The following is a 260,826-nucleotide window of genomic DNA, read 5'->3' as shown; positions in this document are numbered from 1 at the left end:
TTCTTTCTTTTGATTTCAGAGAGAAGAACATTATGGGACTCCAATAGAAGAAGTAGCTTAAAGAGTGTTTTTCCTCCCTCTACCCCCTACCAGGTGTGCGTGGGAGATGATGTCATCTATAACCTTCATTTGCTCCTTTGCTAGCCTTAATGTAAGCATCTTTAACTCTGAAGTGTTCTGTCCCGGGGCTGAATGCTTACTCATTCTGCAGAGGATGCAGAAAGGTCACCACGCTTACAGCTAAGCCACTGGAAGCAAATCTGGTGACCCTCCCAAGAGAAAGCCCCTGCTCTGCCCTCATGTTAATTTCTTCTGGGCAGAAATTATGACTCACAGAGGTATCTAGTCACAACTTTCTCACTTCACTGGTACAGAGAAGCATGATTTCTATACAAAGGGGCTGTAAGCAGGGGTCCTGCAGAGGACACAGTCTCCTCCCTTTTTGTAGTTATGCTTCCCATCTCTGAGAAGGCAGCCACAAACCCAGGTGGGTCTTGCTCGAGAACCAAAACGCAGTGGCCACACTCAAGTAATGCCATCAAATCAAGTTTACATTCACAGCCCCCAAAAGTTACCTGGATTGAAAAGTCCCGTGATGAGCTCTCAATCCTTGTGCTGCCTTAACCTATGAGTTTGACGTGGTTGATCATTTCCTTCTCTCTGATACACTTTCTTCACTTGTCTTACACCAGGGCACAACTCTCCCATGGTTTTCCTGTTTGTTTGATAAACAGATGTTGACCATGCCTTGTGAAGACAATGAGAGATGGAGAGGACTTGGTTAAATGGCCTTTGCTAGGTTCCTCCCTGTCTTTCACACCTAGTTTATATTATACTATAGTTATCTTCTACTATAGATTTAGTATAGCTCCTTCCTGGGACAAGCCTTCTATCTTAAATTATTTTAAGCAGTTATGGGGAAAGTCAAAGTTTCTTCCTGAGACTTTCATTCTTAAAAAGTAATCAAGCCAAAGAGACACGTTTTGGGGTAGCAAATTCTGATCCCCCACACTGGTTCCTCCTCTTGTCTCCTCTTAATGTTGGAGTGCCCTAAGGACCTGTCCTTGGTTATCTTCTCTATCTACACATATGTTAATGATCCCATCCAGTCCCATGGCTTTACACACCATCTATATGTAGGCAACTCCCAAATTTACATCTCTAGGTGGTCATCTCTTCCAAACGTCACACTCCTCTATCCTACTTGAGATTTCCACTTAAATGGCTAATAGGCAAATAAATTAACAAGTCTCAAATTTGTCTTTTAATTCCAACATCTCCCACCCCAAATCTGCTCCTCCCACAGAATCTCAATAAAGGAGAATTTCATCTTTCCATTTGCTCAAACTAAAACCCTTGGAGTCATCCTTGACTTCTCTTTCTCCAATATTAACACCTAATCTCTTAGGAAATCCTGTTGGCTCTACTTTTAAAATATTCTTATGGATTTGCCAGAAACCAATCTCCACCATCACCACTGTGGGCCAAGCGCCACCATCTGCCTTGTGGATTATTGCAGAGCCTCCTAACTGGTCTCCCTTCTTCTGTCCTTGACCTCCTACAGATTGTTCTCAGGGTTATAGTCAAAGTGATGCTTTCTTTAAATGTGACAGATTGTACCTCATCTATTTTCAAAAGCCTGTAGAGGCTCTCAGTTTACTTCAGGGTAGAAGCCAAGGTCCTTACAGTGGCCTGAAAGGCCCTGTGTTGTCTGTTCTCACCCCTGCCTTTGCACCCCTCTGATCTCCTTTCCTGCACTCTCCCCCAGGCTCATCCCATCTGCTCTGGCCACACTAACCTCCTGGCTTATCTTACATCTGCCAGGGACTCTCCCACCTCCGAGTCTCTACCTGGAACACTTTCTCTAAATGGTACTTGGCTAACACCTTCAGTTTCTTCAAGTCTTTGCTCAAGTCTCACTTTCTTAATGAAGCCTACACGTACCATGCTATTGAAGGGGAGCAAAATAGGCCATCCCAAAATATGCCTTTTTGGCATATTGATTTTTTTGAGCTGGTTATTTTAAAGAAACAGCAGACACAGGTGAATCTCTGAAAGCTAAGTAGAAGTTACCCTTCCGTGGGAGACATTTACGTTTATAAGGGAAATCTCCATTTGTAAGGGTGTTCTCCATTCTGTACCAGGAAGAGGATGATTCTAAATCTCAAGAAACTGTTATCAACAGAGAAAGCAAAGATTTAAATTTACATAACAACCTTACCCTTGTTTACTGTGCTTTTCCTAGCCACCTCCCATAAACTGGCCTATCTCTCACCCCTAACATCTTTTGTCTTTAGCTGGGGATGTTATTTAAGGTGGTGGCCCAGGCTGTTTCAGGGAGTTACTCAGTTTTCCTGGGTCTCTCCCGTGTATACAGGAGGTATACATGTTATTAGACTTGTTTGTTTTTCTCCTGTTAACCTGTTTTTTCTGACAGGGGGTCTCAGCTGTCGACACAATCCATGACCAACCTATAAATCAAAATTGGGGTGAGTTTGTTATGAACCAAAGTGAGGATTATAACCCAGGAAGGCCTTAGAAGGTGTTCCAGAGAAGCCCGAGTTTTGGTACAGTCTTATATCTTTTTAGAACAAAGAAGATACATTAAACACACCCAGGATACATTTTCAGGGAGGTATTCAGTTGCAGGTTAGCAGGTGAATGTGACCATGATGCCAGGAAAGGGACTAATCCGGGCCTTACCAATAGGACGTTACCAATAGGGTGTTACCAATAGGGCGTAAGAGGGGAAGGAAGCATTCTTTATCTCGAGAGAGATTCCTTACTTTACTGGATAAGCAGATGTACAATGTATGTTTGATGGGCCGTAAGTCAGGCTTTCTAGTTCAAGCCTAATCAGTTTTGAACTCGAATGTTACTCCATATACCTCAATATGTGACAATCTCTTGTCACAGCCAAGAAACTTAGAAGGGTAGCAGGAAATTATTTTCCTTCCCCGACACTATTTAACACTGCAGTCTGCCCCTCTCAGCAATCTCAAACCCCTTGTCTTGCTCTGCTTTTTGTTTTATTCCATAGCTCTTACAAAAGTCTAACCTTATTATTGTTTGTTCATATAATATGCTTATTATATTGCCCATCTCCCACACTAGAATGGCAGGGATCTCCATCTGGTCTCTGATGTTTTCTGAGCACCTAGAACAATGTCTGACACACGGTTGTAATCAATACATGCTTTCGACCCCTTTCTTCTAATTCTGATAATACTCATTACTAATTCTTGAAGTATAAAAGAAAAGGAAAACCAGCAAGTCTCCAAGGAGGTGAGAAGGTTATCTCCTAGGGTGATGGCACCTTGACAAAACCCGCCACCCAAGCCTGCGCTCCATCTCTGCAGGTTAGACGTGGAGTTTGCAGGCATCACTAACGATCCTCACACAACAAAGCCAACACGACTACTGATAGAACAAGAATGCCAATTTGTAAATCTTAAATATAAAATAGAGCTACCAAGAGGACCAGATGTCCACAGCCCTAACTGAGCATTCACCTGTGCGAGCTACATGGAGACACAGGTTATAATCAGAAGGCTGGAGTCAGAGCAAGGAGAAGTATTTAGATGATTTTGGAATCAGACAACCTCAGACTCTAATTCTAATTAAGTTTTGTCTCCACAATAAATCCATATACACCACAGACTGGTTGAGATCATGGACAGGGCACTCTCTCTCAGATTCATTCATTCAACACATTTCTTGAGTGCTTTATCATGGGTCACGCAGTGTGGGAAGCAAGCACTGAAGATACAGGATGTAACTCTGCTCCCAATCCCAATGAGTGGGGGTCCCCCCGCCCCCACCAACAAGCAATTCTCTGACACTAGCTGGGTGTCCTATGTAGGGGAGGAAGATGATTACTCTACCCTCCAGGTGTTTCTGGCTGGTCTGGGAATTAAATTGACATGAAACAGAGTAACAGGAGAAAAATCAAAGTTTAATAACATGTATACATGGGAGAAACCCAGGAAAGCTGAGTAACTCACCAGAATGGCCAAAGCCGCCACCTTAAATACCATTTTCAGCTAAAGGACAAAGGAGGATGTTGAGAGTAGTGGTTTGAGACTTCAAGGGGGAGGAAGGCAATTTACATGGAGATGGAAATGCAAATGGACCAACTGTAGACAATGTGACCTGAGAGACTCATTTGACCCTACATTACAGTTACCTTATGGCATTAGCTCCTTCCTGGAACAGGCCCTTCTATTTTAAATTCTTTCAGGCAGTTGAGGGGGAGGTCAGAGTTTCTTTCAGAGTCTTTTGTTCTTAAAAGTAATCAAGCCAAAGAGACACATTTTGGAGTGGCCAATTCTGATCCCGCACACCTATAATTCAACTCAATTCTGACACTATCTGCTTAGAAATAGGGTCGGATCCCACAGGTTAAGGACTCAGTCTTACAAGACCGCCCTCCACTTCAGACACCAATCAAAAGTCCGGTTGTCACCTGTGCTTCTGACTGGCTGGCTATAGATCAGAGGTTCCCACAACCCGCTCCTTGGGTTCAGTTAACATGCTACAGCGGCACATGGAACTCAGGTGAACATTTTACTTACTAGATTACCAGTTTATTATAAAAGCATATAACTCAGGAGCCAGATGGAAGAGATGCATAGGGCAGGGTATGGAGAAAGGGCGCAGAGCTTCACGCCCTCTCCAACACTGCACTCCCCCCAAATCTCCAGAAGTTCACCCACCCAGACGCTCTCTGAACCCCACCCTTTTGGGTTTTCAAGGAGGCCTCATTGCATAGAAATGACGGATTAAATCACTGACCACTGGTGATTGATTCAACCTCCAGCCCCTCACCCCTCCCTGGAGGTCGGAGACTCCAGCTCTCTAATCACAGGGTTGGTTCCCCTGGCAACCAGCTCCCATCCTTCAAGTGCTTCCGAAAGTCACCTCATTAACACCACAAAAGACACTTCATCACTTAGGAAATTTCCAGAGTTTTAAGAGCTTTGTGCCTGAAGGGGGACAAAGGCCAAATATATACTTATTATAATCACAATATGGCACAGGGACAAGAGGAAAGAGCTGAGGGGAGCAGAACACCCACCCCAGAACATAGCACTTTGGCACGTGGATCATTTAGAGCTGAAGATAATCGGGGTCTGGCAGACTCAAGAAGAGCTTTCTGCCTTCTCCTTAACTGCCTAAAAGAATTTAGATGATAGGGCATTTGAACCAGGAAGACAGCTATTACCAAAAACAACTGATATCTTGAAATCCGAAAGACTCATCTGCTGGAGTCTGCCGGCGGGGCAAACGTCGGTTCACCAAACGGGTGCTCCTCTCGTTTTCCTGCGAACTATCTTCCTCCCCTTTGAGACCCAAGACCCCACTCGTTTGTCCTCAGTTCAGATGACATCTCAGCCTCAATTGCCTGACTGCCGGAGAGTTTCATGTCTTCTGGGGTTCTCCTATGTACGAAATTTGCTTTTCTCCTGTTAATCTGTTTTATGTCAATTTAGTTATTAGGCCAGCCCGAGAATCTAGGCAGGAAGAAGGGAAAAGTTTTCCGCCACACGGAGCTCTTGTTCCTGCCTTTGAGGAGCTTGCATCCTAGGAGAGAAGACAAATAATAAACCAGTAAACATAGAAAGAGCCCAGATGACCACAGGCTGTGCTGATAGTGATGAATAAGATGGAGGGGTGTGCTGAAGCTCCTTCAGAGAGGGTCGTCATGGAAGACTTCGGTGAAGCCTGAAGGAGGCGTTTGTGTCCTTTGGTCAATATCTCCCCTTTTCCTCCACCCCAGCCTCTGGTAAACCCTGGCTACGCTCTGTTACTTTGAAGTCAACTTTTTTTTCTTTTTCCTTTGATATAATTCCACATGTAAGTGAGATGATGTGATATTTGTCTTTCTGTGTCTGGCTTCTTCTGTCACCGACTAACTGCCTTGAGTAACTCAAAGGAGATTTCAAAAGCACTTAACTGTTTCTCAAAGTTATGTTAAGAGATGCAATCACTGAGCCCCAGATCCAGCCCAAACCCCACCGCAAGAGCAACACCTGTGCAGACGGGCTGAGATTTGTCCAAAAGTTACCTTTGCTTCATGTTAATGCTGAGATCTCTGCCCTAGGAGGACCTTAGACCTTATTATGGTAACATGCAATGTATGTGAGAGCATGTTTTCAAACTGCACCTGCACAAGCGAAGACCCACCTCTCCATGTGATGACAAAACTTCCCTTTTGAATATTCATTCCCTATCCGAAATAAAGGCACCTGTTTCCCTTGCTCGGGGAGCCTCAGCTTTGGAAGTGACTCCCTGTGGTCTCCTTTATTTGCTGCAAATAAATTTTACTTTGTGTGACAACTACTTCTGGTGAAGGCTTTGATTTCAACTCACCAAGAAGAAAACCCACTTTGGTTCAGTAACAATTTCAATTAGCATAATATCCTCCAGATTCATCCACATTGTAGCATATGAGATGATTTCCTTCTTTTTCAAGGCTGAATGATATTTCCTTGTCTGTATATACCACATTTTCTTTATCCATCCCTCCACTGATGAACACTTAGGTTGTTTCCATATCTTGGCTACAGTGAATAATGCTGCAATGAACATAGGATCGCAGATATCTCTCAGAGATACTTATTTTATTTCCTTTGGATTCAAAAGTGGCTTCCCTGGATCACATGGTAGCGGTATTTTTAATCTTTTGAGGAATCTCCATATTGTTTTCCATAATGGCAGTACATATTTACATTCCCACCAGCAGAGTACAAAGGTTCCCTTTTCTTGAATCAATTTTTGTAACTTAATTTTCCCTGAAATTGTTTATCAGGTATGTAAACATGTATATAAAATTATCCTGTGATTTATATGAAAGACTATCTACACATTTTAGAGTGTGATGTGTTAAGGCTCTTCTTTCTCTCTTGGGAGTTAAGAGTTTTCACACGTATGTGTACATAGCTATCAGATAGAGAGTTAACAGAACACTGGCTGCCTCAAAAAGCAGTGCCCAAGCATAAGAAGGCACAGTCACTCAGCTCCTGGTTGGTGTGGGGCCTGTATGTCCAAACCAGGGCAAGTCATCATTGTGTAGGAAGATGTAACCCTCTTCCCACCTGCTTCCTCAAGGTGGGCTGCTCTGTTTCAGAAGGTAAAGACACTGTCAACTGTAAGTCATGATTTACAGAAACTACTACCATACTAGCAAAAAATGCCCTCCTCTCAGTTGTCAATGATGCTGTAAAATTGCAATAACTGGTTTTGATTTATAACCCAAAGCATTCCATGAAAAAAAGAAAAGAAAAAGTGTTGACATAACCAAGTTTATCTGAGCTTGAACCAGGAGTTGCAATGGTAACTAAAAACTTCCAGTCAACAGAAGTAGGCAAAACCAGAACAGTCCTGGGATCTTTTATCTCAGCCCACCCAAAACCAACCAGGCTGAGAGCTCAGGGCTATCAATTGCCCATTTGCTTAAAGTACCTTCCAGCTTACCCTAATTCATCCTCATGTACTTGAACATTTGTCAATTCAATTACATCATTTTGACTGGAACGTCAGGCAACTTCTTATTTTTTTGCTACCAAAATTCTTGATCCACATGGTTAATCAACGCCGGAGATCTACTGTAGTCTCCACCTGGCAGCCCTCAGGGGGACATTCCACCCTCCCTCTGTTGCCAGGACCTCAGATACTATGATATGTTTTGATGCAGATATAATGGAATAGAAAACTTCTAAATATGCTTTCAACTTTGTCTACAGCACTCAAACCGATATAGATTTCATGTGAGACAGACTTCTCTCTTCCTACAGTTTTATCTGTTCCTGAAAACTCAGCATCATTTCAAGGAGAAAAGCAAGTAACAGTTGTTTCCCGTCCACTTGATCCAATTCTTGCCCCATGGCTCATCAGTTTCCTTTTTTTTTTCTTTTCTTTCTCCCCCAGTAAATAGTTATATGTTCTAGTTGTGGGTCCCTGTAGTTGTGGCATGTGGGACGCCGCCTCAGCATGGCCTGACGAGCGGTGCCATGTCCACACCCAGGATCCGAACCAGCAAAACCCTGGACCACAGAAGCAGAGCGTGTGAACCCAACCACTCTGCCACAGGGCCAGCCCCTCAATTTCCATTTTTTTTAAATGTCCCAAGTTTTTCTTTTTAAGAAACCAGCAGTGAGATACTAATACTTTTCAAAAAGAAAGGCTATCCTTGGATATACTTTTCAAAGCTGATCTTTATTATAGGACATTCTGGAGTGAATTAGTAATCACTTAGCACAGTAACTGTTTTAAGAGTGTTGATTGGGACCATGGGCTCCCAGACGTGCTGTCTCTCCAGGCACTGCTCGTGGGGTAACATGCCTGAGCTTTGACTTCTAACCCTATCGAAAGACACATGAAAACCGGCTCCCTACCTCCTTAGCAGCCTGAAGACATTAGCGGTAAAGTTCTAATATATTTGATTCATGTGACATCGTTTATTTATAAAACTCTGTTAGGATTACAACAGGTTTATTTTTAACCCAAACTTCTTAAAAGATAAAGACACTTTCAGATCACACTTAAAACTGAAGAGGAAGTATGCATGTGTAATAAATTATTATTATCCTTTTGAAGACTTGACTTGTATTTGGTGTCTTTTAAAAATGTGTAGCTGTAGCTCTGTATTTGTAAAAGAATTAATGAAATGAATTAGATTCCATTCCTAGGTCGCTGCCATCTGGGATGGTTAGTAAGGTGGTGGTCACCTGGCTTGTGGATCTCTTCTTACTGCTTCCTCGTTTCTGTAGTAACCCCCGCTCTCCACAGCACCCAGAAGATGTTTTACGTGCCTCTCCTACACACGAAATTAATACGGAAATAGCTCCTTGAAACAGAGACGTAAGAGTGGCCCTAAATTATTCAAGATCTTTATTACTAATGAATGCATTGCTGTGAGCCCTTAAAAACCGTGCAATCTCAACATCTCTGTTTTGCACGCAATTGCTCGGCAGTCTGAACAAGACCTCAGCTCTCCATAGGAATCCACATCTGGAAATCTGTTATTACTCAGCTTTTCCCTCTTCCAAAGCTGCTGAGTAATTTATACAGAATCTTTAACTAAAATGCTTCTCCAAGGAAACTAAGACAGGTAAGGACCTGCTTGGAGGCAGAGAGAGCACATCTCCAGCTGTACTGTTGACGGGACCCGGGCTGGAACCTTCCGCTCCTAGGTGGGGACTTCAGGAAGAGCTCAGGGAGTTGCCACACTGAGAAGGACTCTAACCTCATTTCCTTGCTACGACTTTTCAAAACAAGTCTTACCCGAACATATTTGGAGCCTTCCTAGTTTTGGCAAATCCGGGATTATCACCACTGATATCATATTTTTAAAGAACTTTTAAGTTTTGCTTTAGTTTCTCTCTTTGTAAAATATCTGCCCAAATAATTTGTGCCTTAATTAATTCATTTATTAGAAGGGGAAAAGTACTATTTACATTTAATTATCATGTAACTTTTTAAAACAGTTTTCAACAGTTCATGTTAAGAAATATCTTTTTCTTAGAATTCTATATGATTTTCTTATAGTATAACCCATTCTTTTCGTTGACAATGAATAGAGAGAGAGAGTTTGAACAATAGTTGCAACATGAAACAACAGGTAGTTAATTGACAACTCTCTTAAAATAAAATATTAACTGAATTCTATGTTTACACACATATGTATACATATTTATGATATATACATGTATACATATGTGTGATAGGTACATACATATTTATGTGATAGGTGTTTAAATGGATAGCATTTGTCAGAAATTTAATATGTAGAATTATTTGGCATAATGATATTACAAATTTAAGCATTGAGAGTTTCAAATTTTGTCCTTCAACATTCAAGTAAATTGACATTTTCTTGAAGGAGAATCCAGTCCATTCTTAAAATTATAATTCCTCAAAAGTTCTGGGCGTCTGCACTGTCAGTTTCAGGTGCTGGGGTCAGTTTCTGGGACAGAGTTCTAAGTCCCCAGAAACTCTGCTCCCACGTTCCTCATTTCTGTTCTCCCAAGAGATTTCAGTCTCTGCGATCACCTGGGACTCATTGAGCCACAGGTGAAATGGCTGTTTAGGGCCCGTTTGCGCCCCACCCCGCTCATCCACCACAGAACCTTCTGCTTAAGGGATTGGTTCATTTCCAGCGACGAGGACCCTCTTGCTATCTGCCATTCCAAGAAATTCCTGAAATGGACCCAGATAAACAAGGTGAGTAATATTGTCAAGGTTCTGAGCACAGTTTGTAAACAAAAAATTAGGCACAGATGTTGCATTTTCAGACTTCTGAGTTGCAGACGAGCAGACAGTTGGCAAATTTCTAGCGGAAGAAGAAACTATTGAATGATTAAAAAGACTCTCTCTCTTCTAAACAGAAATTCATAATGTACTGAAGAGTGTGTGGTCTGTTGTCTTCAAAGCACCAAAAATAAGATAACAAAATACTTGGTCTCAATGTAATTACATTTTAAATTGCTATTCAAACACAAAAACTGGCTATCTTATTTTCATATATCTTCATCCTTTACTATTAAAATGACATCACAGTAGATATTTTAATGTCAGGAGTGAGTTCGCAGGACTCTGTGGGCCCAAAGTTGGGAGAAAGCTCTCACAACTGTCACTGTATGAATATTTGATGAATGCGTGTGGAAACCGAACCCCCTTTCTTCCAGCGCCTCTGAGTGCCGTGGGGGCCAGACTGGCTTGTGACACTTACTGCTGGGTCCATTGCAGCCTTACTCCCCTCGTTAAAATCTACATTAACTTTACTTGTTTTGTATAAAATTCTGTAATATCTCAAGTTATTTACCTAAACAACATTACTAATGATTCAAATTATCTTTGGGTCTCCCAAATTTGGGCCCTTATATTAATAAGCTTAACACAAAGCAGTAGATAATCCACTCAAAGCCCAATTTTCTCTCCCTAAAAGAATGTTTCTCAAATTCAGTGTGCCTCAGAATCACCTGCAGGGTTTGTTGAACTGCTGGGCTCCGGCTCCAGAGTGTGTGACTCAGAGGGTCTGGGCTGGGGTCTGGGCTGGGGTCTATGATGCGTTTATAGCAAGTTCCCAGGTGAAGCTGATGCTGCCCACCCAGGACCACCCTTTGAGGACCACTGACCTAAAATACCTAGTTCTGGATTATCAAACTAGATGATGGGCAGTTGAAAGAGATTATTACATTCATCTCAGTTCTTATAGAACGTTGATTTGGCTAAGCAAAAATAAGAATCATTTAAAGCAAAACATGTTTCCCGGTCAAATTGCTGCCACGAACGAGATCACATGTAGCTTGTAGTATTATTTCTTTAAGCATCTGAAACTACTTCGTTCATAGCTTCGGGCCAGATACATCCAGCAATTTCTTCCTTTCTTGAATATTCCCCTGCCAGCAAAAAAAAAAAAAAAAAAAATGAAGCCTGGAGGAAGCAGGGCTGGTGGTGAATCACCTGGGATCCCGTTCACTTTCCGCGTGGCACTAGCACAGCCTGCCATGTTGCGCTGCACAGCTTCATCAGTTGACGCTGCAAAACACAACTTGACAGCAGTGTGGTGGGCCAGATGGCCAAGCAGCTACGGAGGCACTCTCCCACCCCGAGCAGCATCTGGGAGCCACAGACTCCAGGGTTTGCCGATGCTCTCCGCTCATCTGGTGCATCTGAGAGGAAGCAGGGCACAAGACCTGGCCAGTTTCCAGGAGGAAAAAAATGTTGGGCACTACATTTTCATGAATTATTTCCACATTATTATGGCCACTTTGTTTCCTCCTCCAGACTTAGGCAGAGGTGTGACTACTACCATACGCTAACATTGGACTCATCTGAAAACTAAGCATGTTTAAAACCTAAGAAGATATTCAATAACAAAAGATTTAGAGCAAATTATAGGTTCTTTGATATGGTTGCACCTGTTCAAAAAAGAGAAAAAAGGATGTGGAGAGTGCTTAAACAAGATCGCTTGTTTTGATTACATTTTTAGGCACAGCCCAAGCTCACCTGAGGTAAGTGTCTTTGACTCAGGACCCTATCTTGACCACTGAACCACCAGATGCTCAGGGAGAGGCCTGTGGTGTGCTCCAACTCCTCCAAGATGCGTCCAACCTGGTTCAGCACCATCATCCCCCTGGTGGTTTAGCACGGTGCCTGGCACTCGATGTCCACATGCGTAGCAGCTAGGACTTTACCCCACACAACACTCGAGGGCAACAAACATCATCTTCCAAACCAAAATCAAGCCATTGTAGCTTGGCTGGTAATGTAGACTGAGTTAAGTTTGGGAAGGAGCCATCCCTCAGAGGCAGACAGAAGCCTCTGAGGTCTTTATCCTGAATATCTGACCTGAAGAACCCCTGTGGCCACAACTTGCTGTGCTCTTTGCCTTTGCCTTTGGGATTCCCTTGAAGACATGGGACTCCATGTCAAGACTGGACACAGATATCCTTGCCAGATCTTGGGTTTGGTATCCCTGGCTGACACATGTAGCCATTCCCTCCACTAGGGAACTGCTAGTAAAGACAGTTACTGGAAACAGCCCCAGACAGGCCCCTCCCCTCTTCCTATCGAGACATCAGCCTCTCCCCTCATCCAGGAAAAAGAGGGAGCCATAGCCAGAACATTGATGTCAAGATTGATTCCAAAGGTAAGGGGGATTCCAGCATGTATGTAGGGGTCAGGGAGGAGGAGCCAGTGGAGAAGAAGAGGTTGGGGGTGATCCAGGTAGATCTGACGTAACAAGTACCCTTCAGAGAGAAACCGTCCCTCGGGACACCAGCATCCATTCGCCTTGCCTCTGGGGGACCAGTGCACCTGTTCTGCTTTGGAAGAACACCTTCTCCTTTAGTCCAGGAAATGCCAGTAGTGCTGATTCCCAGTCTTCCATTTCGAAGGGTGGCGTTAGTTCTCTGACGGTCCTTCCACACCAAGGCCTGTGGGGCATTGACTTCAGGGTGGCCCCTTAAACACGAAGAAGTGTTAAATCTCCCGAAGGAGTAAAAAGAGCTTACACCTGGGGACGCACACAGGCATGGACGTGGAAACACTGCCTTTTCCTTCTTTAAATTCCCCCACTGCTGCAAGAACAAGAAAGAAATTACTACCACGATAATTATCCTGCCACATATGAGTGAATCAGAAAGATCCACAGAACGGTCCCCAGTCTGGTTTGCTTAGGGCCTGCCTGGGGAAGGCTGCAGGGCTGGCTGTGTTTCTGGTCACAAACGCTCTTGAGCACAAACCGCTTACTCCCAATTGCCTGAGTTTTATGGTAATCGGCTGACATTAAATATGAAAATAGTTATATTTCTCTCAAGGCTTCTTCCCTTCAGCATGAGAAATACAAGTCAGTGCTGGGCTCGAAGCTTGCTCGCATGTGGAACTTTGCCTTCAAGTGAGTGTGATGGGTGTAAATGCTATGCGATTGAAATTGGTTATCACAGGATATAGTGGAGTTGCACAGTTGCTTGGCAGGTCCTTCCAAAGTTGTGTCTGGTTTCCTCTTTCACTCCCTGCTGTAACTAGTCCAAATCTTCACCACTCCCCAAGTTTCCTACCCCACCACCTCCTCCGGACTCTAAGGGGGTGAAATTGTCCCCAACGTTATAAGGAAAACAGAAGCCTGCAGACGCGCACTCTTCCCACTGTCACGTTCTTTAATTCTTCCTCTCAGGGAACAAGGGACGGGCTGCTGCCAAAGCTGGTCCTCTCACCCGTGACCCTTCCCCATCCACTGTCTACCTCAGCTCAAAGAGGCTTTATTACCTCATATAATTAGTTACCCAAGGGAGGACTAGCTAGCCCTGGCCCAACAATGTCACTAGGATGTGGTTTCTCTCCCCTCAGCATTCTCTAAACCTGAGCTGTCCATTTGGCAGCTCTTGAAATACAGTTAGTCCAAATTGAGTTGTGCTAAGAAGACATGGAGTTTCGAAGACTTAATAAGAATAGAAAAGATCTCATTAATAATTTTTATATTGGTTTCATGTTAAACAACAATAGTTTCATATATTGGATTAAATAAAATACATTCTAAAAATTAATTTCATCAGCTTCTTACTTTTCAAAAGGTAGCTGCTAGAAACCTAAGAAGACATGTTTTCTTCACATCACAGTTCTTCTTTGGACAGTGATACCCTAAAAAGCCCCGCGGCTACTCCCCCTCAGCTGGGGAGCCTCTTTAAGCTTCTCCTTTTCTTCTCCATGGGCAACCCTCTAGCTCGAGTCCAGCACTCCCATGTCTGACCTGATGCCTTTCGCCTGGATTGTGCTTGGTCATCCAGGTGTCAGAAGGACCCCTTGACCAATACGTCTGCCTAGACTCTCAGGTCACCTCAGCTCCAGCATCTGCGCCCCAAGGACCCTTCTCTCCAGCTCTGTCTCTTCCAAGCGCAGGCGTCTGAGGCCAAATCCGGGAGCCAGACTCCTGGCTGCCCAAGGGTCTGAGAGGAAGTTCCAGCTGCCTGCTTGACACCTCCACCCAGAAGTCTTACAGGAACCGCAGGCTCGCTGTGTTAAAAACCAGCTCCTATTCCAGCTTCATGCCCAACTTCTTCTTCCCATTGTTTTCACCACCTTGGTCTCCCTCCCACATTCAGCCAGCCACCAATTCCTGCCAATTTTGCCCAGCAAGTTATGTCGTATATCTGTCCCCATTGCCATTCTTATCTTTCTCACATTATAGGAGGTGAACTCTGAAATCCCTCCCATAGTGTGCCCCTGCCCCCAGAAAAGCACCGTTAGGAGTTTGATATATAACCTTCCTCACTGTGTGTATTGTGTTATTTTTTGCTATTGTTTTTCATTATTACTGTTATTTACAAAAATAGGATCATACTAAATGGTAGACATATTGCCATGGTTTTGTAATCATGCTTTAAAATGCGTTTCGACCTCAAGATTGCCAAAAATTTTTCCATATTTTCTCAGTATTCTTGTCTTAATAATTAATAATTCATGTTAAACTCCAGTACATCTGATGTCATTTTTGTATATGATATGGACTAGAGTACCTATGTTACATTTTCCAAATGGTTCTTCATTCAGTGGCCATGACACTATTTTATTTAACAATCTGTAATTTCCTCATTTAGTTAAAATGTCATCTTTGTCATGCACTAAAATTCTGTATATACATACATCAGTGTCTGACTTTGTTCTGTTCCACTCTCTATTTATTCCTGAAATAAGCCCCCATTGCATTTATTTTCACAGATTACTTTTATTATCAGTTTGTCAGGTTTAAGAAAAGCAGTTGGAATTTTGATTAGAATTGCTTTAAACGTAGACTCCTTTGCAGTAGAATTCACATCTTTACAATATTGAACATTCCTATCCAGGAATATCCAGGAATGGAGGAAATAGATTTCTCCATTTATTCACATTATCTTTAATGTCTGTCAGTAAAGTTTTATAAGGTCTTGTGCATTGATTGTTTCATTTACTTTAGGCACTTTATAGATGTTTAAAAATTACCCATTCTAACTGATTATTGTTGGTATGAAGCAGTAGAGTTCCTGGACCAAAAGCACCAGCCCGACCTGGGGTTAGAGGTCCCGAGGACCCTCCAGACTATGGGGCGAGGCCCAGCTATCTGTGTTTTAATGGCCCCTGAGGGAAATCAGCTGCAAGCTAGAGTGTGAAAACCCCTGGCATGAGGGAAGTTATTGATTCTCAAACAGTTATCCTAACCCCAGCCAACCTGCAGATTATCCTGAATTATCCAGCTGGATAGGCACCCAGATCATCTGTAAATCTCTTCCTTTCTAATACGTCCTCATATTTTTATTTATTTTTGTAGATTAGAATTCCAAAATAGGAACAGCAATTTCAATTCCATTAGTGTGTGCCAGCTCCAATGGACTGACACTGACTTCCTAGGAAGCTGTCTTGACAAGGGCTGTCAAGAAGACCCTGCCTTGTCTGCCACAACGCAGGGGACAGTTGTGGCCTCTATGCCTTGTGCTTTATTTCTCTGCTTCAGGCTGGTGTTGGATCACAGTGGACAATGGGGGGGCTCTTGATTTTTTTCCTGACTTTAACAAGGATGTCTTTTTTAATATATCAATTAACTGTTGAGCAATTTTTAAATTCCTGAAATAAATCTTCCTATATCATGAAATATTACTCTTTAATATATTCTTGAAAATGTTTGCTAATATTTTATGTAGTATCTTTGCTTTAATCCTGAAAGAGATCGTCTTTTAAAAATGTATACCTGACTTAGATGGTATTTAGATGAGACTTCAGACTTTTGAGTTGATGCTGGAACAGGCCCGTGTTCAAGGATGTTCCTTAGCCGATTATACCAGCCTCTTCCGAGTCTCAACTCAGGATTTTCTGTTTCCCTCCCCGAAGCCCCAGTGCATGGTTGTATGTCCTTGTTGTGAGTCCTTCTAGTTCTTCTATGTGAGCTGCCGACACGGTATGGCTACTGACAGACGGGCAGTGTGGTTCTGCAACCAGGAAACGAACCCGGGCCGCTCAGGTGTGAGAGCGCCACTTTAACCACTAGGCCACCAGGGCTGGCTCTCCACTCAGAACTTACCTGCTTTTTCTCAGTAACAATAATACTTTCAATAAAACACTATCAGGTTTTAGTATTGCACTTCTACTTGCCTCCTAAAATGAATTTGGAACTTCTCTGAGTTTGTCCAGTTTTCAGAAGAGTTGAGTGACAGGGATTCCCCTGATCCTTGAAAATGTAAAGGAATTCACCTGCAAAACTCTCTCTCCCTATGGCTGTTTATCTTTGATGACTGTTTTTCCTTTTTAAAAAATATGTAGTGATTAGTCTTTCATACTTGTTTAGTATATTTTCATCATTTCTATTTTCTGTTTCGTTTCCAAATCTGTTGGCACGAAATTGTACATAGCTTTTTTTCTATTTTAAAATTAATTCTATATCTATAAATATAAATCCTTTCTCATTTCTAATGTTTCATATTTTGTGTTTTTCTTCTTCCCTTAAGCTTGCCAGATGTTTATTTCATTTGCTTTTCTTTCCAAAAAGTCAGTTCTTATTTCCATTTTCCAGTTCACTGCTATTCTCATTTTACAGCCTAATTAATTAAGTTTGGCATTGATGTTCAATAATTCTTCCCTCATTTTTTAGCCCCTAAATAGTGTTTAATTTCTATTTTGATTTCTCCCTTGACCACATGCCATTGAGAAGAAATTTAAAACATTTTTCACAATGGTAAATATCTTTTATCTTTTTATTCATTATTTCTAGTTTTATTGCATTATGGGTCAGAGAACACAGCCTGTAATTTTCCTACTTTTTTTGAAATTCATTAAATTTTCCTTGAGGATGAATCATGATCAATCTTATCTTCTGGACCTGAATCATTGAAATAAGTTCTTGCTTTGGTCTTGCCCATAATCCATTCTTTACAACCACTGGGGTGAGTTCCGTAAAGTGTCTGCAGTCCCTGAGGCCAGTGAGAGGACACAGGCTCCTTAGTGAACTCACACCCACCTCGCCTACCCTCTGTGCCCGACTCTCTCACACGTTCCAGCCACATGGAGCTCCTCCATCCTCATACCCTGGTGCCTCGGCACATGCAGAAGTCTCCCCTAGACTTGTCATGTCATTCCCCCAAACCCTTCATCCCACTGAATCCCCTGCAAGCTCCGTAATTCTCCCTCAGGAGACAGCTCTCACTGCCCCTCCCCTGAGAAGTCTGCCTGCTTTCCTCCGTCTGCAGCCCTATTCAGAACATGGGTCTCGTCCCCTCCTTGACATTGAGAACTCCTGATTCACTGCAATGTCTTCAGTCCCCAGCACAGTTCCTGCGATCTACTGGGCACTCCAGTCGTGGGCGTGTGTTTGTGTGTGTGGCAAATTAATGAGTAAATTAATAAATAGGAATAGCTATTTTATGATAACTTCTCTAGAAGCAAGGCCTGGCACATAGTAGAAACCCAAGAGATATTTCCTAAATTTGTAATTTTGAGAATTTTAAGTCTCGATAAGATAAAGCTTATAAGCTTAGTGGTCAAAGGCGTTCTTTCAGGTTTTACTTTTTCTGGACATGAGGACTGACCATTTCAGTCAGGCAACAAAAAGCTCTGCTGTGAGATTGCTACACGTCTTTTAAACTAGATGAAAATCAAATTTGGAGGATCGATAGAACAAGTTTAAATTGTAGATCTTCGGTGGAAGTAAGAGAGATAACTGCCTGTATTTTCTTATTTAAATCATGCAAATACCTTACAAGGAATGTGTTATAGTCCCTATTTATCTGATCAATAAACTGAAGATCAAAAAGGAAACTAATTTCTCCAAAGGAGGAAGGGCGGAACAGAACGAGGCGTGACTCCAGATCACAGGTGCTTGGAAACGCCGGCCGCTGCTGCAGGGACGCTGGTGGCGGCCGTCAGAAGAAGGTGTCTTAATCGTTCTTTTCTGATTATAAAAACAACACGTGCTTTTTATTGAAAATTTAGGTAATATCAACAGGTAGAAAAAAAATAACTATAAACACTAAGAATTCAAGCGCTCAGAGACACCCACTGTTAACAATTGGGTGAATGCCGCCAGAAATTAAGCTGCACAGGTGGGGACTTTTGTGTTTTGTTAACTGCTACATTTCAAGGGTCTGGCAACGTGCCAGGGCCATCTAGTAAGAGCTCAATAAATATTTGCTAAACAGATGAATGGATAGATAGCTTTTGAGTCGTTTCATATACACACAAATGCATATGTGCACATGTGCCTAGAATGTATTAACAAAATGGAGTTTACATTCCACATGTAGTTTTCTATTCTGTTTCATAAGGCCGTTTCCTTCTTATATAAAACGTGGACAGATTCGTGAAGGACTACTCCTTAGTTTGGTGGCCTCAGAGGGTGCTCTCCAGGGTCACCTGCAGCCCAGGAGGCTGTGGCCCATGATCGTTTGTTCCCAGGTAGGAGAGAGAGCTCTACCCCTTGATTTCCTCACCCGCAAAATAAGGTGGGGGTGCACTGCCTCTAGGATTCCCTTCCAGGGTGTGGGCTGTATCCAAGGAGATGGCCCTGTATCCACGATATCCCATGTTTTCTTTCCAGATGCTCTTCAGAGGACTGAGAATTCCATTTATAGAACAGCCTTCAAACTGCGATCGGTGCAAACTCTCTGCCAGTGTAAGTACAGCTTCCTGAAACACTTGAAATAATCTGATCCTGATGTGTGATGTAAAATTCACAAAGCAAGCAGGAACTCCCCATGGGAGTGACAGCGGACTCCACAAGGCTGGATCTGGGCATTTACTCCAATTTCAACAGAGAGCATGGGGTGGGAGGGTCACCATGTGTGTTCAACTCCCATGTAGCTTCTCCAACTGACAAGAGAAAATGACTTGTGGATGAGGATTTTGATTTTTTAAAAGTTTTTCTTACTTGGTTTCTGGAAATTTTTTTTGGTTTCCTTTTCAGGATACCAATATTGACACAAAATAAAATTACAAAATAAGTTAGTATAGAATCTGTGCTTGTAGACTCAAGTATGAAATTTAAAATTCCTTCTACTACATAAGATTTGCATTTTGAAGTTGTACCGCTTATCTCTTTTTGAACATGCAAAAATAGGTTCAGATGAATAAACCTTGAGCCATAAATTTTAAAACTATCTCAAGAATTCCCTGATATCTGCTCTTTTGCATTGTTTATATCTGATTGACTGCTACAGTTTTCTTTTCCTATGTAGGCAAAATAAGGTAAAATATAGCAAAAATGTTTATCCTGTAAAAATTCTCCAAAATGAAATATCTTGGATCCTAGCTGTGAAAAACAACAGGCCTTCAGCATATCTAAAGTTATTGATGTCTAACTTCCATACTGCATTAAAAAAAATCACTTCTTGTGAAATGATTTATGACATTTATCGTACCAGACCTAAAAGAAGCTGTTATAGATGACATTTCTCCTGAAGATTGACTTTTTTAATATTTTTGCCTTCTGCCTAATAAGTTATATAGACCACTAACTTTCTTTTTTTAAATTATTTTATTTTTTTAATTTAATTTAATTTTTTGAGGAAGATTAGCCCTGAGCTAACATCTGCTGCCAATCCCCCTCTTTTTGCTGAGGAAGACTGGCCCTGAGCTAACATCTGTGCCCATCTTCCTCTACTTTATATGTGGGATGCCTATCACAGCATGGCTTGCCAAGTGGTGCCATGTCCAAACCGGGGGTCCAAACCGGCGAACCGGGGCCGCTGAAGCAGAACGTGCGCACTTAACCGCTGCGCCACTGGGCTGGCCCCTAGACTAGTATCTTTCAAACTGTGCTTCACAAAGTGTGCACGGTATGAAGTGGGGCAGGAAAGGGATCAAAAGCTGGGAAGAAGAGGTACAAGCAAGCCAGAAAACCCCAAAGACGGTCCCCTCAACCAGGACAACTCTGCCTCCCTGTTTCCCACTCTGCATTTTTGCATAAGGGTCCTTTGAAGAAGGGATTCTTGGCTTTAAAAAAAGAGTTTTTAAAAAAATCACTGATGTAGACGAATAAACTCACTTTTAGCCCATTTATTATTCCAGAGATCAACCAAAGGCAGAATATGCTCACTAAAAGTTTTCCCGCACTGATGCCATCTTTCTGGAGAACGTCTCCCTGAGAGGAGGCTGGCAGGCGCTGTCGGTGGCGCCTTCCATCACTAGCGCCTGGGTGCGTTCAAACAGTGTAATTTGAGGATGCACGTTTTCAAACTTCTTCTTATCCCTGGCATCAGAAACAGTGCATGTAAATAACACTCGTGGGAAATATTAAGAATACACAAAATCAGTAGTTGAAAAGTTCTACCTAGCAAAGATAGCCAAACAAGAATTTGAAAGCAAAAACTCCAGACGCTGAGATAAAGCTCCAGGCGCAGGGTCTGGAGAGCGTCGCCGCACAAACGCCGCGGTGAGATTAACGGACACCACCGTTATCTGTTTTGCTGCAACACGGAGCTCTCGGCGGAAGACAGGAACGTCCACGCACAGCACGCCAGGCCGAGGGATGCGTTTGCGATCGAGTGACGATAAACGTTTGCCCCCTCCGCCACCTGCAGCCAGGTTTTTATTAAAGTCACATCCTGAAAACCTTAGACTCTCCCCTTAAAAGCAGTACCGGAGAACAAATAAAAATTTTTATTATACTTGCTAGATTTCTTATCTGTGAGGTTGATTTAGGAAGTAGAGAGAAGCCAGGGTTTTATCATTTCACGGACTGAAGCATTTTAAACGCCAGCAGCTCTTGGTGCCGCTGACATCCTCCTCTCTCGGATGGTGCAAGTGGTGTTTATTAATTTTGCCTGTCATCCTCTGTCTGCAAGAAACCATAGGGTTAGTTCTAGTTCATTCTTCTTCTGTTCATTGCCTTGTAAAATTTTTAGGAGAAGGTGATAAAAAATACATAAGAAATTAACCATTATTTTTTGTAAGCAACTTTGGTTTTATTAGGTGCCTTGCCTAGACAACAATACTGATGGAACCAAGATGAAAATTAAATATTACCGAGGCAAGGGTGGGACGTAACGGGTCTGCTGATTCAGCAGCTCTCTTATAAAGATCACTGGGTTTTTAGGTCAGGCAACTGCATTTTAACCCACAATATTCCTTCTGAAGCTCAGCTGCTGACAAAAAAGATGGTGTTTGAATATGAAAGGAAAGTTTGCTCAATCCGCTTAATAACGAGCACACAAATGCTTTTCCCGACCCCTCACCACAGTGTCCTAACTTTCTTGGAAGCTATTTTTCAAGTTTCTCACTTCCTTCCCTTTCAACTTCATTCTGTAGAGCCACATCCTCAAGGTTATGCTGGGAATAATGTAATAACCACACTTTACTAACAGATGTACTTTTCCAAAATCAAATAGACTGTCACAAGAGTAACGCCTGAACCGTGCACAAGAGATGTGTATCCAAGTTGTGGCCATCTCTAATGCCCTTTAGAGAAAATAGCTGCCATAACAAAACAGTCTTCATTAAACCCTAGGTGACATGAGCTTTGTTCGAAGCCTTTTGTTCCCATCAGAAAATAAGACTCAGTTCTGCGTTTGCTTCCTGCAGTGGACTTGGTTCACAGTTCTCTGATTCGGCATGTCCTACTACGGCAATGCTTCTGGGAAGCAAGAGAGAGCCCCTTCTCTGTGCAGCAGCTTCTTCAGACCCTCCAGGAGCTGTTTCGGAGAGTCAGTGTGGAAAACCCAGGCCAGGTGCATCCCAGAGCTTCGGAGCTCACCCTGAGCCTTCTCACAGCCCTGTACGACAGGTGAGCGTGTGGTGGTCACGCTGTGACCTCAAGGCCGGTGTTGAGTCACCTCTGGTCCCTGACCATGTGTATTGTCTAATAGTGGCTTAAGGTTTGATACGTAAGAAGGCTTGTTTTCCACAAATGTATTACTCATTCGGGAGGGGAATGGAGAAGTACATGTTTATGAGCTTCATTAATATAAATGACCCGTGGATAGCAAAAAGGGGGAAAAAATCCACATTACTTATCTCTCACAGAAACTGCCTTCCACTCTAGAGCAGCGTGCTCATCTTTCGCTGGGGCGATTGTAGATCTGTCCATAAGAAAAATGACACTTTTCTCCGGAGGCCCTGGAAACTTCCTTCTTTGCTCATTTCTGTGTAACCAATTATCAGTCTTTGTTTTGTTTCTCAGGTGGAGTAAGGGTGAATAACCTGTGCATGGTTGGCTAACCTGTTGTCTTAGTCTGTTTGGGCTGCTGCAACACAAACACCATGGACTGGGGCATTAAACAACGCACATTTATTTCTCACAGTTCTGGAGGCTGGAAGTCTAAGGTCAAGGCGCTGGCAGATTTGGTGTCTGGTGGGGACAAGCTTCCTGGTTCACAGAGGAGCCTCTTCTCCCTGTGTCCTCACATGGCAGGAGGGTTGAGGGAGCTCTCCAGGGTCTCTTTTGTGAGAGCGCTAATCCCATTCATGACGCTCCATCCTTAGGACCTAATCACCTCCCAAAGGCCCCACCTCCAAATCCCGTCAGATTGGGGGTTAGGTTTCAACATATGACTTTCCAGGGGGACACACACATTTAGTCCATTGCAGCTGCAAGCCAGTTTAAACCCTGTCAAAGGCTTGGTTATGCATGCCCAGGAATCAGTGGTGTGAGTGAGTGTGTGTGTCTGTGTGTGTGTTTCTCTGGCTCTGGGGTTTACCGTTCTTCCGTCCCACTTCATTGTGTTTCCTTTATGTGGTCTTGACCCAGTAGGCCTCATCCTTTAGAATGGACTTTTTAAAGGTCATAGTAAACATAAAACATTTAGAAAGCACAGAAAAAGAGTAAAGAAGAAGAAACATCACCCAAAAATCTGCCTTCCAGAGGCAAGCACAGTTTAACTGTCTGGCAAATTCCTTACAGGATTTACTTTTCTAGTTTATTATTATTTTTTTATTGAACAAAAAATATATAAACATGTTCTCAAGTTGTTTTTTCATAATTCCAGCCTCCTTCAGCATAAAGCTTTTGAGAGTCGTTTCTAACATCAGTGCCCGCCGCTAGCAATCCTCCTGCCCTTGATATGCTGCTCTGTAGGTTTGGGAACGCACAGCCAGTGGTTGAAGGATGATTAGGCCCCAGTGAGGGCCCGTGAACTGGCGGATTTTTTCACATAAATGTGTGCTCCTTTTGTCTGCCTTCTAGTCCTCGTCTCTGTTGTTTGGTCTCAGACACGTGAGTCCTGAGGGAGTGAGGCTCCTCCTCCTTGAAGACAGGGTATGCCTCTGTGTCCCCGGTGCCTGGTTCAGTGCTCAGCACACAGGAGGCACCCAGTAAATATTTGCTGAACACATGAATGAATGAATGATGAAATATTTTAATCCAATTCTTAGCCCTGGTAAATTCCAGATAGAGGAAAACAGACCGTGAAAAGCTTGAACTTGTAGCCCCATGTCAGAAACGCCATAAATAGTTTCGGTTTTTAGAAAGCTCTTCACCAAGAGCTTTCCCCGTTCTTGTCTCTGTTGTTGCCACGCAGCACCAGAACCAGCTTTGTCAAGCTCACCCCTGCAGCCGCGGCCCTGATCGCCCTCTCCGGGGACAGCCCACTTACAAAATACAGAGGTAACAGACGTGGGGGTGGGAGTGTCTGCAGCGCTGTGGGCAGGTCTCTGACGCATCCTCTTCACTCCTCCCACATGCCGCCACGCAGCTCTTGTCCGGCATGTACTCCGCACGACTTGGCATTTTTCAAGATGTCGTCTATGCTTTCAGTTATTCGTAATTTGGTTATCCCTGATATTTACTTGTGGAGGGGTTATTCAGACACAAGCAGGTATTATTCCCTTAAAGATGGGGACTCTCCTCAAATTGCCGTTTACCACCGTCATGGTCTTCATCATCAACGTGCTATCAAGGGGTTGAAATGTGCATGGGTTTTTATTAGTTATCAAACTATCTGGTGTGGGAAGCCTTCAAAATAGCAAGCGAATAATCAAGAAATACAACTTTCCCTTCCATACTCGCAAATGAACTGTTTAGAATTCAAAGCGTGGACTCTTTGAAGCTATATTGCAAGTATTCATTTTAAAGATTTCTTTCCCCCTTGTGTGTCCAGCTCTTTTTCAGCTCTATGCAGGAAGCTACAGGGGAGCTAATGATTCTGGGGCACGCATGACTCGAAGGGTTCTGAGAAACCTACTGGTAGACCTACAGCAGGTAAATCTCTAATACTTAAGAATTCTAAATTTGTCCCAGTTTTATTAGCCACGTTGTTATTAAAGAATCTGATTTTTACGGTGTCAATTCTACCTCAACACAGCTCTCTATGCAGCTCCCCCCCTTGCAGCTGCTGCTGTCATCGGAGGATAGGCTGATCCGGGCGATCACTGCCTAACCAGGTTCCCCAACCCAAGCTTCTCCTCTCTCCACCTCCACACGGAAGCCAGCGACTTTTCCAAAATGCAAATGCCACCCTCACACCTAAAATTCTTCATTGGACATTCATGTCTACAGAATAAAGCTTAAACTCAGCATCATAAGAAAAGCTTTCATGATTTGACCCAATCTTTCTATTTTCAAAAAGAGATAAAATGATGATTGTCCCACAAATATAACATGAACGTGTGTCCAAAAATTTATTTAACTTATTAATTAAAAGAGGGCTCCAATAAGATGTTAACATTAGTTGAAAGAAATATCCAAAGAACAGACAAACGGATAGATTAGGCATAATAAAATGAATTTGCAGGTGAAGGCAAGGCTGGCTTTTGGGGGAAGGGGAGGGTTGTTCCTCAACTAGGACAGAATTTATTTGTTTGTCTATAGATAAGGATTATTTGCATTTCGATCAGTTACTCACAACTTAACTTTAATTTCTACAGAGTTGTGAAAGAGCCTAGTCAAAGACAACGATGACATCTCTATAGGTTCAGATAATCCCCACTGAAAAGCTATCCAGTGGTTTCTTTTGCTTATTCCATCATGTTCAATCTTTCCTTTCACTCCTCATCCTTTTCATTCTTCATATCAAAATCCTTGCTGTACCCGGCACGCACCAAGCTCTCCATGTCTGACTCACACAGCTCCATCTACTGCAACACCCCTGCTATCCTTTCACTTGACAAATGCTGTTCATCTGTCAAGATGATTCAAATATTAGCCACCTCCTCACTAAAAGTTCTTATTCCCTGTGCATAACTTTCTTATAGCACTTGTCAAATTTTGTTGCAATTATTACCTATATATATGCTTTCCCCTGCCAGCCCTGGTGGTCTAGTGGGTAAGATTCAGCGCTCTCACCCCCATGGCCCGGGTTTGTGTCCCAGTCAGGGAACCACACCACCATCTGTCGGCTGTCATACTGTGATGGCTGCATGTTGCTGTGATGCTGAAAGCTCTGCAACTGGTATGTCAGAAAGCAGCAGGGTCACCCATGGTGGACAGGTTTCAGCAGAACTTCCAGACTCAGATAGACTATGGAGAAGGGCCGGGCCACTGATTTTCAAAAAAATTGGTCATGAAATTTACTTATGACCAATAAGGTTATTAACGTGTGCCTGGTGTGTACACATGGGAGCACACAGTGATGAGTAACTCAAAGGGGTGGTTAGGACTCAGGCTTACATACCATCTGAGGCTGAACAAAGGAAAGGGGACCTGGGCCTCTGGGTGGGGGAGGCAAGTAATAAGAAGGTGACCAGGAAAAGTATGGTAAACAGGGTTGTTTAGTAAGGTTTGTTACACAGATTTAAGTTGATGCCTTCTCCATTTGATAAAAATTGTTGAGAGTCCTCCTCTTCCTGGTAAGGAGAGGGAGACGTCTTCAGCAAATGGAAATTTTCTTTATAAATGTACATGTCTTTTGCAAAAGGAAAATTTGTGCCCTATTTTTAGAACTTTTCCTGCATCTGCAGGTTCTCAATGGCTTTTAGCTCAAAATAATCTATGTCAAAAAGGCATATTTTGGGGTGGCATATTCTGGCACCGTTCAGGACCAAAGATCCCCAACTGGGGATAGTCATGATGGGGCAAGGGGTGAGTAAAGAGGAAGATCATCAAAACTCTAGGACAGGGAACATGGTTTGGAAAACCTCATCCAAAATTACCTTCGCTTTGACTTGGTCTTCATATTAATACTTTATGTTCTTATTGATCATAATAGTTATCTAATTTATTCTGGAAATTCCAAACAATATTTAAGATGTTCATATTTCTTAAATAGAATGATTTTCTTTTTTTACAATGTTTAAGGTTAAAACATCTGGGGTAGTTGTTTCAGAGCTGTGCTGGTGGTGGCGGCGACCAGGGACCCCATTGCCATTTTTCTGCTGACTCTCAGGCGTGTCTCAAGGAGCCACCGTAGCAGAGGCACTAGCCCAGCAATTCCAGCATCCCAGGACTCAAGCTGGTGGGGAGCCAGGAGAGTGGGAAACTCTCTCCACCCGTTTATGCACTCAGAGTTGTAAGACTGGAGGGTTTAGGAGGATGTGAGGGAAGAACTCGTATTGGGGGCGTTCTCCTTCTATGGGAGTCCTTGTGCTCGCTTCCTGACCACCACAGCTGACCCCAGGCCGGCAGCCATGAACAGGCCTTAAAAATCTGCCCCCGTTCCAGGCACAGCTGAGGTCGGTGAGCTGCTGAAGTGGCAGCTCCCCACACCGTCTCCTGCCTGCATTAGTCTGCTCCTGAAAAAGCCGTCAGGAAGGTACAGATTTGCATAGCAAATTACCATCCCATTGACTTTTATAAGAACTCAGAGATGGAGTCCCACAGAAAATTCCAGGCCCCAGGTGTGATTCACACCCCCCCCACTCAAGAATCCTAATTATCATTTCAAGTGGCGTTCTGCTCCTGCCAGCATGCTGTCTAGCCACAGTTAATTCTTCCGTGGAACACCTGAAAGAAATTAGTTAAATGGGCGATTAATCCACAAAATCGTTGTGCACACACTTAAAGCCAAAAATGTGGGTTAAAACCCACTACAAGTGAATTTTCTTTTGACTGGTGTCAAAATCACAGAGCTGGCCAGTCAATCTCCTCTGACCTACTCCCTTATTTTACAAAAGAGGTTAAACTCCTTCCCCAGAGCTCAAGGACCCCGCCCAGGTAAGTGGGCCAGCTGGTCCATCGGCAGTCACAGGCCAGAGTGCGGGGAAGGAGTTATTTTTTCAGACAAAAGCCAAATAATGGAACGAGTTGTTACTTATGTTCAGCTGGTGACGGGGTTATTATCAATTTAAAGCACAAGCCATCTTGTCGCTATTACACAAATGTTTGTTGACTTCTGCCTGGCTAATTGTCGGCAAAGTGGTTCTAAGTGCCACTTTCCTGATTAGAAGAATGTTTATTCGAGTTGATGGACTCAGCAGGGGGCGTCTTTGAAATTACTTCTGAGCTTGCAGGCAATGCCGGCTGACAGCCTGTGCTGTGAAGACATCAGACGTGAAATTAGGACCCGCAAGCAAATGGGCGTAAATGGAGGTGACAGGTACACGTATCTGTGCATATGGATAATCAGAGCCAAGTCCCTGGCCCTCTTGGCACAGTCACAAGGGGTTCTTAGTCCTTATGGTGAAAAATGGAAACCATTGATGGAGGTAGTGTAGATGGAGCCATTGGGACACACATGAGGTTGGGTGTGGCAAAGCCTTGTGAGAACCCCCCAACAGAGTCAGGAGTCCTGGAGAGAGATCTCAATGCTGCAGCTAATTCGCTTTTTTTTTCACCTTGAGCAAAATATCAAATTTCACCACCACTTGCTTTAAACAAGAATAATGATTACTGCCCTAGCTCAGAAATTGACGTTTGTTAAAATGAGATGATGTGAAAGTGTTTGAAAAGATTTTCCTTAAAACTACTCCGACCTTGAATACAGTATCGTCGTCACATGTGATCCAGAGGTCACCTTGGAAAGGAAAGGTTAAAACAATTTGCCTGGGGTCGTGAGAAGAGAAACAATGGAAGCACCCCTGTACCACCCTGTTCCCAGACTTCCCTCTCCCGCCCCTCTTCTCCCCACTTGTGTGTTCATTGTCTCTGTTCATGCATCGCACAAAACCCACAGATATCTTGTCAGCTTGGATTGAGACAGTTCACCTAGCCTCAGACACCAAATACTGGTGACTCCGTGCTGTAGGCACCGCCACTCGGGCGTGCTGATTCCCATGGCCATGTATTTCTGCATTTTCTAACAGCTGACCTGGGGTTTCTTGCCTCCTGCAGATCCCAACTGTAGTGGGGGAGAGTCGTGTCCCGTCCTCTGTGGAAAGCGCTGTACGCAGCTGTTTCCAAGGGGTGAGTGTCATGGGGATGTCCCTGGAGTTGGTGGCAGACACGTTTGCTGACTGATTTAAGTTGCAGACCCCTTACTCCACACAGCATCCCAGACAACCTGATTTAGGAGGGGGATTGGCCTCTGGCTTTTCATGTGATAAACTTCTTTGGTAGAGCTGATGCAAACAGAGCCGGAAAGGAAGATGAAAGTACATTGTCATCTACACTAGAAACCAAGGTCGTGCTTAGAAACACATCTAAGGGTGCCACTGTTTCCCAGGTGTTGAGCCCAGCAATCAAAGAGGAGAAATTCCTGTCCTGGTTACAGGCTGAGCCTCCCATCCTCCAGTGGCTGCCGACCTGCCACCGACTGTCAGCCACTGAAACGGTCACTCGCCCTGCTCGGTGTGGGATCTGCAGGGACTTCCCGATCACCGGGCTGAGGTATGGTCTCTCTTCAGTATTACTCAGGCAGTCACGCTCCAAATGGGTCGAGCTGGAGCTGTGTCTCTCCAGATCTGGGATCCTTCTCACACATCCAGAGCTCAGTTGATATTTTTGGGTCAGTAATTTTCTGTATGAGGGATTCTGGTCGATACTAAATTATATTTTATCTTCTGTAATTAATGCAATATTAAATTCTTCCATTGACACAGTCTGACCAGCAGACATTTTTCATTCCTCTAAGAGGAAAAAAGCTTTTCTTTTGTTACAAAAATCCTTTTAAATATTTTGGAACCATTTATAAGAATTACAATAATAATAATAGCTTACATTTAGTAACTGTTAAACAAGTGTTAGGCTGAGTGGTTCAGACAGATCGTTTCATTTATGACTTGTTACAATCCTATATAAAAGATGGTATAAGTATCGCTAATTTGCAGAGAAGCTAAATAACTTGCTTAAATTCACACGGTCAGCAAGTGGCGGAGGCTGGGGTCTGAATTCAGCGTCCCTGCCTACGGCCATGATGCTCAGCTGCCTCCCTGTGCAGACGACTGAGAACCTTCCTTGGACCCAAAGGGAAGATCAGGTGTCACGGGAGCAGCTCACGCCCAGTCTGCTCTCCATGTGGAGGAAAGGGCAGATCTGAAAGCTGGGTTTGGAGGTGGGAGACTCAGATCTTTCCACTGCTTTGAGGATGACAGTCAAAAGCCATCTTAGGCAGGAATAGGGCAAAGGCTTGACCTTCTAGAGTAAGAAAAGGTACAAAGGCCACAGATTGTTCCGAAGCCCAGTGTCTGATTTTAGCAGGATGTGTCGCATTTATGCCCTGGAATAGCCATGTGAGGTTGAGATGAGGTTGGGGAAAACTTGGTTCTCTGTTGGTAAACGCATCAACAACAGACCGAGCTCATTACCCACCAACACCCTTTCTCATACCCCCGTGGGTGGTTTCAGCACGTGGAGGAGCTAAGGCAGGGTCAGGGTCTGCGTGTGGTCCTAGGGAGTCAGCGGCACCCGCACGGCAAGGCTGGACCAACCAGTCGGTAAGGGGTGCTCATCAAATAATCCTTGTAAAAATACTTTGTAAAAAGTGAACGTCTTCCCAATTATGCAGGCTGAATATTTTTCAAAGCTCTGTAAAAACAAGAAGGCGGGGCTTACCAGCCCCACTTTCCTCGTGAAGAAACCAAGTCATTATTTAATTTCATTCAACTAATGTTTATTGAAAACCGACCACGTACCAGGAATCCTCCAGGACAAGGAGCTTCCGTTTCCACCCCACGGTCACTACTAATGGTGGAGTGCGGATTGGGGCTCAAGCCTCCTGCCTGGGGGTCAATCGTAGTGGTTAAAACAGCCAGCTCTCCATTCATTCAGTGTCCCTGGGCTCAAAGCCGACTTCTACCACTTACTAAGTAGTCGTATAACTTTGTGCAAGTTGCTTAAACTGATTCAGTTTCTTGATTTGTACAATGAGGATAATAGAATACCTTCCCTTAAAGAACTTCCGTGAGGATTAACTGTGTCACAGGGGCACAATGCCCACTTCGCAGTAAGTGCTCAAAAACGCCAGCCGCTATTAGTCATTCAACAGCATTTATTCGTATCTGCCACGGGACTGGGTGTCGGGGGCAAAGCAAGGAACAAGGGCAGCCGGAGGCTGGTCTCACAGAGCCGATGTTCTGCTCTGGCTTCAGACAACTGCAGTAAGAAGACCTCTGCCATCTGGCTTCGGGGCCACGCCAAGCTCTCTTCCTCTGTTCTTTGGAGTGGCCAGCAGGTGTGGCACATTGCCACGCTCTGACCCTTCCTCACTCCAGCCTCCTCACCTTCTCCTCCTCTTTACCTGGATTGCCTGCACTTCCCCCTCCAGCCCAGCGTTCTAGGCTTAGCGTAAGTCTCTCTTCACCCCGAAACCTTTTCAGACCATGCCAGCCCACAGGGGTCTCCCTCCCTCTCTCCTAGGGCACTTATTTTCCATGCCTCTCATTTGGCACTTAATCACATCTTACCTAACTTTGCTGGTTAGCACTTCAAGCTTCCACATCATCTCTTTGTAGCAAGATAAGAAATTTGAAGAGCACAGAGATCTTGCCATATTTCCCTTTTTGTACCTTTTAAGAGGGAGGGTGAGAACTCAGATGGTCACAGGAGCAAGGCAAGCAGTGTAAACGAGGGAGGGGCCAGGGGGAACTGTGGCAAATGGGGGAGTGTATCTCCCATCCAGAAGGAGGAGCTGCCACTTTGCCCTCCAATTGCTCCCACTCATGAGGAAGACATAGTTTTGTGCTACCTACAGCGCAGTTGGAGAAGAGAATTAAAATATCAGAAAAAACGTATGGGTCCCTGATACTTTTCAGATGATATGATCCCACTCACCTTGAAAAGTTACTAATTCACGACTACGAGTTCTCACAGTGTTCTCCCTGAGTGTTACGAAACACCCCTCCTTACCAGAGGGTCCCGAGTCCCTGCTCTCCTCCAACCACAGGAGATTCCAGGTTGTTAGTCTGCAAGGGCGATGTATTAAGAAACTTGGTGTGGCTGTCACTCAGTTTTGGCTGGAGAGGAACTCCCCTCTTCCACTTTATTCGTTCCTACATACAGATTTCTGGAAAGTGACACAAGTTTATTTTAGATTCTCTGCCTATGGTTTTATTTTCCCCAACACCACAGAGGAATGCAGCTCCAATATTATCATATCTCACGAATTTTTAAGAGAAGCCAGAATTTAAACTTTATTGAAATCTTCCAGTTTTTTTTTAAGTTGAGAACTAAATTCAAAATATTTGATAGCATTGTGTGGCTACACAAGATGTGGCTTCAGACTGAAGGGTCCATCCTAAGGGTTGTAGGCCACGTTACCCTGCATATAGAAAGCATCTGGTATTTTGGGGGATGACTCAGACTTCTATACCATAGTTTATTGGTTTAAACTATATTAACATAATGCCGTATTATTAAAGATGCAATCAGAAGGCCTCTTTGATTAAATGAACACATCAGATTCATTTAATATCCCTGTAAAGTCTGGGAGAAACTTTATGCTCACTTGATACTGAGACATCTCCTGGATTTTGGGGACACTCGTTCACCACCTGAATGTTGTTCTTTGCTCGCCTACTGGTAGTGATGTAAGCTGTACCTCTGCTTCAATCGGCAGATACCACTGTCTGAAGTGTCTCAACTTCGACATCTGTCAGGTGTGTTTCTTATCTGGTCTTCACACAAAGGCCCACCCTGTGACGGAGCCCCGTGTCCAGGTAACATCTGAAGCGACGTGCCAGCTATTCATGAATCAGCATAAGATACTGCGGTCAAGCAACTTTCCCTCCAGTAAATCCACAGATTCTGCTCTTTTCACATGTTACGATATTTAAGACTAAGGAAGTGGCAAACTCAACCATAAGCATTTCTCAATATAAATATGCTTTTTTTTTACTTTATAGATTTTAATAAAAGCCTTTGAGGACAAGAAAAGGCCAAATGAGTCCAATCTGAAGCCATCAACCCCACACGGAGGGAGGCAAGAGGCATTGGAAATGGCTACAGATTAAAAAGAAAAGCCTCTGGTTTCATAAAAATGATGGAACAAGGTTTCTAGTTGCTGGTACATTTTTGGAGAAGTTTTTGGGTCTTTTTTTAACATGTCTTTTCCTGAGCCCTAAAAAGAAAGATCGCCATCTCAGCTTTTTTTTTTTCACTTCTTCTCCCCAAAGCCCCCCAGTACATAGTTGTATATTCTAGTTGCAGGTCCTTCTGGTTGTGGCATGTGGGACGCCAGCTCAGCATGGCCTGATGAGCGGTGCCATGTCTGCGCCCAGGATCCAAACCAGTGAAACCCTGGGCCACCCAAGTTGAGGGCGAGAACTTAACCACTCGGCCACGGGGCCGCCCCGTCCATCTCAGTTTTGACTGATAGAGAATAAAGCTAAGACTTCATAGTCGCCTTTGAAATGTTTTTTAAAGAAAATTATAAATAATTAGCAAGAGAATTCAGCTCTTTTTAAGAAGTATGAGAAACAGGATAGTAGGAAAATTTTAAGCAAAGAGCACTTAAATCTTCCCGGAAAGCACACTTTGTTGTCATGACTAAGTTCTTGTGGTCACTTTCTCCGTGATTCGCCCTCCAACACCATGATAGTGAGGGATGCTGACTAACGGCCTTCACAACGAGTTTTCCCTCATGAATGGCCCACAAAAGTCAAGTGCCTGGACCTTGCCAAATTATTTCCAGTGGGCGTTGCTGTACTAAACTTTGTTAGCCCAGACCCTCGGGTTCACTGCCTGGGATCTTCCTGTTTCTAAAACCCTGCGGAGAACCAGGGCTTATCGATGTTAGACTGACACCGTGTGGGCACTTGGCTATTACACTTTAGCTTTCAAGGGCTGAAAATGCTTTCATAAAACACCTCCTTCCTCTGTTTGCTTTCAGCAGAGGTTCTTAAGGTGGGGTGGCTGGCTGCACTTCAGGGGGTCTGTGAATCCACTGAAATTTCACACAGAAGTGAACGTAGGAGCATTGTCCTGGAGACAGATCTGCGAGTGAGCATCGATTCTCAGAGGCGTCCACAGCCCTGAATGTCAGCAGCCACAGACACAGTGCTCCTTCACAGCCCCTTCTAGCTGTTGGATTCCACGAGATTGGGTTGCTCCAAGGAGCAGGAGTTACTGTGGAAGTCGGGGGGCATTTAATTTGGAAACACGCTGTGTATGTGTATAGAGGGAGAATGTGAAGCAATTCAGGTAGTAAGGAGGGGAGATGATTTTTCTGAGGACATAAAAGTCAGCGAAATAATTCCAGAAACTTTCATGGTGGCGAGTCCGCCCAAGCAAGGAAAGAAGATTCTGTTTAGACTGACCTGTCACCCTTTAACGTTGGCCACTCCAGCAGGTGTCAGCAAAGGAGGGCACAAAACTGGTGCTCAAGCCCCTGAGACACAACCTGATCCCAGGGCGCTGGAGGAGGCCGTGGCTGCTGGACCGCGTGAACCCGAAGGACGTGGCTGAGCAGGCCCAGGCCAGGTGAGCGTCTGAGGGACCGTCCCGCAGAGGGGTGGCCGGGGCCTGGGCACTGGGCTCTGCGGCCCCCATAGGCATACGCAGCAGCGTCCATGGTGCTGATGCTCCGAAAGAAGGCAGGAGGCGAGGGTGTGGGGGATTAAGATGCTTTTCCCTCTAGAAACAACCTCAAATTTTAAGGTAGAATAAAAAGCAAAAATGCCCCATCCAGTCATTAAAACTATTCCAACTAAAGGCATCAGACAGACACAGAAGATTTTGAATATTAGACTATTTCAATAACTTTGTTCTGCATCTTTCATTTTTGTTGGTTTGCTTTTGAAAGCCTAATTCAGAAGTAATACTTTATTTTAAAAAAAGGAAAAGAAAGACACTCAGTGTCCCCTCACTCACAGATGAGTGTGCTCACGGTTTAGTATTCTCAAAACTGGAATTACAGTACGGACAAAATTGTTCCTTCTTCTTTTCATCTACATTAAATGGAGAGCATTTCCCAAGTCATTAGCTTCCAAAATATCATTTTTAATGGCCTCGTTCTCTTCTTTATAAGGAAGTGCCATAATTCACAGCAATCCCTTATTGTTGAACATTTTGGTTATTTTCAAATTTTGCCCCCGAAAATTCTGTTGTCAACATCTCTATACATGCATATTCCTATATTTTTAACATTTTATTAAGATAAGTTCACTTAAGTAAAGTCATTGGCTCAAAAGTTGTGAATTTTGTCAATCCTCACAATTCAGAATGCCCATTTGTGCTCCGGAGGCTTATCCCGAAACACAGCCCACTCCTGGCCCATGAGCTCACCCATCGCACCCTGACCACAGCCTAACGAGGACGTTACAAAGTCTTCATGACCTTAGCTTTTGAAGTAACCACTTCTCCACAATTTAAAATTGCAGAAGGTAAAGGAAAGAGATACTGTTTCCTTGGGCTTATGATCATCCAACCTTTAGGAGGAAAAAAACCAGAATTATTAGTTCACTCTCATTTTATCTACTGGGAGTATAAGAATAGACTGGTTTAAATTGGATTGGTATTCATTTATTAATTTCTTTTGTAGTTCTCTAATCTTTTCTTACATATCCGCCAGCATATTTCCATTTCCATGCCAGACCCTATTTCTGTGGTCATTTTGTCACTTTACAATTTGGTGTTTATGCATGGCTTGACTCCCCGCCTCCTAAAGACTCGCAAAAGGTCTTTGCTCAGATGTCAGCTCATCCCTGAGGCCTTTCCTGACCACCCACGGGACAGTCAGCCCCGTCCCCCACCCCACTCTCAATCCTCCTCCCTTGCTTTGTTTTCCTTCAAAGCTTTTCATCTGCTTCTGACATCCTATATATTTTGCTTTTATTTATTTATTTATTTTTGGCTAAAATGTAAGCCCCATGGGTGAAGGGACATTTTATTGTTTCCAGTTCTATTTCCAGAATCTATAACAAAGTCTGAATATGAGAAATGCTCAGTGAATGTTCACTGATTGACTGACTGAGTGACTAATAAGATGGGTGGGTGCATGATGGAGGGGTTGTTGGGTGGATAGACAAGGTGGATTGTGAGCTATTTTAGAATGGAGCAGGAAAGGGCACCACAGGGAGTCATGACCCAGTGTGGGAAGAAGGTAGTGAAGTTTGAGCCTGGGACAGAGAGAGATGGAAGCCTTGTCCTCAGCCAACTGTGTGTGTGGCTCTGGGGAAGTCACTTCATGTTTTTGTGACTCAGTTTCTTCACCTGATGACAGGGATAACCTGTGCTTCCTACTCCCAGAGTAGCGTCTGTGGAGATAAGATGAGGAAAGGCGATTGCACGAGCTACGCAAGGCTAAGCGTTCTTCAAACGTCAGTGTGTTATGGTCTGTCCACCTGAGTACAATAGAGTTGTTCCCAGAGTTACATAAAATTCTTATGTAATAACTTTCAGTTTAGCCTAGATATTGATGGGCTCAGAAGTTCTGACTAGTGGCTGGTCTAGGAGAAATCAATGTGGAATATTCCTATTTTACAATGTGGTAATAGGCAAAAACGCATCCTTGATATGTATTAAGTTGGCACATTAGTACTGACCATCTTCTAAGAGATCAATGGCTATTGCCAAGTAGAAATATGGAATTCATTCCTTGATGCAGCGAACATTCTGCCTGGTAATGAGCCTCCTCCCTTTTGAAGTGGAGTCACTTACTTTACATACGGTAGTTCACACTGAGGACATTTTCATTTACAAAAATGTAATTGAAAGCTAGGTGCCAAATGTCAACACTGTTATTACATATTTTGGGAAGTTCTTGCAAATATAATAAAAAAGAAAATTAAAACAGTAAAAAAGAATAGAATTACCTCCATTTGCTGCTAATATGATCACAAATCCCCAAGAAAGTTCAAATTACTCTATCAAAAACTGCTAGAATTAATAGGCTTCAAATGGTGGAAAATAAAATACATATGCACAAATTAATAGCTCTTTACTCTATAGCAAAAACCAGCTAGAAATTTTATAAAAATCTTGTTCACAATACCCATAAAAATTTTTTTTTAAAAAACTAGGAAAAATAGCTTAACCAAAAAGATACAAGACCCATATAAAAAAACGGTAATAGTTCACTGAGTACAGAAAATAAGACCTGAACAAAAGAGAAATATTGCCAAATTCCTGAAAGAGAAGACACTAGCGTAAGAATGTACATGCTCCAGAGATGAACACAGTTGATCCTCATTATTCACAGATTCCATAATTATGAACTCACCTACCCATGAAAACCTATTTGCAACCCCAAATCCCTACTTGCAGTGCTTTCTTGGTCATCTGCAGACGTGCACAGGGCAGCAAAAAGTTTGAGTTGCTTGATGCACAGCTGGGGTCGAACTGAGAGATGCTCTGCCTTCTTGTTTCAGCTCATTCTGTAAACACGTGTCCTTTTCACAGCCTGTTTTGTGCCGTGTTTTCCACATTTTTGTGCTTTTTGTTGATGATTTCACTATTGCAAACACAGTGCTGAAAAGCTGTCTGTGTTCTTCACTGCAAGAAGACTGTGATGGGCCTTAAAGAGAAAATCGATGTGTTGGGAAAGCTCCATTCAAGCATGAGTTACTGTGCTGTTGGCCATGAGTTCAAGGGGAATGAATCAACAATAGATATTAAATAAGATGTCTTTAAACAGAAACACACGTAAAACAAGGTTGTGTATTGATCAGTTGGCGAAAACGTGACCAGAGACTGCAGGAACCCACCTCTGTGTTTCCCTGGGAGCACTAGTTCAGGTTCACGAATTCAGTGTCCACGGTGACTGCATGGAGCAGAAGGACCACGAATAATGAGAATTGACTGTATTTAAATTCAATGCATTCCCAAAGAGAGTCGCAATGTTTTTTAAACAGGATAAAATAATTTTGAAGACACGTTGGAAGAATAAATGTACAAGAGTGTTTAAAGTTATGAAATTAAAGAAGAGTGAGAGGGGATGTTCCTCAACAGATATTCAAACTTACTGGAACTAAAAAAAAAAGACTTACTGGATAGCTGCTATGACTGAGTATAAAAAAGGAAGGGACATGTAGGTCTGGGGACGAGAATTCAAAATTTAGTTATTGATCCAAATATAAACAGGAACCTAACATAAGACAAAGGTGGCATCTCAGTTCAATGGAAAAGGATGCATAATTGGCTATCCATCTGAGAGAAAACAAAACTGGCCCTTATTTCACCCCATATACTATAATAAATTACAAATTGATTGAAATTTAAATGTTAAAAGAAATTAAAACAAAAATATTATAAAAATTTAGGACACCTGGGGTTTAAGGAGACCTTCCTAACAAGACAGAAAATCAGGAACCATGAAGCAACAGATGCATAGATGTTCGCTACAACGAGCAGGTTTAACGCCTTCCCATGGTCAATGACATCATCACCAAATGAAAAGATAAGCCTTAGACTTAGAAAAATATTTTCATAATAACACAAACTGTGCTGTACAAAGGACTCCTGCAAGTCGATAAGAAAAACTCAGAAGAAAGAGAAGAACAAGAACAAGGTGGAGGAGGAGGAGATGAGGAAGAGGAAAATGAGGAAGAGGAGGAGGAGAGGGTAAGGAGGAAAACATCCCAATATACAAACAGGCAGCCACAGGAGAGGAATTCCAGACAGCCGCTAAACACACAAAAATACGCTCCACCTCACTGGTGATTAGAAAAATGCAAATTTGGTGCCAGCACGGTGGCTGAGTGGCTAAGTTCATGTGCTCCGCTTCGTTGGCCCCCAGTTTCACTGGTCTGGATTCTGGACGCGGACATGGCACGGCTCATCAGTCCATGGTGAGGCGGTGTCCCACATGCCACAACTGGAATGACCCACAACTAAAATATACAAGTATGTACCGGGGGGAGTCGGGGAGAAAAAGGGGGAAAAAAAAAGATTGGCAACAGTTGTTAGCTCAAGTGCCAGTCTTTAAAAAAAAAAAACGAAAAATGCAAATTAAAGGAACATGAGCTATCACCCTTTTATTTATCAGAATGGCAAGGATTCAGTGAATAACAACACCCAGTGCTGGTGAATATGGAAGAAAACAGGAGCTCTCGAAACCTGGCAGAAGTGCAAAAAGCTACAGACTTTTCAGAAAATAACCAAAAAATATTTGTTCATTTATTTATTCAATAAACATTTAGTGAACACTGTTCTAGGCACTTGGGACATACCAGTGAACAAAAGAGACCAAGATCTCTGCCCTCACGGAGCTTTCATTCTAGGAGGGGGACCAAACTATGAGAAATAGGCATGCAAGTGAATTACATGGTATATTAGAAGTTGTAAGTTCTAGAGTAAAAGAAAAAAAGGAGAACAGAAAAAGACACCAAGACCTGGAGGGAGCGTTGGTAGCAAACTTAAATAGGGCTGTCATGGGGGTCTCAGTGAGAGGCAGTATTTGAACAAAACCTTGAAGGAGGTGAGGGTGTGAGTCACACGGGTGTGTGAGAAAAGCCGAAGGCAGGTTGAGGAGACAGCCCGCTCAAGCAGAGCGTGCCTGGCAGGTCCAGAGAAGAGCAAGGGGGCCAGAGTGGCTGAATGGAATGGAGGAGGAGATGCTGAGAATAGACTAAAGGGACAGGAGTAGAAACGAGGTTAAATATTTTTCTAAATTGTCTTCTAATGTTTCTATTTTGAATTTTTAATTTAAATTTTCAATCCATTTGGAATTTATTTTAGTGGGGGTCTAGGTTTGCCTTCTTTCAGATGGATAGTCAATTATGCATCTTTTTTCCACTTAATTAAAATATCAACTTTTCACATATTAGGTTTCCTTATATACTTGGATCAACTAACAGAATTGATGTTCTCATCCTCAGATCTAGGGGTTCTTGTGTCTATAGGAAATATACGGTCATGGTGGTGCAACAGTAAGTAGAAGGATGAAGTTGCTGTCATCTGAAACAGGGGGAGCTGTGGTGGAGCAGGGCTGTGGGGGAAGCTCAGCAGTTCGGTCCGGGTCACACTGAGATCGAGACATCTCTTAGACATCCACGTGGAGAGGTTGAGTAGTCAGTTGACTGTTCGAGCCTGGAATTTAGGAGAAAGTCTACTGGAGATACAAATTTGGGAATTGTTGACATATGTGGCTTTCAAAGCCTTGAGATGAGTGAGATCACCAAAGAGAGAGGGTAGACAGAGAAGAGTGAAGAACGGAGTCCTGCGTCCTGGGACACCCACTTTACAAAGTTGGGTAGAAGAAGAAAAACCAGAAAAGGAGACAGAAAGTAAGGAGTGAGGTGGGAGAAAAACCAAGAAAATGAGAACTCCTGGAAGACCGGTAGAGAAAGTGTTTCAAGGAGGAGGGCGTGGTCTGCTGCGTCAAATGCTGCTGCTGGGTCAAGTAAGAATTGACCTTAGGATTTAGCAATGAGGAAACCATTGATGCCCTCAAAAAGAGCATCGTAGGACTGCAGTAGTAGAAAAAATCAGACTGGAAGCAGTTTAGGAGAGAATGAGAGCTGAGGAACTGAAGATACCAAGCAAAAAAATTCTTTGTAGGATTTTTTACTGTAGAGGGAGCAAAGAGATAATGTAGGTGGTGGAGTGACTAAGTTAAGAGAATGTTTTGTTATGACAGCATGTTTGTGTTCTGAGGGGAATGAGCCTGTAGAGAGAAAACTTGATGATCTGGTGCAAGACGGAGAACGGATGCAGCAATGCGATTCAGCAGCCAGGAGGCGATGGGATCTAGTGCACGTGGGGGGATTGGCTGTAGAAGAGTGGAGTCTACTAAACATAAAAATATGCGGAAGATTTGGCCCTTCATCTATTTTTGGAACTCCGTCCTATAGCAACAAACGAGCCTCTACAGAGTCAGTGAGGACGCACAGCGAAGCCCTGGCTGGCGGGGCAGTGAACCAGAGGCAGGAAGGGCGCCCGGGTAGAAAAGGGTGGAGCACATGATACAGACAGAACAGAATGAGACCACCACAGAGCAAAGTTTAGCACCCAGCTATTACACTAGAGGGTGTTCATCATCATACATTAAGAGGAAAGGACAAGTGGCACAATAATATGTATGGGAGGATGCCATTTCTGCCTCAAAAACAGATTCAATATGTATTTGATGTTTTTCAATATTTCTATGAGTACAAAAAATGGTGTAAACAACCCAAGCCACTAAAATGACCTCAGATGGGGTAGGAATAGAGTTGTCACTCAGAAGATGTGTGACAAAGAAGTTATGGGTTACCCTGTTTTTCTACCACAGAATGCCCACCCTTAAACACAAAATTGAACACAAAAAATTGAAGTGTGTCACAGAATAATCATTTCTTTCCCTGTACTCTCCTTGCATTCTGCAGAAATAATCACATTATGTCAAAAGGGATTGTATATTTGTCTATTCATCAGATGGGAAGGCTCTGTGAGCAGGGAGTTCTCTGCTTTTTCTAAAAAAGAACCTTTTTATCTGCAATAACTCAATTTAGTAAGATGCTTTAAAATAGTTTTTGAATAAAAGAATGAAACTAAATGGATTTGTATAAAATGGAATATGCCTGACCTTAAACTGGTCTTCTCCATTCTATGTTCTTTCGGATATGACGTCATAAGCACACACCTGCGCTTAGAAAACCCCTGGTGTCTGACCTGGACGAGCTGACCCAGGGATTTTCTGCAGTCATCCTTGAATTTCTGTACGTTCTCATTTCTAGGTTGTCAAGATGGAGGGGAAGTGGAATTTTCATTCCTGTTATTGGCTATCAACTCCGTAGTGGGAAAAGATTACAGAGAAAAAAGTTGGGCTAGTTTATTGCTGTTTTTTTGGACATTAAATTTAACATCTAATTGAACATTTTCTAGAAAGACTTACCTCAGTGGCATACCTGGTAACTAAAAAGTCTACTTTATACCAGGCTCTCCATTCAGTACAAGAGCTCCAAAGTGCCAGTGTGTAGAAGTCCAGCAGAACCAGTGGGAACAGCGGCCACAGGGCCTCCAAACCAGTATCTCAAAGGGCAGCTGAGGCTCAGCAAATGGCGGACAGCATCTGGTGTGTTGGGAACAGAAGGGACCTGTGGATGAGACACGACTGACTCAGACTGCTCTGTCGTGGTGCAGGGAGATTCGAACCTTCCTTAGTTTGGGGAATATTTTCAAGGCGTTAATATGAAGAAGGAAAAATCTGGGAACATATCTTTTACAATAACTTGTTATCGTCAATCATAAAGTGCTACATATTTATTATAGAAAATTTGGAAAAGTCAGAAAGGAGCAAAGAACAAAATTAAAATGACAACCAATCCATGACATAACCATTGTTAATATTTTGGTGTACTTCCTTCTCTGCGAACATTTTTAATATAGTTTACATTATACCACAAAATTTATTGATTAAATTGCTCCATATCAATGTAAGTTATATTGTGAGCACCTTCCATTGCCATTAGTCTTCAAAATTATCTTAATGGTTATGCAATTTTTATTTAAATGAATGTAACATTTATTTAACCCCTCGTCTGTTGTTGGATGTTTGGGTTATTTCCAATTTTTGCTATAATTTAAAATTTTACTATTGAAATCCTTGTACATTATTCATTGTGCATGGTTCCCCAATTATTTCATTAGGATATATTTCTTAGACTGGAATCACTAGAATGAGAAGTGGAAACATTATTAAGATTCTGTACTTATTGCAAAATTGCTGTTTAGAAGGGATCTGCCAAATTACCCTCCCAGTGAACTCCAGAAGCTCTCTCACTTGATCCTTGCTAATGTTGACTATTACCATATTTTAAATCTCATTAATTTTGTGAGCAGAATATATTTATTTGCCTTAATTTTCATTTCCCTGATTGCATGAGATGAAACTTCTTTCCCACATAGTTTAGAAGGCAGTTGTATTTTCTCTCCTGTCAGCGCCCTTGGTCCATTTTTACTGACGCATCAGTTTGATTTGTTAACGTACTTGAACCTTTAAATGTTAACTACAGGAAACCTTTCTTCATAGTTATTTCCTTTTAGTCTTATTTATAGTATGACCTATAGTATAGACGTTTTCAATTCTTAAGAAAACACTATCAATCTTCTCCTTTCTGACTTCTTACACAGTTTTACACTTGGAAAATTTTCTCCATTAAGAAATCAAATGATTCTTGAGCTCTCTCTGTTTTAATGTGGTTTGATTGTTTTCGACATTTAACATTTAAATCTCCTGGCTTTTGTTTCAATGCACTTTAGAACGTGACAGTATTCCCCCTCTCCCACTTTTTACTTCAAATAAATCTTTTCCTTTCTTATTTCTGTGTAGTGTTTCCTTTAGTATATGCTATAATTTTCACCACTTTAGAGTGTTTTACTGCTATCTATTCAGGTCAATGGCTTTTTTACAAAATTCTAGTAATTAATTTATTATTTTTTATTAATTGCAATAACATTGGATTATAACATTATAGAGCTTTCAGATGTATATCGTAATACATTTTGAATTCTGTGTAGATTACATCATGTTCCCCACCCAAAAACTAATTATAGTCCATCACCTCACTTGTGAGCCTAATCACCCTTTTGCCCTCCCCCCCTTTCCCTTTGGTAACCACCAATCCAATCTCTGTTGCCTTATGTGTGTTTGTCGTTGTTTTTATCCTCTACTTATGAGTGAGATCATACAATATTTGACTTTCTCCCTCTGACTTATTTCACTCAGCATAGTACCCTCAAGGACAATCCATGTTGGCACAAATGGCCGGATTTCATCATTTCTTATGGCTGAGTAGTATTCCATTGTGTATATATACCACATCTTCTTTATCCGTTCGTCCCTTGATGGGCACCTACGTTGCTTCCAAGTCTTGGCTATTGTGTGTAATGCTGCAATGAACATAGGGGTGCAAGTATCTTTATGCCTTTGCATTTTCAAGTTCTTTGGATAAATACCCAGCAGTGGGATAGCTGGATCATATGGTAGATCTATTCTTAATTTTTTTGAGGAAACGCCATACTGCTTTCCATAGTGGCTGCACCAGTTTGCACTCCCACCAGCAGTGTACGAGGGTTCCCTTCTCTCTACACCCTCTCCAACATTTGTTGTTTCCTTTCTTGTTGATTATAGCCATTCTGACCAGAGTGAGGTGATACCTCATTGTAGTTTTGATTTGCTTTTCCATGATAGCTAATGATGTTGAGCATCTTTTCATGTGCCTGTTGGCCATCCGTATATCTTCTTTGGAGAAATCTCTGTTCAGATCTTTTGCCCGTTTTATAATTGGGTTGTTGGTTTTTTTGTTGAGATGTATGAGTTCTTTGTATATTTTGGATATTAACCCCTTATCTGATATATGGTTTGCAAATATCTCCTCCCAATTGTTAGGTTGTCTTTTTGTTTTGTTGATGGTTTCCTTTGCAGTGCAGAAGCTTTTTAGTTTGATGTAGTCCCATTTGTTCATTTTTTCTTTTGTTTCCCTTGCCCGGTCAGACATGGTACTTGAAAATATGCTGCTCAGACCAATGTCACAGAGCATACTGCCTATGTTTTCTTCCAGAAGTTTCATGGTGTCGGGTCTTAGCTCAATGGCTTTTAGTTTTGTTTTTACATGAGAATATTGTTTGAATTATTCTAGGTTTACGATACCCATTAACATATTATAGAACAAGTTTTCTCTTTGAACTTAATTTCTTTATGATCTTTCATACCATCAATTTAACTTATATGGGGTCATTCACAAAGTAACTCAAAGTGGATAGTTTTCTTTTTTGTTTGTTTTTTTCTATTGAGGTACAGTTGACGTATAACATTATATTAGTTTCAGGGGTAGGGTATAATGACTCGATGTTTGTATATATTGCCAAATGATCACATAGTAAGTCTATTTAACATCCATCACTGCCCATAGTTACAAATTTTTTTCTTGTGATGAAAACTTTGAAGATCTATTCTCTTAGCAACTTTCAAATACACAATACAGTATTACTAACTATAGTCACCATGCTACACATTACATCCCCAAGACTTATTTATTTTTTAACAGAAAGTTTGTACCTTTTGACCTCTTTCACTCATTTCCCCCACCCCCCACCCCCCACCTCTGGCAACCACTAACCTCTTCTCTGTATCTGTGAGCTCACTTTTTTGTTTTTTTAGATTCTACATACAAGTGAGATCATATTCTCTTTCTCCATCTGACTTATTTCACCTAGCATAATGCCCTCAAGTTTCACCCATGTTGTCTCAAATGGCAAGACTTCGTTCTTTTTTATGGCAGAACAATACTCCATCGTACATATTTGTACCACATCTTCTCTATCCACTAATCCATCGATGGATGCTGAGGTTGCTTCCATGTCTCAGCTACTGTAAATAATGCAGCTGTGAATGTGGGGGTGCACATGGCTAATCAAGTTAGTGTCTTCATTTCCTTCAGAAAAATACCCAGAGGTAGGATGGCTGGATCATATGGTAGTTCTATTTTTAGCTTTTTGAGGACTCTCCATACTCTTTTTCATAGCAGCTGCACCAATTTGCATCCCTACCAACAATGCACAAGTGTTCCCTTTTCTCCACATCCTCACCAACACTTGCTATCTCTTGTCTTTTAGATAATAGCCATTCTAACATGTGTGAGGTGATATCTCATTGTGGTTTTGACTCACATTTCCGTTATGATTAGCGATGTTGAGCATCTTTTCATGTAACTGTTGGCCATTTATATGTCTTCTGTGGAAAAATGTCTATTCAGATCTTCTGTTCATTTTGTGTGTGTGTGTGTGTGTGTGTGTGAGGAAGATTGGCCCTGAGCTAACATCTGTGCCAATCTTATTCTATTTTATGTGGTATGCTGCCACAGTGTGGCTTGACGATTGGTGCTAGGTCTGTGCCCGGGATCCGAACCTGGGAACCCCAGGCTGCCAAAGCAGAGCGTGCAACCTTAACCACTGAGCCACCAGGCCAGCTCCCTCTGCTCATTTTCTAATCAGGTTATTTGGGTTTTTTTGCCATTGGGCTGTAGGATTTTATATATAGATACATATATAGAGACACATACATATATATATATATATATATATATTTTTTTTTTCCCTCAATGACCTGTCAAACCTTTGTGCTAGCGCAAACTGCTGTCCTTCTTTGTTCTCAGTGGCACCCAGGCATCTAGAGTATGCTGGGTCCCATCTATGTTCCAAGACAAGTAAGACAGAAGCCAGTACCTCAGGCAGCCCCCAGAAAATTCAGAACACTGGACATATGGTCCAGACCTCTCCTTCCCTCTCAGGCAGAAGCTGAACTGCTCTTGAATTGCTGCTTCATCAATGTGTCTCAGGGCGGGAGAGGCCATAGCTTCCTCTTCCACTGTCTTGCTGACGTCACTCATTTTTATTTTTTTAAGTGTTAGTTATTATTAAATAGTTATTTTTCTAGAAGAACTTTAAAATCATTTGTAAGGCACCAAATTAAACCTATTAGCATTTTGGTTTGTTTTGCATTACACCTATATGGTGATGTGGGAATACCTGCTGTCTTTGTGATCTTTAGGACTCTACTTTTTTTGAGTCTTTTTCTCTCTCTCAGTAAAAGGTTGTATATAGCTTACTTCTTTTTTTTTTTTTTTTAAAGGTTAGCACCTGAGCTAACATCCATTGACAATCTTCTTTTTTTTCCTTTCTTCTCCCCATAGCCCCCCAGTACACAGTTGCATATTCTAGTTGTAGGTCCTTCTGGCTCTGCTATGTGGTCCACTGCCCAACGTGGCCTGACGAGCGGTGCTAGGTCCATGCCCAGGATCTGAACCGGCAAAACCCTGGGCCACCGAAGCAGAGCAGGCGAACTTACCCACTCGGCCACGGGGCTGGCACCTGTAACTTACTTCTTCTCATTCTGTATGTTTCTCACTGAGGGCACCCTGGGTATCCTATGTTAGTTGTTGCTATTATGAATAAAGGCCTTTCCCATTATATCTTTTTCTTAATTATTGATGATGGTATATGGGAAAGTTATGGATTTTTGAATAATCATCTTGTAAAGAGGAACCTTTCTTAACTCTCTTAATAATTTCAAATATTGGTTTAGTTTGAATCTCTTGCTCCTAGGTAGACAATCAAGCAGTCTGGGGGAAAAAAGGCATTCTGGTTTCTTTTCAATTTTTAAACCTCTTATTTCTGTTTCATGTCTTCATTCCTGAGAGAGTCCAGATCTTTCAGAACAATATTGAATAAGGCAAGAGAAATGGGGCATGTATTTTATCTTATTTATTTTGTAGATAAAATTTATTTTTATTTTATTTTAAATGGAATTAGATTTAATGGGGCATTTATCCAGTGTTTTTCCATTAAATATTATGGTGTTAGTTGTTGGTTTGAGATTCTTTTTAATGTGGAGAAAGTCATTTTCTTTTCTTATGTTTTAAAAGTTTTTTGAGATATGAAATCAGAAATGGTTTTGAATTTATTTATTTTAAATCCCTTTTCAGCATCAACTGAAATGATCAAGTCTTCCTAATTGGAAGAATCGCACTAATAGAGCCCCTGGTTCTATTGGAACTGCTGCTGGAACCAGAAGCTATACATCTTTGTAGTGGATTATTCTTTAAATCCACCTTAAATTTGATGTGGTCATCTTTGTATTTAGAATTTCAACATTTATGAGTCAGAATAGCCTCTCTCTCTTAACACTATCTTTGTCAGTTTTGAGCATTTGAGTTTTAATGGTTATATTAAGCAACTAGTCATTTTTCATCTTTTCTTGTATTTGAAACAATTCATCTAACATAATATATATTTCTTTTTTTAACAACTGCCATTGCAATTTAAGAATAAAACCCAGAGCCGGCCCCTTGGCCGAGTGGTTAAGTTCGAGTACTCCACTGTGGTGGCCCAGGGTTTCGCCGGTTCGGATCCTGGGCGCGGACATGGCACCCCTCATCAGGCCTCACTGAGGCAGCGTCCCACATAACACAACTAGAAGAACCCACAACTAAAAATATACAACTATGTACCGGGGGGATTTGGGGAGAAAAAGGAAAAATAAAATTTTAAAAAAAGATAATAAAACCCTAGGACACTGGAGCCTTTATAATATTTAGATAAATTTTTCTATCTCTTCAAGCTTAAAAGTCTATTCATGCTTTCTTCAGTTAACTTTGATCATTTAATTTTCTTTTTTTTTTTTAAAGATTGGCACGTGAGCTAACAACTGTTGCCAATCTTCTTTTTGTTTTTCTGCTTTATCTGCCCAAATTTCCCCTGTACATAGTTGTATATCTTAGCTGTGGGTCCTTCTAGTTGTGGCATGTGGGATGCCGCCTCAACGTGGCCTGACAGTCGGTGCCATGTCAGTGCCCAGGATCTGAACCCACGAAACCCTGGGCTGCCGCAGGGGAGCTCGAGAACTTAACCACTCGGCCACGGGGCCGGCCCCTGATCATTTAATTTTCTTGAGAAAATTATCTACTTCATCAAGATTTTCAAATTAGTTATGAAAAGTATTTTAAGCATATCATTATATTCATTTTTCAGATCTTAAAATTTCTACTTTAATTCAACTCAAATATGCTCCCAACTTTTACCCCAAAAGAATAAAATCAAATTTGTATCAGAAGGATCAAATCAATATCTGTTAGGAAAACCCATAATATCCTCAAAATACATAACAACTGGCCAGCCTTTGACCTATTTAATACCATCAATTGTATCATTCTTCCTGAAGAGCAGAGGGTGTCAGGTTAAAAAGATGTTCGCTAGCACACCATTCGTTGTAAGTTTTCTATCCAGCTAAGAACTATGAATTAACGGCCACAGTGGCACGTGGGAGTAATCATGGTGTCATTTGTATTGTTCTCTGTGGCGTGTTTTAGAGGACTGCATAGGGACATCCTTGACCAGACGCAGACCTATCCTCATTCCCAAGGTGCTGAGCAACTTGGATTTTCTCTGACCTGCCTCTCCACAGAGTGGGCCATTCTAAGCCACGTCACACAGCCCCTCTGCTGTGCGCCCAACGAACCGCGTCGTTCACTGCCTTTGTGGGCGGTTTAGCTTTGAGGGGCCTGTGCCTAAGTCTACATCCTAAAGGCAAGCTGCGTTCACCTTTGATATCTTTAAATCACTCCAGCGTCCCTAGATCTGAAGTCTCTGCCCCAAACTTCTGAATATAACTTACTTACAGACAAATCTTTCTTCTGCCCACAAGGCCTTAACCTGGCAACTCAGCATCATGAGAGCTGAAGTTATTAAAAAGTAGGGAAAATTAGTTCATATCTAAGGAAAATGTTCAGGCATTTTAGAAGGGAAGAGATGGGAGAGGGAGGTGAAAGAAAAATACGATGAGGGAGGAATCTTTAAAAAAACCTCAATAAAATTTTCTCATCGTAAGGATTAGGAATTTTTTTTTAAGTGCACATTCTGCAAATCTGTCGTCAGGTTTCCAATCAGTCGCTCAGTCGCCTCCCACGTGTGACTCCACTTGTAGGCTTCGCCTCAATCACTGCAATCAGGACAGTCTGATCCTAAGGAAGGTCTTCAAATAGGGTCATCCGTGCCGCTTTTCAGTCATCAGAGAGGAGTTATCGTCCCCACACAGCACAGCTCTAGGAAGCGTGAGCGGAGCGTGGGCCGTGGACCGCCCAGGCCGCCGTGCGCCTGCGCGCTGCCGGTGCCGGGTCCCTAAGATGAAAGATGCTGCAGATGAAAGAGGAAGAAAAGCCGTGGCCACGACGCAGGCCGTTTCCGCTTCCGCGTCTGTCTGTGCTGAGGTTTTCCTGCTTTGGTTTCCTCGCCTTTTCCTCCCTCTCACCTCGTTTTCGTTTTTAAAGTTGCTACAGCCTGTCTTATGTACGTAGTACGTTTCTTTCTTTGATTTTTTTTAGGAAAACGTTTTTAATTATGCAAATAAGACCTGAATCTCTTTGCCTTATATCAAAAATTAAACTATTACAGATGAAGGTAAAGTCTTTTTCACCATAATTCCCAGCCCAGGTCCAGTCCCTAGTTCCCTGGAGGTAAACTCTTTGGGGAATATCTTTACAGACCTTATTCTGTGCATTTTCAAGTATGTGTATGTGTGTGCACGTGTGTGCCCAAAGAGGGCAAACAGCTGGTGTCCGTTAAACTTAAATCCTGAGAACCTTGCACGTACGTGCACGAGGGCCCCGTACAACTTTGTCCGCTGCAGCCCTGCTGGTGATTCTGAACAACTGGAAATAGCGTAGCATCCTTCCGTTGGGAATGACTAGAGCATGGCGTCTGTTCTATGGATTTACCACGGTGGGTGCCTAGGTGCCAACGTGAAATGCTCCTCAACTGCAGAACAGTACGTACCACTTGATAACACCGATGTTAATACTGTAAAGTTCACTGATTGAAAGGCTGTGCTAGGCATGCGGAGGCTGTCTGAATATTTGCACAGGCACAGACAGGCCACTCAGGGGCTACAAAGAGGGCACACTAACTGGAGACTGTGGCCTCAAGTCTGTAGCCCAGTGTCTTCTCCTGCCCTTCCCCCTTCCTCTTTCAGGCCATTCCTGTGGAAGGAGGTGCCCAGCCCCTCCTCAGATCATTGGCAGGGAGGAGAGAAGGCCGCGGGCTATAGCGCAGCTGCTTGTAACCGCAGAGTAATGAAATCCAATCTCCCATGCAGATGTGTGGCAGCCGAGGGTTGGGACACGGCGCCCCAGGACCTGGGCCGGGCTGGGGCGGGTCAGTGCGACGTGAGAGACAAAGTTTGGTGGGAAAACCGTCAATGAGAACTGAACTGACCGTTATTAACTCAGAGAGACTTGGTGAATTCAAAGAGAAGTGATGACTCAGTACACGCCCAAGCAGGAAGCAGTGGGAAGGCAGGAGAGTTGAGCAGAAGGTGAAGGGTAGAAGCGAGGAGCGCCTGGGCCAAGAGAAAGGAGACATGACTGCTGTGTAGACGCCTCTGGGAAGCAGAAGCCTGGGCAGCAGCCTGACTCGGGCAAAAGACTATGTCACTTATTTTTAAGCCTAAAACTCTTTTTTATGTTTAAATCTCTTTCAAAAAAAGCTGTTGTGTGAAAATTAGATGATGCGACTGTACTTTCAGCATAAGCACATCTGCCTCACTGTATTTGGACATAAACCCGAACGCCGGACACTTTTTGAAATAAACTGTATTTAAAATATATATCATTGTCATGTTCTCATGATGAATTCTTAGGAATATGGGTTAAATTCAAACCAAAGACTTACTTTCTCTCTCTTGCTTCTCCAGACCGTGGTCAGCGTTAGGAACGAGCTCTGGAGGGCTCGCGGATCCCTGGCGGCTCTGCACAGGGAGAGGAGGTGGGGCGTGAGGGTCCGCGCATGCCCACAGCAGCCTGTCCTCCGGTGCTATGCGAAAGTCTGCAAAGAGCCTGCCACGCTCTTTTTTTTTTTTTTTTTTTAATTTGGAAGACATTCCTTAAACAGAGAAATCTATGCCCAGTAGTAGGGAAAATGGGATTTTGACTCTATTTGAGTAGTTAAGCACAGCAAAAATCATCTGGATAATTATATTACGTTTTGAGTTGTGATGGCATGATTTTGTTTCTCGAAAGCTGGCTAGGCATTTTCAGTGAAGTTTTGATTCTTGTGTGTGTTTTACTTACTTCTAAAGAAATCAGCACCCTTTCTCCGACAGCGTCTAACTTTCTGCCAGGCTGATTAGGTTGGTCGGAAACTGGTCACCATCTTCTTGTTTCTCAAGGGACTAATCGTTCCTTGAGTTCCTGTCTCCTGTTGTCGTTCTTTTATTATTTTATTTTATTATCAATTTTGTGTATATACATTAATTATGCATGAAATCGTTAATTTATTGAGCATCTACTAGATATATACCTCATATATGTGTATATGATGCGATGTGCTTCATAATATAAGTGTATGAAAGATGAGGGACATTTTTTAAGTTCTGTGATAACTCATGAAAAGGAGCCTAGTAACACTTTTCAAGTAGTTTAATAATTGAAATGTTAAAAGCAATTTTAATTCTTTCCATGGTATAAGAAAAAGAAATTGGAAGTGAAATTAAGAGATGTAGGGCAGAGCCAGCCCTGGGGGTCTAGTGGTTAGGATTTGGCGTTCTCACCACCATGGCCCGGGAACCCACAATACTCAGCTGTCAGTTGTCCCACTGTGGCGGCGGTGTCTCACATGAGAACTAAAACTAACAACTAGGGCACACAACCACGCACTGAAGCTTTAAAAGAACAAAAAGAAAGAAATGTAGTATGGCAATAAGAGGCAATTTCGAGATCTAGTTCTTTAAAGCATAATTCTTAAAATAATTATCTCAAACTGATTTTTTTTAAACCAAGCTATTCCCTTTTATATAATTCATACCCACTGCATACGTTGCTGGTCTCGTAGTAAGGCATTTATCAGCACAGCATGCACAAAAGGTGAGGCTGATCAATGCCAGAAATCCACGTGAAGGCTTTACCCTTGCTCTCGTCTGCACCACCATCTTCATCACGGATTTTGATAACATAGTAGAGGACGTGCTTGTCAGATGTGTGACGTGATGCCAGAGGCATAGGTGATGAGTGGAATGACAGCCTTGAGTCACTCAGGTGTGATAGTCTGGAACAATTAATAAAGGGGCAATGAATAAGGACCAAATTTTAAGGGATTAAATGCAAGTCCTACACTTATGGGCCCAGGTTCACAACAAATAGTGTGGAACAGACCTGGAAGATATAGTTAACTGTAAGTTCAGCAGCAGCCAGCGTTGTGTCACTGATTGTTTGAAAAGCAGCTCATTCGCAGACTACATTAAAAGAACGAGTATTGGAGGACGGCCTGGTGGCACAGCAGTTAAGTTCGCACGTTCCGCTTCTGTGGCCTGGGGCTCGCAGGTTCGGATCCTGGGCGCAGACCTATGCACCGCTTGTCAAGCCGTGCTGTGGCAGGCGTCCCACATATAGTAGAGGAAGATGGACACAAACATTAGCTCAGGGCCAATCTTCATCAGCAAAAAGAGGAGGATTTGCGGCAGATATTAGCTCAGAGCTAATCTTCCTCATAGAAAAAAAAAGAAAGAGTGTTGTTCAGTCGTTAGTTTTCTGTTTTTGCTCTATACTCTGCTAGGTGCTGACCCAGGAACGTGGTATTCACTGCTTTGTGCAGGATTGACTTGCCTTGGGAATATTTTCGCTCTAGTTTTGAAGGCCTTCTCCATGGGAGATTCAAGCTCCTTAACTCTAGAAATCAGAACTATGTATAAGGATGTACAAGTTTAGAAAGGCAGATTTCAGATCGTTTGAAAGGAGTAATTTCTCACATAATCTGAACGGTTTGTTAACTGTGGACCTTTGCCTGGAAAGTATTGGGCTCCCAGTTGCTAGAAATGTTGGCACTGGGTAAATTAGGTTCACCAGAAAGTCTCCATGAGAATTTCTTCTTGGGAAAAAAAAAACAGATAAGAACAGAACTGCACTATTTTAGGGCTTTGCCTACCTTCCCCTGGATTGTGGAAGGTGGGATATATGCCTTCTGCTGTCAGGTGAGGAGGATGGGCCAGAGAGGAGGAAGGGGTGGGCATGGTGGATGCATGGGAGAAAGAGAAACTGACAGCACTGTGGCCAGACTCCAAGGACAGAGAGCGCTGTCTGGAGAGGCCGTCTGAGAGGGTTTCTTTGTTGTCTGCTATCTAAAATCTCTGGGCCGACTCCTTCCTGAAAAACCTGTCATAAAGGTGTACTTGAAGCCCCAATTAGCATCAAGGCTTTTAGAGTCAGACTCCTGTTCTCCTGAGTGTGACTGTCCGGAAGCTTGCAGGCTCTCCTTTAGAGGCGCCCGCTTTGGAAGGCGGCCCAAACGAAACTCCAAGTCCTCGCCAAAATCTACAGCAATTAGGGATTTCGAAGGCTCCAGCCCTGAGAAATGTTGTTGCGTTTCCACCAGAGAGCCGATTTCTACAAACTCCACAAATGTGCCAACAGCACTGATTAAAGAATAAGATTCTACTTCAGTCCGCCAACTTTAATTGTATACATACCCTATAACAGGGACTATTTTAGGCCTGGGGATATGGCAACAAGCAAAATAGAAAAAAAAAAGTTGCCAGATTCAAGAGACAATAAGCAATGATTAAGTAATAGAGTAAGGACAATAATGAGACATGTAGTCTGTCATTGTGACGTGACTGCCCAGAGGTTTGAAGACTGGAGACTAAGTCAAAACCTGAGATCTCTTCAGGCTCTGCAGTAATTCCATGTGACAAAGCCGCAGTGACAAAGTCGGGGAGGAGACAGGAGGTGCTGGTGTTGAGGCTGGGGTTCTGGTTTGCGATTTTAAGTAGGGCAGATGAGGGAGCCGAGCGAGAGCCCGGGGAAGGAGGGTTCCAGGCAGAGGGACCAAAAGAGCAGACTTGGGGGAGAAGGCGCCTACTGTGTGCAGAGAGCCACCAGGACCTCTGTGTGGCCGGAGGGCAGGAGACAGCAGAGGGGAGGTAAAGAGGGAAAGGGGCCTTGGCCATCTTGTCAGGCCTCGTCCACCTCTGTAAGGACTTCGGCTTAATCCAAATAAGAGGGGAACCATGGAGGGTTTTGAGCAGAGGAGTGACAGCGTCTGCCCTGTGTTTTAAAAGAATTACCCTGACTACTGTGTTCATTCTTAAGCCAAAGAACAACTAGACTTAGGAAGAGAAGCTAAACAGGCCGCATCCATGAACTGCATCACTGGCCCTTCCTTGTGGTCTTGGGCAGCTGTTAGGTGTTTAGCGTGACTTGTATACCGTCCTTCTAAATAGAGTGTTTCTAGATAAAAGGATAATGAATAAAGTCAGTATTCAAATTTACATAGCTGGTAAAGTATGCTGTCAAAAGTAATCCACAACATACATGATGAGTTTTCTAAAACACCTCTAAAGCCAAGAAAATTCTTGGTGGAATGGTGTATAATAGACACAAAGGGCAGCTGGGCGTGGTGAGCAGTGGAACAGTTTGAAACAGGCTTGGTCAGTGTCAGGCTTCTCCAGCATCTCCCCCCACGGAGAGGACCTGAAGTGCCTCCCGCTGGGGTTCTAGCTGGTGTGCTGGCCTCTTGTCCTTTCCACCACTCAGACCTGTCCTCTTTCCAGGCTCCTTAACAAACGGTTGAACCGATGCAAAGACAAGTTGCAAGCCATCTGTGCCTCCCAGGAAGAAAAAGGTTGCAGATTTGAAACAAAGATTCGTGAGCTCACAACCATCCAGCATAGTCTCTGGGCCAAGCTACAGCAGATGGGACAGGATCTACAGGTATAAGAAGTGGCAGACGCTGGGCTCTGGACCACCTGGAAGTCTGCCTGGAATTCTCCAGTCGAGGGAGGGCTGCGGCTGGCAGCTTCGCACCTCACCTTGTTCAGCCTCTTCCCTTTCTCTTCTCTTCATGCCCTGACCATCTCCACCTTCATCCTCCAGACTATAGCTTCCCCCTTCGCGAAGGCAGTGCCCTGGGAGAGAACAGTGTGGGTACCATTCAGAAACAGCACGCCTGGCCAGAGTGGTTCTTTACAGCACTGATTCTTGAATCTTTTGGTCTGAGCATCCCTTTCTTAAAAATTTTTGCAGATTCCAAGGAGCTTTTGTGGGTTATATATATCTCTATTTACCATAGTCAAAATTAAAACTAAGAAGTAGTTTAAAAATAAGCTTAACTAATTTAAAAATGAAAATAATAAACACATTATATATGTAACGTCTTTAAACAGTAACTCCATCTTGTTTTTTTAAAATTAAGATTATAATAGTTAACAACCTTGTGAAATTACAGTTGTACATCATTATTAGTCATGTTGTAGGTACACCACTTCACCCCTAGTGCCCTCCCCCACCCCGCTTTCCCCTGGTAACCACCAATCAGTTCTCTTTGTCTATATGTTAACTGCCAGCTATGAGTAGAGTCATACAGAGTTCGTCTTTCTCTGTCTGGCTTATTTCACTCAACATAATACCCTCAAGGTCTATCCATGTTGTTGTGAATGGGACGACTTTGTCCTTTTTTATGGCTGAGTAGTATTCCATTGTATATATATACCATATCTTCTTTATCCAATCATCAGTTGCTGGGCACTTAGGTTGGTTCCATGACTTGGCTATTGTGAATAATGCTGCAATGAACATAGGGGTGCATGGGACTTTTGGAATTGCTGATTTCAGGTTCTTAGGATAGACACCCAGTAGTGGGATGGCTGGGTCATAAGGTATTTCTGTTTTTAACATTTTGAGGAATCTCCATGCTGTTTTCCATGGTGGCTGCACCAGTTTGCATTCCCATCAACAGTGTATGAGGGTTCCTTTTTGTGGTTGAGCTGTGTGAGTTCTTTATATATTATGGAGATTAACCCTTTGTTGGATATATAACTTGTAAATATTGTTTCCCAATTATTTGGCTGTTTTTTTGTTTCAATCCTGTTTTCCCTTTCCTTGAAGAAGCTCTTTAGTCTGATGAAGTCCCATTTGTTTATTCTTTCTATTGTTTCCCTCGTCTGAGGGGTTATGGTGTCCAAAAACATTCTTTTGAAGCTGATATCCAAGAGTGTACTGCCGATATCTCTTCTAGAAGACTTATTGTTTCAGGCCTAATCTTTAGGTCTTTGATCCATTTTGAGTTTATTTTAGTGAATGGTGAAAAAGAATGGTCAATTTTCATTCTTTCACATGTGGCTGTCCAGTTTTCCCAGCACCATTTGTTGAAGAGACTTTCTTTTCTCCATTATAGGCCCTCAGCTCATTTGTCGAAGATTAGCTGTCCATAGATGTGTGGTTTTATTTCTGGGCTTTCGATTCTGTTCCATTGATCTGTGCACCTGTTTTTATACCAGTACCATGCTGTTTTGATTACTGTAGCTTTGTAGTATGCTTTGAAGTCAGGGATTGTGATGCCTCCAGCTTTGTTCTTTTTTCTCAGGATTGCTTTAGCAATTTGCGGTCTTTTGTTGCCCCATATGAATTTTAGGATTCTTTGTTCAATTTCTGTAAAGAATGTCATTGGGATTCTGATTGGGATAGCGTTGAATCTGTAGATTGCTTTAGGTAGTATGGACATTTTAACTATGTTTATTCTTCCAATCCATGTGCATGGAATGTCTTTCCATCTCTTTATGTCGTCATCAATTTCTTTCAAGAAAGTCTTGTAGTTTTCGTTGTATAGATCTTTCACTTCCTTGGTTAAATTTATCCCAAGGTATTTTATTCTTTTTGTTGTGATTGTGAATGGGATTGAGTTCTTGAGATCTTTTTCTGTTAGTTCATTGTTAGTGTATAGAAATGCTACTGATTTATGTATGTTGATTTTATACCCTGCAACTTTGCTGTAGCTGTTGATTGTTTCTAATGGTTTTCCTATGGATTCTTTGGGGTTTTCTATATATAAGATCATGTCGTCTGCAAACAGCAAGAGTTTTACTTCTTCATTGCCTATTTGGATTCCTTTTATTTCTTTTTCCTGCCGAATTGCTCTGGCCAACACCTCCAGTACTATGCTGAATAAGAGTGGTGAAAGTGGTCACCCTTATCTTGTTCCTGTTCTGAGAGGGATGGGTTTCAGTTTTTGTCTGTTGAGTATGATGTTGGCTGTGTGTTTGTCATATATAGCCTTTGTTATGTTGAGGTACTTTCCTTCTATACCTATTTTATTGAGAGTTTTTATTATAAATGGATGTTGGATCTTGTCAAATGCTTTCTCTGCATCTATTGAGATGATCATGTGGTTTTTGTTCCTCATTTTGTTAATGTAGTGAATCACGTTGATTGACTTGCAGATGTTGAACCATCCCTGTGTCCCTGGTATAAATCCCACTTGATCATGGTGTATAATCTTTTTGATGTATTGCTGTAATCGGTTTGCCAAAATTTTGTTGAGGATTTTTGCATCTATGTTCATCAGTGATATCGGCGTGTAGTTCTCCTTCTTTGTGTTGTCCTTGTCAGGTTTGGGGATCAGGGTGATGTTGGCTTCATAGAATGTGTTAGGGAGTGCTCCATCTTCCTCAATTTTCTGGAATAGTTTGAGAAGGATAGGTATTAAATCTTCTTTGAATGTTTGGTAGAATTCTCCAGGGAAGCCATCTGGTCCTGGACTCTTATTTTTGGGGAGGTTTTTGATTACTGTTTCTATTTCTTTACTTGTGATTGGTCTATTCAGATTCTCTATTTCTTCCTGATTCAGTTTGGGGAGGTTGTATGAGTCTAGGAATTTATCCATTTCTTCTAGGTTGTTCAATTTGTTGGCACATAGTTTTTCATAGTATTTTCTTATGATCCTTTGTATTTCTTCGGTATCTGTTGTGATTTCTCCTCTCTCATTTCTAATTTTATTTATTTGAGACTTCTCTCTTTTTTTCTTAGTGAGTCTGGCTAAGGGTTTATTGATTTTGTTAATTTTTTCGAAGAATCATCTCTTCGTTTCATTGATCCTTTCTACTGTCTTTTTTGTTTCAATATCGTTTATTTCTTCTCTAATGTTTATTATTTCCCTCCTTCTACTCACTTTGGGCTTTATTTGTTCTTCTTTTTCTAACTCTATTAGGTGTCGTTTGACGTTGTTTATGTAAGATTTTTCTTGCTTGTTGAGGTGAGCCTGTATTGCAATGAATTTCCCTCTTAGGACTGCCTTTGCTGCGTCCCAAATGAGTTGGTATGGCATGTTTTCATTTTCATTTGTCTCCAGATAATATTTGATTCCTTCTTTAATTTCTTCAGTAATCCATTGTTTGTTCAGTAGCGTGTTGTTTAGTTTTCACATTTTTGCCCCTTTCCCAGCTTTATTCTTGTAGTTGATTTCTAGTTTCGTAGCATTATGATCCAAAGAGATGCTCAATATTATTTCAACCCTCTTGAATTTATTGATGCTTGCTTTGTTTCCCAAGATATGGTCTATCCTTGAGAATGTTCCATGTGAGCTTGAGAAGAATATGTAACCTGCTGTTTTTGGATGAGTGTTCTATATATATCTATTAAGTCCATCTGGTCTAATTTTTCATTTAATTCTATAATTTCCTTGTTGATTTTCTGTCTGGATGATCTATCCATTGGTGTTAATGGGGTGTTGAGGTCCCCTACTATTATTGTATTGTTGTTGATGTCTCCTTTTAGTTTTGTTAATAGTTTCTTTACAAATTTTGGTGCTCCTGTGTTGGGTGCGTATATATTTATAAGTGTTATGTCATCTTGGTTGAGTGTCCCTTTTATCATTATATACTGCCCCTCTTTGTCTTTCTTTATCTGTTTTGCTTTGAAGTTTACTTTGTCTGATATAAGTATGGCAACACCTGCTTTCTTTTGTTCATTATTAGCTTGGAGTATTGTCTTCCATCCCTTCACTCTGAGTCTGTGTTTGTCTTTGGGGCTGAGGTGTGTTCCTGGAGGCAGCATATTGTTGGATCTTGTTCTTTGAGCCATCCTGCCGCTCTGTGTCTTTTGATTGGAGAGTTCAATCCATTTACATTTAGAGTGATTATTGAAACGTGGGGGCCTACGGCTGCCATTTTATCACTTGTTTTCCGGTTCTTTTGCATTTCCTTTGTTTCTCGTCCCATGATTTTTGGATTCCTAATTCAAGTAGGTAAATTTCTGTATTGGCTTTCTTCTTATTTGCAATTTGTGTCTTTATTCTTGTTATTTGTTTAGTGGTTACCAGGTGGTTTGTATAACACATCTTGTAGATTAGATAGTCCTTTTTCTGATAGCCTCTTATTTCCTTAAATTAAAAAGTTCCATCCCTTTTCTCTTCCCTTTCTAGGTTCTTATTGTCAGATTTTTATTTCCTCTTCCTTTTCGTGTTGTGAGTTTGTGGTTAAAATGACTAGGTTATATTTATTTTCTCTTTGTCATTGATTTTTGCTAGCTTCACTACTATATGCCTTGGGGTTGGTCTTCTTACACTGATAAAGTTTGGAGATCTATTGGCTTCTGTCACATGAAGTTCCATCTCTCTCCCCAAGTTTGGAAAGTTCTCAGCCATTATTTGTTTGAACAGGTCTTCTGCCCCCTTCTCCTTCTCTTCTCCCTCTGATATACCTATAATCCTTATGTTGCATCTCCTAATTGATTCGGATAGTTCTCAGAGAGTTTCTTCATTTCTTTTTAGTCTTAGTTCTCTCTCCTCCTCTGTCTGCAGCATTTCTATATTCCTATCCTCCAAATTGCTAATTCTGTCCTCCATATTATCGACCCTACTGTTCAGAGAGTCCAGATTTTTCTTAATCTCCTCCATTGTGTTCTTCATCTCCAGTATTTCTGATTGGTTCTTCTTTATAGTATCAAGCTCTTTTGTGACATAGCTCCTGAACTCATTGAGTTGTCTATCTGAATTCTCTTTTAACTCGTTGAGTTTTTCAATAATGGCTGTTTTGAAATCATCGTCATTTAGGTTATAGATTTCATTGTCTTTGGGATTGTTTTCTGGGTACTTATCATTTTCCTTCTGTTCTGGAGATTTAATATTTTTTTCATACTGCTTGATGGTGTGGATTTGTTCCTCCTCATAGAGATAGAGTTTAGTTACTTCTTCTACTTGTTGCAACTGGTGTTGGGGGGGAGCAGCTGTTTAGACTGCACCGACTAGGAACCTGTCAGCTGTTACTGACTGGACCTGGGCCCCTCCTCATAGTCACAGTGGTCCTGTGGGGTCCCTTGTCAGTTGTGGGGGCAATCGCAAGGGGGCCTCAGGCTGCTGGTGCCGACTATTGCAGACCACCTAGATGCACTCCCTCCTTGGGGTCTGCAGCAGTGTTATGGGCTTTTACAGCAGCCAGGAGCAGGATCACCTATAATCACAGCCCTATCACTGTCAGAGCCCACAAGATCACACTTGTCCACTATAGGTCCCAGCAGAGCTATGGGTAGCTCTGTGGTTAGCTCACCTAGCTGTGCTACTTTTACCCCAGGGCTTTGCAGCCTTGTGATTGCTGGTTGGGACCTCTCCTCTAGTGCTGTGCAGAGGCTTTCGTTGAGGCTGCTGTGGGAACCTGAAGTTCCCCCCGGGCCACGTAGCCATTCCACTGGAGCTCCACCTAGCCCCAAAGTACTTCCATGGAATCTCTGGGAACCCCTTGCCCTGTCTGGGACATGGCCAGAGTCCGTGGGCCTGGTGGCGGCTGGCGGGCTGCTGCCTTGCAGGGAATTCTGCTCTTTGGGAGCTTCCTGGCATTCTGAATGCTGGGCGGGGCCTCTCTGATAATGGCGAGCAGAGGCTTTCCCTGCCCGTGGGTGCAGGACCCTGGAGTTTCCCCCTGGGCCGTGGAGCCGGGCTCTAGAGATCCACCCAGACCCCAAGCCCATCCACGGGAACTCTGGGTGCCTCTTGCACCATCCCGTGCACAGCTGGAGTCCATGAGCTGACGGGCTGCTGCCCTGCTGGGGATTCTGCTCTTTGGGAGCTTCCTGGTGTTCTGAATGCTGGGCAGGGCCTCCCTGCTAATGGTGACCAGAGGCTTTGCCTGCTGGCGGGTGCGGGACCCTGGAGTTTCCCCCTGGGCTTAGGTGTAATCGGGTGGGGGGCTTAGGTAGGGCTGTAGTCACCTGTTTCCACCGTCGCTCTGCTGGTGAGTGCACACTCCCGCCCTTGGTGCATGGCGATGCTATGGGGGGGTCTGCTGGAAGAGAGCCTCTTGCAGGTACTAGGCTGTCCAGGGGTCAGGGGTTGGAGAGTTTTCATCTATCTCCACCTCCTCCCAGGGGGAAGTCCGTCCACCTTCCGATGTATAGCAGCATGGGTCTCTCAGACATCCTGAGATGCTATATGGATATCCTTTGTTAACCAATGAATGCCCAATTAGTTGTAGATTCAAAGGGGGAGAGACAAAGAAGACTACTCACTCCGCCATCTTGGTCCTGCCTCCCTCCATCTTGTTTTTTAAACTTAGAAGGGTGGCATTGTTTTACATTTTTTACAAATCTCTTTAATGTCTGGCTTAATATAAGACAGCTGGGTTTTTGTAACTGCCTCAGCATTCAATCCGTTGCAAGATGTTTTGGTTGAAGTAGATGAAGAGATCTGGCCTCACACAGATTTGCAATTGAAAAAGAGGAATATTTTAATAGCCTTTTCAGATAATTGGAGATCTTTCTTTTGATACTACACCAAAACATGGTAAACAATAGTTTCTTAAAGGATGGCTGCGATATCAAATCTGAAACCTGGTGTGTCTCACCCTCTGTTGTGCTCTTTGTGTGGATTTTCTGCCCACGTGTGAGTTTCTAGCATCACGCGTTGGTCATTTGGAAGTTCATGAGCTATGCTGAACCTCCTGCTCACCCATTTCATTGTACGAGGTTAAAAAAGAAAACACATTCATTAATATCACTGCTAATCTCATGAGAAAAGTCTAAGAATTGGGAAGCTAGTGAGCTCATGGTGATGGATACAAGTTTTCCAAAATTTTGATTTTTGCTTAAATCTCAACTGTTAAAATTGGCAACATGCAGAGTTGTTTTCCTCACTGTGACAGTCTCACTTCATTCATTTTTGAGAAAATGTTTGCCAAATACCCGTCTGAATGACATGACATGTAAGTCATTCTTTAGCACAAAAGGCAACTTTTGTAGTTCAGTAAATGTCAGAAGTATTTCATGCATACTTTCCATTTCATCACATACAAATTTAAAAGGTGTGTTATTAAGAAAATTAAGAATTTTTGCTACACCATCAAGGATATTCTGAAGTTGATGTGGCTTTTTTTTTTTTAACTGCGAGTGCTGAAGAGCGCCGTGACTATCAGCGCTGACTGGCTGTGCTGCCTTGATTTGTGCTAAGGCACCGGCAGCTTTAGTTCACTTACTCTTGATTTTGCACCAACAGTGCAAATGTCAACACAATGAACAGGCAAAGAGCATCTATGTATCATCGTGAAAATACTTTTGACCTCATGGACCTCTAGAGAGGGTCTCAGGACTTCCAGGAGTCAGTGCTTGGTAGGGAGCACACCCCCTAGATTTTATGCCCATGGCTTATCATGAAACCCCTCTCGGCATGCCTGCCAAGAAAGATCATTACAAACCTATTTTATTGTAATTCTTTTTATCTATAAACTCAGTACGCTCATGTTTTCAGAAATTTCTTAGGATATTTTTAGAACTTGAGCGTTTAGAACCTAGAATTTCCCTGCAATCTTTATTTCCTATGATATTTTAGAATCTGAGCTGTTCCAACTTTTGTAGACAGTTTTCGATCGACATTGAATTAACAGCATGAAATAAAATTAATAGTATTGTATTTAGAGAGGAGAAAGAAAAATTTTGCGCTAAAATTTACTATGGAATATTGAAATTCAATGCATTTATGAAAAAGTTAAGATAAATGTTAATTTCTTCAAAAATAAACTTTTGTTTGCTCAGGCAGTGTTGCAGCCGCTACATCCTTCGCCATCTTCCAGTCAAAATATGGTTTCCAAGGGTGACCATGGAAACGGTGAAAGGTTTTGGAAGGAAGGAGATTCTTCCCAGATCAAGAATGCCGCTGAGGATGCTTCTGAACAGGAGCCTCTTCCCGCCCCCATCGTGACTGACAGAAGTCAAGCACACACACAGCGTGCTCTACCACACGCGGGATCACCAGAGGCCGTTTTGCAGCCCAGGTCAATGCGAAGCACCAGGGCACAAAGCCAAGCACAAAAGACCTCGAAGGGAATCTTCAGCTCCCTACCCGGTTCCCAGAAAGGACTTTTGTGGGATGCCCCCCAGATTGCTCCTACTGAAATGAACCGTCCTGCTCTGGCACCTGTGGAAAGAAAAGAGACAGCTAACACCCAGGAGGGAAAGGATGAGCTGGAGGAGGACAAACTGCAGGAATTGTTGTCAAAACTCACAGATGCCTTCACTCTAGACACGCCGTCGGGTAAGATTTTCACAATCAATGGAGATAGTGATGGCCAGGGATTCAGGCTGCCTTTGGAAGCACTTGATTTTATGACGTTGGCCCAACAGCTACAGTTCATTAGCGAGTAGCAGTCAGAGCTGTGAATCTTTTGGACATCAGTAGCATCGTTGAACTTGATTTCTCCTATTGCCTAATTCATAGGGTTATTATGAGTGTCAAAGGTGACAAACCATAGGTGATTGTAGTGTAGCACCTGGCACATACCAAGAATTCAATAAATGCTTATTATTTTCTTATTGAAATTGTTATTATCAATGGTACTAAAACATATATAACTGGGCAGCCTGATGCCACTGTTTAAAAATGGGAGTAGAATGATGCTGTCTTTCTAGAGGATAATTGATGAAGGCTTCTGTCTTTTAAAGAGTACCATCGTTATCATCTTCTTCTGCGTGAGGTATGACTCATGGCTAAATTCTCAATGCTCTTTTTTAAAAATCATTCTTTACTATAGTTATTTCTTCTGTTTTGGAGTGGCATCTTATTTATAGAGTGTTTTGTTATCTTAATATGTCTATATCTGTGTCCATTTCTTTTTTGAAAAACCTAAGACCTTTTATGTTGGAGTGGTCATCTGGAGACGTGAAGCAAAAGATAACATTCTCGTGTGTTTCTGCAGCAGAGGAGCCTTCTCCGAATATTTCTGAGTCAGTCTTAGTTCACTAGGGCTGCCATAACAAAGTATCACAGATGGAGTCGCTTAAACAATACAAATTTATTTTCTCACAGTCCTGGAGGCTAGAAGTCTGAGATCAAGGTGTCAGCAGCATGGTGTCTTCTGAGGCCTCTTTCCTTGGCTTGTAGACGGCTATCTTCTCCTTGTGTTTTCGCACCCTGTTGCCTCTGCGCATGTCCCTCCCCACATTTCCTCTTACGAAGTCCTGCTCAGATCAGATTAGGACACATCTGTCCATATAACTTCATTTTTATTTAATTAACTCTTTAAAGACTCTGTCCCCAAATATAGTCACAATCTGAAGTGCTGGGGCTTAGGATTTCAGTATATGAATTTGGGGAGAGAGACACAATTCAGTCCACAGTGGTTGGTGAGCGGATAAACGGGTGTGTAATGTCAGTTGTATATTGAACTTGGTAAAGCCAAGTCAGTGAAGTAGTTATTTGGTGATTCTAAAAGTCTGTACTGTGAAGGGAGTTGGAGTTACAATCCTTGTATCAGAGAAAACACAGTCGCAAAGATGCTGGCAGCACGCTCAGACTGCCTGAAACAAAGGCAGGATGGGGCTCCTTGTGCCTGATTCCCAGGCTCACACAAGACTCCACCCACTGTGTTTCCATTGAAACATCACTGGAGTCATGATGAGTATTCAAGGCAAAGTCAGTATCCACTTGACCTTTTTAGGAAAATTTCACATAAAAATTTGGCTTTTATTCTAGAAATTCTTTTGGTATTTGATGTCTTCATCTTGTTTTTATGTTTTGTTTTTGTTTCTCTAATTGAGTTTATGAAAGTTGCTGATTTCTAAAGTGTTGTGTTGGGTCAGCCCTCACAAGTGTAGCAGGCTATATTGCACTTCAGATTCTAATGGACTAGTGACCCCACACATATTTGGAAGACAATATACCAACACTGTGCAGTTTGGTACCTAAAGCTAAAAGACCCTTGCATGTTTTAAGTGACTTTATCAAGGTCTAAGTAAATATATGCCTATATCTATATATGCACACATCATTATATCATTAAAAGGAAAATCATGAAAAGGTAAAGTTTATTTCTAAATTCAGATGATGCAATAATGTATGAAGATGCAATTAGCATTATCCAATCTTGTAGAACATATAAAAAATATACGTCTCAAAAGATTTACCTCTGCTTCCATTTGCAATTTAAGTCGAACCATTCAGATGCTTCTGCAGGAAGTATTGCATTATTATGCGAAAGAGCTTATGATATTAGCGGGAGGGTGCACATTTTCCCTTTTTGTTATTATAGTATTGTATATTTTGTGATGATTCAGCAAATACTAATGATAAGATTTAGATTTATAGTCTTATCTGTTTTATATCAGTCTTATTTCTTTGAGACTTTTAAGCATAGGATCTATCTTAATCCTCAGGGCTATTGTTTGCATTTATTAAACACCATCACTCCTCATCCACATGTTCCTTATTGTTTCTATCCTTATTCAACCTGGCATTCAATATGATCCTGTTTGTAAAGTCTCCTTAGCCATTGGCAATATGGATTATAAGAATACACTCCATACCTTATGCACAATCTATGCATGCTTACCAAAATTACACCAAACTCCGTCAGTGACAAAGTGTGGTCACCACACTGATGTGGATGTGGAAAGGCAGACAAACAGGTACTGATTACCTTGTTTTATTTCTGTCTCTGTCATGGATGCATCAGATAACAGCAGGAAGTTTCTAATCAGTTTGATGTCCCAGTTGTTTTTTTTTAATTTGAGAATTGTTAGGAAAATTAGAAAGATCTACTGTTTGTAACGTGCTGAGATTTCCCAAGACAGAGTGTCAGCATGTTCACCCAGTGTTGCGAGTGTCCTAGTAGCTGATACCCTTTGGAATGCAGCTTTGCTAAGGAGTCAGCACATTTTGGAAATTAAGATGAACTTTATAGGACTTAAGGCTTAATAAGACTAAAACAGCCAGCCCGATGGTCAGCTCGGGGGCAGGTGTTGACATTACTGAATAGAGTAATTCAGTCTCAGGATCTAGGATAATAGGATTTCAAGAGGCTACAAGAGGTTATTGGAAAAGAGAAAGTATGTAGAAGGGGTTCCCCAAACCTCTTTAAATTCCAAATGTTGGGTTGAAAATCACTAGCAAACAATTTGTTCAAACTTGCAGTGAAGGAATTCGATTTGAAAGAGTGTCTAGCACTACTTGCTGCTGTGAGGTCAAAAAAAGGACATAATAGTCTAGTCCTCCTTTCTCATTGGATTATTTTCTTTCCATTTGTGAGTGGCTTTTCCTGTGTATCTCTCTGAAATTCTTTTCCCAGCTTCACTCATCCTCTTTGCCAGCTCTTTGCCCTGCAGGTTTCAGGGATGAGAAGGGAAGGCAGGGGGTGAAATGGTGGGGTTAGGAGGGCGTGGTTGGGGTGGGGATGTGGGACGATTGTTGCTGTTCCTTTATCCCCACCTGGAACCATCACCTAAACTGTTATTTTAAATAATCAGAAAATGAAGCTTGAATTTTACCAAATTGTAGGAAAATAAAGAGGAGTGCTTTAGCAACCTCAGGAAAGAGAAGTTCAATATTGTGTCTTTATCTCAATTGTTTAGATGGTCATCTTCTCAAATGTTGCCTGGGAATCCTAGGGTTCTGTACTGAAATCTTAACAAATCTCTCTTTGGCTCTTTCCCACATACAGGTAAAAGTAATTTTTCTTGGTGGGAAAAGATACACAGACTTTCAGCATTAAGGTCCATGAAGGTAGGAAAAAAGTCTAGTTGGTTCATCATTCATTCACTCACTCATTCATTCAACAAGCAGTCATCAAGCATTACTATGTGCCAAGCACGTGCTGGATGCTGGGCATTCATTTTGAAAGGGGTAGATTTACGTTGTGCGGAAAGTGGCTGGAGAAGGGCAAGGGGGTGAGCAGAGATGGGGTAATAGCCTGCCATAGTCTAGGCAAGAAGTGCTGGCGGCTTGTCCTGGTGGATGGTGACACACGTACTGCGATGAGGACAGCTGAGCCGGATGTCAGCAAATCAAGAGTTCTGTTTTGAACAATTTAAGTGTGTGTCACCTGAGAGATGTCGCAGTGGAGATACCAGAGTGTCAGTCACCATGGACAACCTGGAGCTTACAGGAGAGATCTTAGTACAGAGTCGATATTCAGTACATACTGGTTTGCTTCATTACTTATCATTGTAAGGAAGACGTGGGCTCAGTGTGTCAGTTGCCCAGAGGAGCAATCATAGATGAGATAACCTAATACTTTCAAACCACTGTGTCCGTCTTTCTGATGGGCTTCTCTCACATCCCTGGTTCATTCAGGGACCAGACAGATTTTTAATTACATTCAAGTGAATGTTTTCCCATTGTGATTTCCTCTGGACTGTTGACCGCACAGGTATTTCCAGTTAACGTCTCAGTGGGCCTCCACCGATGCACTATATTCATTCAGTCCCTGGATGTATTGAATTCCAGCTGTACGCCCAGCAGCATGCTAGGTGCTAGGGGCATATATTTGGCTGTTTTTACCATTTCAAGGGACTGGGGCTTAAAAAGAAACCATCCAAACAACAGGAAATCTCCCATGCATAAAATGTTTTGCTCCCCTAGATCTTTTTTGCGGTATTTTAAGTTTTTATCACTGTGGGCTGAGAAAAAGAATATACTAAAATAAGTTCGCCTCTGGACACAGCTTTTTATTCAGGGAGTAAAATGTTGCTTATTCAACATCCTTGTGGCTGTGGAGCTGTCTTAGAGGATGGGTGGAGTAAAGGGGCAGGAACCCTCTTGTATGCTCAACAGAAAACAGCACAGATGGAGCCACAATATAAAGCATGTAACTAACAAAATGAGCCCCTCCATGTTTCCATTTCCTGTGATCTTATTTTTATTCATTGCATAAAGAATGTTATACTACATGTTCAGTGTAAAATTAAAATTCTTGAGTGCACAGATTTTTTTCTAAATGCATTCCTCATCGAGTCCTCCACCGCTTGCCACCGTTTCTCAGGGGTGACCACTGTTAGCAGATTGGTGAATTTTCCTTCACACTTTCTGATACAGAGCAAGGGCTAGATCGGCTGGCCACAAGATATGAAGGCCAAGGAGGCCGTGGTAGAGAAGGAACTTTAATAAGCCATAAGCTAGCAGATCGGAAGATGGTGGACTTAGTCCTAAAAAAACCCATCTTAAAGGGAACTGGTTTGGAAATGACTTATATGAGGGAAACAGGGTTGGGGAGGGGCCTCAGGTGTCAGGTGATGGATGACCGCAGAACGTTGGGCCCTTCTCCATAGCGGATCTGCTGAAGGCAGTGTTCCTGAGGAATCTAAGAAAACCTCAGTTACCTCTTATCTGGAACAGACGGGACAGTTTGGGCAGAGGACATAAATTTTCTGCTATCAGGTTATTCTTTCTGCTGGTTACAGATCAGCTTGTCAACATGCAGTTCCAAGCGTTTTTCTAAAGCACATCGTGAGAATAAGATGGGGACGGGAGCTTGCGGCCTTGGGGCTGGAGTTCTAAGAATCTTCCTTGCAGGGCTGACTGTCTTTCCTATTTCTTATGACGTGTGAAGCTTATGTTGGGTCATTTTAGCTTCCAGATGCTCCTGCCTGAAGCTTGGTCCGGCGGAGGGCTGTCAGCAGGCCGCTCGCTGATCAGCAGATACTTTTGCTTCCTTCACTTAATGGATCTTAGACATTGAGCATGTCATTTCCTAAATGCTGCATAGTATCCCAGGATATAAATGTACCATAATTTATTTATTGGTGTAAAATCAAGTTACTTCCAACTTTTTATTCTCATAAAAATGCTTTATTGAGTATCCTTTTAACATATTTTTTTGTACTCATGTGAATGTTTGTAGGGTCAATTCCTAGAAATAGAACTCAGGTTAAAAACTGTGTGTATCAAACTTTTGTTTGCCAGCTGCCCAACCCTAGATCTTTCTACAGCACAAGCCCTGCTATGGCAGATCATAGTGGACTGCTCAAACCATCCATCAGCAGCTATCGAGCAGAACTTCTCAAAGCGTGGTTCCTACACAGCAGCATCATTATCAGCTGAGAACTTGTTAGAAATGCAGATTCTTGGGCCCCATCCCCAACAGACTATGTAGTCAGGGTTCTCCAGAGAAACCCTGCCAATAGGATGTATATAGAGATATAGAAAGAGATTTCTCATAAGGAATTGGCTCCCGTGATCTTGGAGGCTGACAGGTCCCAAGATGTGCAGTCAGCAAGCCACAGACCCAGGAGAGCTGATGTGTGGTTCCAGTGTGGAAAGCTGGCAGGCTCGAGACTGACGTTCCATTCTGAGTCCAAAGGCGGAAGCAAACTGATGTCCCAGCTGGAAGGCAGGCAGGCAGAAGGAATTCTCTTACTCAGCCTTTGTGTTCTGTTCAGGCCTTCGATCGATTGGATGAGGTCCGTCCATTTTAGGGAGGGCAGTCTGCTTTACTCTGTCTACTTATTCAAATATTAACCTCCCCTCCAGAAACATTCTCACAGACACACCCAGAGTAATGTTTATTGGTGTTTTTCAGAATAATATCTGGGCACTGTAGCCCAGTCAAGTCGGCACATAAAATTAACCATCATATATACTGAACCAGAACTCTGAGGGTGGGACCTAGCAATCTGTTTTAAAACTCTCCAAGTGATTCTGATATACACCAGAGCTTGAAGACCACTGCTCCCTGCCGCTTTCTGGCTATTCAGGTGTCATGGGAAGATGCCCTTTGAGACCCCACACCCTGGTTACATTAGTAACGCATCGTGGTTAATAATGGCCATCCCATTTGCTAGGCAGCTTAGAGAAAGGGCCTTGTCCTCAGGAACGGAGGAGTATGGGTTCGGTTTCTTCTCTGTGCCAGAGCTTTATCCAGCTCAGTTTGAGCGCCGTCAGCTGCCTTCTCTGAAGGACCCTCCTTCTGCTGATTTCAGAGCCGCAGTCTTCAGGACACACGGAGCTGTATCGCGGAGCTGAGCGAGTGCGAGGGGCCTTCTCTGCCCTTCTGGACCACGTCACCCTGCCCAACTTGAAGTGAAGAGGAGTCCAGGCTCAAAAGCCCCTTGGGAGAATGATGGAATGTACGTTCAAAATCTGTGTTAAAAGAATTAAGCCTTCTGCCTCTCTCTCGATAGTCCGGTGTGAAGCATGAAGAGAAGTTTTATTTTCTAATCTCCCTATTCACGTGTCTTGGTTCTTCAGAGTAAAGCCTCGAGAGTGAGGGGTGGTGGAGGGAAATGAAAAGAAGAGGCCAGTCAGATGGGATGTGCTGAGCTCCCAGCAGAAGGCCGTTCTTACTTCGAATACCTTGGTAGTAATGTTCAATTGTGAGATCTACATGAATTCATGCAACTGTTTTCTTCACTATCATTTAAAGTACTGAACCGATGACCTGATTTTCTATCTAGATGCTCCTCTTGGAGACTAAGCTTCGGCAAAGAACTAAATACATACATACATACATACACACACACACACACACACAAATTGAGTGCATGCACAGCTGAATCTGAATAAACTGGTTGCACCAGTGTCCATTTCCGGGCTGTGTTATTGTGCTCTACTTATGCAAGGTGTTACCATTAAGGGAAATTAGGTGAAGGATATACAGGATGTCTCTATATTATTTCTTACAACTGTATATGAATCAACAATTATCTCAAAATAAATTTATTAAATTTTAAAACATGAACGTTTCTCACTAAAACTCTGCATCCAATGAGTGTGGCCACAGTACCCATATGCCTCCTTTCTCCGTATGTATGATTAGGATATAGATGCTTAATTTAATAATGTCCACAGTGTGGCTAATACTTTTTGGCTGTTAGAGCACTTAGTTTCTAAGCACCTCTTATGTACTAATTCATTTAATCCTCCCAACAAACCCTTCCTGAGAAACTGAGACACAAAGAGGGTCAGGAACTTGTCCAAAGTCATGTGCTCAGTACCTGATGACGCTGAGATTTGAACCCAGCTCCTGAGCCTGTGCTCTAACCACTGCTCTCAGTAAATCTTGTTACGATTCCATTGTTTTACCTGTTAGCTTGAGGTGCAGTCCATGCTACACTTAGAGAGGCTGTGGAATTTTGTTTGTGTGATCTATAATTTCTGGTACTGTTTCCAGAGTGAAATGACGTCCAGTCTTGTATGATTAGGACTGGCTTATCCCTGTTCAGTCTCTCCCTGATATTTTTGAATTTGCTTTTCAGCCTATCACAAATTTTTGACTCTGGTTTTGTTGTTTGACATTTTCACTCTCCTCCTTACTTTATCCCAGCTTGTTCCTTACAAGTTTGACAAGCATGCCCTAGAGAAGCATGTCAGCCAGCAACAGCCCACGGCCAAGTCCTGCCCCCTGCCTCTCTTGTACGGGCTGTGGGCTAAGAGTGGTTATTACGTTTTGTTAAATAATTGAAAAGATCAAATGAAGAATAATATTTTTTGACACTTGAAAATGGTATAGATTCACATTTCAGCGTCCATAAACAAAGTTTTATTGGGACGAAGCCATGCTCATTTATTTACACATTGTCTGTGGCCGCTTTCATTCTACAAAGGCAGAATGGATCCGTGGCGACAGAGACCAGATGGCCCGTATCATATTTACTATCTGACCCTTTGCAGAAAAAATCGGCCACCCCTGCTGTGTAGCACCAAGGTGAGGACGGAGCAGGGGCGGACTGTTCTGTAAGCATTGAGAGAGTGGCATCTTTTCAACATTTTGTAAGAGGTAATGAGTTTATGTGGCGGTTTTTAAGAATATGGTGAAAGACATTAGAGAAAGTAGCATGAAAGCAAAACCATGAGCCTGTGTGGAATGGCAGTCAGCGGAAGCTTTCTTTTTTTCTCATTTCCTGTATGATTTTTTAAATTATTTTATTGAGGCCATAATACTTTATAACATTGTGAAATTTCAGATGTACATTATTATCTGTCAGTCACCATATATATGTACCCCTGTACCCCTTATGCCCACCCCCAGCCCCCTTCCCCTCTGGTAACCACTAATCTATTCTCTTTGTCCGTGGGTTAATTTATCTTCTGCATATGAGTGAAATCATCTGGTGTTTGTCCTTCTCTGTCGGGCTTACTTTACTTAACATCGTACCCTCCAGGTCCATCCATGTTGTTGCAAACAGGACGATTTTGTCTTTTTTTATGGCTGAGTAGTATTCCATTGTTATATATACCACATCTTCTTTTTCCATTCATCAGTGATGGGCACATGGCTTGCTTCCACGTCTTGGCTATTGTGAATAATGCTGCAGTGAGCATAGGGGTGCATGAGTCTCTTTGTATTGTTGATTTGAAGTTCTTTAGATAAATACCCAGTAGTGGGATAGCTGGATTGTATGGTATTTCTATTTTTAATTTTTTGAGAAATCTCCATATTGTTTTCCGTAGTGGCTGCACCAGTTTGCACTCCCACCAGCAGTGTGTGAGGGTTCCCTTTTCTCCACATCCTCTCCAACATTTGTTATTTTTTGTCTTGGTGATTATAGCCATTCTAACAGGTGTAAGGTGATACCTCATTTTGGTTTGGTTTGCATTTCCCTAATCATTAGTGATTTGAACATCTTTTCATGCACCTGTTGGAAAGAGTGGTCGCTTTTAATGTGCTCATTCTCCTAACCAAGCAAAAGCTGAGGCTGGACCCCTCCCCAGTTCCTTCCCAGACTTGCTTCTCCTATTGTCAGAACTTGGCTAATCCTCAGATGCAGCTGTGTCTTCTGAGAACCCTGTAGATAAGATTTCTAGCTGAAGGAGGACCCTAAACCTTCAGTGAAAGCATTTACTGAGGCTTCTTTTGGACCTGGGGAAAAATCAAGTCAATTGCTAACATATCTGAAATTCAAACTGGTTGTCAATTATCACTTATAGAATGATTGGAGAGATGAGAATAATTAGAGTTAAAAATAGCATTGTGTCTGGAACTCAAATAAATTTGCTAATCATTCAGGCCTGGTCCTTTTGAGGGAAAGAATGCTTTTGGGTTCTTTTCTTTTAATGGTGTTCATTTTATTTTTGGTTTGCTTTTCAATGCAAAGTGTAACCAATCATGGAATTTTAATATTTAGTCAAATAGAAAATATGCTAATTGGGAAATAATTTATACTTACTGCTATTTTATTAGAGTTTGGATTATTGTTAATGTTAACATTAAATATTGAAATAAAGAGACTCCAATAACATTCCTTGGGGTCCAGAGCTTTTATTAATTTGTTTCCATTAGAAGAATGCTTTATTTGCCAGTTTTTTGTTTTGTTTTGTTTTTTGCTTTATTCAGTTCAAAGTATTCAAAAATATTCTTTCAAACAAGATTCCAGTATCACAGACCATTAGTACTGGGTCATTAATAAATCTAGTGCCTTCTATGCCTGTGCATAAGCGATCCAGGGGTTAGTGTCTTGGAGGTCATGCAACACATTCATGTTAAATGTACGGCATTCTAGTTCATTAAAAATGTCAAGCATTCCAAAACAAATGATCAAAATGAGCAGCCCCACTCCCCTTCTCATCCTTGGAAGCCATTCTGACTCTTTCAGACAGTGGGATGGTCTGGCAGTAATGTCACCATTTGAAGGAACATGCTGGCAGCCTAAAAGAGTGAAAGCAAGAGCTCTGAGAGAATGTGGCTGAATATTTATCTCTGGACATTCCCACCATTTCAGGTAAACAAATGATCAATAGTCAAGAAAATATATATTTTTTTGAATTCCAATATATGAGTTAGCCCTGAGGTTAGATTTATTTTCTCTCTATTTCCAGGCCACTGGTCACTTTTCCAAGGAACTTGGACCCACTCCTGCGCACGTGCGTGTTTATCAACTCTTCAACCAGCTGTTTCTTCTTTAGGGCAGGGGCTCTTAGTTGCTGAGAATATGTCCCTGAAAGTAGAGAAAAGGAACAATCATTAGGCCACCAAATTAATTTCATGTTGATTAAATATTAATAAATTGATTTTCTAAAGTAAGTTTGCTGTTTTTGCTACTCTACTATCAAAAGTCTGTATAAATTTATTGCAGAGATATATATATAAATTTGTGTTTATGCAAAATTTTGTGTCCTATGCAGTTTAGTTATAAAAATTCAGTAAATTATAATAAATATATTTCCTTAATTGAGATGTATTAAGATATACTTTTATGATTAAAAAGTTAAAAATGGTCATTATATAATTTTTAATATAAAAGTATAAAGAAAAAACTTTAAGCCATGCATAATATAATCTTCCAGAGATAACCACAGCTTAACGCACACACAGTTCATGTCATCATTCAGTTTTCCATCATCCTATTAGGGGCACTAGATTTTTTCCGAATTTTCTGTTACTATAAACAATCTTGCATAAAGAGCCCCATGCTGCATCATTGGCTACATGTCTGACCCTCTGAATGTTTCCTTAGAATAGATTTCTAGATGGGTAATTTCCAAATATGTTGCTTAGGAAATTTCTTGGAGTGAGTAAAGCAGAAAATCAAGCATTTGTGAATCTAATTGTTTATATTTCTGAAGCATTGTTTTCTCTTCTGCTTAGTGTTTAAAAAAATAAGCTCTCTGAACATTTGCCAGCTAGTTAGACTCCGACAGCAAACATCATCAAATTATCAGTCTAAATTTTAATTTTCTTGTCATGGAGGAAAGCAAAGACTTACAATTTTTCTAGAACATATAAACTGCCAGGCTCAGGCAGGCAGGTTTTTCTGTTCCTCTCAGTGGCAGAGCAAGATTTGTTCAAGGAAGAGGCCATCAATTTTGACACAAACAATGATATACTTCAACATCCCTTCATTTGCATTTAAGCCTTTATGTTACCTGTGAGCTAACCTCAACTCTGTTATTTTCTATTTGGGGGTTTCCATCAGCCTACTCTTTTCCTAAATCAGTTACTCTCTCTCTCTCTCCCTTCACATAATCCATCATAATTAAGGAGTTAAGCCTGGGTACAGCGTTGTCACACCTCCCAGATATTTCAGCATTCGGCTATTAGCTCGTATCTTTCTAGACTAAATAACAATGATCTTTTGAGTCTCTTCTCAAATGATAATATCTCTAGTCCTCAGATTTTTTGGAATTCTCATTTCTGGACCTCCTCTGTTTCTGCTGATCGTTGTTATAAACAGCCAGTGCTCAGGGCATCGTCCGGCTCAGTAAGCCATCTCGGGATAAAGCTTTCCAGATCCTTTCCATGGTTAAATACATGCCTTTCATACATTTCTGTTTTATAGAATCACAGAACATTGGAGTGGAGAACCTGAAGAGACTTTATGGGTCATCTAATTCTTTCCATGCCCTTCTTTTTCTGGTAAAGTATCTGAGGGCTAAATAAATTAATTAACTTTCCCAAGGTTACACAGCTATTTGATATCTCTTGTTTTCATATTCGTTGACTCAATATTAACAAATATGACATATTAACATACAAAATTATATAGGAGTTTTATGTTATAACAAACCATGTTTCAAAGCAACATTTCTCAAGTGTATTTAAACTATTTAATTTGAGGACATCCAAATAACAAGAACCTTTTTGCATATTATGTAGACACTTATTTTAGCTCTTCCCTTTTGCTCTAATGATGTGATTTCCCTGAGAACTATAGAGACAGACACCTCTTCACCTCCACTCCCATCCCAGCCTTGTAGCATGTTAATCCCCGAGGGACAAAAGAAAAGATTAGTAGAGAATCCGTTCGGGTACATCTAGAGCCCAGTTGAGCCACTAGACATTTATTCGAGCCTCTTGAGATGAAATCTTGATGTTCCCGCAACTATCTAACTTTTAGACATAGTGTCTTCCTGACCCAGGACTTTCTCTGATTATGATTATGCAACCCACATGGAAAGTCTTGTCTCCTGATCTGCAAACAATTGTTTATGTCAAACATTAAAAAAACTTCAATGAAGTGAAATGTTGCCTCCTCCTACTTGCAGAGCCACAACAGCTAAAGTGCGCAGACCAGCTGGGTCAACAGCAACTCTACAGCAAGAGGAAGGAAGTCGCTTCCAAAGTTGAAGATAAATCTACTTCTTTTTTTTTAAGAAGATAAAAATGCCTTGTTGACGTAGATCAAAAAACTGCACATAGTCTCAGACTATTCTGATAGGCTTGTTGCAAGCAACTAATCCGAAAGCTGCTTTAGAGAAAGACTACTTAATTATTTTTATATTCAGTTCAAAACAAATATTATTATTTTCATTTATTCTGTAGATACTTGAGTAATTCAAAGTGAGTGAAAAATATAAAAAAACAGGAAATATTGGTAGTGATTTGAGGGTGGCAACTAAATATAATAAAAACGGAAGAAAAGGCCCTACAGTACAGATGAAGAAAATATACAGTCCTTACTGATGCTGATGTCTGGGCAGCCTCTGTTCAAAAGATTTTTAAAATATTGATAACCAACATTTAAGAGCATTCATTTTGTGTTTCTACTTTAGTAGCTAAGCTGCTGAAAGAATATTCCCTCTAAAAAAAGGAAATTGGTTTAAGTTACAATATTTGCCAAAATAATAAATTTATCTATAAATAATCACAGTGGATTATCTAGTTTTATGGATGAGCGAATCATGAGGATTTTTAGTTACTGAGGTTAAAACAAACTAGATATACGAACGCTTTACAATATCTTGGGAAAGGTTGATCTAGGGCTATTATTGTTAATAGCTATTTTAATAGAAAGATTACAGAAATATATAACAATACCCACAATAAAATGTAAAACTACAAAAATTAGTTATGCCTCAGTTTTCTCTGGAGCATAAATAATTCTAAGAGTCCCTACCACCCAAACAGCCCTTGCTGCAAGCCTTGGAAGGTCGTCGATTAAAACAACACCAAGAAAGGAGCAAAAACAGGAACAAAGCAAAGCTGCCTTTCAGCTCACTCACAGTAGCTCATTCGTCCTCATTCTAATTCTAGAAATGATATTTCTTCTCGTGCCCCCAGAGAAGGCTGTATTTGAATATAATACTTCCTTCATTGAAAATCTCTAAATCTGTAGGAAGTTCCAAATTACTAAAAATTAATTACTCAGCTTGCTGGAAGTTAATTACTTATTTGAGATTTGTTCAAAAGCAGCAAGGAGTGAATTTGCAAGCCAGCCGATTTTTCTACCCTTTGTTTCATCAGCTAAGTACATCTCCAGGAGTCCCTCCATTTACATGACAGCAATGGTTTTTTTCTTTCAATTTAAAAGGGTCAAGAGCTTGTGTGTTGTGAATGCTTATGTTAAAGTCTTCCCCATTCTGTAGCAAATAAACACAGGTTATGACTGCTAATGTTCAAGCTAATGGCAAAAAATTGTGTTAATTGGGGGGCATCACTTTATGCCTGTATGTTGTATTTTGAGAATCAAACTTTTCCTTACTTGTCTTTCTGACTCTTCCTTGCTGCTGTTCACATGAAGTGTGAGGATGAGGACAATATGCTGATATGAACAGCTACCGTGAAATGCAAAAGGAAGTGCTATCTATCTTTCTATCACTTGTGTGCTCCTGAGAGGAATATATGGGGCAATGGATTCCCCTAAAGCCATTCCCCTCTTCTTCAAAATTCAGCACATTCACACTTGATTGACCCTTTCAAAGACCTGGGACCTGGGTTTGACCACCTTGTTTTCTCCTTGTGTGCTGTGGGTGCGCTGCTGAGATCTTCTCTTCCTCTCCAGCCAGTTGCCTCCTTCCTAAGCCATGGTTCCTGGAGAGGACACAGTCCACATAGATGTCCAAGAAGAGTTGGGCCAGATCCCAGAACAGTGCCCCGTGCTTCAAGTTCTCAGATGACTTCAGGTAGATCATAAAATCCCAGAAACCTGAAACAGTGTTGGAAATTCGAGGCTTCTGCATTTCCAGGAGGTGCACTGAAGAAGATTCCCAGCACTGAGGATCAGCTTGGTTAAGAGCCAGCAGGTCTGTCTGGCTATGACAGAAGAAAGGAGACACACAGCATATTCCCACAATGAGCAGGGAGCAGGTGAGGCTCAAGGGTCGGTAGATCCCTCCTCTGTTCCCAGGGTTGGCCATGGCCCTGAAACTGCACAGGATGGAAAGATCTCATATGAGTCCCTGCTTGTGCTCCACTCAGTAAAGAAAGTACTTATGCCTTTAAGAACCTTGGTGCCAGCAAAGGAAATACACCATTGTCTCTAGGAAAAGTCTTATCCTGCTTCCCGTATCACAAGCCCCATTTTATCTAAAATGACTCATTGTCAAGACAGGTAGTGTAAAATCAAGATATTTAGATTAAGAAATATTTATTCCTAAGATATATCCCTTTGTAAGATGAGTAAGTGACTTGTTTTTCCCTTGTACAGAGAAATATAGTTTAAAGGAGTATTAAGTGAAACGTTAAAATCTTGCTGCCTGCCTTCAATTATTCTATAATATTATAATTTAGCCTAGCTCTCCTAATCCAAGACTCCCATGTAATTAAGAATTTGAATATGTTTTACCCTCGGATGCTTTTCTATTCAGGGTGACTTTTAATTTTAACAAAAGGCATAAGAATAGCAAAATGTTATAAATACAAATAAACACAAGATATCACGCTAAAAGTATGGGAACCAAGGGACATATATTCACCCCATTAAAGCAGAACTAAGAGACATTTTACAAACACCTAAAATGTTCTGCAATTCTGGTAGAACTTTCATAAAGATGATGTTTTCTCATTTCTCTCTTCTTGCTATAATTCTCAAGATTTTAATGAAAATTTTTTTCCTCATTCAACTTTTCTGGCCCTGGAAGCCTGTTGCAATAAATCAAGGCATCCATTTACCACTTTGAAGTTATTAGGTTACACTTCAGACAAGTGCAATGAGAAATAATGTCCTTAAATTAATAATAACCTATGTTCTCCTTTTTCCAAGAAGAAAACCTTATCTGACTGTTCAAAGACTATACGAAATGTATATAACACTTAAGCAACTCTAACATAAAGAAAATACATGGCAGTATATACACCTCACTTTCAGTCTTCTCTTAGATTTCCAAACCTCTTAGATGTTAGTATCATGAAGGCAGGCAAGGCACAGCTCATGGGCATATTCACTCTGTACTGAAACATCTCATGGTAACACTGTAAGATGTTGGTGTTATCTCATGATGGCACCATAAGATGGAATCTCTCTTCTGCACAGCAGCGGAAGGTACTGAGGCACCCTTAGATCGATATTTCAGAAACCGTCTTTGAACAAGGCACGTTCCTATCTTGAAGAGGCATACTGAGATTCAAGGTTATTCAAAAATGTTTTCTCTACAGTTCAGATCATTTGCACAGAATCTCTACCCGAACGAAATTATATTCAATACATCCTCTTCTGAACTAAAATATCCAAGTCGAGGGGCCCCCGAGGTTTTTTCCCTTGGGGGCCAAGTCCGGGCTGCCAGGGCTGAGCCTACAGAAGACAGAGGGCGGGCGCTGTCCAGGGTGCTGAAGCGGCGCCGTCGGGACTCCTCCGCTCGCCCCGCAGCGCCGGGAGCGGCCCCGGAGGCCCCCCGCTCGGAGGAGGGTCTTCCCCGCGCCGGCAGGTTCCTCCGCCCCGCGTGCGCCGGGAGCCCCGCCGGAGCCCCGCGCTGTGCCCGGCGCGCCCCGACCTGCACCTGGCTCGCGGCCTCGCCCCGCTCAGTCCTTTGCGCCCCGCCAGCCCCCTTCCCCGCGGCTGTCCTCCCCGGTCACGGAAGGCGCCCCTCGCTCTTACCCGCCAGCCTCTGGGCTCCCTCGAGCGCGCGGAGAAGCAATGCCCGGGCTGCTCCCCGAGCGGGCGACGGTCCCCAGCTTCAGCGTCCCGAGGGCTCCGTGCCTCTTCTTAAGCAGTGGGAGCGCTCGCGCCTCTTCACGTCTACGTCAATGAGCCGGGAAACTGCCGCCACCCCTCGCCCCCAAGCCCGTCTCTCGCACCCTCCTCCTCCCACGCTGCCCTGAAGATTTCCCTTCAGGAAACAAGCAGGCTTGGCCATCCGCACCCTCGTTGACCCTGACCCACGCCCACCCTCCACCCAGCGGAACTGTGCCCGGTGCGACTTGTCTCCCCGGTCCTAGCTCCGGAGGCGTGACGCTGCGGGCGCGCTCTGGAAAGTTGGGACCAGCCCCACGCCGGTCTAAGAGCGAGTGGGGCTCCCCAGATCCGCCCTCTCCAGCGCGCCTTGTTTGAGAATAAAGAGATGTGAGGGAAGACCCAAGACTCTTAGGGTCGGAGAAGGCACCTGGGTGTCCTCCCAGCGGTCAGTAAAGTCTCCAAGGAAGTGAGGCACCTCCCCGAGACATCCTGGGGGCATTTCTCCTGCCAGCCCGGGGTCCTGGGCCGGGAGGAGAAAACACCCCTGGGGCAAGGATGTGGCTAGGGACACGGCTCTGCTGGAAGCTCTCCTGGGGAAAGGAGACCTCTTATCTCCAGATTCTGTGACCTGTGTCACCTCGGGAGCCCTGGATGTTGCTGGCATCACTCGCGTCAGCCCATTGCTCGAGATTTCACAGCAGAGTCCCTGCTTTCCCAGAGGAAATGCCTGGGATTCCCTTTGATTCTCGACTCACAGCTAGTTAATATCCTTGTCAGAGCAGGAGCCTTGTCACCCTACGGGATTATGCTGACCATTAGCATCCACCCTACCTGAAAACACACCCAGCCCAGGGGCCTGAAGCAAAACACTTACCTTTGCAAGTGTTTGCAGGTTTTGCCCCTCGCCTCAAAACCCTCTAAGCATCCTGAAAACCATGCATAGTCTCCATTAACTGAAGGCTTTTGTGCCGGCTCAATAGTATCCACGGTTACCTTCCAGGGGGCACAGGGAGAAACCAGGCATAGAGCAAGGTTTACCCAAGACTTAAGAATGCACCCCCTACCCAAGTAATAGGAAGAAAGAGCTCTGGAGAGGACTCCTGAGGGGTTCTGGGCTCTCTCTCCTGCTCTGAAACTGGATGGAGTGAACTCGTTTCTCAATCTGTGAACTCAGCAAACTGATGCCTGCTTCTAATTACACCCTAAGAATGTGGGGAAAGATTGTAGGGGAGGTCTTGGACTTGCTTCTTGAACTTCAAGGAGCTCTGCCTCTTGGAGAAGGTCATCAAAGAAACACAGGGCTAGAGAGTGGCATGGGAGGACCCTAAGGAAGAGAAAGGGAATGGAGGGGGCAGAGATGGCCCCTTTGAGGAGGTTGTCTGGTGAACTTCTTGAAGAAGGAAGTTCCTGGGGCCCAAGGAGAGGAGATGGTCTCCTCCAGGCAGAGAAGTCGGCATGAGCAAAGGCATGGAGGGAGAACTCAAAGCAGTTCTGTGCTTCTGGGGAGCAAAGTCAAGGAAAGAAGTGAAGAGAGAGAAGGGAGAACAGAAGTAAGGACAAGAGATGTAATTCTGGCTGTGGCCGTGTTGAGAGTTACATTATGCTTGAAAACATCGCTACATCAACATGCAGTGCTTAATTTCTTTTCAAGTGCCATGTGTCAGGCACTGTTCCAGGTGCTGTGTAGACAGAAGGAGCAAAACAAAGTCCTTGCACTCGTGGAGTTCACATTGGGGGTGGAGGAAAAATGTACATTTTAATTGTAAAATGATATATGTGTATAATGATCTGTGTTTCTAGCTTCTGTGTTGAACGGTGAGTTTTCAGCTGTGTGTGGACAAACACATAAATAGTGAATCAAATAAACAGATAGTGCCATGCATGAGTCAATAATGAGAGTCTGTCTGTCATTCTGCAGCCTAAGAAGAAACATGTGTGTCAGGTGTGATAAGGAAAATCAAATGATCATGAAGAAGAAGTCAGGCAGGATTAGGAAAGGACGGTGAAGAGCTATTTCACAAGCGATACTGAGAATACCTTCCTGATGAACGAGATCTGAGTAAAGACCCTGAAAGGGAGAGAGGGAGTCCTGCATACATGTGTGAAAGGATGCTGGGGGTGAGGGGAGCATGGAACGAGTGTGTTGTGATTGTTTTCTGGGTATAGTGGTAGGAGGTGAGCTCAGAGAGGTGGTCATAACTCCATCCTGGCTGCTCAGTAGCCAACAGACTGGAGGGGGTGAGGGCAGAGGCAGAGAGTGCAGTGAGAGCTGCTGCAAGACCCACACAAGAGATGACGGTGGGTCAGATAAAGGTGGCAGGAGTGGAGTCGGTGAAAGGGAGAAGATTCTGAATACATTTTGATGGCAGAAAGGACAGGACTTGCTGATGGACTGGATGTGGGATGCAAGAAAAAGAGAGAAACTGAAGATGACTCCAAGTGTTGGGGGCTAAGCAAACGGAAGTTTGGAATTACCATCAGCTAAGAGGAAAAATGTTTTGAGGAATAGGTGTGGGGAAGGGAAATCAAGAATTTGGTTTTCAAGATGTTAAGTTGGAGATGACTGATAGCCAAATGGAGAAAATGAATCCCCAAGGAAGAGGTGGGTCTAAGATAAAAACTCAGACACAGTGCTCGGGAGAGAAGTCAAGAGTTGGGCTTTAGATTGACCTGTAAGCAACAGTTAAAACCCTCACAGGAAAGTATGCAGAGTGGGTACAATAGTAGCCTGAGGATAGAAACTGGGAAATGCCAACATTTAAGTGACTAAGAAACAGAGTTAAGAAGAACCAGAGAGTGTGGTGCTTTGGAAGCCAAAGAGACAGAGATTTTCACAAAGTGGGAAGAAATCAACCACATCACACAGATTCAGAAAAGGAGGTTGATAAAATGAAAACAAAGAGTTTTCCATTGGATCTTAAAAGTAGAAGGTCACCAAGTTGCTTATTAAAAGCAATATCAACTAGTGTTGGGAAGAAGTGGGCTGAGGCAGAAGTGGAAAGTGAGGAAATGCAGACAATCCCGGTGAAGCACTTCCTGTGAAGTTTAGAAAAGAAGATGAAGAAGAGTTGGAACAGGAGGTCAGGGGTTGGGTCTTTGTCATATTTAGAGGCTGAGGGAGAGGAACCAATAACGAGGGAGGAGTCGAAATTCAAGAAAAGAGGGTGACTAAAATCTCAGCAAACAAGAATCCACAGTGCTAAGAGAATGAGGAGGAGCCAACGTTCAATAGAAGGGAGTAGCTTGCTCTCTGAACAAGGAAGAAGGCAGGCCACTCTGGATGTGGGTATGTCCCAGGTAGTAGAGGGAGTGGTGGAGAGGAGTTGAGAGAGGTGGTGATCAATGGTTTCAATTTTCTTAATGAAGCAAGATGCACAGTCAACCACAAAGAGTGAATGAGGGTAGGTGCTAAGGAGGAAACTTAAGGAGAGTGAAAAGGCTTTGAAATAATCACTGAAGAGAAGAAGGGAAGAGAGGAGATAAGAGAGAGGAGAAAGAGACTAAGGAAAGTGCTAAAAGCCCAGGCAAAGTTTGAGACCATGAATTTGTAACAAACCATTTTGCATGCTTGTGTGGTTTTTATGAGGCAGAATAGCATAGTGATGACTATTATGCTTCCGGATCCAAACTGCCTGGGTTTGCACCATGTTTCCCTCACTTGTCATATTTCATTGATTCTTAGATGCAGTTTTTTCACATTTAACACCACTGAAATCAGGATGTATCTATCAACTGATGGCACCTTCCAATTAGAATTGCAGCATTTTCTTTTGCTTTTTTAGAATAATGGGGCATCTACAGTTGATGGTGTCTTTGATTTGATGTAATGCTTTGGGTAAGTTACTTAACCTCTGTGAAACAATTTTTCTTGCTTTTGAAGTGGGCAAAAATCTCCCTTATGGCTGGTGAGGATAAAATGAGATCATACATGGAAAACACTTAGCATGGTGCTGCTTGTAGCAAGTACTGGATAAATGCTAGTTATCCTTTTCCTCCCGCAGTGCACATCTGACTGAATGTCAGGGGAAAGAATGAACACTATTGCATTGATTCAGAGTTAGAGCTTTGTTGGGTAAATGCTGATGAAGGAAAAGGATGCAAAAGAATTAAAGCTATAAGCAAGTTAGAAAGAGAGAGGAGACTGGGAGTAGAGAGATGAAAGACTGGGAGGAAATAGAGGAAACTGGAGGTCTCACTGAAGGAAAACAAAAACAGGTGTAAGAGGAATAAAGAAAGAGGAGACTGAAAGGCAGAGGGGTTCCAGTCAGGGAGAGGGACATGTCAGTGTCAGATTTTGGACATGGAGCAGCTCTAGGTTCTGAGCACAACCACCGGGATGAGCAGCTGAAATGGAGTGAAGTCAAGGCCACCGTAGCTGAGCTCCACCTTTCCTGTGAGTGTGAAGATGATGCACTGAGAAGCTCACTCCTGCTTTCTGGAAGCCAAGGGTGTGACATTGCTATCCCAACCACATGGCCCAGAACAACTCTTGCCAATGAGAGTAAAGTCTTTAAAAATAATTTTTTAAAAAAGCCTAGCTAGGGTCTGTTCATATGCTTTTTTTCCTTTTCAATGTAATTACTTGGGACTGGACATTTTGATTTTCAGTAAAGCTTTTTGGTGCCTCCCTGGAAAATAATAGCCTGGTTAAACATTTCTTGTAAATACAATTTACCAACTTCCACTTGAAAATTAAGTAGTCATCTTATTGAATATTTTTATTTAGAAGAAGATCCCACATACTCTGTGGTAACATATATTTAGTATTCCTAGGTCATCAGGGCAGTTTGGAGCAATTCTTGGAAAGGAATATATATCTTTCATCTGAACCTTACCATCAGCTTAAAAACTGAAAGAGGAAAACGGCATACTAATTCTTGCATTTGGATAAAAAGAAATCCAGCACCAAATCATTTGAATGAAACATTTTATATTCTGTTGAACGTACACATTTGGTATTTTATCCTTGTGTTTTCGTTTCCACAGACTAGACTCTCTCTAATGACGATGATCATTTGGTCAGCACTTACATTGAACAAAACATCATTTTCATGTACATGGCCTCATGTGGTCCTAAGGAAAACACTTTATCCTCCTCTTTCCCCCATTTTGCTGTTAAGTTGAGAAGTTTTCCTAGGCTCACTTAGTTGGTGAGAGTTAGAACATGGTTCTGTTTCCTAAATTTGGCTTTATTCATTGTCATTTATCTGTCCTAACTAGTGTGCTTGCACAAACACATGCACTGACACCCTCTATTCTCTTCACTGTATAGTCTCTCGTTTCCTCTCTTCCTCCTCAGTACCAACTGGGAGGGAGCATATGGCAGGTGCAACTTACAGAGAGCATAATTTTAATGTTGCATCAGGAATCAGCCCATCCCATCATTCTGACTTCTTAGAAAATATTCAGGAAACGAATGGGTCATTTAAAATTACATTTTATGCTACATAATTGGTTTGACTGGCATTTGTCATCCAAAGAGTTGTTTCAGTTTTACAAGGTTGCAGCCTAGGGCGGAAGAATGACTAGTTGAGAAGTAAATCGCAATTAGCTGACTGTGCCCCATGGCTAGATTTTCTGATTTTTGCCACTTGAAGCAATTCTCAAAGACATTAAAAAGGATTTCCGATTAATTTTAATGAAATTCAAGAGCAGTTATATAGATAGTTTGCATCTTCAGCAGTGCACTAATTTGCAAATGATGGGGACAGCCTTCAAGAATAGGGTGCTTCTTTAACATTTAGGATCAGATAGTAAAAATAATGACTTTCTCCCATTCTTTTACGCTTTTCCATCGTTTGAAGATGGCAATAAACAAGGACAATTTCCGGAATGCCATTGGGGTGAGGGGATGAGTCATTCTTTAAGTGTCATCAGATTCATAAGGACAAGTTGCAAGGAAGGACTCAGATCACGCTGGATGTTGATTCTAAAATACGCAGAAAAAGAAAGTTACTCAGGGCACAGGAAGAGCTCCTTCCTGTTCTTCCTGAGGGTACAAGTGAAGACGCTGTAGTTGTGATAATAGGTGTAGTGGTGGTTTCCTTGTAGGGTGCTTCTCAAGATGCGTGCATCCTTCACCCATTCTTTCCAGTATGTTGCAAAGCCCATAGAGATTCTTGTGGCTTTGTCAAGAGTAGAGTTGAGCTCTTGCAATAACTCCAGCAGTTCAAGAGCAACCGTTATAGGTATTGCCTTTCAGAATTGTCCTGTCTTTTGAGTTCCTCATTTCTGAAGGAGACTACAATATGAGTGATTTGTTCTTAATTTGCTTTACATACCAAGGCAACAATGACAAAGTTCTAAGATTTTAGCAGTAGATTCTTTTTCTAAGACTTCAGTTACGATGGGACAGCAAAAAACAACGTAAAATCTCTATTTCAACACATATAAGAAGAGCAGAGGGAGTCACAGCTCAGAAAGCCAGGGGTCTAGTAACAATCATGGACTTTTGCCAAGAGGAAAACATTTGGGAAAGAACAATTAAGGACATAGACCTATATGTTGGAGGCATAAAACATCTTACAGTGTGAGCAGGGCTCCCGGAATGAGGAGCTTTTCCTTGACTCATGTGTGTCTAAGGGATTTAGCTCTGCTCTGCTCTAGATTCCTACACACTTTTGTTCATACTTTCACTATGTGCTTACCGTATTCTAATTGTTACACGTGCTTGTCTGTCTCTCCTCATCTTCCCACTCCCACCCTATTCAGGCCGCGAGCTCCTTCAGAGTGGGAATCCGTTCTGACTACTCTCAGCTTTACAGTCCAACACACATACAATAACTTCTTAATCAATGTTGGTCGAATTTATTCATGAGAATGGTCTCATTTTGAACATGAGACTGGAGTAGTAAGTGTCATTAATCAACTTGCATTGATAAAATTTCTTTCTCGTGTCTGGATAAAGAAATTAAAATGTCAGTCAGACAATTTAGTCTTTTTTCCTTTACCCAGTGCCTCCATTTTTTTTTTTATCATGCTTTTATTGAATGGAGATATTACTTTGATGTGATTATGGACATATCCTCTGAAATGGAGTTTTTGATTGAAAGACTGTAATCTAAAAATAGATGCTAAGTATGAAAGTATAAAATCATTTTTCCCCGAGGAAAAAAACATTTCCCATTCAATGACAAAATTTTAATTTTCAGTCATTGGGAAATGGGAAACATTCCAAATCTAGTCTGAGATCATTTTTGTAACAGGCTGTATTAGCTAGGAGTGCATTAATCTACAAGTGACAGAAAAACTAACTGCAGTAGCTTAAATCAAAAGAGGTTTATTTTTCTTACTTAATAAGAAGGCTGGAGACACATGGATGCTGATGTTAGTTCAGTGGCCCAAGGATAGCAGGCCCCACATTTCTGTGATCCCCTTGGCCTTCCCTTGGACTCACAAGTTAGCTGCCACAGCTCCAGACATCACATCGACATTCAAAGCAGGAAGTAGCTAGAAGGATTGTTCCAGCCCAGCCACATCTGTTACTTTTTAATCAAGAAAGTGAAAGCATTTCTATAACCCTCATCAGTGGACTTAGGCTGAAATTCATGAGCTACAATTAGGTCACATGGTCATTTATAGATGCAAGTAAGTATGGGAGAAAGAGCTCCAGTGGGAGGCAGCAAAGTGCGTTGTCCGGGGAGTTGGGAGTGGCTTTTGGGGAAGCCATCAGCAAAGTCAACCCCAAACGCAATGGGAGCTGATGGAAAACTATGCATTGAATAAATTCAACTTTAACTCTAAACGGGAATAACGCCTTTGCTGTTTTTTTTAATGTTTTTAAATTTCTTTAGGTCTTAATTTCTTTATTTAAAAATGGAATTTTTATGCTTATTCACCAAACATTGCATATTTGAGACATAGAAGATGCTGGTAAGAATGCAGTGCCAGTTTCATAAACTACTTGGGGACGTACCTGCAAGGCCGTTGTTTCTAGGACTTTGAACAAATCATTCATCTCTCCTATGCATCAACCTTGTCTGCAAATTAACTGGGTCCAATTAGATCATCTCAAAATTATTTCCTGCTTTACCAATTTATTATTCTATGATTTGTGGCAGTAATCCATTAATTAAATAAATGTCGAGAAATTCTGGAGTTTGGCAAAGTATTCAAAGTAATAATTAGAAGTGGTACAATCATTGTAGAAAGGAGTTAAACATTGGCATACTCCATGAGTAAGCAATTGCACTCCTCCTTATAAACACCAGAGAAATTCTTGCACTTGTACACTAAAAAAATATGTACAAGAATGCTCACGGAGACACTATTTATATAGTAAATATCCGGAAACAACTCAAATGCCCAAAGAGTAGGGAATAAATAAATAAATTGTAGTCTGTTCATAATAGACTATTTCATAGCAGTTGAAATGAATGAAGTGTGGCGAGCTGGAATACCATGAATGGTTCCATAAATATAATGCTGAGAAGGAGAGCATAAGTCCCAAAATTTTATATATGTCAATACCCTTTTTATAAAGTTAAAACAACTAAAACAAAACAACACATTTATTAATAATATGTAAAAGAATATATCTATCTGTGTTTTCAAATGGCAATGAAATGATTGTTATAAGAATCAAGGGAGTAATGGCATTAGGAGGGAGGCATCCAATGGACAAGGCAGAGTTTCACAAGGACATGTTAGTTACTGTCAATGTTCCAATTATCACACTGAGTTCTAGACTCACAGATATTTATTGTAGGATTTTAAATAAATAAGTCAGTAAGTAAATACATATATGCATACAGAAGGCCAACGGACTAATGACAGGGTATATCAAGAACCAAGGATTATGATTCATCCTACTTTTTTTACTAAATTTCAAGTAAAAAATAATTAAAAGTCCATATCATCTATGGAAAGTCTTTAAGATAAAGATCTTAAGCTAAAGTTCTTCATTCCTCATGTAAAAGAAATGATGCAAAAATTCATTCACCAAAAATAGTAGAATTTCTTGATTATTTAAGATGTCTCCTACTAGAGCACCTACTCTTTTAACTATTGCTAATAAAACAAGGAGGGAAACCAGTTATACATCACACGCTGCCCTGAGCTCCAGTCCCCTTGGGATGACAACAGTCCCTCTCTATTCTCTTTGACCACCAGCCTCATCCACATGCTCCTTCTCTGGAGCGAGGCCAGGACAGTGAGATGTGAGGGTCCATCCACAGCATCTTCCTGAGCAGAAGGGAGATTGTTGAGATGATTGATTACTTTCTATTTCAAAGCATGTCCTCTAAGTCTAAAGAGAAGTCATCAAGATATTTTTAAGCCACTGATGAATCGCCACGCTGATGGGGAACAAAGCAGATGAAGACAGTCAGAGAACAAGGCATTGAAATAGACTGACACTTATGTCCAAACCAAAGCAATTCATTTGTTCAATATTAGATACACACACACACACACAACACATACACTGTGCCACTCACTGTTATGGGCACGGGGAATACATATCAATGAACAAGATAAGCAAATTCTTTGTTCTTGTGGAACTTGCGTTCTACTGGAGAAGACTAACAATATTTAAGTAAACAAATGAATAAACAAGATAATTTAAGAGCAAAAGTGAAATGAAGGAAGTAAAACTATGTGTTATAATAGAGATTGAGAAGAAAAACATTGCTTTAAACCACAAATGACTTCAGTTCTCTAACTTTCTTAGATCTTCAATCCACGAAAGCTATGAGATTGCATGAATGCTCATTAGAACAAAATCGCAGCCCTTTATGCTTATAAAATTGCTTGTATCATCCACCTTCAAGTGTCATTGGGCGTACACATCTGAAACCACTGAAACCTACCAAGATAAGTGGGGAGCATGTGCCTTTTCACCAGTCAGCTGCTTACCATCGTCTCCTTTTTAGCCCTCCACTACCTCTGCCTTGAAAAACCTTTAGAAAGATGGGTGACCTCTTCTAACAACCAGCAGCTCCTGGAGAAGAGTAAATTTCTCTTAACAGGCTCCATGCTTCCGATGTATCTGAGGATTATATCCTAAGGAAATTTAAATTTATACATAATCTTTATAGGCACAGATTTGAGAGCATGTTACAAACTCAGATATATGTATATACATATATATATTTTTGTATGCATGTATGTGTATGTAGATCCACCCCATCTTGGGATCCCACATTCAGATGAAGTTTCATACCTAACACACATCTTGGGGCACCCATTCATACATGCCTTTGAATTAACAATCATGCTGAAAACTTCTAGACTCTAACAAAGGTGTTACATCAACCAAGGCATGGATTAAATCTTAGTGAGAAATTTACACATTCCTATATATAAGTTTGCGATTTTTTTCAGCTTATAAACCTGATCCAGAGTTGCTAACAGAAAATTGATCACTTCTCTCAAACATGACATCCGCATTTGATATCCAATATAGCCTGTCATCCCCAGCAGAAAAAGATATCTAATTTTGGAACAAATTTGAGTTTCCAGTTCAACACCTCTTCCTCACTAGCTGACAGACAGAGGGAGAGCACTGTGCAGACCTACCATACAACCGTAGCATTGATCCATCTCAAGACCAGAAAGACATCAGGCAACAACCCGCGCACCAAAAGCGTTTGTGTTAAACATTTCATCAAATGCCAGGCAGTTTTTGAAACACTCTGGTGAGCTGCTGGTTGTAAAGACTGTTGAACCTCTTCCTTACCTTCCCTAGTTCTAAATGTTTCAGACATAAAACCATAGACTAGAGGAGGAGATCAAAACAGCAAACAAAATTAAGTTAAAGCTGCGCTCTCCTGCTAAAGACCCTCTGAGCATTTTTGAAAAGTCCTATTTACAAGAGTGACCCCCCTCATTTCTAAATCACCATAGCTCAACCATGTCCAGGACCATGGTCCCAGTAACTGTCTGACCCCACACCTGTCCCTTTCTCTAAGATGGTTCCTGGAACGAGCGTTAGCGCCGTAACACACTCTGCAGAACAGCCTGACTCCGAATAGGGAGGTGGAGGCATTCTCAGGCCCGCACAAACCTACAGTCCAGGAGAAGAGTAGGACGAGGGGTTGGGATTATCCTGTTAGGGATGTTTCCAGGGTTTAATTTTTCCATAGTGGAGAAAAATCTCTTGTTTCAAAAGGAAGATGTCAACATTATTTTTTGCTGTCAATCACTTTTTGTGCGAGGAGTTTTATTTTAGATATTGATCAGTTTTCATGCAAGGAATTCAGAATTTGTCTTTGTCTTTCACTATAGTAAAAGCAAACATATACAAAGTTTTCTACCCAAATTAATTGCAAAGATGTTTAGCTAACTATCAAAATACTGCAGGAAAGTCAGCCAAACAGAGAGATGATCCATGTTATAAAATATTTGTAAGAGTCCACTAATATAAGTGATATTTGATTTGTGGACACTTGAACTGTTTGCCTTGCTGGGTAACTAACTGGAAACTAAACAAGCTTTGATAGTCAGAGGGCTTCTTCCAGGGACGTTCGTCTGTAATCCATCTGTAAAAAGCCAAAGGCTTTGTGTTTCATATGAACAGGTACCCACTCAGTATATGTCCTGAGGACAAAGCAAAAGGACTGAATTGACTACATTTTCTTCCTTTCATATGAGAGTTTAGTCTCACATAAATATTTGAGTATAAGGCTTTCTCATAGTTTTTTAACTTTAATAAAGAAAATTTATTTCTTCATTTCTGGTTGTAGCTAATGAAATGGGGCTCTAGGCAATGCATCACCCAGACAGCTGAGATGATATGGCTTTCTGAGAGCTCAGTGGAATACAGAGCCACTTTGACTACTTGGAACCAGGACTTTCTGCTGGGATGGGCTCCTTTTGTCTCTTACGTTCGACTCACGTTTCTCAAAGTACTAAAGGCCTGATAAAATGTCTTAAGCGTCTTACCTCTTCTTTGCGTGGCACTGAGAATGTAATTTTGAGACTCAAGAACAATGACCAACTTTCTTGTGTCCGCCTTATGCGGATCACCTGCACTTACATCATGGCGGCCCAGGAGTAGTATTTTCCTGTGGAGACCTACCGTGATGTTATCAGTCAACAACTACTCTGCTGATAAAGTGATATTTGGCTTCTTATAAGTATAGGGGTATCATTCTCATCTCTTGAAACGGAATGCCAAATGCTTATAATTTCAGTTTTGGACTAAAGAAAGTGTAATTATGGGTATAGGAATGGAAGTAATAGGGTTTTTAAAAAATATATTCTTTTGCTACACAGAGATAGTGTCAAAAGTTTCTTCAAGTGTGGACATCCCAGTTTCCCTCAAAGATTTTTCAGCTATCCTAGTGAAGTTCCCAAGGTTTATGGTAATCAAGTTGTACGCTGCCCTTCATGGAAAGCCGTTGTTGATTTCCTACCAGTTGGAACCGTGGCTACAGCAGGGAGATCAGATTCACCCTTTCTTGCTGAGTTTTGTTCTTGGGACGACAGGACTCAGTTCTGCTGTCAGTAATCTGTCAGCGCACAGCGCCGAGCTCCAGAGGTAACCTTCCTCGTCTGCTGCCTTTCTTCCCAACCTCTTCCCAATCTCTTCGGCCCTTTTTCTCCCACACTCCCTCCTTTCTCTTTCTGTGACACCTCCTTGAGAAACTGCCTCTAATTTGATGGCTTAAATTATCACATCTGTAGACGGTTCTCAAGGAAATATTTCCATCCTAACCCCTCTAAGGAGTCTTATATCCTCATTTCAAAAGCCTGCTGGACACCTTCACCCAGATTTCCTTCAAGCCCCTCAAGTCCAACAGATCCAAAAGGGGACACATCTTGGCCCCCTAACTCAGGATCTCTTTGAGACTGTCTCTGTCACCCTAGTCACTGGCCTTTCCCTTTGACCTTCCGAGCCCTTGCTTCCCACCACTGCTGCCCCTCTCTGTTGACTCCACCTGTGCCATCCAGTCCTTCCGCTCCTTTTCGTGTGGCTGAAGCCCTGGCTCAGTTGTTCATTATCCTCGATCTGTGCTATGGCCCTAGTGTCCAGCTGACTTGTGCACCTCCTGCTTCTCACCCGCAATCCGTCTATCTTCTGCTGCCAGACAGCTTCCATCACCCTGATCTCAGAAACTCGCTTCAACTGTCTGCAGAATCAAGTCCATGCCCGCCGGTTCAGGATCTCTACAGAATCTTCACCCAGGGCGCCAGGTCATGCCTCACTTCCCTCCTTTCCCCTTTCCACACTCTGGGCTCTGATAAACCAAGCTGCCTGGTGATTGTTCCAGACAGGCTTCCCTGGGAAGCAGACTCTGAGGCAGAGAGTGGGGGTAGGCTGTTTATTCGGGGCTACTTTTCTACAGCCGTGGAAGGTGGGGGACAGAAGTAGGATTGGGCAGAGGAAGAGGAGCTTCCAGGCAGCCCAAGAAAGGAGTTTTGGTCTTGCCCTGAGAGCTGTCCTGAGCCAGGTGAGAGGCCTGGACTGGGATAACCCCTCACTGGTCCATCATTGGATGCGGTCTTCTACGAGGAAGGCAGTTTTCTTCATTGGAGGCAATTCCCCAAAAGGCCAACAGCTGACGCCCATCTTCCGGCTGTTATCCCAGCAGATAGAAGGAGCCCTTTATAAGCCCTTTATTCCTCAGAGCAGATCTGAGCAGTACCTCACACACCCACCCAGGATCTCCATCCTCCCTAACAACTCCCCATGGGCACTTTCCTACAAGATGGTGGCAGGCTACTCGCTGTCTCTCAATGCCCTTTCTAAACTTTCGCTTTAGTGATAATATGCCCCCTCAACCGTTACATTTTCTAGTTTTCTTTGCAACTAAACGTGGCTGTGTGACTCGGTTCTGACCAATGCCTGGGATAAAAAGTGATATATGTAACAGCTGGACTGGTGTCCAGAGGAAGTGGCAAGCCCTCCACATCTCCTCCTTTCCTGCTGCTTCCTGGAAGGCACACAGGGTGGTGGGAGCCGGAGCAGAGAATCTGTTCCGTGAGACGGAAGCTGTGCGCTAAGGATTGCACAGCAAGATGGAAGGTGTGTGGAGCCCCCATACCAGGTCTGGACGGCTCCTGCAAGAGACAGCCGTCCGCCTCGTTCAAGACACTGGGATCTTGGTCTTCCTTACTTCAGCTGAACTTGTATGTCCTGCTTGGTTCAAGCAGCAGCACCGACCTCCCAGTTTCATGTCCATATCCACCAACGGTTCCAGCTCAAAGGCCACCTCTTCCAGAGAGTTCTGCTGATCTCCTCCCAACACCCCTAGAGCAGGGAGTCCTCCTCTGCTGATCTCCATGGTGGTTCATCTGTATTTCCCTTTCCCAGTGTGACACTTTCACCACAGTGGCCATTCTTTCCCTATTTCTCAGCTCTGCTGTGAGCTCATTTACCTCCTGAGGCTGGAAGCTATTTACAGCTCCCGGGAGTTCTGAAGAACTCTCCATGTACTCCTGATCATTCAGGAAGATTTTGTTTTGTTATGCTTTGTTTTGCCTTATTTTTGTAGGACCAAGTGATTGACTGGGCCAATTTGGCTTTCAATGATCATCACTGTCAGATAAATGTCCACACAAGGGTGGACGCTTGGGTCACAGGTGCACAAGTGTTCCCATAAGTGTGTGCGCACACGCAGTCAGCTGGCAAAGGCGCAGATCCCGGCAGGACAACTCTGCCGAGGTGATGAGGCGCCGCGGCATTTCCTTTCTCTCCAGACGTCACGTACATGACCAGTAACTTGTTCTAGTCAAGGAGCCAGACCTGCTGATAGGTTTCCGAAAAGATCGAGGGATGGCAACCCTCTCTGAGGCATAAAAGATAGATAAACGCCAACTTTAGTGGACCGGAAGCGCAACTGCACTTGGAAAACGATTCTGACCCCTCATTATTTGAAGGACTTACTAAATGATGCTTTAAAAGCATTTATAGTTCTTATCCACCCCCTCGCTCCAGACTGAGATTAGCCAGGGATTTTTATGCTAAGAAAATATTAGAGGTTTACAGCCAGGTCAAGAAGCTGTCTTTGTCATTACTGACAGCCCAAACATTTAAGACTGATCCATGATAAGCTATCAGAGGGTAAATATCTAAAAATAAAGGCTCTAACAGAGACCCTCATAATAATAATCTTCACACAGGCAAAAGAAATCCAGACGTCTGCAGCAGAACATTAGATCTGAACATTACAGGTTGTTCTGCTTCCAAGGGATTTGTGAACGGACTTCTGCCAACTAAAACGAGCCCGGGTTAAACCTAACAATAGGTGATCGTGGTAATAGGTCCAATTGCACAGTCTTGTGCTCAGATGCCACCTCCTCTGTGAAACCCTCCTTGACCTCAAGGGCAGAGAGAGTCTCCCTTCTTTCTCCTCCCACAGCACCTAATTACTTACGTCTATAGGGCACTTATCACATTGTATGTAAATGTTGCATCTTGCGGCTGGCCCCCTGGCCGAGTGGTTAAGTTCACCCGCTTTGCTTCAGCAGCCCAGGGTTTCGCCCATTCGGATCCTGGGCGCAGACATGGCACCTCTCCTCAGGCCACGTTGAGGTGGTGTCCCACAACTGAAAATATACAACTATGGACCGGGGGTGCTTTGGGGAGAAAAAGGAAAAATAAAATCTTAAAAAAAAAAATGTTGCATCTTGCTCAAAGATTGAGAGCTGAGAGTCATTGAGACCTTGAGACCCGGCACAGTACCGTAGGATTTTTATAGATCAAGTGTTTGTGAAAGGTACGAAGGAAAAAAAGAAAGAAGCGGGGGGGGGGGGGGGGAGGGCGAGGAAGTGGATGGAAGGAAACACAGGCCAGATGAGTCAGACACTTAGCACTACTTACCCCAGGGGTCTGAGCTCCTCTTCCTGGTCTTGGAACAGGTCGCCCCCTGTGCCCTGAGTGTGTTTCCCACTTTATCAGACTGGTGAGCCTATCTTTGCTGTCATCTTTCACGATAGCTCAAAACACCTCGTTTGGAATGTACAGCATGGGCAGTATAGTCAATAATGCTGCAGTAACTTGTTCTGGTGACTGATGGCAACTAGACTTATCGTGATGATCATCTCATAATGTATATAAATACTGAGTCACTATGATGTACACTTGAAACTAACAGCACATTGTATGTCAATTGTACTTCAATTAAAAGAAAGAACAACTTCTTTCGGGAAGACTTCCTGCATCCCTCTCCCGCCTGCCCCAAACCACTTCTCTTCGCGCTCCTAGCACATGGTTGACTCACCACCTTGGGCTCACAGGGCTTTGGTTTTGTTTTAAATGAGTGTCTCTCCCTGCCAGACTGTGAGCATTAGGCCAAGAATTGTCTTCTGTTCCTTCAATTGCCAGGAGTTGTTCCTAGCATAGAGGCTGAACAAATATTTGTTGAGTGAATAAACTAATGAGCAGAAGTCTCTAACCCTGGTACCTTAACCTCAAGGGTGCCTATCTTAAATGTCAGAGTCACCTAGGAATTCCACGTGAGCAGATAGATTATCTACAGGATGATTCACGTCCAATTCAACTGCAGGGCTGCAGCTCTGTTACCTAGGGAGTCTCTGGTTTCTGGGTCTCTGTTCTCAGTCAGCTACCAGGGGAGCAAGGAACTTACTTCAAGGTTAACCTCAAAAAGAGAATGGCTTAAAGGAAAACATATCAAAAAAATCAGATCATCCCTTTAGAGTCCAATATAAATGACACTTTAATATGCTTTCTTATTTAAAGCATCATATTCATGTTATTGTTTCTGTATTTCTTTTATTACACGAAATGACACGGAAACAAATGAATTATGGTGACCGGACATAAAATTTACATAAGATTCTTCAGACCTGGGAAGAAGAGGCTCTTTGAGGGGAACTTTCGCTCATGCTGTTAAGTTTGGACTTTATCCTACAGGAAAGGAGGGCCCTGCAAACTGCCACCCGAGGAATGACGTGTCAGACTGGCCTCTCTCTGTGTCGGTACCACAGATACAGTGAGACACACCCAGCTGCTGAGGCCAAACCAAGGCAAGGCTGTGGGCAAGGGGAGACACTGAGACACACTCCTGATGAGGAATATTAGTTGATGCCCAAGTCCACGTGAGGTGTGAGGAAATACTTCCCTTCGAATGTTTTGATAGCACGGTTTATATAACCAAATACTTCCATTTCCTTCATAGCCTGATTGTAAATTAGGTACCAGCTCAAAAGTGTGGATGTTACCACTAGTCATTTCCTCTTTAAACTCAGAAGAGACGCTAAAGAAAAAAAATTGACAGTGGTATGATCCTAAGGTGTTTTTTTCCCCTGATTTATAAAAAGCAAAGCATTTCCAATAAATCCCATGAAACTGAATCCTAATCAGGAGTATATTTATCATTCATCAGAGATTTTATTTTGCTCCATTGACATTAAATTTTGAGTGAGCCTTTGATCGAGAGACCGGTGCTAAAACTCTTGATGATATCAGATGCACGGCCACTTAACCAGACGGGAGGACACAGAAAGAGGGTTGAAGAAAAATGATCAAAGTATAAAGCTACAACATTCTACGTTAACAAAAGTTTTAATATACACTTGACTAAAAGATGCATACAATGACTACTGAACCTCCGCTCACAGGCAGCCAACAAGATATGGATGAATTTATTAACTTCAAACAAAACTTCAGGTTGTGCACTTAAACTACAAACCATTTAAAAATGAAAATTAACAATGGAAGCAACAATTACTATAAAATATGATGGGATGACCTTAAAGAAAAGATTCAAGTATTGTTTGTAAAATTCTTCAGACACTAGTCTTTGAAAAGTTTGTGCATTTCCCACCTTTGCATAGTAAAAAAGAAAAACAAAAACAAAAAACACACCTACCACTCAGTAAAACTCCACAGCTGTACGTGATCGTGTTTCATAACATGCACCTATGTGTACTGCTCGTTTATCTAGAAGGAGTAGCTCTCATCCAGTGGGCTCATGCAGGATCCCAGGTGAGCAATGAAGTGAGCGCAGGTCTCCTCGTCCAGGTGTCGCTGATTAATGCGCCAAAAGTACAGCAGGTGAAATGGGGGCTTGTGGTCACTTCACACCAACTCTCGTCGGGGGACATTAAACAGCGAGATGCTCGGCTTTGAGCTCAAATTAATAAAAGGGAGTATTCACAGCACAAAAATCAGCAAATGAATAGCACGTGCAAGAGAAAACACAGCAGTCTGAAAATAGCTGACCTCAAACCACCTCAAACCATCCTAAGCCATTGCTGACGGCTGTATGGTGGCAGCACCTTTCCTATTCGCGCACACAGCTTAAAGCTTGTGGTTTTTACAGATACACACAAATAATTTAACATTGGAGCACAGGTTTGGTTACCTATGAAACTGCCAGTGTGACAAAAAGTTACACTGGACGTTTGCCATATGTACATAGTATTGGGGACCACTGTGGTCGGATTTAAAACATAACATCGCACATTTACAATGTTGTTTGTGAAATGCTCGAAAGTCAACAATAGACATTTAACTTGTTTTGTAACCACCGTGGGTTTGTGTCTGTTCAGTTGCCGTGGTGCCTCTGGAACAGCAGTGGACATGTATGGCGTACTCAGCAGCGGCTGGGTATCCGCCGGCGAGGAGGACCCAGCCACAGACAGACACAGCCGATGCAGTGACAGGAAGATGCCGAGCCATCTGAGTCTCCTCCAGCTGGAAGAGCCACTGCCACAGGTAGAGGGATACACCTTGCCCCATGAAACCAAGAGCAAGGCTGATAAACCATGCAGACAGCCCTGTTACTACAGTCAACGCACACAGCCAGTTCCCGAGAATGCCTGCACGCCTGTGTAGCACCTGGCACTCAGACAGCAATAACAGGTCGAAGATGTTAGGTTACAGCCTGTTGTGTTACATAGAAATCAAGGGTTCGCTCTATGGTTGTGACACTTCCACAATTAAAGATATCTGGGGGAAAATCCCACTGTTTCAAGCAGCACATTTTTAGGACATAATCCTTTGCAAAGTCAAAGCAAATGCTGTGAAACGAGTGGCGTGAATCTTGCTGAAAAGGGTCTTAAAGCTAAACCTAGCAACGGATTTGGCTGTCAAGGAGAAGGGAGTAGTAGATCACATGTCCTGTTCCTAAAAAAGAGGGGCTTAGAGAAGCACGGGCTCCCGGGGGGCTGCAGGCAGGCTCAGCTCCAGACGGCTGCCCCTGCAGGGGTTCACTGCAGTCTGCACATTCCAAACACAGCTGGGACCAAATTTCTTCATTCAAGTATTCCCTTAACACTTGAACAGAAGCTCTCTTGACCATAAATGGAAGAAGTCAGTGAAAGTGAAGTAAACTGAGAGGGACTTGGGGACCCGGATTCCACCAGCAAATCTGCCTGGAGGAGGGAGAAGGGGGTTTGTAGACAGTGGAATCCCCTTAGAACCCAGGGCAGCAGTGCACGGACCAGCAACACAGTGCGGGCCAAGCCAGGTTTTCTGAAAACAACACACAGAATTAAAACCTATTGTCACGATGCTCGCAGAAGGCGACGGCCGCTCCCGGTGCCAGCGCGGTTTTACAGTGCGGCTCTACCAGACGTGTTTTGAGGCAGGAAGATGAAGCAGGGATGAAATATTGACAATAATAGATATGAATAAAATGGGAAGCTTAACTTTTCCCCCAACCTTTCAACATTTAAAAATTATTTTTTTATTTAAGGCTTTAAGTTTCTCCTCCTTTCACATTAATGACAGGGAAAGAAAATTGTCAAAATCAAAAACGAGCCTCATGAGGTTGGCACTTCTGTGAGTGATTTGAGGGTGTCTCCGTTCTCACGCCGCACACACACACTTCTAATGACAGCAAAACTTGAGGGGCTTGTCAGGGCGTGTATTTGCATTTACACAAGTTCTGTGGTTTTAATTTGGGTTATTTTGTTGTTTGTGTCCCCCCACCTTTCATTTCTTTTTGGATTCAAGCATTTCATTTTTAAATTGCACCTGTTTTGTGTCCAAACTCCCTGCATCAGTGGCTACATGTCTTTTTTAAGCAAACCCAACAATCATCGTACAACATGTTACAACAGAGAAGGACAGACAGAGCAGAAACAGAGAAAAGAAACCAAAAGGATGGGGAGCCAACCGGTAAACTCGGATTTACAGGGCACCTTTACAGGGGGAATATTTCAATACAGACAAGTGAAAATGAGGTGTCAAAATCGCTTATTTCCATATTTACATTTATAAAAGAACTATACAGTAGCATCATTGTTCATATTCCAGCTCCCATTTCCAAAGGATGCTCAGTCCAGGAGAGAAAACACCGGAGAGTGAGTCAACCAGAGCAGGGCCGTGTGCTCCTCGGGCCGGTCCAGACCGGGGTGGGCGGCTCCCCTGCTCTTCTTTCCCTTCACAGAGGGGAGGGTCAGGTGCAGGTTTTGCTGTGGACTGGCTTGCTAGCTGCTGTAGGATGTATGCCATGCAGTTTTTACCCTTTCGAAAATTAGATCTTCATGCCACTGGAGTGTGTCATTGGTCGGAAAAGGAAAAACAAAATCATGCCAAATCATTTAGAAGATATTAAGTGCCAGCAGGCTGAGGACAGAAAAAAATCATTTGCTATTTTTTAATGGTCCTTTTATTGCACTTAATTTTTTGTTGTTCCTTCTTCCTTTAGCTAGAAAAAAAAAGATTCTGAAATAGTTCTTTTTATAACATTGTCTTTTGCCCCTTTTGATTGACAGGTGGGGGGAGGGGCTCTCTGAAATTATTTCCAAAAAGCAGAGTTTTCTTTTACCCCATCCCTGTCGCCCCAACTTTAGTTCTGTAGTCATTACCACCCATTGTTCCCATTTACAGACTTAACAGTTCCGGCAACGTGGCTGCAAGTGTGTCACACCCACAGCGCCACCGTGCAAGGTGCCGGTCATCCAGGGCCGCCGCTTCAGATGGGGCCTTGCTGGGTGGGATCGAATCTCCTCTTCTTGACATTTCTTCCAGAGTGCGTCAGAAAAGGATGCAACAGAGGGGAGAAATCCACAATATTAATCAGACGATGATGAGGGGATGATGCAATGACGACAAGGCTAGCTCCAGAGCACGGTAATCAGCTCACACCAACGCAGATTTTCCAAAAGAACGTGAAACTGAAGCGCAGAACAGCCTGCAGTTTCGAGCGTCCTCACATCTCCGCAAGAGGAGCCCCATTTGTGAAGACCCTAAACAAGCTTCAAGTTGTTCATTTTAAAGCACTGGCAGCCTCAGCAGCCCAATTTGTCTCTTGATTCAGAAGTAGATGCCACAGCTAATTTTGACTAGACGAGAATTATTACAGGGCTCTTCCACTGGGCGGGCTATTAGGAGAACTAAGCAAAGCTCGGAAGGTCTTGTGGATACTTCCTTCCAGAAGTCGAGAGCTCTGTGTCAGTGGCCTGGCCTTTGCCCTGGAGGCAGAAAGCCCTGTCTGCTGTTCTCCGGCTGCCCTGGGGTGTGAGCTCTTACCCTGCTATGGAACAAGCACGTTCATATGCAAAGGGCGGAAACCAGAGTGCACAGTGAGACAGCACACTCCAAGGAGAATGGACACGGGCTCGGGTTAGTTAAGCAAATGCAGCAGTTCAGCTTAGTTGAAATAAGCGAGTTACAATGCCTTGCTCACAGTGTCCAGTCTCCTAAAAAGTGGTTCCTATGTTTAAAAGGAGAAAAGAAAGAACCAGCAAGACACCACAAGGCAACAACAAAAGTTGGTTGCAACCTCCCCATGGTCTGGCTTCATGTGGGGCATCAAGCAAGAGGCTCATGCACTTGGTCTGCGCACCGGGCGGGTGCAGCACAGCTGCCACCGAGGCGTCATGCAAACTGGGACCAAGGAGTCCCCAGGACCCCTCACTCCCCTGCCCACCCACTCAGGGCCAGCTGGATACCCTCATAGCCCTAAGAGCCAGAGGGTCACAGGACACTCCTCTTCTGCCGGAGCTCATTCAAGATAAGAACAACACGAGAGCTTGAAGTATATAAAAAGACACCCTGCAAAGTTCTTATTTCACCCAAGACGACCACTTTGATGCTTCTCTTTTGAAATATCAAATAGAAAACTCTTTAAAGAAAACCTCCTTTTTGCTAATGTTTTCAGTCATGGCCCAAGCATGTGGCCACTGGCCTGGCAGGCAATCTTCGGCAGCAAAAGCTGTTTACCACAGTGCCGCCTTTTCCTCACCACCCCCGCCCCTCAGAATCTACATTCTTGAAAGCAGGTGTTGTGGACCTGCCCAGGAAACAGGCAGCAGCAAGAGGGACCTCCCAGCATGTGTCTGTCACTTGGGAGCACAGGGTCTGCGTCTCTACCCATGCTCACAGCCCTGGAAGGTCCATGGAGGAGGAACCACACTTCCTGTGAGGCAGGTGGGGAGAAACAGGGACTGCTTGACCTTGTGAGATGACCCTGAAGGACCAGGGACCCAGACAACACAGCGGTGTGTGGCTGGAACTCCAGGGAAGTGTTAAACTGACGTCTCCTCAAAGAAAATGAACGTCGAGGAAAGACCTCACTAGCTAGCGCTGTGCATGTACACGACTATATGGCCCACATCAAAATTCCTTTATTCAAATTCAGGGAGTCGGCTAACAGCCATGTCCACGGTCACAACGGCAATCCAGTTCATTTTCAAATGGAGATATGAAATTCCATCTCAGCCTGGTATCCAGGCAACCTCCAGTGTCCAAAAGTTTCTGCTCCATTTAAAAGTCAGTTTTTGAAGCTTAGGTTGCACTTTTTTATAAAAAACAATGTTGTCCAGGGTTACTGGGCTCCCTGGTTAGACCAGGAGGCCAGGCCACCCTGTAGAATCATGCCTTTCTATGGGGAAAGGGACCCTGAATATCTACAGGGATTCCAGGACCCTGTTTCCTCCACTGATCCCAGCGGGGCGGTGTGGAGCCCCATGGTGAGGACAGACAGAGACACCCCCGCGCAGGGTGACTTCAAGGCTCCTCAGTGTAAACTGCAGAACTGCTAGGGGCCACTGCGTGTTGAGAACTGCCTGTTCTGAGCTTTCTCTATGAAAAGAAGTCTCGTTCTATGTGAATGTGAAAGCACAACTCTCACAGCCAGGTGCCTGCAGCTTTCCCTCCACAGCTGTCTCCTCTGAAAACCCTCTGCCCCCGGGACTCTGCAGACAGTTACCTTTCTCATCAAAACTTATGAAGTATTTTTGGATCATTATAATATAGTAGCATAATCCATAAACCTTGCATGGACCCAGTTTTCACCAATTTTTACTACTTCTGAAAAAACCTGTACCCTTGTCTACAATATATATTATACTATACACACATCTACACAGAATTAAAACCAAGCTCTCCAGGTGACTGTAACCATCTTGGAGTTGTAAAGCCTTCAGATCTGTTTTCACAGGTATGTACTTATCCACCACTATCACCTCTTTATCTTTCCACCAAAAGTCACTGCCCCCCGACCAAGGAGCCCTCGCCCAACTCCTCCTAGGCCACCTCAGATTGAGTCCACTTCCCCAGGGGGTCCGGGGACTGTACTGGGTCTTCCTGGCCAACCTGGCACGACTACAACCCCCTAGGTCTGAGTGAGAATGTGCCTCGCCCAGGAGTGACAGGTACCAGGGAGACCAGGCTCCTTAACAGACACCGGGACATGGTCCTGGGATCAGATAAGCTACAGTCTGGTTATCCTCCTCACAGAAAGACCAGCTAGAACTGATTCCATCTCCTAATTCTGCAAAAATCAAAAGCCAAGAGAAAAAAGAGAGACATTTCCTCTTTTGAGAAAATATAATTAGCAATATTAAGTTCCTTTCAAATTTCATCCAACTTGACCTTCAAACAATTCAGTTAACTCTCCTTGTGGTAATCCAGACATGGTTCTTTAAATTTCACTTATGCAAGTACCTTTTCTTTTAGTCTTTTCTTTACGCTGTTCAACCAAACGGAACACAGGCCAAACCGAATCTCTCAGAGCCAAAGTCAGGTTCAATAAGAACTTGTAACCCAAGTTACTTCTGATAGAGAGGAAACTATATATGATAATTACACAGACTTATTAAACCAACACCTTTAATGTCGGGAGCAGTTCTGCCAGGGCAGTACGGCCACTACTGCCACCGAATCCCACGGAGAGAGCGAGTGGTGGGGTGGTGGGGTGGTGGGGTGGTGGGGCGTGGCAATGGGGGCCCACAGCCGGAGACATTATGAAATGGGTGGAAGAATGCAATAATCGTCCGAAATCTTGTGATCTGAATTGTCGACCAACTATGTCACTGTCACTTTCAAGTTCTTTTCCTACCATCACCTAGAATTTTTCTTTCCTGCTGCCATCACCTATGGTGTTGATATACTTTCATGTGCATGTAAATGACTATACTGCTCACATCTTAAGTCCTGCATTCAAATCTAGGGAATGCCAGATAAAAAGCCACGTCCAAGGTAATGACAGCAATTCTGTTCATTTTTAAATGGAGATAGGAAGTTCTCTTTTTATACATTTGTCACCTTTTGTAAGCTGTGGGAAGATGCTACTAAACGATCTTTCAATCTACTTGATTTTTCTCTATGTCTACTAAAGCAACAGCTCTAATAATCCAGTCGAGTAGCATTATCACTCAACACTGGACAGAGGCCATGAGTCACCACATCAACCCGCAGGGAGGCTGCAGCCCTCTGCACCGCAACACAGGGCTCTGTCCTGCAAGTGGCAATGCAGAGGAGAAGGAGCGCGGGGTGCGTGTAAACAGACGCAGACATCCGGAAAAGGTGGGCCCGCCGGGGTGGCAAGGGCCGATGTGTATGCTTCCCTGGACTGCTCAGAGAAAAGCCCTAAGACCCTAAAGAATGGGCATCTATAGACTAAATCATCCCTTAGGATCCTCATAGTTGTGGAATGTCGGGTTAACTGAAGTCACTCAGGTGTACCCACCACATGACCCAAGAGATCAGAATTTGTTAAAACAAATAACCTACCAAATAAAGCGTTTTTGTCTTCTCAGGATTTCCCCAACCTGGCTTACGGAAGTCTCGTCTGCATTAACCAAAGCGTTCAGACTCTACTACTCTGCTAAAAAGAAGTAATCTAAATGTATATTATTTTTTGATGACAATCTTGATAAATCTTTATCATCACTTCACACACACAGACGTGCACACATTCACACACACATGCACACTCACATATGCTTATGCTTTTACCACCTATTTCAGAGGAAATGCAGTTTAAGAAAAGAACTATAAAGAATGGCAGACAAGGTCCGGGGTCAGAGCACAGCTGTACTTCCCATTTACACTCCGACAGGTCACGTATGGTATGACGCTTCTTCCACATCTAAACTACTCAGTGTGACACCTGAAGAAACGTGACGTTAGGAGAAAGCAGTACTCCCCTGGGGAAGTTAATAGACTTTCCTTTAGTCTAAAAGTTTATGTACCCTCAAATTCTTCAGGCTACTTTGCTAATTTCTCTTCTAGTAATAAAAGCCTGATTTCAGGAGGGATTTCCAATAAAGGTATTTAGAGCAATCTTTTTTACAAACTATTTTCAATTTCTGATTCTAAAGGAAACTCTCTTGTAGCTACATCGAACTCAACGAAAAACTCAGTGTCATCTCAATTAGCAAATAATTGCCCTTCCAAATCATCTCTAGACTCATAATCTCCAAAACTCCGAGTGGTGGGAAAATCTAGACTTTCTCATCCAGCATTCAAAGCCTTTTCTTGCAAGGCAGAAGGAGTTACTTAATGTTTAATACAAACCACATTGCTAATGTTAAAATCTAAAGTAAATTAAAACCCTCTTGGTTAGCACCCAGAGCAGCAGCTTCTCAAATTGAAACTGCTAAAGTTACATGTCCAAGATCTTGCCTTCCTTTTTTGTTTCAGGACATAAAAATATTTATTTCACACTCCTGTGTGCCTTCTGCGAGGTTTTCCATTAGGGTAATGATTAGGGCCATAGGGCATGGGAGGGGGCCGACAGCTCAGCGGGACTCATGCCCGCACGACAGTCCCCACAGAGGCTGTTTCTCCCCTCACTGTGTCTGTCTCCCACGCCTTTTTTTCTATTCTTCTGATGACTAGACATCTCTCTCAGATAGAATCTGTACGGCCTGATCCACTTATATACACAGTGATAAAGCCTGTTCCGTTTTTCCCCAAAGAAACATGCAATTCAAGCTGTGAGCTAGGCGAGGCCACTGTTTTGAGGTCCTGCTACAGAATAGCGCTCTCATCTCCAAATGCTGCCACGGTAAATTTGTCACTGCAGTTTGCTGGGGGGCCAAGATGCACAGTAGACTATTTTTCAGGCCTTTGAAAAGGAGGTTTCCTAATGCCAAGGAGGCATAAGCCTGGGCAGGAGCCAAATTTATTTTTCTTGAGGCATATTCATGAAAAAGTTCCAGGGAGCATTATACCACAATAACAGATCATGGAACTACCATGACGTGGTAATGAGGAACTGAGAAAAGCTTCCACTGGGATAGGGCCCGCCCAGATAAAGCGTGTCTTTCCTCAGGTACCACATAAGTGACTCATTATCTGAGTGATGTCTTGCGAATGCCATAACAAGAAATGCCAATGTGAGCAGCCCAGTGTGTGTGTGTGTTTTTGAAAACACACTGATGCCAAAATTACCATTTCACCAAACAAGTGTGAGTTTATAAATGTCTGTAGAAAAGAAGCACCTTTTGATAACACCTTTCCAAGTTGAAGCCACTCAGAAACTTGTAGGCTTACTCATTAAATATTGACAACAAAATTAGCAGAACACATTGAATTTATTTAAATCATTTTCTGGCTTGTTTTTCTTTCATAATCAGCTTCTAATAATAACATTTTAGCTGGTTTAGATATAATGAATACAGGATCCGAAATATAAAATAAAACAAAGTTCATAATTAAGGCAATTAGATAATTCAGGCCAAAAACTTCCTCTATTGAATAACCAGATGGAGGCAAAGTGGGTTTTGAATTTGGGTGATGGTCTTATTTCCCATTTAAATTTGTTTCTGCAGATCTGGTTGAAGCTGAGTTTATCATGGGGAGTATCTGGAACAGCGTGTCTTCTCTGCAAATCATAATCATCAAGTCATTACAGCAGGAAAAGACACAAAAACCAATTATCCAGCGAATCCGAGGTATGGAAACAACCAAACTAGATAAATCAGGTTTAAAAATTTTCACCATAATTAAGGTTTGTTTGTGATTATCTGGCTTGTCTATTTAAACAAACTTAGTTTGGTGATCAACGTATGCTGCAAACTAAAAGGTCATAACGAAAACACCAGGCAAACCTGTGAATACTAACAGTTAATTAGAAAATATCAAGTGTGACAAAGCCAGATTTCAAACTCCAAAGTGAAATGAATTCAGTAGGTTATGGCATTAATGAAAATATTTTTTTAGTTTGTTTTTATAAAATAATGAAGCTTTTCAAATCACAAAGCTACAGATATTATGTTACATGTGAAAAACAATGATCAAACGGTTACTCAGGTTGTGAAATTTTCAAAATGTCAATGGAATATAAACCAGTTTTAAACAGACAGAAGGAATTTATATCTACCCATTTCCAACTACGTATTTTCCTCAGTTATCCGTGTAGAAACAAATGTGTCTCAGAACGCTTGCTCCTAAAAGCTAGAGCATCTTCTCCTGAAGGACTTCTACCTCATTCTCCTTAAAGTAGTACAAGTGAACTCCTTCCACATTTCATGTTTTCCTACTTGCCTGAGGATGGCATTTGAGGCTCCACGTTTCTCCTTTTCTGACCCAGTTTTGAATAAAAATATTTATTTTTAGCATTTTTACTGTTAAAACTTGAAATCTTGTAGCAGGAACTCAAAACTCGGTTATGTAAGCAGAAAAGAGAAGTGCCAGAGCCACGGAGAAGACATGCGGCGTTGCTTACTTAAATCCCCATCCTGTGCCCCCAAGGACAATAGCTGCTACCAGGATGGCACCAGCGATGGAGCCTATTATGAGATTGGTGGCACTAGGACCTGTGACAAAGGATCATGGGAAGAAAGTTGTATGAGCCAACCATCTTCATCAGCACAAGGGAAAGGCAGACAAGCGGTTTCAGGAAGTAAACACCCCGAGTAACAGATCGCTGAACACTTACGTCACCTTTTTCGATTAGCTCAATCGTGCTTTAAATGCTGTGGACAGCGGCTGCTGGGACCTGTATGCCCTTAAATCTACAGTTCTGCACCATCGACAGTTAGGTTCTAGTACATTCACCTTCTGCAGAACTCAAAGCAAATATGCCCCCACCGCTGTCATGGCCCGTCTTCTCCTCCTCCCCTTTCCCAGCATCACGAATCGAACAAGGAAAAGAGCGCGTAAAGACACAGCTGCCTCAGACTTAGTTCAATCTGACTGGCAAACGAGGGCACGAAAAGAAGGAATCACGAGCTGCTCAAGAGCTCTTCCAAACAGCACACGAAGTTGGGTGAACGCTAAATTTTTTATGCCCCCGTTGGAGACCATTAAAATTTAGAAGTCAGAAGGAGGTTACCAATAAACATCTGACTTTTGAAGCTTTCCTCTCAAAGACAGATGTTCTATCTCAAAGATAGACAGATTTCTCAAAGGACCTGTACGGTGTTTAAGCAGCCACATGGGGGTCCAAAGGCGAGATATAAAGGAAGCATAAAACTCAGTTGGGTAATTTTGAGCAAATGGAAAAAAGATTCCTTAGGCTCAACTGAAACCATCTTTCACATCCCCATTTGAAATTTGAGGCTTGGAGGTAGGAGGAAAGAAGGGAGCAGGAAGGACAGCCAGGAAGAAAACACAAAGTGGAGTTTCTGTCAATTGTTTAAGAGCTGACACGTGTCACAGGACATCCTCTCCACGCACATGGAAAACACCTTAGCTCACTATTTTTAAATGTAAGCAACATTAACTTAATACAAGAATCATCTTAAATATCGCATTCCTCAGGATGCTAATATGCAGGTACAGTGCCCTCACAGCAAAATACTTTACTCCTAACTATACATCCCTGTTCCACGAGTCACAAGGCCAATTTTGGTAGTTCCCTTAAAATTCTCGGGTTTGTGTATACATTCATTTCTGTGTAAAAAATTCTCTTTTCTGCTCACATCAGTGCCCTCGGCTGCGTACATAAATGGATGCCACTTCCAGCAGCACTGTAATCGTCTGCGGCATGTGGTTTGCTCAGAGACCACCCAGCGCCGTGGGCGTGGGTGCAGAGTGGGGTCCGCGATGTAGTCTCTTCAGGCCCCTGGGCGTGGACTAACCACTGAGGTTCACAGAGCCCAACTCTCGTGGCTTTAGAGACACACCATGATCCACAACAACAGCAGGCTGGGCACTGTAGATTGAGCACGTCCCACATGCCAGGTGCAGTGCTAAGCACGCGACAAGTATTAGCTCACTTGATCCTCACAAACGCCAGACGCCGTAGGAACCATGACTCTCCCTGTTCACCAAGTGAAGAAATAGAGGCTTCTGAAGCTTCCTTAGAGACAGAGGCAGATTTGAACATAGCTTCGTCTGACTCTAAGCTTGTGCTGTTAATCACGGGTCAGCAGACTAGAGCCCACAGGCCGAGGCTGGCCCCACTGCCTGTTTTGCAAAGCAATGCTCCTGGAGCACCCCGACACTCATTCATTTACATGCTGTTTACAGCTGCTTTCACGCAAGGTCGTGACAGGCCTCTGGTGACCTGCAGGGCCACACCATTTACCATCTGGCCCTTCACAGAGAGTCCTCCAGCTGCTCTAATGTAACGGGATTCCATTTCTATGTACTTCCTCCCCACAGTTTTATAGGGAATACAATTTTGAAACAAACACTTAAAATGTATTTCTATCGCCATGTACAGACTCTGTGCTTTGACACGATTTGCACTCTGCTAGCTCAGAAAACACAGGTTGGGATTCGAGTCAATACATAATCCATGAGAAATGATTCCTGATTTGCAATTATAAACTAATGAGAAATAAAAGCCAAACAAACAAAACAGAACAAAACAAGAAAAACAACCTCTGTCTGTGGAATCCTTAGCGGCTAGATGAACATCACACTATCAGTTAAACGAGGAAGTGCTACAATGATCTATATTATACTATGTGGATTCTATTTTTAAAAAAACTATATTTAGCAATTATGGCAAAATTTGGAATTTGAAGGAGAAAAGTCAGTAAACTAATAGACAAAAACAGTGCATAAACCAGGAATAATAAATAACAAATCTATTTTTAGAAAAAATATATATACGCTCACACGGACTTACCTGTCACAACCAGAAATAGCCACAAACCAGCAATGCTGGGAGGGAGGGACGACAAGGAACGCTGGGAACAGGGACGACGCTTCCCCAGAGGGGCCGTGGCTTTGCATGCCACCCCGACTCGCAGGGGAAACCACTCAAATTCGTCCCTTCAGTTGGTACATGGCAGCACACCACAGTTACGGCCAAATAATAATATAAAAACGGAACTGGGATGATTTTTAGAAAACTATCTTCAAGGAGGAACTTCATAAATGTATATATAGCATTTCCCCTGGAAAAGGAATCTTACTTCTGTATATAATCCAGTCAACAGACCCAAGGTGAAATTTTACAGGACAAAGTTCTTGTTTTCTCTAAATATTTGTTAAATATCTAAACATCTGTTAAAAACAAATAGCTTTCGCAGTATTTCTAGCTTCCCCTGGGCTAAGCGGCTTCACAGTCCATCCTGACGGGATGTGAGTTAGAAGACCCAAGTCTAGCCGAATCGCTTCACTCCAGGGACAGAAGGTCCAGGCCGTCTTCGATCCCAGTGTGACCCACAGCCCTGCGGCCCTCTCAATGCGATTTCGGTGCCTGGGTCTCCCCGACCCAGAACCAAGGAGAGCACCTGTGTGCTGCCGCCCTGGAGGCTGAGGAGGAACGTGTGTGCCGGCAGCGACATGCCGCGTTTGGGCTGCTTGAGGAGACGGTATCTGGTGACTCCTTAAGATAGTAGTAATTCATTCCCGGGCCACTGTGAGTGTTACCACCACAGAGAACGGAAACGACAGCACGTGAAGGGGTGTTTCTGTCATTTGTAAATGCCCTCACTAGAGAGAGGGAAAAACTCAGGAGTCTACAGATTAGCGATTTCAAAAAAGCAACATCGCGTGGAGAACTGACAGCTATTCTGAGGTGGTGGATCCAGAACAGAGCAACCTGAGTAAAGGCACCAGGAGAGCTGCGTTTCTGTAAGAGGCAAGTGGCATAAAATGCATCTATTCATACACTGGTTACTCTTAAGGCAAACACGCCAGATAATTTGCAACTGTTCACTGACGGTTCTGAAGGTTTGGATTAAATGTCTTTTTATTCTTAATGCTCCTTGCTCCCAAATATTTATGTAAACTTCAAATTTGAATTATTATTATTTTTTACTGAGGAAGATTAGCCCTGGGCTAACATCTGTGCCAATCTTCCTCCACTTTGTATGTGGGACTTCGCCACAGCATGGCTGACGAGTGGTGTAGGTCCGCGCCTGGGATCTGAACCTGCAAACCCAGGCTGCCAAAGCAGAGTGCATGAACTTAACCACTGCATCATGGGGCCAGCCCCTCAAATTTGAATTATTAACTATTTTATAAGAAAAAAATAAAGGCAGTATCCAAAATGTCTTCCTTTTTTAAAAAAAACCTAAGCTGAAGCCTCCTGTATCACTCAATAAATGGAGAAAACGACTATCATTTGGATTATCTTTAAAAGGAGCTACCACTGTTGATAATGCCTAGTGTGTATGTGGGTCTATTTGACCAGTGAAGATTAAATTCACTATAAGAATCTTAAGAAAACACTTCTATAAAAGAATTTTTGCCAATAGTAAAAAAAAAAAAAAAGATCTGTAGCTAAAATTACTTTTGCAAGTGGAGGAACAAAGGAAGATTTGGCCTGTTGCCTTCATTGTGAAGACCCCGCAAGCACCCCAGCCTTATTTTATGCCCCACATTGTTCCAGACAGGAGAAGGCTCCACACTGCACAAGCAGACCACGCGACACAAACACACCCAAATCACACCACAAGTTGCGCGACCACAGGAAACAGGTCAATGAGACAAGACACGGGGGTCAGGTGCCAGGGGTCAGCTCACACCCCAGGACCCAAACAAACACTCTGAAACTCACAATGATGCTTACTCTATTCCCCACCCTGTGCCTCCAAAAATCACCCCCAGGGCCAGAATGGTGCCCGCCACAGCACCTATCAGCCTGCTGGTGGCCATGCTCACTGCGTGGAGGGAAAACGGAGATGTTTTAACAAAGGAAACACTTACACACTGATTTCACTAACATACAACATAATCTACTCAGGAAATGCTTTGAAAGTCAGCTAAAGACTGAGATCTTTGCTTTAAGATTTGAAATTAAGATCTACATACACATTACAGATATTTGAGGATAATTTTGAATTTACCTTCAAACTCCACAAACCCTACTTAAAAACATAATCTCTTACAAATACTTTTAAACCCTTAACTAACCCAATTTGAGTTAAACGTCCTACAAGGAGTGAGGTAAAATTAGAGTGTAATTGAAATTGCATAACAGCAAATGTGTGTTTTAATTACAAAATAAATCATTACTATACTTTTCATAAATTTCTTAAAGTGTAAAATATGCCCAGGAAGCTATATCGTTCTAAAATTCAGAACTCATCATTCAATTTTGTTAAAATCCTTACACATTTAAAACAGAGCATCTTTAAAATTAAATGCATTTTTACCTGGAAAACTATATTTCAAATAACTGCAATGTGTGGGCTTCTGTCACAGTATTCGGACAGTTAGCTTTTTGTTTATCCTCTCCATTGTATAAACTATGCACTGAGAGAAAGTTAGGGTCTCTGGGAAACTGCGAATTGCTTCAGACCACCCAAAGGCGGATGACCAAGTGGAGACACCCAATCCCCTCTTTTGTATCCTGCAAAGTGGGCGGGATGAGCCCCGGGCCCCAGGGTCCTCTCTGCACAGGCGGAGACATGGGAAGGCAGGTTATACAGGGTTGAGCGTGTCTGTGCGTGAAGCCCGCAGACATACACGCACTTCATCTCACATTTCTATGTGAGTCAAAAGTTCTGACTTCAATCACTTCACCAACAAACAAGTCAGCTTCAAGAAGGCTGCCTTCACACAGACTGCGTGCGAGGGGATACGGTCGAGGGGACACGGTAGGACAAAACAAAGAACCACGAGTCGGAGTCACAACTTTTTAAGGCTTAATGTTGGGCTCATTGATCTTTTTAGCTATATATTCTCCCAAGGAGAGAATCTTGGATCTCCAACCCTGGTGAGCACAATTACTTCATTTCATCACAGGGCAAATAATATGAGTGAGAGCTTTGTCACTAAGTAAGCACAAGCTGAGCTGTTTTTAAAAACAAAAAAAGATGGGGACACGACAGAAAACAGAGGAAGTCTCCTGAAAGCACTGATGGGAAAGGAAAGAAGACCAACATACAGGGTGGTGGTGATGTTTTCCAAATATGACAATATGTTCTCATTCAAAATAATCTAAACTATGGCTCAGATTTCCAAACTGTGGAGGCAAATACTGGGATGAAAGGTATTCCAGATATAATGCCTTATTCTTTTAAGACCTTAGAAAATCATTGCTTTCAGGATACTAAATTAACTAGGATATATTTTGTTATATATATATTATTTTTGCTTAAATTTTAGGCACTGGCTGTCAGAGCTAAAATACATGAGAATCCTAGTACCTCTTCAATTTTTATATAAGCCATATATGCTAAGTTACAGGGAACACACCCACACTCTGGTAAAATGTGACGCTAGATGAATGTGTATTAATTTTTTAAAAAATTATAGTAACTGTATGAATGATAAATAAAAATAACAATTTTAAAAGTCTTCTGTATTTGCTGCAGATGTAACTTCTCACTGCAGAATCAAGAGAAGTAGGTGATCCATCACACAGGTGTTAGAAACACAACCAGAGGAACAAGCCGTTTCTATAGATGCTTCAAATGTGTATTCGAGACAAACAGATATAGTCTGAAATATCCACTGACCAAGAATAATTATCTCCAAATTCTTCACTAAGTGCTCTCAACACCAAAGCAAGAGAAAAATAAGTGGGAAAATAGCCTTTTCAAAAGTATCCTCTCCCCTCCTCGTTCTCCCTCCCTCTACTACTAAATGGACGTAAAATCCATTTGATTCTTTACCGTGATACCTACCAGGGTTCTCTCTTCCAGGAGGTAGTGACTCAATCTGTTTTCAAACCGACACGGATTAATGGAGTGGCTCACGGGTGGGTGATTTTTACAGGGATGTATTCACAACTACAAAGAATTCACCTTCTCATTGAAGGAATTCCTTGGCCTTTGGGAGCCTGTGCTCTGGTTTCACTCCTGTACTAATTTGTTATCGCGTAATTGAAATTGTTCCCTCATTGATTCGTTATCTCCTAAAAGCTCTCTTCTCTCCCGGAAACTAGGTGCATGGTGATATCCCTTATTTTTCTTTCATCCTACCAAACCTGATGCTAGAACTCTTAAAGATTCTAGCTAATAACACAGTCCTCATATGAGGAACTTAACTTTGCTGCCCAACTCTTTGACACAGCTACCTTCCATCATAACTTGATTGTGGAAACTGTTCATTGCCTGGCAATACGTTTTCCTGTCTATTTCCATTGTTCGTTGGTTTATATTATTATTTTTAGTCTTGGTCCCTGTTATCTTGGGTCATATGTGCTAAAAGGTAGAGTTTTTGAAAAGCATATAATATCAAGATACAAACTATGAATTTTCTCCCTTTCTTAAGAATTTCTCTTTTATATGTAGAATTCTTCCACAGGGAAGGCACGCTTCAGACATTTTGAAATTGCGCTTTTGAATATTGGTGGGGCTTTTTTCCTTTTCTTTTCTTACTTTTAGAGCTTCTGAAAGAAAAAGGTGCATTATTTCGTCCATGGGATTCCAAGGAGCTACAAGCCTGTCCCACTTCACACGTCATAGGCAGGAGGCAGCAAAGTCACCATCTGTGCCCTATGGACCAAAGTTCTTTCTGCAGGAATTTATCATTTTGCTAAAACTTAAGATGAGAAATAAACACTAAATATACTCTTTATACTTTAGAGTATAATATTGGCATTACAAACAAGTATTTTATCTAGCTTCATATTTCAATATGTTAGACATACAATCAGATCTCCTTACTCTTTTCCATGAAAAAACCACAAAATTTTAAGTTCATTTTTGGTTACATTGGGACAAACGTCTAAAAGGATGAAAAATAAATTATTTCATATAGAAATATTATTTCAGCCAGTTTTACACTGTCAATGGAGGTTTTCTGAACTCAAACAAAATAAACTCACAGTGATTGAAAAATTTTTTAAACTTGGTAAGTTCTTCAGTTATTGACAAGGCCATTGTTAGTGAGAAAAACACCTCAGTGACACATAATCATACACAAGCGTAATCATATATATGATAATCAAAGCATCTCATATCTAATCATCTGAACTACAAAATCACAGAATTGTGCACTCACAAGGAAGTCATTGAAAAGATGTATGCAAAGGTAAACATAAACTCTAATACTCCTCAAGACATTAAGATTTAGAAATTATTGTTCTAATAATATAACACTTCCTTTGACAAGTAATGGATCAGCTGATAAGTTTCATCAGTACTTGGTTATTGCCTGACCCTTTCTGCTTATTACTGTCCTTTCTATCTCTCATTTGATGACTATGTCCTGATGAAAGAGTCTGACCACAGCTTCCCAGGAATGGTCTCTGCCCTTCCTTACCAAGGGAAACATTTGAGATGTTCCAGTTTCTTCTCTTCCCTCCTATAAGGGTGATGCAAACCATCCAGTGAAAAAAGTTCCACTGTATTCCATAATAAGCACCATGCCAAGTACAAATTGACAAAAATTACAGGTACTTGACATGGCTCTTGCTATAGCAGGTGGGAATTCTAGGTCTGTTAAACAGAGTTCAAACATATTCTACCCTTGTGGAACAAACCAAAATAATTTCTTTCAGTGAGTTCAGGGGAAACAAGTTCGAAGAATAGCGACCAGAAGAGTCTTTGCATGTGGCATGTGACAACGTAGAAAGAAGGAAGTAATACGTCATAGAAAATCTTTGTTTAAAAATGCTCGCTCACATGGTTTTTGCTTTGAGATCCTATTTATTCTCTTTTAAGAATTTTGATTTGAGAGTTTGGAGCAAATAATCTGGCATGCTTTAAATAGTGAGTCAACAGGGGACAACTTCAGTGAGTGCAGAGTGACTTCAGTGGCAACACTCTCATGGGTGTTTTAGTCCCGACCCAGACGGAGAGGTTGAATTTCTATTCTTCCAGGAACTTACAGTTAAAGATTAAAAAATACTCAAAACACATCAGTTCATTTCTGACATCCCGTGGAAACAGGGTCACAGAATTTGCCTTTATTTTTACTAATTTGGTCTTGATCCAAGGGGCTGCAGCTGGGTACAATTTATCTTTTATGCCTGTGTTCATGATAAAAAAGTCCATATTTTCATTTAACTTCTTGAATTTTTTTCTCCATAACAACGAAGTACACTGAAATTAAGTAAAACTAAGTATCTTTTCTTACCTTCTCACTGTGTCTATACAGAAAACCTTCCTCGATGGATATGATGGGCCAGAGAACTGTGGTGTTGTGCATTATATATGGCAAGCATTTGGGGAGGGCCCAAACTGTGCTCAGTAAGGCAGCTGCCAACCAAACCAATTCAACCGTGAGAAAGAAAATAGAGCATGCAGCTATAGAGAGAAACCTTGGCATCTCACACAGCTGTGAACCTACATCAAGAAAGTACTGATCGTTTCACTATCTTGAGTCCATTATCTGTAACTCTTCAGCAAGGCAATACGAGAAATGGACACTGATAAACTGAAATCAGCACTAACAGTCGGCATCTCCTTCACACACTCGAAGGGAAGGGATGCGATATTGATGGAGTGTCTACTATGTGCCGAAGATGTGCTGTCTTTTAAATAGTAGATAGTCAATAAATCTTTGCTATCTGGATAAAAATAGAAGTAAAGTACACAATTTCTCTCTTATCATCTTCTTTTAACCAGAATATCAAAAATAAACTCATAAAACTTACAACAAAGGGTTAAAGTATTGATTTCTGTTGTTTGCCATTTTACGAGTGTAATAATAGCTTTTTCTATACATACTAAAAAGGAATAAGTAAATATAGAGCTATTATTTAGTTGTATTAATTGCTTGACTTTTCTGAAAATCTAATAATTTACAATAATGACTGCTCTCCATTTATATCAATTAACGGCTTTTCTCAATTTAATCAGGATTAATAGATTCACGAGGATTTTAACCATTTTAGAACCAATGGGAACCTTTATTCTCAGGACTCTATTGTCTCCATTAAGAATGAAAACAGAGAGAAATTTACCAGAATGCTCATAACTGATTGCCTCTGAGTTGTGGGATTAAGGATGATTTTTAATTTTCTTTTTAACCTTTTCTGTATTTTCAAATTTTTCTACAATAAACATGTGTTACTTGAATGATCAAAAAGGTTATCTTTAAAAGATTATGTAGAATAGCATATTATTAAATGGGGAGAGAGCAAAAGAGAACAGAAGGCAGCTGTAGTATCCTCATGTCGAGGCCTCCTCATAAGGCTTCTAGGCACAGGTCGGGGAAAGAATGGGGACCAGATGAGCCAACGGTGAACAATCCCGTCCCCTACCTAGCGAGGCTGGACAGAGTCTACGCCACCTTAGCTCTGCTCACCTGTTCAGGCACCTTCAACATCACTTAAGGAAAAACAGCGAGTAGATCTTTAAGAGAATCACACCCAGGCGAGGAGAAAAACTTTGGAAAGAATGAACCTCTGCTTGTCTCATCTGAGCCTAAATCGTCTCTAAATCTAAGTTCTGAAAGTGGATCCAAGAATTTTTTGTTCTAGTTTTAAAGTAACAAAAGATTACATTTAAAGTGGAATTGGTTCCTTTTCAGAAATAGAAGAACAGAAATAGACTGTGAGGGTGTGATGAGGATTCGTCCAGAATTGTGATACCACAGGCCCATTAAGCAAATGCATGGAAAGTGTTTAACACACCCACTGTTACCGAACATCACACATGCACTCCACTCGAAACCAGCCCCTTCAGGAATTGAGGATTATAGAGCTTCACATGCTTTTGAAGTCATATTTTCCCAAATGGACAATACTGAAGTTCAGAGAGTTTAAATGAGGTTTCTCCCCAAACTAAGCAGATCAAAATACCCTATTTCTCTATGTATTTCTCCTACCTGCAGGAAAAAAGTATGATAGCTATTTATAAAATACTGCTAACAGTACCATGACAAAGAAGAACCTGATGTACATTGCCACTGGGGTACACCATTCGTTCCAGGAATCTCTCGGTTTCTCAGGCACAATGCTAGAGATGCTGTCATCAGCCTACTGCAGCTGATGACCTTTCTAGGTCTTTGAAAATCATATGAGGGGTTGGGAATGGGGAGAATAATCAGAAAGTGAATATTAATAATAATATTCATGATGAAGTGGACTACATTATAGCAGAATGTCATGGAAGAGAAGGGGTCTGGCATTGGGCCCTTGGCTCCTGGTCACCCGGGGAACCACAGCATGTCACCTGACGTCAGGGCCTGTGCGTGCTCACCTGCACACGGAGGGCGGTTCCCGATGGCCACTGAGACCCCTTCTAACTCTAAAATTCTGATTTCTCTCCTTTCAGTGGCTGATTAAAACAAAGTCCAGATCGTTCATGTTTTCTTTGAAGAATTAAAGTTCTGTGAAGAATTCCTAATCAGAAGTGTGTTCTCTCAGAGCAGGGCATTACAACTTCCCTCTAGAGGGACCCCCGCATTGAGGAATGGCCAGCGTCTCACGTCAGCCAAACAGATTTTATCTGTTAGAAAACTGGCATAGCCTGGACAAACCATCAAATGATTAACATTTGTAATTATGGAAAAGAATGAGGCTTAAAGGAAAGAAAGGAAATTGGTATATTTACTTCTTCCTAATCTCAATTCTAGACTAAGGGGTAATTCAAACATTTCTTTCAATATGATACACTAGAATCCTTAATTCTGCAGTAACATGAATTTGACATTTTAATGGCAAAAAGAGATATTCTTGTGTGTCTCCTCGCAAATCTATTAAGTTGTTATATTGGCACCGCTGGAAGAATGCCAACGATCAGTACGCAACAGATCGACATGGAAATCACACAAACCCTTGGGTCCTTCGTCCTTGGGGGGGTGAAGGTTCCTGACTGGATCCCGGATGCTGCAGTCTGTCCCCGCCCAGGTGAAGTCACAGATGCAGGTGGCTTCATTACTACACACCTGTGAGGAGCACAGAGCAGAGAGGGGACATTGTCACTGTGCTTCACAGAACAACGGTGATAAACGGAAAGGAGACACAGGGCAGGCCGGAGGCTTGAATGACCATTTAGAATTTTGAAAACTCTCCTAAGGTTTCGAGTACTAGACAAGGGGAAATGATGTATAGATCAAATTGTTGGGTGGTAGTTTTTCAGTTAATTATAGAAAAGTAAACATTAAAAGGAAGAAAATTTTAAATTGAATATTAATTACTCATGTTGACATTATTTAAATACTATCTGACAACGTAGTTTTTCAGAAGTAGTTGTTTGTGAGAACATACTTTAGAAACATACATGCTTAATGCAAGAAATTAATCTTCCTGGGCTCCAGAGGCACCGGCAGGGACAGACCAGGAGGAGCCCTGCATGGGCGGCCACGGCCAACACCAGGCTCGGTTGGAGGTACTGCCCAGCCGGGCGAGCGCCCTGCCCCCTCCCTGCCTGCCTGCACTGTCACTCTGCTCTCGGCCAGCCAGGCCGAAGACCCTCCCGGGTGACCTCTGTCCCTCTGGCTCCCTCCAGTGACCGAGCAGCATGCTGGAATGGACTCGTAATTGAGACGAAATAAATACCCATCTGCAAACTAGAGACCGGGGTTTACACTCTCATCTGCCTAAGAAATACATTCAGAGACAGATCATCAGAGGTGACAAATCCGAATTTAAGCTCACTGTTATACAAAGCTTTTTAATTTGAAATGTCATAATACCATGATTTGATTAACGAGGCTGAATTTGACCTTTCTTTAACCTTTTCTTGACCTTTTTTATGTGGTAAGTTTTATCATGCTTTCAGAGTAATAATTGAAGTAACCCAGGGGTCTAGTTCTGCCCACTGCTTTCATCTGACTTTGCGATTACTGGACATCACCGTGTGCTGGGTCCCTGTGCTCAGAGCCTTGTGTACAGCACCTCCTTTCAGCCTCATGCTGGCACCCTGATGCCTGACAGAGGGGAAGTGACTGGCCAAAGTCACTGGGACAGCAAGAAGCAGGGCCAGGACTCAAACCCAGGACTCCTTCTAGCCCAAATCCGTGCACTGGATCCCTAGGCTACGTGCCTCCCCTGCGAACCTGTGGTTCCACCTAAACCTGGAACTGTCAACAGCCACTGCGGGCGGGGCTTCCAAGGCCTCCCTACCTTGTGCCATTCCACATCACTGCCTAGAAATCTCTAGTTTGGGTTGCTTTTACCTTCTTTCCAGCATCAACCTTTTATATTATCACTCTGTTTCTTCATGTCTCTTTCTTCTATTTCTGAAGTCTGTATAAATTTTAAAATATCTTCCTTTTACTAAGCTCAATTTAAATAATTATTAAAATTTGTTTTTAGGTATTAAACCTAGGTTTGCCAGGAAGATCTGCCCAAACACCATGTTCAGAGAACCAAGGAGACATGCAGGTGTGAGTAGAGACAGCATCTTCTCTTTGGCTGACAGTGGTACGAGCACGCGAACATGCCAACAACTTTAAACATGTGAATTCCATCAGCGATCCAACCTCTAGTCTAGTATGATCTCCCACACACAGATACTCGGTATGCATGCTGACAGCTGAAAGGGAATTACTGAGAGGGTTTAAGTTATTCTGAATGGTACAAAGTAGTCACTGAGGTCTACAGCTCCTTTAGGAACCATATCAATTTTCTTCCAACTCCTTACATGCCAAGCTATATCCAGAGAATGTGGTGAATACAAATATCCAGTGATAAAAGAAACAATAAAAATAAAACTGTATTAACAAACATGGGTGTTATTCTTAGCAGATAAAGGTACTAAGGCAATAATCATAGTGCACAGACATTGGCAGCAGCCACAGAAGGAGAATGACTGAACTGGAAGTCTGACCACTGCGAACCCTGAGGATGTCGGACAATGAAGGTTTAACTGGGACGCTGGCGCCTACTTACCCCATGGCCTGAGCAGACTTTACCCTTGGAATCGAGTGGGCAGCTGCTCATATTTAGGGCCTGAATCTGCAGGCACTTCCGATCCAAACACATCATAGATGGGCCACATGGTGTTCCATCTTCCACATAGCCCACATCTGTATCATCATCTAAAACCACATGAGCACCGCTAGAAGGAGAAAGATATTCACAAGGTCATCAGTACCACACACAGAAATATAACAACCTGACTGAGGTTTGCTCTTCGTGAAACTGAGGAGGCTGTCAGTGGACGTGGTTCCTCTTAGTCTTTCTCTACTTTTTCTCTTTCCCTCCCAGACCTCCCCCTAATAAAAGAGCATGGTAAGAGAAACTACTATTCATTATCATTATTACACTGCCTGTCATCAGGAACAAAACGTCATTTGCACAAAGTGTATTCTAAATCTTCACTTGTTTTCAAAACCAATATAAAGACTAGGGGAGAGGTGTTTGTATAAGAACAAGGGAAGCGATCTTGTCATTGGCTCTCTAAGGCTTTCAGATGTGTCACAGTACAAAAAGGCGATGTTGAGCAAAAATAGCAAATGAAAACATTTTGAAAATTATTATTATTACTTTAGAGGACTGGATTATTCAGGATCAAAAAAAATAAACTAGTTCCTCTCTATTGATACTTACTTCTAAAATTTCAAAGTTATGGACAAAATGAATCTGATAATAATCAATGCTATAATTACTAATAGAGTATCTTGCTAAATATTCTACAAATATACTATGTTAGAATAAAACAGTATAATTAAAAATGTTGTTGTAGCTAAAGACGCCTGAAAACTTACACATTCAAAGGACGCTTAAGTACATCAAAGCAACTGATTTGGAGTCTAAAAATTTATACCACGAAGGATCTTATTATCTAAGACCCTGTTAGAATCGCCTTCAGAGCCATTTAAAAGACAGAAAATCAGCAGCCATTTGACCAACACAGCATTATCCAATTTGGTCGCCCAATCCATTTACCAAATTTTGTTCAAAATTACTTTTGGATGTTTCCAAATCTTACATTCACTCATATCAGGTAAAGATCCACTATTCTGGAGATACTCAGGATAAAAGTTTACAGACCCTGAACGTGACTCTGTAGGCGGAATCCCAAAAGTGTTTTGGGCAATGACAGAACCATTTGAATGTGAGTATAGTATCTCAGAATTGTGACTACAGTCATGAGTCACTTAACGACAGGGACACATTCTGAGAAATGCGTCATTAGGCGATGTTGTCATTGTACAAACATCATAGATGCACTTAGACATACTTAGATGGTATAGCCTATACACACCTAGGCTCTATGGTACTAATCTTATGAGACAAATGTCTATGCAGTCCGTCATTGACTGAAATGTCATTATATGGTGGGTACATGACTATACTTAGGGGAACAATACTTATTTGAATATACTATGACTCTAGGGCTTAAAAAATAAGCCTCATACCTTCTGTGCCTTGTACTCACAGATAATTGGATATGAATTGTTTGCCTACCACTATAAATATTTTCTATTTTATTTTACCCACATCTTATTTCCCAAATAGGTAATTGTATTTATTAAATCATCTTGTAAACCAGGCACATGTTATATAAACTTTGGCTTAAACTATTATTTGGTCATAAAAAATAAAACACAGACAGCGGTCAAATAGCAACATACTCCAATGCTCAAAACTTTAATCATGGGTCAAAAACAGATACCATAATTCTACTCTTAAGGTTATAATTACAAGGAATGCCTCACAACTAATAATTGGTACAATTTTTGAGCAAATGTAATTTGCAGATCAATATACAACTTTGTTTTTTAAATGACTCAACATGAAAGGAGAAATAAAATCTAAGTCAACATTCCTCTTGTGAGAAACAGAAACATCTCCCTTGACTTTTCTAAATTTGTAATTCTCATGATTCATTACATTTTCCAACATTTCATGTGTTACCTGCAGTCAATCACCCGGCCTTGATGGTAGAAGGACGTTGGGATGATCTCACCCTGAAGTTGACCAATACGAGGAGCTCGAGTGAGATTGGTACAGAGTAAAAGTCCACAGAACACATCACTGAACACGTCAGAAGAAAAAAGAACAAAACAGGAGGAATCAAGCTCAAAAAATTTAAACTCTTCAGTCCACATATATTCAAAAATTGAAAATATTCTTTTTCCTTCTAAACAAACACATTTGTTCAGACATTGGTGGCTGGCTGTGAGCCCTCCTTCCTTGCCAGCAGGATCACAGTTTTGCATGGGGTAGTGACCTGCCTGCCCTGAGAGCTGGATCCTGACTGGTGTCTGAGCCAGTCATGGCACCCCCGTGCCCTGCTCCCACTGTCACAGCCAACCCTCCTTCCCACCATCCTAGAGTTAAAAGTGGCCCCTGGGTGTTGAGATATGAGGAAAAGCCAGCGAGGGGGTGCTGGGGAGAACCTGCTCTCTGGATAAAAGGTTAGGGCCTGATAGGGAGAAGATCTCTTGCTCCCATCCCCGCTTACTGCCTTGAGTGTGGAGTCTTTGCAATGCGAGTTCACAGCCTCAGGATACCCAACACGTTCAGCATCACAGAGCAGAGAGGTAGAAATCATTGGGTCCTCCGTGACATTGTGAGAGGACTTAACCCACCATGAGGGCACCTACCTCCAGACTATTTGTTAAGTAGACAATGAACTAAAGATGGGCAAAGAATTGAAGTGGCACATCACAGAAAAAGAGATCCGTGTTCAATATATGGATGAAAATATACTAGATTCCATTTGTAATCAGGGAAATGCAAATTAAAGCACAATATTATAGCAGTTCACAGCCACCAGAACAGACAAGTGAAATGCCTACACTCCCAGGTGCAGGTGAGAAGTGGAAGAACACAGTTCTCAGAGATTTCCCATTGATGGTAGGGTTTCCTAGAGCAAGCATTTCAGACAACAGTGGGACCACCATCACCTGGTGGCACTGAACATCTGCATCCCCTATGACTTAGCAATTCTTCTCCCAGGTACAGTCCTTGGAAGAAAATGCACAGTGTGCACTGAGTTATGGGTACAAGGATGCTCACAGCAGTGTGGTCCTTAGTAGCCCAAACACGGCAACGATCTGAATGCCCATCAACATAGGATGGGGAAATAAACTGTGGTCTACGAATATGAAGGAAAATGAACCAAATGTCCACTCTAAACAGACGGCTACACACACCATGGGACCCTTAAGATGCTGAATCTAAGAAGCAAAACACAAAATAACGCATGAAGTGGGATTCCTTTAATACAAAGTTACCAAAACTTTGAGCGAAATAAACTGTTTAAGGATGAAAACTTAGGCAGTAAAACTCTAAAGAAAAAGGGGAAATTATTTCCATGGAAGCCGGGCTGGCAGTAGCTCCAGGAGAGAGACGGGGGCCCTGCATGGGGAAGGACACGCTTCCCGGGATGCTGCGAGGTTCTGCTTCTTGACGCAGGCAGGGGTTACACAGGAGTTCACTTCATAATTAGTTGGCGAAATGTATGTTTGTGTAGTCTTCATTTTTCTGTTTGTATGTAATATTGCACAATTTTTTAAAAGTTTCAAAAACCACTCCTTGATTTTCTTTAACTCACTGACGGCTGGTTTAACTCATTGATGGCTCTGGTAGCATTGATCTGCTGCCAGATACTCAAAAGCTATCTTTAAATGACCTGATCCAAGGGCCCCCAGACTTTCTGAACTCACAGAGACACGGAGAAACGATCAGGTGTCTGAGACACTGAGCTAATGATGGAGGCTAACCAGATGCAGAGGCGTCCACCGCATGGATTTTGACCACTTTAGGCCCCACTCCGATTCCCTGGCTCCTCGAGGACTGAAAGCTCGGGGCATCTGTACGGCACCCATGAGACATCAGATGGGGAGCTCTGGTCTATTAATTTGGTTTAATTTTAAAGAAATTATGGTCAAAGATTTCTTGCCTCCTGAGGCCTCATCCACCACCAACGACTACGTGGAATCGCCAAGTTTCCTAAAATGCGACGTAGAAACCGTCAACTCGAGACGGAAAACCCCTGAAGTCTTGGCTCTGCTTCAAGGCTGAGAGACAAATCCTCATTGCTGCGGAAGCAAACGGGGCAGCTGTGGCCTGTAACTTAGTGGTCGCACAGATCCAAGGCACTGAGCTAACCTCAATAAACTGTTCAGTCACCATTTTAACTTTCCTCAGCTAATCAAGGGAAAACAATCACCAATGTGCTCTGAAAACACCTCACTTCCTGAGTAAAGATGTCTCCAGTATGCACAAATCAGATGCTTTTTAGAAGGGGGAAAATCTTCGACATAGACATTAGATGTTTAATTAAATCAAATGGCACTGCACTCACAAAATGATCAAAAATATATATTATTTTACTTTGAATGGTCCCCAAAATACATAGTCTATATATTTTGCTTGTAAAACTCTGTGCACCCTAGTACATTCACAGGCCATATCTTCCAGCAAAAGTAGAAAATTAAAACCTAATATTAATTTATAATACCTTGGCGGAGCATCTCTTCAAAGTGAGCATCCAGTAAAATACAGCATGTGAGAAATCTTCTGAATTTTACAGAAACAGTGTGAGTTGGTGCCACAGAAACAACTCAGTCCATGGCCCTTTGTCTCTAGATAAACTAATGTATTTTTTAAATGAACACTTTAAAATTTTAAATTGTGGAAGATTCATAAAAAATCAGTCACATTTCCTTTGTGCCCATTTCACGTTTGCACGCGGGCTTCCGAGTCCGGCTCGGCCCCGGAGCCAACACTCACTGCTTGCTGCACTGCACCCAGCGGTCTCCATCCTTTCCGCAGTTGCCCTTCTCCGTGCCTTCTGTATTCAGCTTCTCGTAGCAGAACTTGTCCGACCCCGACGCCTCTTTCGGAGACGAGCAAGAGAAGAAAAGCTATTTTAGTTCTCTTTGTTATCCATAACCAGTAGCACGCCAATAAATGTTTAACAACCGTTCTCCAGAAAAAGAGAAAAAACTCCTGATTTGTAGCATTTTCCAATTTCCATGGTGTAAATACCATCGTGTAAACCTCCATGGTGTAACACGTAGCTGATTTCAAGCTATGAATGTGATGTCAAATGGCTTCTAAAAAGCCGTGAAAATTTAACAGTTGGCTCTGACAAGCTAACACACGACAGCTCCGGCACACCGCTGGTGTTAACTGGAGAGACAAATGCATTCCCGGTTCTACCTGGTGGTTTTGACGGTGGGAGGTAGGAATGGTCAGCAGCAGGAATTAGTGAAGTGACACACAGAAAACTAATACACATTCTTAGTCCTGCTTTATACTAACATCGGGAGATACTATAAAGTCTTGGCCCAATGAAATTCTATGTCAGCAGTTGGGTTTTGATATTTATGCCTTTGAAAAGATGACTATGCCTCTAGTATCTTTCTTCTGTCAAAACGGAAGCACTGGAAGTCAATCTTCCAGCTAAAGGGTGTTTGACAAACCCTGAAGTCACTCAGGCAGGGGCTCTGCTCTCCTTCTGTGGGTGCCCTTCCCCCTGGGGGAGACCCAGCCTCAGCCAGCCATGCAGACGCATTTCTCTCCTCCCGCTCTGGCCCTCGTGAACTGGAGTTCAGTGGAGAGGCACTGTGGATGTCAGGAAGAGAAGGTGTGGACTAGCGAGTGGGAACACATGGAGAAGCAGGACCATGTACCGAATCTCCCTCTGTCTGCACCTCAGGAAGTGCCTGCCTTTCTTCACTTCAAAAGGAGGTGACAAATTACAGAATTTAAAAAATAAGTCTGGTACTTTCCTTGGGGTAAAAGAGCAGAGAGCTGACTTGAGGAGTAAGTCAGCATACAAAGTCAGCCATGCATGTCCACCAACCTTTGCAAGTGGACGTCACACTCCTCTCTTATGGCCACAATCCCTCAATGACACTGCTCGGTTCTCATGACCAGTCCTCACTGTGCCATTGTTTTCTGTGGTTTTGTAGCTAAGATCCACAGGTCTCTTTATCCTCACCCTCCGATAGATTGTTTTTAAGCATCCCTCCAAGCTGGACACCTCTTTCAGCAAGACTGACAGGGAAGAATAAGATTGAGGGAAACCTGCGTGTGCCCGTCCAGAGGAAAATGCACCTACTTGTTCCCCAGATGTACTGACACTGGTTGTCCCGGGTCTTGCACTCGCCGTTGTAGCAGCGGCCCTGAGGACAGGACGCACATCGTGAGGCACACACACCACTGACATTCCCCCTGACTTTTACTCAAGGTCTCGTTTTCGTTGCTTTACATAAGGTTTTTTTTCACTCCATACTTTAATATTTGCACAGTGAAAATAAGAATCGCAAACATCTTAAGAATAACAGTTAAAATCTAGAACTCAGAGCAGATCTCATCAAGCAGTTCTTTAAAGCCAAACTATCTGAAATGTAAAATCTCTGAAAACAAAAACTGGTACATTTCTTTGGGTGATACCAAAATGATTTTTAGCTTCTTTTGCACGTGAATGGTTAGGTTATAACGTGGCTTCTAAAAAGCCCCATGTTATAACAAATGCTCATATTTTCCCATGATAGGCTGAAATTATTGAAAAATGGTCACAACTCAATAAATTAGATCCCTAATTCTTCAGCCATTACATTTTTTCCTTGCCCTCAATCTGGACAATTTGTCACCAGATATATTTAGTATTTGGTATGACACGAAGCAACTCTGAATCAGAAGACCCCTGCAATAATTTACTGTTGTTTGAAGTGCAATTTCCCTTCAAAACGACATTTATCAAAAAGAAAAAATTCACAAACTAATCCTTTTAAGATTACATTTAAAACGTGCAGCCCAGCATACCTGATTTTGATTACACGCATATCCATCTTGCTTGTGAAGATTCGGGGGGCACTGAAAAATAGAACCTTTTTAGTTAACGTGCAGCGTGTTACGCACTTTCAGATTACGTGCACAATATCTAAAAATGCAAAAGAATGCAAGTGTGGTGAATACATAATCAGGAAAGTTGAGAAAAACATGAATAACTCCTTAAGTAGGTTATCCAAATTAATTCTCCCATTATTAGTAAAAATCAGTAAGTTAGGTCCACGCAGTGGGTGCTTTTTCTGTTTCTCTGTTTTTGCTGAGGTGACTAGAGTAGTAATATATATTTGCTCACTCACAGAGTTAAAAGTAGAAGGGATCAAATGGACGAGGAGGGGATGAAGCGGCTTGTTATAGGGGAGCAGACACATTCGGAACTAACTGACAAGACCTTACTCAGCTCTGTGAAAATGTCAAATCGCACTGACACCCGTTGACCCTCACCGAGGCCACGTTCCCGAAAAAGGAGAAGCACCCTGCCCCAGGCTCGGTGCGAGTGCCGGATCTCCATCACAGCTCTGACCTCTCAAACCACAGACTTGTTACTAGAGCAATCGTGGTGTGATGGTCACTTCTTTTTCCAGGTCTATTCATCAAATCATAAAGTATGCTTCATTTCCCCCCAAAATTACCATGAATAAATTAAAATTTTTACTGTCTGTGCACTTCATTGACCACATTTAAGAGAGCTAAAAATAGCTCAAGTCAAGGCTCTGCCACTGTGTTCAAAGCAAATATGAAAAGGGAAAAACACAGCCGTGTGGCAAGTGAGCAAGAAACACAGTGATATGCACTGGGGCCCTCCCGCAGTTTTCGCCTTCTCCGTAAAGCACAGTTCACTCTTCGGATCGTTCAGGCCCCAAACCACGGAGTCATCCTGTGTTTCTCTCCTTCTCTCACGCTCCCCTTCTAGTCTGTCAACAAATCCTGTTAGCTCTACCTTCAAAATAGAACCAGATCTGGCCACTTGCTCCATCTCCACTGCTAACGCCTGGTCCAACCCACCACCATCGCTCACCTGGATTACATCACAGCCCCAACTGATTCCCTGGCTTCCACTCTGGTCTCCTGGTCCATATAGCTACCCAGTGTCCCTTTAAGACATAAACCACATCATGTCACTCCTCTGCTCAGTGGCTTCCCAGCTCACTCACTGGCCTTCAAAGTTCAACATGCTCTGCTCCTATGCCATCCGCCAGCCCCATCATCTCTCTGCCCTCCTTCCAACTCTGCCATGACTGATCTGACTCTACGGGCATGTGCCAGGCATGGGCCACCCCACAGCCTCTGCCCCTGCTCCTCTTGCCATCTCCCCAGGTCTCCACATGGCTTGCTCTCTCTCCTTCTTTAGGGCTTTGCTCACATATCAGCATCTCAGAGAAGCTTTCTCTCACTGTGCTCTTCAAAACCGTAATCCCTCCCATGCCAGCATTGTCTGCTTTTCCTGTTTCTATTTTCCCCATGGCACTTACCACCAGCAGAGGGGCCATAGATTTAACTCATTTGTCTATGGTCCCCATCCTAACTCGAGCTCCACGCAGGCAAGGATTTCCTGTTTGTTCCCTGCTGCCACCCAGCACTTAGAACAAAACCAAGCTCAATTATCGAGTAGGTGCTCGGTTCCCATTGGCTGACTGAGAAGATGAATGAGTGACCCATACGGGTACAATGAAGCAATTCTATTCTGTACGTATCCAGCTGGTTATCAAGCTCACTACAGAAACATAACAGAACTAATCTAGAATTGTTGAGACAATAACTTACTAAGGGACACTGACATAAAATGGTTTGGTTCTACATCTTTCTAAAGAATAACCGACTCTCATATGAGCTTTCCTTCACCACAGCTTTTCATTCAACCTGATGGCAACTATTCAAAGGATGTAACTATCAGCACTAAAACCAGGCGTACCGGCCAACTGCACAACAACAGAGATCCCTGTGGCCTCTTTCATCCACTCAAATCCACTTGAAACACAATCATTATCTTACTCATCAACCACCATTAAGTATTCACTTGCTCCGAGACAAATACAACCACACAGCACAAAAACGCAAAAGAAACATTGTACACAACAGGCACATCGAGGTCTGAAATTATTGGTCACTTTTTACTTTTGTGATGTTTCAATAGGAAAAAACTTGTAGAATTCTTCATTAATTAAAAAAAAGACTTTATTATAAACTGTCATAGCTACACGTAAGGAGATTTCTAATTAATTTACTTTTAGTTTACGCTAATAAAAGCCAGTTGCTTATCACTAAAATGTTTAACAAGGGAAGTTATGGGATGTCTTAGTTCCCTGGAGACATTTAAAGCAGAAGAACCATAAACTGTGCGCTTTATTCTGCCTGTGAGTAGAGCTCCGGGCTTGGTCTCTAAAGGCCATCCCAGCCCCACTGGTGCTGCGCAGACAGGTTCACCTGAGGCAGGCTTCAGCCGGGTAAAAGCATCTCCATGTGCTTATTTTGAATGGTGCTTTCCTACCCCTTTAGATGACATATTTCAGAGTGCTAACAAAAAGCCTTTCCACATCTTTCAAAAATCTTTATCATCCAGTATTGTTTGCCAAGGATTTCTCTCATTTGCACAAGTATTGTTTTTTTCTCTTATAAATTGTGAATTTAAAATGTAGCTCAGAGGCATCAGTAAATGCTAGCATGAGAATTAAGCAGAAACATATCATGAGATAAAAGAGAGAAAGTCATAATGTTGCCAATGATATGGATTCTCAGAGACACAGATTCTCAGAGATCTCACTTTCTTGATCATTATTAGTATTAACTAAATTCAAAACTCACTTCCTCCTACAGAGCAGAAGAATTTGGGGGGGTTTTAACTCCCTCTACTCTAATTATCTATTTCAGGTTCATTCCGGTCACATAAGGAAATTATTATAAAAGGAACACATTATTGTAATATGCCACTGAGAAATTACGTTAACGGTACCCTTTTCACCTTAGACATGAGATAAAAAGAACCTTTTTTAAAATTTAGATAATAGAATATTAGGTTGAACACAGAGGCCTCATTATAAAAGCTTTATTTCCAGTAAGTTCTATGGCAATTCAGGAGTTAAAGGTTGAAATGGAAAAACTATACTTCTGAAAGAGCTGAATACAGAGAACCAAAACCAGGTATGACGGATACAAAAATAGTAGTATTCTACAAAACCAAAAATATAATTCATTGGAACAGTACATCAGGAATGTCAGTACACGTCATAAATCACAGAATCCACAATTCTTACACTCTGCCACCAGGTTATAGGAAAAGTGCAAAGAAACCTATTTACACATTTAAATATAAGAAACAGATATGCATAAAAATCACAACAGAATAGCCTGAATGTACTTTACTACCACATCCTTGATGAAAATAATAAGGATAATAATAAGTTTTCAAATATTGAGGTCTGCAGGGAAGTCATTCTGGTTTAACCCTGATTCGGCCTCAAGCCTCTTTCTCCCAGAGCAGCCTGACTCCCGGCCCACGGGACAAGCATCGTGCATCCGCTTCAAACATCTTCCCAAAGCAAAGGATGCGCTCCTTAAAGACATGGATGAATGCCTCTCCTTCTTGGACGCCGATACCAGTCCTCCTTTGAAGACAAGCTCTTCTTCCTGGAGAACCAAGGTCAGGCTGACGTGCTGCGAATGTGCTAAACTGTAGCAAAACATCTCCTTGTGACTTCGGGGAGAAAACTGTCTTCCTGTCATGCTTGCTGTGTGCTCTTTGTTCTGAAATGGTATACAGCCACGCTGTGAACCACGCTTCTCCGGAGCTCTGTCTTCCCTGGTGGAGGCAGCACTTCTGGGCTAGTCCTCAGCATTGGCTCAATAAATACCACTCTGTCTTTCTTCTCTATACATTGGTCATTGATTATTTGTATCAACATCCTTAAAAGGATCCATTTGAATGGAGCCTCAGACGATATACATCAAGAACTTTCCAGAAAGTTAATTAGGAACATTTCTTTCCCGCTCCTCATGCTTCCTTCCAGTGAGGGGCACTCAGTGTAACTCCAGCTACTCTCTCCTCCCTTACCCACTTCTTCTCCAGGCAGGATAGTGACTGACGGGCCGATCGAGTGCTTGTTTGATTGATAAAATTGGGAAGAACAACTTGGCATTCTGGCTCAGTTCTGCCGCTCTTCTCCTGTCTACTCACATAAATCCTACTGTCTTCACTGCTCGTCCAGGACATACAAGGTGATGGCCAGCCTCTGAAGGGAGAGGTCACTCCAGACCCGATACTGTCAATAAGCTGGTGCGACAGACTGAATCTGGGGTCTTACAGAGGCCCATTGAGCCCTCACACCAAGCTGTAGCTTTCAAATGGCCATTTTCAAGTAAAAATGATATTTGGCCCCTTGGACACCACCACACCTGCAACAGGTAAGTGCACTCCTGGGAGCTTGTCCTAAGGAGCTAGCCTGAAACAGGAAACACTCTTAAAAATGCACAGAGATGCTCACTGCCCTATTAATTATAACAATGAAAAACTGCCAACAACCTAAATATCCATCACTGGATACGGAAGTGAACTGATAAATCCACGTGACAGACTCGCATACAACTGTAAAAAGGGTATTTATTAAAACTGTGTAACAGTACAGGAAATGCTTTAGAAGTAATGTCAGAACGAAAACAAAGACAGAATGAAATCCAAAATTCTTGGAGTCCCCACCCGCCCTGGTTCCCGACTTCCTCTGTGAATGGTTCCACTGTTTTCCTGCTGGCCCCGCTTTCATCCCGTTGCTTGAAGAAGCCAGGCTTCTGTGCTCCGTTTTCTGACTAGCTCCTTCTTATTTGTGTTTCTACTTAAACGCAAACCTCTCCAGGAAAACGCACTTGGTCGCCCCCTTAAAGCTCCCCACCACTCACTCTGTTCACACCACCTTATCTCACGCTTAGCACGCACCACCTGCTGACACATTTGTCACTTATTTGCCTTCCTCCACCCAGCAGAATGCAAGCTCCACGAAAGAGCAAGGACTCGTCTCTCTTGTTCCCCACCACACCCCATCGTTTACAGCAGTAGATGCTCACCAAACATTCATCTGAATGACAAAGTCTTAAAGTAACATGATATAAATTTTTAAAAACATAAAAATTATATAAAGAAGGAATGCTAGAAGGCAACATTAATTAAAATGCTATAATAATTTTAATATAATTAAATTAAACACTACAATAATTTTAACGTGTAATAATAATTTCATGTGAAGAATCATGCCAAAGCGCCTGGGCCGTGGAGCCAGGGCCGTGGAAGCAGAAGGGAGACGGCGACGGAGCTGAGGAGGGCAGAGTGCTGCTCCCCATCGCGCCTCAGCCAGGGCCCTGCTCATTGTTCTCCGCCTTCCGCATCGGGCTTCCATCCAAAATTTTGTTTAAAAAAAAGTTTCTGTGGCTTAAAAATGTTTGAAAACATTACACTAGTGTTTCATTAGTGTGAACATACTGTTTTAGATGTGGGGACCAAGAAAGAAAAAATCAATTAGTTGGATGTAAACCATATAAAGGAACTAATTTTGAAGGGGAAAAATCAGAAGAAAAGACATTTGGTTCCCCAAACAAATGCAATAAATGTTCCTAAAATAAAGGCACGGTGAAGAGCTAGAAATTACTAGAAGACAAGGTAAATTAAAACAAAAAACAAAGGAACCTAATCATGTTCTCATATGTAATCCAAATTGAAAGCTCTAAAATGTGTATTTGCAAGTCCACCGTGTTAGCTGAAGCTCGGTGGCCGTACCTGGCCGGAGTCTCCAGTGCAGTACTCGGTGATGTCACAGCTGTTCACAGCGTCCCGACAGTCGTAGCTTCGCGGCTGAAACTGCAAAGCAAAACTCAGCATCAGGAGCCAGCCTAACTAACACTTCAAAGAGCTAGCATTCTTCTATCCACCAATAACCCTGATACCCTCTCATAGCCACCACCACGCTCCCTGTGAATCAGCAAGATAGCTGCAGAGTGGACACAAGGCCCACAGGCTACTCTCTGCAGTAAATACGAATCATTAACCAAGGCATCAAATGTTCATACGTCAAAACCCACTGTCTCAGACTGTTATTTCTGGAAAACAATGCGATGGCAATTCTGTAAAGAAGAAACACTGGTGCGGCTTAAGACAAAAGAGCAAAGAGCAAAGCACTAAAATAGAAACGTTTAAGATCGCTCTGAAGACTGACGCACGGACCCAACCTTCACTAATTTACCTATTAGCTTGGACATCAATGTTGCTTTGGCTAAATATACAGAATCAAATTTCAATGAATTCATATGAATGCCTACTGTATACACAGCATTTTGTTTGTCTGGGAAGGGGGTGGGTAAAAGACGAAGGAAAGAGCCTGCTCCCTTCAAGCAATTTATAATCTGGGAGGGGAAACAAGGCAAGTATAAACTAAGCGAGAATCTTCTCGAATACCATAATGCATAACACCCTTTGGTATTGAATAAAATAATAAAATCATGTAATTTTATGGTTATAAGGAATATTAGAGGTTTTATAGATGAGAAAAAGGAAGACTGAAAAAATGACTTTTCAAAAACTAACTGGAGGTCTCTGCAGATGGAAGTAACTGTGTCCACACACAGGCTGTGTATAGACACATACAAACAGACAGACAGACACTGCTCCCTCATCTGGCATTCTTGCCTGTATAAGGAATTTAAAAAGCCAAATGTGAAAATATGAGCACTAGATTTTAGGCTCAAGGTCTAAAATAAATTAGGGTCAGTTTTAAAGAAAAATGTTCTAAGTAGGCCATATTATTCAAAAGATCACAGGAAGTGTCCGTCTTCTCTTCGGCCATTTAATCTGGTTTTCACTCGTGTTAGCAGGGCAATCCTGGACGTTTACTTCGATGGAGTATAGGATCTTTTCTTAGGGAGGCACTGGAGGACAGGACGGCTGATAGTCAATCTCAGTAAAGACAAATGTTGTGACCCACAGAAAATGGGGAGATGTATTGATTCTACAAAATTGCCAGGCTAATATGCACACTGTCAACCAACAAGTTTGTGAGAAGCTATACAAACGCTCCATGTCCACCCCGAAATACTTGGCCAACATGTCAGTGGAAAGCAAGATGAAACCGCCAGGGAACTCACAAGGCAGGAGGTGCTGTTACAGCAGGGCCCGTCGCTGCAGTGAGCCCCGTTGGAGAGCGAGCACTTCTTACAGCACAGCCCGTAGCACTCCTGCAGGAGACACGCACGTGAGTAAGACAGGGAACACCACCGGCCGCTCAACGTTCACTCCACGTGTGACTTACACATAACCCAGAGGAAGAGATTTGTACAACAGTTAGCAAAAATTTCAAGAAACAATTAACCACTTTAAACAACGACAGATTCCTTCCTGCCATATTCCTCAGCAAAGTATTCTCTTCTATCACAGGGCTTCTCTACCAAAAAGCCAGCTTATTTCTTAGCAGTCACCCCACCTTTGGTGAGCCCTACTACATCCTTAATACTCAATCTAGTTTTACAAAGACAAAAATAATACACAACAAGAAAGAATGTTTCATGAGTTAGTAAAACTTGCCCAAGATGAATAGAGCTATGAATTTTTAAGAGGTAGGGAATTTGATTAGAAGAATTCATTAGGTTTTCTCAGATGGGGCCATAAGGATATGATTAATTCTAACGAGTCTGAGCTGACACCAAGCGCTGATGAGAGAGATCAGAGAGCAAGGCAGAAGGATCACAGTGCAGCACAGCACAGGCTTCTCACCCCTACTGTTCGCGTTTGCTCTGGGTGGGAGCCGAGCTGAAGGTCGAAGAGATCTCCTATACCTACCACATGGAAGCCACAGTCACACTCCTCCCCAGCTTCCACATATCCATTCCCACATTCCGTGGGCTCAAAGAGCTGGAAGAGATCAGGGAGAGAAAGGGAAAACGTTTCAATTTATCATGGAAAATCGACATACCCATCGGCCACACACATGGCCCTATAATCAGCTATCACGCGATATTCCTCTGTGATCTGTGGTTATCGCATCTTATAAATGACGTCTGTGTGGGAAATACTGTTCACTTATTAATAACACTTCTGAAAACCTATTTTAAATGGGATAATGTCTCGTGGAGGATTCTCTGGCGGTGGGCTCCAGAGACGACCTCAACCATTAGAGCCACTTTCTACGGAGATCAGCTGTCAAGAGGAGCCGATCACTCTTCCTATTTGCTAATGGAGCTAAAATGCACTGCTCGTGAACTCACAGACACCTAATTTGCTGACTTATCTCAAGGCAGCTGAGAGGATATAAAAATTGTCAAAAGATAAAAAAGCTTCGGTCACAGCCAAACGTGATATATACAATCAAGTAAATGCAAATAAACTTAGGGAAAAAATCCACGCCCATCATTCTCACTGAAAATAAATCTGCACTGTCTGAAGCATATTAAGTAAATGTGCAGACGAATGCAAAGAGGCATAGAAATTTCTCAACCATTCCTGCAGCAATGGAAGAGTCAGATTTCTAGAATAGTCCAACCTGCCGGTGCTATGAACTTGCTGGCCAGATAAACTGTATTGCAGGCCAATTGTTGAGGCAGTTGATTCTTTATGAGAAACATTTGTATTTCTCATCACCTGGGGCAAGTTTCTCACCTGGTGAAGACTGGAATAGTACATCCCAACCCAAATGCTCGGAGCCACGAATGTGAGAGGGAGAAAGAGACACTCCCAGCAGCCACACACCCCAGGAAGGGCTGCCTTCCACTGAGCCCGCCTGGGGAAGACCTGATGCTCCCTCCACTGCTAGGAAGGGAAAGCGATCACAGGAAGCAAGAAGGCTTCCAGGAGACTTGGGTCGGACTCTCCCGTGGGGAGTCCAGTGGGTGAATCAACAGTCCTAATCTCTGAAGTATTTTGATCAGCAGGGAGAAGAAAATGGAAAAAGGAAGGGCAGATTGGAACATGGCTAGCGCTCTCAATCAGGCCTCCCATGGAACCGCCTCCTGTATTTCTTCCCTAGTACCCTCCTGCCACCTTGAGGCAGGTCCGTCACAAACCAGACGTAGAACATGGCAGTTGGGAAGGCTCCCGTAGCACAGAGAAGATGCAAGCAGATAATGTGAAAATAACCCGTCAAACACACATACGTACATTCATCGATCGACTAGGAACACCTGGAAAACAGTCAGTTCTTTGATACATACATGTCAACTATTCCACTGGAATGCACAGCAGCTTTTTCTTAAGCATTCTAATACATAGTTTAAAAAGCAATAATTCCATATTTACTAACTTTTAAAATTTAAGATGTAGAGTTATTTTTATTTAGTTTCCAAGTTATCGGAATAACTGTCTTTCTCCTCACAGGCGATTTCTGAAACCTAAAGGTGGCTCACCATCTTTACACACGCATCAGAAATCTTAAGCTTTCCAAACAACTCAGCGTTCTTTCCTCAGGCAAGATGCTTATAATTAGCTGAGGAGCTGCAAGGCAGGTAAAATTAGCCACGTATACTGCAATTCAAAAACGCCGGCAGCTCACATTAATTCACCATTACTCATTTCACCCGTTTTAAACACTCTGAAGCTTTCACATACTGTCGCAGTGAGATGAATGCCATGAGAGCAGGGGGCTGAGTTTAACGACACAAGGTCGCTTTAAAAGACCTGTTCTCTTTCCTTACTGAGATTTTAGACAGACGTCAGGCTTCAAGCCACCATCCCGACTACGGCAGTATCACTTAATTATGGGGAGAGGAATAAATTACCCTGTCAGTTATTCACATTAGTCACCAACTTAAAAAAAAAAAGGCTGACATGATTTCACTGCTGTCTCAATTTGCAGGGTATTAAACATTTTGTACAGCAATGGACTGTATTTGAGTTATGAAGTAGTACTTTAAAAGGAAATATGGGATGTGCAATGTTAGCATTTCTATACCATGTGCTAATTAGCATCCATCCTGTCTTTTTGCCTTTTGAGCAACTTCATTTCCAAATACGCCACTTTAGGTCCATAGTCCCGTATCCCAAAGCTTTAGAGCTGGTGAGTTTGGGAACTCTGGCTTTGCTGGATTTTAGAAAAGTGTGATGCATTTACCATGTTCTCTGTAATAACCCTGAAGGGCCTGGTGCACACCCTTTAATCAAACACATTAACGTTTCTGCAGTAAGACATGAATATTTACGTGAACGGGGATAATACAGATTTTCAGGTCAGGACAAGTTTTACTGTCCAATGTGTTTTCTGGAAACTTACAAAAAACACTTCCAATTTTTAGAGCTTTTTTTGAGTTAAGGAATTGTGGGTAAAGGATTGTGGCACTGTATATACATATTTTGATGAAATACACTTGACCATGTGGACCTTTCCAGGTAGAGACTGTATATTATAAATACATCTATGTATTTATGGAATCCATAAATACCTGGGGCCATTTTCTGGCTAGCTGATATTAGCAATGCTTCCTGTCTGGGAGATTAGACCACTCAAAAAAAAAAAGAAAAGCCAAGAAATTAGTTACTCCTCTAGAATGTCAAGGGGAAACTGAACTTTTGTCAGAAAAATGGGTTAAAGTAAGACGTCTTAGCCTAACACACGAACTCTTAGCAGCAGGTTGAAAACCCTCACATGAACATTTCAAAGGTATTTTAATTGAAGGATTGTTTGCTTGCTTGTTTGTTTGTTTTGAGGAGGGGAGCGCTGGGGAGAGCACCCAGCCCTGGAAAACCAGAGATTCGAAAGAGCGAAACTGTGGGTCTGTCACTCTGTAAACAGGACTCGGTCTGCAACATGATAACGCCCCTTGTAGCTACGTATTCATCTGACTGACAAGAAACTTCCTTCCAAGACAAGCACCTGAGACTTAGTGCTGCTCCACCTTAAAAAAATTGGAGACATCATCGAATCTTCTAAGTCACTCACCTTTGTTGGCCTGTTGAAAAGGCAGGCGCCACCCCCTCTCTGCAGGAAGTCTCTGTACTCGAAAATGCTGCACTTTGAGAACTTCCGGGAATGAGACACCCTGAGGAAACAAAGAATCAATTATGTAAATGATCTACCCAAAGCAGTCATCAGCGAAGAAAATTAAAACCCTTGAATTAGAACAAAATGTTCACTCTGGGTCCAGATGATTCTACACAAATTTTGACAAGGCACTTATGTTCAAACTGCCAAATAAGTGTGTGTGCTAGAGTTTGTAAAAATAGAAATTCAAAGGCCATCGCAGATTTGGGGGCCTGGGTTACAACCCTTCTGTGCTTGGGGGTGAAAGTGTTGAAAAGCTCATCCTGAAACTTCTCCCTCTAGGCTGCATTTCAAAACGTGGTCCTTTTCATTTGCGAGTCTCAGCAGAGGCAAAGACGCAGGCCTCGTCCAGAATGAAGGGAGCTGGGGAAGGCCTAGTCCCGCTCTGGAGGAGGGAGCCGCGAGGTCAGCCCGTCAGAGCTGGATGCAGGCTCAGCAGCACAGTTCACGCCCACAGGACCCCGAGAGACGGGAGACCGTCCACACACGTATCTACATACACACACTTCTACTGCACATACACACAATAATGGGCAAGATCCCGTGAAGAACAGCTCCTTATTCTCAACTTCAAATACTATTTGGTGATATTCATGATTTAGTAGGAATATAACATGAGCCTCTCTGTGATTTAATTAATCAAATTACAATCTGTGTGTTAGTACAGATGGGAATATTATACACATGGTCAAGGTCACACTGAATCATACATAATGATTCCTTGGGCATATTTGTACTAGCTCTTGATTTGAGCGTGACAGGCCACCTATTGTGCGCTGTAATTCTGTAGCTCTGTGTATCCTGATGTACGAGCGCAGTGTATGGAAGTAGGTAAAAACTGCCATTGGGGACGGTCGTCTCTCACTCTAACTATGCAGAAATGTACACTTGAGAAAATACATATGAACTTTAAACAGTTTTGTTATACCCTATGGGCAGTCAGTCCAAAATTTCATTTAGAAACTGGGAGTTTAGAAGACTGAAGACATCTCCCTCCGGAACCAACATCATAATGGTTACCTTCCTACAGCCATCCGAGGCCATAATGATACTAAACTATGGGACAAAAGTAAGGGGCCACGACTGCCAACAGTCTCAAGTTTAAACTGCATTTCCAGAAACACGTGTTCTAACACAGCAGGCATAATGGCTGACTCTCTCTGCAAACCCCGGGCTCAGGGGCTCTCGTCCCCACGAGCTGGCCTCCTGGAGGAAGCATGAGGAAGGGGCAGCGTACAGGGAGGTCAGGGCCTCTGGCAACTGGGGCCCAAAGGGTGGAGGCAGGACCAGAAACGGCCTGTGGTGAGCGGAGGTCTGCCCTGGGCAAAGGAAGGAGAGGCCTGTGGGTGAGAAACCCTCCCATCTACTAGGGTTGGCTCCAGCTCAGGGGGCGCCGGGCAGCAGCTCCCGTGGGGCAGGCATCCCGGGGAAGAGGGCAGTGTTTCCAGGCCTCGGTTCATGGACGCAACGGCAGCTCTGGGGCAGCCTCTCTAGTTCCCAAAGTAACCATAGAAAAAGAGAGGATCCAGGTGAGAAAGTGCTCAAAGTCTGTCAAGCAGAAAACTACCTAATGTAGACGCAATCAATCTGTCTTACAAAAAAGTGTTATTGACTGTATAAGTGGCACAGTACAATTTCTATTGCACGTATATTTACGAGTACTTTAAAATATAAACTGATGACTGAATTGATTTTCACTGACAACCAGCTTTTATTCTAAGTGTACCAAAAAATTAATGCCCCTACTAAACTTAGAAGCGTTTAATAATGTGCTTCCTTTAAGGGTTAATAGACGTAGAGGTTGTTACTATATTTTACTTTTATCACCAACTTTAAACGAAACACTAAAATATAAAGTGAATTAACCCTTTACTTTTAAAACACCAGATAATTAATTATTGAGTTTATACTAAAGGCTCAGTCTGGAAGAGCAGGACCTGCGAGGCTGTGTGTCTCATTATATGCAGCAATTTTAGCAAAGGCGTGTGTAAAATGCATGCATAGTAAAAATTTACCCCGTTTCCTCCATGATGCAGCCACCCCAGGATTCTGTGCAGTCACATTCTAGTCCAAGGAAACAATCAGAGAGACAGAGGAAAAGGGGACAACAAAAGTCACATCTTTAATTTGCACTGAAATAATTCCTATCACCAATTCCACATCAAATAGGCACAGAATGTGAAGTCTCACCAAACAAAACCTACTTCTTTTCAATCAATATTTCTTTATCCTTTCCAGCCATATAGATCACTTCCTAAGACAACAGCTGGCGAGAAATAAAATTGCGCCTGTCTTCATTTTTGTAACTCAGAGAACTCAACCAAGTTCCTAGTTCCAATGTTTAATGAAAAGTATACTGGTTTAGAAACCAGAGAGCCAGAGTGCTGGTCCTGGCTCCCCCTGAGAGGGAGCCCCATAGGCACCTGACTCGGCATTTCTCGGGTCTCAGTGTTTCCACCTCTAAAATGGGGAAGGCATCCCCCAGAGTGCTTCCGGGGCTCACATGGACGGCTCGCTGGTGTGCTCTCAGAACTGTAATGTTCCATTGCACAAACGCAATGAGTCGCCACCAAGTCCTTTAACAGAGCACACTGGAGGTCAGAGAAGGCAATTTGCTAGAGGCACGGCGAGGATGGGCCAGAGACATGAATAAAATTGTGCTGAAAGGCTCAGGGTAAGAGAGCAATCCAAAATAGAAGTGTAAATAATCATTCAAACTAAATACCAATCATCAACTTGATGTAGATACCGTAGATTGGCATATTAATGTTGTGATGGCTTGCTCTTTTCATTTATTTCTTCCTATTCTCTTTTCTATCATAGATAAAGATATTTTTAAAGAAAGATTTCCAAATGGGTTTAAGAAACTCAAAGTTCAGAACTAGCGAATTATCTAGTTAAGTAAACAATTCACAAATGACTTAAGAATTTTAGGAGGAAGGAGCTGTACCAGGCGTCAGTGATGAAGCCTATTTCTCATGCTACCCTAGCATCCACCTGGGTAACACATCTCAGTGGACCCCACACTGGCCTCTTCCTGCCTCCACGGTTTTCAAACAAAGTCGTAAGCCTGGTCCTACTCCTTTCTGATTCCAAGGCATCCATGCCAGGGAATGAAACCTGAAACACCTCCTTTCCTGTGCACCATGCATTTCCCGGGGAAAGCCAATACTCCGAGCCAGATATTAATAAAGGAAAGTTTGTAGAGATTTGCTAAATGCCACCAGACTTAATACACCCATAAAGCGATGAATATGCCCACAAAGGGGAATCTAGACACCCCTAGATGTATATTTTGTTTCAAGTTTCCATAATACTATGTCTTAATGACACTTATTTGATACTGACAATTATTTGATAGTAGTCAATAAAGTATAAAATACAGACTGATGTTAAGGTAGCTCTCTGTGCTTTTCTTCTCTGGGGACGGAGGAGGGAGACCCTCACTCTGGTGTCTGATATTTTCACAGGGGTAGTAGACTTCCGCTTAACTCCCGGTCAAGAGAATAACCTGAGTGAACCTCAGTCCTTCTTTCCTCAGCATTGCATCACGTGGGCCCTTGGCACTTCTCCCTTCTGCCAAAAGATGCTTTAGAAATTATATTTTACTACTGTGTTGGTATAAAGAGGAATCAAATCCAGGTTGGATTTTCCTCTGACTTTACAAGAAATTTAAAATTTTCACAGACCCCTAAAACTATCGGGGGCCTTGGACACTTTGCCACTGGAAACTTAGCCCTGTCTTCCCATCCAGCTCTCATCTGACCAGGGAGGACAGTGGCCCCGGCAGGCCCCGGCTGTTCTCCTACTCGTGGGATCTGCGGCCCTGTTGGGCCTTCCTGTGATGGGGAAGCTTCTTCCCCAGCTCTTCCGATGGGACCGGTGGGTACATTTAATTCCAGCAGGTGGGTAGGTTTAGAGTTTGAGCTCCCAATCCAACTGCGCTCTTATTACACTTGCGACGGAGGTTCATCTGGCACCTTGAGTGCACACTCCAGGGGGGAGAACCCAGAGGGAGAGTCCTCACCGCGCATCCCCGAGTCTGCAGAGTGAGAAAGAGCTGCTCACCCTCTGAGAAAACGAGCGTGACTTTACAGATTTTGAAAAGGACATTTCTACAACCCAAATAGATTAATAATTACGTAAGTTGCTCATTTTATAATGTTTTTTTAGAGGAAAGAAATACACTGCTATTAAACTATAACGACTCAGGAATGAAAAATATTTATTTATTGACTGGACATGCATTATACAGACAGAATGGCACAGGAAAGTGAGTAAGAAGGTCAATGTACATACTTGGCTTTCGGCTAGAAGGTTCCCATTGGATTCCAAGGTTTTGAGCCAGGCTCTGCGACAATACTTGTGCCACTGCCATTGGAAGACCATACTGTTTTCAGAGTTGAAAGTGTGTGGGAAACATTTGAGAGAGTGCACAAAGCTAGTTATTATTTCTTAATCATTACACATATCATCTCAGTTCCCTAACAGAGCCTCGTGGCATCAAAGGATGGGCTCTATGCTCCTCATCACTTCTTCCTCACAGCTGGGCCCAAAAGCAGACAGCCTCTCTGACTATGTGGCACCTCTCACGTTGAAACATCAAATACAAGTGATAAAAGGCTGTGCCCCCATTCAACTCATACCAAACCAAGAATAAATTCAACTCACTACAAACATGCCAAGAGGTCTCCAGTTGGGATGGATACTGGGATAACCTGGCAGAATATTCTCTGGTATTGATCAGGGTTTAGATATAGCTGGTTCAGCTTTTGGGTGCCGTTGCCAACTTTTATAAGAATTTCCTTTATATGAATGAAGGCACCAAAATCCAAACAATGAGATTAAGGAAATATTTGCTTCATTTAATTCTAAAGATAGTTAGGTAGAAGGTATAAAGATGAAAGATTTACATAGGGAGAAAACAAAGATGCTGATTAGATACAATCATAGACTCTGATTTAAATGAGTTAAAGCTAACACGGGCAGAATGAGCATTTAGCTTTGAAAACAAGTTATGAGAGAAGGATTAATAAGCTTATAAAAACTTATATATAGAGGCCAAAAAAATCTCTGGGCCAATCTTTGGCTTGCATTTGCCCAATAATTGGGAAAAACTATCATTATAAAATGAAGCAATACCTCTTTTCTAACATGGAAGACCACTTCGGGTCCTACTTACTAACGTAAACCCACTCATGCTATATTCTCAATGTCACCGTCACCCTAAATAAGCCTGAGAGGGACGTAAACTAGGCCACAGGAAAGAAAAAGATCAGATGCAAAGACAAAACTCTGCTGGAAGAAAACTGATAAAATTTACCTCATTCACACCAACTCCCCTTGTGCGAGAACAGACGCCTCCAAAGTAGCTCAGGCTGCTTCTCTTATAGTGGAACGTCACACGTCTTGGGGACAAGAGAAGTGCTATTAGGAAATCAATGTACCGACCATGATACAAACTCTCCCACAACATGTCACTCACTCTCCTGTGCCGAAGACCCCAAACTCACCCTTCTTTGAGAAGTCAAAAACTGTTTTAAATACCTTTAAATTTACGTCACGTTAAATAACCCCAGTTGAGCCAGTATTAGTTGAGCACCTACTAACCACTGGCACAGGAATTGAGGCACAGTGGTAAACAGACCAGCGCTTTGACTTTCTTCTAGGAGGAAATATCTAGCAGTTATGCAAAATATTGCTGATTATTACAAACTGCTGATCAAAGGCTGAGAGAAAAGACAAGAAAGAGGAAAGGTGAGAGGAAAGGAAAGAGGACTCGCTTGGTCTGATTCTGGGACAGATACTTGAGGACTGTCTGAAAACAGCTTCGCCTTGAGTGGGGAAGAGAACAGCTTACTATATCATAAGAAAGTATGGTACCCTTTTCCTTAGGGATAAAAATCTCAATTTTATTCAATGGTTCACCTCAAAAGACTATACTTCCTAGCCTCACTTGCAGCTAGGTGTGGCCATGTAACTAAGATCTAGCACATGATTTGTTGGTGAAATTGATATGTGCAGCTTCCAGGAAATCAGCTCTACGGGAGCTAACTCAGCTGGAAGGAGTGCCCTTTGGCACTCCTCCCTGCCTGAGATTCCTGCTGCCTGTTGTGATGGCTGGAGCACCAGCAGCCATCTTGAATCATAAGTTGACCTTGAGAATGGAAGATCTGGAAGTAGGAACGACTGTGGAACCCCCATCTCAACACTGGACAGCCTACCTTCATGCTTCCTATACAACAGAGAGAGGACTCAACATCAATCTTGTTCAAGATCAATACATTGATATATAACTCAACTGATAAAAGGGATAGAGACAAATGTCAAACCATAGACTACCGGTACATACGAGATGAGGTGCACAGCATCAGCATGCTGCTTGATCCGCTGCCGGTATTTGGAGAACTCATGGAGCATCTGCACAGGGTTGGTGGTGATGTCAATATGATCCTTCTCAGTCCAGGTCTCTACAGCCACCAGGACAACCCTGGTATTGAGCTGCTCCTTGTAAATCTGAGGGTAGACAACAGGACAGGTGCAGGAGGAAAACACTGGGTCAGACATGCACAATCAGTGATTCAGAGTCAGCGGAGGGACGGGGGGAGGGGAGGGGAACACGAGGTCAGCATTAGCTCTTCATGGAGAATCCCCCTTCCTTTCTCTTTTCCAAGAGCAAAAACAAAGAACAATTCCACAACTTGGCCTCTCCTGCAAGGGGATTTCAATCCCGAGTCAGCACATTTAGGGGCCCAGCATCTCACTACAGACAGTGGGGATGTCAAGATTCTAAACTCTGGAGATAAATTCAAAACAGGGCTCAGTAAAGTCAGCTTCCAAACCTCGCAGGAGGGAATGGGTTGGGGCCTGGCCACGGCTCTGAGTAAGTGCAGTACGACCCGTTGGTCCTGCAGTATTGGAACGGTCACTAGGTCCTCGGACCAGCACCAACAGCGTGGCGGGTTTCCCCTGGAGGCCTTGTCATATGACAAGTACAAGAGCCCTGGGAGAGAGGCACGGACCTGAGGCCCACAGGGAGGAACAGCCTGCACCACCCCCTCCATCCTCACCACCGGGCGGCCTCACTCACAATGTCTAAACTGTCTTTCTGCTCTCTTTCTCTACTTTTGGCCCAATAGCTAAATAACTCACACAACTAAGCAATTTCAATGAAGGTTGTCATTTTGTCCTATTTTCAAGCTATTTGAGAAAATGATGGATGATCTTTGAAGACAGTGAGGAAAGGAAATATTATCACATCTAAAGCAACCTGGAGCTGTAACGAGTTTACAACGAGGAACGAGTGAAACGTAACGTCTTTTAAAAATTACTTGGTCGGCCCCAGAAGCTTGTATGATAACCCAAAATAAAAACTTCTCTTTGCAAGACGTGATTCTATTAAATCACGGTGAAACGTCTAACACAGAGACGCTCCAGAGTAAACAGCTGTGGCAAGGGACAAGCTGTGCTTAAGTTCTCTTTTCCATATTCACTTATAGTTTTCCTCTGAGAAGACTGACAAGAGCTGAAACCAAAGAAAGTTAATAAGCCGGGTATCAACTGGCTCTCCGAGTTTGAGCCCTAACTCTGCATGATACAGCGTGCCCATCCTCGCACGCTCTACCTGCGCTCTGCTGTGTCGGCCAGGTACGACACGTCATGAGTATTCACGATTGGAGGTGATTGGATTGTTTAAAAGGCAGGCAAGAGGGCAGTTCTTTGGAGAAAGTATCATTTAGATAGTTGGCAATTTATAAAAAGCTTTTTTTCGGGGCTGGCCCCGTGGCCGAGTGGTTAAGTTCGCGCGCTCCGCTGCAGGCGGCCCAGTGTTTCGTTAGTTCGAATCCTGGGCGCGGACATGGCACTGCTCATCAGACCACGCTGAGGCAGCGTCCCACATGCCACAACTAGAAGAACCCACAACGAAGAATACACAACTATGTACCGGGGGGCTTTGGGGAGAAAAAGGAAAAAATAAAAAAATCTTTAAAAAAAAAAAAAAAAGCTTTTTTTCCCAGTTAAGAGGGAACATACAGTAAATATCAGGTAAAAATATTTTTAGCTGAACAAGATAGCACTTTACATTAGAATACACAAAGAAGTAGTATACTATTTTTAAATTATGACTAGTCAAATTAAACTATTTATTGGAACATAATGAATAATATTCACATCTATCGAATTCTTACCTAAAGCAGGAAAAAGGAAGAAAATCTTAACTTTCATTCTCTATAACTTTGAGAGGCAAAAAATATCAATATGAAAGATTTGTAGTTAGAAGCCTTTGTAAGAAGATATATATTTTACTGTTTCTAATTAGTTTTATTTGAAGATTGCATTTAATTCTGTCATCTAGAAATAAAGTCTGAAGCATTCCACTAATGGGAACACTAAGAAAATAAATCTGGGTTCTTTTAAAAAATTTTTTTATATTTCTTCTATTCTCCAAACACACTCCACCTCAAGATATTGGTTCTTCTGCTATACATTTAAGACAATACTAGCTCATATATAAGACAATTATTAGTTCATATATTTAGGACAATTACTAGTTCTTTTGCCATATATATACACAGAACATATATCTCTTTTGCCATAAGCTCAACAAAGTCTCATTTGATGAGTACAATTTACACTCTTTTGGTAGCTCGTTTTCTCCACTATTTTTGTCCTTCCAGGCTTGGTGACAATGAGGTCTAGACGCGACTTGAAGCAATGCTAACACAGCTTTGGGATTCCAAGCATAACTCAACATCTCCCTAAACTCTGACACCACTGCTCTCGGTGAGGCAGACCACTCTGTAATTTCTCAGCCAGATGAGCTCAAGGATGGCACTTTTACTTTTGCCCAAGAAAGAACTGAAGTAACAAGCGAATAGCAATAACACCATTCCATCTTGAAAAAATAGGTTCAAGAAAACCAGGCTACTCACAGAATCCACAAGGTTGACCACAGACTTGGCAAAGTTGTTGGTGTGCGCATGAGAAGAGCGATATTTCTTATACTGGGGAAGAAAGACAAACCAGTCACTGCCAAGTCATCATTTAATGGTAAACTTCAAAATTCAGTACGAGCAGAAATCTCACAGCAGTAGAGGAAATGGAGATTAAAAATACAGAATTCAATGTGTGCCATGTTGAGTATGGTGGTTCTTACTTTGCTTCTCCGGCTAGCTGAGCACCTGCTCCAGTTCCGGGTACAGAGGGGGCCCACAGTGACCCGCGGGCAGAGCTTTACCCCGAGGAGAGGTTCATTCAGTCCTCACATCTACAAATGCAACCCTTCTGCTTCCACTGAGACCCTCCCCAGCTTATGAAGGGCTTAGAGCAAGAAATGCCGTCCGAGCCCTCCTTGCTCGACACTCAGATCAAGAACATGTCTCAGGCAGCACTTTAGACACTGTCCGTGGTATGGATGCATTTGTCACACATTTTAGGATATTCTTTGAGAGGAATCCCTCCCCAAACGGAGCCTTTTGCTTGTGACGGCTCAAAGTCAGAACAAAGAGAGACGAAAAGCAAAAATGAAGCACACCGATAGTCAGCAGTGTTTAGGGTTATTTATGATTACTTAAGGAAATTAATAGAATAATTATACAACAATGTCTGGAGGAATGCAGTTTTAGAAAAGAGGACATTTGAGAGCAAACGTCGACCACAGGGAGCTCATGCCCTTCCTGAGGAGAAAGAAAAACCTACTCAAAACTACCCAATGGGATTTCTACCATAAGTCTTTCAAATCTCTCTTCCATTATGATCACTAAAATAACGCAACGTTCATAAAGATCAAAAATATCTCTACACTGGAAATCCGTGATACTCTGTTCTCCTCCTCTGTCCACTTTCGCACTATAAATTTGTCACTCCCTTCATTTCAGCCTCTCTATCCCTGTTACCATGTCTTTTAAACAAAGAATATGTCTTCATGCTCACACACCTGATATCTATTTTTTATAACACACAGCACATTGACAACTCGTGATAAATGTGCAATAAGTCAGTATTGTGTTATTAGTAGCATTTATTAATTTATAACTGTTTATATATAACATTTGTTGCAGTGTGAATGTTTGTGTCCCCCCCGAGATTTATATGTTGAGATGGGAACCACCAAAGTGATGGTATTAGGAGGTGGGGCCTTGGGGGCTGCGTCGGTCATGAGGTGGAGCCTCACAAATGGGATTAGTGCTCTTACAAAGAGGCCCAGAGAGCTCCCTCACCCTCCTGCACTCGAGGACCCAGCAAGAAGGCAGCGGCTGTGAGCCAGGAAGAGGGCCCTCCCCAGAACACAACCATGCCGGCACCTGGACCTGGGACTACTCAACCTCCACAACTGTGAGAAATAAATGTCTGCGGTTTATAAGCCGCCCTGTCTGCAGTATTTCATTACAGCAGCCTGAACAGACTCAGACAGCATTACTGTTACTTTTTATGTCACTGCTACCGCCATGCATCATAATCTCACCCAAACTGTCTTCACAAGCTTTTTTACAGTAAACTTCAATCTATGCAAGTAACTGGGTCATAAAACATCATATTGATCTAAAAATTTTCAGGCACTTTAACAGGGTTTTGAAACTTAAAATAAAGAAGTTGCTGTAAATAGCTAAGGATTTTAAGTTCCCTAGCAAATTCCACAAGCTGAAAAATTTCAAAGATATCTTTTAAAGTAAAATTAATTTTTCAACATTAAGTCCTTTGGGGTGATGAACATGTTCTGGAACTATATGGAGGTAATCGTGGCACAACGTAGCAAAGGTACCAAATGCCACCGAATTGCACACTTAAAAAAAAGTCTGGACATTAAGAAGCACCCATGGCAAAAAGAGAGGACAGATATTAGCTGACACCTGTTCTAATGCAGTGGTGTTATGCACCTATTATGCTTCTGAACATTAATTTGTCCTTTTGGGGAACTTCTTTCTATAGCATAATGACCATGGAAAATATGACATGTAAGTTAAACAAATTAATAAAATGAAGTCTTTTTAAAGTCTAGCAAAAAGTGGCAAGTTCTTTATTTAGTGGGTATTTGTAATTTCCACCTCTCTGATTTTCCTTTTAGAAAGATTGCCCTGCCTGCTGTGGGGCGAGTGAATGGCAGCAGAGACCTGCGGGGACACGACTGCAGCAGTGCAGGCCAAAGGTGGTGACAGCTGGACCTCTGTGGAGAGAGGTGGGTGGACTCTTTGTGAAGACAGGGTTCCCAAGACTTGCTGATGTATAGGATGTGGAAGGTGAGGGAAGAGAAGAATAAAAGATGACTCCTAGGTTTTGAACTTGAATAGCTGGGGGATGGTGGTGCCATTTAAAGTAGTGAGAAAGATTAGGGGAAGAGAAAGTTAGGACTAAGGAACCAAGAGTTCTGACTTCGAATGTCCAGTGTGAGGTGCCCATCCAACACTGAGGTAGGGATGTCGAGGAGGCAGCTGGGTACTTGAGAAGGGAACTCAGCGGCTAGAGGTATAAAGCAGAGAGTGCTGAATTTAAAGTCGTGCTATTACGTAAAGACGAGACTGGAAGTGGGCCCTTTGGGTGAGAGTTATAGAAAGAAAAGAGAGCCCCAAACCAAGCTATGGAGCACTCCCATAATTCCAAAGGCCAAAGGCAAAAGACTAAGAAGAAATGGGTAGTGAGGGAGAGCTATTAAGATGAAGAAAATGCTTCAAATAGGTGAGAGTAACCAACTGTGTCCAATGCTGCTGAGAGTCGAGTCAGGCACGGACCAACAGTGACCATGAGATCTGGGCACTAAAGCTCCATTTAATTGAGCACCTAGGATTTACTAGGATCCATGACGAGTGTTTCTCTACAACAAATGTTTGCTCCTCACAACTCTATGAGGCGGGTGTTTTTATCCCTGTTTTATAAATGTGGAAAGTGGGGCTCAGAGAGGACAAATAACTTTGCCAAGATCAAACAGCTAGAATTCAGTGCCTACTCTGGGTTGAGATAGGAGATAAACTTTTTCAGTTAACAATTCTTACAAAATAGTATATGTATATTCTTAATAAATCATGATTATTGATGAGAACTCATAATTTGTTAGGTACCTATAAGATAGAGTGGTTTTTAAGCAAGGAAAATCAAATGAAGTTTACATTGAAAAATATTTGTTATCATTACATATTTGTACTTCTGGACTTACATGTAAAAATATAGCAAAAGTATAAGTAAAATATTTGTTTTTCATGCACTTTAAAATATTTCAACTAATTTTCTATTAGAATAAGGTTTTTAATATTTATATTTAGCTTAAGTGGTTCAAAGAAATGTTTGCAGACCTATATCAAGGCTATAATTGACTCATAAATTGGGTTCTGCCGCTCAGCTACCAAGAGGCTTTCCACAAAACCGAGAGATTTTTTTTTCCTAATTGAAAGCCACTGATAACAGGGTGATTATTCAAAATAAAGTAAGTGCATTTTTTCAGGAAGCCAGTATTAGGTTTCTCTGAATTAAAAAGGTAAGCTTGAATGGAAATGTAGGCAAAATGTTTCTATTTCCTGCAGGAATGAGAACTAATTTCGCACACAAAGAAAAATGTACAATCTCCATTTATGATAAAACTTACTTTCACATTTTCTGATCACTGAAAATAATCTACATTTAAAGCGCCAAATTTGCTTTTCCTTCCTGAACAAATAAAATCCTTAAGAAATTTGCTTTTTGAAAAAAATTAAAATTAGAGCTTGATTTTCAGCCCAAGGGTGACAGTTATCAAAATTACTGCCCTGTCTCACGTGGCATGAAGATTGTAAGATGAGTAATCTCAGTGCGATCATCACCCTAAAACCCAACAGCAAACCTCCAGACACTAAAAAATAGACACTAATTATTCTAGCTCAGCTTTACTTTCAACATGTGAATTTAAGTACTCTCATCCAAGTTTTCACTGTCTGTGGCAATCAAATTCAGATCTATCTTCATCTCACATAAAGCATACCTTAAAAAAGAATTTTTATCAACTCTCATAAGAAAAGGAATTCTGATAAAATGACACACTTGTTTGGACTATTATGGACTAGGATGTACCCTGGTCTTAAAGCAAAAGGAATATATTTAGTTCTATTGGCCCAGAGTAATATTTCTTTAAACAGTAGAAATCTTCTTAGGTAATTTCTTTCTACTTTAGGCAATATTACCACTCAAGATTAAAAACTTGCATTTCTTTTTCATTTCTTCACATACATTTCCTCCAAATTTATCAGTGCAAATTAAGTTCTTTTCCTGATTTCAAAAACAGAGGAATATATCATTCCTAGTTTTCACTCATTTTAATAACAATAAAGTGAATTACCAAGATTTACCATTAAAATATTTGGTAGCCTAAATAAGGTAACTTTATCACAGAATATATGGTATAATGTGTAGAAATTTTCCACATAAGAAAATATTTTAAAGGAGGATGCTATTTTATTATTCATAAAATAAAGACAAGATTATCTAAATGCTTCCATTTGAAAAGATAATAAATTTTTTTTTTTTTTAGGAAGATTAGCCCTGAGCTAACATCTGCTGCCAATCCTCCTCTTTTTGCTGAGGAAGACTGGCCCTGAGCTAACATCCATGCCCATCTTCCTCTACTTTTTTTTTAATATGTGAGAAGCCTGCCACAGCATAGCTTGCCAAGCAGTGCCGTGTCTGTACTGGGGATCCGAACCAGCGAACCCTGGGCCACCGAAGTGGAATGTGCAAACTTAACCGCTGTGCCACCGGGCCAGCCCCTAAAAAATAAATTTAAAATATATAATTTTATTTATATAAACTTCTCAAGTTTCCTATTTGCACACTTACTGAGATCTGCTCTCTGGTCGATAGCTTCACGTACCTCCCTAACAGAGCATGGTGGAACAAGAGACGTGGAACAACCAGTCATCCATCAACTACCAGCTACGTGTGAATGCACTTTGTGAATTTAAAGGCATCATATATATCTTCATTGATATTTCCCCTACCCCTACTTTAAAAGTATTTGTATAATGATGTTGGAAAAAGCTTAGGTTTCGAAAAGCCATAATTTCACAACGTGGCACAATGCTAAGGATTGAGAAGTAGCCGGAAAAAATCTCAATGTCTCAATCAACAAAAATAATTCAGATGAAAAAACTATCTTGGGGTTTCAAGCAATCACTCAGACACTCATATTTTAGCCTTCATTATCTAAAATGGCTCCCTAGACATTTAGTTTTCCTTTCTACCAGGGAAGACCTCTCCTAAATTATATGTAATTCTGAAAAATTCTGCTTCTTCTAACATATATCAAGCAATATATTTATTTTTTATTTTTTTAAATGTATCTCTTTAATTTTTTTTTTTAAAGATTGGCACCTGAGCTAATAACTGTTGCCAATCTTCTTTTTTTTTCTGCTTTTTTTCTCCCCAAATCCCCCCCAGCACATAGTTGTATATTTTTAGTTGTGGGTCCTTCTAGTTGTGGCATGTGGGATGCTGCCTCAACTTGGCCTGATGAGTGGTGCCATGTCTGCACCCAGGATCCAAACCGTTGAAACCCTGGGCTGCTGGAGTCAAGCAATATATTTAAAAGCTGCTGGTAAATAAAATAAACCTGCATATAAAATTAAGAGGTATTCTATTGAATAATATTCAGCATATTTGAATTAGTACTTGGTAATTAATAGAAAACAACTGTTAGAGTAGAGACTCAAAAGTTTAACTATAAATTGTCACCTTATTTCAAAAAATATTTGGTTTCAAGGCCCTTTCTAAGCAGGGTCTGTAGATGAGAATTTCATGCTGTCATTTTTGTACAAAACACAACCTCATCCTATAAGTCTACTACTCTAATTTTGACTTCCTCAACGTGAAACAAGGACTTAAAGATATTTGCAAAGCACTCTGAATTTGCATTGCAATCTTTTACGAGTTTTTCACCCATACCTGGATTTTAAGTATTCCTTAAAAGATTCTCATCTTTCCAGAAATGTAACTTAGTTTTCATAAAAACAACTACTCTTTGTCTTGGTGCATGCAATTTTTAATGTTAAGTTACGTAATTACAACAAATATTACAACTGGCCTGGACAGTTTGGGGAGTGTGGCACTGGGGTGTTGGAGCCCAGGTCACAAGAGCCACCGGACGTGTCTGTTCCGAGCTCCTCATCTAGCGACCTCACTTCGGTAGCTCGACATCAGCCATAGTGGGAGCGTTTACAGCTTGGATATCAGCAAACATTTCAAATCAAGGCTTTTTCTTCAGAGAGCCGGGTGTAAACACTGGTCGGCACCCCGCAAGGACAGGGTACACCAACAACCAGCCTACTGACCAAGATGCTACAGAACGCTCCAGGCTCCAGCCAAGATATTTCATAAGGGAAATGGTCAAATAGAGTACGGTAAAGAAAGTTTCTACTTTATCTCCATGAGGGGTCAATGGAGGGCAATAACTATTTTTCATGTCTTTTAAGAGTTACTGAAACGACACATTGAATCACATTTTACTTTGACAAAAGTAACATAACGCTATTCATCTTTCCCATATGTAAAGAAGAAAAATCATCAGTTAAAGATCAAGGCTTTATTATATATACTTATCTGCCACAAATGATAATAATTAGTATGGAAAAAATAAAATGTCAGCAGAGCAAAGTCAAGGAGGAAAATTAGAAAGCAGTAACCAAATACATAGATGAAGAAAAGTAGAGAATCAGAATTTTAAATGAAGACAAGTGAAAGATGCCAAATAGATAATTAAATTCATTAATTACAATCATTATTAAACAAAGGGAAAGTTTACAGTTGTGAAAATTCTATAAAACCTGGTGTTTCCAAACACTATGAGATAAATCAAGTCATTTAATATTTCCAAAACAAATCAAGCATCTAAACATCTTGGCCCTAATAAGTAATAAATAATGATGATACATAAAGTGAAATGCATTCTTTCTGAAGTAAGCTACTGGGTCTAAAACCTACTGATTCTGTATTCTTACCGTTTTATGATCATTAACAATCATGAGTTCCAAATATTTCATTTCTTCAAACACACCACGAGATGGCTGTGGAAAATAAAAATATAAAAATATACGGTCATAAGGGTGATTGATATAACATATCTCTGATGCTGACTGCTAAGTTGTAGCTTGACTCCGAATTTCAGAAGAACTCTTTGCTGCCTACTTCATAAACACCCTGGAAGAAACCTGGTCAGGGAAATCTAAAAAAGTGGCTATAAAGTGTGGGTAAGCATTCAAGTATTCAGAAAAGAGTCATATTTAACTATCATTAAAGTTCTCATCAAGATAGAGAACAGCCGTGTTGTTTTATATGAATTTTCATGTAAAAATATTCTAGAGAAAAATGTACAGTATAATTCTGTAAAAAATAAATAAATGTCAATTTCTTTGGCAATAGGATCTGATAAAAATATTCATATCTACTTAAAACTTCAAAGAAAATCTACTTAAAACTCATTTAATCAGAATAGCACATGGTCATTGATCAGTTTATATTTGATGGCAGTAGATTATAGTAAAATGTCAGTATCCTAGATAAAATTTATTATTACCAGCCACATCTTCAAGAGCAAGTAAGAAGAGATCTCTAAAAAAAAAAAAAAAAATATATATATATATATATATACATATACATATCCACGATCACCGTAATACAAAGGCAGGCTCATAAAAAAGAGGATGATTTAATCACTAACTAAGTTTTTGATGGCTGGTGGTCTACTTTTTTTCACAAAAAATACATCCAGCAAAACATTATCTAAAATGTGCAATTTCCAGTATAATTACTCATTAAGTTATCTAGTAAATTACCATGTAATCTATATGCTGTGGAATTAATTTTCAGTTACATAGCATTCACCATGTAATTACCAAACAGTCCCCATCATTACAGCTTTCTAATCTATTATGAAAAAGCCTAGGAACATAATTTCACTTACAAAGACCCTATACATTTATCAATACATGGGAGCCATACGACAGTCGCTGATTATATAATGACATGATTCTTACTTAGTAACTGCCATGATACTAATGGTCAAATGGATTCATTCCGTTCAGAAAAACATATCCAGCTTCAAAGTTTGGTATAGCAGAATTTTTAATTGGAAAGAAATTGAAATAAGTGTGACAGTCAACATTTCAAAACCTAACTCTTCCTCCTACATTTTTTGTTAGCAGACATGTTTTATATAATGTTCTATAAAACATATTGGGGAAAAAATGCCTGTACTTTCAATAGAAAAAGATACACTGCAATTTTCACAAGAAAACACTTTGAAAATAGAGCGAAAACAATACATTCCTTACATGACAACAGGGTTCACGGAACACTGTCCTCAGTTTCCACCGCCACAGGGAAACCCGAATAACAAGCAACATGCCTACAAGACTCAGATCACAGGGTGTTTGGGTTTGCTGTTTTTGTTTGTAAGAGGAGTCCCCAAATCCCAGCTGTTTTAGGTACACTTTGATACTGTAAGGGCAGGCCCCCATGCACTGAGGGAAACAGCGCCCCGGGGCTCAGTGCCACGCTTACATTCACGGCTCTCCTCCTCCTCCTCTTCAACCAGCGTAATTCAGACAGAAGGGGCCACTGCTCGCTGCCTCCCAGGCCTGTGTAAGCACAGAGGACCAAATTTACACTTGGCTGAATTTCAATGGGAGCGCGTTTTTAAAATATTATGCGAGGGAATAGCGGCATTGATCACATATGTCAACTCAAAGTCAACAAACTAAGATGAAAAAAGTATATGATCATTCAACTTTCACATTCTCATGGTCACAAATATAATGCACAGGTGTAACTTTCTTCCAAACATCCTCAAAAACAGGATGAGCTGTTCAAGACTCATTAGAATGTGTATATTTGACCTACAACCACCTGACCCTCAATGTCTGAAAATTTAGAATTCTACTATGCTTACTTCATTTTAGAATTAAAAATAATGTACAGCATAAGCTTCTGCATAAATAAAAGACTTTTGGCATTAAAATACCCAGGCCCTACTAACCCAAAAGAAGCTTTTGCCAACATCAGTGTGCTTAAGATGTCTCAGGACGAGAGCATGAGAGACAATACAAGTTTGCTAAAGAGCATAGCCCGCCAGGGAAATTTAAGGATGAAGCTCACTGTAAATTACTCTGTTAAATCTGGCCACACTCTCTGGTTTCTAACCTGGCTTTATTCCTAGGCTCCGTATTTCGCTCTTTCTGTTGGAATCACCTCTCTGTGCCTCAATACTTGAAAACCACAGTTCACTCCACTGCCTTCCCACGCTGCTCACGCCAGATCTCAGACCAGTTCCACTTCCCAACAAGCTGCACGCCCCCCGAGTCCCCCAGTCACGGCTCCTATCACAGGAAACAGAATGGCTACTTCAACTGAAACTTACTGAGATTCTTCATTTGCTTAGAATATTGTCCCGCCAGGGTTTTCTGGATTATATGTGGTCGACCTGTGCTTTTCTGAAACAAAAACAATTATAGACAATTAAGAAGCAAGATGTCATCAAATGTCTATGGAACAGTGTTAGAACTTTCTCTAACATCCTTCCTAAAATGGAAACAGTTACATGTTTGTGTTTATCTATCAAACATGGAAAGTATACATCTTGTTGAAACATTAGTTTTAAATATAATAGAGGATTATCCAATTGCTTCAGTTTAGGGAAAAGCATAGTTTTATTAGCTACTCTTCAACCTTAGCTTTCTTCAAAGCCATGAATAGGAAATTCACAAGAAAGAAACCAAATGGTCAAGGAGTATAAGAAAAAATGGTAAATACTTCAATACTCCTTCAAAAAGTAAATTAAAAGAAAGATATACCATTTTTTGCCATCAAGTTGGCAAAGGCTTAAGAATCATGACAACCATAATTAATGATGGTTGTAGGGCAAAAAGCCCTCTCATACACCGCTGGTAGGAGTAAGTTGGTAGCATAGTGCAGGGAGAGATTTAGCAACTCCGTCAACAACCTTGAAAGTATTCATATCCTTCGCTCTAGAAATTACACTTTTAGAAATGTCTTATTTCCACTACTATGATTCCTATTAGCTTCCATCACTGGGTGCACAGTATGCGCCAGGGCTGTTAATGTACACATTACCTAATTTAATCCTCACAAGAGCTCCATACAGTGTGTATTTTATTCCCATTTTACAAATAAAAATATTGAGGCCCAGAGAGATACATGATTGAGTTAAAATTATATCACAAAATAATGATCCAATTTAGTTTTTAAAATATGGGAACATATCATTGGAAAACTGGAAGAATTTTTCTCTAGGGGAAAGGAGAGAAGTTTTCTCTAGGGGATAGAATGATGAATAATTACTATTTAGTTAAGTTTTTGTTTACTTTGCTTTTCCAAATTTCCTACAGTGTATTAGCTTCATAATTAGAATGTTATAAAAAAGAGTGTTCTTAATAGACTATATAAAAGACTTACAATAATTAAGAGTTGTGCTATACATTTGCTGCTTGAGAGAGAACATGAATTCGCACTAGAAATATCCCATCCATGTTCCTGGACTTACTGTAAAGCATGCTGAATTTAATAATAACAATAATGAACTAAAATCAAAAAATCTAAATCCACGAAAGCAAACGCTTGATTCTGGTAACAGGTGAAAAGAGCTCTACAGTAATGAAATTCACGGGTGGATTAGCAACACAATTTTAAAAACTGACTAAAGTTTTGAGCGCTGTTCCTTCCCCTCTACCCAGAGGGAGGAGGACCAATGGTCACATGGAACAAAGGAAGCAGGAAGAATGAAGGGAAAAGAAGAGGCATTAGCACGTAACCATCAACCCCTGGAGAATGCGGTTGTGGGTGTAACAATGCAAAACCAATGCCTTAAACGTTATCATAATAACAGTTTCTATTTGTAAATCCCTTCAACAGTTTATTAGACATAGTCACATACATTTATTAACTCATCAAATCTGCAAAATTGTCCTATTAGGGATGCATTGAAAATGGTCTCATTTTACATACCTAAAAATTGTAAGGCTTAGGGAATTGTTATTTTGGTCTTTTTGTTTTCATGTTTGGGTTTTGTTTTGTTTTGTTTTTTTAGGGTGACAGGGCCATTAACCACTGCCAGAAATCAAAGTCAATTTTTTGCTGAATGAGTCAAAATAATTTTGCTGTGTACAGGCTATTTACTTACCACTGGAGTAGGGAAAACCGTTTCACTTAATCAACATGTCTTAATCTAGGTGGTGTGTCTTTGTTATCTGGTAATTTTTATAGTTACTAGTTGAAAAATGACACAGGTTTATTCAAACATTAACTATTTAAAATATAATGACTTTTCTGCCTCAAACTTGAAATTACCCCATATTCATGATACGCTGCCACAACAAAGAATAAAAATGCTCATCTGTTCAACTGCTGTTATCAATAGCCTAAATGACTATTACCTGTTTCAAAATCTATTTTATCTACATTTGAAATCTCTAGAGATAAAAGGTGTTTTCTGCTCCTCATCAAATGATACAATATCCTGACCTGCTCACTCTCAGAAGCGTAGTTTCCATGAGCACTTCTCTCACTGATGGGACGAGCACCTCAGTGCCCATCAGCCTCCCTGTCCACTCCTCTCCAGGCGAGCCGGGCTCCTCGGGGTCCCCACAGCACCAGGGACACTCTTACCTCCACATCTGCTCCTCTCCTGGAATGTTCTTCCAGTTCCCTAATTTCCTGAGTGTCTTTGTTCAAAACTCCCATCCCTTGTGCTCTTCCCTAGATAGTGTGAAGGGGAAACTCCACCTTCCCAGCTTCATTGCTTCTCTTTAGCGGGTTGCACTGTCCAGAGTACCGTATGCAATCACGTACTCATCCTGCTGACTCCTGGCTGCCCCTCTAGACTATAGGCTCCGTCAGGCTCAGGCTCCATGTCTGTTTTGCTCATCACTTTATCCCCAGGACCTAAAATAGTACCTAGCATGTAGAAAGCCCTCACTACAATGTTTGATGAATATATACCAGATTTTAAATTTGGTTGCATTCTAATAGTGAGCAACACTATTAGAGTAAGTGATCTTTTTCCAGTTTTATTGTGATATAACTGACATATAACATTGTGTAAGTTTAAGGTGTACAACACAATGATTTGCTAAAAGTATATATTGCAAAATGATCTCCACAACAAGTTTAGTTAACATCCATCACCTCACACAACTACATTTTTTTTCCCTGTGACAAGAACTTTTAGGGTCTACTCTCTAAGGAACTTTCGTACAGACAATACAGTGTGTTATCTTCGGTCACCATGCCGTACATCACATCCCAGGACTTATTTGTCTTACAACTGGAAGTTCGCACCTTGTGACCAGGTTCACCCGTGTCCCCCGCCAGCCTCCGGTAACCACTAACCTGTTCTTTGTTTCCAAGAGTTCGGCATTTTTGGATTTCACATAGAAGTGAGATCATATGGTATTTGTCTTTCTCGTCTGACTTATTTCACTCAGCATAATGCTCATAATACAAGAAAGGCGTCTTGTCTAGGTTGCTGGCCAGTGCATGACTCTAAACATTATTTTCTTTCCTATCTCTAAAGAAAAGTCAGTATTATATAATGTAATCATAGTTCAATCCACAGATTTCTCCACTGAAGATTCTTAGACTCACAAAAGTTAAGTACATGCTTATAGTAGTAAAATTACCTCAAGAAGGGAGAATAAAAGCTAGTTTAAAGGAAAAGACGTCGGTCAGTAGAAACCAGTGTCCTCTCTGCTTTCTCAGCCCGGAAAGAAGTGGACTTCGCTCCAGAAGCCTGGGCAGGCCGTCTCTCATCCTTCCTCACTTGTGTGTGGCCTGAGATGTGCAACTTAAGCTTCAAAATTCATGGTATCGTTCCAAGTTTGAAATAAGGCACTAGGTAAAATGCGCATTGAAATCTACCTTAGGTTCTCTATTGCTCAAAGGCACAGATGCTGGAAGAATAAAACGCCACAGGGAGAATGATGTCACAGTCAGACTCACCTCATCATGGATCAGCTCCAGCGGTTCTATCATATACACAAAGGCGTTATCTTCAAACATGCCACTACAGTGCGAGAGAACACACAAGGAGAGAATTAGCAAAGACGGCAAACAGCAAGAAACAGCAAGTGAGCTTCAGACTGTGTCTTTAAAAATAAAGAGTGTATCTGAGTGAATGCCTTTGTGCTGCTCCAAATCTAAAGCACCAATCTGTGTGGCCCCAGCCCTGTGCTGGACGGCATACAGGCGACCAAAGGGGCAAAGTGTCCACCGAGAGCCTATCTGACAGCACTAATGTTGGAAACTAAATGGACAGATTAGAGGACTAATCTGGGACGGGACTATTCATGCAGTTCCAATATCCTGAGTTATTATTCCAGAACAGTGTACAACTAGTCAAATTTCCTATTAAGCAAACTCAACATGATCTATAAGAAAACAGGCAGGTTCTTCCTGCATAAGAATCATCTAAAACCATCAGACTCTGAAGAGGCAAATAGAAGTACCTTCACGCTTGCAAATTGTGAATTCCCATCAAGCAGCACGACTCTGGATTGCAAATCACATTTAATTTTGGGAGACACAAGGTTTTTTTATAAAGTGGGAAGATAAGATTTTCCATATCCTTTCTCACCACATGGCCACAACCAGATCTTTAGGTGAAGTGTCCTGGGTTTGGGTCCAGGAGGCGCCTACAGGTGTTTTTAGAGCCTGCCTGGGAGGCGAAGTGTGAGCTCCTCCCCTCACACCCACCTTGCCCAGCTAACTCCTGCTCATCTCACGTCTAATCTGACGGATACGCCCTCTGGGATACAGCCCTAGGCACCCTTCCCAGACTGAGTTCAGCCACCCCATAAGTCCCTGTCCTCCCCCTCCCCGTTAACTACCAAAATGGCAATTAAATATTAATCTGCGTCATTATTTGTTTAATGTCTGAATCTCCTGCAAACTCTAAGTTTTAAGAGAACAGGGGCCACGCCCTCCTTGTTTGTCACTCCATGTCCAGTCCCTAACACAGGATGGGCACAGAAGAGTCACTAAAATAAACATCTGTGAAAGAAGAGATGGGAAGGGTGCAGGCATGAAAGCAAGTTCGTCCTCCCAACGAGAGCCCCACGTACTGAAGTCCGTTGCAGGTCGACAGAGCCACCCTGGAGTCCTTGACGCCTCTGATGCTCCCGTGGTAGTAACAGTGTTCTCCACCCTACAATGCAGAAGAAGATCCAACTGAGAAATTAGGCTTTCTGCATCATGGTGCACTCTTCGAGATGCTTCTATAAAACAAAAAGAAACGCAAGATGGTCCAAGAAACTCCTCCTGGTTGATAGGAAATCTCAAAGAGCACTAAGCAATTTTTCGATTTTCCTATAAAGAGTACATGTATATTAAATTTAATGAAGGAGAAAAGGCTTAAAGAAATAAGACACGAAAGCAACTGGTTCAACTTAAAGCAGCTGAGGGAGTAGACACTTACCAGATAGTTACGGAGTAACGTCTTCCCCCAGCCGAGGAGAGCCCTCAAAGTGTTGTTAACAATCATTTTTGATGGAAAACTACATAAAATCTTATTATTTGCTTACCTACCTTTTAAAATTTGTTTTTAAAAAAATTTTAGAGACAATCAATAAACTTAGTTTTCAAAGTCAAATAGTAACTACAAGGCCTATTTTTAAAATTACAGCAGTTTCCTTTCTCCCTCTCTCCTCATCTCCATGGCAACCATTTTAAACTCTTTTAGCTGTTTCTTCTGTTTATCATCTATGTATTTCTGAATGGAATATTTCTACTGCCATGTCCTGATTTATTTCATTTTAGAAATTATCTTCCTAATATAGAATCATGAAAACCCCTCTCACCCCCAATACATTCCAACACACATCACTAGTTTTTGGTTAAACTGATATGTAGTGTTTGTATTATGACTATGCAAATACTGTTCATAGCTGTGCCACTATGATTACATTTTCTTTCTTGCTCCATTCTTAATTTTTTCAAGAATTTTTGCCTCACTTTCTTGCTTGCTAATTTTTCCATATATTAGCACTTATACTTTCCCCATTATATACAATATTATCTACAAGTCCTCTCCTGGGGTCAAACATAATCAGGTAATTTATCATACTCATCTTGTTCCTGGAGATACTCCCCATGTTTCCCTCCAACTTCCTGCTGGCCTGATTGGAGCTGCCACCCAGGACTTCTCTTGAGCATCATCCTGCCAACCTGCTTGGCTTCTGTTCCAGACTGAATCCTAGACCCCATGTCTTCTCCATTCATAGTCCCACCCTCCTTCTTTTGAAGGCACACATCCTCTGATACTTTCTTGGAAATGTGTTCATGGAAGATAAATATGGTGAGAATTTGCATGTATTAAAATTTCTTTTTCTTCTTCACACAAGATCGATCATCCACATGGGTAAAGAATTCTAGATCGGAAATTACATTCTCTCAGCATTTCAATGGCACTGTGCAAAGTCTTATAGCTTCTAATGTTGCTGTTGAGAATTGGCTGTTATTCTAACGTTAGATATTTTTTATAAAATCTATTTTTCGCCTTTCAAGAGGAACTTAGGAAATCCTATCCACCTGCATTTTCATGAAATCTCTGACGTGCCTTGTGGGGTCCCCGCTTATTCGTTGTGCTGGGCACTCTGTCACAACTTCTAATCAAGAAAACGCATGCTCTTCAGTTCTGGGAAACTTTTACAATTTCTCTGAGAATTCCCTTCCATCTTTCTCCATAAACGAGCTCTTCTGCCAGAGTAAAGAAGGGATGGCCGCACGGCTATCAGGGGGTAACGAGTAGATCAGGAACTTAAATCACCTCCATCTAGACTCCCAACCAACCTTTCTGTTTCCATGTCTCCAATTCCTGGCCCTTGTGGGTGAAGCGACATGAGTCAGCTTGCTTCTTCTGGGTTCCCCCCAGCGGAACTCAGCAGAGCAGGAAAAGCTCAAACCTGGGCCAGTTACCCCTCCTTCATCTGCTTTTCCTCTCCCACAGTTTTATGGACACCTCTCATCTGCTGTCTGTTCTTCTCTTGTCTTTGTCTGTGTGGGTTTATATCCTTTTTTATTCCTTAACTGTTACTTGAGTGGGTTATTGGGAAGGAACAGAGATAAATATAAGCACTGAATCCACATTGTTTAACCAGAAGCTTTCTATTTATTTTCTTAAATAAAATACACTAAGCATATTCTGACTTTTTATTGATGATTTACAGTCATTTTGATCACTGCTTATTATACTGCATTACAATAGCTTCAGAAGCTACTTAAAGTGCCTAAAGGTACTCACCCACACACCAGACGACCACTCCCCAGCCAACTCAATTTGTTTCCTTTCAGTAACTATAACACAAACTTTCAATGTCGGTTGTTTGAATTTGCTATTATAACCTTGTTAATATTTTCTAAAGGGTTGCTTTTCAGTTTTCAAAAAGCAACCTTGTATATAAAGATTGACTTGTATATAATATGTCAAGTTCTATTTGCATATTCAACTCTGGAACTTCTAAGGACAAATGGTATCACACATTTCAGCAATGTAAGAATCCAGGTCAATATTCTGCAATGAAATTTCAGACTCTTCACATGATTCTAAAAACCATAGGTAACTGTAAATTTCATCAAACTGGTTGTTTAGCACTTGCCATCACACCTAAAGGCTGTCTTAACTCAGGCGATTATTAGAAGTGCCTAGCAAACACTGTCATATTTACTTGACCTTTCTAAGAAAAGCTCTATTTTTTCAGATTTTCCTAAAAATATTCTTTTTCCCCCCCAGAAAATATTTCCAAGTCCTTTCTTAGTTTTTAGTTTCATTCACTTGCACTGGAAACTGAAGGTTGATGCTCTCTCAGCATAAAGGTCAGTGTTCCTTGTTTTAATTAAGGCAGAGTATTGTCTGAAGGGAACTGTACATTCTCTGTCTCTCTGAATGGCGAGTACCGTATTTTCGGGCTCTTAAGTGGGACCTGAGGTAACATCCGATCCCTGATGTTTAGCACCATAAGAAAGCTCCCACATCTAAATCGTGCAGTTCTATTAAGCGCTATGAGCAATTTGGTAGGTTCTACGTTAGAATTAGTATTAGTAGTCCACGGATTTTCTGAGTTTCTTATTACTAAATTTATACCAAGTTTTTAAAAAAACATCACCAGAAATATACTATTTGGCAACTCTCCAGATCTCTGTGGCATTTTGTAAACACCACTGCCAAGTCACATCGTGAGGCATTTTGTATTAAATAAACCCGGTTGAGAAGAGGTGACAGGGGTAACAGCAGCGGGCCAGCGCAGAGAGGCCACTCCACATGGCTTCACTGTGGGGACGTTGGAGTGTCAGCTCCAGGGGTGCCTTCCACACAAGGATCTAGCCATCCTGAACAGCCTACCTCACAGTAACTACTATCTCCACTCACCGACAGGGAGACAGTCACAAGGTGCTAAGAGGCTCCGCCAAAGACAGCACGAGCCACACTAAACCCCACACCTTCAGGCTCTCAAACTCAAGCTTCGGTCTCCTGTCAGAAAGGCCTCAGACTGTTCAGGAGCGCCGGCCAGCGACTCGAGGTCACTGACTCTGAGTGGGTCCCAGATCTGGGACGAGGCAAACAGCAGCCAGGAGAATCGGAAAGGGCTCATTCAGCGCATGAGACAAGTCTGTGTGTGTCCCCATGGGCATTTTCAGATTCAAAACTGTCAGTTAATTAAATTCAAGAAAATGGAGCATCTGATAAGTGGAAGTCATTGGCTAGTAAGAAAACCCTAAAAATCCTACTAAGGATGCTCCTCAACTTTCTCAGCCCACCCCTTCCACACAGCTGAACACTCCACAAGCCAGATAAGCTCAAATAATGACAACTTTGCTCCACAAGGTTGTCAAGCTAAGAAACCCATTGGAGACCACCAGGCCACTGCTGTAAATAATGAGACACTGCAGCCGGCCATGTGCATCCTTCAAAATACTTCCTAATCAGAAGGGGCCAAGGATGACCACTCTGTGAGTCTAGCAAGAAGAACTTGGAGAGAAAAAAAGATCTGGTTCCCTGGTACCATTGATCGAATGATGGGAATAGTTTGATTTTACCCACTTTAAATACAACCTATTGGAAAACAGAACCTATTGTTTCAATTTAATTTATTTTAAAATTGCCCCTCCTTTGTGTTTGTTTAATTGTCTCATCCGCTTCAGTAAAGTTCAATCTGTCACTCTTATTATCTTCATGGCTTAAGAAACTCTCATAAACCTGGGCTTTCATGGTGACCCAGCACTGATGTTTTCAATCTAGAACGTATGGAAAAACACTTGAAAAGAAACCACACAGGCCTTAGCTCACAAATATGTATATTATGATACTCCAGGTTCTGAATATAATAATAAAATATGACTCTATGTTCAAATGATTATTCTGCATGACTATCTTGAAATACTTCAAACTTATCAACCAGCAGAATGTATCAATGTATTTAATAAGTCAGTGGTCTGGTAGCAAAGGAGAAATAGAAAAAGATACCCATATTTGGATACATAGACCTGAATTTGAACACTGGAGAATAAGGAAATGAAAAAAATCTTTCAGAGAACCAGAGAACTCGAGACCCCAACATCAGCTGAATTATTTACCTTCCTTAAACTCAAAGGGGAAGAATGTCCTAGAAGTCATTTAATAAAGTATTAGAGCAGTTTGGCCGTACCAGTGCTATATAAATTTTTAATAGTTCATACAAATTATATTATTCGAACTCAAAATAGCTCTGTGAGAAGCCAGTGCTGTCTGCTCTCTTGATTTCATGGAGAACTTTTTTAACCTCCCAGCCAGGAGCCGTGCCACAGAGGCCCTCCCCTCCGAAGCCTTCACGGAAGGAGCGGACGTGAGCAGAGCCACGGTGATGATGTGGTAAGGGCAGCTCAGAAACGCTGCAGGAGGGCAAGGTGATTTACCGATAAAGGGAAGAACACAGGCAGTGTGTGTATCCACTTGATTCACCAACGTGCATCACTGAGGACCGTGACTAGATCACAGTGAGCTAAATGGATATCCGTTTAACTAACAAATAAGATGGCTTATTCATGAGCCTAAGTGACAAGACCAATCTCAAACAGCAGAGGATTCATGTCTGTTGAGGTGGGGGGTAAATAAACCCCACCCCCAATCTGAGGGGGTTTTCTCCTTTGAGATATAATTGACAAACCATAAAATTCACCCTTTTAAAGAGCACAATTCAGTGACTTTTAGTGTATTACAGAGTTGGCAATCATCACCACCATCTACCTCCAGAACATTTTCATCACCTCAAAAGGAAATCCTGTCCCCATGGGCAGTCATTCCCATTCCTGCTCACCCGCTAGCCACTGGCAACCTGGCACTCATCTACTTTTGGCCTGTATAGATTTGCCTATTCCTGGCATTTCAAATAAATGGAATAATACAATTCGTGGTCCTTTGTGACTGGCTTCTTTCACTTAGTGTAATGTTTACAAGACTCATGCATGTTGTAAATGTATCAGTACTTCACTCATGTTTATGGCTGAACAACATTTCCTTGTGTGGGTAGACCACATTTTGCTTATTTATTCATCAAATGATGGACATGTGGGCTTGTGGGTTGTTTCCACTCTTTTTGCTCTTAAGAATAACACTGCTATGAACGTCCATGCACAAGGCTCTGCTTGGATACGTGTTTTCAGTTCACTTGGGTATATACCGACGTGTAGAACCGCTGACTCACGAGGTAGCTCTGTGCTGAACTTTTTTTGAGGAACTGCCAAACTGTTTTCCAAAGCAGCTCCACCATTTTACCTTCCCACCAGCAGTGTGCGAGGGTTCCAGGTGTCCACATTCTCACCAGCACTTGCTATTGTCCGTCTTTTTTATTATAGCCATCCTACAGGGTATGACGTGTTACTCACACAAGTTTAAAACCAAATGAGACAGTGACACAGGACTGAACAGAAATCAAAATCTCACCTTCATGTTTGATGGTGCTAGACTAGAGGACAGGGTCAGCGGAGAATCCCATGGGCCTGCTAATGCTGCTCCTGAGTCAGCCAGACGTACCCACCAAGGCACAGGCAACACGGGACAACCAACACCCCGGGCCACGCGCGTGCACACACACACACACACAGGGGCTCCCACTGTACAACTTAGAGCTTAAACAGGAGAGACAACGGGCCCTTCCCGTAGGGAGGTGGATATCACCAAAAAAGGGGAGGAAGCCTTCGCAGACCAGCCCAGCTCCTGCCCACCAGTTAAGTCACTCTTCCTTCCCTGGGCAGGACTGAGCACAGGGACAGAAGAAGCCAAAGTGAGAAAACGGAGTGAGGAAAGGACATTTCCCCCCACTCAACCGTGATGAAGAGGAATAAGGCAGAGGGATGTAGACGCATCCATCTATTCAGGCTCCCACTGCTGGCCAGGGAGCAGCTCTGTTTATCAGGAGAAGAGAAACCAAAGTCTTAGCGAGCACTTAATTAATGGGTCACCTAAAAGAGATCTAATAAAAATATGTTAAATTTGAAAAGTACTTTTATACTGTCATATTAATGCCTAATTTTTCTATAAGAACTGAAATACTAAAAATTAACCTATTTTTAATTGGTTCATCAACAAAGTTGATCAGCAAATTGACAACGTTGTTTTACTGTATATCGTGTACAAAGCACTATGCTGGGAACTCTAACGAAGCTACTGCTCTGTCAGGTGTGGAACGAAAGTTTGGCCATACATGCCTACTGACGCCTGGCACCTGTTCCATCTCATCTACTTAGCTGGTTGACCTCTCCAGTTCCTATATACACTCCTCCAAGAAAGAAGCTCTTTTAACCCACTTTGTCCAATAGAAGTAAAAGCCTAAGACAAGAGCCTCTTCTTAGCTGGAAGTGGGAACCAGGTGGGGGCTTAGTGGGGTGAGGAGGGAAAACCTAGGTGAGCTGCTTCGAGTGTGGGTCCATCATTTTGTTTGAAATGAATTCCCAGAATTTTTTTTTTTTTTAGGAAAATTAGCCCTGAGCTAACATCTACTGCCAATCTTCCTCTTTTTGCTGAGGAAGATTGTCCCTGAGCTAACATCCATGCCCACCTTCCTCTATTTTATATGTGGGATGCCTGCCACAGCACGGCTTGATGAGCAGTGCATAAGTCTGCACCCGGGATCCAAACCAGCGAACCCTGGGCTGCAGAAGTGGAGTGTGCGCACTTAACCACTGCGCCACCGGGAGGTCCCCCCAGAATAGTTTAAATATCCACATTTATATTTAACCACAAAGCCAAATAGGCTATTTGTGACCCTGTTCCTCTCTAGCAATGTGAATAATAGTGTGTGTGTGTGTGGGGGGGGGTACTTTTGTCTAAACGGTTTGAGACCTTTGGAAGAAAGTTTGCACAAAGCAGGTTTCTCTAGTCCAGTCATTCTTACAGGTTAACTTCCTTCTCTTTCACTCTGTACAAAGATTTGCTTAAACAACACAGAAGGCATTGTGAAGTTTTAAAAAAAAGCTTTTAAAAATGTGTATGGAATGGTATCAGGAGAGTGAATTTATACAAACTTTCAGAAAGAAAAGTTGTCAATAGGTACCAAAAGCCTTTAAAAAAACAGTACCAATTCTTTGACCCAGAAAATCCCATTCTCAGAATGAATCCTTAAGCAATTATTAAAGGTATGTTCAAAACACACCTGCAAGAACTTTCCTTAGAGGTATTCATTTAGCGAAAGACTAGAAACAATCTAAATGTCTATGACCATGGGATTTTTAAACAAATGATAGCAAATGAACTGGAAAGAACAGTATGCATTTTTTTTAAGTAAAAGTTTAGAAAATTATTTAATGCATGCTAAAATGTTTATGATATTGTTAGGTTAAAAAAATCCTGCTACAAGATAGTGTGTACTGTATTATCTCGGCTTTTTGGGGGTGCATATATAAACACAGAAATATAAAAACAGACTGTTATCATTAATCCATTATACAGGAAGTAAGGAAGTTTGGGGCTATGAGCTGTTTGGAGAAACGGGTCATAAGGAAGAGAAAAGCAACGCCTGTGGAAACAGCACAGAGCTGAGGAACCCTGATATGAGATTTGGCTGTCTTATTAATGGTAAGGCCTCCTTTTGGGACCTCAAATGACCCCTGGAGGCCAATTAGTTATTCTGCTTCTAAAAAAAAATAAAACTGAAGATCTTAGTGCGAAGTTTGGGTCAGGTTACTGCGGCCTGAAAAGGCGGCTCGTCTGCTGAGTCCGTGAAGTTCCTTTGCCATCTTCTCTCCTCCAGACTCATGACTCAGCGTCCGCAGGGCTGCCAGCACTGGCACAGCTGACAGGAGCTGGGGTCGTTCCAACGCCAGGAAGCACCAGCCCAGCCTGATGTAGCGTTTCTGCTCACTTTCCACAGCATTGACTGTTAGGGAGAGTCAACCGCCCCCAAGATGCTGCCTAAGGCAAGAACTGACAGACTAGCAAGAATAAAATACGGAAGTTCTTAATCTGGGGCATAAAACTCAAAGATTCAGAACACACAGCAAATTACAACTGTGCCCACTGAGAATCAGACAGCTACGAATCCTGAGAAATGCCATGATGCCCCCCTAGCCAGGGGTCTTTACAGTTGAGGCCTCCTATAAATGTTTGTTGAGAGGCTATCAGACTACAAACCCAGTCCCTCTGCTGTACAACACAGCAAGCCCACACAGGAAAGGGCCACTCTGGTGCCAACACTCGTTAGCAACCTAGAAAAACCTATGTCCAATCACGTTTCAACACTTCGTTCTGCTTCCCCGTTTCCTCTCCCGTGCCTGTGGGGTCTGTGGACCCTGCTCAGGCCTGCTGGGCTCTGTGGACGTCCCACAGATCAGTCTCTGGATGCAGCCACTCCAGGGACCTCCACCCTAACGGTGGGGATCACTGTGTCCTGACACACAATCTCTCCCTCGTTTCAGTCTAAACCCATTTGCTCCTCATTGATCCTCTTTGAAGAGAGCAAAAGCTAATCTCCAGCTGAAGGAAATCAGGTACCCGATTGTCTGGGTATTAGTGTTTGGTGGCCTTGCACAGGTGTAATTGCCCTTTCTCTGCCTCAGCTTCTTCCTTGACACAGCAGAAACAAGAACATCCACCTCGTAGAACCGTCGTGAAGATTAAGAGGGAGCGTGTTCCCGAAACCTTCCATCCCCCGCTGTGCTCTGCCCTTCTCGGGCACCAAAGTCCCTTGGACTCAACAGTCATTCTAAGAGCCCGTGGGTCTTATCATTCATATTCTGCGACCACGAGTCTGCTTATCTACTACTCGAAGGTGCTGATATGGAACCGAATCGCTCTTTATGCCACTCACTTACATAAGCTGCTATCTGCATAACCAAAACAACAAACATTTCTTTAATGTTAATGTTATCTCGAATATTTGTAAGTTTTAATAAATTTACTTCGAATTTAAAAATAGTACCCCGTAGAAGAGGACAGACGATCTTATTGAGCTAGACATCAAAACCCTGCGGTGTGCACCCAACAGCTCTACCATGAAGCACACTCACGCTCCAGGATCCCACACGCCATTAGCCGTACCTTAGAGAACTGTGGTTTCCCATCTTCGTAGTGAATCTCCACATAATCTGAAGACAGCAGACCGCTACAAGCGAAAGAAAATAGAGTGATTTCTGCATCTAAGACACTTGGAGGTTTAAAAATAATCAGCTCAATAAATGGACGTGAGGGGCGTGGAAGCCACAAACAGCGGGAGCCACAGTGAGTACGAAGATGTTATCCTCCAGGGCCTCACATGTTGTCCAGGAACAGATCATTCCTCAGTCTGCTAAACAAGAAAGACACAGGGAATTGAAGGGCGATCTCCTTTTATACACACTATCCATCACTGGATCGATACGTTAATTAATGGGCAACAAACCAAGGCAGGTCACAGGAGGAGAGAGGCCCTTCAAAAACCTCGCAATTATGCTCTAAATAATTGGAATCTCAAAACATCATCACTGAGGCAGAGTAGAGAGTAAAGGCCAGACAGGAAATATTTTAGGCTTTTCCGGCCGCATGGTCTCTGACACCGCTACTCAGTTCTGCCACGGTATCACCAAACCAGCCTCAGGCAGCAGGTGAACACTCGCGTGGCTGTGCGCCAAGAAAACTTCACCTATGGACACTGAAATCTGAATTTCACACCATTTTAATACGCCACGAAATATTTCTCTTCTGTAACTTTTTCCAACCATTTGAAAATGTATAAAAATTCTTAGTTTGAAGACTATACAAAAACAGGTATGGCCAGATTCGGTCTACAGGTCGTAGTCTGCCAATTCCTGGAATAAAATAACGGTTAAGCATATAGATTTTTGAAGCAGACAGAGCAGGGTTTAAAGCCTGGCCCCTTACAGGCAGTGTGACCATGGGCAAGTCACCACTGGGACTTCACGTGAGTCAGATGGAGACGTGAGTGGGACTCCCCCGGGACACTGAGAGGAGCCCCCGAGGGCAGTGTCCAGGACGCAGCCCTGAGGCCTGCTCAGTAACTGGCCCTGAGGCGGCCACTGTTTGATTCCAACTCAACTTCTACAGACGCATTTCTCCCTATACAACGTGGGGAATTCACAGCGTGTGCCTCTGAAAGAGCACGACTGTGAGGGCATCTGGGCTTCTGTCTGGGCTCTGCCACTAAGACAGTGAGAACAAGGGACACTCACACTGTGCACTCGCCATGGCCCAGGCACTGTTCCAAGGACCAGGACGGTGTTCCCTCACTTAATCCCAATGGTGACTGAAGGACAGCAGGAGCTTCTGCTGCGAGTCAGATGTGCGGCCCAAAGCCAGGCTGCATTTCCTCTTCTGCCAAAGGGAGGGCTGGAGCAGGAGAGTCCTCAGGTGCCTTCCTGCGCCGATATACAGTAGGTTCTCTTGTTTGGAAAACTTGACACTACTTCTTTAACAGAAGAATGGGAGGACGCAAGGATTTTGCATCATTTTGAAAGCTGCACCTGACGCAGCTCTCAAGTGGCCCGGTGAGGAAAGCTGGAAGAGGCGTGGAGCCAGTCCTCTGAGCAGGAGACCCGTGGGCGTGCACGGTTTCCTGCAGGAGCTGAAGGCCGACATTTACAACACAGAAAAAAAGCAGATGCTTGTACCCTGGACAGGTTTTCCTACTGAAATTACTAACTGAATGTGTATTTACTGATGCTTCTACATCTGAAACTAAATTATGGTACATCCACTCACTCCCTTTTAAAAATCTAAGTAATAGTCAAAGTAATGACAATTCTTAACTCTATATACTCGGGAATACCCAACCAAGGGCAGAAACTTCTTTCCTTTGTAGCTGGTGAAGTCAGCTACCAGCACTGTGCACGTACATCCACAGGCCTGCTGAGGGTACCGTTTCTCCGAGGGTGCTTCCTCGACACCGAGAGGCAGAGCGGTTTCTCTAACTGCCTTCTAATTACCTCTCTCTACAGGTAATGCACTATTTTCAAAGTTCTCAACCACACAATCCCTGGAACATGTCCAAGAGCTGAAAACAAAGTCACCATCGACCACTGCTTTTGCTTGTAATTACAAGGGCAGGTAATGGCATTCTAATCATTAATTGCCTAATCTGATAAAGGTCACTTTAATTATCCTATTTCTCCCTTTTCAAGGGTCTTTGTCCCCTCCCCAGGGACATACCGGTTTCTAATAACTCCTGCACTTGAGAATCTTAAAAAAGAAAAATAGCTACTTTGCTACGGGACACAGAGATGGACATAAATAACACCATTTGTGCCACTGCACTTTCCCACCGCCTATAAACAGCACACATCGCCATTCGCTCCATCCTTTCCTCCCGTCTGACCACAGCAATCTCTCCCGTAGAACTGTTTCTTTCCCTCATCGCAGCATCCCCAGCACCTGGGGCGATGCCCGGCGCATAGCAGACCCTTGATCACCATGTGCTGAGGGAGCGAACATCCACCACCATCTACTGTGTGCCGAGCCCACATCACGTGCTGTGAAGCCAGGCTGTGGAATGAAACTCTCTGGAGCTAAGCAAACCAGCACGAATGTGCGAGATTCATCATCTCATCCCAAAATATTATTTATAATCTCCCTGAAAGTGAATTAACACCAACTGAAATGTAATCTAATTAATTACAAAAGTCTTGAAGTAATATTGAAATGAGAGAGTTTTCGGTGATGGACAAGTAACACTGGAGAGGAGGAACTGAATAGTGACTAGTGCAGGGTGGGCCCCCAGTCCACCCAGCAGAGAGGAAACAGGCAACCTCTCTCTGTGCCTGAGGACGAGCCGTCTGACAGTCTCTGCCTGCAGATGCTCTCCGCGGCCTCTCCTCCACCTCTGCTCTCGGTAGAATTTCCTGCTGGAAACAGAATGTTCCGGCATGCTAATATGGATCCATTTAGCAATTGTGCTTCCAAGCATAAATCGTCATTTTACTTTGTTGATTAGCCAATTGGGAGTTTGGTTCTGAGTTGTCTAAAAACTTGCAGGAATTGATAAAAGCAAGTTTCTGAATATCCTGAGTTCTGAAATAAACATCCTTTTCCAATCATTCAAGTTACAGAAGAGCTGGACGCCATCACGGCTACAGCGCTTCTCATGCAGGCTATCTGGTGAAAGAGGGGTGGCCTTTGGAAGCAAAGAGATAAACACACGATGGAAGTTCAAAACAAGGTGGAAGAGAGTGGAAGAACTGGAACAAGGAAATTCTCTGGAACCCACTCACTCTGCACCTTCTGGGTGAAGCTGCACTGTGGAGGTGGTGAAAAGAACCTACCTGTAGAATCAGACTTCATGTGATTTTACTCAAAATGGGAAGGACAAGGGCAAGCACCTTGAAGATGCTGAACCCTAAGAGCAGGAAAGTGTAAGACTCCTAAAACATGGCGGATGAGCCAAGAAGCAGATCGATGAAGGGAACTGTGGCAGAAATAATGCTGTGTAGCCACCAAATCCCATTTCATTTCCCCTTCCTGGCATAGCAACACTACACTTCACAGCTTCCCCAGCAGTCGGACTGGGGCCACAAGACGGAATTATGGTTCGTGAGATACAGGGGGAAGATGTCGACCCCTCCAGTGTGACCAGTAAAATCTATGCATGATGATCCAAGCTCTGTCTTCCTGGCAGCCCTGGAAGCCACATGCCCCAGATGGCATAGCTACAAGACACATACAGCCTAGGTTCCTACATCATAAGTACTTTTTTTTTTAAAGATTGGCACTTGAGCTAACAACTGTTGCCAATCTTCTTTTTTTTTTTTTCCTTCTTCTTCCCCCGAAAGCCCCCCAATACATAGTGGTACATTCTAGTTGTGAGTGCCTCTGCTTGTGCTACGTGGGACACCGCCTCAGCATGGCCTGATGAACAGTCCACGCCCAGGATCCGAACCAGCGAAACCCCGGGCCAACAAAGCAGAGCACACGAACCCAACCACTTGGCCACAGGGCCAGCCCTCGTACATCATGATTTGGAGAAGGGCTTCCTCAGAGAGCCGCTCAACTTGTATTAGACCATAATGTGGGTATGAGAGAAAACGTTATAGCGTTAAGTCTCAGATTTCATCTTTATTACTGAAACATGGTCTAAACTATCCTAATTCCAGGATTTATCACCAAGAAATGTTTTAGAAACTTATGTTTAAAAAATTTCAGCATCATCAGCAAGCATACAAAGAGAGCTGCTATAAGATCTAGGCACTGGAAATTCACACAGAGAGGTCTGCCTTGGAGAGGCTTTGCCTATATAAATATATATATTTGTCGGAGTCCTCAAGTTTGAGATTTATGTGTCTAATGAAAGCAGCCAGGTGGTCAAAACACCCAAACATTTACATCTTCCATCACAGGCAGGCTCATTATGGAGAAGCCAAGGATCCCAGTAACTGGAAAAGTTACTTACCAAGAAAATCCTGGCGCCTATAAAACCTATTAACGAAGAACAATGAATGACTTCTAGTTCTTTGGAAAATAACTGGAATCCCCTACTTTAAAGAAAGAACCATATGCTTTCTTTTGGGTAACTCTGTCATGAAAGGCTGTCAGGGTAAAGGGTAATCAAGCAAACTAAATTGTTCAGAACGAGCCAACACAGATAGCAGGGCCTGGGGCTACAAGGAGACTACTAAGAAAGACAAACACTACAGCACAGGAAACCATTTGTTCAACATGAGTTAAAAATCATTTACTTCTTTGTAAAAAAAAAAAAGTCAAACTACCAGTCTCCAGGAGTCCCTTTCAGTTCTGAAATCTACACTTCCTGAAATTCACATGTTGAGCCCTCAGTCGTCTCTCTTATCAGGAAATTGAGTGGGTTGCTGACAGCAGAGCAAAGCCTTCTGAAGGGACCTGGAGGCCAACAGGGCACTCCACCAGCAGAGCTAGGCAGAAGTCTCGATGGACAGGAGCAAGCACCAAGGCTTAACAACCAAGTGGCCACATAATTTATCATCTAAGTCAAGCCATTTCTGGGAGAGAAAAGAGGTATATTAATAATTATGCCAGGACAACAGACACAAGCCAGGAAGGACTGTCCTGGGAAAACTGGGACATACGGTTTACCCCACCCAAAGGTCCAATTTAAGGCACACACATCAAGTGCTACATGGAAGGTCAGGCTGGTCTATGAGATGAAAAATACTCCAAAGCAGAGATGCTACTAGGCAATCAGCCTGTGAGTATGTCTCCTTCTCCAGCTGCTTTTGGGTTCTGCGATTACGTCGTACATGGCCACTGTTTTAGGACAACCTTAAGGGGGTGTCTTAGGTTCTCCCTCTCGGCGCATAACATCAGGAGGTGGATCTCGGGAGAGGAGTCAGTCCAAGATGTGGAAGCTGGGAAGCTATGAGTCCAACTTCACTGTGATACTACACTGGGCTTGTCAGGTCTTGACCAGCCATGTCCCTTGCCACACAATGTCTTTGTTCTTAAGGAAACAGTAGCACAAATATCCTAATTCAATAATCAGTGGTGAAACATGTAAGTTACTTCCATATGTGTTCAAACTGGGACTGGAACGGAAGTCAACATTTACGTGAACAAAGAGTAAAACTTAAATCACATCTAGAAAAAAAAGGAGTGCCACTAACGTCCATTTTCATAATGTAAATTCACTCATCTGATTACCCTCTGCTTCCAGTGCGTCACTTCTTAGTACCGAGAACCCTGATCATCCCAAAGGGCCCGTGACAGACTCACCCAGGAAGTCTCCTGCCATCCTTCCCACAGGGTCTCACATTTGTTCACTCAATGACAACACATGCTGGTCAACACGGAGGTTCTCAGCTCAGCGGCTTCAAGCATAACACCACGCCCACTCCCTCTTTACACAAGAAGCTCCACTTTTTTCCTTTTATACATAAAACTATTTTTAATTCATTAAATAATTACTATAAGTTGTAACGAAGAGACACACAGAATGTGAACTCGGTACACTCATACAAGCATGAGCTTGTAAGCTTACAATTATCCTTCGTCCTTATATTGCTTTCCATTTGAAAACAACAGACTTAAAAAAGTAAAATGACTTCAATCATCACTTTTCTTAAGTTTTAAGAAAAACTTAGACTCATCCCACCTAAAATAATTTTTTTTCCACCTAAAATAATTTTTATACCAAAAGTTGTTTCAGCTAGAAAATATATACTCCTTTGAGTATAAACAATACAATAAGACTCTTAAGCTGTGTTAAAAGATTGTAGACGTGGAGAGGTTGGAATTTAACAGTGTAGAAATGATACGTTAAGTGGGTGAAAGTAATTACAGGTTGAAGTGAGGCTTTGTGTTAACTCAAACAAAGATGACACGCCAGCCCCGGCTGGGGATGTGGGCACAGCTCATGCGAACAGAGCCGCAGGTGGAGAACAACCTGGCACAAGCAGGATGCAGGGGTGGCAGCTTCTTTGAGGGTCACAGTGGAATTCAACGAGTTCCTAAACCACACGAGAGGTTGCAGCAGAAATTTTAATGTGGAGGCACCCCTGCGTCTCACAGGTGATGGCCCCATGCACCATATTACCGTTAAGAACGGCCTAGTATAACGAAAATGGGAAACACAGGCAAGGCTGCAAGTTGATGGGCAGGGAAGCAGAGAAAGGAGGAGTTAGGAGAGAAACAAGGGATGAACTTCTGGTGGCGTAAACGCTGATGACCCCACCCAGCCGGCCTGACAGCCAGGAAGAGGAGCCAGTTAAGAGTTCCCTTGTCAGGAGGTGGCATCAAGAGAGACATCTTTAATTAAGTAAAAATGAAAGATGTTTAACTTCTCCTCCCCAACTTTGAAGCCAGACCCTATGAAGTGGCTAACACACTCTCGCGTGGCTGCCCATATCTGCACGGATACCAGTAATTTTGAGATTCCTCTCTGATGGAATCCTGGTCACTCTCACATATGTGGTCTTACCCCCATGTGTCAGGTAACAAAAAAACTTAAATACAGGGACAACTGAATCCAAATAAAGACAGCATACCTTCTAAACACAGTTACACACGACTAAAACACTCTGACGCACAAATTTAAAGCTAACGATGAATATTATAGTGTGTTAAATATTGCTCATCCGGGCTCTTTTCTGACAGGCCCAATCTGTATTCGTACAACGATTAAACCAGGCATCCACATGGTGAAAGTGTAGAGCATGGCTTTGGATCTGTTGTCAGCCTCGCCTTCAGGAACCTCGTCCGGAAGAAACAGTTCCCTCCAAGTCCAGCTCTAGCCACATCCTAGGACAAGAGCTCCCTACTTCCTTAATTTTTCAGTCTGCACAGAAAAACTGCACATTTGTTGATACAGTGCTCCATTCTTTCCAGGTATGCACAAAACAGTCAAAAGAATGAAAAAGAAGCCAAGGGAAAAACTATCAGAAATAATGAGTTAAGTCAGGTAGCCAATTATAAGATAAACATGCAAAAATAAAACACATTTCTGTGTCCACCAGCAAAAGAAACCTAGAAATAATCTAGGGGAAAAGTTTTTACCAACGATGACAAAACAGCAACAAATTTTATACATGTATTATGTAGGGGACATACACACATATGTACACATGTACAGATGTACATACACTCCACAGCTTTAACGTAATTCCAAACAAAATCCAGCAAGGCTTCTTAGCTTGACAAAATTACTCTACAGGTCATCCTAGAGAGTATATGTTTATGACCATCCAAACACTTTTTTAAAAGTCAGGAGTAACAACAGGACCTTATACGACTACTCAGTGACCAAGACGCAGAGCAGTGACCTGAGCAGACAGATGGCCCAAAGCACAGACAGAAAGTCCAGAAAGAGACCAGGGTCATGTCAAAAACTTCACACGTGAACATAATGCATTTTAAATTGGTAAAGAAGAGAAAAAAGAATAAATACATTTGAGACAAGTGACTAAACACTTTGGGAAAGTTAGATGCCTCCATCATAACTTACACCAAACTAGTAATACATGCACTAAGGACACGTATGTTTTAAAATAAAGCCACAAATTTACTACAAAAATACAGGAATGTTAGGAAGGAGAGGGCTTTTTTAGCATGATATTAAACCCAGAAATTATAAAGAACAATAGGCAAGACTATAAAAAACTTTAAACTTCCATGAGTTAAAAAAATACCACAAACAAAATTTCAAGGAGAACTGAAAAAAGGCCTTTGCAAACACAGGAGAAATGAGGGGTTGTTGTCCTCAACATAAGGAACCAAAACCGAAACCAAGCAAAAACAGATAAACCACTCAACAGAAAGCGGACAGAGGACAGGGGCAGGAGATTCACAAAAGACAACGTACAAAGTGCAGTTTATGGAAAACAGGAACAAGAAACACCAATGGTGATCGATTGTACACAAATGTGCACCTGTACTGGTAATAAAAGACCTGTAAATTAAAATAACCATAAGAGACCATTTCTTCCCATCAGTTTAGAAAATAAAAATGACAGCAGCCAGAGCTGGCAGGAGTGCAGGAAAGCCAGCGCTCCACACATTACTGCTGGAACCTGGATTCAACTGGCTTTCTAGGGGCAACTTGGAAAAGCCATCAAAAGTCCTAAAGGCATGTCCACCCTTTAAATCCTTACATTTTTATAATCTTATAAGTGCTACTCTGAAAGGTTTTGTTGGCACAAGTTGTCAATAATCATTCTATAGTGGAGTTTTCCTGGGGCCAGACTGAGGACTACAGCCCGGGAGGGCAAAGTGCTCTGAAGATGAGAGGTTTTCAGCACAGCTAGGTACCATTTCCAAACACAGGGACACACGGGGCATGTTCCTTCAAGAGTTCAAGGAGATATTCTGATCCAGATCAGCACGCACACAGCGAGTCTCTGCAGCCTGGGTGCTGCGGGAAAGAGGCATCCAGGCTTTAAAGTGTGCTGGTGTCAAGGGACGGGAGGCATGAATTTTTAATCTTCAAAGAGTACGTTCTTCACTCTAGGGCAATCATCAAAGCAGATGTGCCGTGTACGTCTGACAGGCCGTAAGTCACCGCTCTGGTTAAAATAAAACTCAGGCCAAATCAGGTTCAAACCAGAATGGCTTCCTTGTATACTTGAAAATGTAAAAATTTTCTTCTATCAGTTTCCTGAGGTGCTAACTAGACAAGAGCAAACACACCCATACATGCATATGCACACACACACGTACACACACAGCTATCCTCTGCAGATGCAGATTTAGAAGAGCTCTTACAGACACTTGGAAAGATGCTCACGATATTGTTCAATGAAAAATGCAAATAACAGGATATTATGTTCGGTAACTTTAATTATGTTTATATTCACATATAGAAAAAACTCTGCAAAGATACACACCCAAATATGCCAGTGGGCTGTTGCTTCCTGTAGAACTTTCAACGGGTTTTTTTTTTTCTTTCTTTGGCATACTCATAATTCCTAAAGTTTTACAATGAATATATATTACCTTTTAAAAGAAGCAGCCACAATACAAGCTATATTTTTCTTCTTCTTCTTCTTCTTCTTCTTTTTGAGGAAGATTAGCCCTCAGCTAACATCCACCAACAATTCTCCTCCTTTTTTTTTTTGGCTGAGGAAGACTGGCCATGAGCTTATGTCTGCCCATCTTCCTCTATTTTGTATGTGGGATGCCTGCCACAGCATGGCTTGATACGCAGTGTAGGTCTGCACCTGGGATCTGAACTGGCGAACCCCAGGCCGCAGAAGCAGAGCATGTGAACTTAACCACTGTGCCACCAGGCTGGCCCCCAAGCTATATTTTTTAAAGTAAGAGAAACACAGCTCCTTTAGGAAGGGAATTAATGAATGAGTAATTGCAGGCCCAGGAAAGGAAAAAACCACAGACAATTACAATACCACCAACAACCACACGGAGAGCAGCAGCCGGGCCGGCTGCCTGTCCCCTCAAATCAATGCCACCAGCAGTCCGTGAACACCTGGAGACTGTCCTTGCTGGAGCAGGCGGGTGAGGACAGAAGGAGAAACAAGCGCGGTTCCGACCCTCAAGGGGATTATAATCTCACAGCTAAAATAAGACAAGACAGCGTGTGCCCCCAGACCACAAATAACAAAGCATCAAGCTGCCCCCAGAGGGGAAATTAACTCCAACTAAGATGATCAGGAGCTTTTCAACAAGAAGGTAAGCCAGGGAGGCTCACGGAAAATAGGGAGGGAAACAGAGGCAGGAAGGAGCAGGTCGCACAGACAGGGGCCAGGGTGTGCAGGCCTGGAGGGAAGCAGGGAGCAGCTAGAAGTCCAGCCAGCCGGGATATCGGTCGTAAGTGGCAATGGTGGTGAACAGGCAGGCTGGGGACCGGACAGTAGGCAGCTCCAAGCAAGGAGTCAGAACGTTGAGAGCAAACGGCACTCTAGGACCAGGAGCTCAGAACTGGGGAGGCCGAAGGCGGCTCTCCTCTCGGTAAGGGCTGAGACCAAGCACACATCTGTGTCCTCAGAAACTGCAAAGACCTCAGGGCCTGGGAAGGGCTGAACACACAGGAGGCACTTTTACTGGGTCAATTAGAGCCATCTGCAAAGTAATTAACATCAGCAGCAGGAGAGACCGGCAGAAACACGAAGAAAAGGCCTTTCCACATACGAAAACCTGTGGCTTTGACTTTCCTTCACTCATTCAATTAATGGCTGAGGACTGGCGAGAGAAAAAAATAACAAGCAGACGAGGATGAGCTAAAGGATTAACAAAGATTAATTTTTACTTAAATGTTTCCGTTTTTTAAGATATTTTTACTGTAAATTACAGATATTTGTCCTAAAATCTGCTATGCAAATGCTAGCGTGAACTTTGCGATTTTATGCCGTTTTAGTAAAGATTAAGATTTTTGCAAGTCAGCCACAATTGTCTTTTGTGTCTCTTCCTCTCTTTTCACCCTTCCTAGGAGGAGTCCTACCCTTTCTCTCTCCCGTGCAGCCACACCCGGAGCCTGCATGGTACCTGCTGGCTGAACTGAGACCCCAAGGGCCCCGCAGAGCAAGGTCCACGAGACAGACTGAGGACAAGTCCGCGCAGCCCTACAAGTGGAAGGGCACTTGAAGGTGTCACCTGGATTTCTCTGTACCATGCAGAAAACCGCATTCTGTGCAGAAGTGGCATCCTTCATGCATGTGGCACAGGGACGTTTAGAGATGATAACCACGGTCCTTCCTCAGTATGAGATACGACGAAGAAATTATCACAATGTAGTAATTAGAAACACACTTCCGCAGTAACGTCAGACCAATACCACAGGTAACGCCACACAGCAAAGAGGAGGAGGAGGGGGATGAAAGAAAAGGAGAAATTTAATGGTTTCTCCAAGCAACTACAAAACTACTATCATACATAATAGCACCTATTTTTTAAATTACCACTAGGAAAATGGTCTTCAAACTTACCACACCTTCTGAGAACATTTCAAGGCATCAGAAAAATTATTCCCTGGGCCTTTGATTGCTAAAAAAAGAGTCATGATTTGCTTAAAGACCAACTAATTTCTCTAACCAAAGAGAATTTTCCATTCTTCCAAATTACATACCATTTCACAATAATTCAAGATAAAGGATCTCTAAAAATTACAGAATTTATTGGAAAAACTACTGTTCATTTGTAGCTTCTTTGGAAAGGGGATTTCCTCCAACGGCGTGGACTGGCAGACCCAGTGAGGTCCACTCAGTGCTAACGGGGCCTTCCTCACTCCGCTCACTGTTCCATCGGCAGTCACAGAAGAACGCCTGATCTCCACAGGCCCCCAGAGCTAGCTGCTGGTTGGACTAATGAGCGAAGGGGTGAACAGGAATCAGGAGCTCCAGTTCCCAGCCTGACTCTGACTCTGACTCTGACGGTCTCTGAGATCGCGCAGAAGTGCCTAACATCGTGCAACAAGTTTTCTCCCTTACAAAACCCAAGAAGAGTGGATTACAGGATCTCTAAGGAAACTTCCAAGTCTAAAACTGAACGCGTGACTGCCATCGTCTCCTACCCCACAACCCCACCTACGCTAAGCTGGAACTTGGGACTGTTAACGCACACACCTCAACTATTTGGTACCTGCTTTGTCACTAACCAACAGTCGGTCAACTGGGGTGACTTCAGGCCAACTTTTCCAGCATGGTGCAAAGAGAGCAGTTCCATTTGTGTTCCAGGTACACTGTACAGAGCTCCTTCATAATTTTTTTCTAATTCTGCCTATTTCTATGTACCTCACCCAAAAAAGAACACCTCAATGTCCAAGATTTAAAGTGATAAACTCTAGAATTTACAGCTTGGCTTAATAATGGACAAAACACTGTTACATAGAAACTAATCAGAGAGCTAGTGAGCAAGACCAGCTAAAGCTACATTTGTGGTACCACCAACCTTTTCAAGTGGTGTGTTGAAAATGAGACAACTCGATTAGAAACTATTATTTGATTGTAACTAGAAATGTCAAAAACTTAAAGCCATACTAATATGCTTTATCATAAAGATACTGAAAACCAAGGATAATGGAAAAATAAGAAGACATCCTGCTTAAGTAGCTTATGGTAAGCAGATTTGATGTCACTTTGAAAGGCACGTATAAAACAGTGAGCACACGTGAGTACATAATTTAATCTAGTCCACTCTATACAGTGTGGATATTTTGCATGATGTTAAAATGGAATTTTTATCTTTTAAAAGCTGTACAGATCATTAACTATTTACACTTGATTCTCTAACTATATGTCTTAAAATTCATTTTAAATAATTTATAAGCAGACACCTTCCTTCTATTTTAATGCACATAATGTGCCAGTAATAAAAAATGGTGGTACAAAGAAGCAGAAGAAAAGGTCTACAAATCAGAGTTTTAAGACAATTTCTACAAATGGGCTTTTCCTCCAGCCAGACAATTTTCATTAAATTGTCTTAAAATTTTAAGTTCATGCAGACAATCTTACCCACATTCACAATTAAAGTGCCTCTCAATGTTTGGCTCAAAATCAAAAGCCTTTATAAGATTCTAGAAGCAGCCAGATCCCAGAGAGACTGACACAGAAAAGAGGAGAAACTACTCTATTTAGGTCCTTTCAGAGAAACTATTTTTAGTTTACTTTTAAAACCAGACATTTTTAGAACCCTGGTGGAAATTCTAACAATTAACTATGTGATCCACAGTGGCAAATCCACCAAGAATCAATGGTAAGTTCCAGGACCGTAAGTAGTTGGGGTTGGAGATGACAGGGAAGGAGAAAGATCTTACGTGAACTGATTCATATCTAAGAAAGTCAAACCAAGGCTGGTAACTCACTATAGTGAGGGGTAGAAAATGGAGTGCACTACACTCAGAGAAAAATTCAGAAGCTGATTGTTTAGTAGAGTCAAAACTCTGGGCCAAGAGAATACTCAGGAGCTGAAATGCATATAGAGTCTAGAGATCACCCCAGCATGCAAACACCAGATAAGTAATGAGATTCTCAAAACACCATCCCACAGAAATGGCAGGCACCATGCTGCATCCACCATTCTTGGTATTGTCACCTACACAAGGAAGCATTCTAATAAAGCTCTGTTGACGAGCCCACAAGCCAGGAAGCTCAGAAGAGACAAAAGACAAGACAAGACAGTACATCACACTCCAGGCTGAGGAACCCACAGGAACTGAGGGTCCTACAAACAGAGCTCAGCCCCAAGAAGCAAGGTGGGGCCTGAGGCCATACACGGCAGAAGCAGCAAGAAAACTGGGGCTCAGGTTACACTCTGTCTCTATCTTCCATAGCTAAGTATCTGTGACGTCCAAAGGGAGTCCCAGGCAGTCGGCCCATGACGAGCGGGAATGTGTGGCAGAAAGAAGAATGAAGGATGAGAGCAGATGTGATAGATTGCTCAAAGGGCAGTCCTTTTGACTATTTCAACACATACCCAGAGCTTTATGAAAGGGGTGTGTGTGTGTGTGATTTCTTAATGAGCTATCTATAACAAACAACAAGACATGGAAATGCTACTAGTATATATCCTCAAGGACCAGGAGTGAATGAGCTAAAGAGAAGTTGTGTGCTCTCAAAATCATAGACCAAGATAGAAAATTTCTCACTGTTCTTTATAGCATCAGACAAACGTATGCTGAGTGGCAGTCCATGGAATGTTTTCATTATATATATTTGAATCTTTCCTTTTACTCTAAGTCTAACTTCAGTGAGACAGCATCAATAGCTGAACCCTTTCAAGAGTGTTAATCATTCTTACAATCCCAAACAAATTTTTCCTTTATAGAATGCAAGGAATAAACACGCATCCACATTTTCTTTATTTTATTCTGAAAATTCTATCGTTATTATTTGTTATTACTATTTTGCTTTTTGGGGGAGGAGGGAATTCCATATCTCCTACACCACAGGCTTTAGGATGAGCGGTTACCTGGGTGGGGGATGGGGTGGAGGAAATGTGTGTGGAGGGACACGGAGAGCTTCCAGGACACCAGTGATGTTCCATGTCTCAATCTGGATGGTGGGTACATATGAATGTCCGTTTTATTAATATTCTTGAAACTGTAGAAATATATTTCCACTCCTTTATGTGTATATTTCATAATTTTAATAAATTAGAGGAAAAGAAATACAAAATACCTGTAAGCAAAAGAAACAGAAGAGCCTAGTCCAACTCTGACATTAACAACTTCGAGTATGAGATAAACTGAGCCAGAAATGGACCAAGGAAAAGGCATCTGGAATTAGAAAGCTGTCACTACCTAGACCAGAGGGAAAAAGTCTACAGGCCACGTGGGTGGTGAGGAGCACAGAGAACAAAAGGCAACCAGCTCCTCCTCCAAAAATAGCAGCGGATTAGGCCATTTTTAGACTGCAGTATTCATGTGGAGTCCATTTCTATTAAAAGAGTAAAACTTAGACAGGAAAGAAGTTCTTGGAGGACACCAAAATGTGGAAAAAAGTTCAGAAATCTAACAAAATGTCACAGCCCCGACAGGACATGACTATGTATGACTTTATTGTCAAATATCTAACTCTCAAACCAGAGAGCTGAAGGGACAGGAGATTTATGGGGTGAGAAACCGAAACCCCCCCGGTGCTGAGTCTCTGTGGAACCACATAAGCAGAGTGGAGGATGTGTGTGGTGCGAGGTGAAGGGAAGTGCAGAGAGCACCGCCACCAAGAACCGCCTTCAGAACAAAACGGCAAGTGACACTGTCCATACCCTTCATTGGTTAGTATCTACAAACTTAAATTTGATTTTTTTTTAAAATCCTTGTTTCCAATCACCAAAACTGCCATGGCTGGAAAATATCAGACTCAGTCGTTTTGATAACTGTTTACAAACACATTTATGAATTCATGATGCCAAGCAATGTCTCCCCTTTCTCACTCTCCCATTCTCCTATTATTTAAAAGATGTATTTGTGCACAGGGAGCTGGAATTCACGGATGATAAGGCCAACTGGGGTCTAAGGACCAGCAAGCCTGGGCCACAACTACACTAAGTGTGCTCATGTTACACAACATAAGCCACCTCCAGACCTTTCCTGCTCAACAAGATAAAATCTTTTCCAGAGTTTCTATTTTTTCATCAAAGACAATGTATTACAGTGTTAGATATTTAGAACCTACAACAATTCTGAAAAAGGCTATTCTAATTCTGTTTTCACATGCATGCTCAGAGGGTCAAATCAGTATTATAAATTGCTCTATTTTTATGCACAATTTTTAAAATTCTGAGGCCATGTAATGGCACTGTACAGCCTTTTTGGATGACTAACAATGTCTAAAACCAGAAGATATTTTTGAGATGACTAATACTTTAAATGCTCACACTAAATGGCGATCCAGAATCAGAAGGATGAGCGAAGTAATAGCATCATGAGGCCTTTTCCCTTTATTCTGTGCCTCATGCCCAATCATTCCTATAATTCTTAACCAGAAAAAGAATTCTAGTTTGCTTATCCTTTAAGAGGATATTAAAGAGCTTACTTAAAAAATTGAAAGATAATTCTAATTTTTTATCCCATAACCTCAGATAACAAGCACATGGGTATCAGTTCTCTTGAGCTCTTTTATCTGGATTCTAGGAATTGCAGCATTTTCTAGAGTTGCCTAAATTTCACCACAGGTGTCACTGAAACGAAGAGCTAAACACCCTGAATCCCAGTGATCTCACCGAGTGCTGGACAACTCAGCACCACTTCCTAGTCAGCAGACCTCATGGTTTCCAGGTCATCCATCTATGAACCCAAGCCTACTGCCGCCATGACATACCTAAGAGAAATGCATGATGGTCAAATCTTCCCAAAGACTGCAAATGTTCCCTCCCTCATTGATTTTTTCCACATGCATATTCCTTACACAGATTATACGATAAACTCCTCATAAACAACAACAGAAGAATAAAAAATGGAGGGACAAAAAATGACTATATTTGCCTCTAAAGAGAAATGGTCCTAATTTCAAGCTACTAAAAACTACGACACCAGGTACTGGGAAATCGGAGCCAACACTTATCTCCCCAGAATTTGACCAGGTCAGAGGACCTTTCGGCGGTGCCGTGAGGGGATGAAGGGGGAGGGTGAATGCAAACCCTGCTCCAGGAGGCTCTCCAGGAGCCCACGGACCCCTCACGCTCCCAGGGAGAGATGTGCCTCTCCTTGGGAGAGCACAGACCAACGGAAGAGTCATCAAAGCAAGAAACCGTTCCAAACCAGCCCTGGCCTTGGCTCACTCCTTTCTCCCTGTCGCCACTCCCTCTTCGCCCCGCATTACCCTTCAGCAAACAGCTAGCCCACGCACGGAATCCTCACAATGGAAAAGAACAGACCAGGGATGAGGGCGTAGATCCTGAGGAGGAAACAGAAGAAGGACCAAGGCCTGGGAGAGGAAGTGTACACGGCGCGAGGAACCAGGAAACGTTCAGACAAATATCCTCCATGACCTCAAAGAAATTATAGAAATGACCCCCTTTTAAAGGAGCTCAAAGAAACATCATAAAAGAATAGAATGAGATGAAAAGGAAGCTGGCAAAGCATTACCAATTGAACTCTCTCCCCAACCGGGGAGAGACCCGAGGAAGGGGCTCTTGCCCCTCCTCTTGGGGTTCTTCCTGTGTTCGATGTCGCAACTGTGAAGCAAGACGGAAGCTGAGTGTTCAATAGCACAAGCTTTATTCAACGGCCAAAGGATGGAGAAGTGGGAACCGAGCTGACAATCAACTTCTCAGCTCCTGGAGCCACTTAGCAGCTGTTATTAAGGGTTTGGGTAAGGAAGGGGAGGAATATTCACAGTTATCTGGGGAAACGGGCAGGCTTTTCTGGGGAACAAGGGTGCCACCCCTTTTCTTTCCTTATGCGGTTATTTCCCACCATTGCCATGGCAGTTGTAAATCATCATGGCGCTGGTGGGTGTGTTCTGTAGCATAGTGATGTATTACAATGAGCGTATAATGAGCTGCAGGGTCTATGTCAGGTCAAGTCAGACTGCCATGTCGCTTTTAACAGGTTTTAATTGGTTTCGACTATGGTTTAAACTGGTTTCAACTATCTGTCTCAGCAATCTCCTCCTACCTCTCATAGTTTCCTGTAAGTTAAAGAGACTGTGTCAGGCCTGTCCGGAGCAAGGCTGGAGTTAATGTCTTATGGGGTCAATGGGCCAGGTAAAAAATGCTCAGGAGAAAAAAATGAAATAAAAAATTATTACAAAGATGCAAATCAAATCAGAAAGAGAAAAAGAAGAAACAATGAAAACACAGCCAGGAATCAATGATAAAATGATACAGAGATGATGGATATAGAAGATGGCATATACACATTGCGGATGTTTCTGAAGAAGAGAATAAAACAAATGGAAGCAAAAAAATACGCAAAAACATAGCAGAACCTAAATTTCCTAAAATCAAAGAAAGACTTGAATTTGTAGCTCAAAAAGACAATGTTCCTGGAAAACTTTATTATTATTATTTTTTGTATATATGTGTTATGTATTTTGGGGCAGGTAGAGGGTGAGGAGATTGGCCCTGAGCCAACATCTGTTTCCAATCTTCCCCTTTTTTTTTTCTCCCCAAAGCCCCAGTACATAGTTGTCTATCCTAGTTGTAAGTCATTCTAGTTTCTCGATGTGGGACGCTGCCCAAGTGTGGCTTGATGAACGGTGTGCAGGTCTGCCACCAGGATCCAAACCGGCAAACCCTGGGCCGCCAAAGCAGAGCGTGTGAACTTAACCACTTGGCAATGGGGCCAGGCCCCCGGAAAACTTTACAAAGCACCCTTAATGCTGAATAGCGTGATTAATCCTGGGGAAGTCACTGATAAGGAAAAACCATATGATAGTGTGAGGCAGAAAAAGAAATCTCTCTATGGAGGGAAAGGAAGGTTGCCTCATTCACAGCATTTCTCAATGCCCACAGACAGTGGAGCCACCCCCAGCACAGCCTGACTCAAAAATGTCATGTCTGGCCAAGCTATTCTTCAATTATAAGAATAACACACAGACATTTTTAAGCACTCAAGAACTCATGAAATACGACACTCAAAAATCTATCTTGAACAACAAACTTTTCAAATTATTCCAGTCAAACAAAACACAAATACCCAGGAAGAATGGAGAAGCCACAGTGGAAGGACTCATGGTGGGCACTCAATCACTGAGTGAAGAACTGACGTTTATTGTGGGGATCATGGTTACTGAACAAAATGCATATGTTACAAATCTGGACAACGTAAGAGTTTTATAACTAACGGCTGAGGAAGGAGGAAAGTGACGAGTACAGTGTGTCAATTTCGTCTTCATTCAAATATACAATCTAGTTCAAACACCTCTTTGTTTCATGACTCCAAACGTTTTTTATTGTTTAGCAAATAATATCTCTTATTATGAAGAAATATTCATCTTACCTTCATCAATTCCTTTCATTTCACTTGTTTTTTGTTAAATTTAATAAATATTTAGTTTAATATTTATTAAATTCTACTTTCGATAAATTCAATCATTTGTATTTAAAATATTATAGAATTCTCTCCTCTTTGTAAACTAACCACCAAACCTTCTATCTGCATGCATCGAGAGTTCTCTGAATTAAGTTTATAAATATTAATAATGGCTACTTCTGAATGGTAACTTTTAACTTTTTCTGTGTACTTTTTTTGTACTGACTTTAAACATTATAATGAGCAGTATCATTTTTACAAGAACAACAAAATATTTCTTTCAGAAAACTGCTTTTGATTAAACAGCTACTCTCCTCCATCTCAGAAGTACATCTCAGACGTACAAAGATTCCCGACAAGGAAAAGGTACTAACCTAAACATCCCCTATTAGCTGCTTTTCTATGACGGCTCAGGAACAACAGGTCCACAACCTCAGTACTGAGGATGAGGAAGTCAGGGGATATGCATTCCTTTGTCATGGCAAGCTGCCATTTTAATGAACTTCTGCTTTTGGGTGGAAATCAGTAAGACTGAACTTTGCCCGTGATCTCAGAGAGAAAAGCTGAGAGCTATCCGTAGGTTCCAAGGTGCTTTTGTTACCAGTCTTACGTTGTGGCTGACTTCTCCGAAATAAGACAAAGTCTGTATTAAATGTGCAAGGCCCACCTCAGCACCTGGACCTTGGGAGGTGCTCAGTGCATGCTAATATCTACTTTAATCAAGTGATACCTGAAAAGCAGAGAAAATAATTTAAAATGAACTAGGAAATAAAAAAGATAAAGGAAGAAAGCTACCTTTTTATCTCTTCTTTCCCATTCCCTCATACCTGTGTCTCCACTGAAGAGAGACATACAAGGGAAGGAAGCCATGCAGGGTGCATGGTGACCACCTGCCAAGCTGTGCTCTAGAATCACCATCTGTGCCCAGCGTATAAAAATAAGGGTGGGAATAAAGCCTACCAGTAAAAAAGGACACTGCTGCAAGATCAAAGGCACCTGCTAACTAACAAGCATGCTTGCATCTTCGCTATCAGTGAGACCAAACACAGGCACACACTATGACTTAAAAATACACAACATTGGACATTCAGACAAAATCTCACTAAGAAAAGTGCACTTTGGGGAGCCAGCCCAGTGGCTCAGTGGTTAAGTTCCCACGTTCTGCTTCAGCGGCTCCAGGTTCGCCGGTTCGGATCCCGGGTGAGGACCTATGGACCTATGCACCGCTTGGCAAGCCATGCTGTGGTAGGCGTCCCACACATAAAGTAGAGGAGTATGGGCACAGACGTTAGCTCAGGGCCAGTCTTCCTCAGCAAAAAAGAAAAGTGCACTTTGAAACGAAGCCCCTGGGCCAACCCCATACAGTAAATCCTACCAGGCAAGGATCTGACTGCAATTTGTCATCCAGAATCCCACGCCTTTATCAACTGTCAAAACTTTAAACACACTTTCTTCTTGTTAAAAAAAAACAGCCCTGCATTTATGTCTAACTATGTCAATGTTGAAAAGCAACAGCCCTTAAATAGATGTGAATCTCCTTTTATTGCAAGATAATGGACAATCCCACAACATTTTTCAGATCCTCTGAACACCTTCTTACATCTTAAAAACTGATTTCAGCCATCCCACCTTCTTTCATTTATACTCCTAGGTTTAGACAATCACTAATTTTGACAAATGCCTACTGTTCAGTGTCAAAATACAAGTATGCTTCGCTGAGAAACGAGATTTTTCTCATTCCACTCAGACAAAGCGAAGGGACATAACTACGCACCTGGTAAGGAGTTAGACTGTGTTGTCAGCAACAGAGAAGTTAAAAATAATTTTCTCCAACTGATACAAAGCACGGAGGCTGTATCCCTCAGAGAGCAAACCTCCATAAAAATAGAAAGGTTGGATCTGCAACACCGGAGGGTAAATTCAAGCGAAGGTAGTCTGTTTCCATCAACACGGAAAGACAGATTTCAGCTGGAACTGAGGAAGTTTGAGGGAGCAAAGGCCAGGGTGAGGGAACACAGGAAGATTAAGGCTCGACAGCTTGTGCTGTGAGGGGTGGAGCAGCCTGGGAGAAAGACCCCCAGCTGAGGTCCTCCTGCACCCAGCAAAAACACCACCACTTGGTGCACCTCGGGAACAGAGCTTCAGACCGCCACGGTTCCTCTTCAGCTGAAATTACTACTGTCGGCATCCCCACGCTGCTCCCTCCTTATTCCCCCATCACCCTGCCTGCTCCAGGGTCAGCAGGTGGCAGCTAATCCTTCCCACAAGCCCTTGCCTCTGCAACACTTGCTCGAAAATGACACAGAATAAACAGGTGGATAAAGACTGCCTTTTGTCTGCCTGTGGCGGTGAAAAATAAAACATGGCTTGTCTAGAATCTTGGTAAGAAACTCCAAGGAACCTGGTGGCCTCTGAGAGGCGTATGTTAATTTAGGGGAAAGAAACGATTCTGTCTTGTAAGAGAACTCTAAACTTTAAATCCAACTCTTTTTAACGTGACGATCCATTTTATAAAATGTCTAGACACAACTAAATTGAGGCCAGACTTTTCCAGGACTCAGTGCAAATCTGAGGTGTCCCCAAGATACAAAACTCTCTCTCAAGGAGAGGAAAAAGCTGGGGGAAAACCTGGATTTCCTTTTCACTTACAGCTGGATGGGGCTGCCTCTTTGCAGAAACAATGGAGCTCCAGAACTGGAATGCTGGTTAAATCTGGTTAGGCTGCCCCTGACTGGATGTGTGATGCTAACAGGTGAAACCCAACTTCTCCGTGCCTCGGATCCATCACCTGTGAAGACACACCCACCTCCTGGGCTGAGGGATTAAATGAGTCGGCGCACACAGGGCCCTCTGAACCGCCGCACACACTGGAAGTGCTTGATAAGTCAAGTATTATTGTTAATTTGGGCTGAATTCGAAGTGCTGCTAACATAGTCTGTCTGAGTTTTTTTACCTCTTTGCTGATAATTGTGGAGGGGAAAACCAGATCTAAACCATCGTTGTGAGAAGCCTTAGTTTGCAAATATATACCCACTTGCAAATTCAGTAAGTGCGGGTTAGGCAGCCCCTTCTTGCTCTGCCAGCCACCTGGCCCCACCAAAGTCAGGAGAGGACTTATGGGAATCAAGTTTGGTGTTCAATACCTCGAAACCTACATTCTCGGTCCCAGAATCCTCATCAAATTTCTGATACACTCATTATTCTTTCTACTTAATCTTTACTATTTAAATAATTTGAAATATTTAGGTCAGAGTATACAGTTTAATAATTCCATGCACATAATCCACAGTCATACACATAAGAGCCATACAGGCCACAGGCCCCATAGTGGGACGGAGAACCACCACAGCCGGGACTCCACGCACACCAGGGCCACCTCGGGCAAAGGAGTCTATTACTGAATTTCAGGGTCTTCATCTGTAAATGGTGAATTTGGTGCAAACTCAAAGACTCTACAAATTACAAAGTATGCATCAAATTGATAGCTATGTTTCGAAAGCATTCTGTTACAAGGCAAAATAGTACCCCTTATTTTCCAGGCCTCAGATTCCTGAGACTCTTAACCAGCTGGAATGTGCCCAGCATCCAGGACATCAAGCAAAAAGGCTCCTTGGTCTTTGAAATCACTATTCTAAAGGCAGGCGTCTCTTACACTTGGCTGGACAAGACCTCAAGTCTTCACTCAAGGTTACTAACTCTTGATTTACATAACATGCTAATGATTTTGGTTATTTCTTATCGTGGCTATAACATATTAAAAAGCAACAAATTAATAAGAGCTGAGCTGAAAGGGCAGTACACTGAGAGCCAGTCAAAGCCTAGAGCAAGAAAACAGAAGTGACACTTATTATATTCCTGGTCAAGCAGGCAAAACAATAACCTGGCATTTTAAAAAAAGTTAAATTATATCTAATATATATCCTATCGAAGAAACAGGAAAATATTTAACTCATTTTAGAAGGATTCTTGCAAAAATGACTCTTTTTAAAAAAAAAAATTTAGCATATCAAGGAATAAACTTTAGTTATTTGAAAAACCCAACCTTATATAAATGAAGTTTCACAATACTAAAATCTTTAAAAACAGTCCTTTACGGGTTTTGGTGATGGGGAAAAAATAAGTCAAAATTTACATAGTTTCAACATACCTAATTGTGTAAGTGGAGCCGCAATCATTTTGAGCAGTTTTTAAATAAAACCTTACTATAGTTTTCAATCAAATGCTTCCACGAATAGCAAAATAGAAAATAAGAAACTGTTTGGAAACTCTTACACCACCATCAAAAACGCCAAGCCCATAATCAACTTGTGACCGAACATTCGTGAAAGACTGTTAATGGTCAGGAAACAGAAAGGGCACTTCATGAAGGAAGGCAGCACCTGTAAGCGTCTACGATCCCTGCCGGTCTCTTCCCCATACTGCGCCTCGCTGAGTCCTCTCATCAACCTCAGTTTACAGTTCAATAAACTGAGGCTCAGAGCAGTTCCATGGTTTCCCCAAGTGGCAGAATCAGAATGCAAATCAAAACATTTAGCTATAAACCAAGGGCATGTCTTCCACCACACCACACTGTTCATCCGTCCTTACACACACCCTGACTGTGCCTCTACCTGGCGTCAGGCACGGGGCCAGGTGCCGACGGGTCATGTATTTCTTCATCTCTCTTCCTCTTCTCACCTCTTATCTCCTCTCATCCAACTTTCAGACGGGTGTCTTTTTATCTCATCTGCTGTAAGAAACCATCCACACAAACTTTTCTCCTTATTCCACAGGTACCAGGTGCTCCTTGGGCATACAGTATGACACTTGGCTCTAAACAAATGAGTCCAATTCTGCAAAGTGAATATACTTCTCCTTTTTAATTATGCTAACTTTTCAAATCAACACCATGACAACATGAGACAACACAGTGCACTGGAAGAGTAAAACTCCACTTCCCTAAGGATCAGAGTGGCCTGGCCAAATTAACACAATCCAAAGGGGACTAATTTACACTGAAGGAGATGCTGCTTCACCTCAGAATGTTTAATCTGATATTTCTGAAATCATTAACCAATAAAAATAAGCAGTTAGCTTCCCAAAATACAGAGAATCACTAGAAGAAAAAGAAATCACTCAGTCCGTCCCACAAATGAATGGGATTTGAACATTCTACTGAGCATCATGCTTTGTTCAAGAGTAGACTAGTGCAGCCTTTCTGCAGGGCAATCCTATAGTACTTCTTCAAATTATGTACACACCTGTCCTATGACCCAGCAGTCCCGCTCCTGGGTATACACACTAGAGAAATTCTTACACAAGTCTATGGGCAACTGGTCCACAGGTCCATTACAACATGGCTTGTGGTCATAAAGAGCAAAAGGGAATCTAGATTTCTTCCCCTGGGGGAATGGAAGAATGTGGATACCTCCACAGCGTACTCTCCAACAGTTAGAGGTAATGGAATAGCCATACACAGCTACAGGCATAGATCTTGAAACACCGTTGAGTAGAGATCTGTAGCATAACACCATTTATATAAAATAGAATTACAAGCCCACGAAACTATAATATATATATTTATAAGAACATATACAAATAAAGGATCACATGAGACTCATTAGAATGGGGTGGTGAGCATAAGAAGGGGATTGGAGATAGACAAGAAATGAAACCATGAGACAACACTGGGCCTGGCCCAGACCAGTGAGGTGGTGTGTCACGAATGAGAAAGATGATTATGGCCTGAATGTTTGTGTCACAGCCACGTTCTGCCCTGAAGTTCATGTGAAAATTAAAGGATTATCAGGCATAATCCCCAAAGCACGCTATTTGTGAGTGTTTGACTTCTTTTCCACTGTTCTTCAAAGTCAATGGCAATTACTGATTTTTACCACTAACATTTCTTTTACGTAGTAAAGATTCAAAAACAGCATGTTATTGAAAAAAGTACATGCTTAAAAAAAAACCCTTTTAAATCCCTAAACACTGAGGAAACGTTTTTGGTGCTTCACAGGTAACAGAGGAGAACACAACTACAGATATTTATGAAATGTTTTCACATAGGGTCATCAGAAGGCAACCTGTTTTGAACAAAGACAATGGCCAAATACTTAGGCAATTTACAGAGCACAGCCTTATACACAAGGTGTATGCTGTCTGCATGCAGCAAGAGGATTTTCAATCAAATTTGGATGGTAGATGTGTTAAGAAAAATAAATATCATAAATAATAAATTAAAAGGTATGGTATTTTATACTGATGGTTTTAGATTATTTTTCTATGTACCACCAGCACCCTGTGAACTAAGGCAAAAGAAATTAATATGTTTTTGATATTATCTTCCCAGTATAATCAGATCAGATACAGATTAATTTTTGGCACCAAAATTGATTTTTTAAATAGCCTAATATTTTCTCCAAAGAAGATACTAAAAACATATGTAAGTTACTGCATTTCGATTCTAACCAAAATGCTAAAATATTTTATCATGTTTCGATGCAACTTTAGAAACAAAACCAAATTACATTTAACACATCAGGTTTTATGTCTACTAATCGGTAGTTAGTTATTGACTGTTCTCTTAATAGACTGTGTTAGGCTCAGCTCATCTGTAACACTGAGACAGCAAGAACCTGGCAGAATTCAACCTGAGGTTGCTTTCACCTTGTGACAGTTCTTACAGACTTCAAAAGACCACTTTTCAGATTGCAGAAAGCTCCTGCTGTTTAATAGTATTGAACACCGGCAGGGAGAAACTATAAATAACTCCTGACACGCTTAAAAAACAGTACTTTTCAAGTATTAGAAAAATTTTTTTTATAACTTTCCAATCTTTTCTTCTTGGAAAATGATCTGTCTTCTTGTTTGGCATTCTAGGTGAGCACCTATGAGCAGAATCTTGGCTATTTCGGGGGGCCAAGAGCAATCTCAGGAACCAACTTCTAGGAAGTGTTGATAACTGAACGAAGTAGAGTGATAGTCTCCAGGAGTAAGCGCCTTTTAAGTACAAAATCTGAAACTGGGAGGTAAAACATCACAGCAGGGTCTAAGAATTGCCTAGCTCAGGCCTGGAGGTGCTCTGGAATACACTGAAGATCCCTCAACGGGGACAAGGAGGGGTGTGAGAATCAGCCAGGGAGCCGGACTGCACGATGTTCACGCATGTATCAAAGCCAACGCCTCACGATCTCGAGGAAGCTCGTGAAAGAAGCTGCAAGGTGCTCTTGGAAACAGGAACCGAGTACACAAATAGACACGTAACAGCCGTCATCCAGGTGAAACAATTAAAGCTTTTTTGATTCAGCAGCCTTTATAAACCCCTCCAACTTCAGAATGGAGATTCAAAAGCTGCACATTTTAGCCAAGTCAAAAAAGGCGGGAAGCTCGCCTAACCCAGCCTAATACAAGAAACAAAACTTTCAAAAAAGAACTTTACACCTTGACTTTAAACTCTGAAAAACAGCAGAGTAGGAGATATTCTGTGATTAAACCCAACTCTCAAGAGATACTGTGGACCACACTTTCTTCAAATAGTAAGAAAACATCTTCTATTTAAAAATTAAAAATGAGGTTGGTACCTTCAGAGCCCTAAATCAGAGGTGGAAGGTGACAGGGGTCCATGGTGGATGGAAAGCGCAGCAGCAAAGTCCTCCCAGCTAAGCCCTCCCAGGTGGAGACACAGGCAGACGGCGTAGATCCAACTTGGACACACCCTCTCACGCTCTCAGACTCCCCTAATGCCAAGAGCAGAGCAAAGATGAGAGCGACCCTCTGCATTTTGCACAAAGGAGAGGAGAGGGGCATCAGTGCTGCTCTAGAAAAAGCACTGCCACAGCACAGTTAGTCAGATTATACCAAGAAAAACATTCAATTGCAGAGTCTGCATCATCCACCAATGCGACAGAGACAAGTCTTGGTAACACAGAAGGTTTTGCTTCCCTCCAAAAGGCCAGTTTCCATGCCCGTAGTAACAGCATCCATTATCACGGCTAACCACCCACACACCTGTGCTCCACACCTGCTGAGTAATACCTAAGGGTTTGTGTTTTTGTACTTGGAGAGCCATGTAATTATTACTTAGCAGGAAGTGGGCTTCAAAGAAAGAGCCAAAACTATTGGTTTTCTTTTGGCTGCCTACATATCTTTGCTATAGGACGATGGGTGCGTGCTATGAGAAATCCTAAACTGAACATCAGCATCTGATGGACACAACCAGGCATTCAGCAAGACTTACACACTGGTCGTTACAGGAAAGAAGAGGAATTTCCTGCATATAAAACAGAAAAAAATAATTCTTCAAATAAGTCGTGTAATATTTTAATTACAAAAAGTACCTCCAGACAGCATATCTTGAGTCCACACAAGGACCTGCAGTGTCCAAGGAGGACGGGCATTTGCTGATGGGGCCGGCGCAGGGGCAGCTCGCTGCCTTGAATCCACACGGGGAAACTTCGCCTCAAACTGCGCTTGTGAGAAAGAATATCTAATCTTGACTTGCAGGTCGCCCACTTTTATAGCTCACAAATGAAAAGCACAGGCAGAAGCTGGTCCTCACAGCGGGATGAAGCGGTGGCTGTATTATTTACTTCTGAGAGCCCTGCTGACCCTCACTGTTTACGTTCAGTCATGAGTACCCTAATGATGTCAGAGGAACAGAGTCAACTAAACCTCCCAAAGGAAGGTTTTTAACCTCAGTAAAACATCAGAACTTCATCTTCACAGCTCATAAAACTACTCCTGGCTGTTAAAGCTGCATCAGGTGGAGATACTAGTGAGAAAAAAGATGCCAAACAACCACCGTGGATCAACAGCCCACCACTTGTATAGATCCAGTGAAGAGCCCACGTCAAACCTGGCTCACCAGCAAAAATAAGTGTGTTCAAAAGGGTTATTGCCGCCCCATCCAAAAGTATTAAACTACTCATCCTTCAAACTTCAGCTCAACCATCCCCTCTCTGTGAGCCCTTCCCTGATCACACCCTGGATTGTGAGCTCCTTAACGAGATCGCATCCTGTTCTCCTTTGTCTCCCCACAACCTAGCACAGTGCAGAGGGACAAGGGAGGACGGGTGAACGCAGGTCGTTGCATAAAGAAACTCTTCACCATCGTCTCAACAGCTTTAAAGAGCAACGCGTCTCCTCCGGGTCAAGTCCCGGGTGAGTCAGCACTCAGTGAACACACACAGCAGTAACGAGGAAAAGCCTCAGACGCAGCCCAGCGTCTAAGACGTCCCAGGGATTCACACAAGACACAGTCTCGTCCTCATGCTGTGAGAGCCTTCTTGTCACGTAGCTCAGTCCGATTTATTACATGTGTGAAGTCATTTGGGAAAAAATAAAGGAGGAAGAAATGAAATGTGTATTCTACACTGTGTCAGGGACTTCAAGCCTCCCATCTGAAAAGTATTCCTGTAAGAAAGATGAATATACTTTTAATTTTAAAATCATTTTAGTTGAAATAAGAACTCGAAACTTTTTGCAGAAATGGTCTTACGAAAAAGCCTCTATAGATTCTTCTATTTTTAAACACGATTGACATACTAAAGTACACGGTTATCAGCATGGAAGATGAATTAGGACTGACCATTTAAAGAGAACACTTTTACAGACAAATCATAAGAAACCATGGTCTGGATTCTAATATTACAATTACTGTTAAAACATTAGAGGAAGTGACTCTACATGATGATTCCGGTCTATGAATCATCAAAAGAAAAAGGTTCTAAAAATAACACAATTCTTATTGGCAGCAGATAATGGCCAAGAATCTTAATGAGCCCTTTATCTGAAGTCAAACCCTCACTTTATATAAATTTGTAGAGTGTTAAGAGGAAAATTTAATAAATTATTGTTTGGGGCTAGATTAATGCAAGGAATAGGAGCAGAGAAAGTAAAGCAAGATGTAAAAGGCAAGTGACTTGAAATTTATTTCTCTATTTATTTCTACCTAGGGCTCACCATCGTGGGGCTTTTCCAACCTGACTTCAGTGGGATTACTCTATCACTGAGCAATGAATGTCTCAGCTCTCAGCAGCTCTGACAGGGGTGAGCCCGAGTTCTGACCCCAGCGTGGTCACTTACTGTGTGACCCTACCGACCTCTCCAGGCCTTCATTTCCGCTCACCCCAGCCTCCCTCTCCTGCTGACCCTCAGGCCCTCACGCTCTCTAACCCTCAAGCCTTTGTCTGGTGGACTCTCAAGCTTTGTGTCTGAGCTTAGACATTTAGCTCCATAAACATTTAGCTCCCTGTCCACTCCCACCCCTCCTGTGAGAAATAAAAGCATCCTCTACTCTCCCCAGCACAGCACTCCACAGACTGCAACTGCAATGCCTCTTGACTTGCCTTTCTCCTCTCGGTTCTGTAAGTTCCACAAGGGAAGGCTTTCTCTCTGGCAGCTTCAACGCTGCCTGGCACTTAGCAGGCACTCAACAAACATTTCTGAGATAAAAAGTGTTTGGAATGTTCACAAAAGGCTTCAGTCAATGGGAATCTATCGGCCAATCCACTGAGGTTGGAAAGAGCTTTATGCACTTGGCTAATACAGAGGGTCAACACGAGAAGTCCACTTACTAACATTTCTGGTCATTCACAAAACCGTGGCTACAGACGTGAACCGTTATGCTACAGAAGGTCCTCCTACATCAAAATCAAAGGGATAAATTCCTCCTTGACCGGAAAGCATTTATATCTCCAGACAGACAGATAAACTTTTTTATCCAATAATGGGACTTACACAGCACAGTATGTGGCCTTCCTCACTTACCTGTCAGAAAAGTAAGATCTAAATTCAGCAACTACCCTAATTAACTCATCTCAGATGCCTAGTAACATCCAATCCTCTGTGCTTTCCAATTTTCTGTCAAGACTAACTTCTACTAAAATTTTTATGCATTAATTTGTCTTCAAAAGACCAAGAAGTGGTCTGAAGAGTGTATCAAGTTCAAGTTTCATTTGCCTACACTCTACATTGGGATAGATGCCTGCAAAGGGTTTCTTTTAAACCATCAATCAAGAAATAGTCTCTTAATTCGCTAGATATGTCTTTTATATCCTAGATTAAGTAAATAGTGTAATGTGATCTCATTGACAATTAGGTCCCTTTGATTTTGCTAGAAATTCTTAGATGCCCTATTTTTTTCTCCTTGGTGCTAGAGGCTGTAGCCACAGACTCCTCCTTTCTGGGCAATCACCGTCTTCTCTGATCTCTTGGAACCTAGAGAATCTAGATGTAGCTTCTAAAGCCTCCCTGATTTCCTCAGCCTGGTGTTTAATCTCCTTGGGTCTCGTTCACCCATGATAATTACTGTCAACAAGCAAGAGGGGGCGGGAGTAAGGAAGCCTCTTACGTAGACATCCATCCTTTACCACCCAAGAGGCACACCAGATCTCGTCCACTCGTGGAAATCAAGATCAGCACATAAATACCAATGGCTCTGCTGTGATTTTGTTTTTCATCTTCTGCTATTATTATGTTTAATTGTGAAAGTTATTCTCAAACCATTTTGCAAGTAGGTCCAATACACATCCTAAAAAATGGAACTAGAACCTATTAACATTTAGGCAATACTTATTTTATAGTAGATTTTTTTCAAGAGTTTCTGGAACTGATTTACAAGCATAAAGATGGATAATCAAGAGCAAATGATAATGATAATATCCAAAATATCCAGTATAGGGTCAACTCTTCAACCAGAAATGCCCGAGGGAGCCTGATACATCCTCACCTGATCAGAGAAAATAAGCCAAAAAGAACAGCTACTTGCACCATAGACTCAAGATGCTTAAAACGAGGCAGAAAAGGCTGCCTTAAGGAGAGAAACCCCACAGTGCCTCGCCCCTGCCAGCACTGAAACCCTTACACGCCTGCTGGTCCTCTAGGACATAGAAAAAGCAATATTCACCTACATCGTTTTGCACATGGCACTGTGAAAATCAACACTTACGGCAACTTTGGGGATCTTTGCCTCTTAAGATTCCTTATTATTACAGAAACTTTCTCAGAACTACCAAAATAGTTCCACTCTTCCTAAAGCACATAAATGCAAAAGAGACCACGGTTGCTCAAAACGGCACTTGGCAATTATGTAGGAGTCTTCGCTGTGAGAGACAGACACACTCACCCATTGACCAGCAGCAGCCTGATGCTGAACGCCCCCACACAGGCAGCAAGCAGTAACCCAGCAGGATGTGTGCTGATCCGATCGGGCTGCCAGCACAAAGTCCCACAGATGCGGGCTTCCACAGCAGAGACCATCTCTGCACAGTGCCAGAGGCTGGACGTCCAAGACCAAGGTGTGGACAGGGCCGGTTTCTCCCGAGGTCTCTCTCCTTGGCCACAGATGGCAGCCTTCTCGCTGTGCCCTCACGTGGTCTTTCCTCTGTGTCCAAATTTCCTCTTCTTATATGGACATCGGTCATACTGGATAGGGCCCACTCTAAAGATCTCATTTTAACTTAATTCCCTCTTTAAAGTCCTTATCTCCAAACACAGTTATATTCTTAGGAACGGGCGTTAGGACTTCAACATACGAATCTCGGGGGGTCACATTTCAGCCCACAACAGATGGTCTGCTCAGCAAACAGGATTATTTTAAACGCTATCAGGGTCTCCAGCATTTTCTTTATATTAAAGAAATACAAAAATAATTACAAAGTGACTAAAACGGTGCAACTCTTTTTTCTCACGTAATGTGGACAGATGAGCATCATTAGAATTACTCCCAGCTCACTTGTAAACGGATAGTCCAGCACTGGGATCGAAGCAGCCACAGAAGAAGACTGCAGACTGACAGCCGGCTGGATCCAGATGCGCCTGAACCTCGCCAGGGCTCGGGCGGTGCAGCTGCGGGTGGAGGCGATCACATCTTCCCCCCAGAGCTATTAAAGGAATTGCATTAGGGGAATGTGGGTGAAGGGCTTCACACAGGGCCCACCCGTCACTGCCACTGCAGTAGAAAACTTTCCTCCTGCAGGCCCCTGAAATTAGGAAATGACGCTGTTGGCCTCTGAGTCCACAGCAGTTACACAGCGTCTCTGACTTCTTCAGACTAAAAGCTAGAAAGCATGCCCAAGCCGGGACCGAAAGCCTGGACTCCGAAAGCCAGCACTCTCCCTGCTTCCCTGCCAGACGGGGCAGGGGTTCGGCAGATGGCAGGAGAGAAGCGGGGGCCAGCCGGTCTCGGTTCAGGATCATGCAAATTCACAAGCCAGGACGTAGGAAGGCGACACGAGCCTCGGGCCGGTGGGTGAGGTTCGGGTCAGGTTGCCTCCCACTCGTCTCCAGCCGCACGTGCTGACTCCTGGTCCTGCTCACTCACAAAAGGACAGCGGGGCGGGAGGCCTGTTTCTTCTCCACATGTTTCCTCTCTCAAACCAAATTTAAATTCCCATCTCCCAATCTGCAGAGCTGACAACACATTCAGCTGCACAAGATGGAACCCCCCCCCCAGAATCCAGTGGATCCAAACAGGGGTTTGCCTTCCATCTGCCGCCTGTGAGGCCAAGCATCTGGGGCCCAGGGTCCACCGTCCTCACCCCCTGGCAGTTCCTGCTCTCCTGCCCAGCCTTCGCTCTGCCACTCCCCGCGTGGACGGTGCCCTTCTCCCACCCACATCTTTCCCAATGGAAGCTTCTATAGTGACCCTGACGGGCCCTGCCCACACACTGAAGCGGCCGCTGGGGAGACCTAAGACTCCCGGCCGGAGGGCATCTCCCTGCCCAGAAGGAGGCATGCCAGAAGTCCCGAAGAGTCCCTGCCCCAGACACGGCCCCCAACCAACAACTGCCCGGCGGCTGGTGGACAAAACGCCAGCTTCCTCGCCCCTCAGTTAGGTAACATTCTGGCATGTTCTAGAAGGTAATCTGACTCCCAGGGTTCCTCAGGGAGAAGGAGCCCCTGTTGGGCAGGTGAGGACTCACCCTTTTTTAGCTGCCTTCCCCTCCACATCTCACTTCACTCCCTTAAGGCGCAGGGTCTGCTTCCAGCGGAACCAAAGGCAAGGCAGCCTCCCTTAAGAGAACATCAAATCGCACCTTCCCTCAGCACCAAGGCCTCACAAGTCACTTCCGGTCATGTTTTAATGCCGTTTGTATCTGTTTTCATCTCTTTAATTTCTCTACTGTGGGCTCTGGGAGAGGACGAATTCTTTCACGCAGCTCTGGATTCCCTGCGTGGCTCCGCGCAGTGTCTTATGAAAACTGGATGCTCATTAAATGTTTGCTGACTGCATAAAGAATGAACTAGCCATCCAAGCAGTACGCGAGTCGGGCTGTTTATTTCCCCCGACTGAAACGACATCAACGTGGCTGTTTTCTTCTTTCCAAAGCATTACATGAGCTGCTTTTAATGAGCAAATTACTGTGTGCATATACTTCTTTAAATCAGCATTTTCTAGATATTCATCTTAAATCAAACACCCCTGGGTCCCCAGAAATCAGTACAACGATCTCTTCTAAATTTGGAACGACTTTACTAGAGGCATCACTTTGCCCTTCCAGCCTGCCTTTCTTCTAACTTAACCCTTTCCAAAGGCCATCCCTTTCCATGTGGAGACTCCAAGACCACTTTGGTCACCTGAGTGCTCGCACGTCCTGACACTCCCGCACACTCATCAGTACACACTGCAGCGCCACCCCCGGGTGAAGGGAGGCACCTCTGCGAGTTGCTGCAATGATCTCCGCGGGGAGGAGCATTGTGGCTGAGGCCCGCGTGCTCCTCAGAACTGGGGGTGCTACGTGGATGTTCCTGTTCTGAGATTCCTGGTGGCCTAACACCAAATGTCACCACTATCCACATGTGTTCCCAAAGCCAAACCTAGAAATGACCCAGGTCTAGCAAGGTCCCCCCGTGGGGTCTGCTGGAGGTCCCTGAGGCTCAGCCTCTATCTGAGCACCAATCACCACGCCAGGTTCCAGCAGCCAGAGTACGTACACGAAAGGATGGAGCCAACAGGACAAGGTTTAGCTCCCAGATGCAGCTTTCCTAATCAAGAGACTGGAGAGTGTGGCTGGAACCTTGGACTAATGGGCTTTGCCGTGAGCCGGCAGAGGCAGACCGATGCAGCCCACCACCAGGCACAGGCAGAGGAGCCGGCACAGCGACAGCAGGTCCTGCACCTGGACGTCTGTTCCAACCGCAGAGCGGAATCAGAAGCACCAAGGGATTCTCGCCCAGGAGCAGATATTTTCGTGTGAGAAGCTATCAAAGCCTAGTTGCGTCATTTTAGATAAAGTAACCCTGCCTATCAGTCCCCGGCACACGGCCCAACGATGTCAGGCTCTGCCCGGCTGCTCGTCCTCCCGCTCTGGAGGAGCAAGCAGGGTGCAGAGAAGTGGGAGTCCTGTGCTAGAACTTCAGCGGAACGGCTCCGCGGGGTCCTCTTCTACGGGCTGGTGAGTCGAGAATGCAGGGGCCGGAGCAGAGGACCTTCATTACGGGGTTACACATCTCCAGCGGGGCCCTTGTCACCCAAGGCTCTGCTCAGGAACTCTCCTCAGCCACTATCCTCTCAGGGAAACGGACAGACCAGCGTCCTCGAAGACCACGCTTGTTCCCCTACAACCTCACCCTGCATTTCTCCTGGAGCAGCCCGCTCACGGCGGAGCCCTCTGCCCACCCTGCAGAGTGGAACGCAACCACATGCAGCTGGTAGCTGCACGTGCACCAGCACCGTCGCTTGGCACAGGTTTGCCGATAACAATACGGCTTTTAGCATTTCCTCCAGCCCCTCGTCCACCATCACAGCGGTTTCTCGCCACTCACGGGGTCCCCAGTGAAGCAAAGTCCTCGCTCTCCAAGTTTCAGGTCTGCCCCTCAATTTTAGTCTATCGCCATCTAATACTGATGTCTTACATTGATGTCACCCAACTGAGCTCTCCCAGACAGGGTTCAAGACAAAGGTACTCATCCTGTGAGGCTTGTCCTACCCCCACACTCTCACTAGAGTGGCGTTCTCGCAGGAACAAGCTGCTGCCTTATTGGCCTCGGCTTCACTCCTGTTGCAGCCTGAGGCTTCATCCCCCTCCACACCGGGCAGAGGCCAGAGGGTGGCAGGCATTTCACTTCAGCATAAACTGGAGAGCATGCTGAGGAGCTGAGCACGCACACATATCAGTCAGAGGACCTGGAAACGGTCAATGGCCTACCAGTCTTGTCATGTTCTTGAACGGATGTCTGGTACGGCTGTAGGACAAGTGGAGAAGTACCAAAGGTATCTCAAAGATGTTTTCAACCCAGCAGAAGCATGTTGTCCGAATTCTTTGTGCTCGTTACCTTGAAGGCACACCAACCACGGGCCTGCCAAACTCTCCGATTTTCCCTTCAGTCCACTTTCAGCAGGGAGAAGATCACAGGGTGTGCCGCCCCCTTCTCACCTACTCAAGTCAGAACAAAATGCTGACTTGTGCTGCTCTCGTGGATCGTAGGCTCCCTCAGCACGAATTCCCCAACACCCCGCCCCGTGACAGCCTTAATCCTAAATACAAACATTTATTCAGTGTATTAGTCAGCTCAGGCTGCCTTAACAAAATGCCACAGACTGGGCAGCCTAAACAATGGAAATTTCTCTCTCACAGTTCTGGAGATGCTGGCAATTCAGCTCCTGGCGAGGGCCCTTTTCCCAGCTTGCAGACAGCCACTGTCTCCTGTGTCCTCACACAGCGGAGAGGGAGCGAGAGCGAGCGAGCTCTCTGATGTCTCTTCTTATAAGGACACTGATCCTATGAGATCAGAGCTCCAACCTTCTGACCTGATATAACCTTAATTACCTCCTTACAGGTTCTATCTCCAAATACAGTCACATTGGGACCCTTCCAATTAGCAGACATGTGTCAGTACCACACATTATCTCATTCAATCCTTACAACAACCTCAGCGTAAGAAGGAAACTAAAGCTTCAGAAGTTAAGAATATACCCATACAACGGCATATTATTCAGCGGCAACACGGATGAACCTTGAAAACATTATGCTGAGTAAAAGAGGCCAGTCACAGAAGGCCACAAGCTGTGGAAATCCGTTTATACACAATGTCTGGAACAGGCAAATCCATAGAGAGAGAAAGCAGGTGAGTGGTCACCAGGGGTGGGGGAGAGGACAACAGCGAGTGACTGCCATGGGTATGGGATCTCTTTCTGAGACAAAGAAAATGTTCTGGAATTAGATGGTGGGGACAAGTGTACAATTCTGTGAATACCATAAAAACTAGTGACAAGGACGCCTTTAAGGAGTGAACTTATGGTGTGTGAATTATATCTCAAGCTGTTAGCAAATAAGAAAGTTAAGGAACTTGCCCAAGGTCACACAGCTAGTAAATGGCAGGCCCCAGATTCACCCCCGGATCCGTCTGACTCCAGAACCTGTGCCCTCAGCCACGATGCAGCTCTCATCCCGGTTATTCCCAATAAACATTTGCTAAAGACACCAGCAGACTGAACGACGGGCAACGTGGGCTTTGGCCTAATTCCAGTCACATGTATGGGGAAGACAATCCTCAGAGGCCCCCAGCCTTCCAAGGATTGATACACAAGCAGAACTGCTGATCGAGCAATCCTTCTTAAACCGTCTCTATCTTGGAACACTAGTTATTCTAGAGGAAAAACAAAACAAATTTAAACAGGGGAGTATCCTAAAGGAATACGACTGAAGGTCCTCTGAGGCCACAACGAGGACCTTTTGGGCGAAATAAAACGTAAATCCCATCATGTGATGTCCATGCTTACTGCCTCCAACAGCTTCCCACCTACAGCCCTCCACCGCACTCCAGTCACACCAGCTTGTCCTTCTTGAACATTCCACATTCTCCTCAGCACTTGCTGTCTTACTGTCCCAGCCATGCGGAACCCTCAGCCTTCCAACTTCGCGTGGTGGCTCATCTTTGACAATCAGGTCTCAGCTCAACGTCCCTCCTCAGACAGACCTTCTGGCTTCTGCGACCATCTAAATCACACTGGCCACCTCGACCTGCAGTCCCTCTCCATCACATAGCTAAGCTATGAGTTTTCAACGCACTTGTCATTATTTTTTTTTTATTTTTATTTTTTTTGGTGAGGAAGATTTGCCCTGAGTCAACATCTGTTGCCGATCTTCATCTTCTTCACATCTTTTTTTTTTTTTTGCCTTGAGGAAGACTGTCACTGAGCTAACATCTGTGCCAGTCTTCTTCTAATTTGTATGTGAAATGCCACCACAGCATGGCTTGACCAGCAGTGTGTGCCTCCACACCTGGGATCCAAACCCACAAATCCCAGGCTGCCAAAGCAGAGCACGTGAACTTAACCACTATGCCACCACGCCAGCCCTGCCCTCGTCTTTATTTAGTGGCTGACTGTCTGCCTCTTCCCCTGGAACGAGGGTCCATGTCTATCTCACTCCCAGGTGCATCAGCGCCTACAGCACCCCAGGCATGGGGCAGATGCTCGCTCATCACCTGCTGAAGGGATGAAGGAAACGCACCTCTGCCATGAGACGCCTCGCCAGCAGGGCATCACCTGTTCAGTCTCTGAAAGCACAGACAAAAAGCTGTCCTCTCAGGAGCTCGCATCTGGTGATCTTCAGGAGCTGGCATTCCCGGCCTCACGGGGTCACCAACCATTTCGATTCTGGGCCACCGCTTGGATTAGCTTATTTTAACGTCTTTATGCTCATTCCTTCACTGAGCCCACGTACTTACATACACCTTTTGCCTTTTCCTGCCTCCAATGATTTAAAATTGTTACAAATGGTGTGGCAATAACCACCCTGCAGTGGAAATGAGATCCCCCTTTGCTCAGAAGATGTTTTGGTCCCTCCACTACTGATTTAAAAATTCTCTTGACTCTAAATTTACGCCAACATGGATCAGACTTTTTAATGAATCCAGCCATTAAAATTCATTTGCACCAGAGACGCATCCCAGCCAACACGTCATACTGTGACACAATTCCTTTGTCTCTAGGTCACACCAGTATCGCGCACTCACATTGGGCTCAGAAGGCTCGGGACTCTGCGTGGGGGAGATACCTCACGATTACAGGGTGCACGATCTCCGTCCCACTGCATCTACTTTCCCTTCAGAGACCTCCATTTTCTCCCAGTCCTGAAGCCTCCTCTTGACCTCATCTCCTTTCTTAGCCAGACTGGATCCTGACACTTAACCACCCAACTTATTCACCAGTACTCAAGGAGCTCTGCATGCACTGTTCTCACTCTGTGCTTCCACCAGAAAAACTGAACCCTGGTCACACGACAATCTGCACTCTCCCCTCACACTCTGCAGTGCTGGGGCTCCAGGTTAAAAACAAAGACCATCAGGAAGAAGGACACAAGGACTACCACGTAGCACACGATTTCTCCTAGATTCTTTAACATGACCTTGGTGAGCTTCCTAATCCATTCCTCGCAGCAATGAGCCTAAACTTTTGTCATTTTTCTCCAGCTCCAACCCACCCTCCCTGTCCACCCCAAGCCCTACAACAGATAACGCTGTCTCCAAGAAGAAGGAATCTTCAGAGACGCATGTCCTCAACTCCATCCCTTCGCCTGCCAACCAATCCCTACCTGACACCCCCGACACCATCACACGAGTTGGAATGAACCGTCTCTCCTGGGTCAAGACTAAATTCTGCCATGTGCGCTTGCTCTCCCTCCCTTCCTTCCTCACCCAGACCTTGCTCCTTAAACTGTCTCCTTCTCTTCTGTATCTTCACCCTCTCACTCTTACCAGACGGTCTCTCAGCCTATCGACTTGCTCTGTTATCCCTACAGCCTCCCTTGACGCCCGTCTCCTTCTAGATACCACCTGAGCTCCCTTTCCTTCTCAAACGTGCCCAGTGGGTACTTGGTGTCTCCACGGCGTCTCCTTTCATTCGCTCCCAGCCATGGTAACTGGGATTCTGCCCGCAGCACTTCCCTGAAACTGCTGCCTTCAGACCACCAGTGATTAGCTGATTGGCAAATCCAAAGGGCGATGTTGCTCCTTATCTCACTAGATCATTCTACTGCAGAGGCTACATATCACGTCTTTCTGTTTTGAAACTCTCTATGGAATCATTCTCCTGATTCTCCTCCCACTTCTCTGATCACTCATTCTGTCCCTTCACGGGCTCCTCTTCCTCCTCAACTCTCAACTATCTTCCCAGCTTATGTTGTCCTTACTCTACCCACGCTCCCTGGGCAATCTCATTCACAACCATGTTTGTCATTAATGTTTATATGGAAAAGACTCTCAACTCTACTACCTCCCGCCGCACCTCTTCCCGGGGCTTCAGACGGTTACATCCACCGACCTCCCAGACACGGCCTCATGTATGTCCCAAAGCCCCTCATGTCAGTTACGTCTACTCTGATTTCACATTCTCTTCTCTTCTCCATTTAACCTATTTGTTCCCTGTGCTGCCCATTTCTGCTGGATACCACCTCCCACCAGCTATCCAATCAAGGCAGCTGTTAACTTTAACTCTTCTTTCTGCCTTGTCAGCCACATCAAGGAAATCCTAGTGATTTCTGTCACCTGAACAGTCTTGAAAGCATTCCCTCTCCTGCCTCTTAGCACTTCCTGAGAACGGAACCTCTTTTGTTCCCCTTACATCATTTTTCACAGTCTGGGGGATAATGGCCATGCACTTGAGCATGACACACAAGATCTTCCCCGGGTTGAGCTGTCCCTGGGCCCACCTCTCCTGACTCATCTCTCTCTGCACCAACCTTGTAATTTACCATGAAGTTCAACAAGAGACTCACGCTCCCTTCACACGCGGCACTGCGACACAGCCCAGCCTCCTCAGCAGACACTATCTCCTCTGTCTAGAAAGCAGTTCTCCTTTTCTCTCTCTCCCCCATCCATCCCAACACTTCCTTTCCTTACTAACACTTGTCCTGCAAGATTTAGCTCAAGCATCAGCTTTTCCAAGACGCCTTTTCACACTCCTCCAGCTGGAAGAGCTGCCGCCCTTTGGTGCTACCATAGCATTCCATGCTGATCTCTAGCACAGCAAATTTCACACTCTTCTAAAATTATACATCCATCTATCAACCTCTCCCAACTAGACGATAAGCTCCTCAAGGCAAGGGCTGCTCAGAGTAGGTGCTCAACTTGACTCCTCTGCATGTTAAATGGTAGGATGAATAATCTTCTGATGGGTTCCCAGACGTCTAAGTACCCTGAACACCCCACATGACCCCTTCTCAGTCATATGATTGGAAGGCTCTGCTGTGGCTGAGTTGTTTAACCACTCAAAGCACACAGCAATACTGGTTGCTGTCACTACATGACAGCCTGGAATGACAGTCTCCATGGCAGTAAGAGTTAAAGGAATAGAGGACCTAAACAAACTAAAATTTGCCATACTTGCTATTCTACAGAGTCTAAGATTTGGCAAGATGAATCTCTCAGGCAGGCACAATGCTAACACAGCATGGTGAAAAGAAGCTCAGGTGACGCCCAGCAGACTCAGAGAGAAAGCCCTGCAACACCTTCAACACAGGACCCTCCGGCCTCTGCTGACTCATTCTGACTCAGAGCTGCAACAACACCTGAGGAAGGTGCACCCAGGCTGACTCTGCATTTTTTTCTGCAGAGCTCAGAGAATTTGGCACACAAGAAATTTAAGAGTTGTTCATTACAGTCCCTTGCAATTTCTCAGATATTGACTGAGGTCACCTACAGCATAGCGTCTGACAGCATTACGTGGTATTTTTCTGGCAAAGATGCAGTCCTGGTCAAAATACTGATGAGAGTTTAAAATACTGACTGGAGCTTCCTAAACTAAAGAAAACCATACAGGAAATCTCTTTCACCAAAGAAAGGCTCACCGTTAGTTCAATTAGAGGCTGACGAGCCGGGCTGAAGTCAACAGCTCTTGTTGGTGCCTTGTACAAGGACATCTGTACAACTGGGTCCAACTTGGGGAACAGCATTTAAATATCAACATACACACATGCTCGGAGGAAAATCAGGTAAATTCTCATCCGGACGAAAATTTCTAAGAAACTGTATTAGAGTAAATTACGAAGCAAAGAACCTTCTCAAAATAGGTATTTGCAAGTCATCATTTTCTTTGTTCTTTATACAGAAGTCATGTGAATTGCATAATGAAAGATAAAATGGAAGAAATTTCTAGACTGAAGTCTAATTATACTTGAGTCAGTAATTTATCATGCTTCCTATATACAGTAATGATTAGAGTTAACATTTAATTAACTAGCAGCACTTCAAATATTTATCCCATTTAAAATCATAATATCTAAGTACTGTATCTGAGATATTTAACAAGTTAAATGTTAAATGCCATTTCTTTTTAGCAAAAGAAAAAGACAGAATTAACTTCAGACTTTTACATTTTTCTTTAAGTGTTAAATGACATATAATCAGCTGGAAGATATCAGTTGCTCCAACAACAGACATTATTTTGACCAAACCATTATCATGAAGTGAAGTTATGTTGTACTTGCTTCTTAACAGGATTGTGACTAAATACTTACTTATTTAGTGTGAGGTCGAGAATGAATTTGGAGCCAAACGCTTCAATCTGGAAGCTCGCCTGGGCCAGATGGACAGCCTATGGATTCAAAAAGACAGAAAGAAACTTAACTTAGTTTCCTGTCTTCAAAGCTGATTATATTGATATCAAGAATAATATTTAATAAGAAGAACTTGGTTATGGACTGATTCATTTCTTTATGGATCCTTATGTAACAATTCACCCCCTTAAAAGGAGCGTAGGCGCACTGTCATGGCTTGACTTGGAAGACCTAAATTATCTGTGTGGAAAGGAACTATCAAAAGACAACTAGTCCTTGAAAATGAACACATCGCGATAACAGTCAAGAGCATATTCAGCTGGACTTTCAAAGTGACCATGATGAATTATGTAAAAGTCTGACTAATTAAAGCTTGATTTCAGCCTATTTTGTGCACAAAGTTAACCAATTATTTCTGCACACCTAAGTGAAAAATCATGTCAGCGCTCTGCTCTTCATCAGGAATTGGAACTTTCTCTAAATGATGTATCAGCAGAATGTGACCAGAAAATGGAATAGTGCAACCTTTTAACTTCAGAAAGCCCTTGGAGCCAGGCTCTTTGTGAATAGTGAGAGTTTATGTCCGCCTTTAAACGTGACACATTTACAGATGCTGTCATTATTATGCCTAATTCTAAATACAATCTCATCTAAACATGAGTCATATGTTCCAGGTATTAAGATTAGTATAGCTCACGGAAACATCTTGAATAATGTAAATTAACAAATCGACGAAGTTTTGTCAAGGTATTATCCAAGATAAAACTCATCTGTCATCCTATCAGGAAAAAAAAAAGCACAAGGATAAAGGCAGCACCCACACCGCTCCCCATCGCTCACAAACAGCCTTCCTCCAGCTTCACTCCCAAGGCGCAGTGGGGGTCATAGGTCATCTGTGAAGTGCTCCATGCGAGGCAATGGGACACCGTCAGGACTTCCCGCTCACCCACCCCCATGCACCCCAAGCTCCTCTTGGCCCTCCTCCTCCATTTCCTGTTTATTGAAACCCTACCCATCCTTCAAGGGCAGCACTTCGCACCCATGCCGGAAAGAACTCTTGCTCCTCAGGGCTCAGGAGCACTTTACTGTCCCTCTCTCACTTCCCATCCCACCCTGGACAGGCAGCCCCACAACTCACACCACAAGGTCCTGTTAAAAGTTGTACTCTAACAACCCTGGCCCAAAATATATGAACTTTCCACTAATTAACCAAATATGTATTTGCAAGACAATTTTGCCATGCCAAACCCATAAGATACTGTAAATAAACCATGACTTCTACTTCTTGTCAAGCATAACTGCTGATCAGATAGTCACTCTATAATAATCAATCAATAAAAAGGAAAGTAACACATATTAAATTTTAAATACAAAGCAATGAGTGAGAAGGCGCCTGAACGCCTAACACCATGGGACGCCACACCAACCCCACCACCCAGGTGGAGGAGAGTCACCTTACTGGATCTGGGCTCCCTGCATGCAGACAACCTCGAAAGGGAGAGAAACTTGCGTCTTGTCAAGTGTGGCCTCTGTCATCTGCGACAGAACCTGTATCTATCCAGTACAAACGTCATATAGTCTTTAATCTAAATTCATTCTGTGTCTTGAAGCCTAAATGTTTGCATGAAGATTTTTATATTGATGAATAATTTGTAGAAGGGGCAATTTTTCATCTCTGGGTCCCAAAAGATGGAAAAAAAAAAAAAAAACTTACTTCCTGAAAATAAGATGGGTCCTTAGGCATATTTTCTCTTAAGAGCATTAAATAGTAGAGAAAAGTTCACTAATGGCACCTTGGCCTCAAAAAGCTGATAAATGTACCTTCTTGAGTATCGTTATAAACACTAAGAACCTGATAGTGACACAGTAAAAGGCTCATATTACAGCAAATAAGCAATGAGGCAAGTACAAACCTCAACAAAACTCTGTTGCAAAATAAAGTTGCCTGGTAATAACTGCTTACCCATGTTATAGAATTGTCGGGAGCTACACAATTTGGTCATTGTTAAATAAGTTTATACTGAGTCAATGCGACAAACGTCAGTTTAACAGAATTTAATTAGAAAGCTAGCAAATAATACTGATGTTGGGATTTTCCTTTGTTTTTTTATTCACTCAATCCACACACACTCTGTGTATAAAGGTGGCTGGGACGCAGTCCCTGCCGTCAAGGAAGCAGTAGGCTCCTTGGTAGAGCTGCCAGCCTCACGTGTCTAAGGGGCCACAGGGACCAAGGGACACCGACAAGGTGCGGTTTGAACAAAATTTCAAAAGACGAATAAGAATCCCCCTGCCAGGAGAAGAAAAGACATTCAGGGAAGGGGGAAAACATTTACAAAAACAGAGTGAAAAATGAATATATGGGGCTGGCCCCACGGCCGAGTGGTTAAGTTCTCGCGCTCTGCTTCAGTGGCCCAGGGTTCTCGGGTTCTTGGTTCACGAGGAGCCGGCCTTGATGGCACCACTCATCAGGCCACGCTGAGGAGGTGTCCCACACAGCAGAACTAGAAGGACCTACAGCTGGAATATACAACTGTGTACTGGGGAGAAGAAGAAGACGAAAAAAATAACGAATATTAAAAAAGTTTTTAATTTTTTTTAAATGAATACGGTCTGTAGGAAAATGGCTTTTGGAGGAAATGTCAAACAATGAAACTGAAAAGGTGGGCTGGAGCCCCCGGGGCTTGTGTGATGGGCTCGCTGACGGTCTGATCAGCAGATACACACAAGCCTTCCTCCAAATGTCCACCACCCCACTCACTCAGCACAGGGTCGGCCATTACCCTCACTCCTGTCACCATCCAGAACAGCAACGTCACGACTCAAACATAGTGACAAATTACGCTCCACGAGTGAAACAATGACAGCACCATGGACAACATTCTTGATTCCCCAGAGGAAAAAAATCTTATTTTATTACCTTTATCAGTAAGAATGCTTAAACATTTTAATGCTAAGAGGCAGCACATTTTCCTCTAAAACGATTGTAAGATTTCCTCAAGCATTCATCTTCCTGGCACAAACATCAAATGGAATTAGTATATTCATCTAATATATGTGTATCCATTTTAAGTAATGGTGTACTTTACTTTTCTTGCACTCTGTTTCTTTTGCCGTTGCTATACATTCTGTGTTTGTATACAGAGTACAGATTCTTCCTTATACCAAGATAAATATTTAATGAATGCTTCTTTTCCCTATCACTCTGTTATTCCTGCTCTGTGTTAGACAAGATTAAAATAGCTTTTAACTTCTGGAATCTCTCTGTTATTCCATATCAATTGATAATTTTTTCTTTAACAAAATATTATACAGTCTTTTTTTTTTTCTTAAAGATTGGGCTAACAACTGTTGCCAATCTTCCTTTTTTTTTTTTTCCAAAGATTGGCACCTGGGCTAACAACTATTGCCAATCTGTTTTTTTTTTCTGCTTTTATCTCCCCAACGCCCGCCCTGTAGACAGCTGTATATCTTAGTTGCACGTCCTTCTAGTTGTGGGATGTGGGACGCCACCTCAACGTGGCCTGACGAGCAGTGCCATGTCCTTGCCCAGGATCCGAACCCTGGGCCGCCAGAGTGGAGCGCGCGAACTTAACCATTCGGCCATGGAGCCGGCCCCCAGTCTTTTTAATTATCAATCTTAAATATGTTTTCAAATCAGGTGAAATGAGTCCTCATCCTTATTGTTTTACAAGTTACATTTCTGGATATTATTTGTTTTTCTTCTTATTAACCCACTTCTTCCAAATGATAGAAACATTAGAAGAATGGCTGAGCTGAGCAGAAAGTTCCATAACATACAGCCACATCACTTACGGTTTATTAAATATCTTAGAGCTGACTAAACTCTACATGCAATTCTCACTGGTCTACCTCCAGTATTGCTCTTCTTTTACAAAGAAGGAACTACACCACGAGGTTTAGAAATGTGTTCAATGACAGAATTCTTCCGAGAGGAGTTCATGAACCACCATCCGGTCTTAACGGTTATTTTCTCCTTCGGGATATCTGTTGAATAGACCTGGTGATTAACACTTGTTTTCACAAGGACAGTCACCTGGACAGCTCTGTGGAAGAAGGCAGGGTTTTACAGAGAGCCTCACTCCATGGCAAGAGTAGGTACAGCCCTGGGCTCAGAATTACTGCACCCAAGGACTCGGAACAGCTGTTGCCTGAGCACTTTGATGGTTTTCTTTTGACTCAGAATCTGGCACAGGGAAATTATAGGAGCTCTGTAAACAAAAACAACCAAACTCAATTATATACACAAACCTCCTTCACTGAAGAACAGTTTACACATCTCACAATGTGCTTTTGTTCTCCTGTTTTTCCTCTCGGTAGATGGCACCTCACGGGATCGATTTGATAACTTCTGAAGACTGGGAGTTCCTCAGCTGCGACTAGCTTTGCGTCTCGTCATCGAGCAATGTTATGACATTAAGCGGTCATCTATGCTCAGCCTGTGTCAGGTTCCTTCCATAAGCTGAAGAGACACAGCTACGTTTTCTCGGGACTTATATTCTAGAATAATTAACATTAATATGGACATGAAAACAAGAGAAAAAGATGACTATCTACTTACAGAAATAAAAAGCAGGCATTTCCAGGGTAGATACGTTTTCACGCAAAAATGCTTCACACATCACGAGTGTTCAATCAGAATTCTTTACCACTTGGCAAGGATTTGTGAGTTCTAGAGAGTATGCACATAACTGGAACTGAATATGGAAAATGGAAAGTTTACACTTTCCCAGGATTCAGAAAATATTATGAGACTGCCTTTCATCATCAGTGGAAAGTGAGCACCATGAATTGAGGTGTCTAAACTGCCAATCACCACCCGCTCTGAGTGCGTGTTTTACATGAGTGTGCTCTGTGACGCACACGGTGGGGAAAGAGAAGAAAAGCTGGGAAGTTTGTCTGCTCTTGAGATACGCTCAGTTTATTTAGGGAGAAGCTCGTACAGGTAAAGAAGGAAACATCCAGAGTGGCATATCCGTAAGACAAGCAAATGCTCCACCAGTGGCATGCAGAGGCCCTGGAGGGTGACGAGCAGGCCTGAGCAGGCACGAGTGGGGTGACTCACGCTCTGCTTCCTAAAGAGGCTGTGGGCTTCTAGGAAAGGAGACGCTAAAGAGAGGAAAACGTCTGAATAGAGTTAGAAGCCGGGATTAACAAAACTGTCTTCTCTCCTGGAAGGAATCATGAAAACAGTAAAACAGCTAAATAGTTGATTACTAGAGAAACTAAGTAATTTTTTTCACGTTTTTATTTCCCTCATTGCTAAAATATTGCTTATTCTATGTTCATTAAAATATCAAATATACATGTCGTGAGTGTACATGTGCACGTGTGCATGTATCAACTATAACCTTTTCAGGAAGCACATTCTCTTCCTTTATCTTTATGCTGATGGATTGTCCCCTACTCTTTGATGATTTTTCACAGAGCCTTCAAGAGCTTCTACTTCTCTTTCTTCAAAAACAGTGGAAAAAGTTCACGGAATCTCAAACACTACCTTCTTTTGAGATTCAGGACATTTTATGGTGTTTCAGAAAAGACAGATTTGGAAACTGACCAAGAAGGAGGAAGAGAACCAGCTAACCGGACACTAGAAGGAGCCGCCTCGCCGCGCTGTCGAAGGCCAGCCTGGCCTCCCCTTGGTGGCATGGTGTGTCTTCCTCTTCAATAAAAACAGGAAACACAGATCCAGTGACCCGAATAATTAGATTCCAATGAGAAATAAACTGTCAAGTTGAAACGGAAGTAAGTTAGAGGAAAATACGTCACTTCCTCTAGATCATACAGGCTTTTCTGTACAGGACTGATCTGGGTTTACCCACAGCTACAGAAACACAAAAGTCCAGTTTCCAGATCTTTTTCTGTCTACTGCAAAAACTCAAATATGTGAATATGTCTTAGGTGTTTTAAATCCAAAAGAAAACATCAACAGACCATTTTTAATTACAATCTGGTTCTAATCCCTTCTTCAAAGTTTGCACATTGGTGACCACCAATGGGATCAAGACTCAGATATAATAAAAATAATAATGCCCTCTATTTCCCGTGTTTTAATTATCTCAGTTATCCAGGATAATACAGCACCCCAGGAAGTTAGTAGGGCAGACATTTTTATTACCATTTCCTAGAAGAAAAAATACTTTTAAAAGGCACAGAGAAGTTAAATGATGTTTTTCTCCAAGGTCACACATCGAAAGATAGAAGATGAGGTGATTGTTTCAGTTCCGTGAAAAAAGTGCCAAGCTCACGCCAGAAGTCCTGAACCCTCCAAACCTCAAGGTTTCCTGGTCATCAGGATATAGATAATAATAGCTTACCAAGAGGATGTGTGTGAGGAGGAAATTATACAATAATGGAACAGAAAGTTCCCAGGAAAGGTTGGCCACCTAGAAAGAGCTCAATAATTGAGGAAGGAGGGGGGTAAAGCAGAAGAGGGGAAAAAAAAAAAGAAAATTCTAATGACATTTTGGAAAGGTTATCAGTCAGCTCCACCTTAAAAGTTTTCTCTAATATAGCTGACCACCTTCTTGAAAATCCAGTGAACATTCACACTATGCAGAATTTGCAAATTTTGTATTTTTTATTGCTAATTACCATTAGCTTTGACCTTGTTTAAGTTGTCGTGTCTTTAAAATAATATGAATCATTTTGCTGAGAAGTAGAACAGCTGCAAATGTTATGAAGGCAATTTTGCAAATTAAGGTAATTTGCTGAACATTCTTTCCAAGAGGCATTTAAATAGGTAGTTCGTGGGAAAGAATATCATCATGTTTCCTTCTGGCATGTTCCAAGTTGCAGGATTATTGGTTCGTCCATTAACAAATTTGCATTGAATCTCTACCTTGAGTGAGACATTGTGGCAGATGTAAAGATATAAGAGAATTGGTATTTATAGCAAAAAGTTGATAATCTAGTTAGAGAAATGAGATGAGAAACCAAAAAGAGTAAGGAATACACTACTTCAATTAAATAATAACAATAAATACTATTTGTAAATATGCCACATTCAATTTAAGCATTATTAATTATTCAATTTAATATTAACAAGTGTACAGTATGGGTAACAACTAGGGAGAAGAAGAAGAAGAAGAAGAAAAAAGATTGACAACAGATGTTAGGTCAGGTGCCAATCTTTTAAAAAAAAATTTTTTAATAGGATAAAATTTCAAAACATTTCTAAGTGTTTGCCACCAAATAGAAAGTTAAGAAACGTGCTTTTAAAGTAAAACATAGGATGTCTTCTGTTCTGAGCCATTAAACTACTGTTTGGATTGTGATGAGAACTGAAACACGGTGGTATATTATAAAATAAATCATTTCAAGAGATCATTAAGTCGTGTGAATACATACAAGTCCAAAAAATACTAATGTATTTTGGTGTGTGTGTGTGTTTTTTAAGGTATGCCTTTTGGTGAGGAAGATTGGCCCTGAGCTAACTTCTGTTGCAAATCTTTCTCTTTTTTTCTCCCTAAACCCCCCAGTACAGAGTTGTCTATCCTAGTTGTGAGTACGTCTAGTTCTTCTGTGTGGGATGCTGCCACAGCATGGCTTGATGAGCGGTGTGTAAGTCCACACCCGGGATCCAAACCGATGAACCCTGAGCCGCTGAAGCGGAGGACATGAACTTAACCTCTATGCCGCCAACCGGGCCCAGTATTTTGTTAATTAATCTATCTTTTAGTCTTAGAGTAGGAAGCTGAAGTCCTAGCCTTGACGGATATTACAGAAACAAGAGCAAAACATGAGCAAAACAGTCTTGTCACAGGCCACAGACAGATCGGCGCCTCACAGGTCACCGTCTGACCTTGTTCTCTGTGCCAACCTCACCAAGAAAGATAGAACTTCGACTCTGAAAGAAATTCAGCCAACATCCAGTCCAATCTGATGACACAGAAAAAAGAATAGCGTGTTGAATTTCAACTTCTGACCTAATCTTTTATAAGAGCTCTTTTCTAAATAAACCAATTTTAATGAGAATCCAGTTTCATCTGCCTCCCTTTTCCTACCTACTCTCAGAGTTTGATACAGACAAAAGACAGACACTGAAGAGAAAGAGGAAAAGTGGGCATTGATAATCCAAACAGGTATTCCAGTGAGGTAGCTGTCATGAGGTAGCTGCACTAAAAATTTATTTTTTAATTTCCTTGTGACCAGCCAAAGAAGAGACACTACATCTAATATCATTGGGGAGGGGCGGGGTTTTTTAGCCCTAAAGGATGGATGGCACTAAGATCTTCCTTAGTGATCATTTAGCAAGCTAGGAGAACTCTAACAAGACACTTTCCCTGAAAAAGCATCTTCGGACATTTATAGGAAACGTCTTCTATACATTTACCCCTGGTGATTAATGTTTGCTGGATATCAAACTGACAATGCCAACTCAAGAGGGAGATAAAATCATTAAGTTTTCAGAGCTCTTGTTATTTGAAAATGGGTAGAACATTACAAGCATCACTACTGCTGTGTTATTTAGCTTTCATATATTTTCTGAAAGGCAAGTAAAAATACAACTACAACAACAGTTACCATGGGAGCGGTTTCTTTCTCCTGCCTTCCTGAAGAGTCACATTTAATCTGATGCATAATCTAGTAGCTGGGGTGTGATTCACCTTGTTCTGTTTCCTCGTCAATTCCTACAGCACCAAACTGCGCAACTCCAACCAGCACTTCTCTCTCTCCTAACACTTTTGTCAGAAAGTAAGAATATTTCATCTCTCTAGCCAGAATTACTGAACACTCACTAAATAATTTAAATAAAAGAATGGAAATAAGGTATAAGTTTTGGAAAGCAAAAGACACCATGCTCCATGCTTAATGTCCATGGCTCATTACACAACAGTTTTTTAAATTTGCTTGTAAAATGTCAACACTATCCTGAAAGAAAAAAAGTCTCCATAAGGTAGCACTCCAGGAGGAGCCCTGCGTTCCTGGTCTGCCCACTCTGGTCCTTGGAATGCTGGATACGACAGCCCAGTGGGCTCAAGTCAACTCAAATATCTATCGAGAGCAAAAGACGGTTCTTAAACTGGGATCTTTCTGATGACCACATAAGGGTTAGTTAAGAATGAATGAATCTGAAACGAGAAGCATGGTACACTAATTACACAGTTCACTTGAGCACTGTCATACCCGGCAAACCATAAATGATATAGAGTAAATTCAAATATTAATTTCCAGTTCTCCCTCACTAAGAAACTACTGAAAATGTATAGCTGAGGGAGCCTAAGCAGACCTGTCCAGGCCAGACCTCTCTTCTGAGACATCTTGATTCTACTGATCCTCATTGGTGGGTCTCACACTGGTCTTACCCAGAGCTGATATGTGTTGGGATCTCTATACCAAGGCTGTTATTTCCATTTGAAGAAATTTTTCAGGCTCTGCTTGTGAGTTAATTTTACATACACAGCTGTTTGACAATGGTATTCCCAAGAGGTCTTTGGTTTCCTTAATTACCTTACGCAAGACGCGTGTCACAAGTTGTGTGTTTCTGGGGTGGAGCCTCCTTTCGTCCACAGGGACCCAGCTCTGCCTACAGCTACGGATTAGAGATCTGTGTTTTCTGATCCTCAACTGTGTCTGGCTCTGTCCTTTGCTCTGAATTATGACCTTAGCTATGAGCATGGATGGTGTGCATTCTGCCCATTTGTATGCAAAGTAACTTTCAAACTGAAGGCCAACCCAAAACTGGATTTCCCCACTTTACAAACATGTAGGTGCCACTACATTTCCTAAGTAACACTATTAAGGCCTGTTACTGGACACAGAGGCTCACGATTGTCATGTATCACAATTTTACTCAAAATGAATATCACGTACACTACACATACTTTACTCAAGGCTAGATATGGAAAAGCTAATATTGATGTGACCTCATTTTCTCTAAAATTCAACTTCCACAGCATTCTGCAAAATGCCAACCACTCAACCTGCAGTCACACAATTTTCATAACTAACATTTAGAATACTGACTGTTAGGTAGAATATCTTGCCTATTTTAGTAAGTAAACAGTAGTTCTCACCATATCTACAGGATGTTTTAGGTTCATTAACACTCCATTTTTATTTCCAAATGAGAAAACAGAATTACATGGAAGCTTGAAGACATGTGAAATAAAAATAGTACTTTGTAATGTATCTATTTCCTCAGATTATATGTTACTTCACTGGCTCCTACATCATATTTGAAATTATTTACTCATTCAACAAAAAATTGTGGCTTCCATGTTTCAAGCAGAAGCCCTTGTTTTCCGGAGTTTGCAATTTAGTGTGTGTTGGGGAGCAGGGGTAAGTAGTATAATCAATAAACAAATGTTAAGCACGTTAGATGGTGATAAACGCTATCAGTAAGAGGATAAAGCAGTAACAGGCAAAGGGAGTTTGGAAGTATACAGCACGGAGAGGTGACGACGCTGAAAAGGGTGGACAGAGGAGGACTCTGAAAAGGTGACTAAGCAAAGATTTCAAGGTGAAGCAACAAGCCACATGGATACTAGGGAAACAGAATTCCAGGCAGAGACAACAGCCACCTGCGAAAGCTCTGAGGCAGGAGCATACCTGGTATGTTTAGAATAGCAAGAAGGCCAGGTTGGGTCAAGTGGAAAGATTCCAGGGGAGTGTCGTGGGCAATGAAGTCAGAGAAGCAATGAGGGGTCAGTTGTGTGGGACCCGGTATGCAGGCCACTGTAAGAACACCGCCTTTTACTCTTAATGAAATAGGAAGTTGCTGAGGATTGACAGGATTCATTTTCCAAAGTTCACCCAGGCTATTGTGTTGACAGTAGACTAAGGGTGGGGGCAAGGGAAAAAGCAGAGGGTCCACTCAAGACGCTGTTGCAATGATCCAGGTAGAGGCTGGTGGTGGGTTGGACTCGGGTGGTAACGTGGGGTTCATGAGAAGCCATCAGATGCTGGGCAGACAGCAAAAGCAGAGTCAACAGGAGCGGCTTACAGATTAGATGCGATTATGAAAGATACAGAGGAGACAAGGAAAACTCCAGAATTTTTGGCCTAAATAACTAAAGGAGCAAGCAATGTCTTGGGATGGGGAACACTGCAGGAGGAGAAGGTGGTAGCGGGAATTCAGGACTCCTGTTTGGGACCTATTAGGTTTGCTACGCACATTATATATCCAAATGGAGACGTGGAGCAAGCAGTTAGACATAAGGCATATACATACATCTTTTAATCAAGGTTTACTGAGTGAATAAATGAATTAAGAAGTAATGAATAAGTGAATGATTAAGCATATGAATGAAAGAGTGAATAAAATGAATGAATATTGAGGATACAAAAAAATTCCAGCAAAAGAACTAATGAAGAGAGTACAATTCAGCAGATAACTTACCGTCTGAAATAGCTAGGGCTTAGACGAGAAAATGAAGACAACTGGGGGGAAAAACTGTAGAAGTCAGTGCAAAGCAACCCACTCACTGGGTTTTAAAATAACATTTTCAATTAAAACAGTGTCACTTTGGAACCCAAGAGGTATGTTATGTACTACAAACTCCCCAAAGGAACTCAAGTCCAAGCGCATAATTTCCATATGTCTTGTATATATGTGTCAAAATTACAAAAGAATCATCAGCAAATGAGGATGTGAGTTCTCTAACAAACCACGTGGGTTAGTGCGTGGACGGATATGTGTTCAGGATTCCTAAGAAACTGGACAATGCTTACGGCTGATTTCCTGAAAGTCCTTTTCCATATCCTGGAAGTCATAGTATCTCAACTGCTTTTCACATTTCAAACTTGTCACTGCTTTTAGGCATACATTGTCGTATGCCTCATTTTAGGAATCTTTAAAAGTATAACTTACTTAATTCTAATTTACTAGCTTTATCTGCCATCTTAGGGGCCTGATCTTTAGTCACAGGAATTAAGGTATATCCCACATCCTACTAAATGATTTACGTTTCTCAAAGTCTCTAAATAATTTAATAATTAAAGTTCATATTGCAAAATCTAGGAATGAAAAGAGAGCGCTGCGCAAATCCGCTCCTTCCCACATCTGTTCCTCCGGCTGCTGCTTCAGTTAGTAAATGAGAGGCAGAAGACTTTTCTTAAGGATTTCTTAAAAAATCACAATGCTTCTATTTCAACAGTGCCAAAGAATAAAAAAGAAATAAGGCAATTTTTACAATTTTATTTTATTTCAATTATAGTAATTTCAGGTGACTTTTCTTTATCCAAAACAAGCAAATACTTACATCAGGGCAGGGTTGCATCAGTCATGACTAAAGAGGGCGTGACGTTAACAATACTTGATAAATAGTCCAAAATAAAAACTTCTCATGAAATTTTTTTCCAAAAATTTAAGACTATAATAAATTTAACACCTTTTAATCTTAGCCCCCCCAAAAAAGCCATTTAAATTAAGACTTCAAGCAAACTCTTTTCTTTCTGCCTTCCATTCCAGCTAACACTGAATTAGCCATTTTTTCACGAAATAAAAATGATAGATTCTGCAAGAACGTTGTAGTAGTTATGTCAGGGCAGCAAAAGATGAACTCCGCTGGCTCAGCGCACAACCAGATTTATGCAGGAAACAGCATATATGTTAAGGGACAGAAAGACACTAGCTCCCATTTTCCTAACCTATTGGTTTACAAGTTCTGTAAGAGGCTTTCTCAGCCTCCGCACCACTGGCATCTTGGAAGTGACGGGCTGTCCTGCACACTGTGGTATGTTGGGCAGCGTCCCTGCCTCTACCCTCTAGACACTAGTGGCATCCCATCCCCTGTGGGACAACAAAAATATTTCCAGACATTGCCAGATGTGCCCTGGGAAGGGCAAAGCTGCCCCTGGCTGACGACCTTTGGCCTATATGTTAGGGGGTAAATGAATTTATGTACATTCCTCTAGGCGTGTTGCCTTTACACAAAATTTACCCTTGATTTCAAAGTTCATTTTCTGCTATCACCAAACCCTTGGGGGGAAAAAAAAAACCAGCACGAAGCAACTGATACCAACAGAAAAGGGGAGTTTGGTTCATTCCAAGTTCAATGTTATCCACTCAATAAGAAGTAAATTCTTAAAAACGTATACCCATAGAAATTCCCCCAAACTGAACTATAGGTTTAAGTCTGTTAAATGAGCTCATATGTATTCTTCAAAAAATAATGAAGAAATACTGCAACTACCTACACAGTCCAGAAATTTGATGTTTTAAAAGGATGCTTAATGTTGCTTTTTTTTCCCCTCCCAAAGTGGCAACTTCTTATTATCTTTTGAAATGTCATTTGGTGACTCAAAAGAAAACAACTGTAATTTAAACAGCGAGAAATGAGGGGGAATCAGCCTGTATGTGGCCTCTGTTTGGAAGTTACTGAGCTGTCTTTCCATGATTAATGTAATAGGCTTTCTCTGTGGCTATGAAACCCCAGGTCTCTAAACACCATCTATATGCTGGTGGCTCCTGACAAGAGATTTTCACATATAGAGTTAAAGGTTAACTATTCGGGTTCAAAACTGATTCAGCTTGAACTAAAAAGCCTGACTTCTGGCCTATCAAACATACATTGTACATCTGCTTAACCATCAAAGTAAAGAATATACTCTCTTAAGAGGAGAATGCAAACTTCCCCTCCTACCCCCTATTGGTAACGCCCTATTGGTAACGCCTGGATTAGCCACTTTCCTGGCGTCGTGGTCACGTTGACCTGTAATTTGCAACTGAATACCTCTTTGAAACCAATGAAAATGAATCCTGGGTGTGTTTAATGTATGTTCTTTGTTCTAAAAAGACAGAAGACTGTGCTGACACCCATGCTTCTCTGCCATGCTGTCTAAGGCCTTCCCGGGTTATAATCCTCACTCTGGCTCAAGCAAAACTCACCTTATTTCCCTTCTCCACAGAATGGTTATTTTGCATCGACACTCCCACATTTCCATCTCTTCTTGACCTGCCCCTGAGACCATGGCCAACTCGCTCACCAACAGATCCGCGTAGATGACCAACAGCCCACCTGAAGGGAGCAGGTTCAGTGTCCTCTTAGCCTTCTTCTCAACTCTCCAGTCTTTCCCATGTTGACAGGTACCTGAGGGTTACTATAGATACTAAACTCATTTGTTGCTTTTCCAGTTTAACTTGAGGAGTGACTCAGGGGTCTCAAGGATTCATGAGCTTGTTTTGCAGAAGGAAGACAGTGCCTTTGGGGAGGTTGCGATCACTGAATGGCTGGCCCTCTGCATCCGCCGAAGCCCAGAAGTCAGACTGCCCAGGGGCTTACTGGGAGGGACCCCTTTGTTTCTCCGAAGCTCCTCCTGCCTAGCCCCTTAGCTCTATGAAAGCCCCTGCTTTCCATTCTCAGGGAGGCGGAGTTGAGTGAACCCAGCCTCCCACATACTCGTTTTGGCCAATTCGAATAAATCTGTTTGCATCTCCAGGCGCCGATGTCTCAGTGTTTGGCTTGCGGCGCATTGGGCACAGGAACTTGAGATTGAGAGGTTCGGCATCAGCAGCACTAGCCTCCAGGAAAAAGCCCCATAGTCATTCCTGACTCCTGCACTAATTTGCTCTTACTGCTGTAACAAACTTCCAAGATTTTGTGACTTAAAACAACACAAACTATCATCTTACATTTCCAGAAGTCAAAAGTCCAAAATCAAAGTCTAGAGTCTAAATTCGAGGTGTTGGCAGGGCTGACTCCTTCTGGGGGCTCCAGAGGAGAATCCATCTTCCTGCCTTCCCAGCCTCTGGAGGCAGCCTGTATTCCTTGGCTGGTGGGTCCTTCCTCACATCACTCCAACCTCTGCTTCCATCATGACATCTTCTCCAACTCATTTAAGGACCCTTGTGATTACATTGGGCCCACTCATATTCCAGGATAACCTCCCCTCTCAAGATCCTTAACTGAATCCCATCTACAGAGTCTCTTTGTCCACACGTGATATTGTGACTTATAAGAAATATATACATGTATTTGGTCATTCCAATGACCAAAATATATTTCTCATATATATTTGGTCTTCGTCCATGGTTCTTGGCTCACAGCTCCCAAAACCCTTGGAATTTCCTGAGCAATAAGAGCATAATATTTGGCCTCTTGTCCTTAGTTCTTGAAATTACTTCAGAGCCACAAAGGTGAAATGGGTGTCTTGTGATTCATAACAAGCCGCTCTCCACCACAGCTGGGTTTATGTTAAGGAGATGACTTTTGGAAAGCACCTAAGAATGGGGGCTGGTTGACAGGAGAGCCAATCATGAACAGAGGGTTGAAACTTTCAGTCCCACCCCCTGACCTCTGGGGAGCGGAGAGACGCTGGAGGTTCAATCAGTCACCAGCGGCCAATGATTTCATCAATCACACCTATGCAATGAACCTCCATAAACACTCAGAGGAGGGGGTTCAGAGGACTTCCGGGCTGGTGAACACGTGGACACGTGGAGACTGGGGAGACTGGTGCGCTAGGAGAGGACACGGAAGCTCCACGCCCTTTCCCCACACCTTGCCCTATGCATCTCTCCCGTCTGGCCATTCCTGAGTTACATCCTTTCATAATAAAGCGGGGATCTAGTAAGTAACATGTTTCTCTGAGTTCTGTGAGCCGCTCTAGCAAATTAACCAAACCCAAGGAGGTGGTGGGAACCCCCATCTATAGCGGGTGGGTCAGAAGCGCAGGAGGTAACCTGGGCTAGCGAGTGCCTTCTAAAGTGGGGGTGGGGGGCAGTCTTTTCGCACTGACCCCCTTACTGTGCGATCTGACGCTACCTCCAGGTAAACAGTGTTAGAATGGAGGTGAATTCTCAGACACCCTGCTGCTGTCCCGACAATTGCGTGTTGGGGGGGACACACCTCCACACATTGGAATTTGGTGATCAAAACCCCTTTTACCATCCTCACAGGTTCTGGGGGTTAGGCTGTGGACCTTTTTCGGGGGCCATTAGTTATTCTGTCTGCCACAACCCCTCTCCTTTTCTGGCCCACCCACCCCGAAACCATCCAGAGTCTAGAGCTCTACCCCTAAAACACAGCCCGGTTCACCCACCTCCCTGCAACTCCTCTGCTGCGGCCAAGCGCAGGCTGCAGGGACTGCGCCCCAGGACCGCAGGCGCCCCCCAACTGGTCTCCTTGCTGCCTCTTGCCCCCCACAGTCCACGTCTATAAAGCTGCCAGCATGACCTTTTCAAAATATGAATCAGATAATGTTTCTTCCTTCTTTAAAACCCATGGTGGCTTCCCATTATAACCAGAACAAAATCCTACTAGGCCCTTCATTCTCCAGCACCTTCTTACCTTTAAAAAATAGCGGAGGAGGAAATATGCAATTTTTCCCTCCAAAAAATTTCTCCATCCCTCACCATCAACCTTCCAGGGCCTTGTGCGCCGAGCAGCTCTCAGCAACTGTCGAAGGAGGCATTTGTGCTTCAGCTGCCCCCCCGTACTTCTCTCCCAAGAGGCAAGAGCAACTTAGCACATAATTCTAACCCTAAGCCCTCCCTCTCCAAGTCTGTTTTAACTACAAGACTCCTGCTAAAATGACCAGAAAATTTTAAATATGCAAGAAATAAAAATCAGGAGGTAGGGGAAGCAGGAAAGAGCACGACACAGTGTGAGATGTCCCTCACATTTCAGAGCAGGCAGACAAAAGATACCGTCTTAGGTTGATGGCTCTAAAAATAGGGCAGAGATCAATTATTCAACGTTAAAAGAACTAAAAATAAAAATCGAACAGCCTTTGGGGAGTGATGGGAGAGAGATTTTGACTTTTCATTCTCTTCCTTTATGAACTGTGAATTCTTAAACCATGTAAATAAACAGGGTAACTACTAATTTTACACCAATATTTACACTAATTTTACACATGAGGGTGTGCATGTTTATAGATGCGACTTGGTCATCAGCTGTTCACTTACCGTGAAGTTCCTCCCCTGATTCCGACACTGCTCCTTGAGATCCCCCACCAAAACTGTCCCGTCAAGGGCTTCTTGGTGATAAATCGACGGCACTAGGATCCCACCAGTGGCCCCTCTGTGGAAAATTGTTCCTCAGGCCCTCTTCTGCCTCTATTTTTCGAAAACTCTTTTCTCCCTCACTCACCTCACACCAACTACTTCTGGAGCCAGCTACCGTTCTCAGGTTCAAATAATAAGAGTCCACCTTTTATAATTCCTCCTGTTCTCCCAACCCTGAGATGCCAGAATCTCAGGAGAACATCTACTCCACAAATGCAGTTAGCATAATGAACAACCCCTAACTCAACCACCCATCTCCACATCTCATCTCCTCTGGTGAGCACCCAGCCACCTCTTACTGGAGGATATTTCACAGAATTTTAGGCCGTAAGGAATGCTAGAAAACAAACTCACCCACATCAAAATCACTTCAGATATAAAAATGCAAACCACTGGACCCCGTACACACCTACTAACCCAAAAATATTTTCAACAACCCCCCCAGGTGGTTCCAATGCACGTGAAACCTGGAGATCCCCAAACCTTACCCAATCTCCTTATTTGTATTTTGGTGTCATGTCCAAGAGTGGCTCACAGAACTCAGAGAAACATCCTTTTAGGCATGCAAACTGAAATAAAACTTCACTGTTTGTGGATGACACAATCGTATATGCAGAAACCCTAAAGATCCCACCAAAAAAATGTACTAGAATTGATAAGTGAATTCAGCAAAGTTGCAGGAGACAAAATCAACACACAAAATTTAGTTTCATTTTTATACACTAATAATGCAAAGTCCTAAAAGCAAATTAAGAAAACAATTCCATTTACGATAACATCAAAAAGAATACTTAAGAATATACTTAACCAAGGAGGTGAAACACTTGGACACTGAAAACCACAAAACATTGTGGAAAGAAATGAAATAAGACACAAATAAATGGAAAGACACCCTGCGTCCATTAATTGGAAGACTTAACATTGTTAAGATGTCAACACTGCCCAAGGCCATCTACAGATTCAGTGCAACCTCTACCAAAATCCCAATGACACCTGTGGAAGAAATTGAAAGCTCCATCCTAAAATTCATATTGAACCCCAAGGGACCCTGAATAGCCAAAACAATCTTGAAAGAGAACAAAGCTGGAGGTCTCACATTTCCCGATTTCAAAACTTACTACCAATCTACTGTAATCAAAATAGTGTGGTGCTGACATAAAGATAGACACATAGACCAATAGATCAAAGAGCCCAGAAATAAAGCCTTGCATGTATGGTCAAATGATTTTCAGCAAGGGTGCGAAGACCATTCAATAGGGAAAAGACAGTCTTTTCAACAAATGGTGATGGGAAAACTGGATATCCACATGCAAAAAAATGAATTTAGACCCTTAACTTATACCATATACAAAAAGTAACTAAAAATAAACCAAAGGCCTAAACATAAGAGATAAAACTATAAAACTCTTAGAAAAAATACAGGAGAAAAGCTTCATGACATTGGATTTTCCAATGATTTCTTGGACATGACACCAAAAGCACAAGCAACGAAAGAAAAAAATAGGTAAGTTGAACTTCTTCAAAATTAAAAACTTTTGTGCATCAAACTACACTATAACAGAGTAAAAAAATCAACTCATGGAATAAGACAAAATATATCTGATAAGGGATTGATATCCAGAATATATAAAGAACCACTACAACTCAACAGCAAAAAACCAAACAACCTGATTTAAAAATGAGTAAAAGACATTTCTCCAAAGAAGATATACAAATGGCCAATAAGAAAATGGAAAGGTGCTCAACATCACTAATCATTGGAAAAATATAAACTGAAACCACAATAAGATGCCATTTTACATCCATTAGGATGGCTGTTATCAAGAAAAGAAACAACAGAAAACAAATGTCAACACGGATGTGGAGAAATTGAAACCTTTGTGCATTGCTGGTGGGAATATAAAATAATGTAGCTGCTGTGGAAAATACAATGGTGATTACTCAAAAAAATAAAAATAGAATTAACATATGATCAAGCAATTCCACTTCTGGGTATCTATGCAAAAGAATTGAAAGCAGGGACTCAGATATTTGTACACTCATGCTCATAGCAGAATTATTCATAATAACCAAAAGGTGGAACAGCCTAAGTAATAGCCATCAAGAGATGAATGGACAAACAACATGTGGTCCATCCACACAATGGGATATTATTCAGCCTTAAAACAGAAGGAAATTCTGACACGCTACAACACAGGTGAACCTTGATGATATCATGCTAAGTGAAAAAAGAGTGTCCCCAAAAGACAAATACTGTATGATTTTGCTTATATGGGGTCCTAGAATAGTCAAATTCACAGAGATGAAAAGTAGAATGGTGGTTGCCAGGGGCTGAGGAGAGCGGGGAATGGGGAGTTAGTATTTAATGGCACAGAGTTTCAGTAGGAGAAGATGACAACGTTCTGGAGAGGGATGGTGGTGATGGTTGCACAATAATGAGAATGTACTTAACGCCACAGAAATGTACACTTACATGGTTAAAATGGTAAATTTTATGTTACGCATATTTTACCACAATAAAAAAATCTTTACACACGAAAAAACTGAACTACTCATCCTTGCTATTCAACACTTTCTCCGTTTTTTCTACTCATCTAACCTTTAGCAAATCTCAAGCTTCCAGCAAAACATCTCCAAATACTCCTTGAAGCAATTTTCTTTTCAGAATCTCCGCCTGTACCCACCTTTCTGTGATTGCCCTCCCCCCACGAAGCCCAGTGGCTGGGGCGCAATCTGCTTCTTTAGCTCTGACCTAAGAGCCCCCTCCGAAAATGCTGTGGAGACTCCTGTTACCACCGGGAAGCTGCTCTTCACTGGCCTCTGGCAATTTCCCCAGCTCCCAAAAAGCGTGTAAGCACTGCCCGGCACGGAGAAAACCCTGGGATGGTCCTCCACTACACCAATAATCCTTCCTCGTGTAGCCCTCCGTTTGCTGACCTCAGAAGCATCATCTCTACTTCCCCAGTAAACAAGAAAGTATAATCTTTGACAAGCCACTGACATATCAAAAACATTTTGGGACAACGAAAGGTAATCTTGAACTTGTCACAAGGTCAAAAAATATGTTTGGGTCTTAGGTCTTGTTTTGTTTTGTATTGTCACAATAAAAAATACTTATTCCACTTTAATTGCATGGTCTATGATTTGAAAATAGGAAAATCAAATTTTTAAATTATAACGTGTATGGGAGAAAGTAGGTAAGCCTGTTTATTCTAATATTTTTAAGCCATGAGTGAAAGTGATGTTTAAATCTTCTTAGTCCTTCTAAGTTGTGTGCTTAAACACACAAACATAAAGAGCGCTTCCTGCTGTCCAACGGCAACAACCAGCAGGAGTTCACTTGTCATCAGTGACCACACCACGATGGGAGAGAAGAAAGTCCCTGAGTGAGACGGGAAGTCCCTGCAGGTTATGAGCTGAGGAGTGACGTGATCCCAGTCAGTATTGAAAAGCATCACTGTCCCAACGGGTGTGAAACAGACAGGAGCCAGGATGACGGGGTGGGAGAAGGCAGGACAGGAGCGAGGAGATGTTTTAACAATACAAGCGAGAGGTGACATGGCTTAGACCGGGCTGGCGACAATGGAGACTCAGTCGGATTCTGGACAGCACTGAAGATTTGATGGCTTAAAGTCACGCTTGAGACAAAGAGAAGGGTAAAGACTCGGCCTGAGCAACGGGAAAGATGAGCTTCCATCTACTCAGATGGGGAACTGGGAGGGCAGGCCGGTGGGGGTGGTGGGAGAGAGTGACCCATCAGATACCCAGGTGGAGATACTAGATAACTAGTGGGGTGTGTAAGTCTGGGTGTCAAGGGAGAGACCCTGCTCTCTGAGAAAAACCAAGACTCTCAAATGTGACATCACAAATTAGTGTTTCACACAAATAGGTCAAATAAGTTTACAAACTTTTAACACATTAGGGTGTTAAACTATGTCAGGGGAAATCCAAGAACTCTAGAAAACTAAAATGGAACAGTTTAAGATCTGATAGGCAGACAGGATAGTTTATAAATACACTATTTGGGTAATAATCCTAAAATGCCTCAGTAGGTCTTAAATTGATTAATGTCCCAAACAGAAGAATAAAAAGAAAAACACAGCTATGGTTTATTAGAAAGGGAAAGAATAAGAGTTAACTATTTCCAAGAAAGGGTTTACACACCATCGCAAAGCCAACAATAAGAAGAGTGTCTCCCAGCGTCCCACCAATTCCGAGCGATCAAGTGATTGCGTTTACACTGCCCAACAGTGAGACGAGCCTGTCACCACGGCCCGACCGTTCTACAGAGATGAAGCCCATCACACTGCACATGGTGGCCCAGAGCAATTAATAAGGTCACTAGCCGACTGTGTGCACTGACAGAGGTCACCGTCTTCAGCCATAATTTACAAGAGGAGGGGAGCAGTGTAGGAACTCTTCCTGGTTGAGATGCAAAGCCCCAAATTTTCCTTCCCGGCCATAGCATGTTTAATAATATCCCAGTGTCCAAATAAAAACAGAATTGTATTTCTGATATTTTTACCCTGTTCAGTGTTTCTGGTTGGGAGGTCTACATACTGTTCTATTTGTCATCGTTTCATAACTGTTACAGTTCATTCCAAAGCCAGAAAACTATTAATGGCAGATGAAAGTATTTCTTGGGTTTTGTTTTGTTTAGGGAATTGAGGGGAGAAGAAAGAGAGGTGGGTGATGTCAAATTGGAACATTTCTTAGGGAAATTATCCTACAAATGTGTGCTATTTATAGTATTTGGTGCCACACCACACCCACTTTGGCCATCAACTCTACAAAAATAACAGTTGCCCTTACAACTCACCCAGGTGCCTGCTTCCATGCCCCCCTGGAGTGCCCTGAGGATAGGCCAAGGTTTGGGGAAACCTCCTCTGCCCCCAGAGCACAGGCACCATGTTTACACGTTACTGGCCCGACCTGATTTCGAGGACCACAGCCCCTAAGACATCACGGCAGGGCCCCCAGCATTCACTCCTGCGTGAGTCCTCCACTAGCCGGGAAGACCCTGAGACTCAGCCCTCCTCACAATGTCCTCACACCTACTTCTGAACCCATCCTCTTTTTAATAACACAATTCTTTATTCATAAAAGGGCAGTTCCCCACTTGGATTCCCTAGGCCTCTGGTCAGCAATTAAGAGGTAACATTTACTGGGCACTGCTTATATGCAGGTACCGTGCAAACCACTCTACATGAGTGATCCCACTTTGGTCAGGCAGACTCTGAGTGGGCATTATTATTATGCCCATGCTATTGATAAGAAAGCTGGAGCTCAGAAAGGCTAAGTAACTTGCCAGAGTTTAAATAGCTGGTGTCAGCAGATCTGTCAGAGCCCCCGACCCCTGACTCTCGACCACTGTCCCCCTACTATGTGCCAAAGGAGTTAGTAAGAAACCTAAAAGAATATCTGACTTTCTAAATAGCCTGGCACAGATCACATTTATCCTACAACTAAATGCCCATGCTGTGTCATTAAAATGCCAATTTCCCTGCTTTGCACTGAAACAGTATCCTGTCTGTGGAGGAATGCTGGTTATCACACACTGACAAAAAGTTTAAATTAGGTGTTAGTGAAAAATAAAGGGCAAATTAACCAGCTCTTAACTAAATTCAGCTTGTTTCGAAGACCTATTTCTTCAGGCTGCAGACTCCTATATTTGAAACTATTTTTCCAGAAACAGAAAAGCTTTCCTAGAATGGCCAACTGTCTAACATACAATTTGGAATCACGAAACACAAACCCCCTTGTTCAGGAGACAAGGAGGGGGATTCGATGGAGGAAAAAGAAAGTGAAGGAAGACCAACAACGAACAGTAAGCAGACAAGCAAAATGTTGTAAAAATGTCAGCATTTTAAACAAGATTATTTATCTGGAGTACTCATTGAGGAAAAAAAAAAGACAAGACAACCACTGGTGGCAGCAAAGGCCAGGGGAGGTGTGTGCGTGGCTGTGAACCCAGGGTGTAGTTAGTTCACAGGTCCTTATCATCCAGAGGAAAGGTATCTAAAAGGCACAGAAACCTCCCTTTTCCTGCAGGTCCAACCCAGGATGTGGTGCGACAAATGAACAAAGGACTACGAGTCTGCAGACCAAGGGTCTGGTCATTCTGGTCACGCCAATAATTCCCAGGAGGAGCAATTGACCTGACCCCTTTGGACTTAGTTTTCTCATCTAGAACACAGAAATAATAATGATCATCTAATAATGAAACTTGTTTTATTGCTGTGAGGACCATGTGAGATCACAGATATGAACATGCCTTGATAAACGGGTAGGTTCACTGCAAAGGCAAAATATTATATTTGTTGTTTCCAGTGTATTGAGTTGCACTCCTCTGTACAGAGTATTGAGATCCAGAGAAGGAGGTGCAAGCCGGTTGAATACATTCTACTTAGCTGAAAAGGTAAACAGCAAGGAGACATATGGAGGGCGGGGGCCACTCCTAGGCACCAAGTGATTTATATTATTATGGAGCCATCTGCAATACAACTATTAACTGCTATAGAATACGGTATTAGAAAGCCCATTTACAATTAAAAGACAGCACAAAGCACCCAATTAGGTGATCCAGACCACAACCTGGTACAGCAGGTTCTTGAATGTCCACACGAAGGGAAAGGGAACAGTGGACAGATGCCAGAACTCAGCAGATAATCAAAAATCAATTTCTTGGGGCCGGCCCAGTGGTGCAGTGGTTAAGTGCGCACGTTCCGCTTTGGTGGCCTGGGGTTCGCCGGTTCGGATCCCGGGTGCGGACAAGGCACTGCTTGGCATGCCACGCTGTGGGAGACATCCCACATAGAAAGTAGAGGAAGATGGGCACGGATGTTAGCTCAGGGCCAGTCTTCCTCAGCAAAAAGAGGAGCATTGGCAGCAGTTAGCTCAGGGCTAATCTTCCTCAAAGAAAAAAAATCAATTTCTTCATGGCTCTGGAATGTTTTTTTTGATATGCCTCTAGGCGTGCACAGATTTGACTTCGGAAGTTAATCTCTAGCGCCACTGAGCTCAGAAGGAGGTGGTCCAGGAGCACGAGATTATCTTGTTCCCACTCGGCACCTAGGATTAAAATGGGCCAGGATGACTCCCTCAAGTGGACGCTGCCACGCTGATAAGGAGAGGTGAACGTCCCCAGCTCTAGAATAACAGATCAAAGCTAAAGAGCAAGGCAGTCACTGTGGGAAGGTCCTGCTTACACTTCTGTTCATTCATTTGTTTGAACTTAACTCTCTGTAATCAGTGTCTATCAGTAGAGGAGCCTTATTCGATTTTCCATCCTTTTCATTACTAAATAGTAAGTTTAGAGAATATTTAGCATAAATGTAGATCTTGTTAACAAACAAGTATCTTTCCCAATAAATTTGAAAGTAGATCTTGAATTCATTAATTTGTAATGTTCCAGAAGAGCAGCGTCTGTCCAGTCTTTAGCCACAGAAGATACCTATGTGACAAATCGTCTCTGGAGACTGAGCTGACCCACAGGTCTGGCTCTCTTCGAGGCTGGGTGCCCGGTGATGGAGAAGGCACCTCTCATGTTACTCCACAGAAAGCAAAAACTTCACCCTAATTTGCTATGAATGAACATGATTGTTTTTTAACTTCTCATTATTCTGAGTAAAATAGGATAACTGGATCTACTCTTCTTATAATAGAATTCTTAGCATTAGATTTGATTAAAATTGCACTGAATTTATATAAATTCTAAACACAAAGACTCTTTTATAAAATTGCAAAAATTGAAACGCTCAGTGGATTCTGAATGAATCAATTATGTGAATGAAGGAGACTTTCATAAGGTTAAAGGGTACCCCAGTCATTTGCAAACTGAGTATTTTCTGTGAACAAAGCCTTCCGAATATGTACATTTTTGAGAGGAATAAAATACTTTCATTTGGAAAACTTATACTCGAGGAGCAATTAATTCCTCAGATCTTAAAGATGGGGATGCTGGGATCTTCTGGAGCAGGAATTTAACAGCATTTAAACCTGAAACAATAGCCTGAGGCCGCATTACTGACAGATGAGGGTGTTGCCACTAACGGCAAGAGTTTTCCATAACTAACCCCAGAGCTTGGACAGCTGTGAACAGAATCATCCAGACAAAATTACCTCCTGCCGTGGTCCGACCTGTGGGTAAACAGGCCTGGAAAAATGCTGGGAGGGAAGCGGAACGGGAGTGTGGTGCAGAGAAGGGGACCACAGCTCTTCTCCAGAGCGTCTCACAGCCCTGCACCCACGAGTCAAGCTCTCCCAGCTGCAGTTACGCTTCTTGCGTGTGGGCAAAGGGAGTCATGTGACGGAACAAGAGCTTCAAGAAGATTAATCTGTCAGCAGTGGGACTGATGGATTGACATAGAGGGAGACGAGGCGACGGCAAGAACACCATACAGAGAGAGGAGGAGGGACGGAGCCAAGGAGAAACGTCAAGTTTCTATTAAGCGACTATTTATAGACAGAAGATGGAGAGAAAAGAGTCAAAGACGACTCCTGAGGCTCACTCAGATGGCTAGGCAAACAGCGGGGCCACTGAGGAGAACGAGGAAGGCGGGAAGGACGGGTCTCCTCCTCTGACCTGACTCTCAGCCTGGGGGACGCCACCAACCTGGGCGACACCATCGGGCAAATAAATGTTCCTTATTTTTTGACTGGCCGTAGAGAGAAGGACAGGGGCCTAATCTGTCAACAAAACCTGAGCATAAGCGAAGACAGAATGACACTGGTAGTTACACAGTTAGCAGGAATGAGTCAACCCAGAAAGAGCAGACATCAGGTAGGGACACCCACTGAAGCAAGACTTTCAACAGCACGGCTCAGCTGCAGACTGCTGGAGAGCACGGTGGCCATCGAATCAGTCCAGGGTGGATGATCAAAAACGGTCCACACTTTATGAGAGAGAAGAATGAAAGGCTAGAGTCCTAACTTTGGCGCCTACAAGCCAGGCAAGGACCAGAAATAGGAAGGGTGGGTGTTAGGCAACAAGGAGCTGGGGAGACTCAAGTAAACAGCCCTGCCCACCCTATGCCAAGAGGAGCGACTCCACCAAGATCAGGGGCCCAATCTCCTGACTTCAAGAGGAACCACCCACCCCCCACCATTCGCTAACATGTACAGTGGTGCCCCCTTATCCCTGGTTTCACTTTCCACGATTTCAGTCACCCTCAGTCACCCGCAGTCCAAAAATTTTAAATGGAATATTCCAGAAATAAACAATTAATAAGTTTTCAATGGTGTGCCATTCTGATGAAATCTCAAACCATCCCACCCAGGCGGTGGATCGACCCCTTGTCCAGCAGATCCACACTCTATATGCCACCCATTAGTCACTTGGTAGCCGTCCGGGTTAACAGATACACTGTCGAGGTATCGCAGTGCTTGTGTTCAAGTCCCCCTTATTGTACTCAACAATGGCCCCAAAGCACAAGAGTAGTGAGGCTGGCAATTCGGATGTGCCACAGAGAAGCCAAAAAGGGCTTCCTTTAAGTGAAAAGGTAAAAGTTCTCAACTTAATAAGGAAAGAAAGAAAATAGCATGAGGTTGCTGAGGTCTATGGGGACTGTCATCACAGTGCATTGTCACGGTGTTCGATCTTATTATTAGTTACTGCTGTTAATCTCTTATTGTGCCTGACATAAATTAAACTTCATCCTAGGTATATACGGATAGGAAAAACACAGTATATCGGGGGTTCAGTACCCTCTGCAGTTTTGGGGGTCTTAGAACATGTTCCCCATGGATAAAGGGGATGACTGCACGCTATTTTATCTTCTTCAAGCACTTGTCAATACCTGAAATCCTCGTGCTGTTGTTGCTGTTGCCGTGTTTATGGCCCGTCTCCTCCCACAGAAGGTAAGTTCCCTGAGAAGCCACCGAGTTGACCTTCCACCAACGCTCAGTCGGGAATGTGCTCACCTCCTGACTTCTCGGACTCAACCATTTGCTAGGAAATAAGTCCCAATCCCTAACCTCCTCCCAGTCATCACAGCCTTTCACACCCACCGCCTGCCTCTCCCGACACCCCCTGTTCTCTCTCCAGCATGGGCTTCGCCAAGGACGAGACCTGGGTTCAGACCCTACCTCTGTCTGCCAATTACCAGCCGTCTGTCCTTTCTGAAGATGAAACCCATAAATGTCAACGGCTACATCTCTAAACATGTACATTCCTGAGTTTCTAGCGGAATTAAGTGAGTTTTTTTTTTTAAGCGACCCTGATGCATGATTCTTTTAAATTTCCCACATGTGGGTTTCCCTTCTCACGCTCGCCATGCTGAGCTCCCTACTGCCTCCCAGCAGGCCAGAGCCTCTGCCCCTGCCTCTCTCTGGGCCCCTCTCCACCTCCTCCACCCTCTCCCCACCTGCCTCCTCATCCTCCACCCTCCTCCCTCCACCCTCCTCCCTTCTCCGCCTCCGGGAAACCCATCTCCTAACTGCTCCTTCAGGCCAGCTCAATTGTTTCTTCCTCTATGAGGTGTTCTTTGACTGCCCTGGGTGCCCACAGCCTTTTGCTCCTACAACTAGCCAACAGCACTGTCATGAACCACACGCCACCAGCTGCTTCGGTTCTGACACCCATCAAGTTGTGAACAAGGGTAGGGACTGAGGGCTACTCTTCATCGCTTTCCCAGAGTCTGTCACAGCGCCTGACTCAAAACAGGTATTCAATAAGTGTTTGCAGAACCAAACAGCACTGAACACCCTAATAGATGTACATCTGATTTACTGGAAACTGTGTGAGTGGACAGCTCTTGCTCCACCACTGACAATTAACCCACGGCAACGACAGAAACTACCACATGGTCAGCTCTTCATCCCATCAGTGGTGGGTGACAGTGATGAGGATATCTAAGAAGTGTTAATATAAGTATTTTCACTATTTTAGGTAATGTAAGCATACAGTAAATGTGATTTATGCAGTGCTAAAAACTCAAAACCGAAATTCTCTCTCTTACTGATCTGTCACAGGGCCAAAAATGCTTAACAGTAACTTGAGGCTCCTTTGAATGTCAATTTGATCATAACACGAAATTTTCAAAGAAAGCATTGCACTCTTTCTAACATATGAGTTTTCAACCATCAATTCATTCCACAGATATTTACTGACAACGTACTATCTGCCAGGCATTACAAGCCTGAATTCTACACACTACACTTTGCAAGGACTGCGCGAGAAGACCTGGAAGGCTTTCGAAGGCTGCAGAGGCCAAAACAATGGTTGTATTATCCTATAACCACCAGACCAATTCTGAGAAAGGACCCTATGTCTCTTTCTGCTGCCCCACACCAAGAACAATGGACGAGTTGGTTTCTGGACAGTCAAGAAATGTAGAAGCAGCCTTGTCCTGAAGTACAGTAAGAAGTAATAACAATCGTTGTGATCTAAATTCAGTTAAACACCTCTCTTCTCTCTCTCTGACCTCGGGGTGGTGGAATGAGCTGTATGCACGCCGGGCCAACTGAAGTCAAAGGAGATGACTTTCATCCTCCCCCAAACCCTGCGCTCTGCACAGTGTACCTCTTCCATCCCTTTCCAACTGGAAGAGAAAAGAACCCTAAGGCAGTAGGATACAGGGCAAGCAATTTTTGACTAAAGGAAATTTCAGGAAAAGATTTGAAGGGGAACAGAATATACCATCCCAAAATATGCCTCTTTGGCATAGGGTTATTTTAGGCTGGTTATTTTTAAGAAACAGGAGACAGAGGAGAACCCCTGAAAACTGAGCACCAGTTACCCTTTTGTACGATACATTTGCATTTATAAGGGAAATCTCCATTCGTAAGAGGTCCCCCTTTCACTACCAGCAAGAGAAGGATGACTCTGAATCTCTAGGAGCTCTTATCAGTGGGGAAGGCACAGGCTTAGGTCTGCATAACCACTTACTTTGTTTACTGTGCTTTTCCTGCTCACCTCCCATAACTGGCTCCCCGCCCCCAACATCTTCTTTCGTCTTCCGATGGAGACAGTATTTAAGGTGATGGCTTGGGCCACTTTGGAGAGTTATCTGTTTCCTGGGTAGCTCCCAATTAGACAGGAGGGATTAAACTTCTGTGTTTTTCTCCTGTCCATCTGTCTTTTATTACAGGGTGTGTCTCAGCCAAGAACCCAGAGGGTAGAAGGAAAACTGCTTTTCCTCCCCTACAGTACAGGTTCATTAACTTTCTTAGGAACAGACCTCATAGGATTATCTCAGAACGAAGGAATTAGTTAATTAATCTAAATTGTTTCTCCCTATTTTTAAATGTATGGTCCATTTTATTAATATATTACATTAATGGTTAATAAAATGCTTATGTTTAGTGATCATAAAATTCCATTTATGTTTGTAAAAGTCTCTACAAATTAAGGTAAGTTTTTGTAACAAAGCAAAACTAAATTTTTCCAATTCTGACCTTAATACTTCTACATGGTGGTAAATTGACTTGCCAGCTAGTAAGAAAAAACTTACAATAAATCATCAGAAAATAAAACTATCTATAAAGAAACCTGAATTCAGGTAAGCACCAAAATTCAAGGACCACAACTGTTTAGATCTGAAGGGACCATATTCTGCACTCGACCATCTTGGTTGACGCCTACTATTCTGGCATAATTGTTAAGTGTGCCCACTTTTCACTCTAAAACAGTGCAGTTTGGACAAAAAGTTATACATCACCCTATCTGAAGATAAGAATTCCTACACAATCTTTGACAAAGAAAACTTTAAGGTTTTCAGAAACACTAGTATTACAGAGGCACTTTGCACAATCTGCTTTCGAAACTCACCAATTTCGAAAGTTAATGAACATTTTAACTTTCAAAGCTGTAAAGTAACAAGGCCCTATCGACACTGAATAAATATGCGGCTCTGCCTGGCAGCCTATATCTGAGGACTTCCCTCTCCACCTCTGCCCCCGATCCAGGGATCTATGAGAAGGCACAGTGACTCAGCACTTCTAGGCATTCATTAAAATGTGCTGGAGCACAATGAAGTCAGGGGAGGGAAAAAGGTACATAATACAGATATTAAAATCAATACTTCTTTTACAAAAGCAAAAATGATGAAATCCTATACTTTGCCTCCTCCTGGAACATTTGTAAAGCAGCTGAACTGACAAGGACTTTTCATCACTGTCATTAGGCAAGTCACCCTCAGATACAGCAGAAAATATATGGAACGCTTTGTCAACTAGTTCAGGAGATGCTTAACATCAGAAGTAAGAGGGAAACGGTGCAACACAGAGGGAAATTTCAGGGAACCCACCGTATAAGAAGAGCACTGTCTACACGTGTAAGGAGCACGTTTTAGAATCTTGCTTATCTCCTTTTTGTGTCTCCTGAAGGTCAGACCATGTCTCACTCATCCTTGTACTCTTATCTCTTATCTCTGAATCTTTAGCATACTACTTTGCCCATGAGAAATGTGCAACAAATGTTTGTTGAATTAAACTAATAAGAAAATAAGAAAAATGCTTTCAAATGTAATTTCTGTGCAAACATTTTTTTTGGAGATAAAAGAAACTCGGCCATGGGGGAGGAGGGTGGGTGGGGGACAGGGGGGAGTGGAGTGGCAGAATCACTCCAACAATGAGTGTGTGTCCCCTCGTGAGAAATCGGTTCTTCTACATGAGTGGTGGGTGACGTTTTAACAAAACTTATTATCACAGAAATGCCGCTCTATCATAGTCAAACCACATACCCCCAAACAGAACCAACACATAAGTCTCGACCAGAAGACAGCCTCAGTCGCAGCCTCTGACTCCTGAGTTGGAGAAAAGTTCCGCTGACATTTCTTCCAAGGCTCAGCTCAAGAGAGTTTGAGGATTCTTTGAAATAGGCTTTGAGACAGACTTTTTTTTCTTCCTCCAACACTGTGCAAAGGCACTGGGGTTTGAGAACTTGCCACTTAACCACAGAAGGCTTCTTGAACTAGGAAAGCCATAAAGCAGGTCTCAGTGCCTTTATCAAGAGGGCTTTGGGTTCTTGCTCCTCAAAGACACCACCCCCTCCTCCTATGGACAAGACAAATGGGTAGACAGGATCCAGGATCAACCACTAAGTTACGCTGGGGCAGATGGGAGGAGGGAGCAGAGAGACCCGAGCATCGCAGCCAGGGTGGGGCAGCCACGTCACAATACAGCGCAACAAAGTTACGGTCTCCAATATCAGTCAATGTGGAGGGAGCATTTTCTCAGAAACCAACTTGTAAAAAATAGCAAAAATTAAATATTCAGGCCTCTTGAATTTTATACTAGCTGTTTTATAATCTTGGGGAAATCACCAAAAAGCCTTCAATTTCTAACTCTCCATTTGTAAAATGGGGATAAATACTGTTACCACTTACCTATATTTTAGAAAATTAATAAAAACAATGATGTTAAACCACAGATACCGATACAGGCTCAACACAAGGTTGACATAAGGGAAGCCACATTGTAGAAAAGAGACCATGTTGTAACTTTGAATGACCTCTGACTAACTAACCCAGCTGGATACGCATCCTCCAGGAGATCCACCTGCTCTGTAGGTTTTCTGGCCCCTGCTTGTGCATGTACCTCCCAGGTACAATAAGACGATAACTTCGTTCTTTTGAGTTCCTTAGGAATGTGATGATCCCCAAACAGAGAGTCTGTGCTGACAGCCAACATCAGTGACAACTGAAGATCTGGTGTGGCCACTTCCAGTCTGTGACACCAGAGGGTCAACATTCCCACCCCCTCCCCTATAACCCACTGGCCTATAGAACTGCTTCAAGATTCTGTGCCCCCTTAAGATGGTTCTTTCAGACATCAGTCGGCCATCTTCCAATTTGTTAGCTTATGGTTTAATAAAATGCCTTTTCTCTGCCACCATCTTAAAGATTGGCTTTTGTCTCGTGGTGAGAAGAGTGTGCCCTTTTTGTGGTAACAATACTTTTCCTAAATCCTGGATGTTTAGATATTTACTGCTCTTCTCAACTGAACAGCTTACAGTCCAAAGTAAAATATCTGACATACAGACTCTGTTTTCTGCTCCTGATAAAGAACAGAGGCACTGATAAGACATTGCGTAAATCTGGTTGGGGTCCTAAATATTATTAACTCAAATAAGGAATAGTAAGCAGGAAAAGAGGTCCCTTAAACTCTTTGGATAGTAAGCACCTTCATCTTCTCTTGAATGCCTTTTTATTTATTTATTTATTTATTTTTTGGTGAGGAAGAGTGGCCATGAGCTAACATCCATTGTCAATCTTTCTCTTTCTCCTTGAGGAAGACTGTCCCTGAGCTAACATCTGTGCCCATCTTCCTCTATTTTGTATGTGGGACACTGCCACAGCATGACTTCATGAGTGGTGCATAGGTTCATGCCCGGGATCCAAACCCGCAAACCACGGGCTACCAAAGTGGAGCATGTGAACTTAACCACCACACCACCGGGCTGGCCCCTTGTTGAATGCCTTTTTAAAACTCAGTGCCACTTTCTGAACAAACCAGAAAGTAAAGTAACTGCTCACAATGAATGGAGATAAAGTCTTGAAAGATTATGCTGACCAAAACTGCTCCCTACGTTATATAAATATTGTATAAATAGTTGGTTTATATTTACCATAATCTTTTAAACTAATTGTTTACCTACTGAAAATATATTTTTTCCTATCGATAAATTAAAGAAAGAAAGAAGTTATTTAAATTTAAACACAATTTCTAAGTGAAAGACCGATGGGGAATCTGCAGCCAAGCCTCTTCCAGCAATCTTCAGTGTGCAGATGGAAGCAGGTTCCATCATGGGAGGCCAGCCGCTGCACCCTTACATAAAGCCTCACAGAAACAAGTGAGGACCACAAACTATTCACTTAACTACTGTTCAGTGTCCAATGCACCTGAAAGATACATGGACCACATTTCAGCTGCTCAACTTAGAAGGTCGTAAGAAAATTCCAATTCCAGGTTAGAGTCAGAGAAGAGAAACAAACAGCATTCCTCTCCTGGTAGATCCCAGGTTAATTCCCTCCAGTTTTCCCCCCATAATAACACTAATTGATTTCCTAATAAAATGCTGCAGTAAAATTTGTGAAATCAGATTCTGGCAGAAAATCAAATCAAAGGAAGACACCTCATGGCAGCCACTTTTGCCTGCCCCGCCCCTGCCTACCTTGTTGTGTTTTTGCTGGTGTCTTGCCTTTGTGTCAAGAACATGGTAGGGGCTTTCCGAGTCTTGGTTGACATAATACACGAGTCTGGACGGCAGCGTGATCTCTTTCTGCAGCCCACCGCTGGGACTGATGTGTCTGCTGCTGTTCTCTTGCGATGTGTTCTCTTCATCTGCCAGGACTCCCAAATCTTTTTCTGCAGTTTCATTCCAATGCGGAGCTGGGGGGGGGGAGGTGGAGGGGTGGCATAAACATACACAAAGACGCACATATATGCCCTATAAATACATAAAGTACGAAAATGAATTTTTCCATTAATGGTCAAAGTTTCCTAATTGTAAGCAGGCAGGAAGCAGAGACACGGTACAGCAAGTTATTGCAATAATGAAACAGCCTGGATAGGTTAACAGCCCAGAAGGCTCATGCAAAAATCAAAATGTAGTCCATTTTGATTCATGTTTTATATGTACATGTCTAACTAGTCTCAGATCTGCACTTCTAAGAACGGGGAGGGTGGGGCACAATGGACTTGAAGGAAGAGTCGTTAGGCGAAGACGCTCACGGGTCTGCCCCTCACCTCCACCCCTTCTCCGGTCTGCAGAAGCTCAGTGGGACTCTGACCGGGAGCACCCCATCCTCGAGCTAAGACCGCTCCTAAGACAGCTGGAGCGCTCCATTCACGGGCGCGGAATGCTAATTGATGCATCTAACAAAATGGACAAATTCCCTTTCCTTTTAACTTTGAGATGAGCAAAAATGCTTTGCCATGGAGGGGTACAGATGCTGGCAGCTTTCCAACTCCTTTTGATTTTTCCTGCCGAGCCAGCTTTCCGCCTTCACCGATTTCCAATCATCAATGTACTGAACATTATAGGAACTGTTCATTATAATGACCAGCGCTTTGAAAAATACAAACCAAAGGTTTATATCCCCTAAGTTTCCCTCCCCCATCTTAACTCCAACAGCAGTGAAGAAGCCAGGAAGCAGTCTGGGGAGACAACACATTACCACAGTTATCAGCACATCCCCTCGCGTTCCTATGCAGGCTCCACCACCCAGGAGGCACCCTGCTCCCTCGCCGCATTTCCCGTCCACCGGCTTCCCCACAGCCAAGTTGCCCCGGGATCGCTAAGGGATCCCGCATCCACTAAACGCCTTCCGGCGGAACCGACAGTAACTGGAATGGGTTTTTAGTGAATGCAACAGAAACAGACTTCAAAAAGTGACCTGGAATGAACGGGTATGTGGGAACGACTGAGGCGGAGGGGCGGCAGGGAGGCGCGGACAGGCCGGGCCCGGGACGCGTCAGGAGCGCACGGACCCGCGCGCCCTTCGCTTTCCTCTGCAGGGGCCCGCGCGCGAGGCCAGGCAAAGGCCCCGGGGCCATACCCACCGCTGGGCGCAGCAGCCCCCCAGGCGCGGGGCCGGGACGAGGCGGCGAGCGGAGGCAGCAGGACAAGGACGAGGAGCAGGCGGCAGGGCGGCGCGCGGGCCAGGGCGCGAGCAGGCGCCGGGCCGGCGGGGCCGCCGCGGGGGCCGCTGGAGGCTCGGGAAAGGCTGCAGCCCGCCAGGGGCGGCCGCCGGGAGCTGCTGCCGGGTGGCTTCATGGCTCATAGCTCCTGGGCGCCGCTCGGTGTGGCCGGCGAGGGCGCCGGGCTGGGCTGCGGGAGGCTGCGGGCGGAGCCGGTCACGCCGGCTCGGCGCGCATGGTACCGCCGCGGGTAGCGTGTCGGGCTCTGGGCTCGGGGTTGGGCGGCGCCCCCTCCCCTGCTCGCCTACTCAGCCCCTCCTGGGGCTGCGGCCGCCGAAGAGTCCGGGGGTCCCAGCCGCTCCGCCAACTTGGAACCTCCTCGGATGCTCCTCCCTCCCTGCTGCGGGCGCGGCCGCTCCAGCGACTGCGGGGGCTGCTGCTGGGGCTGAGGATGCTGAGGCGGCGCGCGGGGACGCGCAGCGCGGGCGTGCGCCCCGCCCTCGAGAGCGCGCCCGAGCGCGACTTCGGGTCCTGATGCTGGTGCTGGTGCTGGTGCTGGTGCTGATGCTGGTGCTGTTGCCAGGCACGGACGCACTGCGCATGCTTCATTGTGGAGGGGGGGACACACAAAAAAAATCAGCAGAGTGATGCAGCAACCCAGGCAGCATCAGAGGTGACGGTGGCACCTCCAGAGGTGGGGGCGGGGGAGGGGGGAAGCTGGCAGTCAGGGATTAGCCAGAGGGAGAGAGAGCGGAGTGTGGGAGCTTCCAGGCCAGAGACAAGGATGATCTGGAGGAAACAGCAGCAGAGAAATGGACCTGCCTTTTCTACCACCTCGGACCTCACATACCCCCTCCTATTCCAACCTCCTCCTTCTCGGGAAAAACCAAAGCCAAGCATTTCCGTCTTCATCCTGTATTTATTTCCTTCCTGCAAATAAATCTAAAGGATTGCAGCCGGGGAGGTAAAAATAGCGCTGCTCCTCATTCAGCTCGCCGGCAGCGGGTGGAACCGCGGCTGGGAAGCACGTTCGTTCGCGCGTCGCAGGAGCCAGACCTCCTGCGCAGGAGTCCCCGGCGCTGGGCGCGCCGCCCGGCCCTGTCCCCACGCCTGGGCCTAGGGGCTTTGCGGACAGCCGACGAGGCCGGAAGATGCTTGCTCAAAAGTCCAGAAAGTGTGACTTGGGAATATTCGGGAAAGGTCTAGAAATTCTGGCAAGGAAGAAATACGGAGATTGGAAACCGAGTGTGTGGCAGCTATCTTGGGAAATCCATCGCTTGTCAACCACGTGGGTGGGCATGCTTTGGGAAGGACACATTTCACATTTTGAGATCCAGTCCTGACTTTTGCAGAAAAAGGGAAATTTTTCTCTCTTGCTGTAAAAAATGTAAATCCAGGGTCCCTGACGAGGTGGGGTAGCAGCCACTAAATCTGATGGTTTCAAATTAGGGCCTGTGGCATAGTTCTGCCCCCAAACTCCCATAATGCAAGCCTTCGTTTATTCAGCCTCCCGATGACAGTGTGAGTAATAACAACGTTGTCTTCCTCCATCATTTGTATTTAAAATGGAGATAATAACATCTACTTTGTGGAGATCAAGAATTCTACCCTCAAAAGAAAGAATGTGGGCATACAGCACCAGAGCAATGACAGAACGCAGTGCTGCTGGCCATCTTCTCTACCCGCACGTGACAAAGAAGAAAGAGGGAGAGAGGGAAAGACAGACACACACACAGACCAGAGATCACAGGGCTGTCAGGGGTTAAACACTAAAATTAGCTCTTCCTCTCTCTATCAGAACTAGAATATTAATTATTGTCACACACCTGTTCATGTAAACTTGTAATTGATGCCACCTTCCCCCAGTGAGGGTGGGAACAGTTTTCCTTTTGGCTCAATCTTGTGTCCCTAGATCCTAGCATGGTGTCTGCGGCACAAAGTTCTCAGAAAATATGTCATGAATGAATAAACGAGTGGGTGGCTCACATAGGAGGAGTCACACGGGGCAGGCTGGTGAACCGCCCGCCTCCCTGCGGTTCCTGCTAGCAGGTCAGTGCTCTCAGGGGCGTCTCCCTCTAGATAAGTATGTCCTGGCTAGGTTTTCCCAAGTTTTATTTGATATAATAGTATCTTGAAAGGGGGCTTGGAGAAAAAGGAGTTGTACAAGGAATGAGAAGGGAGAGGGAAATGAAAGAGGAAAGATGCTCGGACACAAAGTTATTTGAACGGCATCTCTTGCAACTGAGTGGCAACCTCTCAAAGCCAGTCCCAGAAAATAAAGCTGTGAGTCAACGCAGACCAACTGCACACCCGCCAGTCACAAGCCACCATTCCAGGCACGCGGGGAACAGAATGACAACTCCATTCAGCTTCCAATAAGGAGTAGGAGTGTTTACAAAGCAGGATGTTGTCTTTTGCACTATAATCAAAAGACTGCATTTATTTACAGAACTTTCATGTTTACAGACATGGCTGGAGGCAAGATAATGTATCAGTTAAGGAGACAGTGAGTCAGAGAAGAAGTAAATCATCAGAAAACGTTACCGGAAGTTTGGTCCCTAAACCGTATATTTAAGGGAAGGTTAGAAACGGAATCAAATTTTCTGTAAGTGGTTAATTTGTCAGAGTTAGTAATATTCTCATCAGGCAGTTTGGAAGTTTGTTTGTAATAGAGTTTAGTTCTAATTATTTTCCTCTGTGGTCTTGTAATATTGAATAAGTGTGTCAGTCAGCAGCTCTTGCTTTGCTCTGTACTCGTGTCTGTGCCTATCTTCTTTCCTCTGTCAAAGAAACACTGAGAGCTAGGCTGTGTGTTGGTCATCCCTGAGGGTCATGCCCAGAGCCCAGCAGAGTACAGTTGGCCCTCCGTCTCCATGGGTTCCACATCCTCAGATTCAACCAACCGCAGATCGAAAGGCCTATGATGGCTGTGTCTGTACTGAACGTGTGCAGACTTTTTACCTTGTCATTATTCCCTAAGCAATACAGTATAACAGCTATTTACACAGCATTTACACTGTAGTGGGTACTATAAGTCATCAGAGATGATTTAAAGGACAAGAGGACGTGCGTAGGTTAGATGAAAATACTACACCATTTCATTTGAGGGACTTGAGCATCCGCAGATTGGGGTATTCTCGGGGGCCCTGGAACCAATTCCCTGAGATACCGCGGGACGACTGTACCTGAAATGGAGTTGGCATTTGATAAATGGGTGCTGAGTAGAGGGGCCCTTGAGGGTAGGAGTCGGAGGGATTCAGCAAGCTGGACTGGGATGAAGACAGGAATGTGGCAGAAGTTTGAGTGATAGCTCTGGTAGATATGTGTGCCCGGTCCCAGGGCGTCGGGGACCATTGGAGTGGCCTGGTCTAAGTGGCAGACTTGGAAATCTGCTGTAGTCGTAAGCGAAGGCAAGAGGCCAGACGGTCCACAGGAGGGAAATCGCATGGAGCGATGTGGACAGAAAGAGAGCACAATAAAGAGCGTGTGCGAGCAGGGTCTGGATGGGGCAGCCATACTGCTCCCCACATGGTCCCGTTGGTCTGGTGAGGGAGGACACCAGAAGTCCCCTCTTTGCTACCATTGGTTGCAGGGGGCAGAACTGGACCCCCTTTGACGCCAGCAAGAAAACTGGGCCTGGACAGGAGCGAGTACAGGGGAGGGGTAGAAATACCAGATTTGGATGGCATCTGCCTCAACAGGCTGATTCTGGAGGAGAAGGCAGAAAAAGGGATCTCAGAGGAGGGGCCTTGGAGGGTGAAAGCAGGAACGGAGATCAGTATAGCCAAGCAGATGCACAAGGGCCATGGGGATGGCACCACCACGTGGCCAAGCGGCCAAGGTCAAAGAGGGTGTGTGGTGAAGTGGTGGAGGGTGACAATGCTGAGGAGCAGCCCGGGGAGGGAGAGCCACAGACAGCCACACGAGGAACACAGGGCGCAGCTGTGTCCGCGGGCGGGCTGGGGCAGCTCGGCTAGAGTCGTTGCGGGGGGTTCCCATCTTTTTGCAATGGCTGTGAAGACCGCTTTTACTAGTGGAAATTAATACCTCCAAGGAAAGAAGTGTGACGAGAACAACAACTTCTGTTTTTCTAAGTTGCTGCCCAGGCATTTTACAGTATGACAGCCCTGCTCACACCGAGTCTGCACACTGAGATAAGGCTTGAGTTAGGCCTCCCACTCTAAGTCCTTGCTTTGCCTTTCTCAGGGCACCTTTTAAAATGACCACTTAGAGTTGAGCCCAAGAAAAGCCAGTGACATCCGCCTGAACCACCTCCTAAGTAACAGGCGCTTGATCCCCTCCTCACCATCTCCTGCTGGCTCGTGACCTGGGATGGAGGACCGCCCTTCCTCCATCATTGTTTTGGGGTCTGTAAATAAGAAACCCTGCAACTTTATTTCTTCCGTGTGGGAGTATTGAAACAACACCTTCAACTACAACAAGCCAGTGGGTTTCACCTCCTCAAGGTGGGAGCTCAGATGCCGGGGAGCTACCTGCTGACCCCGTGTGGGCAGCTTGTGCCCCTCATTCAGCAGATCACAATCTGCATGTTCTTAATTCCATACTCTGGCTTCTCAGCCCAAGAAGACAGCCTACCTCTTGGTGAAAGTAAAAAATAAGTGAGTTCTATTATGCTACTTTCCACATAGTTCTGGGGTCAGCAAACATTTTCTATAAAGGGCCAGATAGTAAATACTTTAGGCCTCATGTGCCATATGGTGTCTGACTCATATTCTATTTTTTTTTACGATCCTTTAAAAAATGTAAAAATCATGCAGCCTACAGACCCTAGTTTATCAACCTACCATTTTTAACTATATATAAATATACATAGTTATATATATGTACATATATATACATCTTAAGGTTAAAATTCTTCATCAACTGCATTATCTTCTATGCTTTTGAGCAGAAAAACGTGTGCAACAATATACGTGGCTCTAACTCCAAGAGCCGGCTCCTCATTGAGATTTAACTCTTTGCACAATCATTAAGAAGTTGCCTAAGTCTTAACAGATGTTCATCACTTGAAGGGATTCCTAAGACAAAAGAATTCCTCTGTTTAAAGATAATTCCAAGACTTAGACAATGGAGGGAAATGTCAGAAAAAATACACATACTGAAAAGATTCCAGACTTTTGTTTCGCCAAGATGTATTTTCTGGTGAGCAGGGAGATGCTGACTCGATGCTGCAGCCATGCCAGGCCAGACGAGGGAGCAGCACAGGCGGGGACAGCCCTTCCTGGAGCCTGTCATCACCTGTGATCCGCCTGTGCCCCTCACACTCGATCCCGAGGAGCGGCCGTGAGGCCACGAGTGCATCCTACAGACACGGGGCCGCACCTGATGGTTCAGGTGAGCTTCGAGGTAATGACAGGTAAGCCTGCAAGGCTGTGCTAAACACACCTCCGCTCGTTCTGAAGCGTAGACCACAGCGGGCCAATTTCAGAAGTCAAGGTGTGGCTTATCCCAACACCACTGGGAAAAGAAAAAGCACTTATTACCGAAACTGCAGCGGTCACAGACGCGTCTCATGGAATATCTGAACAGGCAAAAATGTATCAAAGTGTCAAAGCGTAAAAATGTCTGAAGAAAGATAACCATTGGAGAAACCTACAATTAAGTTCTTAAAAGATATTGTGTTAAATGAAGGTTAACTAGGAATTTCTGACAGGATAAGACAAATTTGTTTTTTCCCACTACGCAAACATGAGGCTCGTTCGTCCCACAGTTTGGTGCATTTACAAGCTGTCATACGAGGGGATAAACAAGCACGTCATGATGATGTGTGGTGACGACACATGCTATGCAAAACTTGGAAGAACTGTGTTTATTCAGAATAATCACTGAGTCAACACGTAGTTATTAAGCCCACACTGGGTCACAGAGCAGCACCGGGAGTTTCTGCAGAAGTAAGTTGCCACTAACTAATTGAGGAACCTCAGCTACTTTTAGAGGCAGAAGCAAATTTTATCTGAAAAGACGAGAACCCCAGTAACAAAACTAATATACCGTTTGCACAGAAACAAAAGCTCAGCCCTTTAATAATGTCTGCTTTAATAATTACCATGCATTCACACATCGCAAGCACTTTCATCTCTTTCCTTGGTTTGCTCCTCAGTTCTCTGATCCCGGGAGGGCAGGTATTACCCTTCCAAGGAGCTCTGTCTCGGACGGAAGGATGCTGGGCTCACGGGCTTCTGCAGGGACCTGCACTCTGGCTGCACATGCAGGTCACTGGACCGATTTCACGACCTGTCGCTGTCTGAGTATTCAGCATCTTCCAGAATGGGGTCCAACGTTAGTGTTTAAAAATACTCCCAGATTGACTGACTGTGCAGCCAGGGTGGAGGCAGATCCCACAAAGGGATCGCCCAGGATCACACAGCTGCTCGACAGCAGAACCGGAACCCTGCACTCAGTCCCAGCCTGTTCCCGAGGTCTTCTTCCCTGTCTCTACTCCTGCAGCAAGGTAACCTTGAACAGGTAAAGACTGAAAACTCATTTAGTATAATTGCTGCAGGATCCAAGAAAATGAGAATTAGAGAATGTTTGACCCACAAGTTACCTTTGAGATCACCCAGTTCAAACCCATTATTGGACAGTTGTAGGGAAAGAGTGTAAGCTTGTTGCCCAAGGTCACACCTACCTGTGGCCGAGCTGGGCTGGATTCTGGGTTCCATTTTCTAGGCTTTCCAGTACTTTCCACTGTGCTTTGTAAATGGTTTGTTCAAAACAAAAAAAGTGACTTGCAAAAATTCTCGTCAGCCTGTGGTGTAACTCATTTCCAGGCTCCCACACGACCTTGCTTGTAAAGAGAAGGAAGGACACGGCTGTGAGCTCACCAGTTCCTCTTAGGCCCAGAGCTGACAGCACAAAGCAGCCTCGTCCTGCATTACGGAGGAAAGTACCTGTGGCGAGGCCCCACGCACCTCCGGAGGGAATCCCCGCCAACAGATACCTCCTGTCCTACTGCTCTTGTCTTTGTGTCACTCAGATTTCTGAGGTACAGTTTCTCATCCAGTGAGTTGCTTGCAATAACCTCAGGATATCTTAAGAACTTAACAACTGCAGCTTCTTAAATCATGTTTTAGGTGGTCCCAAATTGAGTGGGAAACAGAAAAGAACACAGGAAATAATGAAAGTGAAATGCTAACAAGGAGGAGGAGGGGGAGGAGGAACTGTTTATGCAGCACCCACCATGTGCCGGATACTGTGTTAAGCACCTTATCTGGACGCCCTCATTTACTCCTCGTGCACTTCCGTGAAGGAGCTCTGATTACGACTCCCATCCTGACTGACGAGGGACTGAGCCTTCGAGAAGTTAAACAACCTGTCTAAGGTCACATGACTGCAAAGAAGCAGGGCTGGCCGGGGCCATGTTTGCCTGACTCCACAGCGTAAACTCCCAACCACACCACAATGACTCACACACACCATCTATCAACTAATAATAACATTCACCCAAAGATGACTATAACTCAATCCTCTACCCAGTCCACATGTCTCCAGCAATGTACTTTGTTTAAACCAGAGCTGACAAACACTGCTGCCATGGAGTCTCTCTGACCACTACCCCAAACGAAACACCTGACCAGTCTCTTCAGATGACCTGGAATATTTTGAAATCATGGCACTCGGCTATAAATGCAATTTTAAATTTTATTTTTGTCCGTTTAAAGCCACTGACACATTGACTCATACACAAAACTGTTCTGCATTACATTCCTAACTTTACATTAGAGATTTTTGAATACAGCCATTCTGTACATTATTTGTGCAATTCCTAAAGAAAATTATGGACCAGACACTTGTTTCTTACATTGAAGTAGCACTCCACAAGAGAAGGCCAAGATTCTCACTTACCAGAGGATTTTATTTTTTCTAAGTTTTAAATTAACCCATATAGCTTCTCACTAAATTTAGTTTAATTATAATCAGCAACATTTGTTAATCTCACTCCTATCAAATAAAAATATTTGTTTTTTCCAACATATTAGCATGTTCAGATTTCTAAAGACATAACTAGGAAAGCTTAAACCCTGATCAGCAGTCATTACGTATTTTCATCCTGTTGTTGTTCTAAGGCAAAAAGAACGGCTAACATTTATATAGCTCCTTGGATCAGATAACAAGTTTTGCACACCTTTTGTCATTTACTATATTGCAGCTCATAAGTTAAAGCTGGCCTGGCTGTATTATTTCTGTTAGATTGCCGTGGAATTAGACCATTCATGTCATGGACATAGACAGGGGTCAGAGATAGGAAACAAATGATGGAGACACACAATCTCTTCTCTAGAAGGAAAAGACAAACACTAGACTCTGCAGAGTCCAGGTCTAAGACTCTTTATTTGCGATTCTGATAAACTATCTGAGGGATAGATTGCATGCTGAAACGCCCTGCGTTACAGAAAACAAATTCCTCCACATAACGAAATGTTTGGGTGAACTGAGAAAAACTGTAAACAAATTTTCGGAGGCTGTGTGACATGGCCAAAAAACTAATGAGAGAATTCCAAGGTCAACAAGGAAGTTTTGGAAAGAAGTAATCTAAACTATTTATATATCTCAATAGCTATACATCTCACCTTCGAATATCGCTGCACACGGAGGTTATTATCCAAATTACAGCTGGTGAGACACACACACACGCACAAACGCACTCCTTCAACACCAAAATGGGAAACAGACTGCGGAGTTGACTGTCTCTTGAATGAAACAACATCTAAAAAGGCCAACAAAACAACATTGATAACCAAATAGAAAATATGATCAAAATTATAGCAAACCATGATGTATGAGCCCTATGAAGAAATTAGACGTGATGCAGAAAAAAGCATCGTAAAAGACCAGGCTGTTACCAGATGAGAACGACCTAAAAAGATAAGAACTGTTATCACCTGGCAAGATAAAGAATGAGAGAGGATATTTTCAAACACTTTAAAACCATGAAGAGTTTAGATAAGGTGAACATAACCATCCAAGTCCTAAAATACTTTAATGAAGGGGTAGCGCCTGAAATTTGAGGGAGAAATTTTGGACAAATAACAAGTAGTACCACACACGGCATTAAATTAATTTGTAGTGAATGCTGCTTGGGGGGCTTTGTCTGCTCAGAGATCTCCCCACTTCTGGAAACATTCTGAGAAGTCGGTCCCATGACTACATCTATACTTCGTGGTCTTGCTGTCCTCATTCCTCCTCAAATCCAGCCATAGCGTGTTCATTTCGAATCAGGAACCTGACCCGAGATGGACCACTCGCAGCGCCTCACCTTCCAGGCGCACTTGCTTGGCTCAGTGTGGCAATCAAGTCCTTACTTGAGACTTTTTTAAAAATAAGACAATTTTTTTTAGAGCAGTTTAAAGTTCACAGCAAAATTGAAGGAAAGGTGCAGAAATTTTCCTTATCCCCCCCAAATATGCATAGCCTCTCCCATTATCAACATCCTCCCCCCGAAAAGTGGTACATTTGTTACAACTGGTGAACCTGCATTGACACATAATTGCCCAAAGCCCATAGTTTACATGATGATCACTCTTGGTGGTGCACATTCTACGGGTTGAACAAATGTGTAATGACATAGGTCCCTCATTATGGTATCATACAGAGCATTTTCACTGCCCTAAAAGTCCTCTGTGCTCCACCTAGTCACCACTCCTTCCCCCGACTCTTGGCAACCACTGAACTTTTTACTATCTCCATAGTTTTGCCTTTACCAGCATGTCATATAGTTGGAGTCATATAGCGTGCAGCCTTCTCAGATTGGATTCTTTTACTTAGTAGTATGCATTTTATGGTTCCTCCTAGTTTTTCATGGCTTGATAGTTCATTTCTTTTTAGCAGTGTATAATATTCCACTGTCTGGAAGTACCACACTTTATTTTATCCATTCACTTACTGAAGGACATCTTGGTGGCTTCCAAGTTTTTCCAGTTATGAATAAAGCTCTATAAACTTCTGTGTGCAGGTGTTTGTGTGAACATAAGTCTTTAACTCCTTTAGGTAAATACCAAGAGCATGATTGCTGGATCGTATGGTAAGAGTATGTTTAGTTTTGTAAGAAATTGCCAAACTGTCTTCCAAAGTGACTGCACCATTTTGCATTCCCACCAGCATGATATGACAGTTCCTGCTGCTCCACGTCCTCGCCAGCATTTGGTGCTGTTAGTATTCCGGATTTTGGCCATTCTCATAGGTGTGTAGTGGGATCTCATTGTTTGAATTTGCATTTCCCTGGTGACATATGCGGTAGGGCATCTTTTCATGTGCTCGTTGGCCGTCTGTGTGTTTTCTTTGGTGAGGTGTTTGTTCATGTCTTTGGCCCATTTTTAATTTGAGGGGTTTTTTTCCTTATTGTTAAGTTTTAAGAGGTTTTTTTTTTATATTTTAGATAATAGTCCTCTATCAGATGTGTCTTTTGCAAATATTTTCCCCCGTCTGTGGCTTCTCTTTTCATTCTCTTGACATTGTCTTTAGCACAGCATAAGTTTTTAATTTTAATGAACTCCTCCAGCTTATCAGTTATTTCTTTTATGTGTTGTACCTTTGTTGTTGTATCTGAAAAGTCATCACCATACCCACGCTCATCTAGGTTTTCTTCTATGTTATTTTCTAGGAATTTTATAATTTTGAATTTTACATTTAGTTCTGTGATCTATTTTGAGGTAATTTTTATGAAGAGTATAAGATTTTTTACATGTGTATGTCCAATTGTTCCACCACTATTTGTTGAAAAGATTATCTTTGCTCCATTGAATTGCGTTCGCTCCTTTGTCAAAGATCTGTTGGCCATATTTACGTGGGTCTCTTCCTGGGCTCTCTATTCTGTTGTATTGATCTATTTGTCTATTCTTTCATCAACACCACAGTGTCTTGATTACTGTAGCTTTATAGCAAGTCTTGAAGTTGAGTAGCATCAGTCCTCCAACTTGGTTCATCTCTTCAGTATTGTATTCGCTACTCTGGGTCTCTTGCCTCTCCATATAAACTTTGGAATAAGTTTCGTCAACATAGACAAAATAATCTTCTGGGATTTTCATTGGGATTGCATTGAATTTATAGATCAAGTCGGGAAAAACTGACATCTTGTCAACACTGAGTCTTCCTATCCATGAACAGGGAATATCTCTTCTATGATTTTGTTCATCAGAGTTTTGTAGTTTTCCTCATGTAGATCTTGTACATATTTTGTTATATTTATGCCTACGTATTTTATTTTTGGGGGGTGCTAATATAAATAATATTGTGTTTTGAATTTCAAATTCCACTTTTCATTGCTGGTATATAGAAAAGTGATTGACTTTTGAATATTAATGCCGAATCCTGCAACCTTACTGTAATTGCTTATTAGTTCCAACAGTTTTTTGTCAATGCTTTTGGATTTTCTACATAGATGATCATATCATCTGCAAAGAAAAACAGTTTTATTTCTTCCTTCCCAATTTGTATACCTTTTTTTCACTTTTCTTGTCTTATTGCATTTGCTAGAACTTCCAGTATAATGTTGAAAAAGAGTAGAGAGAGAGGACATCCTTGCCTTGTAGGCACTTTTCATGTTTTTTTTTAATTTAAAGATTGGCCCTGAGTTGACATCGTGCCAATCTTTTTTTTTCTTTCTTCTTTTTTCTTCTTCTCTCCAAAGCCCCCCAGTACATAGTTGTATATTCTAGATGTAGATCCTTCTGGTTCTACTATGTGGGATGCCGCCTCAGCATGGCTTGATGAGCAGTGCTGGGTCCACTCCCAGGATCCAAACTGGCAAAACCCTGGGCTGCTGAAGTGGAGCGTGCAAACTTAACCACTCAGACACAGGGCCAATCCCAGGACTTTTCTTAAATTGGGACCAAGAAGGGAGAATGAGTCCCTCTCTGGGTGTATGAAGCCCAGTGGCTTTGTTTCCCATTGTACAGAAGTTGAGAATGGTGCCATCTGCAGTGGGAAGCACTAACAGGATGCTAACCAGGGAGACCAGAAAACTTACCTTCCAAACCAAGAAACTTTTGAGAGTGAGAAGGATGCTGTTAATATTTAAGCCAAGAGAAGAGGCATGAACTGGGAATGTCTTGGGAAAACTCAGATGCATGGTCCCCCTAAGTCCTTACTAACAAACAGAGACTACAGTGAGAGGAACGGACCATGGCTAGTCTTCTTTATTTACTTATGTGTTCAGTATTTGAATACTGCAGAGGCTGGTTTTGAAAAAGAATGATCTTCACTTTAATTGTAGTACTAAGGTTGAGTAAGTGACTTTTGAATATTTCTGGTTGCTATAGGGAAACATTAAAAACAACAACAATAGCGACAAAATCGTGTAATCGGCATGGAGCTGAGCTGCCCAGAATGCCCCTTAAGAAAGGACTCATTGCCCCAGCTGCTGGGAGTAGTGTCAGCAGACAGCTCTCAGACGTCAGCCCTTTCGGGGACTGCTTCAGTGGCATGAAGTACCATTCCCAGGCGTGCCCTGGGTCCTATCGTTCTCTAGGTGATCCACATCCAGCCACGGGTGGAGGCGGGATAGAAAGGCCGGACGATTTTGATTCGTAGCAAATGAAAATGCAGGACACCCAGTTAAATTTGAATTTCAGAAAAACAATGAATAATTTTTTAGTATAAGTATGTCCCGTTCAAAGTTTGAACCTGAAATTCAAACCTGGCAGCTGTAATTTGTGCTAACGCAGTGGACCGCTGGTGCGCCATATTCACCCTGAATTCCCTGTGGGGGTGCAGGGCGGCTCCTAGCTCCGCTCGCCTCCTTTTGCCTCCCTCTTCCCCCACCCCTGACTCCTTCCGCGGGGCGTTAAGCCCCATGCCATCCCCTAAAAAACATCCCGTGTGGACAGCTCCCTCTGAGAGTCTGCTTCCCAGAGACCTCAACTCACAACAGAACGCGTCAACCTCTGTTTTGCCCAAATTTTGAAAAACGTAGATCATAAAAACAATACCCCAAAGGGTCTTCAAAGTCTAAAATGACAAGAAAATGATCACTAAGTAAATGTTTAACTGATGGTTAATTTTTTAATGATTTTAAAAATATTTATTTATTCGCTTAGAATAATATTAATAACCCATTACATGTTAAGACAAGTAGTATCTTTTTACGAAAATACCTATTTTCCAAAACAAAATAGTGTAGTGAGAAGAGTGGGTCTCTTTACATTTTACATTTTTGCAAGTTGCATTCGTCTGTTTCTTTAGAAAACGACTGGATTTTTAGATCTGCTTCTGCATTTAATTTGTTATTGTGGCTAAAATATATGGAAAAACTCAGTCTCACACAAATATGTATGAGGGTTTTTAATAATCTTTTCAGATAATTGTGGATTTTCATCTTTGATATTAAACTAAAACTATATGAGTGGTAGTTTCTTAAAAGTTAGTTGCAACATAGACCCTAAAACCCTATCTGAGTGTTATGTGCGCTGTTAC

General features: G+C 42.7%; 3 protein-coding genes and 2 long non-coding RNA genes across 10 annotated transcripts; 1 reads left to right on the top strand and 4 right to left on the bottom strand.

The window, feature by feature from the left end:
- The first annotated feature begins 16,434 nt into the window (after nt 1-16,434).
- Nucleotides 16,435-73,371, top strand: DYTN (dystrotelin). The gene is made up of 13 exons (XM_070240748.1): nt 16,435-16,495; nt 18,874-18,921; nt 19,064-19,138; nt 22,045-22,246; nt 23,979-24,064; nt 24,558-24,658; nt 28,664-28,735; nt 28,995-29,158; nt 32,325-32,424; nt 34,056-34,186; nt 54,720-54,879; nt 62,959-63,457; nt 70,114-73,371. Exons 1-13 carry the CDS (start codon nt 16,435-16,437, stop codon nt 70,215-70,217), a joined length of 1,803 nt encoding a protein of 600 aa, XP_070096849.1. The 3' UTR covers nt 70,218-73,371.
- LOC138918821 (uncharacterized) lies at nt 20,506-20,964 on the bottom strand. The gene is made up of 2 exons (XR_011428621.1): nt 20,795-20,964; nt 20,506-20,713 (listed from the first exon to the last, which is right to left on the bottom strand). It is a non-coding gene; the product is annotated as an uncharacterized lncRNA (long non-coding RNA).
- LOC138918820 (uncharacterized) lies at nt 35,535-50,983 on the bottom strand. Its single transcript, XR_011428620.1, has 3 exons — nt 50,849-50,983; nt 41,520-41,721; nt 35,535-37,220 (listed from the first exon to the last, which is right to left on the bottom strand). It is a non-coding gene; the product is annotated as an uncharacterized lncRNA (long non-coding RNA).
- Nucleotides 73,372-73,805: 434 nt separating the features above from the next.
- On the bottom strand, nt 73,806-80,258 carry FAM237A (family with sequence similarity 237 member A). Its single transcript, XM_014732344.3, has 3 exons — nt 79,882-80,258; nt 77,794-78,215; nt 73,806-74,067 (listed from the first exon to the last, which is right to left on the bottom strand). Exons 2-3 carry the CDS (start codon nt 78,203-78,205, stop codon nt 73,928-73,930), a joined length of 552 nt encoding a protein of 183 aa, XP_014587830.2. The 5' UTR covers nt 78,206-78,215; nt 79,882-80,258; the 3' UTR covers nt 73,806-73,927.
- A 16,305-nt stretch (nt 80,259-96,563) lies between these two features.
- ADAM23 (ADAM metallopeptidase domain 23) lies at nt 96,564-248,402 on the bottom strand. 6 transcript variants are annotated; one of them, XM_070242154.1, is made up of 26 exons: nt 247,318-248,195; nt 245,927-246,144; nt 212,799-212,875; nt 171,582-171,645; nt 162,139-162,221; nt 161,018-161,081; nt 157,422-157,494; nt 156,566-156,642; nt 155,005-155,070; nt 147,985-148,056; nt 145,404-145,567; nt 144,375-144,459; nt 143,351-143,441; nt 141,067-141,115; nt 138,950-139,049; nt 135,796-135,933; nt 135,171-135,260; nt 133,810-133,890; nt 128,028-128,078; nt 127,321-127,384; nt 125,985-126,090; nt 123,159-123,278; nt 121,188-121,356; nt 119,128-119,239; nt 112,023-112,113; nt 96,564-100,839 (listed from the first exon to the last, which is right to left on the bottom strand). In XM_070242154.1, exons 1-26 carry the CDS (start codon nt 247,529-247,531, stop codon nt 100,791-100,793), a joined length of 2,568 nt encoding a protein of 855 aa, XP_070098255.1. In that variant the 5' UTR covers nt 247,532-248,195; the 3' UTR covers nt 96,564-100,790. The 6 variants fall into 6 exon arrangements, with proteins under 6 accessions (XP_070098255.1, XP_023478259.1, XP_070098257.1 ...); XM_023622491.2 differs by lacking the exon at nt 112,023-112,113 and adding an exon at nt 107,775-107,865; XM_070242156.1 differs by having other exon boundaries at nt 135,862-135,933.
- Nucleotides 248,403-260,826: the final 12,424 nt, after the last annotated feature.

This window comes from Equus caballus, chromosome 18 (assembly GCF_041296265.1).
Source record: "Equus caballus isolate H_3958 breed thoroughbred chromosome 18, TB-T2T, whole genome shotgun sequence".
Lineage (NCBI taxonomy): Eukaryota > Metazoa > Chordata > Mammalia > Perissodactyla > Equidae > Equus > Equus caballus.
Note: the sequence above shows the minus strand (reverse complement) of the source record. Positions and strands in the feature narration are given on the sequence as shown.

Coding starts and splice junctions, on each gene's coding strand:
- ADAM23 (XM_070242154.1), bottom strand. CDS start 247,531: ATGAAGCCACCCGGCAGCAGCTCCCGGCGGCCGCCCCTGGCGGGCTGC. Junction 161,082..162,138: donor TCGACCTGCAACGGACTTCA/GTACGTGGGGCT, acceptor CTCGCACTGTAG/TGGCATGTTTGAAGATAACG. Junction 100,840..112,022: donor GGCACAGGGTGGGGAATAGA/GTAAGCATCATT, acceptor GCACTCTGGAAG/AAATGTCAAGAAGAGGAGAT.
- FAM237A (XM_014732344.3), bottom strand. CDS start 78,205: ATGGCCAACCCTGGGAACAGAGGAGGGATCTACCGACCCTTGAGCCTC. Junction 74,068..77,793: donor GCACACAAGGAGAAAACAAG/GTGGTCAAACCC, acceptor CTCTACTTTCAG/GGACATATTCTCAGCAACTA.
- DYTN (XM_070240748.1), top strand. CDS start 16,435: ATGGCTACTGACAGACGGGCAGTGTGGTTCTGCAACCAGGAAACGAAC. Junction 19,139..22,044: donor GGTGCAAACTCTCTGCCAGT/GTAAGTACAGCT, acceptor TGCTTCCTGCAG/TGGACTTGGTTCACAGTTCT. Junction 24,065..24,557: donor CCCACTTACAAAATACAGAG/GTAACAGACGTG, acceptor TTGTGTGTCCAG/CTCTTTTTCAGCTCTATGCA.